The sequence below is a fragment of the Mauremys reevesii genome, linkage group 4, assembly GCF_016161935.1.
Source record: "Mauremys reevesii isolate NIE-2019 linkage group 4, ASM1616193v1, whole genome shotgun sequence".
Lineage (NCBI taxonomy): Eukaryota > Metazoa > Chordata > Testudines > Geoemydidae > Mauremys > Mauremys reevesii.
The window spans coordinates 143,851,273-144,106,334 of record NC_052626.1 but is presented as its reverse complement, the minus strand read 5'-3'; the positions used below and the strand labels follow the sequence as shown (position 1 = coordinate 144,106,334).

At 46.9% G+C, this 255,062-nt stretch overlaps 6 protein-coding genes across 10 annotated transcripts; 2 read left to right on the top strand and 4 right to left on the bottom strand.

Moving 5' to 3' along the window:
• Positions 1 to 27,152: 27,152 nt before the first annotated feature.
• LOC120403171 (zinc finger protein 397-like) lies at positions 27,153 to 39,464 on the bottom strand. 4 transcript variants are annotated; one of them, XM_039533996.1, is made up of 5 exons: positions 39,175 to 39,464; positions 34,898 to 35,019; positions 33,635 to 34,305; positions 33,076 to 33,283; positions 27,153 to 30,157 (listed from the first exon to the last, which is right to left on the bottom strand). In XM_039533996.1, exons 3-5 carry the CDS (start codon positions 34,181 to 34,183, stop codon positions 29,544 to 29,546), a joined length of 1,371 nt encoding a protein of 456 aa, XP_039389930.1. In that variant the 5' UTR covers positions 34,184 to 34,305; positions 34,898 to 35,019; positions 39,175 to 39,464; the 3' UTR covers positions 27,153 to 29,543. The 4 variants fall into 4 exon arrangements, with proteins under 4 accessions (XP_039389930.1, XP_039389931.1, XP_039389928.1 ...); XM_039533997.1 differs by having other exon boundaries at positions 39,190 to 39,464; XM_039533994.1 differs by lacking the exon at positions 39,175 to 39,464 and adding an exon at positions 35,674 to 35,869.
• Positions 39,465 to 40,588: 1,124 nt separating this feature from the next.
• Positions 40,589 to 55,979, bottom strand: LOC120403141 (chondroadherin-like protein). The gene is made up of 4 exons (XM_039533911.1): positions 55,899 to 55,979; positions 54,165 to 55,070; positions 43,534 to 44,439; positions 40,589 to 42,432 (listed from the first exon to the last, which is right to left on the bottom strand). The coding sequence occupies exons 2-4, from the start codon at positions 55,065 to 55,067 to the stop codon at positions 41,500 to 41,502; spliced, it is 2,742 nt and encodes a 913-aa protein (XP_039389845.1). The 5' UTR covers positions 55,068 to 55,070; positions 55,899 to 55,979; the 3' UTR covers positions 40,589 to 41,499.
• A 12,545-nt stretch (positions 55,980 to 68,524) lies between these two features.
• On the top strand, positions 68,525 to 85,368 carry LOC120403153 (zinc finger protein 24-like). Its single transcript, XM_039533947.1, has 6 exons — positions 68,525 to 68,683; positions 69,528 to 70,602; positions 71,301 to 71,523; positions 78,656 to 78,703; positions 82,432 to 84,651; positions 85,119 to 85,368. Exons 2-5 carry the CDS (start codon positions 69,778 to 69,780, stop codon positions 83,115 to 83,117), a joined length of 1,782 nt encoding a protein of 593 aa, XP_039389881.1. The 5' UTR covers positions 68,525 to 68,683; positions 69,528 to 69,777; the 3' UTR covers positions 83,118 to 84,651; positions 85,119 to 85,368.
• Positions 85,369 to 86,937: 1,569 nt separating this feature from the next.
• Positions 86,938 to 97,803, top strand: LOC120403150 (zinc finger protein 271-like). 2 transcript variants are annotated; one of them, XM_039533940.1, is made up of 4 exons: positions 86,938 to 87,138; positions 89,180 to 89,262; positions 92,883 to 92,986; positions 93,717 to 97,803. In XM_039533940.1, the coding sequence occupies exons 1-4, from the start codon at positions 87,118 to 87,120 to the stop codon at positions 95,420 to 95,422; spliced, it is 1,914 nt and encodes a 637-aa protein (XP_039389874.1). In that variant the 5' UTR covers positions 86,938 to 87,117; the 3' UTR covers positions 95,423 to 97,803. The 2 variants fall into 2 exon arrangements, with proteins under 2 accessions (XP_039389874.1, XP_039389875.1); XM_039533941.1 differs by lacking the exon at positions 86,938 to 87,138 and adding an exon at positions 87,172 to 87,488.
• Positions 97,804 to 105,087: 7,284 nt separating this feature from the next.
• On the bottom strand, positions 105,088 to 228,978 carry LOC120403120 (E3 ubiquitin-protein ligase RNF213-like). The gene is made up of 62 exons (XM_039533877.1): positions 228,941 to 228,978; positions 226,585 to 226,764; positions 224,177 to 224,397; positions 219,995 to 220,260; positions 216,781 to 217,001; positions 214,913 to 215,107; positions 212,321 to 212,519; positions 211,006 to 211,070; positions 201,951 to 202,146; positions 196,569 to 196,691; positions 196,388 to 196,486; positions 192,996 to 193,124; positions 191,785 to 191,989; positions 190,843 to 191,022; positions 190,125 to 190,256; positions 188,273 to 188,856; positions 186,806 to 186,971; positions 184,862 to 185,079; positions 181,194 to 181,331; positions 180,054 to 180,245; positions 173,274 to 174,744; positions 172,248 to 172,441; positions 171,460 to 171,615; positions 166,690 to 170,316; positions 165,578 to 165,711; positions 165,360 to 165,455; positions 164,080 to 164,195; positions 162,701 to 162,829; positions 161,874 to 161,965; positions 161,048 to 161,198; positions 158,670 to 158,811; positions 157,898 to 158,071; positions 155,469 to 155,602; positions 153,950 to 154,107; positions 153,341 to 153,544; positions 147,591 to 147,802; positions 145,684 to 145,804; positions 143,958 to 144,058; positions 142,989 to 143,162; positions 140,820 to 140,995; positions 140,220 to 140,316; positions 140,005 to 140,119; positions 138,533 to 138,716; positions 135,559 to 135,770; positions 134,358 to 134,459; positions 131,679 to 131,894; positions 129,517 to 129,598; positions 129,024 to 129,058; positions 126,427 to 126,521; positions 125,991 to 126,141; positions 125,632 to 125,797; positions 125,006 to 125,097; positions 123,793 to 124,041; positions 121,905 to 122,046; positions 119,378 to 119,461; positions 118,583 to 118,751; positions 115,074 to 115,269; positions 113,515 to 113,592; positions 111,432 to 111,632; positions 110,364 to 110,453; positions 108,468 to 108,628; positions 105,088 to 106,684 (listed from the first exon to the last, which is right to left on the bottom strand). Exons 2-62 carry the CDS (start codon positions 226,710 to 226,712, stop codon positions 106,516 to 106,518), a joined length of 14,505 nt encoding a protein of 4,834 aa, XP_039389811.1. The 5' UTR covers positions 226,713 to 226,764; positions 228,941 to 228,978; the 3' UTR covers positions 105,088 to 106,515.
• Positions 228,979 to 231,194: 2,216 nt separating this feature from the next.
• LOC120404061 lies at positions 231,195 to 248,392 on the bottom strand. Its single transcript, XM_039536070.1, has 9 exons — positions 248,377 to 248,392; positions 247,208 to 247,341; positions 245,840 to 245,924; positions 243,235 to 243,371; positions 241,008 to 241,092; positions 238,944 to 239,053; positions 236,631 to 236,804; positions 231,856 to 231,916; positions 231,195 to 231,205 (listed from the first exon to the last, which is right to left on the bottom strand). The coding sequence occupies exons 1-9, from the start codon at positions 248,390 to 248,392 to the stop codon at positions 231,195 to 231,197; spliced, it is 813 nt and encodes a 270-aa protein (XP_039392004.1).
• Between the last annotated feature and the right edge of the window lie 6,670 nt (positions 248,393 to 255,062).

The window sequence follows — 255,062 nt, the reverse complement described above, 5'->3', positions numbered from 1 at the left end:
TGAGCCCCATCAGTTGGAACAGCCCGGCTGCAGATTTTAGTTGCCATTTGGACAGCCCCTGGCCCTGGAAGCCCCAGCCAGAGCTGTAGCTCCAGCAGCAGCAGCCCAGGCTTTTCGCTCCGGGTGAATCCCCAACACGCTGGCCGATGGGGAGTCACAGAAGGAACCTCGCTCCCCCGCGGTACCCGGGGACTCAGTCCAGCCTCCCCCAGCGCCTCCCATTGCCCGTGTGTGCAGCGGCCCCAGCCTGGCCCCGGCCCGGGCTCCCCAGCAGGCTGGTCCCAGCCCCGCAGCACAGGCCGGAGGAACTGCGACAGGACCTGCCCCCAGCCCCGCCTCCAGCCCTGGCCGGTGCCTGCTCTGCGGGAAGGGGGCAGAACCCGGCAGCGCCGCCCCGGGAAGGGTCCCGCCCGCCCCCATTAACTAGGGGCTGTCTCGTGCCTAAGAGCATCAGGTGTCGGTCAGTCTCTCGCTGCCAGGGGCGCGGACCCTACCGGGTTCCGCTGTACAAACCGGCCCCCGGGCTCCGATCCTCCCCACTCCCCGCGGTAGCTCCCTCCAGGCAGCGATTTCCAGCCTCTGCGGCTGTTTCCCTCCCTCCGCGGCCGCCTCCGGCTGCGCCCCCCGGGCCCCGCTCACCGCGCCGGGCGCTGGGGCTGCAGCCTGCAGGGGGGGCTCGCTCCGCTCGGGCCGGGCTCAGGAATGATGCACGGGGAGGGCTCACAGCAATTACTGGGCGTTTCTAGGCTGAGGAGGACTCTGAGCTCTGTGGGTTTAACCCTTAATCAGCTCGTTCGGGGAAGGTTTGTTACAGGCCCAGCCGGTAGTGAACACGAAGTGAAACCTGTTCCCTGTTGATGGTTCCCATTCCTTAGTCAAAGGCGCATTTTATAGTAATTCATCAGTGTGCGATGCCTTTTCAAAAATTTTACCATAATAAATCTGATTGATTTTCATAACAAAAACAACAAGGAGTCCTGTGACACCTTAGAGACTAACACATTTATTTGGGCATAAGGTGCTGTGGGCTATACCCATTGTTTCATAACAATGTATATACATAATTATATATTATTTAATAATGCAATATTCAAATCTGGAATTGGAATGGGAGCGGCTGAAAGTGACAAAATATTTCTGGGAGCACCCAGAGTGCCATTGTGTGAGACAAGAATATGCCATTCCCAGAGCTGAAATTCCCTGATTGGGCTACTCTCTGCCAAATATTACACCCCTGTTTCTGTTTTGTATCTCATCTGACAGTAGCTATAGCACATGCACAAAATAATTACTGAAGAGCAATAGTCAAATCAAATTGTTGCAGATCCAGAGGTAATGTTTTCACATAAATTATATGGACCGTTACAAATTAAGAAGTCTATGGGACTAACGCTGCTTGCTTTTTGGATAATAAATCAATACATTTATAAATCAGACAAAGTAAGAGCAAGAGCAATGGCTAAGGATCTTTTTTATTGTGTTATAATTAGGAAAAATTGTTATAATTATTGTGTGTATTTTGCATGGTGCACAACAAAAAATATACAAAGAAACTATCAGGCACACCTGGCCCCCAAATAATCATGTTTATTATTGATATAGAAACATACAAGAACGAGCTGAATGCAGACTATGCTCAGACTGATTTCTGATGACTTCTAAAACACAGATCACAGTGAGTATCATTAGAGGACTCTCAAACAACTTACAAGGATAGTCTCCTATTCCCAAACACACCACACTAGTTAAATCCTTCTTTAATGTTGCTGTGAGAGTTGCAGAAGTAGTGTGGCTCTTGGTATACTTTTCAAGTTACTTGGAGAACTCTTCATCTGTGCTGGAATCTCTCTCCACTTCCTTTCCTTTTAAATTCCAGAATTCCAGCTCTCCATTTGGAAACATATACAATGGTTCCCAGTGTTCTATGTCATCCTAACAGTTTGCACATGTAATGACAGCACCTTTGCTTTAATAAGTGCTAATGTTTATTTAGATAATTTGATGTTCTCTACTGAACTAATCAACATTTGGAACATTATTTTAAATATTAATATTATATACAAGTTACACTGAAAAGAACTAGAGGGCAGACGAAGGATCTATCTAGCCTAGGAACATTTCTTTCTCTGAACAGCCATAGAATGTATCTGAAAAGATTCAGTACTGTACAGTACTTTAATATAATACCCCAAATGCATTTTGTTTTCTGTCGACTTACTTGCCATTACACACAGAAATCTCTGATGGAAATAACTGAGGGTCACATTTTAGAATTTTTCTGTGATTGGACTTAACCTCCAATGTAATTAGTAAGATGCACGATTCACCACTAGTGAAATGACATTACTCGATCTATCTGTTGCACTTGTTCACTTTGACTCTGAAATTGTAAAATAAGCAAAAAAAAAGTTGCTAATTATTATAACACAAATATTTTAATTAATGAAGGAATTCCTGCTTTTGTTGTTAGTGCTGTTCACCAGTGACACCTTATTTACTCGTTCTTAAAGGTTTGAATTATAAGATCCTATTTGGTACAGAAGGGAATTTTCTTCACAAATTACTACAGAGAATTCCTATATAATTTGGTGCTGTGTCTGCCTCTCCATAAAAACTTTCATGCTCCATAATCTTGACGCAACCAACTATTGCACCAAACATCCATGTGGAAGGGGAACACTGAGGAAGGTGAATGTGCAGAAGGATAGGAAAAGGGCTTCATACATTCATATATTTTAAGGCCAGAAAGGATCAGTAGATCATCTAGGGCTTGTCTACATTACCCACTAGATCAGCAGGCAGCGATCGATCCAGCAGGGGTTGATTTATCGTGTCTAGTATAGATGCGATAAATCAGCCGCTGAGTGCTTTCCCATCGACTCCGGTACTCCACCAGAATGAGGAGCGCAAGCGAAGTCGATGGGAGAGTGTCAGCTGTCGACTTACCACAGTGAAGACACCACGGTAAGTAGATCTAAGTACATTGACTTCAGCTACGCTATTCAGATTGCTGAAGTTGTGTATCTTAGATCAACCTTGCGCGGTAGTGTAGACAAGCCCTTAGTCTGACCCCTGTGTAAGACAGGCCATTAAATTTCACCTAGTTACTCCTGAATTGAGCACAATAGCTTGTATTTGGCTAAAGCATCTTCCATAACACTGTCCCAACAGGTTTTGAAGACACCAGGAGCTGGAGAATCCACCACTTCCCTGGGGTGTCTGTCCTAATGGTTAATCACGCTCACAGTGAAAAACTGGTGCCTTATTTCTAATCTGAATTCATCTTCCTTCAGTTTCCAACCATCGGTTCTTGTTCTGCCTTTGTAGAAGGAGCATTTTGGGGGGAAGAAAGTGGGTTTTCAGGCACTGACCCTGAGAAAGCCCCACTCCTGTGATACAAATATCTATTAGCCGGGGACACCTAAGTCTACTTCATGTTGGGGCCATTCATGCTAACCCCCCATTCCATGCAATATAAGGCCGTGTTTATTTCTAATTTTCCCTTTGGAAGGTCCCATTTCATCCCCACCCCTAATACAGAACTCTGTTTAAGTGGAAGGGAAACAACTAACTGCCATTGGGGGTTGGGGAAGGCCCATTCTCACCCCAAGAGGGAGGATGGCAAATTATCCTCAGACATAGGAATTTTAACTCCCATATTGAAAAGGAGTCACTAATACAAGGGGAGGGGGGTTTCTTTTAAAATTCCTCACAGGACAACAAAAACAAAAATAAAATGGGCTCCCCAGATACTTTATTACCATCTTTAACTTTGGGAGGAATCCTAACCTAAAGATTGGTCAATAAGGCAGCTGGAAGCACGTAATACAAATTTTACCTTAAACCAAACCTACTTTGTAAAGATTTAGTACTACGAAGCATTTTATTTTTATTTTTCTTCTAACAATTTCTGACTTTAATGCTTTAATACTTGTACTCACTTAAAACCTATTTCTTTATAGTTAAATAAACTTTTTTGTTTTTTAATCAAAATTAATCCGGTGTTGTCAGTTGGTCTGCCTGTCTGTCCTGAATCCATTGGGGTAAGGTGGGGCATGATTCTGAGACCAGCTCAGGGGCATGGAGCAGGGCCGGCTCCAAGTTTTCTGTCGCCCCAAGCAGCAAAAAAGATCTGATCGTCGGAACTTCGGCAGAACTTTGGCAGCGAGTCCTTCACTCCCTCTCTTCTTCTTTGGTGGCACTTCGGCGGCAGCTCAAAGAGGAAGACAGGGACCTGCCACCAAATTACTGCTGAAGACCCGGATGTGCCGCCCAATAGCGGAAGGAGTGCCGCCCCTTTGTATTGTCGCCCCAAGCAACTGCTTCCATAGCTGGTGCCTGGAGCCAGCCCTGGCAAGGAGGGGGAATCCCCCATTGACAGAAGAATGAGCAGTCAGGCCCAGAGCTAACTCTTGCCAGGTGATAACTCCCCTTTAAATCACTGCACACACTGAGATGGTCCCCAGCATCAGGGATTGGTCAATTGCACTTGTCCATCTCCATGTGCAAAACATTCCCCGCACCCAGTGTGAGCTCAGAGCATCCCTGTCCCTGGCACTGAGAGCTCTCTGATGGGCATGCCTCATCGTCCTCCTCAGACACAGAGATGGGACCCCATGAGCCTGAATTTTTTGTACATAAAAATGTCATTGGACTGTAGTGAGGCAGAGTGGCCTCTCATTGAGCCAGACGGGGAGGAGCCACTCTCTGATCCTTGGTGGGTGGATCCTGGCCAGGCCCACTTCTTCTGCCATGCCCTGCCCCTACAGGAGACTGACCCTGGAGAAGAGTTGCCAGGACTGCTGTTCACTGTATACCCCAAGAAGACAAAGGACCCCTGGACTACCCCTTGCCCAGACCATAGTAGGAAGTAGCCCCCGGGAACCAGTCCATGGTCCAGTTTTGCTATTAGACCCCAAGTCAGCGTGTTGCAGTAGGATCCCTGCTGACCCAGTGGCAGAACACTCTGCCACTGTTAGGGCCCTGGTCTGGGAACCAGTGGAGTAGGTTGGGCCTGGGTCACCCATCCCCTGCTGCCAACTCCACCTTGTGGGGGCAGGCTCCCCACCTTAGGCCAAGAGGCTTGCATTTGTCTGCTGTCTGTCAGGCCATAGACTGTTTGTTTGCTCTGCCCTGGCTGCCTAAGGACCTGAGGGGTCTAAACCATGTTATTGCTCAGCCCTGTCCAACTACTGAGGCCACAGATTCTCATGCTCAATTGGCTAATTCCCCAGTTGTGGGCAGTGCGCCAGTAACATAGTGAGATGGAGTGGCCTCCCACTGAGCCAGAGAGGGAGGGATGACCACTAATCCACTATAAAGACAAGCTAAGAATACCAGGCCCTGAAGCAGAGTGAGGTGCCTGGAGACAATGTCCCCACTCCCTGCTGCTAAATGTCAGAGCTGAGACCCTAGAATATCTCAGTGCTAGTGGCATTCAAGTCTTGCTTCCGCTTCCAGGGACAAAGACTTGAGATATTCAGAAAAAGAGCCATTATAACAGGAAGCAGCTCTCTGACAGCTGTAATGTATCAGTCCTTCACTCCTGCCCTTCCCTTTGATCAGTGCAGTGAGGGGCACGGAGGAGGCATCACAGCCTTTCAATAACTCAGGAGAAGGAAGCTCCTTGTCAGTCTCTTGGCAAGAAACTTTCCTCATTTTCCTATTTTGCAAACTGAAAAAACCCGGAGGAAATAAAATAATACATTGCATCTGTGGGGCTGAGGGGAAGGGGCTGCAGCGAGTGACTGGCCTGGGAGAAACCAGGCAGCTGTCACTCCAGTTGTCTCCTCTGTCCTAGCTACCACCCATAATGCCCACTCAATGGGATGTTCAGATGGTTCTTGGGTTAATGCTCCACTTTAATGCTTCCAAATCATTTTAACAAACCCCGTGCTGACCTAGTGCCTGGTTAAAATAGGGAGGTGGGAGCATTTCAAGGCAGGTTCAGGGTCTAGCTCCTGTCTAAAGGCTTTGGGGAGAAGGATGAGGTAAGGGTTAGCAGAGGTTCCCTCTTATCACATACAAGGACCAGGTCTCTCTCCCCTGTGTGTTCTCTGAACAGATTACTTTTGGGAGCGAAGGCATATTTAAGCCTGTCAGAAGCCTGTTGTGGATTTTACAAGCCTGTTCTGATAATGCTTAACAGCATATGCATAAGTAGAACTGTGTATGTGTAAAAAAATGCATGTCTGTGAGAACAAGAAAACATAAAGTAATTAAAAAGCTAGAAAAAAACAGTTTTAACTAACACTAAACCTGTATTGATGGGGTAAGGGGTGAGGAATTAACATGGAAATGAGACTAATACATATATATATATATATATATATATATGTAAGAAAAGATACCAAAAAGTAATTAATAAGTTTGTGTGACAAAGGGAGGTTGAAATTGTATTGTCCAGTGCTGGAGGTGATGGTGATGAGATCATCCTAAGGAACTTCTCACTTGTAAGTAATTGATCACAGCTTGCTGAGTGCTTTGCCTGAATAAATATTTGTTAGATCCATCTGCTCCATAAATGAACCTCAATCTAACATTCTGGTGAGCCAGCCAAGCACTCTGCAGATTGGGCTAACAGCCAGTATTCCAGGAGCCACAACTTACGGCTATTAAGGGGTGCGACAGAATGTATCTCTATGTCTACACTCTATATGCTATTGTAATAATCTTTGTACAAAGTATGCATTGAGAGGTATCATTTGAAATCTCATAATTTGCTGGTCATTGTCCTGATAACATGTGTGTGGCAAAATTGTAAGTGAAGTTATAAGATTTCACTGTATGGTATTAACACATATTGCAAACTGAGGTTGGCAAACAGGCCTGTCTGTCTTAATTTACATTTTAAGCAGTAAACAGAGTCATCAAGCAGAAAGGGAAACAAAAGAATCTCCAACAGGTAAGGAAAAAGCAGCAGGGAGCATCCTTTCTTATAGGCTCTCTCTCTCTCCTAAATCTCATCTGCAAATGTTTTCCAAGAGAGGGACTGACACCCAAGGCCCCCCCACCCCTTTACATCAAGTGATTCACTACACCAGGAGGGAAAAAGGAAGCAGCCATTGAAATGGAGAAGGGATCTTGACCTAAGAAGTTTGGTCAGCAAGGCTTCTGAGAGCATGTGGTGAGAAATCTTTGCTTTAAATTTAACATAAGTTAGGCACCAGTTACATTTTATTTTTTTGTAACCATTTCTGATGTTTATGCCTCATTTGGACTCATGTAAAATCTCTCTTTGTAGATATTAAACTTCTCATATTGTTTTATCCAATCCAGTGCGTTTAAATGAAGTGTTTGGGAAACTCCTTTTGGGACAACAAGATGTGTGCATATTATTTCTGTTGATGAAATGACAGACTTTATATAAACGCCTATTGATCAGGAGAGGACTGGGCAGTACAGGATATAGATTTCGGGGGGGGGGGAAATCTGAGCTTGGGAGTAACTTGGAATCACCCTGCAGTATAACCAAGGCTGGTGAGAGCCAAGGAGTGGCTGGCTGGCTGCAGCAACACAGACCTATCTGGGAGTGATTTGCAAGCGGGAGGCCGTTTGTGAGTAGTTGAGGTTGGAGGCTACAGCAGCAAAGCAGTGTAAAGGGCACCCCAAGTTAGAGATCTGGGGTGACACAGGCATTCATTAGTCTGGACATAGCGCTGACTTCCTCTCTAGCCAGGGGGTGCTCAACCCTTCCCTCCGTCCCCTCCACCTCTTTCCCCAAGCCCACACCCCCACTCAATCCCTTCCTCTAAGCCGCCTCCTCCCACCCCACCTTTTCCCCAGCTCTTTCTCCCCCCTCCCCTGAGCACACTCCCCACTCCCACCCCTGAGCCTCGTGAATGCCACGAAATGGTGGATGGGAGACACTGTGAGGAAGAGGGAGGCGTTAAGGAGTGGGGCCGCCAGCAGGCAAGAGGCACTATTGGGAGGAGGGAGTTGGCTGCCAGTGGGTGCTAAGCACCTGCTAATTTTTCTCCCTTGGTGCTCCAGTACCAGAGCACCCACGGAGTTGGTGCTTATGAGTCTGGATTGTACTGTGGGTCTGTCAAAAGGGGTTTAAGGCATTTTTCTGAGACAATAGAGTTGCTGGGGAGATCTGCAGATAAGTATCTAGCCAGACATGGTAGGGGTCCCCTTAAGGAGGAAGACAGCCTCACAAGCCAGAATCCACTTGCACTGGTGACTAATCTGTTGGAAAGCAACATTTTTTATTTTATTTTATTTTATTTTTTTTTGCAACAAAAGGTTGCTAGGAAAAAGACAAAAGCCACAGTTGTTCAGAGTCTGATAGTAGCAGTCAGAGCTTTTGTGAAACAATGAAGCATTGAAATGAGAATGTAGAAAATATAAAATGTCTGAGCTCAAGTATGTGCAGGAGGGTGGAATGCAAGGTCACAGAGCCAGAGGCACAGTATGTTACCAAGGTCTGAGGCTTTGATTAAGAAGCCCCAGGAATGTGAGTCTCTTGTGTAGCAGAAGGACATTCTGCAAACACAGCGAGAAGCAGTACAATGGGAGAATACAGAAATGATAGGGCTTTTAATTAGACAATGAAAAATTTGAAAGGAAAAAGCATTAATGTGTAGAGTGTTGTAGTGTCTAAAGAAGTTCCATTCCTTTATAGTCCACTTTATCCTTCCTTGACTTATCTGGATTCTAAAGCCCCTACAGCGCCTGTTCCTGTGAAACCTATAGTGATGTCCAGAGTCCAAAACAATCAGAGTGGTACATGTGCAGAAGTGAAAGTTAGAAAGCTTTTACCAGAGGAGATATCGGCCATGATGAAAGAAATAGATCCTTGTCCTAAAAAGCAGAGGTATGGAGGAAGTATTAAAATGGCTTATGACAAGTAGGGAGCAGGTTGAATTTTGTGATCTGAATAGAGGGAATCAGGAGAGAATTTTTCAGAAGGGGGTTGGCTCCGGGTTTGGCTGCATTCTCCCCAGGGCTATGGAGGTCAGGGACAGTGGCAGTTCCTGTGTTCAGAGATTATCCAAACTTTATTAGGGTCTGACACAGCAATCACCATTGTCAGTGCTGTTAAACAGAAACCTAAGGAGCCCCATGGATAATATGAAGGGCAACTATTTTTGCTTAATCTCTAATAATCATGATATAGGCTACTAAAAACGTATAGATGGGCTACTTCCATAGATTAACAAGGCAGTTAAAATTATGTTTGTTAGGGGTTGTACTAATGTTCAGACTTTGAGTGAAAAAGCAGAATGTGGTTTATATCATGCCCCCTCAAGGTAATACTAGGGACCCATTGGAGGAGGCTAAAGCATTCAAGGTTGAAAGTGACCTGCCAGAAACCCAATTCAGAGGGTAGTCTGGAGACCTCTGAATATTGGAGAGGGTTCAGCTGAGAGAAAGGCTGCCTTGAGTGCCCATGGTTCACTTTCTATGAGATACAGAGGCATCATGAGGAACTGGAGGAAGATGTGCGGAGGTTTAAGGAGCTGATTTTTGGGGGCAAGGAGCTGTGCTCCAACTGGAGCTGCTTCCTCCGTCCCCGACTTATCCAGGATTCGTACCTGCATTACCTTGGATAAGTGGGGATGCCCCGCTGTGTCATGGGTTATAGAAGGCATTCACAAGCAAGCTTTGCTTGATAGTGGATGTCTGTCTCTTTAACATCTAGAATTCAGATGGGGGACATCACACAACAAGACAACAATGTATACTCTGACTGGAGTGACAGGGCAAGGAGATACTCAGTGGCGTAAACCCTTAGATGTCCCAGTAGGGAGCTTTTCTGTTACTCATGTCTTTCTGGCTGATGCTTCTTGGGAATTTTAGGAGCAGATTGGTGGTCGTATGATGGATATGGCTAATCTTTGGCTATGGCATACCTCACAGGTTGAGAACATGTCTATACCAATAGCTTTCAGTGTCTACAATTCATTCTTTATACTGGAGGGAGTATGTGACAGATGCTGAGGTTTTGGAGCTGTGCTTACCATTTGCCCAAGTTTTTGCACAGTCTAAACATGAGTATGCGACCCTAGATGTAAGTATCAGGTTCAGAGAATGGATCTTAGAGAGGCAGTGGACTCAATGCGTGTAGCTTCCGAGAACAATCATTTAAAAATTTTTTTTGGAGAGGGGGTGTATGTAAAATATTTCATGAAATCAAGTTAGTTTTAGCAGCTTGATACAGCATATCAGATAGGGAAGAGTTGCCTTTTCTAGGCATTGGGATGCACTTTGCCTTTAAGAAAGGACACAGCTCTGGGACTCCTGCTCTTCCCCATTTTTGCAGCCACGGATGGTTTGGCTTGGCCTCTGACACTGACAGCACCGTAGCCCTGTTCTCAACCCAAGCTCCTACCCCATACCTGATTTTGCCTCTTCCTTGGCCTATCTCCTTCCCCTGCCTCCAGTTGTTTGATGCTCCTGTGCAATGTGCATTCAGTTTACGCCCTGCATAGACTGTTCCCCTCCCTCCCCCATGAACCCCAGAACAGCAGGTATTCCAGGGAGCATGTTGTATGGGCGGAGTAGGGCAGCGGCTTCAGCAGATGTTACTGAGGCTGCTCAGTACCAGCACAGTGGCAAATTCGGACGGGCAGCAGCATTTGTGACAATTAGGTGTCCAGGTGCCCACAGCCCCATGAGCAGCCCCCTGCCCTGTGTCCAGGAGCTGGGCCCAGGCCTTAGCATCCACTCCAGAGTGGGGCTGGGGGCAGCGGTGCAAGAGCAGCCTGAGCCCGAGCCCATGGGCCCAGCCTGGCAGCTGAGTGCAGGCAAGAGTGGACGGGAGCTGAGCTGCAGCAGCATTGCCTTGCCCTGAGTGGGCAGGGAGCTGAGGACACGCAGAGGCCAAAGGGGATGGGCAGGGGTCAGGGATGGGCCTGTCTGTACTGAGTGGGGGCAGGGAGCTGGGGTTACAGATCCGTTCTTGCTTTTCCATCGCACAGTAAAATCCACGTTGGAGCCTTTTCACTGGAGGCTGCACCCCCTGCTCTATCGATACCTGGAACTGGAGACCCAGGGCTGCTGCTGTCCCTTGCCTTACAGCCATTTTCTATCAGACAGAATAAATAAGTCACCAAGCAAAATAAAATAAAATGTGCAAATCTACGTCGAATCAAACTGAATACAGATAATCTCATCCTCAGAGATGCTTCAGTAAGTTTTTCCCTCAGACTGGACACCTTCCAGGCCTGGGCACGATTCTTTCCCCTGGTACAGCTCTTGTTCCAGCTCAGGTGGTAGCTAGGGGATTCTCCTCCACCCCCTTTGTTCTGTTCCACCCCTTTATATATCCTTTGCATAAGGCGGGAATCGTGTGTCCCTCTCTGGGTTCCCATCCCCTCCTTCTCAATGGAAAGACACCAGGTTAAAGATGGATTCCAGTTCAGGTGACCTGATCACATCACTGCAAGACTTCTTTACCCCTTGCCAGCACACACCCAGCACACAGGTGTACAGGAAGACTTACAGGTAAAACACAGCCATCTGCAGACAATGGTCCTGGTTAATGGGAGTCATCAAGATTCCAAACCACCATTAATGGCCCACACTTTGCATAATTGCAGTAGGCCCTCAGAGTTATAGTTCATATTTCTAGTTTCAGATACAAGAGTGGTACATTTATACAAATAGGATGACCACACTCAGTAGATTATAAGCTTTGTAATGATACCTTACAAGAGACTGGTTGCATGAAGCATATTCCAGTTACATTATATTCACTCACTAGCATATTTTTATAAAACCATATAGACTGTCACAATCCCCTGGTCCTGTCACTCCAGCGGAGCACGCTCCCTCTCAAAGGCAGGGGGAGTGGACATGAGGGCCTGGTTGTAATTGCCAGCTGTGGGAGGGAGTGTGCAGCAGTGGTTAGCGAAGGGGCCTGGAAATAAGGACTGCTGGGTCCCATCCATACTTCTGACACTTGGTGCAAACCTGAGCCAGTAGCTTCCCCTCCCCAGGCCTGTTTCTCATCAGGAGGGTTGGGGTCGCAGTCCCGACAGCCCAGGGGGGTTGGGAGGCTGCAGGACGGTGTGTAAAGTGCTGGGATGTCAGGATTCTGGAGGTGCTGTCACCCCCGCACTAGGGCAGTGTTATGCACCCCCTTCTGCTGGCCGAGTTTCTCCGTCCCTCGGCAATAAGACAGACTCTTGTTTTCACAGCCAGTCAATCACCCAGTGTCATCACCCTGCCTGCTGGCTGGGCAGGGTAACTCCTCAGGTCACCACCACCTTCTCCAGCTTGACTTGGGCTTGGAGAGTGAGGGGAAGGGTGAGGGATGACGCTGAACATCCTCCATCCATCGCTCTATCACCTACAGCAAGTGAGTGGCATTAGGGTTCCTCTGTGGCGTTCCCTGTCTGTCTGGGGAGAGGCAGAAAGAGCGGGAGAGAATCTGTCCCAAAGGAGATTGGATTTGCAAACAGCCCCCAGGAGCCGGGGAGGGGCTTCTCCAGAGCCGTCTCCAGTGTGTTTGGCAAGGTCCCAGCAATGGGGCTCTCAGCCCTTCCCTTGTGGGAGACTGTTCCCCAGGCTGAGAGTCTCTGAGCTGAGCCAGACATGGTGAGCTGCTGAGCATGGAAATCAGTGGGAAACGAGGGGGGCCTGGCCTTGCTATGCCTAGGGACTTCGAAGTGGGAAATGGTTTCCCAGGAGAAGTCCGGTCTCCTGGGTTCTGTTCCTTCTCTAGAAGGGGGAGGGAGGGGGAGGAGAAGAGTGTGAGTGTGGCCTGGGGTGGCAGGAGGGAGCTGCTTGTCCAAAGTGACCGATGGTCTTTGTGACTGACCCCAGGGCTCCCCAGTTATTGCAGCCCCAGGGATGACGAGGGGGAACGTTGGTGGGGAGCAGATCATACAATGAACTCCTGCCGGTGTGTGTAGCTTGAACTCCCTGTGCCCCTGTGAAGGGAGGAGGAGCTGCTCTGGCTGGGGCAGGGATGGGGAGGGACCAAACAGGTTGGTTAGTGAGAGGCTGCCTTGACCCCAAACTCACGCCTACTCTCCGCTCGGTTCCAGGATGGCCGGGCTCCTGAGGATGTTCAGGAAGAAGGCTGTGCAGGTGGCCCCAGAGCCTGAGGGAAGCAGCTGCCATCTTCCCCAGGAGCAGAGCGGCCCCTCTGTCCCCGCTGGTGGGGAAGGAGCTCCCGGTCGGGCCAGGAGGTGGAAGTGCCCAGCCTTCTGGCGGAGAAAACCCACTCCCGGCGCAAGCGCCAAGGTGGGAGAGACATCAGCCAGGCCAAAATGGAGCTGGGCCAGGATGTGGCTGGACAGGCAGGACCCAGCCCAGGAGCAGAACCGGGCAGGGTGGCTCTGGGGCTTGTTGTGTGGGCAGCAGCGGCCCCAGGAGCCCAGCCCTGATTTCCACCAGGAGGCATCGCCCTGCCCGGTCACTGAGGACCTTCTAGCCTTCCCAAGGCAGGAGGTGGAGGATCCCTGTCCCAGCACCAGCAGCTTGGGACAGCAGCAGTGCCTGGGACTCGGGCAGCAGCATGGCCGACGGACGTTTCTGCTTTGTTCCAGGTGTGGAGCCAGGCTGGGCTCAGGGAAGAGTGAAGAGGGGGCTGTGAACACCCTGGGCCCAGGCCCTCGACCAGTGCTATGGGGGCAGATCCCCAGCCCAGGTTTCTGGCCCAAGCCACGTGAACCCCACTTACACTAGACGCTGCTCCATTGGGCAGGGGGTGGGTGAGGGAGACACTCACCCAGGGAGTCCAGGACAGTGTGAGGGGTCTCTTTGCTATGGGCTCCTGAAGGAGTTGGGGGCTGATGACATCACTGAGAGGGGGAAGTGTGGGGCCTGATCTGCCCTAGGTCCTGGAGGTCGGATGGGGGAACATTGTCCCACCATGCTACGTCCTTCCCCCAGGTGGCAGCAGAAGTCACCCTGTCCCCTTCTCTCCCTGGTGCAGGGACCGCCAGGGACTCAGAGGACGAGGAGGAATGGGTCGATGTGGTCACAGAGGAGGCTGCTCTCAAAAACATCAGAGAGCAGCTCCATGGCCGAGAAAAGGTACAAATGTTTCCCAGCTGTGCTGGAAACGAGATTGTCCTGCCCCTTCCCAGCACCCTGACCCCAAGCAGAGAGTCTTGGCCCTCATGAGCCATCACCCCTAATGGGAACCTTTGTCCTCCATGATCTGGGACCCCCAAGATGGGGGTGTTTGTCACACACCAGCCGGGGTGTCCTCCCTCAACAGGCACTGTCCCAGTTCCTGATCCTGCTTATGTAGGAGTCGTGGGTGATTTGGACAATGGGTGGGTCCCCACGATCCCCCATTCAGGCCTAAGTCCTGCAGCTGGTGTGGCTGGGGCAGGGAGGTCCCTGGCTAACTGGGTCTCTCTCCCCTAACCCCACTCCTGGTGGGCGCAGGATGAGGCCCAGCAGCTCGTGTTCCTGCACGCCATCCACCCCGCGTGTCTCGCTGCCAGCAGAGAGGGCAGGACACACTGGAGCCGCACTGCTGCAAGGCAACTGTGGTGGAGAGGAGAGTGGACAGAGACATGGGAGAGGCAGGGGTCTCCCAGGGCCGATGGTTGGGGAATGGCTGGTGCTGGAGGAGCAGCTGAGGGCAGGGATTGCTGGGGCTGAAGATTTGGGATCTAGCTCTAGCTCCTATCCTCTAGCATCTCCTGCAGAGGGGCTGAGGGGAAGGAGAGTCCAGGCCCAGGCAGGGACTGGGAGCTGACAGGAAAATGCTGATGGAGTCCCCTCTCCCTTCCATTAGAATTCAGCCAAATTCCTCAGGATGGGTCACCACGTGGCACAGCTGGCTCTGTTCATCGGTGACCCAGCCAAGGCATCAGCCATCAGGCCAGGGAGGGGGTTTACCGGCTCTACCAGCTGCTGCTGCACCAGAAGGGTAAGGAACCCAGCTGGGAAATGGCACCCGCTAGACGAGTGAGACTGGGACCCCAGCCAATTTCTCTCAGATTGACCCCGGCTGGAGGATGAGTCTCTCTCTATCTCTTTCTGTGTTCTACACCACCCCCTGTAATTCTGTTGGGCCGGGCACACAGCAAGGACTCTGCCCACTGCGCAGCCACCAATGGGATTGGAAGGACACAAGCACTGCAACCAGAATGACAAATATGTGTGTCTCTCTCTTTCCCAGGCCTGACCATCCATGAGTTTGAAGACCTGTGGATCTGGGACTGGCACCAGGACAGCAGGCTCCTGGGGTACAAAAACACAGCTAGGGTCGAGGAGGTAAGGATACTTTGCCAGGGCATGGCACAGCTCTGGCAGTGCGGGTGGCTTCCTCCTGGAGCCACTCAACAGAGATGCCGTTCTAGTCCAGGATTTGGAGCCTGGTTCTGGGCAATCTGCTGAAGCCTCACATCTGGTTGGTTTCACGTGTTCGGAAAGTTCTTCTCATTGGGGCAGAGAAGATTCTTCCTCCGGACGGCAGTGCTGGCCATCCACGACCCCCTGCTGTGTGTCAGCCAGGCTGGGCTGCGCCTCACCTACTCCCTCCTGGGAGAAGCCCAGCAGCTGATGGGGGACAAGGTAAGTGCTGCATTAGACTCAGGAAACTGGGGCAGGGCCCAGGCCTCATTCCCATCCTATGGCCATTCGCTGGCCTGGCAGCAAGGTGACTGATGGGGAGTGAGAGTGAGAGCAGGCGCTCCTGGGAATGGAGATGAATTCACCTCCATGAGCAGGAGGGAGCCAGCTTGTCCTCGAAGCAGCTCTAGCCCAGCTCTTTAGCAAGGCTAATTAATGACAAGCATTGCCTCATCACGGACTTCTGTTCTTGGGAAGGGCAGCAGAGTCCTCTAAGTGCCCTCTGCAAGCCTCTCTTGTCACCCGAGCCACCACCCAGAGTTGTTCCCATCACTGGCAGCCTGGGAGGCCAAGGACTGACGGGTGATGGTGACTGACCAGGCAGTTCTGAGGCACATGGGTGGGGAAAGCTTGTCCTGCTGCTGGCAGAGAGAACGGGAAGATTCAGTCAGCAGGGGCTGCTATCCTGCGGTTTCAGCATTAGTGGCTGGAATGACTTGGGGAAAGGTCTCAACCTCCCCACATCCCACTTCACTGCGGCCAGAATCCCTCCTGCCCCCCGCCGCTAGAGCCCCCTCCCTGCCCAACCTGGGTGGGGGTGGAGGAGATGGTTCTCAGAACTTGAGCTGTGGATTGGAGGTGGAACAGCTGTCGGGGGCACTGAGGGGGAGGTGGCAGGAGCTCACCCTTCAAGGAGTGAGGGTTGGCACTGGAGGTCACTAGAAAGGACAACAAGACTCCATTCTGGGGGTCAGGAGGGGGAAATCCATCCCTCAGAGGTGGGCAGGTGCTGGGTGGAAAGGGTGCTGGGTGGAAAAGCTGCTGTTTCCAGGTGCCCTTAATGCCCCCTGATTCCAAAGGGGCGTTTGAGTCTCTGACAGGTCCTCGTTCCCTTGCAGCAGGAGGATGTCATGGCCAATGTGATGCACCAGCTCCACATCATCCAGCACTTGCACCAGGTGTCTGAGGTGCAGGGGCTCTGCCACTGAGGCCACCAGCAACTCCCGCTCCATGTTGCAGGTACTGCTCTGGCTCCCTGTAAATGGGGAGTGTAGTGAGTCTGAGTGGCCTCCCTCCGAGCGGGAGAGTGAGGGACCCCTACACGCCCCTTGGAAGGTGGAGCTTAGATCACCCCGCCCCCCTCACCGGAAGGACCGGGGCATGGCCAGAAGTAGAAAAGGCCGCCCCTGCAGCACAGTTTGGGGAGAACCTGCAACAGAGGAGGATGCTTGGCCTGTTCTCCAGAGGCCCTGAGAGGAACCTGCGCCTGGCTGTTCCCAATCCCCAGGCATGGACAAGGACTGGCCCAGAGTAGCCGCTGTGGTTTACCCCGAGGAGCCGGAAGAGGCCTGGAGGCCGCAGGTAGCAAACTCCGGGGAGGCAGGAAGTAGCCTGGGGGTAGCCCTGGAGCAGCCAGCTGCAGAGCCCAGCGTGGCTCAGACGGCGTGTTGCAGCTGGATCCTTGCTGATGCAGGGGCAGCCAATCCTGCCTCTGCCAGCTCCCTGGGCTGGGACGCGGTGGAGTAGGGTGGGCCTGTGTCCCCCTGCCACCCTACCCCAGGTGGCTGACCCCCTACGTGGTACAAGGAGGCTCAAGCCCAGGACAGGAGCTTCCTTATCACTCACCTGGAGGACTGTTTGCTGGCTGCCTAAGCCCTACTCAGGGTAGAGCCAGCCCTGTCAAGACTGTTTGTTTGTGAGCTGCTTGGGCCCCACCCAGGCCGGAGCCACCCCTGATAGACTGTATTGAGAGTCTGACCACTTGAGCAACCCTAGTCCAGGTCGCAGCCTGGTAGCGACAGTTGATCGCCCAGCCCTATTGTGGGCCCCTGGCTACACTGCACACTCTGGTCCGGACCAGACTGGGCCAGCCGGAGTGGCCTCCCTCTGAGCGGGAGAGCAAGGGACCCCTACAGGGAGCTAGTGGAAGGGGAAATGGAGCCTTTTGGCACTCTCAGAAACTCTCTCCCCTCTCTGTGGAGCAGGGTCCTTCCCTCTGCCCCCCAAATTCCTTCATCTGGGGCAGGAGCTCCTTCATATGGTGCAGAAAGGCCCTTGTGTCAGGGTCACAGCTCCAGCCCTGCTGAAGCTCGGAAAGCTCCACTTTTGAGGAAGTGAAGGTGGGACAGAGGCTCAGGGCTAGCTTCACCTCCTGCCCTTTATTCTCCTCTTGGCCCTTCTATGGGGTCTCTGGATGTGAAAGGAATAGGAGCCTCCTTCCCAGCTGTCTTCCAGGCCCTGGGATCTGGCACAGCTTCCCAGAAGGGCAGGAGGGATAGCTCAGTGGTTTGAGCATTGGCTTGCTTAAACCCAGGGTTGTGAGTTCAATCCTTGAGGGGGCCATTTGGGGATTGGTCCTGCTTTGAGCAGGGGGTTGGACTAGATGATCTCCTGAGGTCCCTTCCAACCCTAATAATCTATGATTCTATGATCTTGTAATGGAGCCACATCAGGGAGCAGTGGGGACAGGTCACCTCATCCTATCCAAGCAAGCAATGCTGGCCCTCAAAGAGGCTTAGATGGAAGACCCCACTGTCTCGTGGAGGTAAGAGACATTTACTCCTTGGGGCCTAGTGGGTCTCTTGGGGGAGAAATGGCATCCCTGATGCATAGTCTGGCTGGGAGCTTTCCCTGTCCCTGGCTCCCAGCTCTGGGACAGAGACATCTCCATCATCGTACCACCCTGGTTTTGTTCCTAGGAAGGGGCTCCCCAGAGACGTCCTTGAATCTGGATTCCTGAGAGCATTTCTGGCAGGAGGCTCCAGCCCTCGGGCATGAAGAGAGCATCAGGCAGTCTCGATCACATGGCAGCTCCACTTCCCGCAGCAGGGCAAACAAACCCATCAGTTCCCAGAATCCCAACTCTTTGACTTCCTTCCGCTCAGCAGTGAGGTTTCTCCAGCCCCCTCACCAAACCTGTCAGCCTATGAATGATGAAGGGCCTGAATGGCAGAGTCACCAGAACAAGCAAACTCCAGTTCCAGGCAGTGGGGCCTGTGTGTACTCAACCCCCTAGAAACTGGGTCTGAAATGAGGAGCAAGGACCCCAGGCCAGTAACAGTAGGAGTGGGCAGAGCAGGCCTGTAAAAGGGTGCTTTTCCCTGGGCTGCACAGCCTGGGGCCTAGCCAAGCTGATTATAGAATGAGCCCTAACTGAGAGGCAGAAGAGGTGAGAGGCCTGTGGGTGCAGGCTGTACAAGTGCGTAGCCAGTGACAGCGATGAGATGATGAGGGATGAAGCTTGGACAAGAATAGTACTTGCCCCTCGTGTTTGCCAGTTTCTAAGGAGGAGTGTATATGACAGGGGGGCTTGGTCTGTGAGCAATAAAGCCTGGAGCTAGGTCAAATGGATTACAGAGTGAGCTCCACCTGAGGGGAAAGCCAGGGAAAACCGCAACAAAGGCACATGAGCAGGCCTAGCTGTTTGGTACAGGGCCTTGAGGCAGAACCTAGAATCCAGGGTAGGACTAGTTCTCCCATGGTCTCTAAGGAAGGGGACGTACAAGGCCAGAGAAAGGGCTACCAAAGTCAGCAAGGGCAGACCAAGCCAAAGTCAGGCTGAGGAAAACCCCGAAGGGACGGAGGACCTTGTTTCGGTTAAAGACATTTTTGGACTTTTTCGTTTGGGATGAGCACGACCCAGGAAGGAGTGGAATAAAAGATGGTCACCTGGCCAAAGGGCTGAGTTCCCAGGCAAAAAACTGCCAGAGTGCCCTACCGACTCTCGGCGGGGGTGCTAGCCCAGCAGGCACCAGGCCTTGGCAGGAAGGGGCACCTATTGACGAGTGAACTCTGTTACAAGCCTGCTTCCATTATGGAAACACTCTGGTATTGGAGAGGGGTGGGGATGGCCTATGGGAGAAGATGGCTGGAGGGGTCATACAGAAGCGGCAGCAGGGTGCAGTGATGAGAACAGAGAACAGGTTATACTGCAGCCCTGCCACTGAGTGGTAACGTGATCCTGGCCAGGTCACTCTCCCACCTGGTGCCTCACTTTCTCTATCTTTGAAATGGGGATCATCCTGTCCCACATTAAGAAAGTGTTTGATACTCTGCTTTTGCTTCCCAAATCCCTGCCCTCCTTGCCGCACACAGGCCTCTGCCCTGTTCCTCAAACTTCTGTGCCCATGTTAGTGCCTGGGTCGCCCTGCAACTGCAAGGTCTCATGTATAGTCTCCTGCCAGCAAACTGAAACCGCCCCTAGATCCAGAATAGGAATCACAGTTTCTGTGCACTTCCCTCAATGGAGTATAGGCCACAGGCATGAGGAAGGCCAACACTCACATCCAGGTAGATCATCAACCTACTCCTCTGTCCCAGGAGCAGGAAGACCTCTGGTTCTTGCTCTCTGGGTAGCTGGAGCTGCTAAGTTGGAAGTGTGGTGGGCCATTGGGCCACCCGTGGTCAGGGCAGTCAGTACAGAGCAGCATTTAACTAGTTACCAATCCATGAAAGTACCTTATGATGTATGTGTATGGCACAATAATTCTTCACTGAATCAGTTGATTCAATTGCTTATTCTTTGGGGTTCAGACCCTCTGTTCTCTTCAGCTTTTCCCATCTCTCTCATGTCTGAGCGGTTCTGAGGAATTCATTACGACTCCTCAGGGGAAGGGCTTTCAGGCCTTGAGCCTTCTCTCAGGGTCCTCCTCATTGTGGTTCCAGAGCTCTGCAAATCAGGTTTGCTCAGGAAGACCTATTTTCCATGAAACCATGGTGACTGTCATTGATTCTACTTCCATTCTTGCTTCATTGTTCATTGAATCCCCTACCAACTTTTATATTATTTTGCCAGGGACTGACATCAGGTTAACCAGCATATAATTTTCCAGGTCATCCCACTTGCATTTTTTAAATATTGGTACAACATTAGTTCTTCCTCTCTGCTGTAATTTCCCCACCATTTCAAGTTTTATCAATAATTAACATCAGTGTCTCAGAGAATGCCTCAGACAACTTTTTTAGAACTCTTGGCTGAAAGCTGTATGAGCTGGTTATTTAAAATGTTTATCACTATAAGATATTGTTTAAGTCCTCCTTAGTTATCATGTGTCCTAAAGATGAACAGTTTCATACCCCATTACTCCCAGCCTGAGACAGGCAGTGCCTCCTATTTCCCCCCACACACACCCAGCCCTGGGCACTCCTTTCACAGCTGCCCCTTCAGAATCCCTCACAACTATTCTGTCATATCCTGTAGTCATCATATTACCCATTTCCTGGTGAGGGCCAGGGCTCTTCTTTGGGGACACAGAGCAGTTTGTATTGGGATCTTGGGTCTTCATCCCATCCCATCCCACCTTCTCCTGGGATACCAGGGGAAAGAATTGTGCCCAGACCTGGAAGGGGTCCAGTCTGAAGAAAAAAATTACTGAAGCATCTCCGAGGGTGAGATTATCTGTATTCAGTTTGATTAGACATAGATTTGCGCATTTTATTTTATTTTGCTTAGTAACTTACTTTGTTCTGTCTGTTACTACTTGGAAACACTTAAATCCTACTTTCTGTATTTAATAAAATAACTTTTTACTTATTAATTAACTCAGAGTATGTATTAATACCCGGGGGAGCACACAACTGTGCATCTATCTCTATCAGAGTTATAGAGGGCGAACAATTCATGAGTTTACCCTGCTTTATACAGGGTAAAACTTTATACAGGGTAAGCTTTATACAGGGTAAAACGGATTTATTTGGGTTTAGACCCCATTTGGAGTTCGGCATCTGAGTGCTAAAGACAGGAACACTTCTGTTAGCTGCTTTCAGGTAAACCTGCAGCTTTGGGCATGTAATTCAGACCCTGGGTCTGTGCTGGTGCAGACAGGAGTGTCTGACTCAGCAAGACAGGGTTCTGGAGTCCTGAGCTAGCAGGGAAAGCAGAGGGATAGAAGTAGTCTTGGCACATCGGGTGGCAGCTCCCAAGAGGGTTTCTGTGATCCAACTCGTCACAACCTCCCCTAATGAGACCTCGCTCTGAGATGGTTCCTCAGATTTGTCACCTAAAAAAAATGGCTCAGGTTTGGGAATCTCCCTCCCATCCTCAGCCGTGAAGACTTATGCAAAGAATTCATTTAGTTTCTCCGCAATGGCCTTATCGTCCCTGAGTGCTCCTTTAGCATCTCGATTGTCCAGTGGCCCCACCGGATGTTTAGCAGGCGTCCTGCTTCCGATGTACTAAAAAAAATTGTTATTACTTTCTGAGTCTTTGGCTAGCTGTTCTTAAAATTCTTTTTTGACCTTCCTAATTATATTTTTACACTTCATTTGCCGGATTTTATGCTCCTTTCTATTTTCCTCAGTAGGATTTAACTTCCACTTTTTAAAGGATGCCTTTTTGCCTCTCCCTGTCCAAGAGAAGGAACATTCTGCAGCTCAGCCAGTGAGCCGAGCAGTGATGGTCCCTGAGGCTGTGGCTGTCCAAGGAAGCTCCTTAGTTTTTAATTGTGGAGCCATTAATCATGGGGCCATTGATCAAGTTGAGTTATTTGCTAATAATGTCCCGGGATGTCTGACGGCTCATGGGGGAGCAGGGATGGGTGTCGCCATCTGTGACAGAACTGGGGGATAAAGGGGCCTTTCAGCAGTAGCTGGGAGGGGGGGAACTGCCCCCTGTTGCCCTTATGAAGGGGGGATTTCTTCCCCCAGAGCTGCTTCCAGAATCACCCCCACCTGCTCCAATAGAGACAGGACAGACAGACCTGAATAACCCCCAACCTACCCCACCCAACCCCACCAGAGACTGAGGGGAGTAAAGTGCCCCCTGGCCAGGGCTGCTCAGCCACCTGCCCCTGGGCCAACTGCCATAACTGCCACCATGGAAAGACCCATTCTCACTGGTGGAACAGGGGGCGGCAGGTTTGACACAATTCCCAAATCTGGTGCTTTAGTAAAAATTCCCCCTTCATTAAGAAAGCAGAAAAAAATAAAAGGTTTTCAGTGACCAGGCAACAAAAATGAAACTTCAATTCTGAGCCTGTTGCCCTCTCCCTCCGCAATACTGAAGTGGTTTGTCCCAACTGCTGGGTGTTTTGATGTGTTTTTTTTTTTCCTTCCACTGGGACAAACCATTTCCCTGGGGGGGGGGGGGTGTTAAAATATCTGGGGAGCTTCTTTAATTTGGGATTTTTTCCTGTCAGGAATTTTAAAATAAAGTCCCTCCCCTCACAACATTAGCTCCTTTTTAACTGGGAGGATAAAAATCCTGAGTCAGATGTATACTGTCCTCCCAGAGCATTCCATCACAGGATCGTGCCTTCCTGATGGAATATATGTGTCTGATGGAGAATTTATGGCCTATTCATGCCGAGCAAATTTGAAACTTCCCAGAGTCACAGACAGTTGCCTGTTGGGGCTGCTTCTGGACTGGGTGATTGACTTCTTGTCAGGGACTCGAACCCACACGGCGAGGTTCGTTGTCTGCCCGCAGAGACAGGCAACACCAGCAAGGTCCGATCAAAAGCTCTTTATTGACAAGTGCACGCGTCAATAGAGAGCAGCTCGTCTCCAGAGAGAACCAACCAGCTTTTTACATCTTAGTATCAGCCTATATAGACAGTTCCATTACGTCATAGATCATTCACTTGAGCAATCCACCCCCCTTTTTCTAACAACTAGAAACTAGACACCTTTAATATACACGCATGCCTAGTCCCCTATGTCTACAGCATTAGATTGTTAATAATATCTTAACAAGCACCAAAAGTTAGGAATGTAGGGGAGTTAAAAACAAACCGAAAACTAAACCAGGGAGTAAGAGTAAGAACACTGGGAGGCTGGGGTTTCTTATCAGTTCTTCAAACGAACTGTTCCTAACACAGCACAGCTGGTACTATGCCAGGAATGCAGCCCCTCACTTATCTCACTTTTTCCCAGCGCTTTGTGAGACATGCTGCTTCTCAGTATTTTTTCCACTCAGGGATTACCCAGAAGCCCTTGTTAGCCTGACTTCGATCAGGTTGGCATAACTGGTTTTGTGCTACATCTTTATTCAGGCCGAACATTCTGAATAAAAAAATTTCTGAAATGCAAAAACTGGTTCAATAGGCTCCAGCCCAGAAGAATCCTATGGAGAAACTAGGATAAAATATGAAACTCCCAGATTAAATTTCTGAGGAGTAAATGTATTGGTGAGTAAATGTGTGGCAAGGAGTAGGATGATGGAGATGGGCTGGATGCCTCAGCTGGATGGGATTCAGAGCCTTTCACCTCTGGGTCATCAGTTCAACTTCAACCCCGGCCTGGTCAGCAGCACCCAATGTAATTTGATTGTGTGTGAGGCTATGAATGACTTGGTGGGGGTCCATCTATTTCCTAGTGGGCAGGTGTCCCTGTCCCCTCCCAAACCCATCAGCATTAATAGCCCATTGCTGGGTTCAGTAGAGAATCCAGGGGGCTAAATGGGCCGTGGAGACTGGACTCTCCCCTCACTCCTCGGGGCCGTGTGATGAACCTGTCACAGCTGGGGGAACCCATGAAAGAGCCCATGGCCAAGGGAGAGTTTAGACACCAGCAGGGAGTGAGTCGCTAACAGCCAAGGGGAGATAACCAGACCTGCCCCTATAAAGACAAGACTGCCCCAGCCACAAGCCAAAGGGAAAGGGCTAAACTGGGGCATGTTTGAGCCCAGCCCTTTGGTGCTAGTCTCCAGTGTAGCCCCCTCCCCGGTGTGGCAGCACGAGCACTCCAGCTAGGGTGACTAGACAGCAAATGTGAAAAAACCGTGACAGGGAGTGGGGGGTAATAGGAACCTATATAAGAAAAAGACCCAAATATAAGGACTGTCCCTACAAAATCGGGACATCTGTTCACCCTAGCTCCAATCCCTGGGGTCTGCCCCTTGCTGCGCTACTCAGACCCCAGCCCCACACAGTGTCCCCCTCCTCTACTGTGTGTGGGGAGGCATTTATGCCAGAGAACTGCTCAGCCCTGCCCCGAGGGAGCCACAGCAGAGAGCAGGCGCAGAGCTGTGTCTACTGCCCCTCCTCCTGCCTGCCTGAGGGGAAGGGAAACAACCAACCGAAGCCCTGGGCTTGGAAAAACCATTCTCACCCTGGGCGGGGGAGGGAAATTATCCTCAGAGTCAAAGATTTTTATCCCCCAGATTGAAAAGGAGCTAATGCTGTGAGGGGAGTGGTTGTATTTTAGAATTCCTGACAGGAAAAAATCCCAAATTAAACAAACGCCCCAGATATTTTAACAACCCCCCGACACGGAAATGGTTTCTTCCAGTGGAAGGAGAAAAAAAAAAGCATCAAAACACCCAGCAGTTGGGACAAACCACTTCAGTATTGGGGAGGGAGAGGGCAACAGGCTCAGAATTGAAGTTTCATTTTTGTTGCCTGGTCACTGAAAACCTTTTATTTTTTTCTGCTCTCTTAATGAAGGGGGAATTTTTACTAAAGCACCAGATTTGGGAATTGTGTCAAACCTGCCGCCCCCTGTTCCACCAGTGAGAATGGGTCCTTCCATGGTGGCAGTTATGGCAGTTGGCTGGGGCAGGTGGCTGAGCAGCCCTGGCCAGGGGGCACTTTACTCCCCTCAGTCTCTGGTGGGTGGGGTAGGTTGGAGGTTATTCAGGTCTGTCTGTCCTGTCTCTATTGGAGCAGGAGGGGGTGATTCTGGGGGGAGAAACACCCCCTTCATAAGGGCAACAGGGGGAAGTCCCCCCCCTGCTACTGAAAGACCCCTTTATCCCCCAATTCTTTCATGGAAAGTTACAGAAAGCCACACCCATCCCTGCTCCCCACGAGCTATCAGACACCCAGGGACATTATTAGCAAATAACTCAACTTGATCTATAGCCCCATGATTAACGTCCCCACAATTAAAAACCAAGGAGTTTCGCTGAACAGAGATTCAAACTGATCCAGCCGTGGCCTCAGAGTCCATTGCTGCTCGACTCACTGGCTGAGCTGCAGAATGTTGCTTCTCTTGGACAGGGAGAGGCAAAAAGGCATCCTTTAAAAAGTGGAAGTTAAATCCTATTGAGGAAAATAGAAAGGAGCATAAAGTCTGGCAAATGAAGTGTAAAAATATAATTAGGAATGTCAAAAAAGAATTTTAAGAACAGCTAGCCAAAGACTCAAAAAGTAATAGAATTTTTTTTTTTAAAGTACATCGGAAGCAGGACGCCTGCTAAACATCCGGTTGAGCCACTGGACAATCAAGATGCTAAAGGAGCACTCAGGGACGATAAGGCCATTGCGGAGAAACTAAATGAATTCTTTGCATAAGTCTTCACGGCTGAGGATGGGAGGGAGATTCCCAAACCTGAGCCATTTTTTTTAGGTGACAAATCTGAGGAACTGTCTCAGAGCGAGGTCTCATTAGAGGAGGTTGTGACGGATTGGATCACAGAAACCCTCTTGGGAGCTGCCACCCGATGTGCCAAGACTACTACTATCCCTCTGCTTTCCCTGCCAGCTCAGGACTCCAGCACCCTGTCTTGCTGAGTCAGAGACTCCCATCTGCTCCAACACCGACCCAGGGTCTGAATTACGTGCCCCAAAGCTGCAGGTTTACCTGAAAGCAGCTAACAGAAGTGTTCCTGTCTTTAGCACTCAGATGCCCAACTCCCAATGGGGTCTAAACCCAAATAAATCCATTTTACCGTGTATAAAGCTTATGCAAGGTAAACTCATAAATTGTTCGCCCTCTGATAGAGAGATATGCATAGTTGTTTGCTCCCCCAGATATTAATACATACTCTGAGTTAATTCATAAGTAAAAAGTGATTTTATTAAATACACAAAGTAGGATTTAAGTGGTTCCAATTAGTAACAGACAGAACAAAGTAAGTCACCAAGCAAAATAAAATGCGCAAATCTATGTCTAATCAAACTGAATACAGATAATCTCACCCTCAGAGATGCTTCAGTAAGTTTATTTCTCAGACTGGACACCTTCCAGGTCTGGGCACAATTCTTTCCCCTGGTACAGCTCTTGTTCCAGCTCAGGTGGTAGCTAGGCGATTCTTCATGATGTCTCTCTCTCTCTGGTAGCCCCATCTCCAAAAGATATATTGGAATTGGAAGAAGTACAGAAAAGATCAGCATAACATTTAGGGGAATGAAACCGCTTTCATAGGAGGAGAAGTTAATAAGACTGGGACTTTTCACCCTAGAAAAGAGATGACTAAGGGGGGGGGTATGATAGAAGTCTACAAAATCATGACTGGTGTGGAGAAAGTAAATAAGAATGTGTTATTTACTCCTTCTTATAACACAACAACTAGGGATCACCAAATTAAATTCATAGGCAGCAGGTTTCAAACAAACAAAAAGTCAGTATTTCTTCACACAGCGCACAGTCAACTTGTGAAACTCTTTGCCAGAGGCTGTTGTGAAAGCCGAGACCATAACAAGTTTCAAAAAATAACTTTATAAATTCATGAAGGACAGGTCCATCAATGGCTATTGGGCAGGGATGGTGTCTGTAGCCTGTTTGCCAGAAGCTGGGAAAGGGCTACAGGAAATTATCACTTGATGATTATCTGTCTGTTCATTCCCTCTGAAGCACCTGGCGTTAGCCATTGTTGGAAGACAAGATACTGGGGGAGATGAACCTCTGGTCTGACCGAGTTTGGCCATTCTTATGACCCTTGTTGGCCCCAGGCTCATTGGCTCCAGCTGCCTCCATCCCATAGCCAATTGCTGTGTCCCTGGCTCTGCCTTGGCTTTTTGTTTCTTTCCCCCACATGATTTGTTGTTGGCCAGTGCAGCTTCCCTATGGGGACCTTGGGCTGCAGCACATCAGGATCTTTGCTCTGTCCCTGTGTGGAGAGTATGACACATTGGCCCTTTGCTCTCAGAGCTTCAGAGTCTCATTTTCCCAAGGCGGCACAGCTAGCAATCTCAGCATTTCCCCCTCACTATGCACATATCCCAAACCCATCAACACTTTCATAAGAACCTGGTTACAGCATGGGTCAATGTTCTAGTGCAGAGCAGAGCCATGTCCTTGTGACCTTGGCTGGGCCAAGATTGTAACCCTGTTACATGGATACGGTTAGGACTAGGCTACAGTGCAGCATTTAGCAGTTATCAGGACAAAGCCAAGCTGTAATGGGTCCTCGTGACTAAGATCTGAGCTACACCTAAAAAAATTTGATTGACCTAGAAACATCATTAAAGGCCGTGGAAAAAAAACTGTGCCTTTTGTGATGTAGTTAGGTTAATCTAACCTCCAGGGTTAGATCAATTCTTCCATCACACTAGCTACTGCCACTCGGAGAGGTGGAAAAACATTGATGGGAAAAAAACCATTTTGCCGATGTAGGAAATGTCTACTATGTTACTGTGCTACTGTAGTGTAGATATGGCCTGGGAGCTGCAGGGTAGCAGAGTCCCAAGTGAGGATAGAAATGGGGCAGATGCAATGTAAAGCTGTGGGGAGCTCCAGGCTGGGAGCTGGGGAAGAAGCTTTAGAAGAGACAAAGATGCTCTTACCACAGCTAAAGCAGCATTTGCATTTTCACTGCTCTGGCTGCTCCCTCCCAGCAGCCAAAGCACAAACACCTGCAAAGGGAGTGTCTGGAATAGAATGAACCCCTGATTTGGGTCTTGTTTACAGGGAATTCAGGGTTTTTTTGTTTTTTTTTTAACAGACCCAGATCCAAGTTTATTCATTGCACTGGGCACAAAGGGCACAGCATGGTTCTGTGCCAGGGCCCATGGCGAGGAGGTGGCAGGGGCAGCAGGCCAGGTGGGCTCTCCAGTGCCCCAGGCTGTGTTTTGGCATCACTCCAGCCCTATCTTGCAGCAGCATGCGGCCGTCCAGTCGATGCCGCCGCACTGGCAGTGGCAGGTGGAGTTGGTGCGAATGTCCCAGGAGCCGCAGCACATTCCGCAGGTGCAGCCCGTGGGCTTGTACCCTGCTGGGCAGGAGACAAGTGCCCCATGTGCCGAGACGTCCTGGGAGAGTAGCTTGGCTTTGGCCAGGGTGGAGGACACTTGGTTTATCCTGTGGGAAAGGGCAGCATTTATCGTCTTTAATTCCTCAGTCATCTTCTGGTCTTGGTCTATCCGCTGGGAAATGGCAGCATTTATCGTCTTTAATTCCTCAGTCATCTTCTGGTCTTGGTCTATCCGCTGGGAAATGGCAGCATTTATCGTCTTTAATTCCTCAGTCATCTTCTGGTCATTCTTGATTGTGAGCGAGAGGAGAACGATCCACATGAGAAAGCAAATAGCCACCAGGAGGTACAGCATCAGGATGTGTTTCTGCTTCTGGGTTCTCCCCCATGCAGGCAGTGCTGATCTCATTCCCCAGCGTGGCATTGGAGGCACTGTGTTGTAGGGATCAGGGTTCCAAGGCAGGTTCCCAGCAGCCAGGCAAAAGGAAAACACAGGATACTGCTACCCCTAAAGCCCAAACAAGCAGAAAGGAGCCTGCAGGACCAAGTGCAAGACACAAAGGAGTTCAGGGCCTGGGAGTCTATATTTGCAGCCCAGGGATGTTCCTTTAGATCTAGCTGCTCAGCACCTGCGGGTGAGATGGTGAGGGCTGTGGGGTGTTGAACCCTTCTGCCCTGCTGGGTCCTCAAACCCACTGGGTGCTCAATTAGAAATGGACTTTGATTGCCTGTTGATCTCAGGCACTTCTCCTCCCATCTTGAGTCATCACCTCTGTATCCAGCCACCTATTGGCTGCAAATGCATCCCTGTCCTTAAGCCCCTGTTTACTTTTCACTACTTAACAGTGTTTCCACCCAGGGAGCCAAAAGCCTTTTACAAATAGAGGGTGTGGGCATGGGGGAGAAAACATATCTGTAGCCTCAAGAACAGACCTCAGGATCTTCCAGCTGACAGTCCTGCACCAACTCTAGATGTCACACTTCTCCTGGAGCTAGGAACAGAACCCAGGAGTTCTGATTCCCAGCTCACCCCCGCCCCAACCTCAGTACATAAGACCATATCTGCTTCTCACTGTGATCACCCATCACAATCCCTCCTCGCAGCATTCAGTCACCTCAGGAAAGTGCTTCCGACACTTCTCCCCAACCCTTTCCCATTCTCTATCTGTGTGACCAAGGCAGAGGCCCAGATAGCTGACACATGCTAGGCCACAAGACCCCCTGCCATGGGGCTGCTCTGGGGCAGCAGCTGCTCAGGACCTGCTGTGCAGCTGTGCCCATGGTTCTGAGACGTGTGGGTCCTCTGATGTCTCGTGAGATGTGAGCTCTGGCTGAAGCGTCTCCCGCAGCCAGTGCAGATATAGGGTCTCTGGCCCACGTGGGTTCTCTGGTGCCGAGTGAGGTTGGAGCTGTCGCTGAAGCGTCGCCCACACTCGGTGCAGATGTAAGGTCTCTCCCCGGTGTGAGTTCTCTGGTGCGTCATGAGGACTGAGCTCTGGCTGAAGCTCCTACCACAGGCGGTGCAGACAAACGGTTTCTGGCCAGCGTGCATCCTTCGGTGTTTTGTGAGAGCCGAGCTGTCGCCAAGTCTTTTCCCACACTCATCACAGGTCCAGCGTTTCTTGCTCGCGTGGACTCTTTGGGGTGTAATAAGGGCAGAGCTGACACTGATGCCCTTCCCACTCTTGGTGCACTTATGAGCTTGTTCTGCCGGGTTGTGTTCCCCAGGGCGATGCTGCCTATTCTTTGCGTTGTGCTTTGGCTGCTCTCCTGGGTGACATGTTTCCCCTTTGTTGTCACTACTGGCCTTGCCATCAGCTGGAACGAGAGAAGCAAGGTGGGATTAATTCCCTGAGCAGGAGAAAGAATTTGGGGCAGGGGAACCACAAAGGGCTCCTTGCCTGCTCACTCGATCGACAGGGCTGGGGAGCAAGGTTTAGGTCTCCCTAACCCTCCCCCAGAGGGGGCTTCTTCTGTCTCAGCCTCCTCAGGTGAGAAGAGGGGTAATTGAGAATGGGAATGAGCCTGAGTAACGTGCACCCTGCGGGGATGATGCCTGCTGGGGGGGGGGAGGGGGTGACACTGAGCCAGAGATGCAGGAAATGACCCAGGAAATATCTGACCCCCCGACCCTCCCCCGCAAAAAAATAAAATAAAAAAACCCCTCCCAGAGACACTTGCCCCCCAGCAAAGCTGCCACAAGCTCACCTTCCTTCCCTACTCCTACCCCTCTCATCCTACCTCGTCCTGGTGGAGGTTAAGGATAATCTAGGCATGGCTCAATATCTAAACAAATACTTTGCCTCAGTCTTTAATGAGACTAATGAGGAGCTTAGGGATAATGGTAGGATGACAAATGGGAATGAGGATTTGGAGGTAGATATTACCACATCCGAGGTGGAAGCCAAACTCGAACAGTTTAATGGGACTAGATCAGGGGGCCCAGATAATCTTCATCCAAGAACATTAAAGGAACTGGCACATGAAATTGCAAGCCCATTAGTAGGAATTTTTAATGAATCTGTAAACTCAGAGGTTGTACCATATGACTGGAGAATTGCTAACATAATGCTTATTTTTAAGAAAGGGGGAAAAAAGTGATCCGGGTAACTACAGGCCTGTTAGTTTGACATCTGTAGTATGCAAGGTCTTGGACAAATTTTTGAAGGAGAAAGTAGTTAAGGACATTGAGGTCAATGGTAATTGGGACAAAATACAACATGGTTTTACAAAAGGTAGATTGTGCCAAACCAACCTGATCTCCTTTGAGAAGGTAACAGATTTTTTAGACAAAGGAAATGCAGAGGATCTAATTTACCTCGATTTCAGTAAGGCATTTGATACAGTTCCACATGGGAAATTATTAGCTAAATTGGAGAAGATGGGGATCAATATGAAAACTGAAAGGTGGATAAGAAACTGGTTAAAGGGGAGACTACAACGGGTCATACTGAAAGGTGAATTGTCAGGCTGGAGGGAGGTTACTAGTGGAGTTCCTCAGGGATCGGTTTTGGGACCAATCTTATTTAATCTTTTTATTACTGACCTTGGCACAAAAAGGTGAGAATGTGCTAATAAAGTTTGTGGATGACACAAACCTGGGCGGTATTTCCAATACAGAGGACTGGGATATCATACAGGAATATCTGGATGACCTTGTAAACTGGAGTAAAAGTAATAGGATGAAATTTAATAGTGAAAAGTGCAAGGTCATGCATTTAGGGATTAATAACAAGAATTTTTGTTATAAGAGGGGAACACATCATTTGGAAGTAACAGAGGAGGAGAAGGACCTCGGAGTATTGGTTGATCACAGGATGACTATGAGTCGCCAATGTGATATGGCCGTGAAAAAAGCTAATGTGGTCTTGGGATGCATCACACGAGGTATTTCCAGCAGAGATAAGGAGGTAGTACCGTTATACAAGGTACTGGTGAGACCTCATCTGGAATACTGTGTGCAGTTCTGGTCTCCTGTGTTTAAGAAGGATGAATTCAAACTGGAACAGGTACAGAGAAGGGCTACTAGGATGATCCAAGGAAGTGAAAACTTGTCTTATGAAAGGAGACTCAAGGAGCTCGGCTTGTTTAGCCTAACCAAAAGAAGGCTGAGGAGAGATATTATTGCTCTCTACAAATATATCAGAGGGATAAATACCAGAGAGGGAGAGGAATTATTTAAGCTAAGTACCAATATGGACACAAGAACAAACGGATATAAACTGGCCATCAGGAAGTTTAGGCTTGAAATTAGACAAAGGTTTCTAACTATCAGAGGAGTGAAGTTCTGGACCAGCCTTCCAAGGGGAGCAGTGGAGGCAAAAGACGTATCTGGCTTCAAGACTAAGCTTGATAAGTTTATGGAGGGGATGGTATGATGCGATAGCCTAATTTTGGCAATTAACTGATCTTTGACTATTAGTGGTAAATATGTCCAATGGCTTGTGATGGGATGTTAGATGGGGTGGGATCTGAGTTACTACAGAGAATTCTTCCCTGGGTGTCTGGCTGGTGAGTTTGCCCACATGCTCAGGGTTTAGCTGAGGCTCTTCTCTACACTCGCTCCAATTTGTCAACATTCTTTTTCCAATGCGAACACCAGATCTGGCCGCTGTATTCCAGCATCAGTCTCACCATTTCCTGCTCCTACTTGTTACTCCCATGTATACATCCACGGATCATACTAACCCTCAGGAGGAAATGAGAGCTACACAGAGCCCCTGGCATCTGGTTGGCAGAGCTTCCAGCCACCCCTGTAGCTGTTAATAGTCAAAAGAATCTGACAGTCACTAACACTCTGCTCAGCATAAATCCCTCCTCCTCCCAACCAGTATTCCGCAGAGCACTCCCCTCAGCTCTGCCCATCCTCCCAGTACAGTTTAAAATGCTGACACCCTGAACGACTTCTTTCCCAGACAAGAAAGAAAGAAAGAAATGGAATGGGGGCCTCAGAGAGCAAAGGAAGGAAGAGGCAGGAGACACAGATCCCATGGCATGAGCGGGGCTCAGATGGCGCCAGACATGGGGCTTGCAGACAGTCCCTGAAATAGAGAGGGATGGGAGGGCAGCATCCAGGGATCTTGTTTAGGGGAATGGGGAGGGATGCAAGGAGCCATTGCTCTCCCCTGAGCAAGCCAGCACCTCTATTTCTCAAACATGCTCTGCCCTGGGCCTTCCCCTTTCTGCCTCCTCCTCAGTGACCCACAGCCCACCATGCCCTGTACCCAGCTTATTACCTATTTCCTGGAGGCGCTGGTGCTCCTCTTTGGGGACATGAAGCAGCTTGTACAGGGATTCTGAAGCTTCATTCCATCCCCCGTCCTGGGATGCACACCCGGGATGGGGCTGTGGCTGCTCTAGTCTGGAGCCAGCAGATTCCCATAGTGCCCCAGGGGACGCCTTTTCTTCTGAGGCCACTTCCTCAACCTTTACACGCACCATGACCTGGGGATGAATCAAACATGTAATGAGAGAGCCAGGGCCTGGGGTCTGCTGTGGAGAGTGGGGTCTGAGAGGGGAGACACCAGGGAATGTCCCCCAAGGACACAGCGACAGGGGAGGGGAGCACAGATCCACCCACAAACCCATGGGTTGACAAGAAGTGCTGCAGGGGCTAATGGGGATGCAGCTCTGCCACTGCATGCCTAGCAGCTCCCATGGGGCTGGGCCGGCAGCACAGGGGGAACAGGGACCACAGAAGTGAGCCCCATGGTCCTGGTCCATTCACAGATGTAGCATAGTCTGTCTCCCACCCCCCATCCCCTCAGTGGAATAATCAGGGTTAAATGCTCTCACCTGTAGCCCTGGCCCCTCAAACTCTGGCTGCCTCAGCTGGAACCCCTCTGCCAGGGCCACCGCCTGGGCACAGGTTTCAGGGCCACGTTCCCAGACCCAGCTCTGCATTTCCTCCGGCAGGATGGTCAGGAACTGCTCCAGGATCAGTAGCTCCAGGATCTGCTCCTTGGTGCGGCTCTGTGGCTCCAGCCAGCCATGGCAGAGTTCCCGGAGGCAGCTGTAAGCCTCCTGGGGCCCCTTGGCCTCCTGGTAGTGGAACTGCCTGAAGCGCCGACGCCGTGTCTCTGTGTGGGTGTCATCCCCACGGAGGGTGACTGGCTCTTCCTGTGGCTCCTGCTTGACCCATCGTGGTGCTGCCCATCTCAGTAGCCCCCCAATGGTACCAGCCTGGATGTCACAAAGGGCTTTTTCTGCCCCTTCTGCTCCCTCCCCTGGCTTGGGGCTGACTGGGTTCTGCTCCTCCATTTTCACTGGGGGCTGCATTCCCTGCTGTAGTGGCGCCTGGAGCTGGAAACCCAAAGCTACACTTGCACCCAGCTCAGCAGCCATTGTCTGTCCTTGGAATGACTGCAATTCCAGCTCAGGAACAAACCCTGTCGCTCACTTGTAGGCCCTGTAGGAACGTCCGGCTCTCCAGGCAGCCTGCAGCAAAGAATCCAACATGGATTTTTCTGTGTGATGGAAGAACAAGAGCCAACACATAACCCCAGGTCCCTGCTCTTGCTCAGAACAGACAGACCCCTCTCTGACCACCCTGGCCCATTCCCCCACATAACCCAAGTTCCCGGGCCCCACTCAGCATGACAGGCCCCCTCCCTGAACCTCTTGCAGAGTGGGGTGCATTTGGGTCCCTCCCCCAGAGCCAATCCATCAATTTTGTTTTGTGTCTCATCACAGTGATGAGCATGTGAGATCTATGGGGGAAGTTGGGCTGTTTGCCGGGGGGCCTGACAAGGTGGTAGGTCACCCGCTGAATTTATTAGTAAGTCTTATAGGGAGCACAGGGAGGATGCTCCTGAACCATTTGCCTTCCCTGACGGGTATTCCTGCAAGAGGTGACGATTTGGCCCCTTTAGGAAAACCAGGCACTGAACCTTAAATTTTGCCACAGAGGTCAGGCAAGAGGCCGCGTGGTCTTGACCATTTTCACTTCCTCTTTATTCTTCTTTTGTTTAGTGTTTGCACAGTCCCTAGCACAGCATGGGCCTGGTCCATGCCTGGGGCTCCTCAGAGTGCTACTTCAATACAAATAATAATACTTACAAAAAACACATGAAAAGAACGTTATTTAGGTTCCAAAGTTGAGTACTCAGGGTTAGGAAATGCTGGGTTGTACGAACAGCCTGAACTTCATCCTTTTTGTGTGCCAGATGAGGCAGGGGGTCCTGTGGAATAAATAGCACGTGATCATGTACCATAAAGAAGATTGCACCGTCACGCCCACGGCTTGGGAACAACCACCCATCATGACCGCCTGGGCTCAGTCTGAGAGGAAAGCGTGCTCCCAGCTGGGTTTCGCCATGATGAAACGTGGTAATATGCACACAAGCCAAATAAGGCCTGGAGTTGCAGTGGTTTAACTAGTGGTAAGATTCCCAGCTCAGGGTATGGCTACACTTGCAGCTGTACAGCGCTGGGAGTTAAAGCTGTCTTTGTACAGCTGAGTAGGGAAAGCGCTGCAGTCTGTCCACACTGACAGCTACCAGCGCACTGTTGTGGCCACATTTGCAGCATCTGCAGCGGCATTGGGAGTGGTGCATTATGGGCAGCTATCCCAGCTTTCAAGTGGCTGCAACGTGCCCCAGTCTTCCCCTGGAGTGCTGGCAGCAGCCCCTCTGAATCATTTGGTGCTACTTCAGAATCCATGGGGCACAGATGGGGCAGAGTCCCAACTCACTGCCCCAGCTCACAGCCCCCATGCTCTCTGGCTCTCCAGACCAGGGGTTGGTCTTACCCAGAGAGGAGCAAGGACAGAGCAGGAACTAGCATCTGGGGACTGGTGCTAGTGCCACACTCAGTCTCCGAGTTCCTCCACCTACCTAACCACAGGGATGTGCCAGGCTCTGCTCCAGGGTGAAAAGTCACCTAGGGCCTCCTGAGAATCAGAGCCAATCCACAAGGAGCTTTTGCAATGGAGGGCACCCAGTTCTCCTGCTGTAGCAGAAATCGTCTGTCCAGGCAGATTATAATCAGCAGCTGAATGTGCTCCTCCCCCCTGCAGCCGGCACTAGCAAGGAGAATGTGAAAGTGAAAGAGCAGAGAGAGGCCGGAGAAATGGAATGATAACAGGATGTTCCTGGCAGGAAGGGGAAGTCTTGTGTGTCTAGACACGCCTCTTTAGGATTGGTCCCCAATCCCCATCAGAAGCAGTAACCCCCTAGTTTGATAATCTAGCTGGGATCATTCTAGTGTCTCAGAATGATACAATGTAGAAGCAAATCCTCTTTCTGGGATGGTTGGTGTCTCTGCTTCTGTCCCACAGAGGCAGGATCCCCCCCGTCCATTTCTCAAATTGACTCAAACTGCTCCATGGCCACTTTTTAGCTAATTGTCCAGAAGGAAAATACTTTAAATTCTGATATGTTCTTTGTGCTTTGTTTCTGATTAATAGGAGGAAGAAGCTGTTACATAGAGAGATTAAATTGAAACACAATTCCTCCCATGTGGTGCTCAAAACCAGCACCCTTAAGGTGCCTATTCTACCAACTGAGCTAGCCACGCTGCTGCTCACCAGCCTATCAGCCAAAAGATGACATCTGACAATGGTTTGTGAGCACCCCCTTCCCTCTGACCACATTTCCCAAGATCACTGATTTTTGCACATCAGACACTTTAGCAAACACAGGTCCAGGGCTGGGTAACTCTCAGACTCTGCTGTGACGAGATCTTTGCTGGTTTGGGCTGTGAGATTTATCTTTGGGGCAACGTGTGTGACTCAAACTGTACTAAAGAGAGCAAAACTCTGGCCAGTTTCCCCAGTGTGGGGGATGTTAGCAGCGACAGGCTGGAGTGTAGAGGCTGGGACATAGTTTCTGAACCAGGGATGTTTATGTCTCTTGATGGTGTTATTTAGAGGAAACAGTGATTTTTTAGAAAGAAAATTTAAAAAAATCACGGAACCATCTTTGATCAGCCATAAAAATTTACTGTCACCTTATTTTTGCCTCAGTAAGGAAAAAAACCCTGACTTTTTGGCACGTTTTGTTCTCCCAACTGAAGTAGCAGAGTGAGCTGGAATAGCCAGCAGCTCCAGCTCAGGTTGCAGGGCTGTCAGCAGAGTGGGGTGTGTGGAAGAGCCCAGCATCTGAATGTGTCTGACCCTTCCTGAGATTCACTATCTTGAGACCCGGGGGAGGTGGCCATAGCTCTGGGCTAAAGCTCAACAGAGCAATGTTTATCTAGAGGGACATTTTAGGTCTATTTCATAAAGTGCTGAGTCACCGCTAGACGTGAGCACAAAGCACTGTCTTGGAGGAAGAAGGGAACATTCCCACATGAATGGAAGGCCAGCTTCTGTACAGCAGAGAGGTGTGGGACATTTGTGCCCTGATCTCAGGATGTAAAGAAACAATCAGCCCCACTGACAGGAATCAAAACAAGCATTTTCAGAAGATGGCAGGGATTGAAACCCAGCAGCTTCTTACAGACAAAACAGGAGCTCTGCCACTGAGCTATATCCCCAGATTGCCTGAAGTGCTCAGATCCTTAAAACAAGAGCGAAGCAGACACCTGTTCACCCTGTGTCAAGCTGGGATTGAAATCACTCCTCCATCAGTACATGATACGTACAGTCTTCCATAGCATCATGTACCCATTCATCACATCAGCCCTTTTACTACCAGTGCTGGGCCAGGCACGATGCCCCCTGAAATACTCCCAAATTCCCTTTCATCTGCCCTAGAAAAGTGTTTAAATTTAAGTTTCCCTACTGGAGAAATAAATGAATCTCTCTATGAACAGAGGAGAGTGAGTCCATCCCTTTTTGTAATCAATGTACAGACTAGTAGCCTGTTGTTTCCCTTTCCTGGTGTTCTGGTGCCATCATGTAGCTATTTCATGTCACTCCTTTTTAAATTAAAAAATGGTGTTTTTCACAGAAAACAAATTTCCCTTTTAGAAACACATAAGCAGTTTAAAATGTACAAAATAAAGCAAATTTCCGCTTCTGATGCCACAATTCTGGAGAGAGGTAGGAATACGTGCACAGGGTGGCACAACTTTCAGCATTACTGACAGAGCCCTGGGGGGTACATCACTCTCAGAGAGGGCAGTGCTTTTCTTTTTCTCTGAGGCAAAAAGGGGTAGTTTGGGGATGGGGAAGTTTAAACATAGACAAAGATTTTTGTAGGGGATTTCTCCATCTTTCCTACAAATAATCCCCAGCAAAATAGGTAGGAAACAGCTCTCTGCTATGTGGAATAAAAAAGTTTCCAGTTTCATCCCTTAGTGGAAGTTTGTATCTGCTTAAAAAAATTAAGGACTATCCCAAGGGAAGCGTGGGGGAGCCCTCAAACCAACAGGCCTGAGAGTAAAAGTCTCATGTGCTACCAGCTGTGCTACCCAGGGACTACAGCACATATTACGATAGGAAAACATTGATCTGAAAAAACCCTTTTTAATGCTAAAGGGCTATGGTTGAAACTGGACAGAGGGAATCAGTTCTCCTCGGTATTTTGCCACTTTTCCCCTTCTCAAATTAGCCCAGAACACTCTTGAGGTTTTATAAACTAATTTCTTTTTTCAAATTCTGTCACCCTCCAGGCCATTCACAGACGCTTTAGTAGGCCATCTGGGTAATTCATCTTCTTAGCCCCTGGCTGCTCCTTTTGCTCCCTGCCAGCCTAGGGAGAGTCACTATTATCAATGGTTCATTCCAGGAGACAGGGCCGTAGCAACAAAGAACGTGGCCCCCTTCGAACATATGTCCGGGGCCCCTTACAATGCAGAAACTGGAATGCGGTATTTATTTTATACAATATACAGGGTTCATATTATGTATACATAGGCCTACAGTGTACATGTATTCCGTATTTACGCAAAGCGCTTCTTTCGAGCCTTGTTCTCCGCAAATTGGTTAATCAATGCGTCATAGTCCAGAGATCTGGCAATCTTGTTTTCGATTGAGATAACTGCAAGCGCAGAAAGCCTGTCATCTGTCATGGTTGAGCGCAGGATATTCTTGATCAGTTTCATTCTACATTTTCTTTGGAATTGAATTTAATAGTGTTTACTGATAGTTAAAGAAGCTTTCTATTTGGTAATGATATAAATCCCTATCTTCAGAAGCTGTCTCTGATTTTGCACCCACAAGTAATTGTATTTATAAGTTAGAGGTATTCAGTAACAGTGGATGTGCTTCCTAATGCCGACCGCCATTATGAACGCAAATACACATTCTTTGAATGGGTCCAATTAAAATTTGAAACTGACCAACAGACAACTGATGTAGCCAATAGCATTATGATGTATCATAATGACTTCACGGTTTTGTCAGTAAAACCGACATGGATTGTGCAATAGTGTCAATAAATGTCACTTACCTAGTTATACCTTACATTTTTTTGCCACTTTTAGGGGCCCCCTTCCTTGCGGGGCCCCCTCCGGTCAGAGGGTACGGAGGGCGCTCGCTACGCCTCTGCCAAGAGACAGGAGTGAAATCAGTACTCAGCCTGGGTGCTGTTCTGAGTCCTTCACACTCATTCCTTAGGTTATGGTGCCACCAGGTGGTCATTTCATGTCCCTCCTGGATTTTACACAGAAATACAATTTTCCATGCACAGATCAATGGACAGCATATCTCAGATGGCTGCCCTCGGAGCTGGCGCAGGGATGTTGGTGGGAGGTGAGCTGTGTCTCCATGACAGGGACATCTTTGCCCTATCCAGCACCCTCATCCCCCAGGAACCAGCCAAGTCATGCACCTTTTGATGACCATGGCAGGGGGCAGGGTGGTCCCTTTATAACGTGCCCAGAAATGATGGCTTCTAGAATAGCCCTCAGCTCAGTTATCAACATATGGGAAAGAATGGTCTGAAATTTGTAAGATCTTGTTATTTTTACGACATATTGACTGCATGCTATAGGGCATTAACACAGCAGGATGGACTTCTCCATGCTACTTCATGGGGGGAAATCTGACAAAATATTGGCTCTACTGAGATTTGAATATTTCAATCTTTCTCTGTTTTTGGAGGGGTGAGGGTGTAGATTAAATGAATGTTAGTCTCTTCCAAAGAAGTAACGTTTCTGCGGAAATCACTAACATTTTAAAAGAAAGGAGTGAAACAAAATGGCCACACATTGCATCAGAACCTAAGAAAAGAAAAAGAACACACATCTTTAATACACCAAACTTGTAGACATGCAACTCAACTCAACAATGTGCATCATCACAGGAACTCTCCAACCAACTCATCTTCCATGGCTTCCAGTTCTGAGCCACATCGACCCCGCATACCTCAGGAGGGAGACTGCAGCTGGCAAGGTGCTTGGGAAGGTATGTGCCAACCCAAGCTTGCCCTTGTTCAACAACCTTTTTAACCCACCTGCCACACATCTTTCATCACAACACCCACTGTGGTAAAGGCTGCCATGCCAGGAAGTGACAGAGTCCCTGTGGTGGGAAGAGTAGTGCTTAACACCAACCACCAATCAGTTCCTCATCACAGATCCTACTGCTCGTCTGCTCAGCTTCGACCTGCCATGTCATCACTGGTCCTTCCAACCAATTCCGGATGGGGCAAGGCCTATGTGCAGCCAACCAGCACTGTTGGGGTCTTCGAGACCACAAAGCTGCAGCTGTGGTGCAGATCAAACAATGATACACATTTTCGAGGAGTGCCCACTAACCAAATTCAGCAGTGGGTTCCGAGAGCTCCACTCGGCCACTGAGAATGCTATTGCTTGGCTTGGTGAACACAGAAATGCTAAATAAATAAATATTGACTCTGAAAAGTGATTTAATTTGACTCCTTTATATTTAAAGACATATTTACTTCTATGCTAGGCAAATCATAAGGCTAAAGCAATTTCAGTTATTGTAACACTAGGTTGACAGATTATTGAGTCTTATACAAATTGTTAAAATGTATTTCAAACTTGAGCTTCCTGTTATTAAAGGCTGGGTTTCCAAGTTCAGGTCCAAATGTTAGCAGTTTATTTCTTCCAAAGATGGGGGATGTTGGTCATCTGAGAATGTCACTGTGGGAATACGACCAGGAAACATTATCTACAGTCACCTATCAGGATGACTCAGCTTGCTACCGGCCACTATAAAAGCATAAGCTGAGCAAGAGGGACTAATGTATTGTCCATCCATTCAGGATAGTTGTGACACTTCCCATATGTGAACATGATTTTTGACCTCAATGAGCTGCGAAAACATTAAATACTAGACTACATTTAAAGCAAGAGCAATTGAAAAAAATAAGGAAAATGTATCATCTCTGCTTTGTTTCAAACCAGGGACCTGTCAGAGATCAGACCAAGATGCTAATCACTACATTAGAGAAACCATCTGTGCGTTTATGTCCCTTGTGGTGTACAAAAATATCAACCGTGAAGTCTCATTCTCCCATAGAACTGGAGAAAACTATGTTCGAAAATTTGAATGAAATCTGATTATACAATATACTTCCTGCCTCCGTTTTTATTTCATTCCAGATAAACTTTTGTTGCCAATTCTTTGATTTGATCTCCCCTTCCCATATTATGATCTTTCTTTTCCTTCAAAGGAGTTGTGTGGTTACAGGGATTGGCTGCTAAACTAACCAGATCCCTTCTTGTGTCATGACTCATTGGGACAGATTTAGCATGTGACCCTACACTATAGCAATGCCCCTTAAAAACCTGGACTGTAAGTTGCTCTAGCACCTCCAGGGCACAGGGATTCCCTCCTCTGTAATTCTCCCTTCACTATCCAAGTCTGTGTCCCCTGCTTTGCTGCAGACCTGCTGGAACTCAATGATAGGGAGCCCGTGGTGTCTGAGGGGCGCATCGCACACGGGGCTACGGGGATTATTCTCAGTCAGCAGCCCGTCTGCCCTCTGCTCCTGGTTGTAGATGAAGATGTCATTCTCCACGATCCAGTCCCGCAGATAGGCCAGGCCACAGTCACAGCGCCAGGGGTTCCCTGCTAGGTAGACATAGGCGAACGTGTGCCCCTCGGGGAAGAAGCCGCTGGGCAGAGTGTGGAGCTGGTTCCCTGACAGCCACAGCGTGTTCAGCTCCAGCCCAGCCAACAGCCCCTGCGGCAGTTCCTCCAGGGCGTTATCAGACAGATCCAGGTCCTTCAACATGGCCAGGCCCTCAAAGGCCTCTTCTGGCAGTGTCTGCAGCCGGTTCCCCCGCAGATTCAGCTCCGTCAGGTTCCCCACGTCCCGGAAGGCCCCTGGCAGCAGCTCTGTAATGTTGTTGTGAGCCAGGGTCAGGCGGGTGAGGGCGGGCAGGCCCTGCAGTGTGGGCAGCACCTCCAGGGCATTGTGGGACAGGATCAGCTCCTGCAGCGAGGGCAGGGAGGCCACAGTGTGCAGCACACCCAGTGCGTTGCCTGATAAGTCCAGCTCAGCCAGCTCACGGAGGTGCTGGAAGGAGGCAGTGGAGACGGATGCCAGGCGGTTGGCGCTGAGCAGCAGGATGCCGGTGTTCCTGGGCAGGGCAAGTGGCACCACGCTGAGCCCCTTTCCGGAGCAATTGACCTGCAGCTGGTCCTTGATCAGGTTCATCTCGGAGGGGCATGGCTCCCCCGGACCCACAGCGCCAGCCACAGAGAGGTGAGGTGAGGTGCGGCACAGCATGGTCTGCAGGGGAGACAAGAGCATGCACAGGACACAGACATCACAAGGCGTGTTTACACTAACCAGCTCAGACTGCAACACCACAGCGACCCTGTGAACGTTAACTGAGACCCGTGACTCCTCAGTCTGGAGTGCTGGGACAACTCCCGGTGGGATATTTGCCACAGTGGTCCCATCTACCCCAACCCAGCTGGTGCTGCAACAATGCTGGGTCCCCTGAGCAGATACCGGCTCTAATAACAAGGGCTCCCTAGCTCCCCAGTGCCCTCTGTCCCATCAGGCAGGAGGTCATTGCACCTGCACCCTGACCACACTGGGGACAATCTACACTAACCCTGCTGGTGCTGTAACAATGTCAGGGAGCTGCCATTAGCACCACTTACAAGGACTTGACTCCCTCACACTTGCTCCCTTGTGGTGTACAAAAATATCAACCGTGAAGTCTCATTCTCCCATAGAACTGGAGAAAACTATGTTCGAAAATTTGAATGAAATCTGATTATACAATATACTTCCTGCCTCCGTTTTTATTTCATTCCAGATAAACTTTTGTTGTCAATTCTTTGATTTGATCTCCCCTTCCCATATTATGATCTTTCTTTTCCTTCAAAGGAGTTGTGTGGTTACAGGGATTGGCTGCTAAACTAACCAGATCCCTTCTTGTGTCATGACTCATTGGGACAGATTTGGCATGTGACCCTACACTATAGCAATGCCCCTTAAGAACCTGGACTGTAAGTTGCTCTAGCTCTGAAACTGAAAGACAGGAAAAACAAACAAAACTTGTCGACTGCTCACATCTCCACAAAACCATCTGTGATTTCTCTTCTCTTTCTCTTTCTTTTCTCATGGGTGCCACTTTGATCTAGCCTCGGGCAGGGGATTGGTAGGCTGATGGGGGTGGGGAGTAGGACATGGGGCCTTTTCTTTTTAGGGGGCGACTGCTTCTTTCCAGCCCCAGGGTGGAAGATTTTCTGGCTGAGGATGGTGGGCGATGGGGTTGGTAGAGGGGACAGTAGTGGGGGGCACGGGAGTGGTTGGGGGCAGGGTGGTGGAGGGGGCTGTAGTGGAGGGCAGAGGGGTTCCCTCCTCTGTAATTCTCCCTTCACTATCCAAGTCTGTGTCCCCTGCTTTGCCGCAGACCTGCTGGAACTCGATGATAGGGAGCCCGTGGTGTCTGAGGGGAGCATCGCACATGGGGCTACGGGGATTATTCTCAATCAGCAGCCCGTCTGCCCTCTGCTCCTGGATGTAGATGCTGATGTCATTCTCCACGATCCAGTCCCGCAGATAGGTCAGGCCACAGTCACAGCGCCAGGGATTCCCCGCTAGGTAGACATAGGCGAACGTGTTCTCCTCGGGGAAGAAGCCGCTGGGCAGAGTGCGGAGCTGGTTCCCTGACAGCCACAGTGTGGTCAGCTCCAGCCCAGCCAACAGCCCCTGCGGCAGTTCCTCCAGGGCATTACCAGACAGATCCAGGTCCTTCAACATGGCCAGGCCCTCAAAGGCCTCTTCTGGCAGCGTCCGCAGCCGGTTCCCCCGCAGATTTAGCTCCGTCAGGTTCCCCACATCCCGGAAGGCCCCTGGCAGCAGCTCTGTAATGTTGTTGTGAGCCAGGGTCAGGCGGGTGAGGGCGGGCAGGCCCTGCAGTGTGGGCAGCACCCCCAGGGCATTGTGGGACAGGATCAGCTCCTTCAGCGAGGGCAGGGAGGCCACAGTGTGCAGCACACCCAGTGCGTTGCCGGATAAGTCCAGCTCAGCCAGCTCACGGAGGTGCTGGAAGGAGGCAGTGGAGACGGATGCCAGGCGGTTGGCGCTGAGCAGCAGGATGCCGGTGTTCCTGGGCAGGGCAAGTGGCACCACGCTGAGCCCCTTTCCGGAGCAATTGACCTGCAGCTGGTCCTTGATCAGGTTCTTCTCAGACGGGCATGGCTCCTCCGGACCCACAGCGCCAGCCACAGAGAGCAGGGCCAGGAGGGCGAGGTGAGGTGAGGTGGGGCACAGCATGGTCTGCAGGGGAGACAAGAGCATGTACAGGACACAGACATCACAGGGTGTGTTTACACTAACCAGCTGAGACTGCAACACCACAGCGACCCTGTGAACGTTAACTGAGACCTGTGACTCCTCAGTCTGGAGTGCTGGGACAACTCCCGGTGGGATATTATCCCACAATGGTCCCATCTACCCCAACCCAGCTGGTGCTGCAACAATGTTGGTCCCCTGGGCAGATACTGGCTCTAATAACAAGGGCTCCCTAGCTCCCCAGTGCCCTCTGTCCCATCCGGCAGGAGGTCATTGCACCTGCACCCTGACCATGCTAGGGACCATCTACACTAACCCTGCTGGTGCTGTAACAATGTCAGGGAGCTGCCATTAGCACCACTTACAAGGACTTGACTCCCTCACACCTGCTCCCCATCTCCTAGGGTGGACTAAACTCAAAAGGTTTGAATCAATCCCTGTAGTTTCCCTTCCACCCAAACCCGTATCTTCTGCTCACTTTATGCCATCGGCAGCTGATCCAGCCAGGAGACCTCCCCCCCTGTAATTACCACATCCAGTCCCCACCTGCCTGTATCCTCCGCCCTTGCTTCAACCCATGGCTGGGTGAGCAATTCATTGTATTCCACCAACTGTCTTGAAATCGATGTCTCCACTTCTTGGAACATGTGACTTAGTTTGCGAGCCCTTTGGGGGCAGGGACTGCATTTTTGTTTAGTGTTTGTACAGCCCCTAGCACAGTATGGGCCTGGGCCATGCCTGGGGCTCCTCATAGCCCTGCTCCAATACAAATAATAATACTTACAAAAAACACATGAAAAGAACGTTATTTAGGTTCCAAAGTTGAGTACTCAGAGTTAGGAAATGCTGGGTTGTACGAACAGCCTGAACTTCACCCTCTTTGTGTGCCGGATGAGGCAAGGGGTCGTGTGGAATAAATAGCACGTGATCATGTACCATAATGAAGATTGCACCATCGCGCACACACAGCTTGGGAACAACCACCCATCATAAGAACATAAGAACATAAGGTTAGGTCATGATTTCACTTTGTAATATGCACAAGCGAAATGAGGCCTGGTCTACCCACAGAGCTGCAGTGGTTTAACTAACGGTAAGACTCCCAGCTCAGACACTGCCCCAGTCTTCCCCTGGAGTGCTGGCAGCAGCCCCTCTGAATCATTTGGTGCTACTTCAGATGCCATGGGGCACAGAGGGGGCAGAGTCCCTGTTGCAGAGCTGCTGCCCCAGCTCCCAGCCCCATGCTGGGCTGGAGTTGGGGATGGGAGGGTTGCTCTGGCTCTCCAGACCAGGGGTTGGTCTCACCCAGAGAGGAACAAGGACAGAGCAGGAACTAGCATCTGGGGACAGAGCCCTGCACCCCCAGTGCCACACTCAGTCTCCGAGTTCCTCCACCTACCTCACCGCAGGGATGTGCCAGGCTCTGCTCCAGGGTGAAAAGCCCCCTAGGACCTCCGGAGAATCAAAGCCAATCCACAAGGAGCTTGTGCAATGGAGGGCACCCAGTTCTGTTGCTGTGGCAGAAATTGTTTGTCCACGCAGTTTGTAATCAGCAGCTGAATGTGTTCCTCCCCCCTGCAGCCAGCCAGCAATAGGGAGGGGAATGTGGAAGTGAAAGGGCAGAGAGAGGCCGGAGAAATGGAATGATAACAGGATGTTCCTGGCAGGAAGGGGAAGTCTAGTGCACGGGTTCTTGCAACAAAATTTTTGGTGGCCTCAGAGTGTGGCCACCAGCTCTTGCTGCTTGCGGCACTGACACTTTTTCCTAAAATTATTTATTGTTCCTAAAGTTAATAAAGTAATATGCACATATATATATACATCCAAATCATTGTAATTTATTTATGTAAGGTTTTGGGTTTTTTTTGCAGACTCAGTAATAAAAATCATGCACAGTTATCTCTATTCTTTACTGGATCTAACAGAATAGAAACACAAATAAGGTGCCTTGCACATTCTTGTCTTTTTTATTATTGTTTCTTTTGCTTTTTTGGTAAAAGTGGTTGTCTCTATAACAATTCCGAGGTAAATTTAAAAATGCTTTGACATAATAGAAGTCCAAATAATAATGAAAAACATCTCTGGGTGGCTTGGGTCTGGGGAGGGGAGGACAGGTACGGTTGTGGCTGTAGCTGGCTCAGGGCTCCTCCAGGCAGGTGTGTGGGTGTGGCGGGATGGTCTTGGGGCCTTGGCCAGCTGCTCTGGCTGCCGGGGGGGGGGGGGGGCCTGGGGAAGGCAGGCAAAAGGGGTCGAGTCAGGGGCTAGCCTCCCCAAAGGGAGCTCCACCCATTGCCCATGCGCCCGCCGCTCACCTTCTCATGCCTGCCCACCGCTCATCTCCTGCATCCCTCCTCAGTCCCCCACCTGCTGGTCATCTCCTCTCACCCCCACAACCTGCCGCTCACCTCCTCACTCCCCTGCTCGCAGCCAGACCGCTCCCACATCCTCCTCACCCTGCTGCTGGCTCCCCGCTCGCCCCCTTACTTCTGCACCAGGCCCTCCCCGCCTCACCACTCACCCCACCCCGCCCACTGCTCACCTTGCCGCTCGCCTTCTCACCCCCTCCTTGCCACCTCACCTTGTTCCATAAGCACTGTATGCCCCACCTGTGTGTCTCACTTGTGTCTCCAGAGAAGCAGATCATGCAGGAGCAACAGGCAGGGAGGGGCTGATGTTTGCACCCACTGCCCAGGAAACTGCTGTGGCTGCAGGGAAACCCCGTGGTGGCCACATTTGAGAAACGGTGGTCTAGTGTGTCTAGAGACGCTTCTATAGGACTGATCCCCACCAGTAGCAGAAACTCCCCAGTCTGATCATCTAGCTGGGACCATTCTTGTGTCTCAGAATGATACAAGCTGGCAGCAGATCCTCGCCCTGGCATGGTTCGTGTCTCTGCTTCTGTCCCACAGAGGGAGGATTTTTTTTGTTTCTCCTGTTTCTCAAATTGACTCAAACTGCCTCATGGCCGCTTTTTAGCTCATTGTCCAGATAGAAAATGTTCTAAATTCTGATACTTTCTCTGTGCTTTTTTTCTGAGTAATAGTAGGGAGCTATTACATGGGGAGACTAAATTCAAGCACAATTCCCCCCATGTGGCGCCAAAAACCACCTCCCTTAAGGTGCCTATGCTACCAACTGAGCTAGCCACGCTACTTACTTACCAGCCTGTCAGTCAAAAGATGACATCTGACAATGGTTTGTGAACACTCTCACTTCTGGCCAATCTCAGGGCTGGGTTAATCCCAGACTCTGCTGCGATGGGTCTTCGCTAATTCGTGCTGTGAGATTTATCTTTGGGGCAATGTGTGTGACTCAGACTGCACTAAAGAGGGAAAAACTCTGGCCAGTTTCCCCAGTGTGGGGGATGTTAGCAGCGACAGGCTGGAGTGTAGAGAATAGGGGCATAGTTTCTCATTAGGGGCTGAAACAGGGATATTTGTTTTCTGATGGTGTTATTTAGAGGAAACAATGATTTTTTAGAAAAAAGATTAAAAAGATCACTGAACCTTCTTTGATCAGCCGTAAAAAATTACTGTCACCTTATTTTTGCCTCAGTAAGGAAAAAAAACCCTGACTTTGGCTCCCCACTGACAGGAATCAAAACAAGCATTTACAGAAGACGGCAGGGATTGAAACCCAGCAGCTTCTTACAGATAAAACAGGAGCTCTGCCACTGAGCTATATCCCCACGTTGCCTGAAGTGCTCAGATCCTTAAAACAAGAGCGAAGCAGACACCTGTTCACCCTGTGTCAGAGCTGGGATTGAAATCACTCCTCCAGCAGTAGATGATGCATGAGCAGGCTGCATAGCATCATGTACCCGTTCATCGCATCAGCCCTTTTACTAGCAGTGCTGGGCCAGGCACGATGTCCCCGGAGGGAAATACCCCCCTGAATTCCCTTTCAGCCACCCTACAAATGTGTTTAAATTTAAGTTTGCCTATTGGAGAAATAAATGAGTCTCTCTGTGAACAGACAAGAGAGTCCATCCCTTTTCGTAATCAATGTGCAGACTAGCAGCCTCTTCTTTCCCATTCCTGGTGTTCTGGTGCCGTCATGTAGCTATTTCATGTCACTCCTTTTTGTATTAAAAAATGATGTTTTCACAGAAAACATTATTTTCTTTTTAGGAACACAGAAGCAGTTTATTTAATGTGCAAAAGTGAAGCAAATTCCCACTTCTGATGCCACAATTCTGGAGAGAGGCGGGAACACGTTCACAGAGTGGCACAACTTTCAGCATTACTGACAGAGCCCGGGGGGTACATCACTCTCAGAGAGGGCAGTGCTTTTCGTTTTCTCCGAGGCAAAAAGGGGTAGTTTGGGATTGGGGCAGTTTAAACATAGACAAAGATTTTTGTAGGGGATTTCTCCATCTTCCCCAAGAATAATCCACAGCAAAATAGATAAGAAACAGCCCTGCGCTGTGTGGAATAAAAAAAATTCCAATTCCATTCCTTAGTGGGAGTTTGTAACTGCTTAAAAAAAATAAAGGAGAGGCATATCCTAATGGTGGTGGTGTTGGGGGGCGTCAAACTCACAGGCCTGAGAGTAAAAGTCTCATGTGCTACCAGTTGCGCTACGGCACATATCCCAATAGCAAACTATTGATCTGAAAAAACTCTTTCTAATGCTAAAGGACTATGGTTCAAACTGGACAGAGGGAATCAGTTCTCCTCAGCATTTGGCCAGTTTTCCCCCTGTCAAATTAGACAAGAACACGCTTTGAGTTTCATAAATTGTTTTTCAAATTGTGTCAACTCTTTAGTAAATCTGGTTCACCCTCGAGGCCATTCACAGATGCTTTACTAGGCCACCTTTGTAATTCATCTTCTTAGCCCCTGCTGCTCCTTTTGCTCCCTGCCTGCCTGGGGAGAGTCACTATTACCAATGGTTCATTTCAGGAGACAGGAGTGAAATCAGTTCTCAGCCTGGGTGCAGTTCTGAGTATGTCACCCTCATTTCTTAGGTTATGGTGCCACCAGGTGGTCATTTCATGTCCCTCCCGGATTTTACACAGAGAAACAATTTTCTGTGCACAGATCAATGGACAGCATATCTCAGATGGCTGCCCTTGGAGATGGCGCACGGATGTTGGTGGGAGGTGAGTTGTGTCTCCATGACAGGGACATCTTTGCCCTATCCAGCACCCTCATCCCCAAGAACCAGACAAGTCATACACCTTTTGATGGCCACGAAGGGGGCAGGGCTGTAAAAAACCCATCCAAACCCAGGTCCCTTTATAACATGCCCAGAAATGATGGCTTCTAATCAGCCGTCAGCTCAGTTATCAGCATACGGGAAAGAATGGTCTGAAATTGGTAAGATCTTGTTATTTTTTACAATATATTCCTTGCATGCTATGGGGAATTAACACAGCAGGATTGACTTCTCCATGCTACTTGATGTGGGGCGGGAATCTGACAAAATATTGGCTCTACTGATATTTGAATATTTCAATCTTTCTCTATTTTTGGAGGGGTGGGGGTAGATTAAATGAATGTAGTCTCTCTCCAAAAGAAGAAATGTTTTTGTGGCAATTACTAAAATTTTAAAGAAAGGAGTGAAACAAAATGGCCACACATTGCATCAGAATCTAAGAAATGAAAGACAACACACATCTTTATACACCAAACTTTTTGATATGCAACTCAACTCAACAATGCGCATCATCACAGGAACTCTCCAACCAACTTATCTTCCATGGCTTCCAGTTCTCAGCCCTCTTACATCAGGAGGGAGACTGCAGCTGGCAAGTTGCTTGGGAAGGTAAATGCTAACCCAAGCTTGCCCTTGCTCAAAGACCTTTTTGGCTCACCAGCCACCTGTCTTTCATCACAACACCCACTGTGGTCGAGGCTGCCATATAGGGTTGCCAACCTGCCAGAAATGCCCTGGAGTCTTCAGGAATTAAAGATCAATCTTTAATTAAAGATTATATCATGTGATAAAAACTCCAGAAATATGTCCAACCAATATTGGCAACTCTTCTGCCATGCTAGGAGGTGACGGTGGAGTCCTTGTGGCGGGAAGAGTAGTGCTTAACACCAATCACCAATCAGTTCCTCATCACAGACCCTACTGCTCGCCTGCCTGGCTTTGACTTGCCACGTCATCATTGGGTCCTTCTTAACCAATTCCGGGCTGGGCACTGTTGGGGTCTTCAAGACAACCCAAGCTGCAGCTGTGGCGCAGATCAAACAATGATACACATTGTCGAGGAGTGCCCACCAACCAAATTCATCAGTGAGCTCCGAGAGCTCCACTTGGCCACTGAGAACACTATTGCTTGGCTTGGCAAACACACAAATGCTAAATAAATAAATAAATAAATATTGACTCTGAAAAGTGATTTAACTTGACTCCTTTACATTTAAAGACATTTATTTCTATGCTAGGCAAACGATAAGGACAAAGCAATTTCAGTTATTGTGACATTGTGAATCTTATACCAATTGTAAAAATGTATTCCAAACTTGAGCTTCCTGTTATTAAAGGCCAGGTTTCCAAGTTCAGGTCCAAATATTAGCAGTTTATTCCTTTGAAAGATGGGGGATGTTGGTCATCCAAGAATGTCACTGTGGGAACATGACCGGAAAATATTATCTACAGTCATCCATCAGGATCACTCAACTCGCTACCGGCCACTATAATAGCATAAACTGAGCAAGATGGACTAATGTATTGTCCATCCATTTAGGATAGTCATGACATTTCCCTTATGTGAATATGATTTTTGACCTCAGTGATCTGGGAAACATTAAATACTAGACTACATTTAAAGCAAGAGAAATTGAAAAAAATAAGGAAAATGTATCATCTCTGCTTTGTTTCAAACCAGGGACCTGTCAGATGTCAGACCAAGATGATAATCACTACATTAGAGAAACCACCTGTGGGTTTATGTCCCTTGTGGTATATAAAAATTTAAATAATGAAGTCTCATTCTCCCATAGAATTGGAGAAAACTATGTTCTAAAATTTGAATGAAATCTGATTATACAATATACTTCCCGAGTCTCCATTTTTATTTCATTCCAGATAAACTTTTGTTGCCAATTCTTTGATTTGATCTCCCCTTCTCATATTACGAGCTCTCTTTTCCTTCAAAGGAGTTGTGTGGTTACAGGGATTGGCTGCTAAACTAGCTGGATTCCTTCTTGTGTCATTGGGACAGATTTGGCATGTGACCCTATACCACAGCAATGCCCCTTAAAACCTGGACTGTAATTTGCTCTAGCTCTGACACTGAAAGACAGGAAGAACAAACAAAAATTGTAGACTCCTCACATCTCCACAAAACCATCTGTGATTTCTCTTTAAGACCCTCAAGGAGCTCTCCCATATGAAATGGGGTTTGGGTTATACATTGTGTGTGTGTTAGTTACAGAGGAAGTAGAAATTAGAAAGTGCTCTAGCCGCAGTTTAGTGCATTCGAATGATGTGGGAAATCAGACACATATATGGGAAATGGAACCAGAACTCGAAGCCATTAAACAATCATACAACTATCCACTCTTCTCTTTCCTATAAGATGCTGCTGCAAATCAGCTGCAAGGTGGGGGAACTGGCCAGCTTAGAGTGCTGGGGTCTGGGAGATGGGGCATTTCCCTTCTAGGGGGCACTGTCCTTGGCTCCCATCTGGCCCCAGGGCAGGAGACTGGCTGGCTCAGGGCAGCAGGGAGTGGGACATGCAGCCTTTCTTTTCTAGTGGGTGCCAGCTTCGATCTAGCCTCAGGGCAGGAGATTGGCAGGCTGATGGGGGTGGAGAGAAGGACATGGGGCCTTTCCTTTCTAGGGAGCACCAGCTCCAATCCAGCCCCAGTGTGGGAAATTGGCTGGCTAAGGGCGGTGGGAGATTAGGCATTTCCCCTCTAGAGGGCACTGGCTGATGTAACCCCAGGGGAAGGGATCTAGCCAGCTCAGAGTGGTGGGGATCGGGATATGGGGTGTTTTTGCTCTAGACCATGTGGTCTCTGATCCACCCACAAGGCAGGGGAATTGGCTGGCCCAGACAGGTCAGGGAATAGGACATGGGGCCCTTCCCATCTAGGGGGAGCATGCAAAACTGAGCATCATTATTCACCTCCAGCAAAGACCACTAGCAGCCTAGTGTTTTTGAACTGTGACCTAGCTGCATCCAGGGAAGGTTTTTATTCTGTGACTAGCCAATGGAACTACCTGCCACAGGATTCAGAGTAGGATCAACATTTATGTGGATTATAAGAACAACCAGAGACTTCACACAGAGTGGAGGAAATATCTACAGGGCTCTGCCAGGGCACAAGCCAGCCCTGAACTGGCTGGTTTTAGGGGGAAACTGCCCCTCTGGACAGTTATTCCAGATCTGGCCTCTGCAACAGGTGTATGCATGGGGGAGCTATACAGGGTTAAAAGAGCCCATTGGTCTGAGGCAGGAGAGGCATCTGGGAGTCAGGACTCCTGGGTTCTACATATATTAAGGGAGCCTCCCATCTACTGCAGCAGTGGGAGGAATCTTGTCTCCGGTGCACAGTGGGTGAGATCACAGCAACACAACTGGAACTAGAACCCAGGTGTCCTGACAAGCCCACAGGACCCTCCTCCCCAGCCCCAGCAATAAAACCCAGGTGTCCTGCCCCCCTTAGAGGGTGGTGGTTGCATATTTCACCCTGACAGCCCCGATAGCTGCTTCCCCCCTGTCTAGGCTGTAGGCGGAGGGAGCCCGCCAGGGGCCCAGCCCCCCCACACTGAGCAGCCTCCTGGTAACACGTCGGAAGGAGGGCACCGGGGGGTCGCGGTGGATCCGCAGCTCCTTGGTGGTGCGGAAGGTTGGGGGCTCTATGGGGCACTTGAAGCTGCTGAGATGCATCATGGGGGGCGCTGCCCCCTCCCCCTTTCTCAGCAGCTGGTACCGCACCAGCCGTGCCCCCGGGGGACCCCTCAGAGCTGGGCGATACCAGCCCAGATATACCCAGCCCATCCAGCCCACGAGAGCCAGCATGGGCAGCAGCAGCAGCAGCAAGGAGGCCAGGTAGAGCATCAGGTGCAGCAGGCAGCAATGGGCTAGCACCCAGTGGCCCCACTGGGGGCCCTCCCTGCCCTTCTGACGCCCAGCCACGGGCATCGCTGGGGGTGGGGTGGGGCATGTGCAGAGGCGGGGAGCCCCCATCAGAGGGGGTGGCTGGTGGCAGGGGGGGATGTGGAGAGGGCTGGTATGGAAGGGAGGTGAGGGGATAAGGGTGGTGGTGGGAGTCATGGGGGTGCTGGGGAGCTGTGGGGGTGCTGGGGATGCAGGTTCTGGGGCAGTAGAGAGGGGCGTGGTGATGGTTGGGGGCAGGGTGGTGGCGGGGGCAGTAGTGGGAGGCACAGGAGTGCTTGGGGGCTGGGTGGTGGAGGGACAGTAGTGGGGACACAGGAGTGGTTGGGGGCTGGGTGGTGGAGGGGGTAGTAGTGGGGGGCACAGGAGTGGTTGGGGGCAGGGTGGTGGAGGGCATAGTAGTGGGGGGCACGGGAGTGGTTGGGGGCAGGGTGGTGGAGGGGGCAGTAGTGGGGGGCACGGGCGTGGTTGGGGGCTGGGTGGTGGAGGGGGTAGTACTGGGGGGCACGGGAGTGGCTGGGGGTAGGGTGGTGGAGGGGGCAGTAGTGGGGGGCACGGGAGTGGTTGAGGGCAGGGTGGTGGAGGGGACAGTAGTGGGGGGCACAGTGGTTCCCTCCTCTGTAATTCTCCCTTCACTATCCAAGTCTGTGTCCCCTGCTTTGCCGCAGACCTGCTGGAACTCGATGACAGGGAGCCCGTGGTGTCTGAGGGGCGCATCGCACACGGGGCTACGGGGATTATTCTCAGTCAGCAGCCCGTTTGACTTCGGCTCCTGGGTGTAGATGCTGATGTCATTGTCCACGATCCAGTCCCGCAGATAGGCCAGGCCACAGTCACAGCGCCAGGGATTCCCTTCTAGGTAGACATAGGCGAACGTGTGCCCCTCGGGGAAGAAGCCGCTGGGCAGAGTGCGGAGCTCGTTCCCTGACAGCCACAGCGTGTTCAGCTCCAGCCCAGCCAACAGCCCCCGTGGCAGTTCCTCCAGGGCATTATCAGACAGATCCAGGTCCTTCAACATGACCAGGCCCTCAAAGGCCTCTTCTGGCAGCGTCCGCAGCTGGTTCCCCTGCAGATTCAGCTCTGTCAGCTTCCCCACGTCCCGGAAGGCCCCTGGCAGCAGCTCTGTAATGTTGTTGTGAGCCAGGGTCAGGCGGGTGAGGGCGGGCAGGCCCTGCAGTGTGGGCAGCACCTCCAGGGCATTGTGGGACAGGATAAGCTCCTGCAGCGAGGGTAGGAGAGCCCCAGTTAGCAGCGCACCCAGTGCGTTGCCTGATAAGTCCAGCTCAGCCAGCTCACGGAGGTGCTGGAAGGAGGCAGTGGAGACGGATGCCAGGTGGTTGGCGCTGAGCAGCAGGATGCCGGTGTTCCTGGGCAGGGCAAGTGGCACCACGCTGAGCCCCTTTCTGGAGCAATTGACCTGCAGCTTGTCCTTGATCATGTTCTTCTCAGACGGGCATGGCTCCTCCGGACCCACAGCGCCAGCCACAGAGAGCAGGGCCAGGAGGGATAGGTGAGGTGAGGTGGGGCACAGCATGGTCTGCAGGGGAGACAAGAGCATGTACAGGACACAGACATCACAGGGCGTGTTTACACTAACCAGCTGAGACTGCAACACCTCAGCGACCCTGTGAACGTTAACTGAGACCTGTGACTCCCCAGTCTGGAGTGCTGGGACAACTCCCGGTGGGATATTATCCCACAATGGTCCCATCTACCCCAACCCAGCTGGTGCTGCAACAATGTTGGGCCCCTGGGCAGATACTGGCTCTAATAACAAGGGCTCCCTAGCTCCCCAGTGCCCTCTGTCCCATCAGGCAGGAGGTCATTGCACCTGCACCCTGACCACACTGGGGACCATCTACACTAACCCTGATGGTGCTGTAACAATGTCAGGGAGCTGCCATTAGCACCACTTACAAGAAGTTGACTCCTCCACACCTGCTCCCCATCCCCCAGACTGGACTAAACTCAAAAGGTTTGAATCAATCCCTGTAGTTTCCTTTCCACCTAATCCTGTATCTTCTGCTCCCCTTATAGCCAAGGCAGCTGGTCCAGCCAGGAGACCCCCTCCCCCCCGCCAGGTAGTTACCACATCCAGTCCCCACCTGCCTGTATCATCCGCCTTTGCTTCAGCCACGTCCCCCAGTGGCATCTGCGTGAGGGGAGCATGATTAAAACATCTGGCATTTAGTGCCTTCAGCACCAGGTGAGGGATCACTGTGTAAACAGCCCCTGTGCCCCACTCCAGAGTGGGTACGTCCCTGGATTAAACAGCTTCCCCCACCCAGAGTTCCCTGTACAAACAGCTGCTCCACCCCAGAGGTGGCTGCATCTCACTGATGCTTATCCGTCTCTATGGACTCACCTGGGGTCTCTGCTGGGGTTCCTCTCCCACCTGTGTCGCCCTCACTCCCAGTTGTGGATTGAGAGGTTGCTCTGGGGACAGTTTTTCCCACTGGGCTGACTGACTGCATCAGGGATCCTGAGCCCAACCCCTGTATCAGCCTCTGCAGCTGCTGCGGGGTGGGTATGTGGTTTCCTGTGACATCAGAGACACTGATCCTCCCTCCCCCATTCCTACTCTCAAGGCATTAAAAGCCCCCATAGAGGTCACATCAGAGTCCAGCCAGATTACACACTGCTTTCTGATCCACTCCAGAAACTATTGCCCTACTCCAGAAACTGTATCTCAGAACTGGGCAAGGGATCCCCATACAAATAGCAGGTATACTCCGGAAGGGGATGCATCTTAGTGCCAGGTAAATGATGGTTGTGCAACCAGCTGACCCACCCCAGAGGCATCTGCATTACAGCACTGGGCAAGAGCTCCTTTTATAAACAGCCTTTGTGCCCTTCCCCAGAGGTGGTTGCATCTAGATTAATAAATTCCAAGGCCAGAAGGGACCACTGTGATCATTTAGTCTGACCTCTTGGCTAACACAGGCCAGAGACCTGCTCCCAAATAATCCCTAGAGCAGAGCTTTTAGCAAAATATCCAATCTTGATTTATAAATGGTCAGTGATGGAGAATCCACCACGACCCTTGGTAAATGGTTCCAGTGGTTAATTACTCTCCCCATGCAAAACCGAGGCCTTATTTCCAGTCTGGATTTGTCTAGCTTCCACTTCTAGCCATTGGATCTTGTTCTACCTTTCTCTGCTAGTTAGAAGAACACATGATCAAAGATTTGTTGCCCGTACAGATACTTAGAAGTAACCAAGTCACCCCTTAACCGTCTCTTTGTTTGTCTCTTGGTGTGAGGTGAGGGACCCTATGTAAATAGCAGCTTCCTCTGGTGTGGGTGGCTGGGGCATCTCAGTGGTGGGGGACAGATTCCCTTATAAAATAGCCCTCATTCCACACACCAGATCCAGCTTTCAGGTCCATGTCGGTGGCAGACAGTGATCCCAGTATAAACAGCCCCCCCCCTCACTGGAGGGGGGAGCTGTGTCTCAGCGCGGGGTGAGGGAACCCAGCTCCACAGCTTCTCAGCATGGCATGGGTTAACTGCCTCAGGAGATGGCGGGAGGGGGGTTATTATTAACTGCGGAAGGAGTGACTGGGGTCTGGGCAAGGAGATAAATGGGGGCAGGAAGGGCTTGTCCTTTGTCATCCTTACCACTCTCACTTCCTCTAGCAACGTCCCCTGTCTCGCAGGGTGGTTAGAAGCACACACAGTCCAGTGGCTACAGTCCTGGGGTTGTGTGTGTGGTCCCACCGGGGTTAGCTGTCTCCTCCCCCCTAGATGTGCTCTCTGGCCTGTCCGTGCTTTGATGTTTTGGGAGCAGGTATTGGAGAGTTGGGGGGTGCATCAGGGATCAGCAGGGACCTCCTGATTCCAACTCACATAAAGGGTTCAGGCCCTTCCAGAACCGGCTATGTGGGGGAGTGCATGGTGTGTGGGGGGGTCAGGCTCTCACAAATGGGTGAGGGACCCCAGATACTGGCACTCATACACAGGGAGAGGGAGCAGGACTCAGGTACTGTAGAACTGATTAATTAAATTGTTTTTAATTGTTCACTTTATCATTGTAACGTCTGTTCACCATTTCATTACTCCATTTTGCCTACAATGTAACTTCTGTTCACCATTTCATTACACTTGCCTAACGCTTACTCCATTTTGCCTACATTGTAACTTCTGTTCACTATTGTAATTCAAACCCCATTTTAAAACGCTTACTCCATTTTCTGGAAGGCTTGTTGCTGCAGCCTTCATTTTTGCAAGCCCTGCTGTAATCCTATTAGTTTAGTTTAGATGTGTGAATGAGGTATGTATGGGTGATAGAATCAACCTCCAGCCCCAGCCTGTCCTGATGAAATAAAGTTCAAATACTAAGGGCTGAAGATGCGGACAACAGCCTTAAACAAAGTAAGAAAAGTCCACCTTAAAAAGAAAAGGACAAAAGAACAACAGAAGGAAGATCAAAGCCAGGTTCAAGGCTGAAAGTCACGTCTGCAATGACGGGTGATCAATCACCAAACCCAGAGGCAGCATGACACAGCAAGACTTTGGATTCAAACTAAAGCCTGCAAAAAGGATGGGTCAGATGGAAGACTTTGAAGGGTGACATTCTGCTGCCAACATGGAAGGGCATCAGTGCATGCCCAACAGAGACCCAGCTCATCCTTGTGCCCGGCTTTTCTGGCCAGTTAGCCGCCACAAGCTACGAACCCAAGCTGCAAAATCTGTCCCTCTCACTTGCTATCTTGGCATGCCTGGTGTGGATTGGCAGGGCCCATGGTGCTTCTGGGCCAGGTCTGGCCCTTGCACTGTGTCAAGGTCAGGTGCAGCCTCAGTGGTGAGTCCATGTCCTTGGGAGGGTTGGTGCTGCAGGGTGTGTAGCCAGTGGCCTGTGCTCCCCACTGCCATGCTGTGGGGATTTATTGATTGCTTGACAAATCAAATATGCAGATTTGTTCAGAATTTTAAAATACTGTGTGCATAATTTGGGGGGTGGGGAGAGGGACACAGAATTCCCTCGGGAGTCCTTTTACAAGAGGAGGCTGGAAGAGCTTGTTGTGTTTAGCCTAATAAACCACAAGCAGAGAGGGGTTCTGCTCTCTATAAATATATCAGGGAAGGAGAAGAGCTATGGAAGCTAAAGGACAGCATTGACTCAGGAAGAAATGGGGCTAAACTGGCCATGACTAAATGTCATGGAAATTAAAAGATTTCTCACCATCAGAGCAGTGAGGTTTTGGAACAGCCTCCCAATAGGAGCAGCAGGGACTAGAAACTGAGCTGGTTTCATGATGGAGTTTGAATTATATGATAGGATTGCCCGAGAGAGCTGAGGACTGGATCTGTTGACTCACAAGCTCCGTTCTAGTCAGTTGTTTGTTCCTGCACGGAGCCTGGGATAAGGCTCCTGTTAACAGACTAGCACCAACCTTCACGCACAGCAGAGATGAGCACAGAGGGGTGATTCTGCAAACTGGGCTGGAACTATGGGAGAGGGCATGTTTGCCATCAGACATAGCACTCCCAGTGTGTTAACAGGAAGGGGCACTAGTCAATGGGGCCCCAGTGGCCAGGGTGCATGGATACACTGTCATGGAAAGGGGATTATGGTGGGGAGTAGGGAAATAAGCATGGGGGTGGTTGGTGCCTCACCATTGGATGGCTGGGCCTGGCACATGAGTTTGAAATTCTTCAAACTATACAGGAGCGGGCAACTGATGGGACTTTTCCAATGCACCCATGTGAATTAGGAACACAATTCCCAGTGAAAGTGGACATGGCCTGTGCACCTAACTCATTTAGGGCTTGTCTATGCAGGTACATTTAAAGACATTATTAATCCAGTATAATTATACTGGAATAGTTAAACCAGATTAAACCCTTGTGTGGATGAACCTCCTTCAGAATAAACGTGGCCTTAATGAGATTTATCTTAATTCACACTGAAGTTTAGTCCAATTCAACTAATCCAGTTCAAATCCACCTCTAGTTAAGTTTGATTAATTCATTTTCCTGAGTGTAGACAAAGCCTTCAGAACTTTGGACAATCCCACCCACATGGATGAGAGCAGCGCCACTGTGTTGATCAGGGCATATCACCCTAGCTGTGAACTCAGTCCTGGGTGTCTGCCAGCCAGAGAGAAGGGTTTGTTTCAGCAGCCCCCAAACAGAGGCAGAGAGGTAACTGGGTGCTCCATGGGGATGCCAAGAGATGCCACACTGCCAGAGCCCCAGACGTTCGCTCTAGGCAGCAGGAGCATGGGGATTGGAAACACTTTGTTCACACAGGTGCTAGCTGCATACAGGAAGCACGGGGGCTACATACAGCATCTTTGTCCTCGTGAAAGTAAACAGCCGAGTTAGTTGTTGTGTGTATATAGTTGTGGGAAGTAAAACCTGTGGGTGGATGAGACAGTGATGTCACATCTGAGGACTCTGAAGACTCATGGGGTTGTTAGAAGGCTCCAAGGGACAAGGACTGGCAGAAGAGAGAGTTGAGGCCATCTGGCCCTTTGGGGGTTGTTCTGGGGTCTCAATGAAGGTGCCAGAATGGCCTTTCAAGATTTTTCCATCAGGGACTCTATGTTTCCAGCTACTTTGTCTCACTGTCTCTTTACCAGTTCGGAGGATACAGGACTCGGCAGCTTCTGAGAAGGAGGTTGGGCTGGGATTGGTAATAAGACTTTCCTGTGCTTGGGAGGGTAAAGGGGCCACCTCGAGCTGAATAGTAACTGAGTTCATTCACCGGTTTACTGGTAAGTAAGAGTTTGTCCAGAGGGGAGTTATGGTGACTGGGGGTTTCTGGCACTGGCCTCCAGAAACCACCTACCATAATTATCAGCGAGCCCCCTGCTTATTGGGACAGAGCCCTCAGAATAGGGGAGCCGAGTGAGGGGTGCTATGAGGTAAAATTTACAAATGCAAAACTCAGAGTTGGCAGCTGCTGTCCGAGCCTGGGGCGTAGGAACCCTGAGGCCGTACAAGTTCTCATCATCCCTGCTTGACCCGTCATTCAGGAGGCTGTTCGGTTTGTCTACAGCATAAAACTTTCCTCATTACGTTTTTTTTCTAAATTACCAGTTTTGCTGTTTGCGTGTAACCACTGCTAAAAAGCACAAGCCTTTCCAGCCTGAGCTAAAAGGTCTTCCTGAAACCAAGTCCGGAGCCGGTTCATCAGCCGCCGTATGGGCCAGTTACCACTAGAGGGGGCCAGTGTGCTGCACTGAGCAGGTGTTGTGGGGGAGTCACACGTTTTTGAAAACCTAAACATCACTGGGAGTCTGGCAGTGGAGATGGGGGCGTCTCTCTCAAAGCTCCGCTCCAGCTCTGGGTCAGAGGCAGGAATTGTTGGGTGAGATTCTCTGGCCTGGGTTAGGCAGGAGGCTGGACTGGATGGGCACAACAGGCCCTGCTGGCCTTAAAATGTACAAATCTGTGAAGTGTGGGGTTTCTTGCACCTTCTTCTGCAGTGTCAAGTGCTGGGCATTGTCAGCGAGAACAGACTGGGCTAGACAGACCACGGTGCTGAGCCAGTCCAGTAATCCCAATGGGCCAATTTATTTGCATCAAACAACTATTTCACCCCCACAGGGGCGGCTCTAGGCACCAGCAAAACAAGCTGTTGCCTAGGGCGGCCAAATCTAGGGGGCGGCAGGCTGCGCCGGCGGACCTGCCGCAGTCATGACTGCGGCAGCTCAAGCGGAGCCGCCGCGTCCGCGAACCGTCCGCAGCCGCGGGGGGTCCAGCCGAGCCGCGCGGGACCAGCGGACCCTCCGCAGTCATCCCCATGGGAGGTCCGCTGCTCCCGCGGCTCCGGGGCGCCTCCCACGCATGACTGCTTGGGGCGGCCAAAACGCTAGAGCCGCCCCTGCACCCCCAGTGTTGCCAGCTCTGGTGATTTTTACTACGAGCTTTGTGGTACTCAACTATTTTTTCCCTTCAAGTCCCAGCACTTGGGGCCATGTATTTACGGGAGAACCTCAGCTTTTATGTTTGGGGAAAAGAATAGTATGTTTCCAGCCCTAGAGCTCAAGGGGAAAAAAATAAGTGCTAAAGATAAAAACAACAGCATTTAAAAAATGTATTTAAAATCTCATTTTTAAGCTGCTCTGATATTCATCATTTGTTAACTTTTTGGGTTGGCAAAATTATGGGCCAATTTATTTGCAGCCATTGGTTTGTTCCTCCCCGTTATTCTCTGTCTCGATCTCTGCAATTTGTTCCTTGTTGTTCCAGCACCGCAGGCCATGTGGGAACCCCGCCCTGTGCGGTTGGTGCAAAGGAGTTGGTTAGCGCCACCTTGTCCAAGGTGTGGAGTTGAAGAACCAGAATCTCTTCAGTCATCTTGGAATTCAGGGCCAGGCCAAAGCAGCCTCCCAGTTCTGGGATCAATGCTCCTCATAAGGCACTTGCTGTTAAGTGCTCTGTGGGACAATCTACCCCCCTGCCTTCCATCCCAGGTAGGCAGATGCCTTCTATTTGCACTGATGGAGCCCACTTAGAAGCAGAGTTAAACTGGTGCAAATCTTGGCGGTTTATGGAAACAACTTGTTCCCCTGTTTACATGGGAGATTTGCACCAGGGCTGGAATTGGGGCTTAATCCCCAATATAGCTAAAGCCTGAGTCACAGAGGAAGGGCTCTAATCTATATGTTTGGGCCCTGATCATGTGATCTGATACTTATACCTGTGCGGAGCTGATGCTTTGGAATGACTAGGGGCCAAGCACAGGGAAGAGCATCCATCTGTATTGATCCACGTGCAGCACTGAGAGTCACTGGGGTCTAATGACTAGCGTGCTGGACTGGGACACAGGACACCCGGGTTCATTCCCAGCTCTAAAACTGGTTTGCTGGGTGACCTTAGGCAAGTCACTTCCCCGCTCTGTTCCTAGTTTCTTGTCCTGCCCTTTGTCTATTTTGAGTATAAGCTCTTCCGGGCAAGGGCTGTGTGCGACTATAACGCAAATTGCAGGCTGCTTTGTATGGGTGTGTAACAGCCTCCACAGCACCCTTGTGAGGCATGGGACAGCCCTGCAGCCATAGTTTCTCTTTCCTCAGTAATTTCTCAGAGGCTTTCTAGTAACCAGTAACTCCCATATTGGGCTGACTTGTTATTATTAAGGGCTACAAAATAACGCCATCAAAGTCCAAGTCGGAAGCTGATATATTTTGAGGTTTATATACATCCATCCTTCTCGACTCTTCATCCAGCCACTCCCAGGCCTTCTGCCAGGAGCCTCCCCTACCATGCTGGAGTCTTTTCTCCACTGTGTCTTAGAGCAGGGGTTCCCAAACTGTGGGCTGTGGCTCAAAGATGAGCCACAACACTGTCCCAGGTGGTCTGCCATAGGTGGAGTTTGGGGGCAAATGAGGGGGTGTTCCCCCCCCCAAAAAAACCTGTATACGTTGGCAGTGTGGCCCTAGGGTTGCCAACTTTCCAATGTCCCAAAACTGGACAGTACAGCAGAAATGCTGGTACCTCCCCTCCCCGCTCCGCCTCTTCCCCCAAGGCCCCACCCTCCATTTACTCCTCATCCCCTCTCCCCCCGTCACTCACTGCTCTCCTCCCTCCCCCTTTCCACTGCACAGGCGCATCTGTATTGGTCTCAATGTTGTGGTGGTGGTGGATTTTTTTAACATAATGCAAATATAATGAGCCAAACAATATTGTTCTATTATGAGAAAAAATTCTACTTGGGAAGAAAAATTAAAATAAAAAATTTGGTTAAATTAGGCTTGTAAAAGTACTTTTTTTTCTTTAGTACTTTTAAAAAAGGTGTTTGTTCTGTGATTATTACTGTTCCATGTGACAACACGATAAGCCCATTATACAAGGCTACACTACACAATAGACCATGGGGGACACTTTAGGAATAATCTGAACTATCCTGCCATGATTCAGCTCAGACTAGATTGTCATTTCAGGATATACAAAATAATGGAGCTATTTTGTCTGTGGAGTGAGCTTTGCCTATGTATAGAAAACTAGAACAGAGGATGGAATTTACTGCTACCATCCAGCTGTGATGCAGCAGCACAGAACGCTGTCCTGGGGAGAGAGACAGCCAGTGAGGGGGCAGCTTGAGCTGGGGAGGGTGCTGGGAATCCTCCCAAAGGGGCAGTTGGGAAAAGCTGTTACAGAAGGAGAAGAATCGAGATGCGGAGCTAGCGGGTGAACTGGTGCTTGGGTAGAAGGGGAGGTGATTTTTAACAAAAAGAACAAGAGAATAAAAGTGGGGGACTGGGAAGAGAGAAGAAGGAAAATAGGAAAGGTGTCGGGTCATGAGAAGCAGAAAAAAAAATAGACCTGGGTACATGAGCTGGCACTGTGAGAGAAGGGAAGGGAAGGGAAAGAAAATCTACAGACTTACTCAGAAAGCGAGGCTCAAGGGAAACACTGGAAGGAACTGCCACTGAGGGAAAGGGGGATTGATCTGTGTTAGATGGAAAGAGATCCTGAAAAGGGTAAACAAGAAGCCCACCCACAAAGGACCTAAGTTACACGAGCAGAGAGAATGGTGGTGTGAACATCTGTTGACAAAATATAGTTCAAAGGTGCCTAATGGACAAGTGAGGCCCACTAGGTGAAGAAACCTGGCTTGTGGATAAACTCAGTGCAAAGAGGTACAGTCACAGGAACATTGTCTCTATGCTGAAGAGAAGGAAAGAACAGGACAGCAAGGGTGGAGCTGGACTTACAGCCAAGGAGAGGAAAGGTTGATTCTTCTCTGAAGTGACACAATATATCGGAGAGTCAACTCTTGTTCATAACAATGTATTTGGTACTAACTGCAGAGTGTGTACAAGCTCACAAAGATTAATGAGTTGGTAACCTATGGTATATTAGTATAAGTAGCCAGTTTTTGGTAATGTTATATAGTATTTATGCTCCTGGTACAATTTTGATGTATTTTCCCTTATTCAGTTCTAAAAGATTAAAATGATCCCTTTGTCTTGGTTAGGCTATGCTAACTGTGCGGCGAGGCAAACTCTACATCAGCAACAGCTCCATGGAGGAGCCATCAATTAATAAACCCAGCAGGACGTGCAACTAGAGTGGAGTACAGACTGGCCTACCAGGGTGTCAGAAGGCATGTGGTGAACAAGGTGAAAGATGAAGGTCTTGTGGTTAAAGAAGCTGAATGCTGACCTGGCAAGTCACTTAAATTTAACTTGTCATAGGTAGCCACTAGTTAGTGTATGTTCTTCATTTTCTGAGTATTCAACTTCAGAGAGCTGGATCTGATTTACAGAAGTGCTGAGTATTCACAGCTGCAACTAAGGCCAATGGGAGCTGGGCTTGAATATATAAAGTGCTATAAAAATGCTCAGTGCCCTGAAAAATCTGGCCCTAGGCACCTCCAATTGGGCACCCAAAATCCTCTGTGTTTTAAATCTTTTTATTTACCCTATAAAATTACCTTCCATCCTGTTTTTTTAGGTGTGATTCTTTTACTAATAAAGTTCTTCTTTTAAGAACCTGATTGATTTTCTGTGTCCTAAAGACAAAGGGTTTGGTCTGTGCTCACATTGCTAACCAATTGGTTGGTATATTATTCTCAAGCCTCCCCAGGAAAGGGGGTGAAGGAGCTTGGGGATAGGGATTCCAAGTGACCTGCCCCTGAATTTTTGTGTAAATCACTTGGTGGTGGCAGCAATACTTTGTGGAAGTTTTTAACCTAAACTGGTAAAATATAAGCTTAGAGGGTCTTTCATCTGTATGTCAGAGTTCAGAGTGGGTGTGTGTGTGGGGGGGGGAAACTCTGACAGGATCACTTGATGGTTACCTGTTCTGTTCATTCCCTCTGGGGCACCTGGAATTGGCCACTGTTGGAAGACAGGATAATGGGCTAGATGGACCTTTGGTCTGAACCACTATGGCTGTTCTTATATTCCTTATGTTCAAAATGATCTGGACAAACTAGAGAAATGGTCGGAAGTAAATAGGATGAGGTTCAATAAGGACAAATACAAGCTTAGGAAGGAACAATCGGTTGCACACACAAAAAATGGGAAATGACCACCTACGAACAAGTACTGTGGAAAAGGATATGGGAATCATAGTGGATCACATGCTAAATATGAATCAACAGTGTAACACCTGCAAAAAAACCCAATCATTCTGGGATGTAGTAGCAGGAGTGTTGTAAGCAAGACATGGGAAGTAATTTTTCCGCTCTACTCCATGCTGATTAGACCTCATCTGGAGTATTGTGTCCAGTTCTGAGCACCACATTTCAGGAAGGATGTGGACAAATTGAAGAGAGTCCAGAGAAGAGCAACAAAAATGTTTAAGGGTCTAGAAAACATGACCTATGAGGGAAGATTGAAAAAGATCATAAAAAGCCCAGGAGGAATCAATAACTGTGGGAGCAGAGCAGGGGGTGGATGGTGTGCAGTAAATCAGGCCTGGGGCCACACACTGAACGATGAGGATATTATTGAGCAGCTACCCATAATTCAGTGAGCACTGTCCATCCTGTGCTCTAAATAAGGCAGGGGTCCTGTGGAAAAAACATTATGTGATTATGTAATTAAAGCCTGTAATCATAATGCATACACACAAAGGAACTGAAATAAGATTGCATCGACAACCTTAGTTCTGGTGTTTCCTAACTTTGGAGTGTTTGACTTTGCAATTTTAACATTCTTTTAACATAGGTTCTTTGGATGTAATGTAAAAAGACTTAGAAACTGACATACTCAGCAGCCAAGATCAGTGCCCCATTGTGCCAGGCACTGCACAAACACACAGTGACTGAGTTCAGCACTTGTTGTGTCAGGTGTTGCACTGACATCCTGTGAGAGAATATCCCATTCCTGAAGAGCATATACATTAAACAGACCTGATAGCAGGGCCGCCCAGAGGGGGGGGCAAGAGGGGCAATTTGCCCCAGGCCCCGAGCCCCACAGGGGCCCCCACGAGAGTTTTTCGGGGCCCCTAGAGCGGGGTCCCTCACTTGCTCCAGGGCCCCCGGAAAAGTCTTGCGGGGCTGGGCGCAGGAGCTTCTTCGCTCCCGGTCTTCACCGGCGGGGGGTCCTTCCGCTCCGAGGTGGAAGGACCCCCCCGCTGGCGAATTACCGCCGAAGACGGAGCGGGACCCGCCGCCGAAGTTCAGCTCGGTCTTCGGCGGTAATTCGGCGGCAGGGGGGCCCTTCACTTCCGGGACCCGCCGCCGAAGTGCCCCGAAGACCCGCAGCGGGGGCCCCCCCCGCCGCCGAATTACCGCCGAAGACCGGGCTGCGCTTCGGTGGCGGGTCCCGCTTCGGCGGTAATTCAGCGGCGGGGGGGGCCCCGCCGCGGGTGTTCGGGGCACTTCGGCGGCGGGTCCCGGAAGGGAAGGCCCCCCCGCCGCCGAAGACCCCGGGCCCCCGGAATCCTCTGGGCGGCCCTGCCTGATAGATAAAGAATGGGAAGGAAAACAGAGGCACAGAGAGAGAAAATGAGGAACTTGGGATACGTCCAGACTACCCGCCGGATCGGAGGGTAGCGATCGATCTATCGGGGATCGATATATCGCGTCTCATCTAGACGCAATATATCGATCCCTGAACGTGCTTCCGTCAACTCTGGAATTCCATCAGGGCAAGCAGCGGTAGCGGAGTCAATGGGGGAGCCACGGCCGTCGATCCCGCGGCCATCGATCCCGTGCCATGAGGACGGGAGGCAAGTCGAAATAAGATACGTTGACTTCAGCTACACTGTTCCCGTAGCTGAAGTTGTGTATTTTACATCGACCCCCCAAGTGCAGACCAGGCCTCGGTTACAGAGCTAGAAACAGAAGCCAGGTGTCCTGGATCTTTGTCTAGCACCGTTACCCACCAAGCCACTCTGCCTCTGCCCAATTCCCTCTTCTTTTTAGAGAAGTCACACAATCTCTGTGCCTGATTCATTCATGCCCGTCACCCCAACCGGGGTATGGGCCGCCAACCACAGATCTCCATAGTCTTCTATCCTGGGCCATTCGCTCTAGCTGGTTCCAGGTATAGCCCATTTTTCCATGTGCCGATGGTAATCCTCCTGGCTGCAAGAAGGGTGATTGGCTTAGTGGCTTCCTCGCGGCTTTCACCACCCAGCGTCATGCATCTTCGAGTTGAAGACCCTTCTTTTTCCAGGCTAAAAGTCTCTGTTAACTCTATTGTTGGCGTTTCTGTAGCAAGCTGATTTTTACAGGGTGGAGTTGCTAGCCCCACGCCCAACCCTCCTCCTTTACCCTGACTTGGGACAGGCAGATGGCCCCAAAGGACCTCTCTGGTGGAGTTTCTGTGCCTGAGATCTCCATTATATGATTTAGATTAGGCAGGTCAGATTAGATAATCCAGTGATCACTCCTGGCTTTAGAATCCACACATCTGTAAAATGGGAGCAATATGTTCTTTCTCCCACCCGTTGCCTCTCTAGTCTATTTAGTTTACAAACACTTCAACATAGGGACTGTCTCTCCCTGAATGTCTGTGCAGCGCCTGCTGGCACAATAATCTCAGTCACTGTGTGTCTGTGCAGCATCCCCCAATTACCGCAGAACGTGCGGATTTGAGGTTAAATATCTCCATGCCAGACGGGTACTGTGGCATTACAGTGATGGGCTATTCGATTCTATTCCAGGGCAGTTCTTAGAGTATGTTCACCACTGTATTACAGTATCAGGGGGTTAGCCGTGTTAGTCTGGATCTGTTGCATCCAACAAAGTGGGTATTCACCCACGAAAGCTCATGCTCCCAAACGTCTGTTAGTCTATAAGGTGCCACAAGACTTTGCTGCTTTCACTGTATTACAGTAGCTGTGATGGTCTGCCAGGCTTCCTCACAAGAGGCTGCAGCTGTTTCCGGGGGGAGGCTTGAACACTGAGCGGGGAGTGCTGGAAATCCAATAGTCCCACAGGATCCCATCCCAATTAGGGGCTGGCCGTCAAAGCAGGGGAGGGATTGGCCCGGACTGACAGCAAGCCCAGCCAGTCCTGGTGTTGCAGAGGTGGGATTAACCCTTCTCCAGGATCCTTGTCACTTCCTAGGTAGGACCAGCCCCTCAGCATCGTCTCGGGCTCCCCCACTCGGGGACCCCCCCTCCCAGCTCCCCAGCATCTGCGGGCCCCAGGGAGGGGGATTGAGCAGGTGCTGGATACACACGGAGAACAGGGCAGACGGAGGCGCCGGATCGGAAGAACAGGAGCCCCCAGCCCCGGGTACGTCCCCACTGCAGGAGCCACCAGGGAGAAGGGCTGATGCCCCCTGCCCTGCCCTATAGGGACTTCTCCGATGCTCAGGGGGACGAGCCCACTCAGGACATGTCCCCCGGGTGGGGGCTTTTCTCTTTGCAGCTGCCTCTGGGACCTGAGGAACAACAGCCCCCACCGCAAGAGATGGGTGGGGGGGGGGGGGGTAGGGTAGGCTCAGAGAGGGACCTGTCTGTGCTGATGGGAGGCAGGGGGCGGGGGCATGAGTGGGGGGGGGGGGCAGGGAGGGACCCGTCAGTGCTGAGGGGGGCAGTGAGCTGGGGGTGCAAGTTGTGGGTCTTGCCCTCACTACCTTTACTACGGGGGGGCTCTAGTAGTGGCCCTTCTATTTAGGTCACCAAACACTTTTCCTTACAAACTAATTCTTGCCACTTTTTCTTTGAGAAGCTCCCATTCCTCTGCCCTCTGCAGCAGGCTGGAGAAGCGCCTCTTCGTTGTCCCGTGAAATTGTGTTCAGGTCTGGCTGAGGTATAAACTGCTAAAAATGGCCATTCTCCTTCCCTTGATTTTGTTCCTCGGGAAGACGTCAGCAGCTTGAAATAACAGCTGAACACAAACATCGTAAGGCTGGGCTCCCGGTGCCCCAACAGCAGCTGGTACTGTACTGGGAATGTCTGTATTAAAATAAAAATTACATTGGAAATTACATACAAAAATCGCTGTTAAAAGAACATTATTTAGGTAGCAAAGTCGAGCAGCGCTCATGAATTGGGAAATGAGAGATTCACAGTTGCCTGCTTTATTCCTCTGCATTAATTTAATTAGATAGTTACATACTGTCTTTTTTCCACAGGACACCGGATGGATGCACAAGTGGGCGGAGTTAATGTTGAACGGGCGGATCTTGGAATTTCCTAACATTCAAGTGGTTGGCTTTGCAACCTAAATAATGTACTTTTAATGTAGTGTTTCACATGGATCTTTTGCTGCAGGCTGCTCAGGAAGAGGCTGGATGCTCCCGACAGGTCCCACGCATGTTTATTGAGATTGGCATCTGAGAGTGCAGGCCCGAGCTCGAAGTGCAGTTGCTCTTGAGACAGACCATGGCCACAGAACTGGGTACAAGTGCAGATTTGGGTCTCCAGTTACAGATGCCTTCAGAGCAGGGCGTGCAGCCCCCAGTAAAAAGGGAGGAACAAGACCCACCAGGCCCCGAGCCAGGGCAGGGAGTGGAGCAAGGAGAGAACCTTCCCTTTGTTGTCTGTTCTGGGACCATTGGGGAATTATTGAGGTGGGCGGCTCCACAACCGTCCAGGACTCAGAGGCAAGACGAGCCACCCCAGCGCTGGGAAGTCCAGTGGCAGGAGGTGCTGCAGGCCCTATGGACCCCTCCTGAAGTTGTGCCGGCCCCGGTGACACTACAGCTGCCTGAGCTGGCACCAGGGGACGATATTGAGGCCTATCTGGCCAACTTCGAGCACGTGGCTAATGCCTGCCAGTGGCCAAGAGGAGAGTGGGTAACGCGACTCGTGCCGGCACTCAGCGGAAAAGCCCGACAGGTCTACAGCAGCCTGGAGGCTAGAGACAGCAGAGACTATGGGAAGGTGAAAGCTGCCATCCTGCAAGGGGAGGACACCCGCCTGGAGACACGGCGTCGATGCTTCAGGCACTTCCGCTACCAGGAGGCCGAGGGGCCCCGGGAGGCTTACAGCCGCCTCCGGGAGCTCTGCCATCGCTGGCTGGAGCCGCAGAGCCGCACCAAGGAGCAGATCCTGGAGCTGCTGATCCTGGAGCAGTTCCTGACCATCCTGCCGGAGGAAATGCAGGGCTGGGTCTGGGAACGTGGTCCCGAGACCGGCGCCCAAGCGGTGGCCCTGGCAGAGGGGTTCCAGCTGGGGCAGCCAGAGGCTGGATTATGGGAGCAGCAGGTAAGAATATTTTAATTTGATAATCCCAGTGGAGACTGGTGGGGAGGAAAAGAAGAGGCCAAATATATAGACAGGCTCCAGATGGGACTGGATGCTCACAGACCAGTTTGCTGTGCTGTAAACTCAGCATCTGGTCCTCCTCCCTAGAGCAAACAGAGAGCAAAGGCTGTTCTTATTAGGTGGGGAGTGATGGCTGGGGAGATTTCCCTGTAATTATGGGATCCTTACACCTTTTTCTCAAGCGTCTGGTGCTGGCTACTGTCAGAGATGAGATCCTGGGCTAGATGGACCACTGGTCTGATCCAGTCTGGCAGTTCCTGGGCTCCTAATTGCACAAGCCTCTGACAATCTGCTTGTCTGACCTGGCAGAACCTGGTTGTGGGGGCGTCACTTCATTTAGCTTATTACTATTCGTATTATGAATTGGCTATTTGACGTGGTGCCTCGAGCCCGGCACAGAGTGTGTTCAAGGGGCATTCTATTTCTTGTGCTCTTGTGTTACTGGAAAGGTCTCTGTTCTGTTACTTGCCCTCCACGGTGCCCCCGGCTGAGCCTGGAAATCTAGCTTGGGCCTGTGGTCCCTTCCACCATCTCTGTGTTTCTTGAGGATGTTCCCTGAAGTCTCCTCTCTCAGACTCCCCTCTCCCCTGTGGGTTCCAGGGACCAGCTACACTGTGATGTGTTTGGCTCATCCTCAGGTCACAGTGCGTGTGAAGGTTGAGGAAGTGACTTCGGAGAAGATGGCTTCCCCTGAGGCATTATGGGATGCTCCCGGCTCCCAGCTAGAGCAGCTGCAGCCCCACCACGAATGTGTATCCCAGGAGGAGGTGGGACGAGCTGAGACCCCAGGACACCAGTATGAACCACTCTGTGTCCCCAAAGAGGAGCCCCCGATCCACCGGGAAATGGATGATAAGTCAGGTATGGGGAAGGCTGGGGGTGGGGTGGGTGGGCTGAGGGGGCAGCAGAGAGGTGAGCACCCAGGGCTGAACATTTTGGAGGACTGGGGAGTACTGGCTTGCTTGGGGGTGGGGAGCGATGGAATATGAAACCCCCCTGCCACTTCCAGTGTTGGAGAGAAATACAGGGGATACTCAAAATACAAACTGAAATTTATAGAAATAAAGTTTTCAGAACAGATTTTTTTCCTTTTCCTGTCCAATTTTTTTAATTAAAAAGATATAAACAAAATATTTCTAATTGAAAAATTTCACTGTGATTTTTTTCTTTAAAAAGTGAAGGGGAAAGTGAAAAGTTTTGAATGAAACTGAAACTGTTAATTTTCTTTCAACATTTTTCACATACTCCCCTCCCCAAATCTTTGACCAGCAACATTTTATATGTTGTTAGATGCCAACTGGGGCAAAGATATCTGGAAGTTTTTAAGAACAAGTTAGATAAAGACCTGTCAGGGATCATTTAGGATACTTAATCCTGCCTCTGTGCATGGGGATGAACTAGATGGCCTCTTGAGGTCCCTTTCGGCCCTATATTTCTGTGATTCTATATGGGGGGGGGTTCTCTGACAACTATGTGGGAATTAGATTATATTCCTGCCTCTGCCATGCAGTTCTACATGATGTTGGGCAAGCCACTTAAATCGAACTTTTCACAGGCTTCCCTAATACAGGTCAACTGACTCAAGTCCCTCTCACCTTGGGATCACATTGCAGTGTAGACGTACTCTGTGTGTTCCTCATTTTCCAGGTGCCCAATTGAAAGCCTGGAGTCTGATTTGCAGAAGTGCTGTGCAGCACAAATGTGCCTGAGGTCAAAGGGAGCTGTGCTTTGAACAGATATGGTGCTATGTAATACTAAGTACTCTGAAAAATCAGGTTTTCAGCACCTCTGATTGGGCATGCAAAATTAGAAGACATTTTTGACAATTTTGGCTTTCATCTCTGTGTTTCAGTTCCCTGTGCATAACTGGGATAATATCTCCATATCCCACAGAGTTGTTGTGAAGATAAATTCATTAATGCTGGTAAAGAACTAAGAGAGTACAATGACAGCAGCATTGAAAAGCCCATGAAGAGTCAGTAATTCTGTATTCAGTGCATGGTTTGAATGATGTGCAGTGAATAATGCATGGGACCACACGCTCAATGTGGAGGATAAAACGAGTTATTGAATAGCTACCATTCAATGAACACAGTCCATCCTGTGCTGTGAATGAGGAAAAAACAGTTTGTGATCATGTAATTAAAGACTATAATAATGCATATGCACAAGGAAGCTGAAATAAGGTTGCATGGGCAAGATTAATTCTGGCATTCCCAACCTTTGAGTGTTCAACTTTACAACCTTAACATGTTTACATAGGGGGTTTGAGTTATATGGAAGTCCCTGGAAAGTCATATACAGATTAATCAAGCTCAGTGCTCCAGTCCTCTGCATCTCATTTGCTCCTGCTTCTCTCCCGGCTCCTCCTTCATTTTCTCCCTTTCCCAAACTCATATCCCCTGCCATTCATCTCTGCCCCCTCTCCCCTGTTCCTCACTCCTCTGGAGATTTGTGAGAATAATTATGATTTTTTTAAGAAATCCTGGAACACCGAACTTTTTTCCAGTCCTCTGGAACTCCCCAGTGTCAAACCAGTATTTAAAAGTGTCAACCTGAGTATTTCTAGGTCAGTTAGCCTGACATCAGTACCGGGGAAGATCACAGAGCAGCTGCTCTGGGATGCAATCAATAAAGAATTAAAGGATGGTAACATAATTAATGCCAGTGAGTCAGTTTGGTTTTGTGGAAAATAGGTCTTGTCAAATAAATCTGATGTCACTTTTTGATGAGATCACAAGTTAGGTTGATAAAGGTAATTCTCTTGACATGATGTACTGAGACTTCTGTTGGCATTTGACTTAGCACCGCACGGCGTTCTGATTAAACAGTTAGCACCATACAAAATCAGGACGCCCATATTAAATGGAGTGAAAACTGGCTAGTTGTTAGATCTCAGAAAGTAATTGTAAATTAGGATTCCTTGTGTGCATGTGAGTGTTTGCTTTTTTGGTGGGGTCCTGCAGAGATCTGTTCTTCGCCTAATGCTATTCAGTATTTTTATCAGTGATCTGGAAAGAAATACAAAATCACTGGTAGTAAAATTTGCAGATGACACAAAAATTAGGTGGAGTGGTAAATAACAATGGGGACAAGCCATTTATACGGAGCCATCTGGATTGGTTTATTTGAACACCATGCATGTGTATACGGCCAAATACATGATCACACATCTAGAAATGAAAAATGCAGGTTACATTTACTGGATAGGGATAGTATCCTGGAATGCAGCGACAATGAAAAGGACTTAGGGGTCATGATAGGTAAATAAATGAACATGAGCTCTCAGTGCAATACTGTAGCTAGGAGGGTGAATGTGACCTTCATATGTATAAGCAGGAGAATATGAAGTAGGAGCAGGAAAGGGATGTTGCTTCCGTGTATGGCATTAGTGAGACCATTACTGGATACTGTGTGTCGGCTCTGGTGTCCACACTTTATACAGGACTTTGACAAACTGGAAAGGATTCAGAAAAGAACTACAAGAACAAGTGTAAGAAAAGGAATACAAGATTGTAAGAATTATTTGAGTTCTGGAAAATGTCTTACAGTGGGAGGTTCAAGAAGCTCAAGCTGTTTTTTATTACATTGTTGATAAATTGCATAGTCAATTGCTTGATCACACTTTGGTTTGTTATTGTGTTATGAAATATACTCCTGAGACCAAGTAATCCATGTCAGACTGGTGTATCAATATGGTCCAGGAAAGAGGTTCTGTGTGATACCAGTTTCTGAAGATCAGTCTCATACAGCGATGTTACATTAATCTCATGCAGGTGTCCTCCCCAGAGTTACAGCCCTAAAACCATTCATTTGTACCCTACTTTTTTACGAGTAAAAGTCACCGCATATGTCATTTGAAACTGGATTTAATTAATCAGCTTTCTACCTTGTTTGGTTTTGATATCAGGTTTACCCCTTTATCTTTTGTTCCGAACCCGTGTCTTTCAGGTCACGATGCACCGTTATTTTTGTTTTGAGCATGTGCATTCCAAGTACTAAGGGACTTGAAAGCACCTCCTAGGTTTGTGTATAACTCCTTTCCTACAGTCATAAAGATGTAATCATCTGTCTGGATACTGACAGTTTTTCTATCTACTCAAGCCAAGGCTTACTTCAACTAATGCAAGGTGTTAAGGATACTTAGGATAAGTGTACAGGATTATGGCATAGGGTCAGTTTAGTCTATATCACTGTTACAATATTTGTGCTTAATGGTGCTTAATACATTACATGATATATATTTATATGCTAGCCAGCATGCATTAGTCAACAACATAAAAAAAAAAAACCTATGTTAAAAGAACATTAAAGTTACAAAGTCCAGCAGCAAAAGTTAGGAAATGCTGAAATTAAGGTTGCCTGTTCAAGGGTGTCAAGGGACTCAAACTGCTTAATGGGACTAAATCAAGGGGCCCGGATAATTGCCATCCAACAATATTGAAGGAACTGACACATGAAATTGCAAGCCCAATAGCAAGGATTTGTAATGAACCTATAAACTTGAGGGTGGTACCCTATGACTGGAGAATTGCAAATATAGTATCTAGTTTTAGAAAGGGGGAAAAAGGTGATCCGGGAAGCTACAGGCCTGTTAGTTTGACCTCAGTTGTATGCAAGGTTTTGGAACAAATTTTGAAAGAGAAAGTAGTTAAACACATAGAGCTTAAAGGTAGTTGGGATAAACCACAACATGATTTTATAAAGGGTAGATCAAGCCAGACTGACCTGATCTCTTTCTTTGAGAAGATAACTGATTTTTTTTAGACAAAAGAGATGCAATAGATTTAATCTACCTGGATTTCAGTATGGCGTTGATATAGTTCCACATGGGAAATTATTAGTTAAATTGGAGAGGATGGGGATTACTATGAAAACTGAAAGGTGGATAAGGAACTGATTAAAGGGGAGATTACAATGGGTCATACTGAAAGGTGAACTGTGAGGCTGGATGGAGGTTACTAATGGAGTTCCCATGGGATTGGTCTTGGGACCAATCTTATTTAACATTTTTATTACTGACCTTGGCACAAAAATTGGAAGTGAGCTAATAAAATTTGCAGTGACTAAAAATTGAGAGGTATTACCAATAAGGAGGAGAACCAGAATATCATACATGAAGATCTGGTTGATCTTGAAAATGGGAGTAAAAGAAATGGGATGGAATTTAATAGTGAAAAGTCATGGATTTAGGGACTAAAAAGAATTTTTGCTATAAACTGGGAACATATCAGCGGGAAGTGACAGAAGAGAAGAAAGACCTAGTTGTGTTGGTTGATCACATGATGACTATGAGCCACCAATGTAATGTGGCCATGAAAAAGCTAATGCAGTGCTAGGATGCTTCAGGTGAGGTATTTGGAAGTACCATCTTACAAGGCACTGGTGAGACATTATCTGAAATACTGTGTACAGTTCTGGTTTCTCATGTTTAAGAAAGATGAATTCAAACTGGAACAGGTGCAGAGAATGGCTACTAGGATGATCCGAGGAATGGAAAATCTATCTTATGAGAGGAGACGCAAAGAGTTTAACCTAACCAAAAGAAGGCTGAGGGAGATATGATTGCTCTCTATAAATACATCAGAGGAATAAATACCAGGGAGAGAGAGAAGTTACAGTAGAACCTCAGGGTCACGAACACCTCGGGAACAGAGGTTGTTTGTAACTCTGAAATGTTTGTAACTGAACAAAACATTATGGTGGGTTTTTTTCAAAAGTCTACAACTGAACATTAACTTATTACAGCTTTGAAACTTTATTATGCAGAAGAAAAATGCTGTCGTAACCGTCTTAATTTAAATGAAACAAGTACAGAAAGAGTTTATTTGTCAAATCTTTTTTTTTTAAACTTTCCCCTTCTTTTTGTAGTAGTTTACATTTAACACAATTCTGTACTGTACAGTATTGGCTTCTTTTTTGGGTCTCTACTGTTTGATTGTGTACTTCCAGTTCCAAATGAGCTGAGTGGTTGACTGGTCAGTTCATAACTCTGGTGTTTGTAATTCGGAGGTTCTAGTGTATTTAAGTTAAGCGCCAGTGTAGACACAAGAACAAATGGATATAAACTGGCCATTGACAGGTTTTGGTTTGAAGTTAAGTGAAGCTTTCTAACCATCAGAGGGACCCTTCCAGAGGGAGCAGTGGGGGCAAAACAATCTAACTGGCTTCAATATTGAGCTTGATAATTTGGAGGAGGAATTGGTATGATGAGACTGCCTTCAATGGCATGTAGGCAATCTGCAACTGCTAGCAGCAAATATCCCCAATGGCCAGTGATGGGACACTAGATTGGGAGGGCTCTAAGTTACTATGGAGAATTCTTCCCCAGGTGTCTGGTTGGTGGATCTTACCCACATGCTCAGGGTCTAGCTGATCATCATATTTGGGGTTGGGAAGGAATTTTCCTCTGGATCAGATTAGCAGAGACCCTGGGAATTTTGTTTTTGTTTTTTGCCTTCCTCTGCAGCATGGGGCACGGGTCACTTGCAGGTTTAAACTAGTGTAAATGGTGAATTCTCTGTAACTTGAAGTCTTTGAACCCTGATCTGAGGCCTTCAGGAACTCAACCAGAGGTTAAGGTTCTATTACAGGAGCAGCTGTGGGAGGTCCTACAATGTACAGGAAGTCAGACTAGATGATCACGATGGTCCCTTCTGGCTTTAAAGTCTATGGGGGGGGGGTGTTTCTATCAATATTCAAAAATTAGAGAGAAATGGCAAAATCTGAGGGGAAAACTAAGATTTTCCAACAGTAATTGATAATTAGAGGAAAAAGGGATGAAATCACTCTCCTTCTGATCTCCCATGTCCCCATGGCGATTTCAGTCAATAGCTAGACACTTCCTACCCCATCCCCTGCCACCGTGGCTTGGCCCTGTCATTGATATGGGCAACAAGGATTCCTGTGCTTTGAGACAGGTTTATTTGGGGAATGCATGGTACAATCATAGAAATGTAGGGCTGGAAGGGACCTTAAAAGTTCCAGAGAATTCTATGGCAGTTGGGAGGGGATATCAGAGGGGGAAGGGTGAGTGAATGGCAGTTGGGGGTGGGGAGCTGGGTTGGGTTGTTGGGGTCTGGGGAGCAGCTGGGATGGGTTAAATTGGGGCCGGGCAGACTCATCAGGGCTTCTCTACACGTGAAAGTTAATTGGGATTAAGACAGGGAGTGATTTGAAAGTCTATTCCAGAATAACTCTATGTGGAAACTGTTACGCCAGAAAAGAGTGCCTCCTTGTTCCTGTTTAGCTTAAGCCATTTTCAAAGGTGGGTTGGACTATACAGGGTCAAGGTACTCTTTTTCTGGAATAAGAGTTTCCACATATGGAAGTATTCTGGAATTACTCCTTGGGTAGCCAATCCCTCCTCAGGGACTCCTGCTTTCCCCTTCTCTTCCTGTCACCCTGCCTCGAAGATAAGAGAAAAAGTTGATCCTTAGGGGGTTTAAGCCCCTTACCCCCATTTTGGGATAATTAAATCAGCGCAACAGTTTCCCTCAAAAATTGAGGGGATTTTATCTCCTACACTAATTAGAGAGGGAAAACGTGAATTTTGAGATTTTTTCTATCAATATTTAATAATCAGACAATGAGGGAAATTTGAGGGGATTTTAGGATCAATATTTTACTATGAGGCAAAAAACATCAAAGACTGGGGGATTTATATCACTATTCAAAAATTAGAAAGGAAAAGTTAATACCCAAGAGAGCAGCAATTGCTCAAGCCAAGCTCCCAGGTTACAAGGGAGGCATCCACAGCATCTGATGTAGGAAGCTAAGCTCCCAACATGCTGACTAGAGATTGACACGCACAGAGAGTCAATGCAGGAATCACTGGGTGAAATTCTCTGGCCTGGGTTATGCAGGAGGACAGACCAGATAATCATAACAGTCACTCCAAGCCTTAAAATCAATTAACCTATAATTTGTCCTCATGCATACGCATTATGATACACTCTTTAATTACATTATTGCGTACTGTTTTTTTCCACAGGCCCTCTGCCTCATTCAGAGCACATGATGGATGGTGAACACAGGATGGGTAGGTTAATATTTCTTTTTATCCTCCTCCTTCAGAGTGGGGCTTCAGACATTATTCACTGCACACCATCCAAACCCTGCATTGAATACAGAATTATTAATTTCCTCATGGGCTTTTCTGTGCTGCTTTCATCATATATATTAGATTTTTTCACAAACGTTAATGAATTTCTCTTCATGGTATTATCCCCACTTTACATCTATGGAATGAAGGCCAAAGTTGTCAAAAAGTCTCTACCAATTTTGGGTTTCCAATTTGAGATTCCAAGACCCAGATTACTTAGCATTTTTATAGCATTTGCTATTATCAAAGCACAGCTGTTGATCCAAGTTGCTGCTGAGTACTCAGCACATCTGCAGCTCTGACCCCTGGTGACTCAGGTTGGGGACCCAGAAAATGAGGAACACACAATGGTTACCTGTGAAAATTTGGTTTAGTGATTTACTCTATGGCAGAGGCAAGAACAGAATCCATTTCTCTAGGGCAGCATTTAACTGCCTCAACCAAGAGACCTTCCTTTCTCTTCCTTCAATCCCTTGCCTCATTCTCTGTACACCTTCCGACTTTGGCGACAAATGAGCCAACTGTCATACAGCCTCCTTTGTTACAAAACCCTGACTCGTCCCCACAGCACAGACCATCCTATGCACTAAAGGAGGCTGGGGTCCTGTGGAAAAAAGTGTATGTGATCATGTAATTAAAGACTGTATCATAATTAGGCTTGGCAGAATTTGATTTTCATTTTTTTTATAATTTGGACAGATAATAGTTTGGTTTTAAGTATTTTTTGTTTTTATAGATTTAAATTTTCAAAGTTACAGGAAATTATGGGGGAGTCAGACAACTTGGGCAGCAGGCAATAATTATTAAATGACAATAGACACAAAGATTCAAAAAGTTAAAGCTTATAACAGTTAAAACACAAATTATCCACACATGTCAAAACATACAAAGTAGGGCTGTCAATTAATCACAGTTAACACATGTGATTAACTCAAAAAATTAATCACGATTAATTGCAGTTTTAATTGCACTGTTAAACAATAGAATACCAATTGAAATGTATTAAATATTTTGGATGTTTTTCTATATTTTAAAATATTGATTTCAGTTACAACACAGAATATAAAGTGTATAGTGCCCTCTTTACATTATTTTTATTACAAAGATTTGCACTGTAAAAATGATAAACAAAAGAAATAGTATTTTTCAATTCACCTCGTACAAGTACCATAGTGCAATCTCTTTATTGTGAAAGTGCAACTTACAAATGTAGACTTTTTTTGTTATATAACTGCACTCAAAAACAAAACAATGTAAAACTTTAGAGCCTGCAAGTCCACTCAGTCCTACTTCTTGTTCAGCAAATCGTTCAGACAAGTTTGTTTACATTTACAGGAAATAATGCTGCCCGCTTCTTATTTACAGTGTCACCTGAAAGTGAGAACAGATATTCACATGGCACTGTTGTAGCCAGGGTTGCAAGATATTTATGTGCCAGATGTACTAAAGATTCATATGTCCCTTCATGTTTCAACCACCATTCCAGAGGACATGTGTCCATGCTGATGATGGGTTCTTCTTGATGACAATCCAAAGCAGTGCAGACCACCACATGTTCATTTTCATCATCTGAATCAGATGCCAGAAGCAGAAGGTTGATTTTCATTTTTGATGGTTCGGGTTCTGTTGTTTCCACGTCGGAGTGTTGCTCTTTTAAGACTTCTGAAAGCATGCTCCAAACCCCGTCCCTTTCAGATTTTAGAAGGCTCTTCAGATTCTTAAACCTTGGGTCAAGTGCTGTAGCTATCTTTAACATCTCACATTGGTACCTTCTTTGCGTTTTGTCAAATCTGCAGTGAAAGTGTTCTTAAAACAAACAACATGCTGGGTCATCATCTGAGACTGCTATAACATGAAATATATGGCAGAATGCAGATAAAACACAGAGCAGAAGACATACAATTCTCCCCCAAGGAGTTCAGTCACAAATCTAATTAATGCATTATTTTTTAATGAGCATCACCAACATGGAAGCATGTCCTCTGGAATGGTGGCCAAAGCATGAAGGGGCATATGAATGTTTACCATATCTGGCACGTAAATACCTTGCAATGTCTGGGATATAAGTTATTTGGGAGGTTCACATGCTGTGAGTGTCAGGAATGGGGAATACCTCCTTGCTTCTTCAGATACATTAGGATGGCACTGTCCTATTATAACAACGATAACACTTCTGGGTTTTGACCTGTAGGTGAGGGTATTCACAAAGTGGCCTTAAAATCTATAAATAAATTCCTTTTTCATTCTCAGAGCAAACCCTTAAACTCATATAATCATAGAAATATAGGGATGGGAAGGGACCTTGAGAATCATCAAGTCCAGTCCCTTGTGCTGAGGCAGAACCAAGTAAACCTAGACTATCCCTGACAGGTGTTTGTCCAACTTGTTCTTATAAACCTCCAATGATGGAGATTCCACAACCTCAGAAACTTATTCCAGAACGTAGCTACCTTTCTAGTTAAAAAAGTTTCCAAATATCTAACCTAAATCTTCCTTCATGCAGATTCAGCCTGTTACTTGTTCTCCATGTCCACTGAAGGTAGGACAAGAATTGATCACACTTCTCTTTATAACAGCCCGTATCATATTTGAAGACTGTTATCAGGTTCCCCTCTCAGTCTTCTTTTTCAAAACTAAACATGACCCATTTTTTAACCTTTCCTCATAGGCCAGGTTTTCTAACCCCTTTGTCACGTTCGTTGGCCTTCTTTGGACTCTCTTCACTTTGTCCACATCATTCCTAAAATGTGGAGCCCAGAATTGTACACAGTATCCAGCTGAGGCCTCCCCAGCGCTGAGTAAAGCAGGACAATTACTTTTTGTGTCTTACATATAACAATCCTGTTAATGCACCTCAGAATGATACTAGCGTTTTTTTGCAACTGCATCGCATTGTTGACTTGTATTCAGTTTGTGATCCACCATAACCCCAGATCCATTTCAGCAGTGCTACTACCTAGCTAGTTATTCTCCATTTTGTAGTTGGGTGTAGATTTTTTCCTTCCTTAGTGAAGTACTTTGTACTTATCTTTATTGAATTTCATCTTGTTGAATTCAGACCGATTCATTTTGAATTCTAAGCCTGTTCACCAAAGTGCTTACAACCCCTCCCAGCTTGGTGTTGTCTGCAAATGTTATGAGCATACTCTCTCCTCTGTTATCCAAGTCATTTATGAAAATACTGACTAATGATGGACCCTGAAGGAGTCAGTCGCCCAACCCTCACTGAGTTTTGCAATAGCTGAATTGCTCCCTTCTTGAAAAAGATTCAGTGTGTGTGCAGTGGGGAGTGGGGAGGGAATTGGACTGTAAATTTCAGATCTGTTAGCAGTTGCAGTCCCCTTTACAGATATCGCAAACCCCAAAATCATGTGAGTGGCTTAAAAAACATGATTTTTTTAAAATACTAGTACATTCCGGGTTCTGTTTACTCACCTTCTGGATTTTGAGCCATTAGAGGTTAACATTTTCCAGATTTTCTCCTCAAACAGTAGGGCTAGAAATTGACTCACTTAAAAAAATGAAGATTTTCCAATAATCACATGACTCCAGGAACTGGGCACGTTGAGAGCAAATATCATGAAAGCTGGCAACACATCTACCTCCCCCCCCACACACACACTCACACACTTACCTCTGGATTCTCTCTCCTCTTGTTCCATCAGGTGACGTGGTGCTGAGCGCAAGTCCCCAGCTGGAGGTGCCAAGCGCCAGTCCCCAGCGGGAGGAGACAGAGATGGCAGGGCCACGCAGGGTGCCCCTGGGAAGATACAAAGGGAAGGCATCACGGACTCAGCGCAGGGTGGGGAGGCAGCATGGGAGCCCTGTTGGGAAAAGGGAGGTGGAACCAGCCCCTACCCTACCAGACTTGGGGAAGCCCGAACCCCAGCCCAGGCCTTTCAAATGTGCTGAGTGTGGGAAAACCTTTTGCCGCAGCTCTGACCTGCTGAGACACAAACGGATCCACCGAGGGGACCGGCCCCACCACTGCACTGAGTGCGGGAAAAGCTTTGTCCGGAACTCCCACCTCCTGATCCACCAGGTGATTCACCGTGGTGAACGCCCCTTCACGTGCAGCGAGTGCGGAAAGAGCTTTAGCCAGAGCTCCACCCTAACAAGACACCAGCAGATCCACACTGGCGAGAAACCCCACCGCTGCCACCAGTGTGGCAAGAGCTTTGGGCGCAACTCCAACCTGACGAGGCACCAGAGGCTCCATGCGGCCGAGAGGGTCTACCGGTGTGCGGGATGCGGGGAGGCTTTCCGCAGCAGGGGGCTGCTCATTTCTCATCAGCGGTGCAGCAAAAAGGAGAGGCCAGAGGCTTGCAGAAAGCGCACAGCACCAGCTTAGTTGGGGACAAGAGGCAGAGTTTGCTATAACAAGGGGTTGTGATGCAGCTGAGGGTTCCCAGTACGTGTGAGATGGGGATGGCCCTAGCACCACAACTTAACAGCAGTACCGCAATGCAGAGATGATGGGACTACTGCGTTGTTCTCCTGGATAGAGAAGGAGACAGGTTACCCATCTCCAAAACCACTATGTCTCTCTCACCTTAGCATTGTTCTTCTATCCAACCCCAGACATACTTTATCTAATCTATCTATCTAATCATATGTTCCCCCACTCTCTCCATCCATCACTCCCTATACACATCATCCCTTTGTCTGTCCATCCATCCATTCCATAACAACACAACAAGCCCCTCCATATATTCATCCACCCGTCCCCATAAACACTACACTGTCTGTCTTTCCTTAGCCCTACTTTTCCATCTGTTCATCCACCTACTGCCCCTCTGTCTTTTTATCACCATATGCACCTATCTATCTAACTGTCTCTCCCCATACGTCTCACCCCTCTGCCTGTCCATCCAACCCCTAACACACTCCAGGCATTCACCTGCCCTGAATCTCATTCTGGTCATTCTGCCAGGTAGACTAAGCGGACTATGAGCTTGGATACGATCCTGGCTGGTTGAGACTCCAGCCCAGTGCACCAACAGGATTGCTATGGGATTTTCAAAGCTTTTGTTTCCAGGCTTCTACAGCTGAGTAGGTTGTGGGAGGTTGACTGGTGGCAGACTTAATTTATGATTGCTATTATTTATAGTAAATATAGTACATGGAGATTGGGGCCCTGTCATGTGGGGTCCTGCACAGACACATCTATCTGAGGGACATATGGCGCCCATCGCTGTAGTATCTGAGCGCTTTGCGTGGTGACAGAGATCAGGGCCTGGCCATGCTGGGCAGTGCACAGACACACAACAAGCAGGGGCTGCAAAGCACACGATAAATGATATGTTGGCTCTGTTGCTGCCAAGATGCACCACGGCCGAGATTAAGGCTTCATAGTTTGTGGTGCTGCATCGACAGACGGTGACTGAGGTTGGGGCCCCCTGGCTGCACAGACACAAAGTGAGATACTGTCCCCGCTCAAAAGAGCTCACTGTCTGAATGAACAAAGAGTGGGCCACCGCGGGGACTTGTCCAAGGTTATATAGCACTTCAGTGATAGAGCCAAGAACAGAATCAGGTCTCCTATATCCTGCTCAGTGCCTGGCCTTTCACTTTGGCTGATATTTGTCAGCGGGTTGGTTTGGAAAAAGCTGGTGGGGTGCAGAGTCCCAGCTGTCAGGGAGGGACAAGGAAAACAATGTTAATACATTGGGAAAAAAATAAATGTACTAGTTGGGAATCCGCAAAGATGCCCCTCCTTGGAAATCCCACCTGTCTGATGGTTTGGTCACTGCCCCCGACACTCCTGATCTGTCTGTGTAACAATCTGTGACAGCAAAGACATTAACAAACCCAAAGACAGACTCTGAGGATGAAGGCTGAGCTTTCTACAGCTGCATCTTCACCGCCTCTGCAAGGAAAGCAAGGTTAGTACAAACCCTAGAGGTATCCTTCCCCATATGCACTATGTTGGAGCACCTGCTCCATAGGATTCATAAAGTGATGGGCTCAAAGCTGCCTTGTTTTCCTTACTCAGCATATCCAGCAGTTACTGAGATCTGTGGTAAACACAAATGTAATATTCTGCAGGCAGCAGTTATCATCTGTGGGCCTCAGAGCACTTTACAAGGAGTATCACTGTCCCTGTTCTGTAAAAGGGGAAACTGAGGCACATAGCGGGGACATGACTTGGACAAGGTCACAGGCAAGAACTAGGACTCCCAGTTCCTACTTCTGTAACCTACAGGACCGCACTGCCTATCCCAGGACAGGGATAGACTCCAACAATCCTGAGTCCCAGTCCAGTGCTCTAACAACTAGAATTCACCTCTTTTTAGGGCTTGGAGCTCAGGCATCCTGACTTGCACTCTATCCCTCTGCTCTCACCCACTAGATTCCACTCCCCTCCTTGAGCCGCAAATAGAACCCAGGAGTCCTGATTACCTTAAACAAGGAAAAGAAACCAGCAGATCACTATTAGGACCACACACATCAAAATAAATAACATTCAGCTGACACTTAGATATTTATTTCAAAGCCTGGATTTAAATTCCACTGGAGATGTTGGGGTCGTTACTACTCAACATGTTGGAATTTCTGGGTAGTTTTGTGTCATTTTTCTAAAAAAAATCTAGGAAACTATATCCCCCAGCTACACTGCAAAACTATTAAATGGATTTTCTTAAAGTTACAAAGTCAAGCATTCAAAAATTAAGAAATATAAGAATTAAGGTTATATATGCAACCTTAACTCTGCCCCAATTGGGGAAAAAAGTATATGATGCATTAATATATTATTAATATAGTGAATATTAATGTTGATTAACAATGAGGACTGATAAATCCATTTTAAGGAAAGATGTTAATTTTTTGTTTCAAAGTATTTGAAACTGATCTAATTTTAATTTGTATTTTTTGCAATTTATTGCAAATTCTTTACAATTAAATTTTTTTTAATAAAAAATATTACTGATTTTTTTTGTTGTTTACCAGGTGCCTTGTTTTTGGAAAACAAAATCAGTGTATTTTATTAAAATGTTGAAATAATTTTAAGAATTTTTAAAATGAACATTTTTTACTCAATTTTTCACAAAATATTTATATTTCTAAAGGCAGTTTTTAACAGAAATGCTTTTTGCTTGGAAAAATTAAACTATTGCTGTTGGTTTTATTTAACATTTATATTGTGGTAATTCCTAAAGGTCTTGATCACATTGGGCCCCATTACAATTATTATTTATTAGTTGCATTTGCACTAGGTGCTGTACAGACAGATGATAAGTGGCAGTCCATGTCACAAGAAGTATAAATGCCGAGAGAGCACCTTGGAAAGATTGCACTTTAATGCATGTGCACAAAGGGGCAGAGTTAATGGTCAAGTAACTTTAACTCTGGCATTTCCTAATTTTTGTGTGTCTGGCTTTGCAATCTTAAGAACATAGTTTCCATGTCTGTCCATCTCAGATACTTTACAGGGTCCGCCTTCACCATCGTAATTAAGTACATCTTTAATGTATTTATCTTCACAACACTCTTTTGAGGTAGGGAGATATTCCTGTTTTTACAGATGGAGAATTGAGGCACAGAAACTGAGGGCAAGTATACAGTAGAAACTTTTGCTGGCTTAGTAACACTAATTAGGGGCGCAATTTTTTAAAAAAAAAATCTATATAGGCCCTAGTCTAGACACAGTTATATTGGCATTAAAATGCTTTTGTCAGTTAAGCTTATTTCATTTGTGGAACCAGTACAAGCTATGCCAGCACAAGCACATATTTGTCAAAATAAATTGTCTATAGTATGAGGGGCTGCTATTACAGCTATATCAGCAAACAATTTCTAGCATAGACTTGGTCTAAGTGATTTGCACAAGGTCTCGGGAGTCTGTAATACAGTAGAGATTTGAACCTAGGTCTCCCTGGGTCCTAGGCTAGTGGTTAACCATTGCACATGCATCTAGAAACCAAAAAGAGGCAGCTCACTACCTGGGTTAATGACCAGACACAAGAGAATATTTTGGAGTAGCTCAGAGCACTGGATTGGAGGCGGGATGTAGTGATTTTGTGGCTTTGCCTAGACTACATTTTAAAGGTGCAATGACACTTGGAATTATGGAGCTCCATCTAATTAACTCCAGGTTTGCTTTGCTTTGGCAGGTGTTAATTAAATTCAGCCAGACAGCTCTAGCTAACAAACAGCCTGGAAGGGCTCATAGAGAAGCCACTGGCGTGATTGAGCCTGGGGACAGTGCAGAAGGCAGCGGTGGGTTGTATTGCGGAAGTGCCTAGAGGCGCTAGGCCTGGCAATCCCTGCCCTGAAGAGTTTACGCTGTACATAGACCAGCCAGACAAAGGAGTGGGAGGGGAAATGGAGGCACAAAGAGGGGAAGTGACATGTCCAAGGTCACACAGCAGGTCAGTGGCGGAGCTGGAAATGGGTGTCCCCACCCAGTATCCCAGTTATTGACTGGGAGGAGACAGCGTCTCACACGGGCACTGGGGACGCACTGATCGCCCAGAAACGTGGGGGGCACGGAAGAAGCCTGGGCAATGGGGCATTGGAGCAGACCCACGCTACGCAGGCAAATCAATCGCTCTGCCTGCTCCTGATGGGGCCGGGAGATCTGCCAATGGCATGAGCGGGGAGGAGGAGCCTCTTCCCTCACCCCCCCGCCCCCCACAGCCCCCTTCCTCCCAGCCCCAGCATTGTCTGTGGATTTTAACCCCCGCAGGCCCTGGCGCTGAGCACGGGGGATATGGAGAAGGTGAGTCCCACGCACTCAGCACCCAGGTGCAGGGAGCGGGGCGAGATGCCACGAGCTCAGCACCTGGGTGCAGTGCCCCAGGGAGGGGCCCGTATGGGGGGGGGGGCAGGAGGACTCGGACACCCCGATTTGAGTGCACCGGGGCCCCATGTGCAGCGGGATCGGGGTGCGGGGCTGTAGCGGGGAAGCTGCGGAGACCCCCCCCGCACTCGGTGCACCGAGGGATCGGCCTGGGTGGGGGCCAGGCCAGGCCACCCCCGCGCTTCTGTTCCAGCCAGGTTCGTGCCCCGGGCCCGGCTCCGCGGCGGGGCGGGGAACGCCCCGGGCTCCGGGGCGCGGCGGGGCGGGGAGGCCGCGGGGCGAGGCGAGAGCGGCGGCGCGGCCGGACCAAGGGGCCGGGGCTGGCTTGGCCCTGCGGCCTGCTGGGGCCTGTCGCGCTGCCCGGGGCCGGGGCCTGTGGAAGGGGCGTGGGGGGGGGGACGGGGGACAGGACCCGCCTGCTCCCCGCGTGCCCCCAGCCCCACACCAGCGTGCGCGCGCCAGAGAGAGAGTTGCCCCTGTAAACCCCAGTGTGTGTGTGTGCCCCCAGGACCCCTGTGTGTGTCTGTGTGTGTGTGTGCCCCCAGGACCCCTGTGTGTGTGTGCCCCTAGGACCCGTGTCTGTGTGTGTGTGTGTGTGTCTGTGCCCCCAGGACCCCAGTGTGTGTCTGTGTGTGTCTGTGCCGTGCCCCCAGGACCCCTGTGTGTGTGTGTGTGTCTGTTGTGTGCCCCCAGGACCCGTGTGTGTGATTTGCCCCCAGGACTCCTGTGTATGTGTGCAACAGAGGGATTTGCCCCTGTAAGCCTCTGTGTGTGAAAGAGCGTTATTTGCCTCCAGGACCCTTGTGTGTGTCTGTGCTGTGCCCCCTGCACCTGTATGTGTTTGTGTGTATGTGAGAGAGAGAGATCCAGTGCGTGTCTGTGATAGACCCCTGGGACATGTGTGCCCCTGTGCCTGTGTGATTTACCCCAGACCCTAGTGTGTGTGTCTGTGCATGCATGATTTCCCCTGAGACTGCCATGTGTGTGGTGTGTGCGTGTAAAAGAGAGAGACGCTGTGTGTATGTATGATTTACTCCTGGGACCCTTGTGTATGTGTGTGATGTATTCCTGGGACCCATGTGTGCACGCACCTGTGTGATTTACTTCTGGGACCACAGTGTGCACACATGCCTGTGTCGTTTACCCCCTGGACTCCAATGTGTGTGATTTACCTTGGGACCTGTGTGTGTGTGTGTGTGTGTGTGTGTGTGTGTGTGTGTGTGCGCACATCCGTGTGTGTGTGTGTGTGTGTGTTTGTGTGATGTGCTCCAGATGCCAGTATATGTGTGTCTGTGCAGGTGTGCGTGATTTGCCCCAGACCCCAGTGTGTGTAACATATCCCAGGATGCTTGTGTGTGTGGTCCTTCCACACTGGAGGAAGGGTCTGTGTGTATGTGCATGTGATATTTACCCTGGACCCTGTGTGTGCGCTTTCCCTGTGGGGCAAGGGCCCGTGGCGTGCGTGGGCCTTTCCAGCACAGAGGCTCTTGGAGCTGGGAGCGACCTCTTTCTCTCTGAGGAGCTGGCTCAGTGGGACATCTCAGCTGGGCTGCCCCGTCCCACCAGGCCAGTGTAAATCCCTCCACACTCCCTTGTCTCTCCTGTCTTAGGTGGAGTCTGTGACGTACCCTGACTTTCTGGTCGATACTGAGAGCAATGGCCCCTTTCCACTGGAGGATCCCAGCGAGGAGAGGTAATGGCCCAAGCCCATTTGCCCTTTATAGGACCGAGAACGTGATGGTCTTACTGCTCTGCCAGCGGGGCCTTGGGGTGAAGGTCTAGGCCTGGGACTATGGAGACTTGTGTTCAGTTCCTGCTCCCACATGCTTTCTGGGTGACCTCAGACAAGTCACGGACTCTGCCTGGGCCTGAGTTTCTCCAACAGTAAAATGAGGAGAATGATTTTGGCTGGTTACACGGGAAGCCCTTATTGGACCAGAGATTCCAAGTCTGGGCAGTGCTAGCAGTGACAGGACCCTGATCTCAGTTATGGTCTCTTGATGCTATTATGATATCAGTAGTAAATATGAATAATCTGTGAGGCCCCTGCAGACCGTTTAGAGGCAAGAGCCAATCTTTTTGTTGTTATATAGTTGTATTACAGGCTAGTCTAAATCTCCGCTGAGATTGGGCCCTGTCATGCACAGGGACACAGTGACCATATATGGGGACCAGTCGTGCTGGGCGCTGCACAGACACGCAGTGGCCGAGATCAGGGCCCTGTTAGGCCAGGCACGTTGCTGGGCGCTGCACAGACACGCAGTGGCCGAGATCAGGGCCCTGTTAGGCCAGACACGTTGCGGGCTGACACAGTGACCGAGTACGAGACACAGTCGTGCTGGGCGCTGCACAGACACACAGTGAGAGTCCCTGCCCTGAAGCGCCTACAGTCTAACTGGACACACCAGGCGCACAGTGAAGTACAGATGACATACCAGCAAAATGCTAGGGCCAGGGGGACTCTGGGTTAACTGTTCTCAGTGGGAGCTGCTGTGTGCTTAGTGCTCTAGGAAATTTAACCATTGACTTAAGTATCTGGAAAACCCGCCTCCAATTGTGGGTGCTGGACAGGCACCCACAGTATAATGATAATATGGACATCTTTACGCAATCTGCTTGTGCTCTCCATTATTAGCAAGGAGTGGAGGTGTCTGTCCCTGTGTCCTCTAACTGAAACGCTAACTGCAACATGAATCATAAAGAAGATATAAAAATCACTGCTGACAAAATGTGTAGACGACAGAAGGATAGGTGGGAGTGGCAGCTAGTGGTGGGGACACAGAAAGACCCATGTTGCTTGGTAAGCTGGGCTGATTTGAACAATGTGTGTTGGAACCCAGCCAAATGCATAGTCACACATGGGAACGAAGAATATGGGTCACACATCCGGGATGGGAACCTGTGTCCTGGAAAGCAGTGACTCTAGAAAGGATGGGTGAAAACATCCGGCAGAGGAGATCCCAGTAATGCTGTACTGAAAGGGCAAACTTGATCTCTGGTTATGTCAGCAGGGGAATATCGAGCACCTCTTTCTATGGCGTTGCTCAGACCGGTCTTGGATACTGTGCCCACGCTTCAGAAGGGATGCTGGGAAATTGTTACGGTTCAGAAAAGAGCCACAAGAATGATTCACGGTCTGGAAAACCGGTTGTCCATGAAGAGACTAGTGGTGCTCCATGTATTCAGGTTACTCAGAGACAGTTAAGAGCTGACTTGATCCCAGTCTTTAAGTACACAGGGAGGGGATTTCTGAGGGCAGAGGACTCTTCAACCTCCAGATCCAATAGCTGGGAGCTGAAGGGAGACTAATTCAGGCTAAGAATATAAGGAGGAGAGTTAATGGTTGGAACAGCTCCCCTAGGGACGGGATGGATTTTCCATCAGTGGAGATGGGGAGATGGGGTGTCTGTCTCTCAACGCTCCACTCTAGCTCAGCCAGGAGTTACTGGGCCAGAGGCAGGAATCACTGGGGGAGATTCTCTGCCTGGGTTAGGCAGGAGCCTGGACTGGATGGGCACGATGGGCTCTGCTGGCCTTAAATTTTATGAATCTATAAAGGGTGGAGTTTCTTGCACCTTCTTCTGCAGTATCAAGGCCTGGGCATTGTCACAGAGGAGAGTCTGGGCTAGACACACCAGTAATCCCTATGTACTGTAGCTGGGCCAATTTATTTGCATCAAATAAGTGTTGCCAGCTCTGGTGGGTTTTCTACTATGAACTTCGTGATAATATTTAACTGTTTTTCCCCTTAAAGCCCCAGCAACTGGGTCCATGTATTTATGGGAGAATCTCAGCTTTTATATTGGGGGGAGAGTATATTTCCAGCCCTTGTCATTTGTGGGGTTGGGTTCCTAAAGGTTTAAAAAGCGGAATTAAAAAAAATATCAAAATAATCCCATTTTTAAGATGCTCTGGTATTTTGGGGGCCTGACTCGTCATTTTTGAACTCTTTGGGTTGGCAGAATTATGGGCCAACTTATTTACAGCCAGCGATTTGTTCTTCCCCCGTCCCGGTCTCTGCGATTTGTTCCTTGTTCCAGTGCCGCAAGCTGCGTGGGAACCATGCAAAGGGGCTGGTCGGTGCTACCTTGTTCAGGGCGTGGATTTGAAGAGCCAGAATCTCTTCAGTCATCTTTAACCGTAGGGCCAGGCCAAAGCAGCCTCCCAGCTCAGGGATCGAATGCTCATTGTAAGGCACTTGCTGTGAAGCGCACGATCTGCCCCTCATCCTGTGTAGACAGTGGCCCTGTGTTTGCACTGATGGAGCCTGCTCGGAAGCAGAGTTAAACCGATACAAATCTTGGTGGTTTATGGAAACAACTTGTTCCCCTGTTTACATGGGAGATTTGCACCAGGGCTGGAATTGCTGCTTAACCCCCGATGTAGCTGAAGCCTGAGTCACAGAGGAAAGGTTCTAACTACGTGTGTGGGGCCTGATCATGTGATCTGACCCTTACACCTGTGTGGATTCCTGCTTCGAAATAACTGGGGCCCCGTGCAGGGTGGAGCATCCATGATGTGCAGCACTGAGAGTCACTGGGGTCTAACGACTAGCGTGCTGGACTGGGACACGACACCCGGGTTCATTCCCAGCTCTAAAACTGGTTTGCTGGGTGACCTTAGGCAAGTCACTTCCCGGCTCTGTGCCTAGTGTCTTGTCCTGCCCTTTGTCTGTAAGCTCTTCCGGGCAGGGGCTGTGTGCGACTATAACGCAAATTACAATAATAATAAAGGATCAGGCTGCGTTGTAGGGGGATGTAACGGGCTCTGCCTCCACAGCTCCCCCTTGAGGCATGGGGTGGCCCTGCAGCCATAGTTTCTCTTTCCTCAGTCATTTCTCAGAGGCTTTCTCGTAACCAGTAACTCCCATATTGGGCTGGCTTGTTATAAGAAACGGCTGCAAAATAAAGCCCTAAGAGTCTGTCGGAAGCTGATATATTTTGAGGTTTATATACATCCATCCTTCCCGACTCTTCATCCAGCCACTCCCAGTTCTGCCTGGAGTCCCCCTTACCGAGCTGGAGTCTTTTCTCCACCTGTGTCCCCTGCAGCAGCAGCCTTCTCACTGCTTGCAGCCCTGCCAATTCCCCTCCCATGCCTTCCCGCTTTGACTCTCCCAGGCTTCTTCCTTATCTGCCCCAGAGGCCTCATCGGGTCACATGGCCTTTTCCATTCCTCCTCCCCCACCCCCGGGACAGTTGTGTGCGGCCAAGACCCATCTCCCTTTAAAGAGGCAGCTGCCCTGTGACAGGGTGGTTTCAAGGTCTCACCCATGCTAATGGCCGTCTCCTGTCTTCTTTTCCCATGCCCAAGCTTCCCGCTGGCGCACTCGGCCGAGTTCTCGTGGATGGAGCGAGGGGAGGAGCTATGTGACGCCGACTCAGATGAGCGGGAGGAGCTGAGAGTTGTCCTGACAGGTGAGGTGGGAACAGGTGGGAGCAGGACCATAGGGAGTCGCCAGACTGGATCAGCTCCCAGGTCTGCATAGCCCAGTCTCCCGTCACCGACAGCGGCCTGCACCAGATGCTGCAGGGGAAGGTGGGAGAACCTGCAGTAGCAGACTGGGGCTAATCTGCTGCCATGTTAGATCCCATCGTGGTCTCTAATAGTTAGAGATCGGCTCAAGCCGTTAGCATTAAGTAGCTCTGGATGTTCCTGTTATCCACACAGACAGACAGCCCTGCTCTGAGTCCTGCTAAGCTTTCAGCCTCCACTACATCTGGTAGCAATGAGTTCTATGAGCTGTTTATACACCACGGGGAAAAAGGTCTATAATTTGCTGGCTTTCACTTACATTGCGTGACCCCTTTTTTTTATTTACTCTTTGTACTGCAGTAGCTGCCAGCTCCTCCAGGGAGCCTGGGAGCCCTGGGAGCCCTGGGTCTGCACCTTTAAAATTACCGACCAACCCCAGAGGTGTCTTCCTCCAAGCTCCGCTCTAGCTCAGCCAGGAGTTACTGGGCTGGAGGCAGGAATGTTTGGGGGAGATGCTCTGGCCTGGGTGAGGCAGGAGGCCGGGCTGGATGGGCACAATGTGTTCTGGCCTTGACACCTATGACTCTCAGTGCAGGTCCCTCCCCATTAGATACTTCCTCCCCTTGGCGTGACTGACGTGTGTCTGGATTCCCTCTCTTTTCCTTCTGCCAGATGACGGGGCCCTGAGTGAGGACGAGGAGGCTGATGATGTGCAGGAGCAGGATGACGATGATGGGGAGCCAGAAGGGCCATTCTCAGCCCACTCCGAAGGGGACGATTCCTGTGGGAGCTCTGAGCGGCCACAGGGTAGATGGCGTGATGCAGGTGCGGGTGAGCAGGCCTGCGATGCAGAGGATAAGCCGTTCCGGTGCTCTGAGTGTGGCAAGGGGTTTGCCCAGAGCTCCAACCTGATCAAACACCAGCGGGTCCACACCGGGGAGCGGCCCTACCGCTGCCACCAGTGTGGCAAAGCCTTCACCTGGAGCTCATCGCTGCTGGAGCACCAGAAATCTCATGCTGGCGAAAAGCCCCACAGCTGTCCGGAGTGCGGGAAGAAATTCAGCCGTGGCTCCACCCTGCTGGAGCACCAGCGCATCCACACCGGCGAGAAGCCTTTCCGCTGCCACCAGTGCGGCGCCCGCTTCAGCCAGAGCTCCACGCTGGTGCACCACCAGCGCACCCACACCGGGGAGCGGCCCTACCGCTGCGACGAGTGCGGGCGCAGCTTCGGCCGCAAGTCCACACTGGTGACCCACCGCCGCACCCACACCGGTGAGAAGCCGTACCACTGCCTGGAGTGTGGACGCAGCTTTGTGGTCAGCTCGGACCTGGCCAAACACCAGCGCACGCACACCGGCGGCCAAGGCCCCTACCGCTGTGGGGAGTGCGGGGAGGGCTTTGGCTGGAGCGCCGCCCTGGCTGCCCATCGGGCCAGCCAGCACGGTGCTGAGAAGCCCTACCGATGCTCTGAGTGCGGGGAGGCTTTCCACCAAAATGCCACGCTGCTGGTGCACCAGCGCACCCACGCTGGCGACGAGGCCTTCACCTGCTCCGACTGTGGGGAGTGCTTCCTGGAGAGCGCCAAGCTGGCCCGGCACCGGCGCACCCGGCACAGCGCCGACGGGGAGGAGAAGCCGTTCAAGTGCTCAGAGTGCGGCAAGGGCTATGCCCAGAGTGCCGGCCTGCGACACCACCAGCGAGAGCAACCCTTCCGCTGCCCGCAGTGCGGCCTGAGCTTCCTGTGGAGCTGCCGGCTGGCTGAGCACCGCCGCAGCTGCCGCATGGCTGAGAAGCCATACAAGTGCCCCGAGTGCGGCAAGAGTTTCGGCCAGAGCTCCAAGCTGCTGCGGCACCAGGTGACTCACACCGGCGAAAAACCCTACAAGTGTCCTGAGTGCGGCAAGATCTTCAGCCAGAGCTCCAATCTGGCGGAGCACCGGCGCACGCACGCCGGCCAGAAGCTCCACCGCTGCGGCATCTGCGGCAAGAGCTTCGCCCTGGGCTCCTATCTGGCCAAGCACCAGATCACCCACACCGGGGAGCGGCCCTACCGCTGCACCGAGTGCGGCAAAGGCTTCCGGCAGAGCTCCAACTTGATCCAGCACCAGCGCACCCACACCGGCGAGCGCCCTTACACCTGCCCCCAGTGTGGCAAAAGCTTCTGCCAGAACTCCCACCTCATCAAGCACCGGCGCACCCACACTGGTGAGCGCCCCTACCGCTGCCCCCAGTGCGGCAAGAGCTTCCGCCAGAGCGCCAACCTGCTGGAGCACCAGAACACCCACACCGGCGAGCGTCCCTACCAGTGCGGCCAGTGTGGCAAGAGCTTTTGCTGGAGCTCAGCTTTCAGCAAACATCAGAGGACGCATCTCAGTTAGGGGAGCTGTGCTGGGACCTACCTGAGCCGGGGGCCCTGTATTGGGACTCTGCGGGCCCACCTGAGCTGGGATTCCCCCCATACAGGGATCACCAAGCCCCATCTCCAGTTATGGACCCCATATGGGGATCCCCAGGAGCCAGGGCAACACTGGGACCCCTCCCTGCTTCCCCCTTCTCCCCTCTGAGCTAGGGGACCCAATATGGAGACCACCAGGACACCCCATGGACATGCTGGAGATCCCAGCCTATCTTGCATCAGGGTGGCCCTGGTTGATCCCTTCCATCAGGGAAGCAGGATCCAGTCATGGCACATGGAGGCAAACCAAGATCAGGCTCTGTCATGCCAGGTGCTGCACAGACACATAGTGATCGAGATCAAGGGCCAGTCGTGCCGGGCGCTGCACAGACGCGCAGTGACTGTGATCAGGCCCCGTCAGGCCGGGCGCTGCACAGACACGCAGTGACTGTGATCAGGGTCCTGTCACACCCGGTGCTGCACAGACGCGCAGTGACTGAGATCAGGCCCTGTCAGGCCGGGCGCTGCACAGACACGCAGTGACTGAGATCAAGGGCCAGTCGTGCCGGGTGCTGCACAGACACGCAGTGATCGAGATCAGGGGCCAGTTGTGCTGGGTGCTGCACAGACGCGCAGTGACCGAGATCAGGCCCCGTCATGCCGGGTGCTGCACAGACACGCAGTGATCAAGATCAGGGGCCAGTTGTCTCGGGCGCTGCACAGACACGCAGTGACGGAGATCAGGCCCTGTCACACCCGGTGCTGCACAGACACAGTCAACGACAGTCTCTGGTTTACATCACTTACATGTACTGCTTTCCATTGCCTCCCCATGCAATGCAGGACTGACCAACCAGTGTATTGGCCCAGCCTTGTTCTGCATATCTCAAGTGGCTGAGATTTCACTCTCTGTTGAGTGACCATTGTACAACTCTCATCTTTAGCAAATCTTTGACACTGGAACTAACCTCATTTTGCTGACTCCTCTGGAGTTTTGTTATTAAGAAGGAGGGGAAAATGAGAGATTGTGCTTTGGATCTAATGACTAAGAAGACTGCTAAGTAATTTTGTTAACCACAGGGTGAAAGGTGAGGTGCTGTTTTAAATCAGAAAGGAGCTAAGGAGGCAAGTAATTGTGGGAAGAAGTGGACAGTTTCCACAAGCTTCAAACCCACGATTGGCTCAGGAAGTCAGCAAAGCCCTAATCACCAGGCTGTCAAAGACTGAGAGCCTCGTCCTCTATTCAAAGCGCTATAGAGGGAAACTAGAGACTTTTAAGCTCTTCAAATTCCTGATCTTTGTGCCTAGCCTCCTTTTCCAGCTGGTCCCTCACCTGCATGTCCATCTTTGTCCTTTTGCAAAACTGGGTTCCAGCCCTCCACCAATTCCTCAGGACTCTTCCACACAGTATGCTACTGGATTGTGCCACAGGATGCTGCTGTCGCTGAGAACTTAGCCAGATTCAAAGAGGGACTGGATGTTTATGTGGATAACAAGACCTGTATGATAGTAAATGATAAAGAAGTGGGTTTGAAAGGGATATTAAACCTCAGGATCCAAGGTTTAAGGTGATCTCTAGCTATTAGGATTTAGGGTGAGACATTCATGTGGGTAGATGATCCCAAACATGGTTCCTCTCACTTTCTTCTGCAGCATCAGGTGCCAGCCCCGTGTCAGAGATAAGCCACTGGGCCAGAGGAATCCCAGGTTCGAAACAGTCTGGCAGTCCCAGTTTTGAAAGCGCTCCCCTCACTAATGTGCAGTTATAATGAGAGCACCTAGGCTAGGCAAAATATTGTAGCGCAGACACAGGCAGGGAATGATATTCGTTCCTTCTGCTCTCGGGCAGATACGCAGACAACCTCACTAAGCACGAGGCGCTTTCTGGGAAAAGCTGTTGTTTTCTAACACGATAATCTAGGCAGCATCTTTGTGATTAGGCCTGGAGCCTGGCAGCCCGGACTCCTGGGTTCTCTCTGCAGCCCTTCCACTGACTTCCCCTCTCCATGTCCATCTGGGCTAGTGAGGATTCATCTATGAGTAAAGAGCTTTTGAGTTCCTCGGCTAGAAATCCCTACATCAATGCAGAGCGTGGTGGCGAAAGACTCTTTTATGTGCGTCTTTTGCAAGTGATTTTACCAAAGCTGTTCGGGGCGATCGCGGGAATTACAGATCCATGAGCCCTACCTCTCCCTATCTGTTAAATCTGGTTGAAACAATACACAAAAATAGAGTTACCAAACAGCTGGAAGATAGTGATATATGCTAGTATCTAACCAGCACGGCCTCCCCATGGGGAAACCCTGCCTCACTAACCTGCTAGAATTCTTCGAGTGTGTCAATAAAATAGTGACTAAAGGAGAAGTAGTGGACATCGTTTCTTTGAACTTTTAACAAGGCTTTGTCCCAGGTACTTCACGAGAGGCTCCGAAGGAGCCATGGGATGAATGGCAAAGTACTGTCCTGGAGCAGCAACGAAAAGGAGGGGAAATGGTCTATTTTTAATGCTGCAGAAAGGCCAACAGATGTCACAAGGTTCTGGGGTTTATTGGGCAGAAAGAGGGTTAGTGTTGGGATTTGGGGATAGGAGGGCCAGCTCGCGCTCATTGAATAGAGGGGGTCAGAGTTACAAGTATCATTCTTCTGGTGTAAAGGCCTTTTCACAGAGGAAGGTTTGGCAGCATGTCCTGGAGCCGTTCACACTCTGCATTCACTCAGTCCCCTCTGGCTGTTCATTCCTCCGCTGGATCCCCTCAACCCAGCATGCTTTGGAGCCAGTTCTTGTGTTCTGGGTGTAAAAAACATTTAGAGGCCAGAGAATCTCCCACACTGATTTCTGCCTCCAGCCCCAAAACTCCTAGCTGAACTGGAGTGGGGCTTTGAGAAAGAGATGCCCCATCTCCACTGACAGACACTCCCCCCAACACCCCTCCCTGCCAATGTTTAGGTTTTCAAATAAGTGTGACCCCCATCTGCTCAGTGCAGCACACTGGCCCCCTCTACTGGTAACTGGCCCATACAGCAGCTGATGAACCTGCGCCAGCCTTGATTAAGAAGGAAGCTTTTTAGCTCCTGTGGGGAATGTCTGGTCCGGCTCAACTGGACACTGGCCGAGCCGGTCAGGTGCAGCTGGTCCTGTTGGCGTACGCCGCCGACGTGCTCCTTGTAGTCCAGGACCCGGGCGACCTGGTTCAGGTGAAGGCTTGCCAGGCCATCTACTCGGTGCCCTCCTCATGGGTCAAGAGCTCTGGCCTCGGGGCCTGGGACGGGTGGCAGGCGAGCTCCCTCCCACCTGTGCTTCAAACCATCCAGTGGCGCGCGGGTCCACTGCTCTATCTCGGTGTCTAGCTTTCTGCCACGCATCCTTGTCAGTCAGAGAGCTGGAGGGATGTGGCGGCCAGGGTGGGTGAGCAGCTGCGGAGATGGATGGGATTCCTCCGGAGTCTCTCCCTGCGAGAGAGGACACTGGTGCTGAACTAGCTAGTCCTGTCCATGCTCTGGCACCTGGGGATCCTGGCCCAGCTCCAGAGCACAGCCCTGGAGTTTTTCTGGCCGGGACTGCAACGGGTCTCTGCAGGGGGTCCTGAGCCTTTCCCTGGAAGAGAGGACAGGGCCAGATCTGCCTTCATAGCCAGGTCCATGTCGTCCGCCTCCAGGCCCTGCAGAGACTCCTTTAGGGTGTAGGTAGTCAGGGATGGAGCACGTTGGCTCACACCTTCCTCCGCCACCTCCGAGGGCTCTGATATGACAAGCAGCTCCTTTTTCTCTACCTGAGGACACTTCCACGAGACGTCTCCGAGCTGCTGGTCTTCTACCAGGACCTCCTCCGGACCAGGAAGCTGTTCTCAGTGACCAGGTCCATCGAGGGGGGTGGACCTCCTCATGGAGCCCCTGCTACACAACCCCCAACTTTGTGTGCAGTTGGCAGAGTCTCCCTCGTTGCACTAGAGGCTGGTCCTGGCAGAAACCACCAGGGTTGGAGACCTCCTGGACTACAACAGGGGGCCTGGGTGGACCCTCGGGTGCTCAGTCGGCGCCTGGGGCTCTCCACCCTTCTGCCCCAGCGCATGCTCCCGGAGGCGGTGGCAGCCTTATCGCCCACTTCTCTCGTTTTCCTGCAGCAGGTCCTGTGAGTGGGAGCTCCCTGCCCATCCCTCACCCTAGGTCCTCCGGACTTTTTTTTATCAGGCCCCTGTTCCACAAGCCCCCCCCAGCACCCATCCTGTCACACTCCAAGCCAGCTGCATACCCTGCAGCTGGTTCACTTCCGAACCGTGCCTAGGGACCAACTGTACCAGCTTGTGCTCCACACGTTGCATTGCCTCATCCTCGTGTCCTGCCCCCGACCCCAAATGGTGGCTCTACCTACCCCCAGCCAATATTCCATCTTGTTCCCATAGTCTGCCGGGGCCATCAGTTGGTGGCTCCTTCACGGAGCCGTGAGCACGGGCATGTACCTGGCATGGTTCACCCCCATACTCAAAGCCTGCCCCTTCTGTGGCGTGAGGGAGAACCTGGCACACGCCTACCTTGAATGCACCAGGTTGCAGCCCCTGTTCCGGCTCCTCAGGAACCTCTGTCTGAGGTTCTGGCTGCACTTTTCCCCCTCATCTGTTCATTTTTTGCACGCCCCATCTGTGGTCCCATGAAGTCACGAGACCACATCAACCTCCTCCTCACCCTAGCCAAGGTCGCCATCTAAAACACCAGGGGGAGGATGCTAGATGAGGGGGAGCTCTGCAACTGTGGGGCCTATTTCTGGTCCTCCCTGGTCTCATGTCTCCGGGCAGAGTTCCTCTGGGCAGTGTCCGCTGGCTCCCTAGACACCTTTGAGGCGCAGTGGGCTTTGTCCATGGTCTGCTGCTCAGTGTCCCCATCTGGAGCCCACATTTTGAACTTCTGACCAGCACTCCCGACCCTGTGTTTCATTAGCTGTCCCAAGTATTCAGTTGGAACCCGGCTCCAGTGTTCCCTCCCGCTAGGCTAGGGGAGGGGCCTTTAGAAGTGGGCGGGCACGAGCACCTCCCAGGTTTTTCCAATAACCACTACAGGTGTCGTCTCTCTGGCTGGAGCTTCCGCCCCCTCTGAGCTGCTGGCTGTGATTCCCTCCCTGGACTGCTGCTGTTGTTGCTGTTGGTGTGTGTGTGTGTGTGGTGGCGGGGGGGGGGCACAGCTGGCATACCCCGCCCTATGGAGGGAGAAGCGAGGACCCCACCATTTCTGGGTCCCACCTGCTTGGCTGAATAGCACCTGCTTGCTGCTGCTTCTGTCGTGGCGCCTTCTGCCCTAGTTGAGGCGGAGGAGGAAGGCTGCTGCGAGACACTGTAGAGGGGGTTTGTTGCCGCTTTTGGACCAAGTGCCTATAACACCTGTGCTCCTGGGGTGGTGGTAGCCTCTGCTGCTGTGGAGAGCTGGGGGAGAGGCATGGAGCCCCTCCATGCACCACTGCGCCATCTGCCCTGACCGTCACCTCCAGTACCATCCCTGGTGGTTGGGGTCCCTTCCCCTTGCTGACCAGGCGGCACGGCGTCCGTTGCCTCCTGGTGTCCATCTCACCCCACGTCGAAACTTACGTGCAGGTGGTGGTGCAGGTGGTGGGGCCCAAAGCCATCATGGCAGTCTCCAAAATGTATGGGAAGATGGTGTTCTTCCTGGCATTGGAGGCCGCCGCTCAGGAGGTGGTGGAGAAGGGCCTGGCGGTGGGGTGGAGGAACCCCTGCTGGAGGACCTGGGCGTACGGGTGGTACTGACCTCTGTCCCACCCTTCCTCCACAACGCTGTCCTGTTGCCTTCCCTCTCCACCCTGGGGAAAACCACGTCCGTCAACAGCCCTCTCCCGTTGGGCTGCAAGGACCCCGCCCTCCGGCACGTCCTGTCCTTCTACCGGCAGGTGCAACCCCAACTGCCACCTGTGGCGCGTGGCAGGGCAGCGCTCGAGAGCATCCTTCCTGTTGCCCTGCTAGGGGGGCCATTACCGGGTCCACCACTCGATGGGGGAGGCCTGGTGCTTCCTCTGCCGGGCGATAATGTAAGTAACGCAGTGTCTTCATGGACACTGCGGTGCCCTAACTATATTGATTGAAGCATTATGCCTCTTGTGGAGGTGGAGTTATTACATTGGTGTAGTGGACAACTTACAATTTTATAGGGTAGACCAGGGGTCAGCAACCTTTCAGAAGTGGTGTGCTGAGTCTTCATTTATTCACTCTAATTTAAGGTTTTGCGTGCGGGTAATACATTTTAATGTTTTTTAGAAGGTCTCTCTCTACAAGTCTATATATTATATAACGAAACTAGTGTTGTATGTAAAATAAACAAGGTTTTCAAAACGTTTAAGAAGCTTCATTTAAAATTAAATTAAAATGTTGATCTTACGCCGCCAGCCCGCTCAGCCCGCTGCTGGTCTGGGGTTCTGTTCACCTAGGCTGGCAGTGGGCTGAGCGGGGCCTGCGGCCAGGCCACCAGCTGGGAAGGGTCTGGCCGCCAGAACCCCAGACCAGCAGCAGGCTGTGCGGGGCCGGCAGCAGGGACCCCAGACTGGCTTTGGGTTGAGCCGCTCAGCCCACTGCCGCTCAGGGGTTCCATCCGCCGGCTCCTGCCAGCTGGGTCCCAGCTGCCGGACCCGCTCAGCCCGCTGCCGGTCTGGGGTCCCGGCCCTGCCCACATACAGTGGGTACCTGCCTTCTCCCTGGTTCTGGCCCATTCTCTTCCTCTCTCTGCACTGAGCTGAGGGTGGGAGTGCACTGAGCACAGGGCTGGGGGTGAAGGGTCTGGCCAGGAGCTAGAATGAGGGCGGGGGCTCAGGGTTGGGGCACTTACCTGGGCAGCTCCCATTTGCTGTGAGGGGTGTAGGTGGGAATGTGGGGGGGTGTAGGCAGGAGCTCCCGTTTGGTGCTCAGTGTGGGGGTGGGGATGTGTGGGGGGCATTGGGTGGGAGGTGGGGATATGGGGGGGGGGGTGCAAGAGTCAGGGCAGAGGGCTGGGGGCATGTGAGGGGGATGCAGGTGTACGGGCAGGGGAGCGGGGTATGTGTGGGGGTGCCAGAGTCAGGGCAGGGCTCGTGGGGGGGGGTATGAAGGAGTTATCAGAGGTCTGGGTGCATATGAGGAAGATACAGGACTCAGGGCAGGGGCCTGGGAGGGTGTCGGGGTGCAGGGCTCAGGGCAGAGGGCTGGGGGGGGGGCTCAGGGGTCAGGGCTGGGTGACTTTCCCCCTCAGAACCCCAAACCCCCACTCTCCTTGTCCCCTGACTACCCCCTCCTGGGACCCCTGCCCCCCAGGACCCTATCCCCTACCTGTCATCTGACTTCCCTGGGCCTTAGCCACATCCCCCCGCACCCAGACAGACCCCCACCAGACTCCCATGCCTATCCAACCGCTCCCCGCCCCCTGACAGGACCCCCAGAACTCCTGACCCATACAACCCCCTCGTCTCCCTGCCTCCCCTAACCCCTCTCCACACTCCTGCCTCCTGACAGCCCCCCACAGAACTCCCGCCTCATCCAAGCGCCCCAGCTCCTTGTCCCCTGACCACCCCCTCCAGAGACCCCCCCACCTTAACTGCCCCCCCCAGGACCCTCCTTACTCCCTGTCCCCTGACTGCCCTGACCCCTATCCACCCCCACCCCCTAACAGACCCCGGAACTCCCATGCCCCATCCACCTCCCCTGCTCCCTGACTCTCCCTTCCAGAGACCCCTGCCCCTAACCACCCCCCCATCCAACCCACCCTGGTCCCTGTCCCCTGACTGCCCCCACCCCTTATCCAACGCCCCCCCTCTCCCCCGGCCCCCTTACCATGAAGCGCCTCGCTCATCCGGAGCCTTGCCGCAGCTCGTGCGCGCAGCCCCACCCCTCAGAATGCTGCGCGCGCGGCGGCAGGGTTCCGGATGAGCGGGGAGCGTCTTTCCCTCCCCATGGAGCCAAACGCTGCCCCACGGGAGCGCGCAGCCCTGGCCCCCAGAGTGCTGCGCACGCGGCGGCAGGGCTCCAGGGGAAGAGGGGAAAGGCGGGGGGGAGGGGTGACGGCTTGCTGTGCAAGGCCGGATGCTCAGGCCTGGGAGTGCGGACCCTGCAGCTTGCCACGCCGGCAGGATTTTTATGGCGCACTGGAGTCCCGGCAGGCCCCAGCGTGCCATTAAAAATCGGCACGAGTGCCATAGGTTGCCGACCCCTGGTGTAGACACTCAATGTAAGCTGCCTTACATCAACCTAACTCTGTAGTGTAGACCAGGCCCCCCGATTTTGGTTTAAAAGGGATTAAAATTGATTTTGCTTAAATCCAGCTTCAGCTAATTTAGTTTTGGGCCTGTCTGCATGAGAAACTTGCAGTAATGTGATTTTTAAACTGCTCCTGTTAAATTGGCTTCAATTCCTGCGTGGACATCTTTATTCCAAGTCAAGGCTGACATTCTGGTTAAGTTGACTAGGAGTTGGATCCAGGGGCGGCTCTAGAAATCGGGCTGCCCCAAGCAGCGCGGAGCGCTGCGCCGCCGCCCCCCCTTCCCCGCGGGTCCCCTCCTCCGGCTCGGGGCTCGCTCCGCCGGCCGCCGGCGCGGGCGGTCACGGGCCGGGACGAGCGGGGACCCGCGCGCCGCGCTCGCGGGAGCGAGCTCGGCGGGGCGCGGGGACCGCGCGGCGCGCGGCGCGCGGCTGGCGGCCTCCGCCGGTCCGGGGTGACCCCGCCGCAGGCGGCAGGAGCAGGCACAAACGAAGCCCCGCCCCCCAGCGCCCCAAGCCGCCGCCCGCTGGCGCGCGCGCTGCTGCTGCGCCTGGCCTGGTTGGATCAAACTAAACAGAAATAAGCCGCTCTTACACTGAAATGAGAGTACTCACACAGGATTTTCAACTAGTTTAACTAAACAGTTTAATGAAGCCAGTGGAAGTTTGAAAGCAGACTTGGCCTGAAATCACTTTTAAAATCAATTTAGTTAATTTACTGTAAAAATGTCTGGACATCTCACAGTATATCACACTGATGGAAACCGGCCTTGTTTTGGTTCAGCTTAAACGTTTTCCCAACTGGTTTAAGATGAATTGATATAAAACAAATTTATATCAATGGAAGAGCTCAGTCTTAAACGGATTTAAATTAAACTGGTCCAGTTTCTTTGTGTGGGTGTAATGTGCCCTAGTGGCAATGGATTGAACCTGTGATTATATAGAGAGCTAAAAGCAAGAGCCTTTCCTACATGAGCTAAAAGGCCTCTGTTAGCCAAACGCAGTAGCAGGCTCATTGACCTAACTGGTTCAACCATTGGCAGGAGGGAGACAGATGGCCATACTGTCTAAGGGGGGGTTATATAGAGAAGGCTTAAAAAGCGGAACTGAGAAATCTTTGATACTTGTTTTTTCTTCCATTGAAAAATGCAGATTCATTGAACCAAGAATGGGAATTTCCTGACTAAAAACGAACAAACAAAAATATTGAAAAAAATGTTTCAAAATTGTCAAGACATTTTGTTTGGAGATTTTCTAAATGAAAAAATTGTTTTCTGGTGCAAAATAACTTTTTGTTTCAGAATTGAAGCTGGTTAGATTGAAAGCAAAAGGTTAAAAACAGAAAAAATGAAATATTTCAAAGCTATCAAAATGAAATGTTTCAATTGACCCAAAATGGGAAAACAATGTTTTTTTAGTGTGCGAATATTTTGGGGATTTTGTCTTCTTGTCCTGATTCAAGGTGGGGGGGAAATTTTAAATATCTTTTGAAAATATTCACAGAATGGGCGAACGCTATTAAGAGAATTCCTATTCCAATTCATTTCACTAGAATGAAAAGATAATTTTCTCCCAAATGCACACACATATAAGAGTGCACAGACACAGACAGGGTTTGCTTGCGCATTCTCACTTTCACCAAGTCTTCAAACCTGGTAATAACTAGAAGAATGTGACACTTTCTTGGTCCATTGTTTATTGAGAGGCACAGGGAAATGTCTGCATTGAAAGCCAGGCAGGAAACCATAGATGCAAATATCTTTTCTAACACCTCATTTTTCTTTAGCTGCAAAGCACTGAGCAGAGACCCACAGACTGTAAGGCCAGAAGGGACCACTGTGATCACAGAGTCCGTAGTACAGTGCATGCCATGACACTGCCAGAAAGAACTGGTGAGTCCATCTGCTAAAGCACAGGTAAAGAGCTAGAATACAATGGAGGGCGATTCAGACCAAGTCTGAGAATCCCTGGCTGAGATGATTCATCACAGACTTTAAAAATTAGGGGCTTAATGCTCTGTTATCCATGGGGTCGTCTCCTCCACTTTGCACCTTGTGTTGTTCTTGCACCAAGAGAGGGCAACGTGGCTGCAAAGACTGTTCCGATTTGGTGGCATTTTACACACGCTTTGCTCAGGCACAAATGACTGCAGGAGTGGCCAGGCTGAGAACCAGCCCTGCTGCCTCCAGTGGTTACTGCTCAGTGCAAGGCCCGGCCGACACTCGGAAGTTGTGCTGGTGTAACCGTGTCAGTGAGGAGTGTGATCATTTTACAAAATAGCTATACCCAGGCCAGCCCTAGGCTGGGGACAGTTACACCCATATGATAGAACCTGGCGCTTTTCACCTACAGATGCCACAGCACTTTATGTAACAGATCAGTGTCATTTCCCCCATTTTACTGAACAGAACATAGGTCTCCTGGGTCCCACTCGCTGGCTCTAGCCACTGGGCTCCAGTGCTTCCCCTTACAGATCAGTGACTTACAGAGGTATCGCTTACTCCCCTTCTCTAGACTGGCAGCGCTGAAGCACCACATGTTGACAAGGCCATAGTGGCAGGAGAATCCTGCCCACCATTTGTAAGTCTCGGAGGGTGAAATTCACCCGCTTGCAGAAAGCAACGCGCATAGCAACACTCGCATAGCTGGTCATGCCCATAACATCTCAGCTCAAATGCCCAGGCTCAGGCACCACTTAGATCCGACTGAAGGCTTATTTTGATTCAAGTGATGCATCGGCCTGGTGATTTGAGTGGACTCACTTCCCAAAGAAACTCTACTTCCTAAATTGCTGTGAATTACAGGCTGGGTGCAGTAATTGGTTCTGGTATCCACAGGAAACAATTCAAGGACCCATTCACTCTTGTATGTAAGAGCGGGCGTATGTTTTGTTGATTAGCACAGCAGTTTTCCACACTGAAATGATGTTCTTCAGCTGAAGGTCTGGGCTCACCGTGCTGGTCAGATTCGCAATGTAATTTTCTTTTCCCTCTTTTTCTAAATATGCTTGAAAGGTCTCCACCATCCTGTTCATAAAAGAAAACAAGATTGTAAATGTACAGGACACTGGTTCAGAAAGACTAAGTGCCAATTCTGACAGGCACACCCGATTTCTTGAGTTCCCTTTTCACAGTATTTTGGGGTATTTTTCTGCAGCAAGTTTTGACTTTTTAACAAAAAATGAACACCCCCTCCAAACCCCCCCCCCAAAAACCTGAAAATGGTTTGGTTTTCAGCAACTAAAAAGTAAACATTTTCAGCTCAACACTGCTGAAAGTGAAATGTTGATAACTCAAATAAATGAAAAAATCTCAAAATTTTTGGTTTTCTGAACCAAATTTTTTTGAGGAAGGCAGATGCTTCCTGAGAAAATTTACATTTAGTCCAAAACTCAAATTTTCCTTTGAAAAAGCCCTGCGTGTAAAGTTTCTAAAGCCTCAGCCGGGGAATATTCAAGAGTTGTCAGACAAGAGGTAACATTTCCTCCCATCAATTTTTAAGCAAGTTGGTGTGCTCTTAAACAGCAGTGGGTGAAATTATCCAGTACTGGACATAACTCTGGGGCAGAAAACGAGGCATTAAAGGGTCATAAGGAATAGAAGATACCAAAACTCCAGCTCTTACCTAAAGAATGAGAGTTAATATCCCTGCTGGAATTTTTATCAATAACAATGGATGTTCTTATGATCCATAGACATGCCTAATCCATTCTTCAGTCTCACTAAATTCTCAGCCTCAATGATTTCATGTGGCAGTGAGTTCCACAAGCTAATCACAAGCCATGTAAAAAACTATTCCCTCTGACCAGTTTTGAATTTCCCATCTTTCAATTCCATTGAACATCCCTTTGTTCTTGTGTTATGGGCAGGGGCGGCTCTACAAATTTGGCCGCCCCAAGCAATCATGCCCGGGAGGCGCCCCCGAGCCGCGGGAGCAGCGGAACTGCCGCGGGCAAGACTGCGGAGGGTCCGCTGGTCGCGCGGCTCAGCTGGACCTCCCGCAGCTGCGGGCGGTTCGCTGGTCCGGCGGCTCCGGTTGAGCTGCCGCAGTGATGCCTGCGGGAGGTCCAGCCGAGCCGCGGGACCAGCGAACCGTCCGCAGTCATGCCTGTGGCAGGTCCGGTCGTCCCCGGGCTCCGGTGGACCTCCCGCAGGCATGACTGCGGCAGGTCCACCGGCCCAGCCTGCCGCCCCCTTGGGAAAGGGCCGCCCCAGGCGGGTGCTTGCCCCGCTGGGCTCTAGAGCCGCCCCTGGTTATGGGACTGGAAGAACAGATGCCTCCTGATCTTCCTTCTCTAGACCAGTCAGTATTTTATAGACCATTATTAAATCTCCTCTTTTCCTAGGTAACAACCTCAGTCTGTTCAGTCTCTCTTCCTAGGAGCTTCTCCACACACCTGATCATTCTCATTGCCTTTCTCTAAGCCCCTCTAGTTCTGCAGTATGGAAAGTCTGAGAATCTCTAGCCTAGATTATTAGCAGCTGCAGGTTATCCAATTCTAGAAAACTTGGAGATCTTTGGAAAATGACCTTTTATATGTGATATACCTTTTAATACAGCACACAAGTAATATACAGGCCATTTTAAGATGCTGGGTTTCTTCCCCTACATTTGCCTTGATCTTTTAATCTGCATTTAAAAAAACCAACCAACCAAACATACCCACAAAGGCTCTTAAATCAACAGGGAATAATTTCTAAAGTGGTTTGTGCCTGCTCCAAATTAAAAGTTAAAAAAAAAATTCATCTGGATCTAAATGTTTGTACAGAGCCCTTCGCATATTCACAGACAAGAGAAATATGTCGTTACCCCCAACTGTTTTCGTAGCTTTCCAATGCCACTGTGATCATTTCGTGCAGCTCAATGATAAAGAACTCAATATTGACAGTGGATAATGCAGTTGTCAGCTCCGCCCTCTCCTGGTCAGCCAGCTCCTCATGGTAGCCCTTGTCTACCAGGAAGAAGGGATTCTGAAATGAGAAGCACCGTGTCAGTGGTGGCGACTGCAGAGGTGCTGCAGAAGTGGCTGGATGCCCCATGCACAGAGCAGTTGAGGAAGCGCCTAGTGTCCTCGTTTGACTCAGAGCAGGTGTAGCCTGGTGACGCTTGCTTCTGTCCTATGCATAGGGGGTGCCCCCAAGGTGGGATGGAGCAGGTGGCTCTGCAGGTGACCTCAGGCCAGTGCTGTGGTTCCTGTAGCCAGCAAAACTTTCATAGCTTTTATTGACCAATATATGCTGGGCTAATGTCTATCAATCTATGATCCATCCAGCCATCTCATATTATCAATAGAACATTAGATTGTTCTATTAACAATTAACAATGCATTAAACACACAGTATCAGTAGAACATTAGATTGTAGATACATTTCTAGCAGTTACCTGGCCTGAATTGGTCTGTGTCTTTTTATAATCCTGTTCACTCGTGCTAAGTATCCCATAACACTTTGCAAAGCTGAAGTCAGCTTTGGCATTAGAAAATAAGAAGCTTGCCAAAGGCAAAATACATTAATGTTGTGCCCAGTACAAGCTGGACCAGTCGTATCCAAAACAAAGTAAGAGAAGATACAGAACAACAAGTTAAGGAAGTGACACAAGCTGATGGGCTGGATTTTGTGACATATAAACCATTTTGTAACTTGTAAACCATCCTATAAATACTGCTTCCTGAAATATGTAACCGGCAGCACACCTTCTGTGTAAAGTGGATTTCACAACAGCAGTACAAGACGGCTTCATGGAAACTGCTATATTACAAAGCCTTTCTTCCAGTACTATGCTATTATTATTATTGTCAGTTTTGCTGTAGCCATGCTTGTCCCAGGATATCAGAGAGAAGAGTGGGTGAGGTATTCTCACTGGACCAATGTCTGTTGGTCAAAGAGAGACACGTTCGAGATACACAGAGCTCCTCTTCAGGTCGGGGAAAGACCAATAGACGTCTCTCTATACTCTTACTGCCTTTCAGCAATAAACTCGACTGATCTCTTGAATATATTTCATAACAAACCAAGATGTGGGCAAGCAATTGTCTATGCAATTTATCAACAGTATTAAGGCCATCAGGTCCCATCCAGCCCAACCTCCTGCCTCATACGGGCCAGAGAATCTCCCCCAGAGATTCCTGCCTCTGGCACAATAACTCCTGGCAGAGCTAGAGTGGAGGGTTGAGAAAGGGACGACGCATCTAGATTTATAGACTCCAAGTGATGGAGCCTGACAGCAGCAGAGGAGGGACTACACAGCAAGTGAGCAGAGAACGTTGGTCATAACTAGAGCTGGTGGGGAAATGTTGGGATTTTTTCCTGCACAAGAGTTTGACTTTTAATCAGAAAACAAAACAGTAACTAAAATAATTGTGTCTGTGCCTTGCAGCATGACATTTGACAGTGGGCTTGCCCTGGGGCCAGGCAGGTGCCTTTTGCTGTGCTCATGGAACTCTGTTCAGATCTGGTGGAGTTACAGGCAATTGAAAATCATCCATTTCACAGTGCAGCTGGCTTTCAGCAACACGTCCAAAAGAGGAATTGGTTTTCAGCTGGAAAGATTTTGTGCTTTACTTTTTTCAGCAAAGTCAACATTTTCTGTGAAAAACTTCAGTTTGTCAAAAACCCAATTTTCTGATTAAAAACAATTTGCACAGATTTTTTTCAGTCTAGTCACAGCCCCATCCCAGGCACTCACTGGGGTGGGTTCCTCCATTACCTGGTTCATTTGTACAAGTAGCGCTGATCTCTTTGCTGACAGGATCTGCCACAGAGACAGGATGTGCTTCAGCTGGGTTTGTGGGACAACCTGGGATGAAACAACACAGACAGGGATTTACCCAGAAAGCCTTGACACTGATATTTAAATCCTCATCACGGAAGTGAGCACATTCTATACGTGTTTCACAGTTGCCTTGCTACTGCCAAAGTTTTAAAGAATGTCAAACCACTGAGCTGGTGGGAGTCACTGGCTAAGCACCTGGAACCAGAGTTTGCTGAAGAGCGAAAGCAGCTTTTGACAGCCTTTTGTAGGCACAGAGAGAATATTTTCTTTGTTTCAGTTTATTCAACTAGTTCAGTTCAATTAATAGGTCATTGCGTAGAATGGCCAAGCTCTGGTTTGAAAAGTTGGGATCCTGCTGGTACCTGGCAGGCATTTTCAGAGACTGTGCCCGTGTGGATTATTCATTAGTATTATTTATTTGTATTGCAGTAGTGTCAAAAGGCACCAGTCACCATGTGCTGGGATGTAACAAAGACACAAGGCACGTCTCCAAATGAATGCAGGGTAATCTTTTCAGAAGTGTCTAAATGATCTGGGGCTATGGAGGAGCTGAAAAACTTGGGGAGGTAGGAGGCAGGTGAGCTGAATTCCTGCAGAATGTTTCAGTTTAATCAAGTCGGCATTTTCTGACAGAAAAATCTACTCTACACTAGAATCTATACAGTAGGGTTGGTCCGAGAATGGGCTTTCTTCCACAGAACATTTCAGTGAAAGGTTTTGTGGAAAATTTCAACCTGAAAATTGATGTTTTTGTTTCCATTTTTGGGTTAAACCTAAAAGTTTTCTTTTTTTTTGGATGGAAAGTTGAAATTTTCCATGGAAAGCAAAAATATTCATTTAGTCAAAACTACAATTTTTCGCTCAAACAATAGTTTTTGAAAGAAACTGTACTCTATGTTCATATCTTCAGAATGTATAGTAGAAAGCATGAAAACAAAAAATATTTATTATAGAGAGCTTCATTGTCATTGCTGTGAATTCAAACCAAAGTTACTCTCTTACTGGTAAGTCTCTGAACTGCTTTGCATTAGCTTCCATCTTCAGCTCATTTTTGACATAGTTAGTCAGGAGCCGCTCCGGGTCCCCTCCAGTCACAGCCAGGAACTCTGCAGCCACTTTCAGGGTGGAGAGTGCTCTGGAAATGTCGCTCACTGAACCAGCCTCTTCCATGATGCGTTTCATCAGACTCACACTCAGTGGTTCCTATGGATAGCAACAGGAGACAAAAGGCTGGCTGTAGGATTTCCACATCCAATTCCCATTACAATCAATGGCGTCCAAATCTGCTAGGCAACTTAGAAAAACTCAGCCTTAAGTGTTTCCACACTGGCTTTATATGACCCAAGGGACTGTATACAGTGTGTGAAGAAGATACGAGGAATTTTGTTAGAGATGCCATATATAAGACAAATGAATATTAGATTAATAGATTCTAAGGCCAGAAGTGACTGCTGTGATAGTCTAGTGAGTCTGACCTCCTGTGTAACACAAGCCACAGAACTTCCCCAAAAGAATTCCTGTTTGAAGTACAACAGGTCTTTTAGAAAAGCATCCAATCTTGATTTAAAAATCGCTAGTGAGGAAGACTTCACCACAGCCCTCAGTAAATTATTCCAATGGCTAATTACTCTCACTGTTAAAAATGTTACTTTATTTCCTGTCTAACTTCAACTTCCAGCCAGAAGATCACAGTATACCTTTGTCTACTAGATTGAAAAGCCCTTTATTATCAAATATTTGTTCCCCATGTTGGTACTTAAAGACTGTGATCAAGTCACCTCATCGTTAAGCTGGGCTAATAATGCCGTGTTAATAATACACAAAAACTCTTACTAAGTATTTTATCTCATTCTGATAGTTAAGATTGTAAAGTTAGGTGACCCTCTAAGTAGAACTCCTATCGAATGTAAGTGCTATTCGTTTGATGATTTTGCTATATAATTCAAGTGAGAATTCGATTCCTGCTTGGCATTCTCGGGGAAGGTGACAAAAACTATAGAAAGGGTATCATTCTCTGTGAAACTGGAAAGGTTTAAAGATCAGTTTCTATGGAATCATACTACAGAGACCTTTGGTTTCATCAGTACTAAATTCTATGGGACTTTACCAGAAGGGAACATGAGTATTGCCAGACGGGATCAACGCCAGGTCCGTCTAGTACAGTCACCTGTCTCTGACAACACCCAATACCAGATGGCACAGAGGAAGGTATAGGAACCCCTCTCCTGCTGTACCGGATGGGTGATAATCTGCCCCCATGCTAGACCCCATCTGGACTCTGATAGTAAGAAACCGCCTCAAACTCTAGAGCGGGAGGTTTACAAAATTTTTGTCATCACTAGTTATAGCTAACTGTGGATATTTTTGTGATCTACAGAAATGTCCAATCCTTTCTGGAATCTTGCTAATGTCTTGGCCTCAGTGACTTCTTCTGGCAGTGGGTTCCACAGGATAGCCATGTATTGTGGGGGAAAGTATGTCCTTTGGTCAGTTTTGAATTTGCCACCTTTTAATTTAATTGAAAATCCTCTTGTTCCTGTGTCACGAGACGGAGAACAAGCGCCCCCCAAGTCGCTCTTCTCTAAATAACTATTTTATTATGGGAATTCTTTCAAAATGTGTTTGAACCACCAATGAGAGCATTACATCAGTGTCATTCAGAAGTAAAATCAGGGCAGTCAATGGAGTAAAACTGTTGTGAACCTGGCGAACAAGGGAAGAGAACGAGGCCCCCCTGACTCCAAGTGGCCAAGGAATTGTACAAAAAATGTGCTTTTTAGTGGCTAAAGTTAGAGCTGGAAGCTCCACTTGGCTCATCATGGGCCTGATCCTGGCCTACTCTAAGGCCGCTTTGTGCTGCGCCAATGTCGCAAGCTCAGCACCCAAATCCTGAAGGCGCCCAGAAATGAGTGGAGAGTTTAGAGAACGGTGCCCTTAATGGGGGAGTGGACATACTGTGGGTTTGGGATATTTACCCAACCTTCTGACCGTATAGTGGCTATGGACGCTGTTTACAGTGGGGGAAAGAGAGAGGATTATCTGAGTCTGAAGCTGGGGGAAAACCCAGGGTTGTTTTTGATCTCACCTGGCGCAATTGTTCTCTAACGTTCACTTTCGTGGAGTGCAGAGTCTTCACATTGTTCAGCGCAATGGACGGAATTGTCTGAAAAGGAAAACGTTAGTGATTAATAACTGGTTTATAAAGCACAACATGTTCAATACAGAAAAAAATCCTGAAGCACGCTCCAAGGGTTAAAGCATCATTTTCAAAAGCACCTAAGGGATTTAGGAGCCTACAGCCCATTTTGAAAAGTATCTTAGGCTCTTAAGGCTGGATTTTTAAAGGTGCCTTAGTGTGATTTTAAAAAATCATCTATTGAAATCAATGGGAGTTCAGGCTAAAGTGTTCAGAACCGCCTAAGTGACATAGGAATGTAAGTACCATTTTCAAAGATGATTTAGTCACTTGGGTGCCCATATCCCATTGTTTTGCAGTGGGACTTAGGCGTCTAACCTGCTCAGGTGCTTTTGAAAATTCCAATAGGCCCCAGATGCCTAAATAATTTCAAAAAACGAGGAGTCCGGTGGCATCTTAAAGACTAACAGATTTATTTGGGCATAAGCTTTCATGGGTAAAAAACCCACTTCTTCAGATGCAAGATTTTTCTAGACACTAAAGCTTATGCCCAAATAAATCCATTAGTCTTTAAGTGCCACTGGACTCCTCATTGTTTTTGTGGATACAGATTAACACGGCTACCCCTCTGAGAAATCATTTAAAAAATCTGGCCCCTAGGAGCCCAAGTCTCACTGCAAGTCAATGGGATTTAGACTCCTAAGCAGACCTTGGAGGGAGATAGTTTTGCTATCGTCTGAGAATCTGGGAGTTCAAAAACTTCTCTCTTCCAAATTGAGATGGGAACTCAAAATCTTGAACATTTTCACAAACAGAAAAATGTTTTGGTTTGGGTCAATGGAAATGTTTTGTTTTGATAATTTCAAAAATGTTTAATTTTCATTTTGACTCTCTTACTTTTATTTTTTAAATTTAAACTAATAAATAACTATAATTTCAAAACACACCATTGTTTCAAACCAGAAATCAAACAAGAAAAACGAGGGTTTTTTGATATTTCCAAAACATTTCTCTAATTTTCCTTTTTATTTAAATGAACAATTTGTCAAAATCAGCATGTTCCCAGGGGACGGTTTGGTCCTGATGAATTGGCATTTTCCAACAACAACAAAACTGTGTCAACAAATTCCCAACCAGCTCTGCTCCTAAGTCCCTTGTGGAAATGGGTCCTAGGCTCCTAAGTCACTTAGGCATGTTTGAACATTTTAACCTAAGTCTAAACACAGTGGGGCTCATTTGCCAATGCATTGCCCCCAATTTACACCACTGTAACCCCACTGTAACCAATGGTGCTAAACAGGTGTAAATCTGGAAAAGGCCACAGTGGATCAGGTCTTTCAGCTCGCATCACCATTTCCACCTGTGCATCCTGATTTGATTGTGTTTGCTCAGGTGTGAATGACTCACACAGGTGCCAGGCCGCAGAGCAGCAAGCACTGAGAATAAAATCCTGGATGCACTGAAGTCTACGGCAAAGCGCCACCTCCATGATTTCATCCTGAACTCACCTGGGCTTTCACGACAGGCTTCCCACTGATGAAGCGGTGAATCACTTGCCTCTGCAGAGTCAGGAAGTTATAGTGGGTGGTTTTGGTTCCATCTTCCTCTAGCACGTACTGGAAATTTGACAGCGCCATGGTGATCAAATTGCTCTCGGTAACACTTAGCACAGAGGCGAGCTTCACCTCTTCCGCTGAAATGGACCTGGAGAAAAGGGAAGAACAATGTGAGGGGTCGTCTTCTTTACTGCCAAAGAAATCTAAGATGAAACAAGCCTTGGTGGGCCATTTAGCCCATCTCTCCAGCCTTGTGCTCAGTTGCCAGTTCTTGGGAGTCTCGTGATATTAGTGGTTCCGGCTCCTGGAGTCATGGGAGAAAAGCAGCTCCCATTTTTAAAAAAGGGACATTTCCCACCCTGGTAGCTGCAGGGAAAAGCTTGAAATCTTGACCTTAGGAGGCAAATAAAAGCACCTCCACCTTTATTATTGTTGGTCCTTTGACCCAAGAAAATTAGCCGGCATTTAGGGCCTTGTGGGATTGTTTCCATTAAGAGGAGAAATGGATGATACAGGTCAGGTATTTCTTTGGTGCAACCCTATTTTTTTACAGAATGCACATGAAGTCCTGGTTCCCTGAACGCAGCAGGAACACACAAGCAGGAGGTGGGTCCCTGGCTCACCATTTCTAAGTCTGGAGGCTCTCTGTCTCTGGGCCATGCTCACCACTGCGTCTCTAGTTTTCTGCTGGCTTTCTTCTCCTGTCTTTCTTCTTCTCACACATAGACATGGTTGGAGAAACAATCCACTAGCCTTTTACATTTGAAATCAGCCTCAGGGAAACCCCTCATCCCATATGGCTTACTGTCTGATTGGCCTTGCCATGTGGTCTAGTGCCTTGGGCGGGGGCTTCCATTGTTTCCACCTATCATTACACACAGGGGTAGTAAATCGCTCCTTCAATTCAGCCTGAAATAAAGATGCTTCACACACTCATCAGCTTTAAGGAAGTCAGTGATTGAATGTAGATCAGAGACCCATTTGATGCCATTGTCTAGCATAATAGTATTTTTTAAAAATCTTGTGTCTTTTGAAAAAACAACAAGGAGTCCGGTGGCACCTTAAAGACTAACAGATGCATTTGGGCATAAGCTTTCGTGGGTAAAAATCCTCACTTCTTGCATCTGAAGAAGTGGTTTTTTACCCATGAAAGCTTATGCCCAAATACATCTGTTAGTCTTTAAGGTGCCACTGGACTCCTTGTTGTTTTTGTGGATATGGATTAACATGGCTACCCCTGGATACTTGTGACTTTTGAGGAATCTTGTGATTTCTGGGGGGCGGACTCATGTTTTTTCATGCGTGGCAGAGCTGCTCACAGTGAGCGAAACGCTACTCTCCGTCACATCAGCACAATAGCTCCACGGGAGTCAGTGAAGAAAGAGCCCAAAGCTGCTCTGAATGATGCGCTACTAGGCTGATTTCTTGCCACAGGCCTTTCTATTCACCTCCTGGAGTTGGGGAGCTCGGGGAGCACATTTCCAGGCTTTTCCCACAGCCACGAAGGCCAGAGACTGACAGGGAAGCTGAGACTGGCAGTAAAACAGGGAGAGTTGGCAGCACAGCCATCCAGAGAGAGGAGACAACAAGGGAAAGCAAAGAAAGACTCTGCACTCTCCAGCACTGAGGGCCTTCGCCGTGTGAGCTAAAGCACCAAAGGTCAAAGGTCAGCTTTACAAAGGTCTTTGAGCACCTACAGATAATACGTAGTAATAACCTCTAGCTCGTAGAGCTAAGTACCATTATCCCCATTTTACAGTTAGGAAAACTGAGACATAGTGAAAGGCAATTGACTTGCCCAACATCACTCAGCAGAGCCAGGATTAGAACCCAGGTCTTCTGTATCCACTAGCCTATAGTATCTTCCGTTGCATCTACTGAAAACAATGGGAGCTTGGAGCCTAACCTGCCTTAGCACTTTGGAAAAATCCCACAAGGTGCCTCTTTGCATCTTCAGGTGCCAAAACACCTTTGTAAATCTGGCCCTAAGAGTTTCAACCTGCCCCATTAAAGCCAATGGGAGTTTTGCTCTTGTGGTTGTACCAGTTGAACTGAAATCAAGCCCGTCTTGGCCTTTTGGCTAAGACCAAGTGCACCAGCTGAGCTGAAGTCGGTTTAAAAAAATCAGTGTAGTGGCACTGGTGCAAACCCCTGTGTGGATGGACCTACAGCAGTTTACAGCTGGCTTGTCTGGGTTGAGCCAACCTGCTCTACCAACAGGTTTTGTACCAATTTAGCTATTTTTTTGGATTGTTTGTTTTTTTAGCTAAATAGATTAATTGGTTCAACCCCTAGCCGGGTGCACTTGCACCAGTATAAAGATGCTTACACCACTATAACTTATTCCCCTAAATATATGGGAAAACTACACTGCTGTCAACATCTTCATACTGGTACAGCTGTGATCACACTCCAGGTTATATGCCGCTGAATGTCTGTAAAAAGGCAGTTCCCTGTTGGGACCATAAGCATCTTGCTGTGCTCCTCGGTCCTTCCTTACGGTAACATGGCAAGTTACCCTGGGGTCAGTATGGAGTTGATTGTTGTTGGGTCAGGGTCGGATTCTGATCTCAGCTACCCTAAGGTAAGTCTGGGACCAGGGTGCTGGGTGCTGAAAGCTATTGAACAAAACTGTAAACCCCATATATGATGGAAACTACTTTAAGCCAGGGGTGCTGCAGGACCCCTGCACCCATAGTTCCAGCACCCCTGTCTGGGACACCAAAATAAGACCAAATCAACTTTACACGCCACCTGAGAAGACCTTGATATAGCTTCACCCTAACTGTCTCATTGCACAAGGTCATAAGAGTTATGTTTTCTTCTTGGAGAAGTCTGGCCTGGCCCTCCTCAGATAGACGGCTCTACATCCAGAGGTGAAAGTAAGCCAGTACAGTCTGGCGTACCGGCAAGAGCCAGTATGCCGTGCCGGACTGCACTGGCTTCTGCAGCACGGGTTTAAAGGGCTCTGCAGGGAGCCCCGAGCCCTTTAAATCCCAGCCCGCAGCTCCAGCAGCCAGGCTGGGACCGGCATTTAAAGGGCCTGGAGCTCCACGGCGGCTGGAGCCTCGGGCCCTTTAGTTCGCCCCAGGGGCTACCAGCCACCTCTGCAGCTGGGAGCCCCCTGGGTGATTTAAAGGCCCTGGGACTCCCAGCCACAGCTGGTGCCCCAGGGCCTTTAAATCTTGAGGCCCCACCTCTTCTGGTTGAGGCCACGCCTCTTCCAGGTGAAGCTACACACCCCCAGGACTCCGGCCGTACCAGTAAGTCCTGTGAGTTACTTTCACCCCTGTGTACATCAGGAGTAACATCATTGACATCAGTGGAGCTCTGCCTGTTTTATGCCACCTGAAGTGAGATGAGCCTCAGGATCTATGTTTTAAGATGAATTGTTGATTTATGGGTAACTAAAGTTACTTAGTCAGAGTGGTTTACCCCTAGGGGTGAGGCTTGAAAGATACCTTTGCTTTTCCTTAGTGAGTTGAGCAGCTGTGTCAATACAGCTGTTCTGGAGCCATATTAAGAATTTTGTAACAATGGAAGTTATGGATGGAGTGGTTGGCAGGAGGTCCAGGATGTCAGTGTCAGCGCTGATCTCCTTGCACCATAGTTCCTTAGGGATACTGATTTCTGTAACAAAGCAGAGAATCTTTCACACCGTGTGCACGGAATCACAGGAACCAGGGTATCAAGTGGCAGGCGGGGAAAGAAACGGTTTTCACAAAATAATTCTCCACATTTTTCACGCCGTCTTTTTGTCAAAATTTCAAACTGAATCTAAACAAACAAACAAAATTCAACCAACTGGCTGGAAAAAAACAGCAAGTATTTAATGAAAAAAGAAGTTGTGAAAAACTTGCAACAGTTAGAAAAAAATTAAAAATCACCCCCGCTTCTAGCTAGCAATTTCCATATGCCAAAATGCTCAGTTAGCTTACACAACTGGACAACGTGATTATCACTGCCCTTTCGGTACGCAGCTCCCTTCCTCGCCAACCCTGCAAAGATTTACATCCATGCGGAGCTTTAGACACTTCGAGTAGCCCCAGTGAAGTCAGTAGAACCACTCAGAGCATGTTAAGGATGCTCATGTCTTTGCAGGCTAGGGGGTAATCTGGGACCAGCTGTGTGTCAGGGAATACTTGGTAATTACTCTGGAGTAGAGTCATACTCAGCTTCACACCTGAATTGTTTGTTTGTTACATGATAGAAAAATATCTAGAGAGGAAAGTAAAACACCATGAAAGTCAAAATACCTGAGCTTCTGGGGCCTGATCTTATATTGCTCCACACTTTCTGAACAGTTTGTATGGCTCTTTCAAAAGTCAAACGCTGATCATCTAAAGTTGGAAGAGAACATGGCATTTATCAACATACGTTTTCCAGCAGAAAAAAACAGTTTCCCTCTTGCAAAAATACTTCTAATAGTAAAAAGACTAACTGAAACGTTAACATACCTTGCAACTTTAATGAAGCTTTACCAACAGGTATGCCAGAGGGAGGTAGGGAGGGATAGCTCAGTAGTTTGAGCATTAGGCTGCTAAACCCAGGGTTTGTGAGTTCAATCACTTAGGGATCTGAGGCAAAAATTGGTCCTGCTAGTGAAAGCAGGGGGCTGGACTCAATGACCTTTCAAGGTCCCTTCCCATTCTAGGAGATTGGTGTATCTTTAGTTATTAGAGGTAAAATTTTGAAAAGTGCCTATGTTTTTTGGGAGCCTGACATTGATTTTTGAGAGATTTAGGCACTGAAGGCTAGATCCGCAAAGGGATTTAGACACCTAATTATCATTTTGTGCACCTGAAGCCAAAATTTAGATATTTAAAATCACTCAGCTGCCACTTAACTCTGCAGTTACTTAAATTCCCACTGGTAAAGTCCCCTAGATGCCTAAATGTCTGCTAGGTGGCATGGACACAGCCCTCTACATCCTGACACCTCCTAAGCCCCAGCAGGATTCATCGGCGGTAACCCCTTCACTTGGCACTGCGGAGCCCTCAGCAGGATACTGTGTCCAGATCTGGGCATCACACTTGAGCGAAGATGTGGTCAAACTGGAGAGAGTCCGGAGGAGAGCAACAGAAACAATAAAAGGTTTAGAGAACCTGATCTGTGAGGAAAGGTTAAAAAAACTGGGCATGTTTAGACGTGAGAAAAGAAGATGAGGGAGGGACTTGATAACAGTCTTCAGATCTGTTAGGGGCTGTTATAAAGAGGACAGTGATCAATGAAGACAGGACAAGTAGTAATGGGTTCAATCTGCAGCAAAGGAGAGTTAGGTAACATATTAAGAAGGGTCATTACATTCTGGAACAGGCGTCCGAGGGAGGTTGTAGAATCTCCATTATTGGGTTTGGGGTTTTTTTAGGAACACGTTGGACAATCTAGGTTTACTAGATCCTGGATTTGATGCTCTCTCGAGGTCCCTTCCAGCCCTACATTTCTATGAGTCTATGAACAAGACTTCTCCCCACCTATCTCATCTGCAGAAGCCCAACCCAGCAAGCATTCTCAGAGGGTGGTGATGGATGGCAGGAGAGAGATCACTTGATCATTGCCTGTTAGGTTCACTCCCTCTGGGGCACCTGGCATTGGCCACCGTCGGTAACCAGATACTGGGCTGGATGGACCTTTGGTCTGACCCAGTACGGCCGTTCTTATGCTCAGAACCCAGGGTCCCTAGAATTGCAGGTAAGTGACCTAACCACTGGGAAATTGGGTATTCTGGGCTAATACCCTCTCAATCTCTCCTGTTGAACCTGCTCCACTTTGTATAAACTACTTAAATATTAGCAGGGGCACTGGAGCCAGGCTCTCCCAGGTGGGTAACCTTATCACCAGGGTACAAAGCCATTCTCTCTCTGGGTAAGTATTAATCTGTGGATTCCCTTAGGCAGCCTGGCATGTAACTATCAGGCGTTGCAATGCTGAGTTTAAGTCCCCTTTGTGGATCTAGCCCTGAGAAGATCCCGGCAGGTCTACACTTGGAGCACTTTGCCAGTGTGGCGATACCAGTATCCTGTTCCAGCAAAGCGCTCCTAGTGCGGACACAGCGTACAGCGGCCAAAGCACTTTTGCTGGTTTGGCTTATTCCTGCCTCCCTGAGCAAAATAAGCAGTTCTGGTGAAAGCACAGTGCAGCTGGTATAACTGTCTCTGCACTAGGAGCTTTTGCCATCAAGCTCCGTCAGTCACAAAATTGCACCTCATCACCCCTGACCAGCCTGGCTATGCTGTCACAAGTCTGCAGTATGGACCTGGCTAGAGTCTTATTGAAAGTCAAAGGCTCTTAGGCTCCTCAGTCACTGAGGCATGTTGATTGATTGCTCTCATTGGCTTCTTGGACGGATGTTTACAATTTGCAAATAATTGCAGAACTGCGGGTGTTCTCCTTGGTCCACAGGCCGGACCCAAAGCCCACTGCAGCAAATGGGAGCTTTTCCCTTGATCTCTACAGTATCTGGCTCAAGCCCCAGGCATGTCAGTATTATTCCTTGCACAGAGACCACGCCTAGCTGAGCCATGTACGTTCCTTGGGTTCTTTACTGCTGCTCAAGAAATACATCCAGATTCTTGGGTGCATTGAGGCTGCCAGGGGTTGTCCCCACAATGCAAAGCTGCCCTAAAGCCCCAAGAAGCTCCCTGCAGCACTGAGGAATCCACAGGTTTGTAGGGCCAGCACACAGTGACGATTCATGTCAGCTGGAGATCTGGCCCCACTGACTCCAATACAACTGTTCCTAGGGTGGATTTGGTACCATAACCGTAGAAGTAAGAAGTGTACCTGAGAGGTCGTCCCGTTCCAAGAACTTTCTCACAGAAAGCCTTTCACCTTCGTGGATATCGCCATTTTGGAAACAGTGGATCAGAGAGCGCTGCAGAGTGAGAATTTCAGGCAGGTGCCGTATGTGTCGGATGTGCTGGTGCTGTAAGAGAAAAGTAACCACCACTTTAACAGGACGCCTAAGTTCAGTGGGAGAGAAAAGATGCTATTGGGATGAATGTTGCATGGTTTTGATGTTCCTGCAAACTTCATGGTTATGTGGGTGTCCGGCTGCTTTGCATGACTGGAGCAATGCAAAGCAGCCAGCGGGGACCGGTCCATCTGGCTCCAAACCCCTTTGGACTTTTTAATAGTAATCTGCTTTATCCCTACAGTTCTCTATTGGACCCTAGGAAAGCTCCACAAAGATCCTGCTACCTGCCAACCTCCAGCCAACCGCCCAGCATTTCATACTGGTCATTGCTAGCACACCTGGGGTAATGCAAACTCAAATTGTCCATAGGCATGTGCTGCAATCAACTGAAGCTGCCTGACTGGAATGGAAGTAGCAGAGCCCACCTGCTTCGTTTCTTTGGGCCAGATTAAGAGGTGTAAAAAACAATGGTGTAAATTAACCCCCTTGTGAGGATAGCTGTCCTATTTCTTTACATGTGCAGCAGGAAGCCTGGTAGAAGGGAAGGAGTTTAAAGCTGGAAAAAATGGTGCTTTTTAAAATCAGCTTAAAATGTATTAATTAAGCACTGTTCATACGACACGTGAAACCCTGCCTACACTAGCTTTTTTCCTACTCTGGACAAAGAACTTTAGGATTAGAGAGAGACAGCGGGCTCCAGGCAAACTAGGATTTTCTTTATTCTAATAAAGTTCCTTGTTCAGTGTTTGGAGAAATCAGCCATCGTCACATGACTCCCTTGGCAACTGGTCGGTGAGTGTGAGTCGGCCTGAGAGAGTCCAAATGAGAGTAAGGGAGTAAATCATACACATCATCTCGGAATCTGGTTTTATGGGCATAACTTAACCCTGAGCGTTCGTGTTTAAATACAGACACGATGGAAGACCTGGCGTAATTATCTCCTGGCTTTAAATCAAGACCTTAACAGAACTGTAAGTAAAAGCCCCACCTAAGACAAAAGACACGTGTGAACCTGCCCAGGAGCTTTTGGCTGAGTATTGTTTTGAGTAGCTGTGTGTTTGTGGGAAGAGAGATCACACTGGGCTACACCAGAAAATGAGGTCAGTTTAATTATGTCAGCCAAAGGTATTGAAAATCCACCCCCCTGAGCGGTGTAGTTAAAATGACCTAAGGCTCTGGGTAGACGTTGCTAGGTTAACAGAAGAATTCTTCCATCAACCTAGCTACTGCCCCTCGGGGAGGTGGATCACCTACACCAGTGGGAGAATCCCTCCCGTCAATGTAGGTAGCATCTATACTGAAGCACTACAGTGGCACAGCATTGTAAGTGTAGACAAGCTCACAGAAACAGAGGTCAGACAAGAACAGGCTAAGAGGGAGGGACTGCCAGAAGGAGGGAGCAGCTGCAAGCCGGTGGGTGACTCTGGCAGAAACCTGGGAAGAGGTCAGGGGTGCAGACTCAACGATTGCTCTTGGTGCTGTGAGCAACAAAAGCTGTTTCCTGCTAGTTGATTCCCCATGTTCAGAGCGACAGGACTTTGTACATTCTTTATAAATAAACAAAACTGCAGTAAATAAAATACCAGACTCCATCAATTTCTACTTCCAACTGGAACATCCACAAGGCCCCAAACTTTGACAGGCCTGTTGGGCTGAAAAGGGGTTACAATGTATTCACATCTCTGTATATGTGTGCGCAGTTCTAACCCATGTGGCGTTTGTGTGTGCACATTACTTCAAATCACCCCAGAGCACCTTGGACAGGAGTTCCAGGAGCAGAGGGAACTGGTTTGCTCCATTTTCTTGCTGCACCAGATGGGTCAGGCGCTGGACTGTCATCCTCTGTTCAAATCTCCACATGCAGGGCATGTTGATGGGCCCGCAGGTCGGCAGGTGGCTGAAAGGCGGGGACTGGCCGTAGGCTACTTTCAGGAGAACATTTGAACGGTGAGCTCCCTCCTCTACAATCTGCTGCTTTGCAGAAGCAAGTTTCTGCTCCAGCACCTGTGGAAGTGAGATGTCAGTTAGGAATCGAGTCTTGTTACAAAGGGGCCTGGCTCTTCTCATTGGCCTGAGAGGCAGCCCGGGCTGGCTCTGGGTTAAGGCACCAGACTAGAGATCCGGGTTCAATTCTTGGCTCTGCCACCGACTCCCTGTGTGATCTCAGAGAAGCTATTTCATGATTCTGTGTCTCCATTTCTCATCTGGAAAAAGGGACAATAATCCTGCCTTTGTCTATTTAGACTGTGAGCTCTTTGGGGCAGGGACTGTCTTTCACCGTCTGTCTGTGCAGCACCCAGCTAGGGATGATGGACGCTCCCTAAGAGTGGGGGTGGGGCCCGGCCCCCAAAACATAGCCCCATCCTCACCCCTTCCCCCCCAAGGACCTGGACCCCTGCTCCTCTCCTCCCCCGCCCCACTGTCACTCGCCCTTATGGCTGGTAAGAAGTTGGAGGGCCATGGCCCCCCTGGTCCCCTATGCCCAGCACAAAGGGGCTCTGTGTGTGTCTGTGATTTGCCTGGCAAAATGGGGCCCTGATCTTTGTTGAAGCCAACAGGCCCTAGTGTGATAATAATAATAATAATGAGATGCCAGCAGAACTCTTGGGCATGCAGAGTGTCAGGCAGTTTAACACCAGGTTCACAAACACTCAAACACACAGGGGTTTCCTCTCTAGTACGCTGAACACAATGGACAAGTTTTTGCATTGGAAAAGTGAGCCAGGCTTAATATAGTCTATGTGGTTCTATCGGGTTCTTATAACGCGCCCATCACTGAGGCATCTGAGCACCAAGGGGTTCTTTGGCCAAAAGATGGCATTTCAGAAATGTTTTGTGTGACTTCTGGTTTGAGACAGTGGCATGGAAGTCTCAGGTGGGCTTTTCCTGGCTCTCTCTCTCTTACCCTGAGTAAACAGCCAGTTTATTTGTGATATTTACCCTGTATAGAAAACCGGTCCTCACATACCTGGAAGAACGACTGAGTTACGGCTTTTAAGCAGCTTTCCCACTGTACTCTGTCTTCTTTTTCATGCATGACTTTAATGGTCATGTTTGTGTCTGTAAGAAATATACAATTACACGTCAGCTTTCATCATTTAACATAAAATAATGATCAGATCTAAAGTACAGGAGTTGCAGTAAATATTGTTGTTCATAATAGTGAAATGAATTACAGTGTTACCAGGCAACTGAATTCTTGAGTCATAAGATATAGGAGCAAATGAAAATATTAGCCAGTTACAAATCAGTTTATTGATAGGCTCGTAGGTTGTAAGGCCGGAAAAGAGTGTTATGATCATCTAGTCTGATTTCCTGCATAACACTGGCCATACAACCTCAGCCAGTGATTTCTACACCTCGCCCATCACCTCTATCTGAGCTATAGCAGATCTTTTAGAAAGAGAGATCACATCTTCATGTCAAGACTGCAAGTGCTGGAGAATCCACCTCATCCCTACGTGAGCTGTCCTGATGGGTCATTCCCCTCTCTGATAAACATACTGAACCTAATTTTAGTCTGAATTTGTCATAAATACAGCAGCAAAAACCAAAAAAAAACCAAACAGTCCCTAAAATGAGGCGTTTCTTTACCTGCTGTGCTGTCGAGGATGTATCTGAGGAACAGGTGGACTGTCATTGTTCCATCGTCTATGTTTCCACTAAGTGACTCTGCTAGGAACTGGATGTCTTTTTCAAGGTGGTCACAAAAGAACTTTTCTGCATCTTGGGGCTTCACTTTCATTAGCTCCAAAATGGACTAGAAGGCAAAGAATTTCCATAGCTTAGCTCTGAGGAAGCATTTCCCCTCTTCATTGTACAGACACCTCCACAAAGGCGATGTATAACTCAGACAAAATTACCATTACAATTTATAGCCTGTTAGTGGTGTATAACACTCATCAGTTACTACAGACAGACAGACGTTTTGCCAGGGGTATTTGTTTTCCCACCTGTCTATCGGTAAAAGTCCCCAGGAGCATTGAAGAATGGAGCAGTGCTCTGGCGATGCAGACTGCGGTTGCAGGCAGATTCCTCTCTGTCTCATTGTTCCGTGCAGACGGACTCTCCAGCACGTAGCCTCTCTCTGTTTTATCCTTCGTGCTGTATTAAGAAACCACAATTTATTTGACAGTCACAGAGATCAGACTTTTCTCCCAAACTTTGTATTTGTTTGGTGTTTCACACTAAGCAGTTCACAACTATAGTGACCGTGGGGTCACATTGGGGTGGGGAAAAGGATTGGAATTTTGAACTTTCAATGAAATTTCCCCTAAAATTGGCACCTATAGTTCACCCCAGTAGACAATTCCCAGACAGCTGTGTGGGGTTAAGTTGACACAGTCTCATTCATTCCTTTTACATTACATGCAATGATTTTACACTTACGTATCTACTTCCTCAAATCCCTGGACCGGTTTGTGAAGAGTCCCACCGACCTCGGAGCCACACAGACACTTGATAATAACCCAGGGCTGTCCGCACTGTTGTCACAGGGATAAGGTCAGCTTTAGTCATTTTTTAAAGAATCAGCAATGCAACAATTGTACAATGGTTTGCTCAGCTGCTAGCCAGACAGCACCACTCTGCAGCTGAGCAAGAAACAGACTTTGCACAAAGCACTGGAGGCAGAAATGTTCAGAACAGTGAACAGGAAAGACAGTGAGTGTGCAATATACTGGCCTTGTGCGTAGGATCATGTTTCTCAGAATAGCCTAGTGGAGTTAGGGCTTGTCTACACAGCCCCTCAGTGCGTGGGAGGTTGGGGTGTGAATGTACACACACCAATTGTCTCCATGGAGCCAACTCCTGCACACTAAAAGTGCTGTTGAATCAGCAGCACGTCCATGTGCAATATGGAACGTTTAGTGCACAAGAGGCAGCCGTGTCCACACGGTGATTTAGTGCGCAGGACAGTGTGCTGTAGTTCACACCCCGGCTTGCTGCACACAAAGTGGCCATGTAGACAAGCCCCAGCGCTCCCCAAACACACTGACATTCACAGCGGGGAGGGGGGCAGCTCCCTTTGTGTGTACACAGCTGTGGTCTCACCAAATGTACACGGAATGAGCATGACTGCTAGTGGCAGGCAAAACCAGATCGGTCACTGTTTAAAACCACATTGCTAGATTGGAGGAGGAGGGTTAGGTGCAGGGTACTCAGACCTGCAGTCGGGAAGGCCCAGACCCACCAAGGTACTTCATGACTAAGTCCCAATTTCAGGCATCACTGCGAGCCACAAAACTCCTGCTCAGCTACCACCTAACCCTGTAGCACCTACACTCACTGAGCGCCTCTGCTCTCAGGGGACAAGTTCCCTCAGTGCTGAAGTTTGTGCCTCTGGGCATGTGCACTGCTGCCTCCCTCTAGGTGTCCAAATGCCGATCTCTGCCTCAGCCCCAGAGCAAGCCAGGAAAAGGACCCAGTTCAAAACCTAGCCAGAGGAGGAGGATCCTGCCCACCTTTCAGCCCAGTGGTTGGAGCACTCACCCCAGGAGATCCAGGTTTAATTACCCCCTTGGCCCAAAGGATTTAAACTAGGGGCTCCCACCTCCCAGAAGGGAGCCCTAGACACTGAGCTATGGGAGACTCTGATGGGGCTCCCTTAATCTCTCCTGATGATGCTGTTCCACTGAGGCTAAACAATGAGTCATTGGAACAAGGGGACTGGACTCCTGGGTCCTTCACCTCCCTAATCACTGGACTGCAGACTCCTTCTCACCACCACTACCTCCTCCTCTGGTTGTTTTGTGGGGAGTGACACAGGCTTCATACAGATGCAGCTTTGGAGATGATGAAATTCTAGTATCACAGGAGAGTCGCTTGGATGCACAGCAGTGAAAATCTCGAGCTTTGTGCGGAGTGACACAGAAATGACTTAGGTGCCTAAGCTCCTTTGGATCATTGAGCAGAGCTAGGCGCTTCCCTGCAGCCTGGACCAAGGAGGGGGGAAGGGCTTAGCATGTACCCGCTGATCGGCATCTCCCATTGGCTGGCCTACACAGCTCCTCGCCTGGCATGCTGGCTTGGTGTGTCACATTGTCAGGTGCCTGTCTCTGCCCAGGCATTGTGCAGGGAGCGAGGTGCCTAACTCGGGCTCTGTGGATCCCACTGCTGCTCCAGCGCTTTTCTAAGCAACTAGAAATTAGGAGTTGCCACATGCAGCATCACAACGTCCAACCCCCTTTGTGGAGCTGGGCCTAAGGCACCTCTACAAACACCCCATGTTTTGTTCCTACAGGCCATGCCAGGGACTCTTTATATTCTGTAACTGTCTCCACAGACACATCTACACATGGAACCCGCACTTACCAGTGTGGTGCCCAGCCCAGCTCTAGCGATGGCCGGGCCGTACGTAGAGATTGATGAGCCTGCTGCAGCCTGGGCTAAGAGAGGTGGGTCTTTCGGCTCAGGCAGGAAAGAACTGTGCTCTTAGCTCTGGAGGAGGCGGGTTCAGCCCCCACCCAGGGGCTCTACCACCCTTACGGGGGTGCCCCAGGGAGGGGCTACATGTGGATACAGCTCCAGACATGAAACTCTCATATCACAGGAGACTAGCACGGGGATGCACAGCAGTGAAAAGCTCAAGCCCAGACACTGTGAAGGTTTAGGTGCATATTTTTAAGTAGGGAGATCAGGTTAGACATCAGCTGGAGAGGGGGAGGGATAGCTCAGTGGTTTGAGCATTGGCCTGCTATAAACCCAGGGTTGTGAGTTCTAATCCTTGAGGGGGCCACTTAGGGATCTGGGGCAAAATCAGTACTTGGTCCTGCTAGTGAAAGCAGGGGGCTGGACTCAATGACCTTTCAGGGTCCCTTCCATTTCTATGAGATAGGTAGATCTCCATTTATTTATTTTATATATTTGTGTCAATGGCAAGTAGCCCTGTCCAAAGAAATCAGACACGTACATTCCAGAGACACAGAGACGCAGCACGAGGCTGAAGATACACACGGAACACGCAACAGCTATGAAGAGACACTTACATTTTCAATGCGCCAGTACCGCCCGCATCGGCATCCTGTGTGTGAGAGGGAAGGAGACCAATCAGCTACTGATACAGTCACTCAAACAATACGTGGTTGTCCCACGTATTTAGTCAGTATCCCGGACCTGTGGATCCTCCCCTTAGGCTGGGGGGAGGTCCTTTAGCAGTGGGCTTCGCCCGCCCACTTCCTGGATACTAATAGGACCAAGACTGACAGACCCTTTTCCAAACTTGCTCTAATTTAAGACCAGTTCCTACAGCCTCAGGGCACTTTCCTGTTAAGCAAGGCTCAGCTGGACTCAGCTATGTCCCAGCATTGCCCCATTTTGCAGGGGCTTGCAAAGGAGGTGGCACAGGAACATCTCTGTATGTATACACTATTAGAGTTAAGCCAAATGGCTGCCTCCTAGCAAATACACCTGGTGTTACAATAATGAGGCATTTAAAAGCAGCCAGAGAAAATATTGATATCAAGTTTTCCTGAGACTTACTCCACAGTTTTTCAAGCTGATTGCTTTTCCAATTCGTCACATCAAAAAGAAGGTCGCCCGGCATGGTCGGAAGGTAGGTCCCCTTGTAAACAAACCACAGTTGGACACCTTTAGTACAGCACTGGGGCAGAGCAGAAGGAAGGGCTTGTGGATAGAGCGTTGGATGGGGATTTGGGAGATACAGGTTTGGTTCCTGGCACCTTCCAGAACACAGTGACTAAGCTCAGAACCTCATTGCACCAAGCGCTGCACAGACACACAGTTACTGAGATCAGGGGCCCATCATGCCCTCATCAGAGTCCTGCACTTAAGACGGAAGAATCTCATGCACCGCTACAGGCTGGGGACCAACTGGCTAAGCAGCAATTCTGCAGAAAAGGACCTGGGGATTACAGTGGATGGTTTAGGTTGGATATTAGGAAACACTGTTTCACTAGGAGGGTGGTGAGGCACTGGACTGGGTTACCTAGGGAGGTGGTGGAATCTCCTTCCTCAGAGGTTTTTAAGGTCTGGCTTGACAAAGCCCTGGCTGGGATGATGTAGTTGGGGATTGGTCCTGCTTTGAGCAGGGGGTGGGACTAGATACCTCCTGAGGTCCCTTCCAGCCCTGATATTCTATGATTCTATGCCGGGCACTGCACAGACACACAGTGACCGAGATCAGGGTTCTGTTGTGCCCAGCACCAGACAGACACATAATGAGACAATCCCTGCCCCAACGAGTTACAATATAAATAGACAAGAGGTGGGAGGAGAAAGGTTCAGCGACTTGCCCAAGTCACCCAGGGAGAGGTGGGAACAGAACCCAGGAAACCTGAGTCTTAGTCCAGTGCCTGATCCCGCAAGGACACAGCCGCTCTGAATGGGTGATAAAACACTGGTACGGAATCATAACGCAAAATGAGCCTATGAAAGTGCTCAGCCTTCAAAGCAGGCTGCTGGCTAGGACAGATCAATTCTCACGAGGGGTGTTTGTGCTTCATGCCAAATTCTCCCCCTTCGTCCCAGGTAGAGGTTTTCATTTCCTGGTGCTAGGTGGCTTTCTCGGCCTGAGCACAGACAGCATTCTTCTTCCTCTGGGAATTTGGTACCATAATTGGGAAACTAGCCACATGAGCACAAAAAGGGAAAGAGGCATCGATGTTAAGGCCAGAAGGAACCTTTCTGACCACCCAGCCTGGCCTCCTGCATAGCACAGTCCAGAGAATCTCACCCAGCGATTCCTGCACCCAGCCTGGCCTCCTGCATAGCACAGTCCAGAGAATCTCACCCAGCGATTCCTGCACCCAGCCTGGCCTCCTGCATAGCACAGTCCAGAGAATCTCACCCAGCGATTCCTGCACCCAGCCTGGCCTCCTGCATAGCACAGTCCAGAGAATCTCACCCAGCGATTCCTGCACCCAGCCTGGCCTCCTGCATAGCACAGTCCAGAGAATCTCACCCAGCGATTCCTGCACCCAGCCTGGCCTCCTGCATAGCACAGTCCAGAGAATCTCACCCAGCGATTCCTGCATCCAGCCCAATGACTTGTGGAAACTTTGATTTCCCTTTTGATTTCAACAGGAAAATCTAACTTTATCAGCTGGCATTAAGATAACGAGTCACTGCAAACCGACACGCACAGATGGACAGACAGCCAGGCGGATCATTCAGGGCTCCAAACAATGGTAATTGAGTGAGATTCTCTGGCCTGGGTTATGCAGGGGGTTATAACGGTTCTTCCTGGCCTTAAATTCTTTCGGTGCTATTTCCCTGGAGCCCCCAGAACCTCAGGCAGATGCTGTCGTGCACATATCCCCAGCATTCGTCACTGTAGAAAGGGGGAAATGCAAATAGTGACTTTGGGGGGGTTTGGAACAGAAAATCCAAAGTCTCTGGTTAGCGACTGAGTTAACAGAACGGGGCGAGACCCAGAAGCAAAGTGCAGGTGGGATGTGGTACGATGGCCATGATTTTGGATGATCTTAAATATATCTGTATTTATAGGGACAGATCTTAAGTTCCTCCCACGCCCAAAAGCTGCTGTCCCTGACACTGCAGACAGAAATGGTCCCCGGCCGGTGCTAGGTTAAGGGCTCATGGCATAAAGGGGATTAGGTCAGTGGCTCTACAGAGCTGCTGGGGGTGAGGAGGAATACAATGGCTCTTTGCTTTAGACTCACCTTGACAGCGCTGGGCTGGAAGCAGATGGATTTGAATAGTTCGGTGAGTGGGTGCTGGGACAAGGTCAGCGTGACAGCAGTATGCAGCACCACTTCCAGCAGGGCTGCGTTCTCCTGGCTGCTCACGTCACTCATGATCTTTTCCAATTTGTTTTCCTCGGATTCTTCTGAGGGCAGCGATGCCTGTAGGAGCCTCTCCATGTGCTTTGTGATGGCCTAAATGACAATCAAATAAACCAGAGAGAGGTTTATGGGCTCTGCCGATCTCTGTTGTGTTTCATAATCAGGGTGAAATTCACCCTTGTGCAGAGGAGCCAGCACAAGACCCTGGTGTTCAGTGATGGCTCAGTGCATAGAAGCTTGCAAAGAGATCTGCTTAGTTCTGTTTCCAACTGGCTGTAATAACAAGAGATTCACTGCACCCCACCTGAAGGTGTGTCTGGGAAGCTCAGACCGTCAAGGCACATTCCCTATAATTACAGTCAGCACCAGTTAAGTCCCATTAAGTCCCTTTGCCCACAAGAGCAAACTATCCCACTGCATAGGAAAGACAGAAAGTATGGCTAGAGACCACCCTGGCTTAACCAGATCTTCAGTGATCTAATAATCAAAAAAAGAGTCCTACAAAATGTGGAAACTAGGTCAAATTACAAAGGATGAATATAAACAAATAACACAAGTATGTAGGGACAAAATTAGAAAGGCCAAGGCACAAAACGAGATCCAATTAGCTAGAGACATAATGGGTAACAATAAAACATTCTACAAATACATTAGAAACAAGAGGAAGACCAAGGACAGGCTAGGCCGGTTACTCAAAGGGGGGAGGGAACAACAACAGAAAATGTGGAAATGGCAGAGGTGTTTAATGACTTCACTGATTTGGTTTTCACCAAGAAGGTTGGTGGTGATTGGATGTCTAACGTAGTGAATGCCAGTGAAACTAAGGTAGGATCAGAAGAGAATAGGGAAATAGGGGAAAAACAACTTAAAAATTACTTGGACAAATTAGATGTCTTCAAGGCACCAGGGCCTGATGAAATGTGTCCTGGAATACTCAAGGAGCTGACTGAGGAGATATCTGAGCCATTAGCGACTATCTTTGAAAAGTCATGGAAGACGGGAGAGATTCCAGAAGACTGGAAAAGGGCAATTATAGTGCCCATCATAAAAAGGGAAATAAGGACAACCCGGGGAATTACAGACCAGTCAGCTTAACTTCTGTACCCGGAAAGATAATGGAGCAAATAATTAAGCAATCAGTTTGCAAACATCTAGAAGATGATAAGATGATAAGTAACAGTCAGCATGGATTTGTCAAAAACAAATTGTGTCAAACCAACCTGATAGCTTTCTTTGACAGGGTAACAAGACTTGTGGAGAAGCAACAGATGTGGCATATCTTGACTTTACTAAGGCTTTTGATACAGTCTCGCATGACCTTCTCATAAACAAAACTAGGGAAATGCAACGTAGATGGAGCTACTATAAGGTGGGTGCAAAACTGGTTGAAAAATCGTTTACAGAGAGTAGTTATCAGTGGTTCACAGTCATGCTGGAAGGGCATAACGAGTGGGGTCCCACAGAGATCAGTTTTGGGTCCGGTTCTGTTCAATATCTTCATCAGTGATTTAGATAATGGCATAGCGAGTATGCTTATAAAGTTTGTGGATGATACCAAGCTGGGAGGGGTTGCAAATGCTTTGGAGGACAGGATTAAAATTCAAAATGATCTGGACAAACTGGAGAAATGGTCTGAGGTAAACAGGCTGAAATTCAGTAAGGACAAATGCAAAGTGCTCCACTCAGGAAGGCACAGTCAGTTGCACACATACAGAATGGGAAATGGCTGCCTAGGAAGGAGCACTGTGGAAAGGGATCTGGGGGTTGTAGTGAACTAGAAGCTAAATATGAATCATTCAACAATGTAACACTGTTGCAAAAAAAGCAAACATCCTTCTGGGCTGTATTAGCAGGAGTGCTGAAAGCAAGACACAAGAAGTCATTCTTCCGCTCTACTCCGCGCTGATTAGGCCTCAACTGAAGTATTGTGTCCTGTTCTGGGTGCCACATTTCAGGAAGGTTGTGGACAAATTAGAGAGAGTCCAGAGAAGAGTGAAAAAATGATTAAGGGTCTAGAAAATATGACCTATAAGAGAAGATTGAAAAAATTGGGTTTGTTTAGTGTGGAGAAGAGAAGACTGGGCAGCGACATGATAACAGTTTTCAAGTACCTAAAAGGTTGTTACAGGGAGGAGGAAGAAAAATTGCTTTTCTTAACCTCTGAGGATAGGTCAAGAAGCAAAGGGCTTAAATTGCAGCAAGGGAGGTTTAGGTTGGACATTAGGGAAAACTTCCTAACTGTCAGGGTGGTGAAGCACTGGAATAAATTGCCTAGGGAGGTTGTGGAATCTCCATCGTTGGAGATTTTTAAGAGCAGGTTAGACAGACAGCTATCAGGGATAGTCTAGATGGTGCTTGGTCCTGCCATGAGTGGAGGGGGCTGGACTTGATGGTCTCTCGAGGTCCCTTCTAGTTCTCTGATTCTCTGATTCAGGTCCTACGTGGCAGATCCTCAGCTGGTGTAAATTGTGCCGGCTCTCTGCACAGGAGTGAATTTCACTCATACAGAATCACAAACCAAACCGTGTTCCATTAAGATAGAAAACAGCCACTCACTGTTATTTGCTTGGCTTCTTCAGAGTCTGTTTTTTTAATGTGGCCTCTTGCTCTGTCTAGCGTCACAAGCATCAGTGGTGTATTGGAGCTGATTTTTATGTCCTAAGGAAATAAAAATATTTTATACTTTTGTTATAAAGAAGCTGTTTATATATTATTTAGGGCACATCATTTTATAGCAAGAGGCTGCTAAAGACTCCTATCAGACCAGTTACATTTGAAGGTTAATCAAAATGTTTTTCATGTGTTTTATTATTAATTGTTATTCTTGTTTTATGTATTGTTTTATTATTTGTATTATGACAGTGACTAGAAGCCACGATCTTGTTTGGGGCCCATAGTGCCAGGCACTGCCCAGACACACAGTGACTGACATCAGGGCCCCTGAGCGATGTAGTTATACCGACCAAACCCACCATGTAGACACTGCTGTGTCAGTGAGCGGGAGAACCTCTCCTCCAGATGTAGCTACCGCCTGTCGGGGAGGTGGATTAACTACACCGACGGGCTAGATCTCTCCTGTCAGCGTAGAGCATCTTTATTAAAGCACTACAGCGGGGCAGCTGCGCCAGTGCAGTGTTTTAAGTGTAAACCTGCCCACAGTAACTAAGGTCAGAGCCCCGTTGTGCAAGGCGCTGCACCCACTTGCTGACAGACAGTCCCTGCCACAAAGAGCTCTCAATCGAAATACCAAAATCATTTTGAAAATAACACACAAAAGCACAAAGGTCGTGTCTTACCAATTCTGTGGTTAGGAGCACTTTTTGCTTATCAAGAACAAAACTGCTTTCAGCAAAGCCATTGGATGGTTCAGGGCAGTTGCCCCGGGCCCCGCACTTTGGGGGGTCCTGCACTTCAGGACGCAGGGTTGGAGCAGGGCAGGGGCTGGCGGCAGCAGGACTGGCCCTGCTCCACTCTGCCTCGCTGGCTCCCGGCAAGGCTCAGGAGAGGTGGGGTGGGGCCTTGGGGGAAGGGGCAGAATGGGGGCAGGGTAGGGAGGGGTGGAGCCGGAGCAGAGTTGGTGCAGGAAGAGGCGGGACGGGGGGGGGGGGTTATCCCAGGCCCTGCACCCCGCTAGGGATGGCCCTGGCTTTCAGGTGAATACAGGTCTCTTGAATTAACCATCCTGCAGAAAGGAGATGCAAACTATTCATACAGTTTCTGCAAGCACAAAATTCTGTCACCTTTCGAATCCACTTACCTGAGAAGTCTCAATCCCTCTGGGTAAAATCCACGGCTCTTGCTGAAGAATCTTCTGCATTATGTTCAGCCCATAGAAATTACAAAGATTTCTAATAAGGAATATTTGAGGCCAAGGTGTTTGGGCCTTTTCAACCAGATTTTTCATGGAATTCACAAGTTGGGACTGTTTCTCTGCAGTCTCAGCACTGGTCCCTGGATTCTGGTCTGCAGCTGCCAAGCAGAGTTCAGTATTAGCCCCAAACCAATGCAATATTGCTGACTAGCTTCACAGTTGTTCAAACCTCATACATAATGCAGCAATGTTACCATAGTATTTAAGATAAAAGAAGAAAGTCAAGAAAGACCCTATTTGAATAGATACACTGCATCTGAACCAGAAGGAAGAGTCCTTCCATTAACCCTTCTGAAGTGAAGATTTACAGGTATAAAATGCAATACCACCTCTCAGTGGAAAACTGCTTCATGGATAAAATTCACCCTGAAGAACTAAATGTGGCCACCATTAATTTTGTGGCAACAGTGAGTTTAGTCTGGCAGAGCCTACAGCATTCAGAGAGGTCAACCACTAATTTTAAAGTCTCAGATTTTCAAGTCAAAAGGGCCCATTGTGTCCACCCAGTCCAGCCTCCTACATAATCTTGTAAATCAAGATTGGATGTTTTTATAAAAGTGATGCTCTAGGAATTATTTGGGGGAGGTTCTGTGGCTTGTGCTGTACTAGATGATCACAATATTCCCTTCTGATTTGGGAATCTATGAATAACCCAGGCCAGAGAATTTCCCCAAGTGATTCCTGCATCTGGCCCAATAATTCCTGGCTGAGCTAGAGCGGAGCTTTGAGAAAGAGACTTAAATTCTTGACTTAAATACTTTAAAAACTCATTTAAAGAAGCTTTTACCCTGTCTCTTTTAATTTGGAGACCTCATACCAAGTGAAATTGAGGGGAAAGATCATTTCACTAAAGTCAGCTGGGTAAATGTGCTGGCCATACAGAAGTGGGACATTTGTTTCTGTAGGTACCACACACTTTTGTATATCTTGTCATTTAAAGTTTTATTTTCCAGTAATGATCAGAGCTGGCTGGAAAATGGAATTTCTGTTCTGTGGGAAATTCTGACATTTCTAAATTTGTGTTGGTCCCAAATGATGAGGAAAAGTCAAAATCTCGAAATATTTCATGTATGAAATATTCCAATTCAGAAAGATCTGTAAGCAGAGTCTGAATGAGCTCTCCACTGATATCTAGTGGTGAGCTGGGGGAGAAGACGTGAGGAGCTGACCTAGTTTGCACAGACACGCCCACTCTGCCTAGATGTGCAGCATGACGGAGCCGCTTTGCCCAAATGATCACTTTTAGCTGGTGCTGGATTGCAAGTCACTTTGGTATTGGGTGCAGGAGTGATAACGTTTTATTATCCTTGTTGTGTGAACAGAGGGCAGCAGATCTGAGCTTGGCATACCCTGCCTGAGAGGCTCAACCTCAACTGAACTCCACTCGCTAAGCAGGGGTGGGAGCGCTGAAGCCCAGTGGAGAGGTGAGAGGGTGAGGACAGGTGTCTGTACATGGTGGGTGTGGGCTCTGCCGAAGAGTTCTAGACACCGTTTGTCCTTCCCCCCTCCACTGTTTAATGACAGAACTGATTAAGATTCAGCTGAGAGTCTTGTTTTGGATCATTAGAGCTGGAATCACCAATAACCAGGTCCAAGCATCAGAGCTGCTATGGGACAGTGTCTCTGGTAAAAGTGGCTGCCCAGCCTGCACTAGCAATGAGGCTCCCCCAGTAACAGCTGAAATCACTGAGAGCTGCGTTAAGTGGTGGGACCTCAATACATTCCAGAGGCTGCAGTAGAGGGGAATGGTGGGGTGAGCGATGTCAGAGCAGCTGACACAGAAGCAAGTGGCTGCCAGAGCAACCAATAGCGGAGTGAGCTGGTGGAGCGAGTGGCAGCAGAGCGAGTGGCCGATAAAGTGGCTGACGGCACAGCGAGCAGTGGTGGAGTGAGTGGCCAATGGTGGAGCGACAGCTGAGGCATTGCTGGGTGTCTTTCACCCCAGGGGTAGGAGGTGAACTCACACCGATGCACCTCTGAACTCTGGGTCTTCACTGACCAAGGACAACAAGTGTGAGTGGGGTGCGGTGGAGGGACAGGGGAGTGGTGTGTTAAAGGGACATTTGTTTGTCAGACTTTCACACCACAAGGTGAGAGACTGAGGAAAAGGACACTCCCCCGTGTACTCTGGTGAGTGTTTTGTTCATGGTTATATGTTTTTGAATCAGGTGGTGTTTTCCCAAATTAATGCTGGGTTCCTTTCCCCTTTTACTACAAGTTTTCTTTTCCATACACAGACTCGGTGCTTGTGAGAGGGGAAGCATTGCCTCTTGGAGGCTCCCAGGGGTGGTGTGTAATTTTTCCAGGGTACTGGGCAGAGGCTTGAACTAGTTCTGTGTTGTATTATCAAAAGGCACCCCTAGATACTGAACCTGGCCCTTGTTGCTGCCAACTCCACCTGGCAGAAGGGTGACACATAGAAACAACCTTATTGAAATGAAACATTTGATAATGTCAAAACATTTCATTTTGATCATCTCATATATAATATAATATATGAAAGTCAAAATGAGAAAATTGAACTGAAACGATAAAGCTAAAACAAAAAGTAAAAGTCAAAATGAAACAATGGACAATAAAATATCAAATAAAAGGCTCCATTTCAATTTCAAAATGTTTGAAAACTTTTCTCTTGAAAATTTCATCAAAATCGACACGTTCCCACAAAACATTTCAGTTCGGAAGGGACAGCATTTTCTAATGGAAAACCGTCCAGCTGAAAATGTTTTGATCAGCTCTGAAAATTACTCTGCACAAACACAACCCTTAAAGCAAACAACATCCACGGAGCTGTATTGTTCTCTAACCAATCTCTCCTGATGTCCAGCACGACTGGAAAACGGTTAGAAACTCCACTTACCACTTGGCAGCTCTCTGCCAAGAACAGCTGCAACGTTACCGATGGCGAGTCGGAGCTTAGCAATGAACTGCAGGTTTTCAATGCTGGTGACGGTGGCAGAGCTGGGAGCAGACAGATCTGCAGTGGAGAGCACGTGCTCCGAATTCCGGATGGCGTCTTCTTGAAAGGAGGAATACATAAAATCCTGTTCAAGAGAGAGAATTTAAAAAAATGTACAGTGGTGAACAGACAGTACCTCTGTGTGAAGGGGATGCAGTTGGTTGGGCAGGTTTTTTTTAATGACTCAACTCTTCCCTTCTCCCCACACCACACAGCAGACGTTAACCTTAAAGGCTACAAAAAATAAAACCGTTCTGGTCATTTTGAAACAGAGCCACTGATTAAAAATAAAAAATAACAGCCTGGGGGTAAGAGCTCCTGTCTCTCTCCCCCGTCCACTTCTCCCCACCTTGGTTTCTATCCTCCCACATCTTCTGCCCCCTCTGCTCCTTCCCTTCTCCCTGCTTCCCAGCTTCTACGAGCCTACAGATACATTTTTCAAAAGTCCCAAAGTGATTTAGGTGCTGAAAGTTGCTAAACACCTATGGGACTTAGACTCCTACGTGACTTGGGCACTGCTGAAAATTTTCCCCTAAGTCGCATTGAAAGTCAGTGAGATTTAGGCCCCTAAATAATAACCAAATAATAACCAAAGTTATTTCTGAAAATGGGAGAACTGGCCATTACTTGTGTGTTTCTCCTTTTCTGGGTGCCCAACGTGAGATACCTGGGTCTGATTTGCAGAAGTGCTGAGTATTCACAGCTGCAGCCGAGGTCAACGGGAGCTGTGCTATGAACACATAAAATGCTATAAAAATGCTAAGTACTCTGCTTGTCAGGCCCTGGGGATCTCAAACTGGGCACCCAAAATTAGTGGAGACTTCTGGCAATTTGACCGTAATCTCTCTGTGTCTCAGTGCAACTGCTGTAAAATGGGCATAATAATATCGCCGAACCTCACAGGGGCATTGTGAAGATGAATTCATTAATGTTTGTGAGGCACTCTGATACTCTAGCAAGAGCACCATAGAATTAATACTTCTGTATTCGGCGCAGGGTCTGGGTGGTGTGCAGAGAATGAGGCGGGGGCCACACACGTTTGTACAGCACCTAGCACAATGGGGAGTATGGCCTATGATTAGTACTCCTAGGCGCTACAATAATATAAATACATAAATAAATATTGAGTAAATTCATATACTGAATGAGGCAGGGATTCTGTGGAAAAAATAGTATCTGGTTATGTAATTGCAGACTGTATCGTAATGCATATGCCAGAGCACAACAAGTGAAGACTGCACAGGTAACCTTAATTTTAGCATTTCCTAACATTGGAGTAACTGGACTTGGCAACCTTAACTATTCTTTTCACATAGTTATTATGGATCTAATAAAATGTCTACATTTATCCACAGACTCTTCATGGGACTCACCTCAAAGCAGCACACTACCATGAAATAGAAATCACTGCGACTGCTTTGATTTAATGATAATACTTCCTCCATCCTGGAGAGATAGCCTTCCAGGTGTTCCTTCACATCGTCTAGTCTAGGAGGAAATGGACATAAGTTATAAAAACTGAATATACGCAACGTGGATCTGAGAGTGAAATAGAGTTAACATAACCACTGAAAGCCCTAGAACCAACCTGCATCGGAGCAGCATTTTCAAAAGGGAAGACTTGACAGTAGGACTCGGGTCCATGCACTCTTCAAAGGGCGACAAGTCACTCGTTGGTTTGTACACTTAAACCAAAGAGTAGAAAGGATTACTTCTTTTTTTTCCTGAGCACGAGATCAGATCCCCAACTGGTGTGAACCAGCCATAGCTACACTGGTGTCAATGGGTCAGATCCCCAACTGGTGTGAACCGGCCATAGCTACACTGGAGTCAATGGGTCAGATCCCCAACTGGTGTGAACCGGCCATAGCCTCATTGGAGTCAATGGGTCAGATTCCCAGCTGGTGTGAACCAGCTATAGCCTCACTGGAGTCAATGGGTCAGATCCCCTGCTGGTGTGAACCAGCCATAGCCTCACTGGAGTCAATGGGTCAGATCCCCAGCTGGTGTGAATTGCCCTAAAAGCTCCAACACCAGAAGGCAAATAAAAAGAACCTCATATTTATTGTTTGGGTTTTTATCTCATGATTTTAAAGTCACTCTCATGAGTTTTGGGGCCTGACTCGGGATATCTGAACAACTGGGATTGGCGGGATCGAGCCGTTCCTGTGTTACACACATCACTCACCCCTTCTAATCTCTTGATGTTCTGGGTTAGAAGGTTTGCAGGCCACGAACTTAATCAGTTGTTCGATGATCTTTGCAGATGGAGGGATTTTGTCCCCAAAACAGTAACTACTGACAAACTCCACAAAGAAGGAGTTGCACTTCCTCCTGAATTTGTTGTGACTTGCAACTGTTTCCCTAGGGCGAGAAAATGATTTTTTTTTAAAATGTCACTATTTTAATATATAAGGTAGCAGACAAAATCAGAATGGCTGGAAGCTGAAGTTAAATATATTGAGATTGGAAAAAAGGCAAAAATTGTAACCTTGAGGATGATTAACCATTGGAACAAGTTACCAAGGGAAGTGGTGGTTTTGCCATCATCTGAAATCTTTAAATCAAGACTGAATGTGTTTCTGAAAGATCTGCTATAGCTCAAGCCAAAGTGATGTGCATGATGCAGAAATCACTGGTAAGATTCTCTGGCCTAATGACCTAATGGTCCCTTCTGACCTTAACATCTGTGAATCTACAAATCTCTCTGTGCTGAAACATGCACAAAGCCAGGGCCGGCTCCAGGCACCAGCGAAGGAAGCAGGTGCCTGGGGCGGCCAATAGAAAGGGGCGGCAGTCTGTCCATTGTTGGAGCGGCATGTCCGGGTCTGTGGCAGCAATTCAGTGGCAGGTCCTTCACTCCATCTCTTCCTCTTCGGCGGCAGCTCAATCGGGTTTTCCTTTTTTTTTTAATTCGCTGCTTGGGGCAGCAAAAAACCTGGAGCCAGCCCTGCACATAGGCCATAGCTCCACTACTCTTGCTAAGTTAAGGGGACTTAAGTGTGTACCGAGAGTAGACTTGATCCTGTAAAGTCAATAATAATTTCTCCATTATATGAATTATTCCCCACTCTGGACAAAATGACTTTATTCACCGGGAATTAATGTTGCCAAATTCTATCCCTCATTTCAGCCCTTCTCCCAGGAATGTCAGCCCAAAGCCAATCACTCAGTCCCCAGGGAGACGACCCGTTCTAAACAAGAGCCCAAGGCAGACAGCAAATTCTCCTGCTGCTCACACAGCTCCCCCTACCCAAAACTCTGCATTACCCCAAAATAACAACACGCATTGTCTTCCCTAGAATTGAAACCTGCTCGCCGGCTGTGAAAAACCAGTGTGTGTAACAGCGCTACCTGGTGACAGCTGCGTAATGACATAATTCCAGAAAAACGCTTAACAAATCATTTATGGCTCGTAAAAGTGTATCTAAAAATAATTACCTAAAATCAGAAAAAGCTGACCCCTGACTCTGGAGCCCTGGGCTCAGTCCTCCAACGCGTGCTGTAATCAGCGGGTGAAGGTAAGACGGGGAGCACAGAGGAGTCACTTGCAGCTTTCTGAACCTGGGACCAGCTAGTGGCCTTTGGGCCTCCAGCATAGCTTAGGGCTGCCTGTGAACGGACCAGCTGGCTATGACGCTAAGGGCTGGATGTTCTGAGGCCAGTCGCCTGTCCCCCATACATGGCCTCTGCACCAGGCTTGACACAGAACTGCCCACAGATACACAGGTGCCCCACCCCCATTCTGCCTCTCCCCCCAGGCTCCTCCCCTACTCTGCCCCCTCCTGAGGCCCCGCCCCACTCTGCCTCTTCCTGCCCCCTAAGCACCTCCCACTTCTCTGCCTCTGCCCCCGAGGCTCCCCCCCAACCCTGCTACCACTTGCTCCTCTCCGCCCCCTCCCCCGAGGCTCCCCCCTGCTAGCTCCTCTCTGCCCCCTCCCCAAGGTGCCACCGACCTGCCCACCACTCACTCCTCTCCACCCCCAACCACCTGCTTTCAGTCCCCTTGGTGCCACCAGAGCCCCCCTTTATAATCTGCAACTTCAGATATTTACAGTCCTGGGCCCCAGTCCTGCAAAGGGATCAGTGTGTGCAGACCCTGCATGCACAAAGTCCCATTAAAGTCACTGTTCGTGGACAGACCAATCTCAGCAAATCCTTCAGCAGAAGGAGGAGCTATGTCCGGTAACAGTCTGGGAGAGGGAGCGGACTGTTTTTCTAAGAGCTCACAGCAATGTAGTGGAGGGGTGTGGAAGAAAAGCAATCATTCTGGCCACGCTGTCGGTAACTGAGATTAGTGGGAATATTACTGCTTAACAAATCTCCCAAATCACAGAGTCAGGCGACTGTGCAATACCTGGTGATCTGGGAGGCAGTGGGCACGTAATCCTCAGGGACGCTCTCCTTGCAGATCTTGCACTGCCTGATGTTCCACTCCCGGATGCACTGGGTGCAGAAAATGTGACCGCAGGGCAGCTCAGCCGGGTCAGTGATCTCGTTCTGGCAGCTTTTGCACTCGTTCACGCCCTTCCTGAAAGACACCACGAAAGCAAGATGCAATTCACGGGGTCTGATTCTCCACTGCCTTGTGCCTTACAGAGTCACAAAAGAAAGAAAGAAAGAAAGAAAGAAAGAAAGAAAGAAAGAAAGAAAGAAAGACAGACAGCCTTGCATAACTGGGCTCAAGCTCCATGGCAATATACATAAGCCCAATTGCCATAGGATGTCTGGCTTCTTTAAATAAAGCAGGTCCTGCTCTTCTCTGCCAGAACAGGTGCTTTCAGTTTGGCCAATGAAAAGGTAGAACATTATCTGGGGCTACATAGGATCAGGGAGAATCAGAGAGGGAGGAAGTCCCTGAAGGAGGCTGCAGGAGGTTCCTGGGGAAAGGCTGAAGGCAGAGGAGCAGCGGAAGGGTTCGCTGGCTGACCTCCCCAAGCCAAAGAGCCAGGGCCAGGAAGGGCTGAAGGCAAGGGGAGTAGCAGAGGGGATTACCTGCTGACATCACCACCCAGAAGAACTGGAAAAAGTTAGTGGAACAGGAGGAGTGATGGATGTTCCCTGGTTAGTCCTGGTGTGAAGGTGCCCAGCTACAAGGGGGTGCTCAGGGGAGGTGGAATCATTCACACCCGTGGTACATAATGCAAATGTTTTCCATAAGTGTGGGTACAGCACTGAATGCTGAGTTACATGGTACATGGAAATAAAAAGATTGTCGGGAAATAAACTAACTTGCAAGCGTAATTAATAGACACGTTGCCTGCTAAAAATGCTCTTGCTGAAAATTTACCCACAATGGTCTTTTTTGCTTGTTTGCTCGACTTACACAAGATAGACGGTAGCAGCATTGTTGCTGCATCTCTTCAGCACTTTTGTCACAACGTCAAAAATCTTTGCTGGTTCATGGTCTTCAATTTTGTACAGTAACTACAGAAAATAAAGCACAGTGAATGTCATTACATTCTAAGTGACAAAAGAAGTGTTAAAAAAGTTACATTTGCAAAAGCAAGCACTCAAAAGTTAAGATATGCCAGCATCAAGGTTCCCCATTCAACCTTAACTCTGCCCCTTTAGGGCATGCATTCTGATAGTCTTGTACAACATCACATAGGAAGTCTGGGGCAGAGCCCAGATTAGATCCCAAGTCTCCTGAGTCCCAGCCCAGACCCTTAAACATTCTCCCTCATTCACTGTTCATCCTGTGCACTGAATGAGGCTGGAGTCTGATAGAACACCTGTCATGTGATCATGTAATTAAAGACTGTATCCTAATGCAGAAGCACAGGGGGGCTGAATTAAGGTTACAGAGGTTTTCAGAAAGACCTGGAAACAAACTTTGAAAACTTGGGTGCCTGATGTTATGCACACATATCCATGCTGGGTTCACCAGCTGAGAAAGGCTGGTCAAAACATGTTGTTGATAGAAAACTGGGTTATTGACTAACAAAAACTTTAATGGATGTTGTCTGTGTTCCTGTAAAAACTTTTTTGTCGAAAAAATCAAACCCTGAAACATGGAAATTATATTTTACACTACAATACCCACATATTTTGTATAATCTAATACCAAAATATTAAGAATCAAAACATTTGAATCAACCCAAAACTAATTGTTTCCCCCAAATTTTTCTTTGTGGAAATTTTGGAATTTTCAGTTTTTGTTCCAATTTGGAATGAAGCCAATTTTCCAAATCTCCGTATCCTTTGCCAAACAGATTTTCTGTCCTATGTAAGTCTCTAATTCTGGGGTGAGGATTGCAGGGGGCCCAGGTGTAGTATCACTGTGCAACAGGGGCAGGAGACAGTATGTAGGGGAGCTGTGCAGAGACAGTGCAGCTTGGGCCACTTGCAGGCGACCTCCTGATCTCTTGTGGGGACCCCATGTCCAGGGGCAGCTCCAGGCACCAGCACGCTAAGCACGTGCCTGGGGTGGGAAGCCATGGGAGGTGCTCTGCCGGTCGCTGCGAGGGCGGCAGGCAGGTTGCCTTCGGTGGCATGCCTGTGGAGGATCCGCTGGTCCTGCGGCTTCGACGGACCTCCCGCAGCCATGCCGCTGAATCCGCGGGACCAGGGACCTCCCGCAGACAAGCCGCTGAAGGCAGCCTGCCTGCCGTGCTTGGGGCGGCAAAATACCTAGAGCCGCCCCTGCCCATGTCTCATGTGGGTGAAGGATGGGGGTGGTTTAATCCTCTGAGGACAGGAATCCTCTCTAGAGCTGGGTGAATAATGGATTTTTCGGTTCACTGACAATTCAAAAAAAAATGGACTGGAATATTTAGAGTATTATATACCAACACTGTGTCTGGTATCTGCCTGCTCCCCCATCCTGAAGGGAGGCCTCTATCAGAGCCTAACAAAACAATTTGGCAAAACCAACACAAATTCAGGAAGCATTTTGGTATTGTGAAATCTGCATTTTTCTCCAGAAAAAGTTTTGGATGAAAAATGTCTTCCAGTGGTCCTCCTTCCCAACTCTGCCGGGTCCTAGGGGCTGTAGCCTCTTGTTCCATGCGGTTTCAAAGGGGCAGTGGGGCGCTATTTTATACACCTACATTCCAGAGGAAGACAAACTGCTTCACAACGAGCTTTAGCAGCTTCTCGTCCACGTTTGTTTCATCGTGTAGCAGGTGATCGATGAGCAGGTAGACGATGTTGGTGCAATTCCACTGGTGTCTGAAAAAGAGACAGAACTGCCTCACTGAGAGTAGCTGAGCCTTGTCTGCTGGGAAAAATAATTCTTCCCCACATCTTTGGACAAAACCAACCACTTGGAATCCGGGGCCAGTCCTATTTAACATATTCATAAACGATCTGGAAAAAGGGGTAAACAGTAAGATGGCAAAATTTGTAGATGATACAAAACTACTCAAGATAGTTAAGTCCCAGGCAGACGGTGAAGAGCTACAAAAGGATCTCACAAAACTGGGTGACAGGGCTGGTATGACATACTGGTCCTACCAGCAGGGCCACCAATGGGAGGGAGCAAAAGGGCAGCTGCCCCTGGGCCCAGAGATTTAAAAGGGCCCGGGGCTCCCAGCTGCTGCTACCGCAGCAGCGGTGGCTGGAGCTTTGGCCCTTAAAATCACTGCCGGAGCCCCGGGGCTCCCGGCTGCCGCAGAAGTGGCAGCACTAAAGGGCTGGCTGAGGGAGTCTGGTCCCCAGCTCCATCCCTTCCGCCCAAGGCCCCGCCCCCACACCTTGCCCAGGACCCCGGCTGCCATGCGAACCGGTAAGTTACTTTCTCCCCTGCAAAGGGCCCAGAAGGGGGACATCAGGGACTAGTGAAGGGATCTAGGATGTTTACTTTACCATTTGAACTAACAGAGTGTAACAGGGTCTCCTGGCTCCTCCTCCTGTTCTGGTCTGGTCTACAAACTACTCGGAGACCCTTGTGCTGGTCCAACAGGTTGTGCAGTTTATTTACAAATGAATTCCCACCATCTTCATAATACATACAGCTCCCATAACAAGCAGAGGAGAACAATCTCTCTCTCCCCCTTACTGCCTGCTTCCCCCTTTTCCACTTCCTTTCTGTGCCTGTTTGTGGGCTCTGCCTAATGGCTTAATTAACCTTTCTGCCCTGCCCCATCCTCAAATTAGGCACCGCCCTGCTTAATCAGCTCCATTCTACCTTGCTTGATTGGAGCTGCTGTGAAGAGAGAGCTGACTCCGCCTTTCTTGTCTGTCACACAGAGTAACACAGCGGCAAAGTAACGGGCTTTTATCTGCTATGTCAGGGATGGGCAACCTTTCAGAAGTGGTGTGCTGAGTCTTCATTTATTCACTCTAGCTGAAAGTTTTGCGTGCCAGTGATACATTTTAACATTTTTAGAAGGTCTCTTTCTATAAGTCTATAATATATATAACTAAACTATTGTTGTATGTAAAGTAAATAAGGTTTTTAAAATGTTTAAGAAGCCTCATTTAAAATTAAATTAAAATGCAGAGCCCCCCAGACTGGAGGCCAGGACTTGGGCAGTGTGAGTGCCACTGAAAATCAGCTTGCGTGCCGCCTTCGGCACGTGTGCCATATGTTGCCTACCCCTGTGCTATGTAGACCAGCCACTAATAGGGTCTCAGGAAACACTTAGCCACTATCTACCAGAAAGTTGATTGGAACATGGAAGGGTTTTTTCCCCTCCATGGAAAATTATGACTTTTCATTGAGAAAACAAATCCCATTTTTTTTCCAGTAACTGAAGGTTTTGGTTAAAAAAAATGCAAAAAATCAAAACATTTGATTTCCAAAATTTTTAGTTTTCAAGTTTTTCTATATAAATTTGGAAAATTCTGAGGAAATCTGATACTATCTGCAAAAAAATATGTTTAAAGGAAAACCTATCTTTCTGTCTGGGGAAAAAAAAGTTTTCACAGAAAAAGTTTGACTGTTACACATTTAAAAAATGTTTATATTCTTTAAAATATACAGACAGTTTTTGTGGGGAGGGGTAACACTTACAATACACTGTTCAATAATTTCTTTTTGTTCAATAATTCCTCTTTGTTATCGTACAGTCTCATCTGGTAGTCGTCCAATGTGATCAGCTCCTCAGTGTGCTTAATGGACTTGATCCTTTTCAGCCAGGTGAGGCAGGCGCTGAATGGCAGAAGCTGCTTCTCTGTGGGCTGCAGCTGCTTCAGGACAATGCTCACGGCATCAAGAGCTACAAACTAAAATGACATTTAAAAACAAATCCCATGAGCTAGCCATTGTGTTTCGGGGGGAGGGGAAAGAGGAGAGAAAACACCAGGGCAGGCATATCGCTTGCTGAGGAGCTGAAGCAATGGAACTGGAGAAGGTTATGAAGGAAGGACCGGTGGCTGCACGCACAGAGATACATGCACACACACATGCGCTCTCAGGCAAGATCTGCTCATCAGCAGGGACTGAGCTCTGGTGGTTCAGCATCATCGGCAAAGCCTCCCACCACCTGAGCTGAAGGGATAACCCCACTAATGGCAAGACAGGAGCAGAAGCCGCGATACAGTCACAACTTCTGCGCCAGCGTGTTACACATCCAGCTGCCGAGGCAAAGGAACAAGGAAAGGAGGGAGAGAAATCCCACGTTTGTTTCCAAGCAGTGCAGACTGTAACAGAGCCACAGAACATCATTCCCCCTCCTCTTCAGGACCTAAGTGCCCTGAGTCGAGGGTCTTGTCACCTAATCAAGTTTTAAGCCTGATCTAACCCCCCATGAAATCAATCCATCTTCCCACTGACAGCCACAGGAGTTGGAGCCAGCCCTTAACCATGATATTAAATTGGTTCAGGCTGCTGTGGATTTAATCTGGTCTGGCTTGTTAATGTGGACAGGGCCATGGCAGGTATAAGCCATTTTTAAAGAGGGGTTAAAACTGGTTTGGATAACACAGCTTCTGGTCCAGTGTGGACGGCACTTGCATCAAACAAAACCAGGTGGCTTAAAATTGTAGTGACCATCTCCTAATGCCAAGGATATTATATGATACAAAGCACATGTGGCTTGGTCGCAGCACTGCTGAGAAGGATCTGGGAGTTGTGGTGGATGTGATGGTATACGATTAAAATATAACTGTGTATATCATGTTGCTACCACTGTTATATAATTGCTACAAATATTACACAAAGTATATTATGTAAGGTGTGAATGGAAAAGTTATGCTTTGCTGAATGCGATTATCCTATTTGTATGCATATGTCATTGTTGTATCTGTCATTATGAATATTGACTATGTACGAGTATTTCAGATGTGTTTGCTCCTGGGGTGACACCCACCAGGTAGTTTACATCCAGTCTAGCCAGCACATTGTGAATGGGCTATTCAAGTTGATGGCCCATTTAGTAAAACAACGGGTCACAGAAGAAGCTTATCTCCACCTGATGGGCTTTCCTGAGGATGTTTTAGCCAGAATATGAATAATGGCTCCTGCTATGACTCATTGATGCATGCACAGGCATGTGACTAGCAATGTGACCCTAAACTCCATCTTGTGCCTGTACTTTTCTACAAACTGTGCTGGGAGCTTTCCTTGGGACAACGGCAGGGGTGAGCTGCAGATGGTTCGCAACGGTTCGCGCGAACCGTTTGCTAAAATTAGACGCCGGACAGAGAACCGGATGCTAAAGTTCTCTGTCCGGCGTCTAATTTTAGCAAACAGTTCGCGCGAACTGTTGCAAATTCTGCCTCCACCTCCTGCCATGAAGCTCCTCCTTGCTTCTCCTCCCCCACGGCTTCCCGCGAATCAGCTGTTCGCGCGGGAAGCCTGGGAGGGCTGAGAAGCAAGCAGGCTTCCCCGGCCCAGGAAGACGACCCTAAGGTAGGAAACTAGGGGGGCGTGTGCCCCGGCCGGTCCCTGGCCGCGGCCCGTCCCCGCCTCCCCGGCCGCGACCCTGCCCAGCCCCGCGTCCCCGACTCCCCCCGAACCCCTCCCCGGCCGCCCGGCTCCGGCCGCCCCCCCCCCCCGGCCCTGCCGTGCCCCCACCTACCGTCCCCGGGTCCCCGCCCGACCCTCCCTGGCCGCGTCCCCGCGTTCGGCCGCGACCCTGCCCGCCCCGGCCCCGGGTCCCCGCCCGACCCTCACCGGCCTCCTGGCGCGTCCCCAGCGTTCCCGGCCGCGACCCTGCCCGGCCACCCGCCCCTGGTCCCCCCGACCCTCCTGGCCACGTCCCCCTCGCGTTCCCGGCCCCGCGTTCCCGGCCCTGCCCGCCCCCATCCCGGGTCCCCGCCCGACCCTCACCGGCTGCGGCACGGCCCCGCGTCCCAACCCCCGAACCCCTCCCGGCCGCCCGGCTCGGCCGCACACCCCCGGCCCTGCCGTGCCCCATCTACCGGGATGCTCGGCTCTGGACACGGCCCCACCTCCAGCCCGGCCTGGCCCGTGGCTCCAGCCGCCCCTGCTGTTTTGCCAGGGGCCGGGCCCGGCAGCGCGGTCTGGGCGTGGCAGCGGCCCCGGCTGCCCGGCTCCAGCTCTGGCCGCAGCCCTCCTGGCTCCACCCGGCCAGCCACCTGGCTCCGGCCACTGGGCTCCGGCCGCATCCTCCGGCTCCGGTCGCGCGACTCCTGTCCCAGCCCAGCCACGTCCAGGCAGCGCGGTAAGGGGGCAGAGAGGGGGTGTTGGAGAGAGGGTAGGGGAGTTTGGGGGTGGGGGGGTCAGAGGGCAGGGAACAGGGGGATTGAATGGGGGCAAGGGTCCGGGGGAGCAGTCAGGAAAGAGCAGGGTTGGATGAGGTGGTGGGGGCACTCAGGGACAGAGAGAAGGGGTAGTTGTATGGGGTAGGGGTTCTGGGGGGCCATTGAGAATGAGAGGAGGGGTTGGGTGGGGCGGCAAGGGGTTAGTCAGGGGACAGGGAAGGGGGGGATGGGTCAGGGGTCTTGGAGTGTGTGTGTCAAGGAACATGAGGGGTTGGATGGGGCACGACCCCCCCCCCCCGGAGGGGGGGGGAAGGAGGGAACCCGTTGTTAAAATTTTGGAGGGAGGAGGGAACCCGTTGTTAAAAATTTGGCAGCTCATCACTGGACAACGGGTTTCCCACCACATGGCAGAAGCTATAAAAGGCCCTGGAAATACCTCTATTTTCCTCTTTCCTGCTCTGATCTCTGGACTAAGGACTTATATTGAAAGGAGCAGTCTAACCAATGGACTGAGGACCTTCCAATCTTTTAGAAGTCACCAGAGACTTAACAAGTCAGCACAGCAGTTTATTCCATCACTGCTTCAAACCTGATACAAGAACTTTGCAAGGTCTGTATGTATTTGATTCCTTTGATCATTTTAACTCTCACCTCTTTCTTTTCCCTCATAAGTAAATCTTTAGGTATTAGATACTAAGAGATTGGCAACTGCGTAATTATTGGGTCAAATCTGAGTAATACATTGACCTGGGTATGTGACTGGTCCTTTGGGACCAGAAGAACCCTTTTTTTAAATTAAATTGGTTTTAAATAACCACTCATCATTACCTCTAGTGTCTGGGTGATGAAACAAGGACTGGGATACTTAAGGAGACCGCATTTCTGACTTCGTTAGCCAGTATGGTGAGACAGAAATTTATTCTTGTTAGAGGTGTGGTATATCTTATGGAAGAATAACCACTGGTTTGGGGTGAGTCTGCCCCATTTCTCAGCTGTTTGGCGTGAATTTGGTATGCTCAGTTGTGACACATTGAGACACAGTGACAATAGATTACAACCTCAAGATGAGTCAACAATGCAGTGGCGTTGCAAAAAAAAGCAAATGCAATTTTGGGTTGCATTAACAGAGACATACAATGCAAGTATTGGGAGGTGCTAGTATTGCTCGTATCAGTGCTGGTTAGGCCTCAGCTGGAGTTCTGTGTACAGGATGTAGAGAAAGTGGAAAGGATCCAGAGGTGAGCGACAAAGATGATCAGTGGGATGGAATGCAAACCATATGAACAAAGGCTGAAGGAACTGGGTATGTTTAGTTTGGAAAAGAGAAGATTAAGAGGGGACATGATAGTGGTCTTCAAATACTTGAAAGGTTGTTATTAAAATATGGAGAAAATTTATTCTCTGTTGTCACAGAACAAGAGGCAGAACGAGAGACAATGGTTTCAAACTGCAGAATGGGGGTTTAGGATTAAATCTCTGAAAAATCTTCCTAACTGTAAGAACAGTAGGACAATGGAACAAACTGCCTAGGAAGGTCGTGGAAGCTCCTTCACTGGAGGTTGTCAAAAGGAGGCTGAATAACCATCTGTCTTGGATGGTTTAGACACAACAGATCCTGCATCTTGGCAGGCGGTTAGACTAGATGACCCTTGTGGTCCCTTCTAACCCTGTGGTTCTACAGATTCTGTCATTGGAAGCAAGGAAATAAATGGAGGATTCTTAGAATCAGGGTACGTCTACACTACCCGCCATATCATCAGGTAGTGATCGATCTATCAAGGATCGATTTATTGCGTCTAGTGTAGACGCAATAAAATCGATCCCCAATAGCTCTGCCATCGACTGTGGAACTCCATCACGGCGAGAGGCGGAAGCGGAGTCGACGGGGGAGCAGCAGCGGTTGACTCGCCGCCATCCTCACAGCCAGGTAAATCGACCTAAGATACACCAACTTCAGCTACTCTATTCGCGTAGCTGAAGTTGCGTATCTTAGGTCGACCCCCCTCCCCTAATGTAGACCAAGCCTAAGATTCTAAGGCCAGAAGGAACCGCTGTGATCACCTAGTCCGACCTCCTGCATAACAGAGGCCATAGAATCTTGCTGAATTCGTTCCTGCTTGGAGCAGAGCAGATGTTTTAGAAAAACGTCCAATCTTGATTTTAAAAATTCCCAGTGATGGAGAATCCACCACGACCTTTAGTAAATGGTTCCAATTGTTAATTCCCCTCACTGTTAAAAATTTGCATCTTATTTCCCATCTGAATTTGTCCAGCTTCAACTGTCAGCCACTGGACCTTGTTATTCCTTTGTTTTCTAGACTGAAGAGGCTTTGTCAAATATTTGTTCCCCACATTGGCACTTATAGACTGTGATCAACTCACCCCTTAGCTTTCTTTTTGTTAAATTAAGTAGATTGAGCTCTGTGAGTCTGTCACCATAAGGCAGGTTTTCTAATCTGTTAATCATTCTCATGGCTCTTTTCTGAACTCTCTCCAATTTATCAACATCCGTCTGGACTTATGGGCACCAGAACCGGACACAGTTCTCCAGCAGCAGCCACCCCAGTGCCAAATATAAAGGTAATGCAACCTCCCCACTCCTACTCGAGTATCCCCTATTTATGCATCCCAGGATCGCATTAGACCTTTTGGCCACAGTGTTGCAAAGGGAGATCATGATTAGCTGATTAACCGCCATGATCCCCAGTCTTTTTCAGAGTCACTGCCTCCTGTGATCGTCCCCCCACATCCCGTAAGTGTGCCTGACAATCTTTGTTCCCATACATATACATTTAGCCACATTAAAACACACATTGTTTTCTGGTACTGAGCTTACCAAGAGATCTAGATCGCTCTGTATCATGACTGCTTCCTTCATTATTTACCACTCACCCAATCTTTGCGTTAGCTGCAAACTTTATCAGTGATGATTTTGTGTTTTCTTCCTGACCATCACTAAAAATTTTAAATAGCGTAGGGCCAAAACCCACTCCCTGTGGGATCCAGTAGAAACACACCCTCTCGATGATGATTCCCATTTACAATTACAGGTTGAAAAGAGCAACAATGAAACACTGTTCAGGTAACCTCGCTCACCATTTTAGTTGTGTCTTCTTTATAAACTTTCTGCAGCTCATTGGCGAGAGTCTCCTCATTCTTCACTAAATTGATGAACAGCTGATAATTCTCTTGTAGGTAGAAATATTCAATGTGCAGCCAAATCAGGGAAAACCCCACATCGTCACGTGGCAAAGAGGCACAGAGCCGCTTTGCACCAGTTATGAGAACGTTAGACAAAATCTGGTGATAAAACAAAAAGGATTATTTCTATTTTTGGCAGAAAATTTTGACTGTTAAAAATTAAAACCAAAAACTTTTTTCTAAAAAAACTCAGGCAAGACCTTTTTTATATGAAAAAAAAAATCTACAAAAAAATTAATTTTTTTTAAAGAAATCACTTTCTGCATTATCTGGGATCTGGCCCATTTACTCCAATGTTGTTATGGCTGATTGACACCAGCTGGGGATCTGCCCCCATTAACACCAATGGAGTGAGGGCCGATTTACACCAGTTGGAGATCTGGCCATAAGTTTTTTATTTTTTTCTGCATTAAGTCTAATCTGTCTACTATACCGTTGGTAATATCACCCCAACCATTCAGCCTGGTGACGTTTAAAATTGCTTTTCTGCAGAAACCCATTTACCTCATAAACCTGAACATCTTGCCCTGGAAAAGCCATCCTCACAAAATCACTGGCATATCGCTGAACCATTTCTGGACTATTGCCATCTGGCATTGGCATTTTCGAGATAGAGCTTTGAAACATCTCAGCAGAGTCCACAGTAGGGTCCTTTGGATAATCTAGGATGACACAGAATGAACAAAGGAGAGGGACTCATTCAGTTATAGCAAATCACTATAAATCTAATAATCTAGGATGACACAGAATGAACAAAGGAGAGGGACTCATTCAATTATAGCAAATCACTATAAATACTGTCTGGTAATTATTAATATGCAAGTGAATGAGGGCGGGGCAAGAGTATAAGCATGGCAGGGCAATAGGAATCCAGTTTTTCTCCATTATAAATGGCTACTTGATAGAATTATATGGCCGTGTTCTAGGTCATTCTAGTTGGGTGGGGAGGTTCTAGGTTATTCTAGCTTGGTGGGGAATGGAGCAATTGACTACCTTTTCAAGGAATGAAGGACTGGGTTTACAAAGGACAAGAAGGCTCAGACAGTCAGACAGGGCAATCTTCAATGAGGAACTCTTCCCGCCCCCACCAGCAAGACTCCTCTAAGCAGCAGAAGATTAAGCACAGACCTTACTGATCTGCAAGTATGCAACCCAGTCTGAGAGTACCTAGATCCCCAGATCTATCTACAGATTCCTTTCCCAAGTCACTGATTTCCAGGATACAGTCTGCCATCTGGTAAGAGTGACCTACATTCTTTGATCCTTGCATTTGGCTGGTCAGAAAATGGATTTCTGTCCCATGAAACATTTTGACATTTAGCATTTTTTTTGTTACAAATCACGACAAAAAGACAAATTCTGAAAATTTTCACAACATTAAGTTATGATTTTTTTGTTTGGGTCAATCAAAATTATTAATTTTGATAATTTTGCAATGGTTTGTTTTGATTTGACCATTTTTATTTAATTTTGTATGCATAAGATAAACTTCAAAACAATGTCCTTTAGAAACAAAAAAAAATTGAAACTTTTATTGTGAAAATGTTGAAACAAGATGTTTTGACATTTTCTGAACATTTCTTCCCAGTTTGTTTTCTAACAGAATTTCATCTACATCAACAAAATGTCATGAAAAGTTTCAGTTTTCTGACACCAAACTGTTTTGACTAAAATTTTTGAACCAACTTTAGTTAAGCACAACCAAAACTCCCAAGTGATGCGGATTCCACCCCATACCTTAGTGAGCTGGGCTAATGGCTTCTCCCTGTTAATTTCCCTCCTTGTTAAAAATGTACTACTTATTTCCTCTGTGAATGTGTCTCCCTTCAGCTCCCACCCAGTGGATCTCATTCTGCTTCTCTCTGATAGATCACAGCACTCTCTATTACGAGACATCTCCTCCCCATGTAGCTCTTCTGTAAACCTGATCTGGATTTACTCTGGCAAAAGCAAGAGGAGAATTGGGTCCCATATTTTTTTCCACTGCAGTTAATTTTAATAGACGCAGAAAGTGTGAAGTTACCTTTCACCCGATGGACTGTCTCCCATATCTCATCCAGGCGAGCTTTCAGAACCCAGCTGAATGGAAAGCAGCACTGTGTGGATCTGCTGGGGTCTTCACTCATTGATAACACAGAAATCTTAGCATCAGGGGCCCTTAAGTGTTTAAAACAAACAAACATATATATAAAATATCCATATAATCTTGCTAAATTGTCAGCCTCAATGACTTAATGTGGCAGTAGGTTTCAGAGAACAATTATGTGTTGTGTGGGAAAAAAAACATTTCCTTCGACTGGTTTTGAATTTGCTGCCTTTCAATTCCATCAATTGTCCCCTTTGTAAAAGGGTGGTCTGCCCCTTTAGGGGCCATAGGCCTGGGGCCAGCCAGCCTAGTCGTCTATCAGACCCGGCTAGGAAGGGGTTAAGTGTTCTCTCTAAAGGGCTGAGAGTGCTCAGTTGGGGAAGAGCGGCAGGGTGGAGGCTGGCTCCTGTGACTGGCTCTGCAGCAGACAGGCCCTCTGGGCCACTACAGCCTGTGATGGGCAGGGGAATCACTTTGTTTTGTGTTAGTTTGTGAGTTTTTGTTTGAAAACTGTGCCCGGAAGTAAGGGCCTGAAAGAGATCAGGCTTGGAGTAAGACCTTCCTGGAGTGGGGAACAAACTAGCAGCCTACACCCTTGTTCTTGCATTATGAGACAGAGAGAACAAGACGATCCCTTCTCTGCATCAGTCACTATTTTTTACACTTTTGTCTCCTCTCTCAGGTGACAACCCCAGTCTGTTAAGTCTTTCACATGTATGTTTTTCCAGGCTGTGGATTACTTCCTCTGCCCTTCCCTGAACAGCCCCACAAAACAATTCCTTACAAAGACAGTGACAAAGACAAATCTAAGGTGCTGCACTTAGGGAAGAAAAACCAAATGTACAAATGCAGAATGGGGGGAAACTATCCTGGCAGCAGCACTGCTGAGAAGGATCTGGGAGTTGTGGTGGATCACAACTGAACATGAAAATCAACAATGCGATGCTGTTGCAAAAAAAGGAAATGCAATTTTGGGTTTCATTAACAGAGGCACAGCATGTAAGTCACAGGAAGTTGTAGACCACTTGACTCAGCACTGGTTACATCTCAGCTGGAGTACTGTGTCCAATTTTGGTCACCGCTGTATAGACAGGATGTAGAGAAACTGGAAAGGATCCAGAGGTGAGTGACAATGATGATCAAAGGAATGGAATGCAAGCCCATATGAGCAAAGGCTGAAGGAAGTGGCTATGTGTAGTTTGGAAAAGAGAAGATTGCGGGGAGACATGATAGCAGTCTTCAAACACTTACTTGAAAGGTTGCCATAAAAAAGATGGAGAATAAATTATTCTGTCTTGCTTCAGGGCAAGAGGCAGTGGGTTCAAACTACAGCATGGCAGTTTAGGATTAAATCTCAGGAAAATCTTCCTAATTGTAAGAAGAGTAGGACAATAGAACAAACTGCCTAGGGAGGTCGTGAAAGCTCCTTCACTGGAGGTTTTCAAAAGGAGGCTGCATAGCCATCCCTCTTTAGACACAACAAACCCTGCATCTTGGCAGGGGGTTAGACTAGACGACTCTTGCGGTCCCTTCTAACTCTATGATTCCAACACTCCCTTCTGGTTTTATAATCTAAGGATCTATAAATAAAGAAGAAGAAGAACAACAACACGTATAATAATGATGCATATAAAAGCTGGCACAAATGGCTTTGCCTGTAATTCTGTGCCCATAGTTGTCTGACTAAATTTTTGGCTTCTGATACGGTGAATTCCATTCAGTTCCGATGCAGTGAGTTCCACGGCTTAATCACCAATACATCTGTTGCCTTCCCACTTCACTATGCATCTACTCGTCTAACGAACGCACTCTCCACCATCCCTGACTCTCTCACTGCTATAGCACTGTACCTTTGCAGATCTGGAGAGAGGTTGGTTTTCTCAATCCTGAATAGAGATTGGTCAGGAATTTTCTGATTAAACATTATTTCATCGGAAAATCATGACTCATTGAAACCAAAACAGTTGGCAGGAAAAGGATCAGTTTCAACAAGCCTCCTGATTTGAGCAATTTTTGGGAAAAGGTTTCAAAACCATTAAAACATCCTGTTTTGACATTTTTGAAAAAAAAAACAACAGTTTTGGTTTATAATTTGAAATGACTTTCCACTTAGCAATTGTAGTTAATTTATACTTTAAAAAGGTAAATACTTTTTTTAAAAGGGTCAAAATCTAAATTGAACTTTACGATGGAGCCAAGATTATTTTTGGACTCTCAGTTTGTGAAAATTTTCAAGATTTCAACTTTTTATTCCAATTTAGGATGGGGAAAAAATGTTGAAATCTCAAAAACTCTTGCAGGATGGGAAAAGCATTTCCCACTCAGATCTAATCCTGAGAGTCTGAGCTTTCCTAGCGGTTTCTTACTTGCTGGTATACTTAATCTTCAGAAATGATTCATCTTTGAACATCTGGAGCCAGAGGTCAGAGATAGGAGTTTCTTGAGTGATATGATCCAAGTTGTTGTTTGCATCAATTACTGCTACAATTTGAGCAAACATATTTGCCAGAATGTCTTCCAAATGAATCCAGACAACATGCCTTAAAAAAAAAGGAAAAACGTGTCTTATAAAATAATTCTTTCAACTCCCCACCTCAACCAGCTCATTTTGTGTGTCTGTAACATGAGGGTTACTTTGCAGGGCTGGGCTCTAAGATACAGCTATGTAAACATCCAACAATCATAATAAAGCACAGGTCAAAACAGGGAGCAAATTTAGCATTGGCTGGGTGATGTCTCTCAAGCAGGTTGGGAGTCAGCTGTCTGCAGTGGCTGAATACCATAAATATGAATTTCCAAAACTTTCAAGTTATTTATCTGTAGGGTTTGGCACATTTCATACAGCTGATTAATTTTGTTCTTGTTCTTTGTTCTTGTTACAAACAAGATCCTTTAACTGTCCAATGACCTAAGATTTTGTTGCTAATACCCTGATTATTTGTGATTTTTAAAACATATGCTAGTTTTCTATATAAGTTCTTATACCACCCTCATCACTGTTGTACCCAAGCCCCTTCCAGGAATACTTTAAGTGACGTGATACAAACATATCACTTCTTGTTGTTATTCCAAAAATTTGAGCTATTTGAAATTCAAATGGCCAACATCATGCAGCTGTACAAGAACATACAACGTTACCTGAATGAAGTGCCTTCAAGTATGAACTCGCTAGACAGAGCTCTGCGGAAAATCCACTCTCTAGGCTTCTGACTCATCTCCTCTCGTTCTTGTAAAAGGTTACAAATTCTCCTTTTCAATACTTCCATAAGATGACAGGCAACTATCCATAAAAGAAAAAGAAATCACTTTATCCCACAATAGGGCTGGTCAACATTTTCTTAATGGAAAATTGCTTTCTACTAAATGAAAAGTGGAGTAAAAAGTCTCTGCTTTCCTCAAATTTTTGAATTTTTGTCATAGAATCCCAAACCTGAAAATTTTCAACTGAAAGCCAAAAATTTTGGATTTCAGCAGTTTTGGGCCAAAAAATTTTGGATTTTCAGGTGTTTGGTTTGTGGGGGAAAAAAAAGTTGAAAATTTCCATGGGGGAGGGGAGAAAAACATTTTCCAAGCAGTGCATCTAAAAACGTTTCCTATTTGTCTTCTTTGAAACAGTTCCTTTGGCCTAAGCAATCTGACCTTGCAACTGGAATCAAGAAACTCTTAGGGTAGGTCTATACTTACCTGCTGGGTCGACGCGTAGAGTTCGACTTCTCGGAGTTCGAACTATCGCGTCTAATCTAGATGCGATAGTTCGAACTCCGAACGCGCTCCCGTCGACTCCGGAACTCCACCACCGCGAACAGCGGTGGCGGAGTCGACGGGGGAGCCGTGGACTTCGATCCCGCGGCTTCTGGACGGGTGAGTAGTTCGAACTAAGGTAGTTCGAGTTCAGCTACGCTATTCGCGTAGGTGAACTTGCATACCTTAGTTCGACACCCCCCCCCCAGTGTAGACCAGGCCTTAGATAAAGAGTTCACGGAAAAAAATGAGATGTAAGACCTGAGGGTTCCATTTGGCTCTCAGGTCTGGTCTGCACTAGGGATTTACATTGGCATAGCTTCGTCTCTCAAGCAAGTGAAAAATCCACACCCCTCACAGATGTGTAGTATTGCGACCAGTTTTGGGGTCCCCCCACTACAGAAAAGATGTAGACAAACTAAGAGAATCCAGTGGAGGACAACGAGAATGATTAGGGGTCTGGAGCACATGACTGATGAGGAGAGGCTGAGGGAACTGGGATTGTTTAGTCTGCAGAAGAGAAGAACGAGGGGGGATTTGATAGCTGCTTTCAACTACCTGAAGGGGGTTCCAAAGAGGATGGAGCTCGGCTGTTCTCAGTGATGGCAGATGACAGAACAAGGAGCAATGGTCTCAAGTTGCAGTGGGGGAGGTTTAGGTTGGATATTAGGAAACACTATTTCACTAGGAGGGTGGTGAAGCACTGTAAAGGGGTATCTAGGGAGGTGGTGGAATCTCCATCCTTAGAGGTTTTTAAGGTCAGGCTTGACGAAGCCCTGGCTGGGATGATTTAGTTGGGGATTGGTCCTGCTTTGAGGAGGGGGTTGGACTAGGTAACCTTCTGAGGTCTCTTCCAACCCTGATATTCTATGATTCTATCACACATTCCCTATAGCTCCATTCTCCTCTATGGACCAGATGACATCTCATGATGCACCACGGTGTCCCCACTTTCATGGGACTACTGCGGCCACAGTGCATGATGGGAAATGTAGTCCAGCTTGGAGCCCAGCCCACAGAAGAGAATGGGGGCATGAGGTAACCAAACTACAGCTCTCATGAGACATTTTAGTGGCATTTCCAAATTGAAAGGTTTGGGGTTTGGCTGTTTGGTTATTCAGTTTTTAAATGAAAAGTCAATATTTTCCAAAAAAACCCCAGACACTTTTCACAGAAAAATTGTTTTGTTAAGAATACAATTTTCCATTGAAAGTTTTCACAGTAAATTTTTGACGACTTATGTGGCTTCTTCCATTAGTTTTGGCAACGAAGATTAGACAAATCAAATTAGACATGCCATTAGACTATAGTTTCCCTCCATAAAAAAGCACCTTCCATTTACTTAGTTTGAAATATTTACACATTAATTTACTTAAAGTAAATTCAGACTTGCATCTGAAGAAGTGGGTATTCACCCACGAAAGCTCATGCTGCAGAACGTCTGTTAGTCTATAAGGTGCCACAGGATTCTTTGTTGCTTTTACAGATCCAGACTAACACGGCTACCCCTCTGATACTTACTTAAAGTTGGATCCCATTTACACTAAGGATGATTACACAGTTGCCTCCAATAATTGTATAGAACTTAACAAATGTTGACAGCACAACAGCACGAAAGACCTCCACACTCATTTTTCATTTGCATTTGATGTCTAAATGGGATTATTTTATCCAGGAATCCTAGGTGATTGTACCACTAATCCGTCCAGTTTGTTCTTAGAACATCTTGTAATATCCAGTCACACACAGATATAAGGCCTTTTCTTTATACTCACGTCTATTCTTGCTCTGAGACTGAAAAAGTGCATCGTAGAGAATCTGTATCCTTTCAGTAGCTCGCTGGCTGTTGTCTTTTTTATCCTCCAGCTGGATCACAGCTTTCTGGACACTTTGTTTGATCATGAATTCAGTGTTGATCAGCTGCAGCTGGAAAAATATTTGGCAGGGCAATGCTATTGTTCCCATTGGGCAGATGGGAACTGAGACATGGAGACGAAGAGATTGACTCAGAGTTACACAGGAAGTCAGCAGCAAAGCAAGGAATTGGAACACAGGTCTTCTGAGTCCCAAGCTAGTGCCCAAACTACTATAGACCATCCTTCCTCTTCATTTGCACGGCCACCAGCAGAATAGCATCTGCGCTGCTCCCTGGCAATTTCTGTAGCAGTTTCGGGAGGCACATGCCGCATCTCGAGGCTGCAATTCCTGTACCTATCTCATGTTGCCCCATCTCTGCCGTATCTGAGCACCTCACAAACACCGATGAGTTTAGCCTCGTGAGGTTGGCAGCGCTATTCCCTCTCCCAGTCACAGGGGGGAGCTGAGGCCCAGAGACATTCCGTGACTTTCCCCAGGTCACACAGGAAGTCAGTGACAGAGCCAGAAATGGAACCCTGAACTCCTAGTTGTGCCTTACCATAGGGCCAACTTTCCCACACTACTTAACAAGGGAGAATGCCTGATGATCTCCTCTAAAACACCAGGCATGATGCCCTGCCACCTTTCCCCCCTTGGGCAGCGAAACCGGAGAAGCAGGGACTTCCCCAATTTGAACCTGTTATATTTGAAAAGCTGAGACTGGATTTGATAGTGCTCACTTACGGCAGGCAAGATAGATAAGACATTTACATTTTCCTCTGGGGCGTCATTGGCTTTTTCAGCATCTTCAGGGGCAATGGAATCCTCTGGACAACCTTGAATGATGAGCAATTGTATGTTACTTATCTGTTGCATCAAAACCTTCAGAGATTAGATGCTTAAGGATTGGCAACAGTGTGATTACTGGGTAAAATCTGAGTAATACATTGACCTGGGTATGTGGCTGGTCCTCTGGATCAGAAGAACCCATTGTTTGATTAAACTGGTTTTAAATAACCACTATCATTAACTCTAGTGATCCAACAAGGGCTGGAGTGCCTAACGAGACTGCATTTCTGACATCTTGTTAACCCGTGTGGTGAGACTGAAGTTACTTTTGTGAGTGCTTTGGTATCTCTCATGGAAGAATAACCACCAGTGTGGGGTGAGTCTGCCCCATTTCTCAGCAGTCTGGTATTCTCAGTTGTGACCCACTGAGGCACAGTGACAGCCCCTTCCAAGCGTGGGCCCCGTGCGATGGCGCCATTGCCACCATAGTAAACCCAGCACTGCCTCTGACTCCTGTGCACATGGACCTGGAGCATTACGGGATTCCCTACCCCCATCTTACTTCTCTGCGTGGGTCTGTAGCCTACATCAAAACTGAGTCCTCAGAGGGAATGTGTATGGAACGCCACAGCTCCATTTGCAGTCGCTTTTTAGCGTACAGTGACGTCTCCTTATCTGATTAAACGTCAATCCACGGATGTTACCATCCCCTTATGGGGCAGGGAAATGGCAGAAGGTAAAACACCACATCAGAGATGGGTTTAAAGCAAGAAGTTGGTTACCTGTGTCGGTTCCCTGCTGGGTGCTGTTCATGAAAATCTCAGCGACTGTCATTTTGGAGAGTTGTCCCAGATTAGCTGCAAAGGTCTCAGGAGGCAGCAGGTCATCCAAGTGAACAGCGCGCCACTCGCCTGCAGAGGCAGAAACAGAACAGACCCAAAACGTCATTGAGTCACAGAGTTTAAGGCCAGAAGAGACCATTAGATCATCAGTCTGACCACCTGTATAACACAGGCCATTACACTGCACCAAGTTACCCCGTACTGAGCCCAATAACTTGCATATATTTCCAGCCAGGCATGTAATCTGGATTTGAAGATATCAACGAATGGAGAGTCCACCACTTCCCTTGGTAGTTTGTTCCAGTGGTTAAGTCTCGCACTATAAGGTATTTTCTCCAGCCTTCACAGCATTTTTGTATCTATTCTCTGCATCTTCTCCAATTTTTAGCATCCTTTTTAAAATGTAAATATTAGAACTGGATGGAGTATTCTAGCGTTTGCCTCACCAACACCATATACAGAGGTAAAATCATCTCCCTACTGCTTCTCACTCCTTCTGTTTATGCATCCAAGGATTGTGTTAGCCCTTGTTGTCACAGCATTGCATTGGGAGCTCATGTTGAGCTACTGTGTCCACTCTGACCCCTAGATCCTTGCAGAGTCACTGCTTTCTCATATACAGTCTGCCATTCTGTCTGTGTGTGATTTTTATCATTTGGGGGAGAAGCTGGCTTTCTTGAACATCCAGCACCAACAGCCTTTTCCTCTAAGAGTTCCCAACTAGAGCTAACAGAATTTTTTTTTTATTTTTGACATTTCTGTGACATTTTTCATCAAAATTTCAAATTTTGATAAAAAACGGGGGTGGGGAATTCCCAACAAAAAGAACCAGCTTTCTTTGGAAAAATTATTGTTTTTGTTGAAATTCCAGTTTTTGGTTGAATTTTGATAGCTCTCCCTCATGTGACTTGGGAACACAAGTTCCATGGAAACAGGACTTATACTTCTAAGTCAGTTAGGCCAGATCTTTAAAGTTATTTAGGTGTTGCTGTGCTCAGCATTGCAACACCTAACTGATTTGGGAGCCTAAGTCTCAATTTCAAACGTGATTTAAGCACCTAAGGTCTAAATCCCATTGACTGTCAGTGGGATTTTGGCTCCTAAGTGCCTAAATCCCTTTTTCAAAATGGGACGGAGATGGTGCAATGCTGAACACAGCAATGCCTAAATAATAAAAATCAGGGCCTCACGTGCTCTGAAAATTCCACCCTAAAACAGTGATTAAGACAGTTAAAACGATTCCAATGTTGCAATAATGTTAACGATCCCTCTTGCTTTCCTCGTCTTTCAAGCCTTTCCAGATCAAGCCACGTTCTTACCAGCACTGAATGCCAGGTAGCTGCACCCCCCAAGTATCCTTGGGACTTTGGTTATGATGACGACATGTGATGGACCGGTTGTTCCTGGTTTTCTTCTCTCATCCACTATGCAGTACCTGAAAACCCAACAGAAGTAAGATTCATAGCTTCATAGATCTTCAGGTCAGAAGAGACTTTCTGACCATCCAGTCTGACCTCCTGCATGATAGCACAGGCAAAAACATTTCACTTGGTGATTCCTGCATCCAGCCCAATAACTTCTGTGTGAGCTAGAGTGGAGCTTTTACAAAGAGACGCATGGCCATGATTTACAGACTCCCAGTGATGGAAAATTCACCCCATCCCTAGGTGAGCTGTTCCAATGGCTAATTTCCCTCCCTGTCAACAATTAGGTCTAGTCTCAATTTGACTCCTTTCAAAGCTCCTGGCCACTGGATCTTGTTCTGCCTTTTTTTGCCCTCAGAAATCTCCTCCCCATGTAGGTCCTTTAGGCCACAATCAAAACAGAAGATGTGTTATTTGTCTCTCCATCCATCTCTTCTCTCTGGGTGAAATCCTGATATCCTGAAGTCAATGGCAACGCTCTCATTGACTTCAGTGAAGCCAGAATTTCACCCTGTTTCCATTCTCCACTGTAACGTCTGAGAGAAAGGCTATGTCTACGCTTAAACAGCTTCTGCAGCTGCACCGCTGTAGCGCTCCAGTGTAGACACTCACTGCAGCAATGGGAGGGGGTCTCCTGTCGCTGTAGGTAATCCACCTCCCCAAGAGGCGGTAGCTAGTTTGACAGAAGCATTCTTCCATCAACCTACTACTGTCTACACTGGGGCTTAGGTTGGCTTAACTACGTCCCTCAGGGGAGTGAGTTTTTCACACCCCTGAGACTTGTAGTTGGGTTGATCTAAGTTTGCCATTATATGAGGTGATACCAGCACAATCAGCCATCCTGCTGTTTGCAATGGGTACTGATTGTTGCCAAGTCTGGTGATTTTTCTCCACGCCCCAGCTCCCAAAATGGCTGGATTATGGGAAAACCTGCTTTTGTTTAAGGTTGGGTGCCAAACTGGCCTCCAAGATGCTTTTCAGAGCCTTATTTTTCCCATTCCGCCTCCCTCAGACACTGCAGTGGAACGGAGGGCTGGAAATTCCATCGGCAGGAAGATCTACTAGCACAGAACCACCATGGTTATTTTATAAGGCCCCGATTCAGCAAATCACTGAAGCACATGCTTAACTTCTCCACTGTACTGGGCCCTAAAATGATAAGAAAAGCTGCTTACTTTGCACAGGCAAGAAGCCTTTTGCTGCTCTGCGGCTCGTCAAAGTTGAACTGGACAAAGAGCAGTTTCTCTTCTGTCGATTCTCTGAAAAACTTACTGCACATGATGAAAAAGTCTCTTTAGATACTTTAAAAAAAATCACACTGAAGACACACAAAAAAATCACATACAAGACTAAACAACAAGAAAAGAAGTAGGACCAAAAAACACCTCGTTACCTAAGTTCCTGGCGGAAGGCATGTTCTGTATCAAACTGACTTAGAAAAAGACAGCGGATTTTATTTTGGAGGTTCAGTCTCTTTCTTACAACTTCCAAATCTCTCTGGTTTAGAAGTCTTGCATGTGTAGAAATCTATGGAAAAGAAGTCATTTTAGGCAAGATTTTTGTGCCTGATTTTGCTATTGTAAAGACATAGGAAAACTGCAATAAAAATAATTCCTTACAGGACTTTTGAACGGCTGCCCAACAGAACTGATGTGAAAATGCTTTTTTTCCCTTCTCACAGAAAATGTTGATTTTTTTTGGTTGAAAAAACAGAGCCACGAACTACCCCATTTCCTGCAGCACAGCACTCCCTAGCACTGCACTGGGGCATTGGGATCAGCACTGACTGAGGGGGGAGAGCCCCCCTACAGAGCCCCCACCCCACTCCCTGCAGCACAGCACCCTCTAGCGCCACAACTGGGGCATTGGAGTCAGTTCTGACTGGGAGAGGAGAGAGCCCTGTTCTGAAACACGTCCCCTCCAGAAACATGCTGTATGGGTTTTGACAAGACCATAGCATGATGTACCAACCCCAAACACAGGGCCGGCTCCAGACCCCAGCGCGCCAAGCGTGCGCTTGGGGCGGCGTGCCACGGGAGGGCGGCAGGCGGCTCCGGTGGACCTCCCGCAGGCATGCCTGCGGAGGGTCCGCTGGTCCCACGGCTCCGGTGGAGCATCTGCAGGCGTGCCTGCAGGAAGTCCACCGGAGCCGCGGGACCAGCGGACCCTCCGCAGGCATGTCTGCAGGAGGTCCACCGGAGCCGCGGGACCGGCGACCGCCAGAGCGCCCCCCACGGCGTGCCACCCTGCTTGGGGCGGCGCAATTCCTAGAGCCGCCCCTGCCCAAACATTAGTGGATCATATGAGTTTCCTTGCAATGGACACAATAATAATGACTCTCATTGACTTTCTGGGCTTTGGGTCAGTGAAAAAAGCAGGAGGATCTTAGGCCAGGTTGGGACAGCCGGGTAAGATGCAGCTATCACAGAAATCAACTGAAGTTCTGGTTGCCCCCACCTCTGAGAATCAGGCCCATTATAACAACACTGAAATAAAACATCTCACCTCCAGGCACAGTCCATTGGTGCCATCTGCATTTGACTCTTGATTCACTGTCCCCCACAAAATGTCAATCAGGCCGTTGTGCTTCTGCTTTCCAAAATACAGGTCCTGAATCTGCTCCACATCCTCCAGCGGAGAATATTTGAGGCGCAGGATGGAATCAGGGGTTGCACACTCGATGAGTTTGCTTTTAGAAGCTGAGAGGACTGCCTCTTCATCGGGCAGACAGATCCCCTGAAAACCACTCGGAGAGCACTGCAGAACAACAGTGGCAGAAGTGTCGTCACTGAAACCAATGAAAACATCACGTTCCTGGGGAGCCAGGTCTGCTGGCCTCGTGCAGCAGAAGTCTGTGTTCTTGATGGTGACGAACGACTTGGCCCATTCATTCAGCTGTGTCGTCAGACTCTTCTGCTGCCAGTGCAGAATGGTGTTCATCTCCAAGCAGTGCTTCTCCAGCCTGTTCAACAGCGGAGTGGGGAACTGCGTGTAAACCACGTTCTTCTCCTCAATCACAATCAACCTAAACTCCTCCTTCACGCGGCATTTAACTCTGTGAGTGCCAAGGCCAAGATCGACATAATAATTCCCTCCTAACCTGACGAAGCACTGGTTCAGCGCATCGTAAAGGCTTTCGTACAGGTTGTGAATGTTTAACAGAATGACGGGCCTGCCTGTCTCCATGCAGATTTTCACTCTGTTAACAGACCGACACACCTGTGAATATTCTTGGTCCCGCGGGAAACCCGAGCCAAATATAATATCACAGTTCTCTATGTCCATGAGTTTGGTCATCTGTATGATCTGGAAAGCCGCGTGGTTTGTTGTTAACAGCAACAAGTATCTAGACACAAACCCAGTCTGTTTCTTGTCTAAATTTTCCTGTAACAAATGAACTGTATGGCTGGTTTCTAAGTTGGAAGGCAGAGATATGGGTGAGTAGTTTCTGAACAGCTCTAAAGGATCAAGATCTTTTAAACCTCCAAAGTTTCTCGGAATTGCTTTTGCAATGAGCTTTTCTTCTTCAGAGATGCTTTTTCTGTCCTTGGCATAGAACAGTATCATTTTGATGAGGCTGTAGAAGTCACGGAGCCCAAAAAATTCCATGGGCTGTTTCTTTAACACCTCACAATAGAAATCAGCCAGGGAGGGGAACAAATGCTCAATCTTGGTAACATGTGTCTCATCAGCACAGATTCCCTTGGCCGTCTTCACCAGCTCGTCTTTGTTGAGATCGGTCCGGAACACAAGGAGGCCCCGGTTCATTTTAGCAGGGTCCAGGGCCCAGTTCGAAATGCCAACAAAACCAACTTTTTTGTACGGTTCTGGGACTTCATCATCAACGCAACCATCTTCAAGAAGAGGATGCAGTGTCTTCAGGGGCATCTCAGGTGAGTCTTCTGCAAGGCCTATCTCATCCAGGATAACCACAGAGGCAAACTCCTCCAGTTTCTGGCCCCTTTGGAACTGTGCACATTGTTTGAAAGTGGAGATGATTCCTTCGGGCTTGGAATGAGGGCTGCACTGGAATGACACCAGCTGGATCTGCTTGCACCGTTTGAACAATTCTGTTTTAGATAATCTGCCCTGCATTGCGTCAGCAGCTATGGTCTTAGACAAGGATTTGGAGCTACCTGGCTTCCCTACAAGGAACAGCGGCACCCTCAGGTCCATGCATATGACCATCATGAAGATGTTTTCCCTTAGGGCATCGTTCCGTGCTGTTGTCTTGGGAACAGAGAGGTTATCCAGGAACACCTCTTGGCAAAGTACAATCTCTAGCTGAAGCAGGGATTCGGGCACAGAGAAGCATTTCGCTATCTCTTTCAGATAATCTTGGCGACTCTCGAGAGATACATAATAGCAAACTCCAACTGCAAGAAGCAGAGATCTTTGTGCTTCATTTAATGCAGATATCTGATCTTTCTCACACCCCTTTGCAAGGGCATGAATGGATGGGTCATAATCCTTTGACTGAGCCTCACTCTTTTTTTTGTCGATAAGAGGAAAAAGCAGGTTTCTTAAGTTATAAAACCACAGCAGCACCCCCATGCAGCGCTCTATGTCCCGGAGACTGGCGATTCTGCATTCCTCTTTCTTTTCTCTTAAAAACTTCTGGGAGGTGGAAATGACGGAGGTAAAAACATCCATGTTCTCTTTGGGAAGCTTGTCTTCCACAATGGATTTAACAATCTGTCTGATGTACAGACTCTGAGTCTTTTCATTTAGTTCCCCAAAGTCCCAGACGAGAGGCAACATGCTCGGTGGAAGAGGCTGCACCCGATACACCAGCTGCCTCAAAGGGATGAAGCCCAGCTTTTCTAGGGTGTCTTCACTCCGAACTCTATACCCCAAGCCGGCTTTCTCTAGCTTCTCAATGGTTTCCTTGGTGTGCCTTTTGTAAGGGTTGCAAGCAGCCACCACTTTTAAGCGCGTGGTGGAGATTGGCTCTCCATTCACACTCTGGTCACATAGGACCTCTTTAATTGCAAACACGGCTTCGGTGGTGTTGGCTTCATCAAAGAACAGCACCGTGTCCATGTTGTGCCTCTCTTCATTGACGCGTGCCAGCTCGATGGCTTCCTTGACTTTCTGGTGGATGATTTTGGAGCTGGTGCCTCCATGAACGCGCACTAGCATCATATTCTGAACATCCCTTCCTGCTCTTTGCAAGCTGCACATGAACTGCACCAACTTGGTCTTCCCACAGCCTGTTTCGCCCATGATGATCACGGGGATCCCACACTGGAACCTCAGGTGAATGGCCAGCATTTTCATGGTATTGTCCAGGGTCAGTTGGTAGGATTCATCTGGGTCTTGGGAGCTTCTCACACCGAATACGCTGCAGAGAGTTTCTAGCTGCTCTTCTCTGGACAGATCTTCAAACTTTTTATTAAAAGGGACTTTCTGAGCCTCCAGGGTGAGATATAAATGTGGATCAATAACCTTCTCCTCTAAAAGAGCCTGTGAATGTGCATCAACAGCATCAAAACTCTGATTGATATGGAAACCCAAGAACTCCATGGAGTGGTCGTCAGCATGGAAAATTATGTAGGGGTGTGACTCTTGCTCCCACTTGCGTCTTAACTGGTACCCTCCCAATACACTATCCTCGTCCATTTTCTCCTCTTCGCTGGGTGAGCTTTCATCTGCCATGGCTAGGGAAGGCAACGCAAAGTCCTTGGACATGGTGATCATAAATTTTATCACAAACGCCTTGAACCCCCGAAATCCCTCTTTCACTAATTCACTGCTGCAGAACACTGAGTTTTCACACTTCTTCAGCTGGAGGTTTAGGAAGCGCGTGAAGTTGCTGAGCTCAGTCCAGGAAGGGTTCTTTCTCCCACAAGACTCCAGCAAGAGACTCAGACACTCTCCCTGGGTCCCTTCAACCTTTCCAGGGGTGAAACAGAAGCTGTCTAGATTGGCCTTTCGCTGGTATCTGCTGATGTACTGGTATGACCTTTGGAAGGCATCACCCCTGAACGTGTCACTGTCCAGTAGCTGCTGTTCCACTTCAGCAGGCGCTCCAGAACGGTTATTTTTAAGCATCTCTAGTACTTCAGTTGGTGACATGCATTTCACAGCTGGAAGGAGACCTAGAAATGCTTGCTCCATTTCACTGCTCATCTAAAAGACATATGATAGGGAGTTAAAGCTTTGTAAACACTGAAGTTACCCAAACAAACTGAAGAAATCATCTACACATTGACCCTAATATTATTCATGAGGATGTAGCTTAATGAGCAGAGCACAAAGAATTTGGATAAGGTAGCACCACGTTACACAGGGCAAATCATTCACTGATACAGCCAAATTTAGATTTTTTTGAAGTAACTTACCCAGTCCTCAAATATAAATGATACCATCTCATTTTCCTAGATGATAGTGTTTCACTCACAGGACTTTAAAGATGAGAAGTCGCCAATTTTAGGTAAACTATAAACCCTGCTATGAAAAAAGCCTTACTCTAATACAGTCCAATGGTCTTGCCTCTTGCACGTTTGTGTGTAGTTGATTCTCTAAACAAGCTAAGTACCAATCTTGGGGTCTGATTTTCCATTGGTTGGCACCTTGTGCTGTCATTTGTATAACGTTATTAGATCAGAATGGTAGATTCATATAGGTATAAACAGCTTCACAAGAGTCAAGGCAGGCTGCTTAACTGTAACCTATACATATACAATGTGGACAACCTAATGCTCCTCTGGATACCGACTAAAGTTGGCCAGATTTTTTGACTGAAAAAATTTCCTGACAGAAAATGTGGTTTCACTGAAATTTACTGCAGGAAAGTGTCGATTTTGATTACATTTTTCAATTTTCCATAAAAAAAGCAAACAACATTTTTGTTTTGAATCACATGTCAAAAAATGGTTTGGATTTGGTAATGTTAAAATGAAAAAAATTCCTTTTGACATGTCTGAACATTTTCTTTCAGTCAAAAATGTTGCCGTTTTTCATTTTGATATTTCTGAATCAAAACTTTTCAGAACTTTCCAAAGTTAGGATAAAAAGATGAAATAGAAGATTTTTCCACAGGATGGAAATTCCATTTTCCAAACAGCTCTAGTACTGAGAATATGTGTCTCCTCCAACAGCAATGATTTTATACAGCTCATTCATTTTTCTCTATTTTTGGACGGTACAATACTGGCCAAAGATTTGTAGTTCCATCAAGGTCTTCTCACTTTGAATTTTAACATGCTGCTATCACATGCACGTTGCTAGATTCCAGAAAAAACCTGCCATTCAGTATCACTTGGAGAATACCTCTTGTTTTCTTGTGCTGCTTATGCCTTTTCCTCTCACCAGATATTCAATCAAATAAAGATGGGACTTTCTGCACTTCCAGACCATGCCATCAGGGCTTTGGATGTGTCTCAGAATGCACAGCTCAATCAGTAACTTGTAAAGACCCTTCGAGACCTGTCAGGGAAGATGCAGAGCTGGTCAATTTTGCTTCATCAAAATGTCAACTGTTCATTGCTTCCTATTGTTACTAAACTTTCTAAGTTATTGAAGACCCAAGAAATCAATGAGAAGAGATGCTCCATGAAAGTACACCCCAGGTAGAACCTCAGCTGGTGTAAAACAGGCATAGTGCCATTGACTTCAAGCAAGCTAGACCGATTTACACCAGCCAAGGATTGACCCATTGTGTGGTCTCCCTCCTGATGTGACAGTAAATGCTGGGCTGTCGCTGTTCCAGTGACAGAGACAATGGAAATACAAGGAGATTTGTGGGCATTGTGACACTGCACAGTGATGCAGAGTTAAAATCTACTGTGAACATCATCTTCTTCTGGCATCACAAGTGGGGGGGATAGAGTCTGGTGTGCGGTGGAACTTCTGGAAAGACAACAACATTTTTGTGACACCCCTGTTCACAGTTTAACCCTTTGTTACAGAAACTGGATGGTACTAACTGCTTTCCATAACTACCCGTGGAAGGAGTTTACTTATCTGACACTGAAAGGCACATTCACACTTTGAATGAGAGATTCCATCTTCACTGAATATCATGGCATGGAGATTGCGCTCGGTAAAGAGATACTTACCACAGGGGATACGTCAATATGGAAGATCCGGGGCCCAGCCTCAGTTGGTTTCTGTTCCAGTGAGCGAAGCTCCTCCAGGAGAAATCCAAAATCTATTTCCGACTCTGTCAGCCTAATGGTTTTGTGGCTCAGCCCGGCATTCTCTGATGGGGTTTTGGCTTTTCTGGTGGTATTTGCTACAAACAAAGACTTCCCTAAAATGAGAGAGAAGGTCAAGATTCAATTTCTACAGTGCTCTGCCTCCTCATATTCTGCCTTTATGTTTCCATTCCTTCACCTGAAGCAGAGAAGGCGAGATCCCCAGCTGGTGTAAATCAGCCATAGCTCCATTGGCGGCCAGATCCCCAGCTAGTATAAATGGACACAAGTCAGCTGGAGTCAATGGTGCAGATCCCCAGCTGGTGTGAATGGGTGTAGCGCCACTGGAGTGAGTGGAGCTATGCTCATGTACACAGGCTGAAGATCTGGCCTTTTTTAATATAATTTTTCTTCAGCTGAGGAGCTAAAAGAAGTTTCTACACTGGAGAAATCTCACCTTCGCTCCACAGGGCAGGGATGGTACAACTTGCTGTAACATGAGCTTTCTAAATGGTAAAGGCCCAGTGACTGTGGCACCAGGTCAGGTTCTGAATCCCCACCCTTTTAATCCAGATCATAAACGAAGCTAAAACTAAGGGCAGATTTTCTGCTCCACTCCGATGTAGATTCTCTTCAGCTGGCTCCTTAGCCACCCCCTGCAGGCCCAGAGCCAAGTCTGGACCCAACAGCCTATTTCATTAACAGTGTCAAAAGATGCGCAGGAGCCTCACAGGGAAGTTGTGCCCATAGCTACACCTCTAGCTAGATCATGGATCTACCGGTTCCCTATGTTCTCTGGGGAACCATGAGAGGAGCTGGGACAGAGAAGACTGATTCTCCTCTATCTCCCAGTGCATAAGGGCTAAGCAGAATCTAGCCATTAATCTATATTCAATTCATATTTATCAGGACAATAATAATCTAGATTAAATCTCTACTAAAACCTACCCATGCCAGCTCGCTCTGAAAATACAAACTTCACGTTCTGTTGAAAAGGCTCTTCAAAGACCTGAGTAACAGGTGCCACCCCACTGGGCACTCTCAGATGTGTCTTCAGGTATTTCTGAATTTCTACTCCCGTATCACAGGAAAAGGAGACTTTGTATGTGTCGAAGGCCGTCATAACATAAGAATTGTGAGCTTTGGCGTCACAGAAGATAAGAAACCTGTAATCGGCATTGCTGCAAGATTGTGCGAAGTGGAAGAAGAGGGACTCCAGGTTCTTGGAGACTTTGTAAACTAATTTTTCTGCACCAAGCAAGCAATAGATCTTTTTGTGTCTGGGGTCTGGAGAAAGAGCTCTCCTCACAATCAGCTCAATTTCTTCTTCCTCTGTCTCAGGGGTACAGACCAGCACCTCATCATACGTTGGAAGAGGTGCCCTCTCGGAGTGCGTATAGACTGACAGCATGGAGGGTAACATCTGCTCTTCTTTACATGTGACAAGGCAAGGCTTTCCTGCTTCCAAACCCACTGGTAAATTCCTCTCAATGACAGCGGTTTCAGGAGACGTCAGGTATTTCAGCATTTCACCGAAAACATCCAGGCTGATGTACTTATCTGACACCAGGCCAGTGAGCTTGCTGCAGTAAGCGTTCCAGAGCAAATTCACCTTGTCTTGGATAGATGGCAAACTCTCAAAGGAAGTGGCCACTTCATCTTTTGCAAGGCTTTGGAAGGTGGATGGATCCACATCTCTATTCCTGTTTTTAAACTTCATCGACTTCTGCAGAAAGGCTTCTCTCTGCTGATCGTATAATTTGCTCAGCTCTTCAATCTTTTCCTCATCATCAGCGTAGTCTAAGGCAAATTCCATGAGCATTTGCTCTGTGATGGCTGAGTTTGGCAGATAACTCTGGAGAGCTGCCTTACCCACTGATTCATCATACCCAGACTCAACCAGACCTTGGATGAGCTGAGGAAATTTAACGATGTAGTCACTCCAGGACACAGACTGATCATCTTTCTCTGATATATCAACAGATTCTGCAGGAGTTTCAAGTGCTCTCTTTAATGCTTCTCTGATATCCTCTTCTTTAACATCATGCTTGAAAACAGAAAGCATATTGAGAACCTGTGGGTCTGTTTGTCCTTCATGCAGTTGGGCTAACTTGCTACACAAGTAGAAGAGTTGGCGTGCAGTGAACATGTTTAGATGGCAATAAGTGTTCCTTTGAGTCTCCAGATATTTCTTCCACTCTACAAGACAATGCTCCATGACTTTGCAAATGCCGTCTAATTCTTCCAGGATGGGTTTGTTGCTCTGAACAAGGATTCCGGCTATTCCAAACTCAGCGTAGATTGTTACTTTGCGTTTGGGGTCACAATAAACTTCAGCTTTCCAGTCTATGAAAAGGATGTTGCCAACGCTGAGAAGTTGCAAGTAGAGCTTCCCAACCATTTCAATTTTTTCCAGGATCTGTAATGTGTCGAATACACAATGGGAAAGTAGAATTTATAGAATACAGCTTGTTTTCAAGATCATTAGGGCACTATGAATGTTATACTTTCTTTTAAGGATCTTTACAACTTAACCTGGATAATTTGAATCATTTGATTAAGTGGGGATTCGTCTTGGGACACCCAGTCTCTCTCTTTTTACATCAGGTAACCAGAATGCTAACATGAAAAGGACCTGCTTTCTGTGGAGTATTTGGATTTTTCATCAAAAAACGAAACATCCGGAAATCACATTATTTCTATTTGGATATCCTGCTATAGTGCCTCATGGGAGTCGTAGTTCAGTTGTTGTATCATGTCTCCATTCTCCTCTTTGGGCTAGGCTCCTCACCAGGTAGCCATCTTCCATGATGCAACCATTTCTCCTTGTCATGGGTGGAGACCATGGTGCATCATGGGAGATGTAGTCCAACAAGGGTGCCCAGTCTGTAGAGGAGACTGGAAACATGAGGCATCCAAACTACAACTCCCGTGAGGCAGCACCCTTGTATTTTGAGAGGAAGGATAATTCAGTGGTTTGGGCACTAGCCTAAGACTTAAAAAACCCAGGTTCAATTCCCTGGTGTACCTCAAACTTTCAGTGTGACCTTGGCACGTCATTCAGCCTCTCAGTTCCCCCTCTGGATAACTGCACTGCCTCACAGGAGAGTTGAGAGAATAAATACATTAAAAACTGTGAATTCTTTAAGATCTACTGATTAAAAGTGCTATATATTATTTCAGAATTAAAATATTTGGGTTTTTCAGCAGACAATTTTTTATTTTTGATTTTTCACCAAAAAGTCAAACTTTTCTCTAGCAATTTTCAATGAAAACAATCCCCTCCCATTTTTGTTCAAATTTTCCATAGGGAAAAAATTATTTTCCCACCAGCTCCACTCAAGAATCTCTGCTGATCTCAACACAGCGGTACTATACTTCTAAGGTAGCCAAGACCCAACCTTTTAGGGCCTGATTTTGGCAGGCGCTGAGCATGGACTACATAACTGAGTTAGTGACAACTAGAGGTGGGAAAAGAAACATTTTGGCTGAAGCTTTTTCACCAAAAAAAGCATTTGGGGGTCAACTAAAACCTTCCATGAATTCATGTCAAATTGTTTTGGTCAATCCCCTGACAAAAAATACCCTAAAAGTGAATTCCAAAAAATTTGAAACATTCTGTTTAGATATTTTCTAAATGAAACTTTTCTATTTTTCAATTCAAAACAACTTTTTGTTTTGAAATTCAACTTTATTTTAAAAACTCAGAAAACATTTGAAAGCTCAAAAATAAAATGAAATGTTTAATTTTGGGTGAATCAAAATATTTGGTTCTACCCAAAATGAATTTTTCTTCAACTTTTTGGTGGGCTGAAAATTAAAAAAAAAAATCAGTCATTCACGTAGCACTTGTGAGCCCTTCTGACAAGCACAGCCTTAGTGCTTTGTTGATCAAACCCAACACTGACGTCAATGGAACTGAATAAAAATTTCTCTCCCTTTCTTAAGGTGCTTAAATGCCACCATTTTTCATTCATTGCCACAATGTATAACTGAGGACAAGAGTGCGCAGGATTAAAAGAAGAAAAGTTGGGATGGCTGGTGTGAGAGGAGGAGGCAGGTCCGTACCAAGTTATGCCATGCTTTTTGCTTGCCTGTATCAAACTATGCCATGCACGAGGCAATGCCAAGACATGTGCCCTACCTAGGAGGGGGTACTGGGGACCTGTCAGGGAGCGTGCCACCCTGGCCCATCCCCAGTGAACAGGTGAGCCCTGCATGGGTGAAGGATGAGGCTTGGCAATACGAATACATGGTTGAGGGAAGAATTTCTCAGGCTGGGATTTTATTTAAAAACAGGAGGTTTCTCTTCCTACAGACTGACGTGGTGGAGGGGGATGGACATGGTGGAGGGGCTTGAGTGCTCATGAGCCTGAGAGCTGAGCCAGCAGTAGCTTTCCTACCAACAGTCTCCCACACTGGATAGGATAGGTGCCAGACCAAGGAGCAATCCATTGGTTGTCCATGTTGGGGGCTGGAATAAGGCGAACAATCTTATCCCATATAAAGTACATCTGTTAAGGATTTCTCAAATAAACCTGGGAAAAACACAAACGATGATAATGAGGAGTCCTGCGGCACCTTAAAGACTAACAAATTCATTTGGGCATAAGCTTTCGTGGGCTGCTGGATGTGGCCCACTCCTAACAGTTGATGAGAAGCTGTGACTATGAAAAGAGGGAAAATCACTTTACTCTGGCTCACTACAAAAAGTAGTTTTCCCTTTTTTGGTATTCACGCCTTCAAATCAACTGTTAGGAGTAGGCCAAATCCACCCTGACTGAATTGACCTCGTTAGCACTGGTCCTCTGCATAGTAATGTGACACACCCATTTTTACATGTATATAATTACACCTGCCAAACTGAAGTTTCCACTTCATGCATCTGACGAAGTGGGTTCCAGCCCATGAAAGCTCATGCCCAGATAAATTTGTTAGCCTTAAGGTGCCACAGGACTCCTCGTTGCTTTTGCTGAAACAGACTAACAAGGCTACCCCTCTGAAACAACTGATGATGATATGGATAAATGACCTCAGTGATGGAAGAAGGACTGGATGCTAGGAACATGGAATGTTTTGAGCTTATATAGGCCAGGAGCGCTCCAAAATATGGCAAATACACATGACAGCCCTGCAAGAAATCAGATGGCTGGGAAATAGATCAGTGGGCTGGGCATGTAGTTAGGATGACAGGAGACAGACCAGCTAAACATCTCTTGGAAGGACGTCGTATGGTGTCTGACCAAGGAGAAGACAGAGGGATAATACTGAACTAGACCTAAGAACTCTTAATAGCAATCACCATCAATGGGAAAAATATGCCCCTGACAGAAAGAGGTGGGGAAAATAGTGAGAGCAGCCACGGACCTCCATGGTCTCTACAGTCAGGCAGTAGTTAGAGAGCTTCTCTGGGCAAAAGGCTGAACATTGCCAAGTATAAGCAGCATGAACTGCAGAGGGGAGAAGTCAGAAGAGAACACGCTAGTCTGTCATGCTGACAAGCCTCTGGCTCGCAAAAGCCTCCGCTACAAGGGAGTGGAGGCATTTCAGAACTTTAGTTGTTTCCACAGATCCGTAATTCTCACACTGCTCTTTAAGGTGAAAGGATCTGTTGTTAAGAATTTCCTTTTGCCTAGAATCATAGAATCATGGGGATAGAAGGGATCACAAGGGTCATCTACTCTAACCCCCTGTCAAGATGCAGGGTTTGTTGTGTCTAAGCCACCCCAGGCAGCTGGCTCCAGCCTCCTTTTGAAAACCTCTAGTGAAGGCACTTCCACAAGCTCCCTAGGCACGTCTGTTCCATTTTCCTACTGCTCTTACAGCTAGGAAGCTTTTCCTGAGATTTAATCTAAATCCACTATGCTGTAGCTTGAACCCTTTTCCTCTTGTCCTGCCCTCTGTGGCAAGAGAAAACAACTTTCTCCATCTTTTTTATTTCACCCTTCTAAGTATTTGAAGAGCACTATCATAACCTCCCTTAATCTCCTCTTTTCCAAACTAAAAATACCCAGTTCCTTCAGCCTTTGCTCATGTGACTTGCATTCCATCCCTGTGATCATCTTTGTCACTCACCTCCGGATCCTTTCCAATTTCTCCATGTCCTTTCTATACATTGGTGACCAAAACTGGACACAGAACTCCAGCTGAGGCCTAACCAGCGCCAAATAGAGCAGTACTATCACCTCCTGTGACTTGCATGCTACACCTCTGTTAATGCAACCCAAAATTGCATTTGCTTTTTTTGCAATAGCTTCACATTGCTGATTCATGTTTAGGTTGCGATCCACCACAACTCCCAGATTGTTAGCAGTGCTGCTGCCAAGCCAGTTATCCCCCATTCTGTATCTGTGCATTTGTTTTTTCTATCCTAAGTGTAGCTCCTTATGTTTGTCTTTGTTGAATTTCATTTGGTTGTCTATAACCCAGTTTTCCAATTTATCAAGATCCCTCTGAATCTATCCTCCAAAGTACTGGTAATCCCCTCTGCTTTGTGTCATCTGCAAATTTGATCAACACGCTCTCTATTCCTACATCCAGATAGTTGATAAAGACATTTGGTTTGGTAAATGCACTGATCGTCTCAATGGTATATTCCTGAGGTGCAAGGCTGGGAGCTGGGGAGATTCAGCTGGTGCCTTTCTGTGTGTGATTCATGAGTGGCTCTGGGAGCATTCATGCCATCTAGCTGGGTGTGGGGCTCCATATGCAGTTGTGCTGAGTGATAACAGCACCTGGAGGGGTTTGCTGCTGGTCCCAGCAAAGCATTGTAAGAGACAGCCCAGGCTGTAGAGTTAAGGGGATTCAGTTGTCCCACAGCCCCAGGCTGCACCCTGGGGATCTCATCACATTGGGCTCTGCAGTTCAGCTGCCCTGGACCTAGAAGTAAGTGCTGAGACCTTTCAAGAAAGCAGGTAAGAAATTTTTTGATAAAACATTTTTTCACTAAAAATGCCAATTTGTCAAAATCAAAACTGTTCACAAAACAGAGATGGTTGTGACAAATTTCCCAACTCAAAAAATGTAGAGAAAAAATGTTCAAAATTATTGAAACATCCCATTTTTATATTTTTGAAACAAAAAGTTCCAATTTTTTACTTCAAAAAGACTTTTTATTTTGAAATTTAACTTAATTTACACTAAAAAATGAAAATGAAAAATCAGAACAAATTGTTTTGACAATTGCAAGACTGAACTTAAAAAATGCTTTGGATTTTCAGTTAGTGAAAAATTTTGACATTTGGACTTTTTGTCCCAATTCCTGTAGGGAAAATTTTTCAACATTTTAAAAATTCTCTAAGGATGGGAAAATTACTTCCCACCCAGCCCTCCCCCCAAGTTTCCTGCTTGCAACCTCAGAGCTGCACCTGGTCTATGGCAATTCTGAGTTTGAGTTTTCAAAAATTTAATTTAATCTGATATTTCCTTTTTTGTTATTGTTTTTGTTTCTATTTGGAATGAAAACAAATGTCAAAATATCAGAATTTCCCATGGAAAATTCCAGTTCCTACCTTGGCCTCCTAACACTGAACTAAAGGCATGAGACAGTCTCCTCCAAAACATCAGTTCTGGAACAGGAAGGCATGTTACCGGAGAAATGGAGCTTCCCATCCAAAGGAAGCACAATTATAAAGTATCAGAGGGGTAGCCGTGTTAGTCTGGATCTGCACAATTATAAAGGAGTACAAAAAGTCACATTTCCTCGTTAATGCAGAGATCAGCATTTACCTCCAGGAACCTGTTCACCTCTTCTCTGCCCTGCTCAGCCTTTGTGGCTATCAGCATGAGCTTGTTCTGCAGCTCAGTGAGCTGAGCCAGGCTGTATGTTCTAGAGTCCGTCTTGTCTGTCTGGTCTCCTTGAGCAGCCTTTTCCGCGACATCCCCTGGCAGTAGCAGTGAAATGCAGTTATCGAGAGAAGGCTGGAGGGAAAACAGAGTTAAGAAAGATAAATGCTGCTGTGTCTTTATTCTGTGGGACCAACATGTGTGCCCATCAAGGCCAATACGAAGCATTTCAGAATCTGTTATTCTGCAAGGGTTTTAATCTTACAAATCTACTCATTTCATTTTACCTGTGCAAGACAGTAAAAGTGGAAGATTCATTCTAGATCTTTGAAGGTATTATGCACAGAGGAACAAAGATATGCAGAAGCAAAATGAATTATTTGGGGTGCTATGATTTTTTGGGACCAACTTGAAACATCTTAAAGGAGCCTGATTTTCAGACATATCTGAGCACCCATTGTTACGGTGCTTCCAACTGGATATTCAAAATTGTTGGTCGCTTTTGAAAATCATGGCCAGATTCCAACTCTTGGGTCTCGAGCTTCTAGTACAAACCAGGCCTGAATGGGGAAAAGGGATGATCTTATGTCCATAGACTCAGTGATTAGTGATTTTGGGGGCCCAGTGTGGCTCCTTTTAAAAGAGGCGATTTTCAGACAGTGCTGAGCTCCTGTTATGTACATGGCACACACAGAGAAGTTAAATAAATATATAAAATACTCTTGCTGGAAGTTTGCATCATGACACTACTTTATTTCTTAGAATTCATAACAATAACACGCAAGGATCCCAACAGAGAGACAGAGAACAGGCTGCTCCCTAAGGCAGAGAGGCACAACTCACTCCGCCTTGCTCCAGGCTGGCTCTTTCCAGACTGACTCTGATTACATGTTTCCCTAGAGCCTGCAAGCAGGATCAGGAAAAACTTCACTTTTAAAGTGACAGACTCCCACTTTAACAGAGCTCTTAACATACCACAGGCCCCACCCTTGAAAACTAGGCCTCTTTCAGGCAGCTCAATTTTGGCAGCCAAAGTCACTTTGAAAATGTGGGCCCTTGTATTAAATGCTGCTGAACTTTTACCTTGAATTTCTGAGGCGTGGAGATGATAAAAATCCCGTTGCCATTGATGGCCCTGGCCTGAGACATCGAGGAGCGCTCCACAGACCCGTGACAATCATGGACCATTTGCAGCCATTCTCTGTTGTGACAGGAATCTTTCTATTAAAAAAAAAAGTATTAGTTCTAGAAGAAGGAATAAAGCTACACACACCAGAATGCTATAGCGTCGCTTGCTGAGATACCTATAGTACCCAATCGCTGTAGTGTTCGCTCCCCTCACAACCTCCCTGAGAGAAAGAGTTAGTATCATTTCCATTGACAAAGAAAGTGGTGGCACATAGGAGTTCTGAAGGGCACAAATGATAGACAGAAACACATTTGGGGCGAGGGGCTAGAGGAATACTGAGGTAACATTATATAGAACTATTGCACTCCTCTTTTTCCCTCACCTCAGCTTAACTCTCTGCCAAAGTTTTCTCTTTTCAGCATGTGTCATTTAAAAAAAAAAAAGGGATGACTACATTAAACCTACCACTCTCCTAGTGAGGATACAGTAAAATCAATGTAATTGTGATTATACCAGCATAGTTATTTCTGTATTGGAAGGGGAATAAGTGTAGGGCACCAGTATATCTATGCCAATGCTAGGGACTATGCTGAGTTAAATTTTTTTGTTAAAAAAAATCACACCCGTGACCGAAACAATTATACAGAACAAAAACTGTGTGGCGAGCAAGGGTATCATTTTCAAGTGACCAAACGCCAAAGCGCCATTTTCAAAAGAGACTTAAGCACTTAGGTCTAGAGCTGAATGAATATGATTTTTTTATTTGGTTAAGAGAGGAGGAAGGGGCAGCAAACTGAAAAATCCAAATACAAATTCAGTTCAGTTCAAACCAAAATTGAATTTTTTTGGTCACTGTGACAGAATGTACCCGTGTCCATACTCTACACCAGTGGTCTCCAAACTTTTTTGATCGCACACCCCTATCAGTAAAAAAAATTTCAGCACACACCCCCCTGCCACGCCGGCTTTACCATTTTTGCCTAAGCCAAAAAAAAAAACACCTACCTCGGACTCCCGCCTGAACTGCCAAAGGAAAAAATAAAGACGCTCCTCCTGCCACACACCCCCAACAATCCTATTGCGCACCCGCTGGGGTGCACGCACCCCCACTTCGGAGACCACTGCTCTACACACTATTGTAATAATCTTTCTACAAGGGATGTCTTGCGATGTATCATCTGAAAACTCATAATTTGCAGGTCAATATTCTCCTAATAAAATATGTGTGGCAACACTGTATGTGAAGTTACAAGATTTCATTATAGAATGTTATTAATACATGTTCCAAACTACAGCAGAAGTTGTCAAATAGGCCTGTCTCAAACAAAGGAATGGGTGCTCTGTTTAATTTGCATTTCAGTGGTAAAGAGAGTCATCCAGCAGGAAGGGTAGACATAAAAACCTCAAACAGGTGAGGGAAAAAAAGCAGGGAACATCCTTCTCCATAGACTCTTTGTCTCCTGAATCTCTGCTGGAAATGTTTCTCAACAGGAGCACTGACACTATAAAAAGGAGGGGAAAGCACCCCAAGATACCCCTTACCCCCCTGCCCATTGATTCACTGCACCAGAAAGGACAAAGGGAGCAGCCATTGAACTGGAAAAGGAGTCCTGACCTAAGAAGTTTGGTCATTAATTCTGCTGACAGCATGCGGTGAAAAAAGTTTCCGTTGAATTTAACCCAATTTATTGAATTAAGCTCTAGTAGCATTTTTATCTTTATTATTCTCATAACCATTTCTGACTTTTTATGCCTTATTACTTGTACTCTTTAAAATCTCTCTCTTTGTAGTTAATAAACTTATTTTCTTGGTTTTTTCTAAGCCAGTGTGTTTAAATTAAAGTGTCCGGAAAACTCCACTGGGGGTGACGAGATACATGCATTTTATTTCTATTAGGGCTGTCAAGCGATTAAAAAAAATTAATTGTGATTAATCACGCTGTTAAACAATAATAGAATACCACTTATTTAAATATTTTGGATGTTTTCTACAGTTTTAAATATATTGATTTCAGTTACAACATAGAATAGAAAGTGTACAGTGCTCACTTTATATTTATTTTTCATTACAAATATTTGCACTGTAAAAAACAAAAAGAAATACTTTTTTTCAATTCACCTAATGCAAGTACTGAAGTACAATCCTTTATCATGAAAGCAGAACTTACAAATGTAGAATTATGTACAAAAATATAACTGCATTCAAAAATAAAAAAATGTAAAACTTTAGAGCCTACAACTCCACTCAGTCCTACTTCTTGTTCAGCCAATTGCTCAGACAATCAAGTTTGTTTACATTTGCAGGAGATAATGCTGCCCCCTTGTTGTTTACAATGTCACCTAAAAGTGAGAACAGGCATTCACATGGCACTGTTTTAGCCTGCGCTGCAAGATATTTACATGCCAGATGCATTAATTGAATTTCAATGAGGCATTAGGCTCCTAAGTGCCTAAATCACTTCTAAAAATGTGACAGGCTCCTAAGTCTGAAAATTTTACCCCAGGACTTGATAGAATCAGAGAAATGAAGGGCTGGAAGGGACCTCGAGGGTTCATAAAGTCCAGCCTCCTGTGCCAAGGCAGGACCATCCCTGACAGATGTTTGCTCAACCTGCTCCATCCTCCAAAGATGGGCTCCCTTGGAAGCCTATTCCAGAGCTTAAATATCCTTGTAACTAGAAAGTTTTTCCTAATATCTAACCTAAATCTCCCTTGCTGCAGATTAAGCCCATCACTTCTTGTCCTACCTCCAGCAGACATGGAGGACAGCTGATTACAGTCCTCTTTATAACACATTTGAAGACCCACCAGGTCCCCTCTCAATCTTATTTTCTCAAGATTAAACATGCCCAGGGTTTTTTTAACCTTTCCTCACAGGTCAGGTTTTCTAACCCTTTTGTCATTTTTGTTGCTGTCCTCTGGACTCTCTCCAATTTGTCCACATCTCTCCTAAAGTGTGGTGCCGAGAACGGGACACAGTAATCCAGCTGAGGCCTCACCAGCCTCGAGTAGAGCAGGACAATTGCCTCCCATGTCTTACGTACAACACTCCTGTTAATACACCCCTGAAAGCCTTTTTTCCAACTGCATCACATAGTTGACTCACACTCAGTTTGTGATTCCCTATAACCCCCAGATCCTTTTCAGCAGTGCTCCACTTTGCCAGCTATTCCTCACTTTACAGTTGCACATTTGATTTTTCCTTCCTAAGTGTTGTACTTTGCTCTTGTCTTCACTGAATTTCATCTTGTTAATTTCAGACCAATTCTCCAATTCGTCAAGGTTATTTTGAATTCTAATCCTGCCCTCCAAAGTGCTTGCAGCCTTCCCCACTTGGTACCATCTGTAAATTTTATAAGCACACTCTCCACTCCATTATCCAAGTCGTTAATGAAAATATTGACTAGTACTGGACCTGCAGGACCTCATTAGATATGTCCTCCCAGTGTGACAGTGAACCAACTACTTTTTGAGTACAATCTTTCAACCAATTGTGCACCCACCCACCTTGTAATAATTTCATCTAGATTTCAGCCGTTACTTGTTTTAAAATTCCACCAAGTATCATGTCACAATGTGTCTTTTAAGATATTTATTTTGAGCAGAAAACAGAAAAACTTACTAGCTTCTTTGGAAGTTTATCATCATTTTCTACAGCATCTCTGATGGGATTTAGAGCTGAGGAAAAAGCTTCAAATCCTGATTCGGGAGTCAAGTCGAATAAGATGGGCACAGAGGCAGAGACAGCGTCTCGGAAGAACCTCACTTTGTCAATGTCCATGTCATTTTCTCCTGCGGAAATGGACGCCAGCTCCACAAATGTAGGAAGTTCCGTTTTGTCTGCAAGAAAAAAAAATCCAACGAATGTGAAACAAGTAATCTAAGAATGCTCAAGAATCTACAAATAGTTTCAGTCAAAAGCTGCAATGTCTTTCCCTTCCAACACTGAAAAATCCCTGATGTTGCTCCATTTGGATATGCCAATTAAATCAAATGAATAAAATCTCAGATCTAGGAGTGGTCAGAAATTTTCCATCAAAACTTCTTGTAGAAATAAAAATGTATTTTTGACTTTAAAATTTTTTTTGTAGAAAGTCTCTGTTTTCCTCAGAATTTTGTTATTTTTGATTGGAAAACCAGAAACTTGAAAAAATGATTTTTTCCCCATTTTTTAGATTTCTGGCAGTTTTCAATCACAAGTTTTTGGTTGCCAAAAGTCAAGATTTTTTTCTGGGTTTTGAAGCTGATTTTTTTCTTCCCTGAAGGAAAAAACCCAACACTTTTCAAACATCTCTGCTCATTTCCACCAACAGTAAAAGTATCAAGGGGGTAGCTGTGTTAGTCTGTATTCACAAAAACAACGAGGAGTCTGGTGGCACTTGATGAGGAGATGTCAATACCAAGAGAGGGGAAATTGCTTTTGTAATGAGCCAGACACTCCCAGTCCCTATTTAAGCCCAAATTAAGGGTGTTAAGTTTGCAAATGAATTGCAGCTCTGCAGTTTCTCTTTGAAGTCTGTTTCTGATGTTTTTTTTTGTTGAAGGATGGCTACTTTTAAATCTGTTCCTGAGTGTCCAGGGAGACTGAAGTGTTCCCCTACTGGTTTTCGTGTGTTACCATTCCTGAGGTCTGATTTGTGTCCATTTATTCTTTTACATAGCGACTGCTCGGTTTGGCCAATGTACATGGTAGAGGGGCATTGCTGGCACATGATGGCATATATCACATTATTGGTATTGACACCTCTTCATCAACTATTGGGAGTGGGCCACGTCCACCCTAACTGAATTGGCCTTGTCAACACTGGTTCTCCACTTGTAAGGTAACTCCCTTCTTTTCAGTGCCAGTATATTTATGTCTGTATCTGTGACTTCCACTCCATGCATCGGACAAAGGGGGCTTTTTGCCCATGAAAGCTTATGCCCAAATAAATCTGTTAGCCTTTAAGGTGCCACCGGACTCCTCGTTGTTTTTTTACCAACAGTACAGGCACCTTCTCTGGCAGCTCACCTCTTAAGGTGCTCAGAAAGTGCAACATTACAAGTGCAACGTGTAACGTCTTTCCTACTGACCTTACAAAGCACTCTGCTATTGAACACCTTATGACATACGTGGGAGAAAAATATTTTGCTCCATTTCATAATCCCCTACCCCAAACCAATGCCTGTCCAAATGTTCTTCACTATACATATAAATGTCCAGCAACAACCTCCGAGACAGTGAGTTTCACGGTCTCATTATTAGTTTCCTTTACTAAAAAAAAGAAGGAAATTGCTTCAGAAAGATCTTGATTTTTTTCTAGCTACAGTCACAGAACTTATGTGAGAACAGAACTCCAGAATTATCTTTAACATAATCTGATCTTCAGAAAGACAATGAAGGACCAATTACAAAATATTGCTGAAAATTTCCCTGTTACAATTCAAACATGTGAAAACTCACCATATGCATTACAATAACAGACCTATCTCCAACCTACTATGAACTTATGAACTCAAGCAAGTAAGGGCTACACCATTGGCCCTAAATTCTTACTTAGATTTTAAATACTGGTCTAAAGTGCACCTTTTATGACGGTTGTGATCCAAGAGATAAAGTCTTTCTTTGCACACTCAAGAAGTTCCTTCAAGAAGTCAAGCACACTCTCGGGGATGTTACTCAGAGTATCTTTAACTTTTACAATATCATCAGTTATATAACCAAGCGTCTTGTCCTTGAAGTCCTCGTCTTCCTGTTAAAATAGAGGATAAAGAACTGTGTTTCTTAGCAAAGAAATGAGACAAGCATTTATTTTAATTAACTTAATTGTTTATGTTGCACTAGGAGCTGCACAAACACAGAGAAAAAAAACTGTCCTTGCCCCTAAAACTTTGTTAATGCAGAGTTAAGGTTGCCTAGTGATGCCTTGCACCCTTCTAGAATGTGGAGAGTGGCCAAATTTAAACCTCTGAAACATAAACCTCTGAAAACAAGGAAATCCAAAATTAAAGTACATGCCGCTCCCACTATGCAACCTTAGCTCTGCTCCCTAAAGCTGGCAACAGTTAATAACATAATCCTGTGGGAGTCTATAAAAGTCTGCGCAGACATTCACTATTGTGGATTTTTAGGCCTGATCTACACACAAATGTGCATTGCTCAGTGGTTTGAGCATTGGCCTGCTAAACCCAGGGTTGTGAGTTCAGTCCTTGAGGGGGCCATTTTGGGAAAAAAAATCTGTCTGGGGATTGGCCCTACTTTGAGCCAGGGGTTGGACTAGATGACCTCCTAAGGTCCCTTCCAACCCTGATAGTCTATGGTTTTCATGGAAGTCTGTTTGTTGGACACGCTCATTTTGGAATAAAAGTGGTTAAAGTTGAGTTAGGTAACGTCACTTTTGACTTGGCCCACTCTTAGCCAAGAAAAGAACTGTCCACCGAATTAACTGCATCGGTTCTAACTCACACTCTTTGTTGTGACTAAAATTATTGCAAAAATGCTTTCGGCACCGAACCCCAAAGAGGGTTCCCAGCTGTGAATCCCTGACAGAGATAGTGCCTCCCTGCAGCCCTGATGTAGGCATCTCCCACTGGCTAGCTTAGGTAGCTCCCCATTCATAGGCATCTCTCTCTCTCCACTCATTGTACAAGGAGCCTGGGACCTAACCCAGGCTATGTGGATTGCAGTGCTGTTCCTGCAATTTTCTAGGCACCTAAAAGTTCAGTAGCTTTATGAATCTAGGACTGAAAGTCTGTGCAGCACCTAGCGCAATGGTGTCCTGATCTCTGTCACTGAATCTGTGCAATGTTTGGCCTGATAGGGCCTGATCTCAGGTTAGGGCTTCTAGAAGCTACATAATATAAAAAAAACTTTAAAAAATTAATCTTGCTTATGCCATTTTTACATCACTGGAACTCCAGTTTTTTCCATGGATTCACTACAGGCTTTCACCTGAATAAATGAGATCATGATGAGTAAATCAAATGCAATGCAAAACGAGACTGCATTTGTCTAACCAATTGCTCCAATGATATCTATGAGAGTCCTACATACGTATTTGGTCAGCTCATCAAGGAGCTGGAAATCTCCACCAAATCCCAGTATCCTTCGTAGCTCATCTATCATTTTGGCTGTCTTCACCACCGTGGAGAGTTTCAAGTAGCTTTTAATCTTAACCGCCGCGGCCTCAGCCCACTCAGACTCGCTGTCTGGTCCTCCTTCGCTCTTTTCCATGATTTTAAATTCATTTCTGAGCACCTGGTCCTCTGTTAGCAGCTTTCCAAACTGTCTCTCAATGTCACCAAGGGTGATGGAAAAATCTTTAAGGGCCAGATAGGTGGTTTGAAAATCACCCATGGCTGGGATGTAAATGTTTTCCTGCACTTCATCCAGGGAAAGGAGGACTTTGTCTGGGAAAACATTCTTGGCAAGGTCCGCTTTCAGCTTCCACAGTTTCCGAAAGAACTGGCTTTCCTGTAGGGTATGAACTTTTCTAACCATGTCGTCGTATTTAGCGAGTGGGTGCGACTGCAGATCTTCACTTTTCTCCTTTCCATGTATGGAGTATTTCTTCACCAGCATCTGATCCTTAATGCTCTCTTTAATTGCAACACTTTTTTCCATGGCACCTATGTCAACTAAATAGGGTGGGGATAGAGATTTATTAACATGTAATTAATAGATTCCAAGGCCAGAAAGAATCACTGTGATTATCTAGTCTGACCATCTGTACAACACAGGCCACAGGGCTTCCCCAAAATAATCCTGTGTGAACTAGAGCAGATCTTGTAGAAAAACATTTGCCCTTTAAATGGCCATGGCAACTAGATTTTTATATGAACATTCATAATTCTCATTGTCTTTCAATAAAATAATGACATGGTTATCTGGGATAACAGCTAACTGTGTGTGTAGCAGAGTCAGAGAGTGGGACAGTAAACATTATAAATATAATTTAAATAGAGAGAGCTGCACTGAAAGAAGGTTACAGTTGTAAAGTATTCAAGTGTTAGGAAATTCCCACATGTAACCACTGCTGTGACATCTGCCTGAGTCTGCAGAGAGCCTGTGACAATCATTCTGAAAGGAGGAACTGGCCCAAGTGTAACCCTTCCACAGAGGAAAATTCTCAGTCTAGCCGTAAAGCAGATTCATAGAGGTCAGAAAGGATTATTCCGATCTTCCAATCCAGCTTCCAACATAACCCAGGCCAGAGAATCTTCCCCAGTCACTCCTGCATTCAGCCTAGGAACTCCTGGATGAGCTAGAGCAGAGCGTTGAGAAAGAGACGCCCCATCTGCATTGTCAGATTCCCAGTGATGGAGAATCCACCCTGTCCCTAGGGGAGCTATTCTAGTGGTGAATTCCCCTTGCTGGTAAACACAGGCCCCTTATTCCCAGCCAGAATTTGTCTCCCTTCAGTTCCCAGCCAGCGGGTCTGGCTTTGTCTTTGTCTGGAGGTTAAAGACCTCTCTGTTCTCAGCTATTCCTTCTTTGTGTTGGTCCTTACAGACCAGGATCATGTCACCTCTTAACCTTCTTTTGGATAAGCCCAGTAGGTTGAGCTCCCTCACTCTCTCTGTGAAGCAGGTTTTCCAGACCTCAAATCATTCTTGTAGCTTTCAGTTTGGCAACATCCTTTTGGAAGTATGGACACCAGAACTGGACAGAGTATCCAGTAATGGCTTCACCAGCGCTACATACAGAGGTAATATCATCTCCCTTCTACTCTATACTCCCCTGCTCATACAACCCAGGACTGTATTTGCCCTCTTAGTCACTGAACTGCATTGGAACCCTAACCTGTTTCTAGTGTCACTGCTTTCCAGGATACAGTCCTCCCATCCATTAAGTGTGTAATAAATTCCATTACTATGTACTACAGGAAAACAGAACAGGATGGTACCTTTTATGATGTGCACGATGCAGCTGCACAGACACAAAAATGCTCGTCTTTGCGGTGTCTGTTTTTTCAGCTGCTCCGATTCGTTTTCCCTGACAACCAGCACTTTCTTTATATATTGAGAGAAAGATAGATCTGAAAAAGAGATACGGAGGGTTTTTGAGACAATCACTGTGATATGGGAAAGCTGCCCTGAATTTAACTGATGCAGCAACAAATATCTGCCTGAGTCTGCAGAGAGCCTCAGATAATAGCACTGAGAGGTGTGGGTGGAGTTTATTTTGTGGGAAGAGCTTGGAAGAGAACCTGTCCCACAACTTTTTACTAAACATACAAAGATTTTCCAAGCAGCATGAAGGATTGGAGCTCCCGGTGTAACCAGCATAAATAGACAAGACTGAATATTGTAAATGCTTAGAATGCAACTGTATTTTTAAAATAAATGGTAAGGGTGCTGCAAATATCTAACTGCTACTAGATATGCATAAAATTCAATCCATCACATTTAACACAGTGGTTTTCAATTACCGCCCCCCCATATTTTAAGACTCCACCTTTGAATATTGTATTTATTAACAACAATTGGTTTTATGTTCTATAGAAGTTGCAACAACATGTGGTTTTGCATTTTATATTCATTTTTCCTTTCTGACTGTGTTACATAAAAATTAATATGTTTAAGGCGCCTCTTAGGGATAAAACTATGAAGCTGCAAACGCACCGATGAGAGTCAGCATCTCAGCAAATTCCTGCTTGTATTGTAGAATGACAGATAGTACATTGAATGGGATGTCTCCAGAAAACATACTATGACCCACAAAGGAGAACAACTCAGACACTTTTGAAAGCAGCAGTCGTGCATCTCTATTGATTTGATTTTGAACCTTGGGCTTCAAATTTTCTGCAAAATACAAAAAACATAGTGAGACACTGGGAACGATTTCAGAAAATGCACTGGAGTTTTCTTCTTTGTTTTAACAATAAACCCCAGAAAATGTTAAATGTTTCTCACTTCCTTGACTTCTCTGGGACAACTCAGCTACATTATGATAAGCCCTGCATATGCCTAAGCAGAGCAGGGCAAATAATAGATTTATCAGTTCACTGGTAATTCCAAAAAAGTCGGGGGGGTGGGGGCGGGAAATCATTTTGAGTAGACCAGAAATTGAAATTTTTTGAAACTTTTGATGAATCAAAAAGTTGAAATAATTTTATTTCCTGGTAAAACCATTTTATTATGGGTTTGTGCATTTTTAATAGTTTTTTTTCTATTTTATTTTTATAAATTGAAGGTAATTTCATCATAAACAGTTGCTTCAAACTCAAAAATTGAAACTTTTTTTTCAAAATGTCAAAACAAAACATTTCACTCCCCCACTCCCCCCATCAAAACAATTTGGTGAAATGGACACAAATTTATAAAACGTTGATGCTGAATCTATATTTTTTGCCAAAAAAAAAGTTGTGTCTAAATAAATGTTACCCAGCTTTAGTCTTAAGACTCTAAGGGCCAGATTTTCAAAGGCATTTAAGGCACCTACAGCTGGAGATAGATGACTAATGGGATTTGGCACCCAGCCAACTCCTTTGCACTTAACTATGATCCCAATAAGTTGAACCCATTCTGAGGTCATCGGAACAAAATGTCCATATAGAAACTCACGGACAGCTGAGATAATATCCAAGCCCATGGAGGAGTTGAGTAGCCATATCAGAACGTCAGCTGTGTTCTTTTCAAACTGGTTAGCATTCTCTATCCAATTCAATTCTTCAGTCCACATATTTTCAATGACAGTAGATAGGATTTGTGCAAGAATTGGCTTGTTCGTCTTTGAAAATTTCTGAATTATTACTTTCAACACTGACTTCTATAAGAAAGAATATTTTCTAACTATATGGGTAGAGATACTTTACACACACACACACACACACACAGCTTAAAACCACCTCTCAACTTCTGCTGATGTTTTTGTACAGTGTATAAAGTACTACTCACATGTGTAACATCTAACTACAGCTGAGGGAATAATGGATTTTTGGGTTTAGGGGCAAAACTAAAACCCCTTTGTTTATTAAGTTTCTTGTTGAACTTAAAACTCAGAAAATGCCATTTTGAATCAAACGGTTTCTGGTTGACTCAAAATGTAATTATTTAAAGGCAGGGGTGACTCGTGGGAGTGGCGAATTGGGTCACATGATGGCCCGCACATTGGCACGGCCCACGCTGGCCCCTCCTCATTTTGGTGGCAGCCCACACAGGCCCCCCCCACTTTTCCAGCGATGCCCCCCCAGCTTGCCACTGTTTAAAAAGTTTTGATTTGATTTAAGTCAACCGAAACATTTTAGTCAACTTGAATAGACATTGTTTTTGAGTTTTTCATTTTGATTTGGCTATTTTGGGATGTTTTGCACTTTTTTTTTTTGGTCCATGTGTATTTTTTTTAATTGACCAATTTTGAGAATCAAATGCCATTTCAAAACGAAAAGTCTCAATGTTTTGAAAAAGTGAAAATGTTCAATTTTTATTATTTTTTTCAGTCCACCCCCTCTCCCCCCCAAACTATTTGTTGAATTCAACTCAAATTTGTGAATAGTTTTAGAGCTCCAATAAATGCATTTTGGGAGCAGAAAAATGATTTGCGCCTCCAAAAAATTGCCCCTGATAGCACCTATTAATCATTTAGTAGCCCTTTATAATCTATTTGTAAGTGATCCCCTCATATAAAGTGTGACCAATAGTATAATAAACATGCACAAAAACCATCCAACACAGCAGTGTGGGGAACAGAACTCAGAATTTCCTGGCTTCTGGTCCCTCTGTTCAGTGAAGGTCAGGCAGGTGCTACACAAAAGGAAAGAGAGATTCTGCTATACCTTGCTTTTTGTCAGCTCTTTGATACTCTGAATGAGGTGTTGTGAAAAGCAGTTTTCCAGTTCTGTTTCTCGGTACTTGTTAATGTTAATGAAAGTCAAATAGTGATCAAACAGGTATTTATGCTTCACCTAGAACAAGGAAACATTTGTTATGCAACCATCCGTTATACCCTCAGAAAAACCTTTCTTAAAGCACATGAAGAGTCAGATAGGAACTTAACAATGGCCACACTGACCAAGGGTACTCCTGGGGGAATTCTGTGCCAAAAATTTAAAAATTCTGCGCACAATATTTTAAAATTCTGCACATTTTATTTGTCAAAATAACACTACATAATCACACCAGTTTCAATTATTTGGGTAATTTATTTCAAAATACCTGTCAGCAAGTATATCTGTAACAATACAGATTTCCCCCAGGAGTAGAGAGTTAAAGAAACCCCTATGACAACCCAAGTTCCTGTTTCTCTGCCCCCTCCCCTGGCCAGAGCCCAGCCCGGGGGCTGGACACTCACAACTCCTCTCATGCAGAGCCCAGCTGCGGGGGGGCCCCCTTCCCCAGATACTCACAGCCTCTACCTCGCCCCCAGAGGTAGAAACAGCCTGATGCTGAGTTCCAGGCTTGTGTGATTTGCTGCACACCACCATCTCCTTCCCGCAGGGCATGCTGGGAACTGCATCAGGAACCCTCTAGCTCCTTCCCCCACCCCCAGCGGTGTCTTCTATGTGTGAGCTGGGCTCTGCCAGGTCTAGAGGCCCCTAGTGGCAGTCAGCAGCACTGCACCCCATTTCTGTGAGGGAAAGGAAATTCTGCGCAAAAAACATTAATTTCTGCAAAATTCTGCATTGTGCAGTGGCGCAGAAGTCCCCCCGGATACTGGGCTAGATGAACCATTGTACTCCTGGTGGAGTGGCCAATGCCAGGTGCTTCAAAGGTAATGATCAGATCAGGGCAATTATCAAGTGATCCATCCCCTGACATCAGATCCTCAGCTGGAGTCGCGCCAACATATACCAGCTGAGGAGCTGCCTATCATTATTTCAGTGTGTAGGAGTGGAGTAGCATGGTCATGAATCAGTCCCTTAAATATTAATGGGCCTGATTCTCTCCTTTCCTGGTGCTGTGGGACATCATTCGCTCCAATGTCAAGTGGGGGTGAAATGACACCTGATCATGGTGGCAATTTACTTTCCCTTTCCACAGGTGTAAATGATGCACAGGTTGCAAATCCATGAGGAATCAGGTCATAGATTCCAAGGCCAGAAAGATCTTGTGATCATCTAGTCTGACTTCCTGTATAATACAGGCCAGGAAGGGGAGGTTACTTACCTGTAACTGGAGATTCTTCAAGATGTGTGGTCACTATCTGTATTCCACTGAGGGGCACCCAGAGCTGGATCTTTTCAAAGTACTAGTATCAGTCAGTCTGTGCATACGCCCTTACATTGCCTTACATTGTGGTTTTGCCTGAGGCAATAAGGGGCGGGGTGAACCGACTGTGTCTTTGATTCCTTCTTCACTGCAGACCTCTCAGATCCGCAGCAAAGGGGAAGGAGGGTGGGTTTGGAATACAGACAGGGACCACACATCTCAAAGAACGTCCAGGTCCAGGTAAAGAACCTCCCCTTCTTCTTCAAGTAATTAGCAAGCAGTACCTAGGTAGGCGGGGGTACGAAGAAGCCAATGGAATCGTTGAGGGAGAACAAACAAGAGCAGGAAGTCCAGAGACTTGCAAAACTTTCAGAAACAAGAAAATTACTACTGAACACCATGGGAGATCCTGCCTACATGCAGTACCCAGACATGGGTGCTGGAGGGGGCAGGGGTTGGAGGTATTTTTGTTTGGAAACTGCCAAAATGGTGTCCCCGGTCCTTAACTCTATGAAACGCTCAGAAACACGAAACTACTACATAAACCATTAAAATTCCTGACTAAGTAAAGAGTAAAACCATTTTATTTGGAAAATGCATCCCCAAGGGTGAGAGGCCAGCAGAAGCTGTGACTTGGACCATGCAGCAGTAAGAAGGAACTGAAGGCGCAGTCAGTCCGCCCCATCCTTTATCACCTTGGGCAAACCACCAGGCAATGTAAGGACACATGCATGGACCGACAGACACCACCACACTGAAAAACTCTGGGTGCGTGGCGCACACACATTACCTTCAGTGAAACCCATCACTGAAAGAACTTCCCTGATTTAATTCTATTTGAACTAGAGCAGATTTCTTAGAAAAAACATCCAAACTTGATTTTAAAATTCCCAGTGATGGAGAATCCACCACAACACTTGGCAAATTGTTCCAGTGGTTTATTCCTCTCACTGATAACATTTTACACATTTCCAGTCTGAATTTGTCTAGCTTCAACTTCCAGCCATTGGATTATATTAGACCTTTCTCTGTTAGACTGAAGAGCCCATTATTTAATATCTGTTCCCCATGCAGGTGCTTAGAGACTGTGATCAAGTCACCCCTTAACCCTCTCATCTAGCCCCTCATCATCTCGTGTCTATACAGCTGTAACCTTCTCCTCTCTGGCCTGGACAAATCCCATCTCCCCGCCACCCTCCACTGAATCTGTTCAAAACCCTGCCACAAAGATCATTGTCCTGGTTCATCACTTTGATCACATCACACCCGACACTGTGGCATTTTCTCTGTTCCATCATATCAAGCACACAGTACTTGTCTTCACTTTTATGGATCTGCACTGCTGGTACTCCCCCTGCCTCTCATCGCTCTTCTTCTAAATATTTCCTTAAACACAACTGATGCTATGCTGCCTACAGCTGTGTGAATAATGGTTGTGGGGTTATTTTGGTTTGCTGACAATTCCAAAAAAAATCAGGAAAAATATCTGTTTTGGGTCAAACATTTCATTAGGATTTCAAGCATTTTTAAACTATTTTAAAAAAAATAAAATCAAAGGAAATTTCTAAATGAAAAGTCACATTTCAAATAAAAAACTTGAAACATTTCAGTTGATAAATGTCAAAACAAAAATGTTGTTTTTTTCTGTTTGGTTTGGTTTGGTTTGGTTTTCAACCAACCAACTAAAGCAACTGAGTGAAATCAACACAAATTTGCAAAATTGTTTTGATGTCACCAAATTTGCTTTTTTCAGCAAAAAAATTTTTGTCCAAAAATGTTCCACAACTCTACTTTCCAGGACCTTCACAGCTGGTCCCTACTCTGTCCCTCATAATCCACCTCCCTCTAAATCTCTCCTTAAAAACAAGTGATGCTGTGATGGTCCCCCATGGTACGCTGCTACTGTTGCTTATTCTTCCAGTAATAATCATCCCACTGTTCTCTTCCCAATCTGTCTATATCTCCATTTAAGTTCTCTGAGGGAAAGACCATCTTTCTGATTTTCAGTTAGTCAACTCACCCTTTTTAGCCACTCTGCAAACAAAGATTTAATACATTTTCGCCAGTCCTGGGTCCACTCATCACAGAACAGTCCAGTGGAAATGAGCTGATGCCACATCTAGGAACAGAACAAACCTATCAGTTGACTATTTTTAATAGGAATGAAAAAATCAGCCTCACTGGGATTTTTTTGGACTCACGTCAATATAATGAAAAAAGACTTTTTCCTGTTCAGGAGATTTGGGGAATAACTCCTGGATCCATGATTCTGCTACATTCATAAATTCTTTGAGCCCCGGGGTCTGCTTAAGGTCCCGAAAATCCTTGAAGATAAAAAAGGAGCAAGTCACAGAAGTGGTAAACTCAGCTTTTCATCTCTTTTACAGACATTAAATCAAACACTTGAGAAGAATATCACTAATTTCAAGACTGCAATTCAAGACTTGATACTATTCAGAAGCCTAAATATCAGGTCCCTGGAAAATTCAGTTGTGCAGAACTCATTATCAGATGGCTGGGGAAACGACAGATTTAAGTAATTCTGGGAGCTACAAGAGAAAATAACTGAAACCAAGGGCCTGTCTACATTGGGAAGCTACTGTGCTGAAACTTTCTTGCTCAAGAGTGTGAAAAGTCACCACCACCGCCCCCACGAGCGCAACAAGTTTCAGTGCTATAAAGCACCAGTGTAGACAGGATCCAAGTGCTGGGAGCGCGAGGTGGTTTACCTAGAGCGCTGGGAGAGCTGTCTTCCCAGTGCTCATGCACGACCACACTGTCCCTTTAAAGCACTGCCATGGCAGCGCTTTAAACTGCCAAGTGTAGACTTAGCTCAAGAGACAAATTGGGCCAAATTGAAGTGATTCCGTGAGCAAACACTTTTTTTAGGGTTGCCATCTTGGGCTTCAGAATCTAAACTTCATGAAAAATAAAGTAATTCTTCTAAGGCCTTAAGGGTACTAACAAACCCTCCAAATTGTGAACAAAGTGTGATTCAAAGACACCATAATAGAGGCCCACTTTTCAAAGACATCATAATAGAGGCACAACTTAAATGTATACCCCAAATTAAAAAACACAATAAAATAACTAAAAAAGAGCCACCGTGGCTTAACAACCATGTAAAAGAAGCAGTGAGAGATAAAAAGGCAGCTTTCAAAAAGTGGAAGTCAAATCCTAGTGAGGTAAATAGAAAGGAGCATAAACACTGCCAAATTAAGTGTAAAAATGTAATAAGAAAAGCCAAAAAGGAGATTGAAGAACAGCTAGCCAAAACCTCAAAAGGTAATAAAATGTTTTTCAAGTACATCAGAAGCAGGAAGCCTGCTAAACAATGAGTGGGGCCCCTGGACGACTGAGATACAAAAGGAGCGCTTAAAGATGATAAAGTCATTGCAGAGAAACTAAATGAATTCTTTGCTTCAGTCTTCACGGCTGAGGATGTTAGGGAGATTCCCAAACCTGAGCCGTCCTTTGTAGGTGACAAATTTGAGGAATTGTCACAGATTGAAGTGTCACTAGAGGAGGTTTTGGAATTAATTGATAAACTTAACAGTAACAAGTCACCGGGACCAGATGGCATTCACTGAAGAGTTCTGAAAAAACTCAAATGTGAAATTGCGGAACTATTAACTATGGTTTGTAACCTGTCGTTTAAATCTGCTTCTGTACCCAATGACTGGAAGATAGCTAATGTAACGCCAATATTTTTAAAGGGCTCTAGGGGTGATCCTGGCAACTACAGACCAGTAAGTCTAATGGCAGTACCAGGCAAATTAGTTGAAACAATAGTAAAGAATAAAATTGTCAGACACATAGAACATAAATTGTTGGGCAAAAGTCAACATGGTTTCTGTCAAGAGAAATCATGTCTTACTAATCTATTAGAGTTCTTTGAAGGGGTTAACAAACATCTGGACAAGAGGGATCCAGTGGACATAGTGTACTTAGATTTCCAGAAAGCCTTTGACAAGGTCCCTCACCAAAGGCTCTTACGTAAATTAAGTTGTCATGAGATAAGAGGGAAGATCCTTTCATGGACTGAGAACTGGTTAAAAGAGAGGGAACAAAGGGTAGGAATAAATGGTAAATTTTCAGAATGGAGAGGGGTAACTAGTGGTGTTCCCCAAGGGTCAGTCCTAGGACCAATCCTGTTCAATTTATTCATAAATGATCTACAGAAAGGGGTAAACAGTGAGGTGGCAAAATTTGCAGATGATACTAAACTGCTCAAGATAGTTAAGATCAAGCAAACTGTGACGAACTTCAAAAAGATTTCACAAAACTAAGTGATTGGACAACAAAATGGCAAATGAAATTTAATGTGGATAAATGTAAAGTAATGCACATTAGAAAAAATAACCCCAAATAATTTAGCTACAACTCATCCGGAAAGAGATCTTGGAGTCATCGTGGATAGTTCTCTGAAGATGTCCACACAGTGTGCAGCAGCAGTCAAAAAAGCAAACAGGATGTTAGGAATCATTAAAAAAGGGATAGAGAATAAGACAGAGAATATTTTATTGTCCTTATATATGTAAGCAGAGTCAGGATGAGCTCTACCCTGACATATAGTGATGAATTATGGCGAGTGTAGAAAAGAATTTCAGGGGCTGATCGTGTTTGCATAGGCACACCCACCCCGCCTAGCATAGCCCATGGCAGCCTAAAATGGTTACTTTGACAGCTGTGGGATCCCCAATTTCTTTGTTATTGGGGCTACTTTGACAGCTGTGGGATCCCCAATTTCTTTGTTATTGGGGCAGGAGGAATAAAGTATTGTCACCCTGATTATGTGAATGAGGAACTATGAGACTGCTTTATGACAGAGAGTCTCACCATCAATTAAGTAGCACTCGCTAGACAAGGGACTTGGGGCCAAAACTCAATGAATTGAGAGAGGTTGGGGACAGGTGTCTGTACCTGGTGGTGTGGGTGCCTTGTGTGAGCCAGAAGCACCAATTGCACCACCACCACCTCCTCCTCCTCCTCCTCCACTGTTGAATATCAGAGCTGATTTTTGATTCCCTTAAGAATCTAAGTTACAGGTTCCTGAGCTGAACTCACTTAGGGCTAATGGTGCATCAGCACTGGGGCTCCCCTACTATGAGCTGAAATCACTAAAGAGCTAAAAATTACTGAGCTGAGATCACTGAGCGCTGTGCTAACTAGCGGGGAAGCTTGAAACTATGTTGCGGAGCAGAGCAGCTGGCAGAGCAGTTTGTGGGACGGTTGAAGCGGCCCACGGAGTGAGTGGAGCCAAGCAGTTTGCGGGGACGGCTGGAGTGGATCACAGGACGGCTGGTGGAGCAGAGCAGCTGGCAGAGCGGAGCTGAGCAGTTCGTGGGGAAGGCAGAAGCAGAATCCCACGGAGTGGCAGGGCAGTCGGCCCCGGACCACGTAAGGTGCCCCTTTCTACCCAGGCTGGTTGCGGGCGGGGGAATCCCTGCAGATAGACTCTTGAAGTCTGGGGCTGCACTGACCTGGGACAGAGACTTTTGGGTTGCGGGACTTTTGGAACTGTGGGTGATTTTTTGGGTTGCTGGACTCAAGAGCCCAGGGGAAAGGACACGGCCTAGTTGAGGTGTTTTCCCAATTTAATGCTATGTTGTTTATCTCATGTTGTTAAACATTTTCTGCTACACCGAGACTCTGTGCTTGCGAGAGGCGCCCAGGGATGAGTGTGTAAGATTTTCCCAGATCACTGGGTGGGGGCTCGAGCTGGTTTGCATTACACTGTAGGGAAGGGACCCCTCTGTATTGAACCTGGCCCTCGCTGCTATCAATTCGGCCTTTACATATAAAGCCATGGTACGCCCACATCTTGAATACTGTGCACAGATGTGGTCTCCTCATCTCAAAAAAAGATATACTGGCATTAGAAAAAGTTCAGAAAAGGGCAACTTGTCCCATATGAGGAGAGATTAAAGAGGTTAGGACTTTTCAGCTTGGAAAAGAGGAGACTAAGGGGGGATATGATAGAGGTATATAAAATCATGAGTGGTGTGGAGAAAGTGAATGAGGAAAAGTTATTTACTTGTTCCCATAATATAAGAACTAGGGGCCACCAAATGAAATTAATGGGCAGCAGATTTAAAACAAATAAAAGGAAATTCTTCTTCACACAGCGCAGTCAACTTGTAGAACTCCTTGCCTAAGGAGGTTGTGAAGGCTAGGACTATAACAGGGTTTAAAAGAGAACTGGATAAATTCTTGGAGGTTAAGTCCATTAATGGCTATTAGCCAGGATGAGTAAGGAATGGTGTCCCTATTCTCTGTCAGAGGGTGGAGATGGATGGCAGGAGAGAGATCACTTGATCATTACCTGTTAGGTTCACTCTCTCTGGGGCACCTGGCATTGGCCACTGTCGGTAGACAGGATACTGGGCTGGATGGACCTTTGGTCTGACCCAATATGGCCGTTCTTATGTTCTTATTCATAGATTGATAGTTTTAAAAGTCAGAAGGGAACATTGTCACGATCTGGTCTGATCTCCTGTAAACATAGGCCAGAGAACCTCCCCAAAATAAGCGATAAGCTGTTCAGCGGCATGCAAGAGGCACTGGAGGGAGAGGGCAGAGCGGGGGCAGGAAGATGTGGGGCAGAGTGGAAAGAGGCAGGGCAGGGGGGGTGGTTTGGGAGAGGGGTGGAGTGGGGAGAGCATGCCCGGGAACTCAAAAACTCAGCGCCTCTGGTCTTACAAGTTCTCTTTTCTAGGGCAAAATTCAGTTTTCAGTCAGGCATAGCAAACAGGAGCTACCGACCCCGGCCTACACCCCAACACAGAGCCTGCTCCACACAAACCACCCCTGACAGGCAAACAGTTCCCTCCCCTTCACCCGTGCACTGAGAATTCCTTCTGAGACTTTGCTTTCACTTACCCCTCACTATGCCTCAGAGACCACTGTCATGTGTGTGACCAAATTACTGACAACCCCCACAGCTACTGACACAGTCTACAGACCTCAGCACTCATACTGGACCCCTCAAGTTACGCATGCACTGCACCTCAAATTGCAATCACAGCCCTTCCAAGCTGCTCCAATGAATGTCTCCACCATTCAGTACAGCTGCACTTAACACAATGACCACAACTGTGTTAAATGGTGGAGGGATTAGTTGGAACAGGCTTGCAGAGCTGGTTGATCAGTAGCTGGTGTAAATGATACCACAGCTGGTATGAATCATCCAAAGCTCCACTGGAATCAATGGAACTGTGGCAATTTACACCAGAGGAGGATCTGGTCCACTGAATGCACACTAGGAAATTGCATAACAAGATTCCACCATTGCTACCACTGGTTCACCAGCGGGAGCTCTGGTGTAGACAAGGCTCTGGAGGTTTGTGGCATGTTTGCCATGCTTTCAATTAGCCTGTTCTGAGCAGTTTTATTTGAGAAGGTTTATGCGGGTTCTCTGTCAGATCACATATGGCACCTCGGTGACAATTCATGGTTTACTGATGGACATTTTTGGCACAGCAAAGTTCGTGGCCACTAATGAGGGTATATGAGCTTCCTGAAAGAAACCCTGGAACAGTTAGAGAAAATTCCTCATCAATAGCTTAAAATGTTCATTTTACCCTTTCGGTTTTCAGTAAATCTTCTATTCCAGAGAACAATTCCAAAATCTGCAGTGACATCATCACGGGGCTGAATGGTATTTTCTCTGAGTGTTTCAAGAAAATTGTGACCAAAAGGAATGTTAAATTAAGGCACTGCAGAATATCCTCCAACTCCTTCGGCTGCAAAACATCCTCTGCATTTCCTGTCTGACGTCTGTGGATACAGCAACGGAAATAGCATTGAAAAACTCAGCTCTTCAATAATCTATTGCATTTTAACTTTAAAATATTTAAAATTAATAAAAATATCAGACAACTAGTATATTAGGCAAGCACTGCACAGACACACAGTGACAGAGATCGGGGCACCATTGTGCTTGGCACTGCACAGACACACAGTGAGAAACAGAGTCTGCCACTTACAAGTCACCGTCTATACAGACAAAGGAAAGATTATTATCCACAGGTTACCAATGGGGAAGTGGGGCCCAGAGAGACGAAGTGACTTGCCCACTTGGATAAACCCACCAGAGATTGTGAGCAATGGGGGCCCGATAAGTACCTGAGATAGACAGAGGTCAGCTGGAGTCAAAACTAACTCTCAGGCAGAGTGAGCCATTCAGGGCCTGTAACGAGTCGGACTCACCCCTGCGGCGCCTCCTACTGGTTGCTCTCCGAAGTTAGCTCAGTCCAGCCCTGGAGCACCCTCTGCAGGCTGGTGATCCACCTGTTCTTAGGCCCCCCGTGTCCCTCCCTGGACCCGGTGCCCTTTTACGTGGGGTGCTGCCCCCTAGCAGTAACCCCTTTCTCTCTGAGTCTCCCCTCCTCAGGGAACCCCCACCCTCTATCCCCACCTTGCCTCAGTATTTGGCTACTGCCAGTCATTGTCTAGCCCCACACTCTGGGGCAGGCTGCAGTATCAGCCTACTCATCACTGGCAAAGTTGGGTTTGGACCTGCTGCCTTGGCCTATCCCTAGGCTGCCCTCTGCAACCCACAGTACCTATTGGCCCACTGCTAGGCCGCAGCCTGGGGCTTTCTAGGCTGGAGCTCCCCAGCCTTTCCCCAGCCCTGCTGCACTCAGGTATCCAGTCTCAAGCGCCTAAGCAGCCAGGCCCATCTCTCTCTGAACGCAGAGAGAGACTACCTGGGCTCCTGGCTCATAGCCTTTTATAGGGGCCAGCTGTGGCCTGATTGGGGTGTGGCCCAGCTGCAGCTACTTCCCCAATCAGCCCAGCTTGAGAGTAGCAGCTCTCAAGCCCTGCCAAGCTGCTTTTAAATCCCTTAAAAACCCGGGAGCAGGGAATCCACCCTGCTACAGGGCCTGGGTAAGTGCTAAATTACACACAGCTCCACACAGCTTTGATCCTCTGCTCCAACCAGGGAGTGCTCAGAGTACTAGTGGTGGGGCCCAGTTAGTGCTAAGCATTCTGGGATGCCTCGGGTCACACCTCATAGCAGTGTAGCCACATTCAGACACAAGAGGCCGTAGAGGACGGTCAGGATCAGACTGTCCCTGCCTGAATCCCCACCTCCTAGCCCCATTCTTCTCCAGCGGTGGGAGCTCCTCACATCCTTTTACATTCATTGGGCTATGTCTAATGTACATGTACAAGGCAAAGCAAAATCTTGCTTACTGCTCCCACCCCCCACACCAGAAGTGGGAGGCAGTAGGGAAAAAAACCCAACGGTAATTACACACCTTAGGTGAAATTCAAGTATTAATATTGTTTTGTTACTTGCATCTTTGTATTAGCCAAATTGCAGCCACAAAAGGTTGGAGTTTAAATCAGTTGCTGCGCATCATGATTCCAAAAATAGGTATCACGTTAGTTGCGATTTCAGACATACCCAGCACGGTAAAGGAAGCCGGCAACATATAATCTTTCTGCTTTACACAGGAAGTATTGAAGCAAAATGCAACCGCGTTTGCTACCCGCAATCTAAATCATAGTTATTGTTACAATTCTTAATTCACTAAAAGAAAATATTCAACTTATCTCTTGTAATTTTCCCTTTACCTAGCCTAAACAAATAAAGTTAATACATGTTAATATTTTTTCTCTCTTACCCACTTGTGTTTTCATCTAGGGTTTAAAGATGCAAGAAAACATATTTGGCTCCTAACTAAATCATTAGATCTTTTTAGAGGCAAACCAAAGTATAAACCTGAAACGATTAATGATTTCAACCTTTTGGTTTCCTGGACCTGCTCTGAATAACAATCTTTAATCCACTGGTGGTATGGTTTGCTGGTATGTTGAAATTACTTGTCTGTGAGTGTGACGTAGCACTCTACATGATTTTATAAATATATGCTAATGACTGTGAACATAATATAACTGGAATATGCTTCATGCAAAAGGTCTCTTGTAAGGTATCATTACAAAGCTTATAATCTACTGAGTGTGCTCATCCTATTTGTATAAATATATCACTCTTGTATCTGAAACTAGAAAGATGAACTATAACTGAGGGCCTATTGCAATTATGCAAAGTGTGGGCCATTAATGGTGGTTTGGAATCTTGATGGCTCCCATCAACCAGGACAATTGACTGTGGATGGCTCTGTTTGCAGGCAGGTCTTCCTGTGAGTCAGGCTGGGAGGAATGAAGGCTCGAAGTCTTACAGTCACCTGAACTGGAATCCATCTTTAACCTGGTGTCTGTCCATTGAGAAGGAGGGGATGGGAACCCAGAGAGGGACACAAGATTCCCGCCTTATGCAAAGGATATATGAAGGGGTAGAACAGAACAAAGGGGGTGGAGGAGAATCCCCTAGCTACCACCTGAGCTGGAACAAGAGCTGTACCAGCAGAAAGAATTCTGCCCAGGCCTGGAAGGTGTCCAGTCTGAGGAAAAAACTTATTGAAGCATCTCTAAGAGTGAGATTATCTGTATTCAGTTTGATTAGACATAGATTTGCGCATTTTATTTTATTTTGCTTAGTAACTTACTTTGTTCTGTCTGTTACTACTTGGAACCACTTAAATCCTACTTTCTGTATTTAATAAAATCACTTTTTACTTATTAATTAGCCCCGAGTGTGTATTAATACCTGGGGGAGGCAAACAGCTGTGCAGATCTCTATCAGGGTTATAGAGGGTGAACAATTCATGAGTTTACTCTGTATAAGCTTTATACACAGTAAAACGGATTTATTTGGGTTTAGACCCCACTGGGAGCTGGGCATCTGAAGGTTAAAGACAAGAACACTTCTGTGAGCTGTTTTCAGTTAAGCCTGCAGCTGTTAGGGGACGTGGTTCAGACCTGGGTCTGGGTCTGCAGCAGGCTAGTGGGTCTGGCTCAAACCAGGCAGGGCACTGAAGTCCCAAGCTGCCAGGGCAGGAAAGCAGGGGCAGAAGTAGTCTTGGCACCTCAGTTGGCAGCTCCCAAGGGCGGGTTCTGTGATCCAGCCCATCACAGTGAGTTCTATGTTTTGTGTCACATGACTAAATTATGGTTTTGGGGAGTTTTTGTTGCAACAACAATATTTTTGCACATAAAAATGTGCATAAAAATAATAAAACTAATTAAAATATAAAAAATATTAATAATAAAACATTTTCCTTTGTAGTACCACACTATTTATAATTAGAATTAGAATTTAACCGCTATGGGTGTGTCCTTATAAAACATCGGTGGTGGTTCAGTCTTTGCAAAAGTCAGTCATAAATATAGGTGTGTTTGTCAATGAACAATGTAATTGTAATTTGATTATAAGACCCAAACAACATTATTATTCTATATTATAGTACGGTATATTGTATTATATTATAATATTATATATTGCATAATTATATATATAATTTTGATTTGGAATTTGTCAGGTAATGTAGCCAGTTGTTTGGCAGAACCCACATTAAAAATTCATAAGTTCATTGGGCAAACCACCATAATATTAATGTAAAATTCTACCTTTAATAGCTATATTACAGCTACAATGTTTTATAGTGTAATAATATAAAATATGTATATACAGGGCCGGCGCTTCCATTAGGCGACCCTAGGCGGTCACCTAGGGCACCAGGATTCGGGGGGCGGCATTTTGCGCGCTCCCCACGGGGCGCACGGAAGCTTCCGGTTCCGCTCCAGTCTCACCATCGAAGAAGGACCTTCTGCTGACGTGCCGTGGAAAACAGCGGCAGGCAATTGAGCAGCTCAATGACTGCCGCTGTCGCCTGTGGCATTTCGGCGGAGGGTCCTTCTTCGGCGGCGCAACGGGAGCGGAACTGGAAGCTCCCGTGTGCCCTGTGGGGAGCGCACAAAATGCCACCCCCCAAATTCTGCCTAGGGTGCCAGAAACCCTGGCACCACTCCTGTATATATAGTATATAAAATATAATATAATACAATATACTATACTATAATATAGAACAATAATATTAGTTGGGTCTTATAATCAAACAATAAAAATATAAAATCAAGTTCTAGCTAAAATAACTTGGTGATCCTCAATATTATCCCCATATCAGAGCGGGGTGGATATGTTTATACTGGAACAAATCTTTTTAATTATTTAATTTTGAATTTGTATAACTTGTGTCACTCTGAGGTTTGTTTAGGAATAGTTAAAGAATTAAGTTATCAATTCAAATCTAGTAAATGCCCATAAGATCAAGTGCCACAACGTTGTACCAGAAAAGGGTCATGTCTTTACAGGTACTCAGCAACAATACAAATCCTCAGAGGGGACCCAAGCCAAAACTAGCTCCCAGCACCAGGACGCTGACAGCATTGTTCCTCCCCTGCAGCAGCCATGACTTTCTAACAATTGGTTCGGCCAATTAAATGCAGACTCCCAAGCTCCAGTGTCTGTACCATGTAAAGGAAGCTGAGAAAATAAACTTTGGCATAAACCTCCAAATGATGAAGTCTGTATGTTGTGATCTGGAGCCCACAGCAGCAGCCCGGTGCAAGGACACTGTGACGTTGCACCCTATAATGTTTTATGGAAATATGTTTATGAAAGTAAATATGACATAACTGAAATATGTTTTATGCTACATATGCCATGTAACATATCTCCGCAAAGGTTATGATCTACTGAATATATTCATCCTATTTGTATGCATGTATCATTTTTGTATTTGAAATTATGAATATTGGCTGTGTACTGGTTTGATTTTAAGTAGCCTTAGTAAGGCATTTGGTCAGCTTCTTGAGAAAGGAATTTGCAAGTTAAGTGCCCAATCAAGAAACACTTAAGCTAACAATGAACATTGAGATGCCAATCCACATCAGAGCTTTCCTGGGAATGTGGCCTGGCTTGTAAGGACTGAGTCATGCATGGACATGTGACTTGCCCATGTGACTACAAAAGTCCATTTTGGAGTTGAATTCTGCACAGGAGAGAAGAGGGGGTTTCCACCCACAAGAGAAAGTCTATTTAAGCCTCTGGGAGACCCCTCCATTTTGTCTTCAGCTGGCTCAAGAGGTAGCCTCTCCACCCCCCAAAGGATACCTGAAAGAAACTGGAACAAAGGACAGTAACCACAGGGGTGTGATTGATTGCTGGACCCAGACTAGAAGGAGGCTAGTCTGTAAAAGAGGCTTATTGGAACATCTCTGAGGGTGAGATTTTATCTGTATTCAGCTTCTTACTGTATTAGGCTTAGACTTGCGTGTTTTGTTTTATTTTGTTTGGTAATTCACTTTGTTCTGTCTGTTATTACTTGGAACCACTTAAATCCTACTTTTTGGATTTAATAAAATCACTTTTTAATTATTAATTAACCCAGAGTATGTATTAATACCTGGGGGAGCAAACAGCTGTTCATATCTCTCTATCAGTGTTAGAGAGGGTGAACAATTTATGAATTTACGCTGTATACGCTTTATACAGGGTAAAACGGATTTATTTGGGGTTTGGATCCCATTGGGAGCTGGGCACCTGAGTGTTGGAGGCCGGAACACTTCTTAAGCTGTTTTCAGTTAAGCCTGCAGCTTTTAGGGGATGTGGTTCAGACCTGGGTCTGTGTTTGTAACAGGCTAGCGTGTCTGGCTCAAACAAGGCAAGGTACTGGAGTCCCAAGCTGCCAGGGAAAATGGGCTTAAAGGTAGTCTCAGCATATCAGTTGGCAGCCCCAAGGGGGTCTCTGTGACCCAGCCCGTCACAGATACCTTTTGTGCACTGGTGCAAGGACACCTTTTTGCACTGGTATTGTCATCGGGGTAATATAATCTCATCCCCAGTGGGCAGCATACAAAAGCTGGGGAAGACTGAACATGGACAGTATTAAGTTTATTGCCTGAAGTGTTGGTGTCGTGTATATCTATAAATATATGTATGTGTATGTATCAGAAAGGGACACATTGTAAAGGAGCATGCCAGGGAAAAGTGCAACTCTCAGCTGTGCACTAGCGTCTGTAACCTGGAAAAGGGTTTATCTGCAAATCAATAACTCTGGAGTGGGTACATCTATACCAGGTGTAGCAATGGGCATAAATCAGCTCTGTATATAGTATACACATGTGACACCATCCTATAATTATAGGATTGGAAAAGGTCCCACATTTCACCACAGATTAGCAATAGCTACATTGTATTGTAAATGACTGTTTTTAAAAAAGGAAAAGCCACTTGTTTAATTCTTGTCAAAAGTGCCACCTAAAGCAATTCAGGTCTGGGGTCTGTAACACTGCATCCTAATTAAAACTCTTATTTAACTAAGATTATCATGGCAAAATCTTCTGTGTCCTGTTCACAGCCTCGTTGCCTGTGTTCAAGCCAGGTGAGAACGTGTTCGGTCACTTGGCAGTTACCCACTCAGTAGGTCACCTTGAAGACAATGTATAATAAACGTAGCGATTTATCTCCTCTGGTAGTTGATCACCCAAACAGGAAAATTCCACCGATGGCCTGTTGCTCTGAAGAGGGATATCAGCACATTGGCAGATACAATATGTTTGAGGTGGACACACCGCAGTGTGGTCAGAAGGAAGGTACCATAAAATCCGCTGTCATCGGTAGCCTGCCAGGCTAACCAAGCAATAGGCTTGTATGCGGAGGGTAACATATAGTGAAGTGGCTGGTATCCCAATATTGCAATATATCAAAATTACAGTTATGGTCAATTGGAGTGCAGGATCACAGGGTTAAATTTTTGCCAGACCCCAAAGGCACATATACACCTATACTAATTCAGCAGGTGGCAATTCCCATTTTCCTGTTATCTGTTGTGTTAAGGGTAAAGTCCTCATCTTATGTAATAGGGACAAGGGTTCATTAACACCCATAGCCTAGTGGGCTAGTTTGCCTTTGTTATATTCACTGCTATGTAGCCCAGTGAGCTGGCTTGCCTTTGTTATATGTACTGCTTTACATTATATTTTGCTTTCCATTATATTCAGCAGTAATGCAAGAAACCTGTATCCTGTATCCTGTACTGTATCCTGTAAGACATTAGCGTCAGCAAGTTAGCATAAAGTTTAAGGCCTATGAACTTTGAACAGATAAACATTGCAAAATAAACGGCCCAACAGAAAACCCCAAGTATTTGGGGAGCTGAAAATAAAGGTTAAGGGGCTCAGTACATCTGAAATGTGTTTGAGACAGACACTGTTTTGTGCGGTAAGGCTGACCAAGTGGAAGACTCTGATGGAGAGGGTGACCTATGCTGGAAATAGCCAATTTTGCATTGTAACCAATCGTAAGGAGACCCACCTCATAAAAATTATTAACAATATGGATAAAGCCAAACAAGCTATTACCCAATTAATGAATGAAGGTGATGAGTGTTCAACAATCCTCAAGGTGGATTTTGAAGTAAAAGACTGGATTATTGTCCATGGAATTGCAACAGAGATTATTTTCATTATTTTAGGTTGCACTCAATGTAAATTCAATGGGTATAAGCAAAAATCTAAACAAGTACCAAACATTAATGATGGCAAATATATATATATGGTACCCTTCCTCCACCCCAAGTGGTGGAAAATGGCATTGAAACTGTCCCCACAGAGGTTTGACCATCTACATCTGTACCTGTGTGATGGGGTTCATTTACAAAGGGGGGCATGTAGCCTATAGGCTAGCCTGCTTGCTTGCCTATATATCTTTTAAGTTTCTTATTTTCTTATAGGTTTGATTATTTGTTTTATTGATAGGTTGAGCTAAGGCAAAGGTAGCATACACATGTCTGGGACCTTTCACCCAGACAGCAAAGTTAGAATACATATATTTGGGACCTTTCACCTAGATAGGTGGTGATGAGCTAATGCATAATGTCCATGTATGGCTGCGACTTTTAACATAGAGGATGCGTTAAAGCAGGTTGGCATAGGGGCTTTCCTAAGTTCATACCCTTTTAAACTTAGGTACACCACAACTTAGAACTTGGAAAGAATCGATTAGGACAGAAACAACAAATGTGATACCTAACCACAAAAGGGCCATGGTAACAAATTGACATATATGATACTAAATTAAGATAACTGATGTACTAACCTATAGGAAAAAGACACTCCAGCATTAGTAAGATGAGGAAATACAAATAAGGAAAAGGTGGGAAATCCCCTACTAAATATGCATCAAACATAGCAGTGTCAGTGTAACATATTATAAAAGTGGCATCCCAGCCTAGAGGCGGTAGGAGAGAGAGGTGTAATCCTTGGGAGGTGCTGGAGTGATGGCCACTGGTGATGAGGGAGAAGGTGATGAGGAAGATGATGGATAACACTTCAGGTTGTCCTACAAGGGATGGTGTGAGTACAGTATCTGGAAGTGCAGATGTACATTCTGTAGTATCTCTATCTTACTAAGTTGGGGTGTTTGTGACTGTGCTAAATGTACTAATATACTATATTTGTAAATATAAAAGAGTTCCTATAGTGTGAGTTGTTGCAACTGTGCACTATATAACAATTTAAATAATACTGGGCCTGATCTTGGGACAAGAACCTGTCAACCCTCAAAGTGATAACTGGGGATTCTTAAGTAATCTATATAATTAATACACAATCTAAAGATCAGGCAACAGCACCATCACCTCCTCCTGCTTCTCCCTAGGATGGTGGTGGCTGCTTTCTGTTTCTTTGCTACCTTGTTAAGAAGTTTGGGCGTAAAATACTCACCTGGTACCAAGCCAAGCCTCTGTCCTTCTGGCAATGTCCTTCAAAACTACATTGACATCACTTTCCTGAAACGACAGAAAGAGCGCATAGCATGGAAATGGGTCACCTTTAAAGCTCATCAAAAATTACATTTCTTTTCCATGGAGAACTTCAACTTTTTGAAAGAAAGAAAGTAAGAAAGTAAGAAAGAAAGAAAGAAAGAAAGAAAGCCCAGTGTTTTCAGATGAAAACCAAAACCTTCTGGATATTTGTTTCTTCTATGGACAATCACAATTTTTACACCAAAAGGAAAAACAAAACAAAGTTTTGTTGAAAACCCAAACATTCTTGAAAAACAGTTTTGACAGAACATTTTCAGTGAGCCCTAGTCACCTTTATCCTCCCAGACTTTGCAGGTCCTGCACCCCGCATGGCTAAGCCACAGCCAAGTCCATGCCCAAAATACACCTCTACCTCGATATAACGCGACCCGATATAACACGAATTCGGATATAACGCGGTAAAGCAGTGCTCTGGGTGGGTGGGGCTGCACACTCTGGTGGATCAAAGCAAGTTCGATATAACGCGGTTTCACCTATAACGCGGTAAGATTTTTTGGCTCCCAAGGACAGTGTTATATCGAGGCAGAGAAGTATTTAGCATGTGTCCTGATCCAGCTCCCATTGAAATCAATGGACAAATTCTCACTACACTGGTGTGACAGCACCTCTAGACTTAAAGCTGATTAAGTTCAATGGTGGGGACTGAGCCCGATGCTGTGCAGCTAGACAAGCTGAGGTGGAAAGCCTTGGGTTGGGAAACAAGCAATGAAACCCAAGCAAGGCACCTCGCCAAGGCCTTGCAGGAAGGGCTGCTCAAAGTTTTCCTTCAGCATTTTGTTCCAGTGGAAAATTGTAGTTTTGACTAAATTCAAAATTTCAATTTTTTGTGAAGAAACAGCGCGCGCACACACCTAAAAAATTTGCGATTTTGGCCATTTTTTTTCAGTTTTTGGCCATTTATGGCTGCAAAAATTTTGGGACTCAGTTGGTGAGATCTGAAAAAATGTCAATATGTGGGATTTTGTTTTTGTTGATCGTTTTTTGACAGGAATTTTGATTAAATTATTTTTCCTGTTTTTATCTAAATTCCCAGATTCAATTCTAGTGTCCCCTAGATCACTGTCCCCCAATATTTGCCCCCTTATTTATTTTGTTTTATTTGAAATTTTCATAGGAAAAACAAAGATTTTATGACCAGCTAGAAAATATGTCTTAGGAAATAAAAATTAATGGGAGGTGGCCCCATTAACGTGCTTGTTGTCTGTTAGCCTTACGTTTATTTCGTGACCCTTTGCTAGGCGACTGGTGATCCGCTGGTAGACGTTGCTCAAGAGAAGCTGCAGAGGCACATGAATGTGAGGAACAGGCTCTCTACAAAAATTCTTCAGGGCAAGCATGTCAATGACTTTCTCTGCCAGAGGAGCGCAGCTCCCGATGAAGGTCTGATGGGCTTTTATCATCGCCAGAACCTTCCTGTACAGGTGGGAGATAGTGGTATGTTAATAAAAGTTTGGTATTTGCTGTGGGCAGATTGGTTTATTCTTTTAAACTACACTAACTATCATAGTTTTGGCCCAAGGAGCTGGTATCTAAGAGAATGCGTCATTCTCTCTCAAACTGTTGCTTTACAATGACCTGCAAAGGAAAACAAAAATTGGGCTGGCGATGTTTGTGGCCTCTTTAGGCTGGATGGTGATTTGTACTGCTCTGTGCTATAGTCACTTGCAAGACAGCATGTTGTATTTTGTATATGTTTACAATGTGATATTTGAACATCTATAAAACTACTGATTCTAGACTGGAGTGGTTCTTGGTGAATTCATCAACTTGTGGATTGGTTAAGAATAGCTCTGAGAAACACTGTTTAAAGGTAAAAGTAGGCCTGAAAGGAACCTAGTATTAAAAATATAGATTAATAAATTCTGAGGCCAGAAGGACCATTGTGATTATCTGTTCTGACGTCCTGTATAACACAGACCACAGGACTTCCTTGAAATGACTCCTTTTTGAATTACAGCAGATCTTTTAGAAAACATCCAGTCTTGATTTATACAGTAAATTGCCATTGATGGAGAATCCACCACAGACCTTGATAAATTCTTCCAATGATTAACTACTCTCACTATTCAAAATGAATGCTATTTCTAGTCTGAATTTGTCTAGCTTCAACATCCAGCCACTGGATCTTGTTACTTCTTTGGGCTGGTCAACACAACCATGGTAAATCAATCTTAACTTACGCAACTTCAGTTATGTGACTAGCATAACTGAAGTCGAGGTTGTTAGATCCATTTACCGCGGGGGCTACATTGCGCTGTGTTGATGGGAGGGCGTCTCCTGTTGACTTCATTTATGCTTCTTCGGGAGGTGGAGTAGGAGTACTCAAATTGATGGGGGAGTGCTCTTCCATTGATTTAGCATGTCTTCACCACACCCGCTAAATTGACACTCGCTGCATCGATTACAGCAGTATCGATCTACCAGCAAGTGTAGACATATGCTTTGTCTGCTAGACTGAAGAGTCCTCTATTCTCAAATTGCTGTTCCCCGTGCAGATACGTATAGATGGTGATCAAGTCACCTCATAACCTTCTCATTGTTAAGCTAAATAGATTGAGCTCCTGTAATCCCTCACTATAAGGCGTTTACAATAATTCTCCTGGCTCTTTTTTGAATCCTCTTGAATTTCTCAAAATTAGTATGCTCACACTCCCTGGGCTCAGTAAAAAGGGTTATCCTAATGAAATCCCACTCCAACATTGCCTATAACATTTATCAAATTGGCAAATTTAGTTTACTAGATTTCAGCTTTAAAATCTAAAATCAGCAAATTCATAACATAGACACTCCCACCCTATTCACCACAAAACCTTAACAGTGACTTCGTAAACTTTATGACTTCATGACCTTCTTCATGATCAGTTATAGTTATATCAACAGCCCAGCACATCTTACCTGCATGTGGCCCATGTGTCTGTGAAATGTTTCTGCCTTAACACTACTGAACTCAAAGGAAAATGAGACAATTCACCAGGGATGTTTATTTTCTCTCTCATTATTCTCTCTGTGTTGATTCATTATTCAACAGTTCACCATGAAAAATGCAAATAGAGCTTAGAGTTCCGAACTTGTGTTTGTTTTTTTCCTGTTAATCTGAACTCTAGCACCCAGCCTGAATCACAGTGCGATTACCTCCGCACCATAATGATGAAGGATTTTTAAAAATCAATTAATTAAATACATTCACAAAAAATATAAATACAGAAGAAACCCAGATAATAATCCCTAAGCTCTTACACTGAGCTTTTCATCTGTAGATCTCTGACTGGAAATAAGGTGTAAATGTTTAACTGTGAGAGTAATTAACTGTTGGAACAATTGACCAAAGGTTGTGGTGGATTCTCCATCACCGAGAATATATTTCAGTCAAGATCAGAAGGTTTTCTAAATGATCGGCTCTAGTTCAAATAGGAATTAATTCAGAAGTTCTCTGGCCTCTGTTATACAGGAGTCAGACTAAATGATCACAATGGTCTTTTCTGGCCTTGGGAATCTATGAATCAAAGCACTCTGAGGCCACATCCTTATCCCCATGTTACAGACGGAGGAACCGAGGCATGAGGAGGTGAAGTGATTTGCCCAAAGTTTCCCAGCAAACCAGTGGCATAGCCAGGAATAGAAGCCAGGTCTTCTGGGACTCAGGTCAGTTGCTCTAACCACTAGCCCACACAATCTTCATTGGTACTACTCCATTTAGAGCCAATAAGCAAAGTGCTTACAAATCATTATACCACAAATGATATTACATTTTACGAGACAAAAGAACTACAACGTTCTTTTACAGAATATTTCTCTTTTAGACTCACGTTTGCTTCTCTTCATCCTTCCTCAGCTGAGCGAAAGGCAGCAACTGCATGTCTTGTGAAGTTAAAGGGTCCTCTGCCTTTTCAAATGATTCCCTTTGAATTTCATACAGCAAAGGAAGCAGCCAGACCCAACACGTGCTCTTAGAGTCTTTGGCGCTTTGGATGCAAACATGCTTCAGAGCTAAAACACACTTCCTGCAATGACACGGATGCAAAATGTTAAACAAACAAAAAAAAATTCCTTGTATTCAGACAAATTGTATCCACAATTATGTCAGTGCCTCTCTTAATGAGTTTGAACTTCAGCTGCAAACTGGATGGCTGGATGGATGACAGGGCAAAGATACTATATGCAGCTGCACAAATAGAGCCAAGGTCTTTTTGAGAGCTGCGTGAATAATTGATGTTTTTGTTCAAAAATATTGGGGGGGAGGAAATACCTGTGGTTCGGGTTGAACCGAATATAAAAATTCCAAAAAATGTCAACGAATCCAAAAAGTCAATTTTGGGTCAAAGGAAACATGGCGCTCAACCCAAATCAGTTGGTTTCCAGGCATTTTAAAGGGCTAGTCACAAACCAGCCAGAGGACGTGCTGCCTCTTTTATAACCTTTAGTCCAGTAGGGAGGGCACTCACCTGTGATGCAGGAGACCCAACTTTGAATCCCCACCCTGGAATGGGGATGTGAACCAAGGACTCCCCGGTGAGTGCCCTAACTGCTAGGAAATCCTGTGTTGCTCTCTCTGGTAGAAGCTTTGTATAAAATACTTGAATAGTCACGGGGCCAGCTAAAGCACACAAGAAAGAATTATTCTATAGCCTGGTGGTTCAGACATTCACCTAAGATATGGGAAAGCTAAATTCAAGTCCCCCTGAGCCAATGTTTCCTGTTATAACAGGGCTTTAGTATATTACTTTCCTCAAGGTTAACCCAATGATGAACATTTGAAACCAAGTTTGCTTTGAATCAACATTTGCACTTTTAATGGCACTTGAGGTCAAAATGTTAATTCAGAAAGAACATTTTGTTTCAGCTCAACTTATTAAAATGAAAAATGTCACCTCAAATGGTTAAAACATTGGTTCAATCAGAAATTCTCAATCTTTTCCATTGTGACATTTCCAAATAGAAATTTTTCAGAACCTCCATTGCATGAACGTTTTCAAGATGTTGCCTTTTTGTCCCGCTTTGTAAATTCTGTTTTCGGATAATAAGGTTGCAATAGCTTGAAAGCTGGCAGATGTTCCTCCCCTCCCATCTGTATATCCATCTTCCCAGGATTCAATGGGCATTCTACAAACCACAGGTGAATCCTGCACCTAAGACTATCACAGAAAATGGAGGTTTGGGATCTTTTGTGTCAATCACCTTTATGCAGATGGGGCAGCCCTGCCAGAGCTCTTACCCATCTGGGGGTAACACCACTAGCAACCAACTTGAGACCTGTTCCTTGGAAGCACTAATCCTCTGCTCCCATTGACTTTAAGGCTGTCCCATTGATTGATGGCTAGACTAGGTTTCCATCTGACTAACGTTAGAGGAGAGCTAGGATTCATTACCTGCCACACAGAAGGCTCTAAATTTGGTCTTTCTGGTTGGGATTGTGGTTTCTAGGTGCTACTGCAGTACAAATAATACATTATAGTAATTGTAACTCTAGGGTTAACCTTGAAGAGGGTGATTCCATGCTGAACCCCTATTATATATAATGAAAACCCATGAATAATTATTAACTCCTACTTTTGGAGCTGTGTGCTTTGCAAATATCTCAGTTCAGAGCATTTAAAGAGAAGTGAATGTGTTACCTTTAAAACCACAGGCAGGGTTCAAGCAAATAAAATTACGTATATAGTGAGTTAGATACTACCTTTTTCTTGGTTCTTTCAGGTTGGTGAATTTGTCTTCCTGCGACCCAACTTTCTGGGCCATTTGTTCAATCTTGCTCATGGCCTTTGCACTTATATGGATACTGTGGTGAGATACTGTGCATAATGCAAAGAGGAGAAAATCCATTGCTGAAATAGTAGGATGCTGAAATCTGAGGTTTCCGAGTACATTTTCAATGAATTTGCGGATGTAATCATACACCTAGACAAACACAGTAATAACGTACATTTTACCGGAAGTGTCAGACATGCCTGAAATAAAGTTCTCCCAGCATTGTCTCAGCTGCACTGGCCAGTGGACGGGGATGGATGATGGAGGAGGTATTTGCCATTACTCACAGAGTGGAAAGGTGGTTTGAGGCTAAAGGCCCTAGCATAGCATTTAGGAGACTCATGTTCAATTCTTCCCTTTGCTACAGACTTCCTGTGTGACTTGGTCAAGTCAGTTAATCTCAACCTTTTCTATTTAGATTGTAAGATCTTCAAGGCAGGGACTGTTCTTGAGTTTGTCACCGTGCAGCACTGTGTGTCTATGCAACGCCTGGTGTGACAGGGCCCCAATTTCAATCTCTGTGTGTTTGTGCAGCACCCAGCACAGTGGAGCCCCCATCTTGGTTACTATGGCCTGGTCTGCACCTAAAACCTAGGTTGACCTAGCTATGTCACTCAGGGGTGTGAAAAGTGTACACACCTGAGAGATGCAGTTAAGCTGACCTAAGCCTGGGTGTAGACACTGCTAGGACAACAGAAGAATTTTTCCATTGACCGAGCTACCACCTCTTGAAAGGGTGGATTAACTACAGAGATGGGAAAACACCTTCTGTAGCTATACGAAGGGTCTATCCTATGGTGGCACAGCTCCAGTGCAGTAGCTGTACTGCTGTAGCATCTGTAGTGTAGACATAGCCTATGTGTCTACATAGCCACTTCTCACTATGATATAAGTACCTTTGTAAGAACCGTACAGAGAATGGAAGTTCTGCTTTGTGAAGGATTTTGAAATTTGGCTTCGTTCTGAATTAGAACAAAACCCAACCATTTCAAAGCCCACATGAGTAGAGATACTGTCTGCTTGTTTTCTGTCAGAAGAAGCTCTAAATACAGATTCAAGGAAAGATCCTTCATCTCTCGACTGTTTGGTTCTTACAAGGAAGTGTACCAAATGTAAAGTGGAGATCACCAGAGACAATCTGGGTGCCCTGAAAGACTTTTGGGAAACTGGCAGTTGGAATTACAAACTGTGATTCACATGAGCATATATTTTACCTGCTTTAACCTCTCAATAACTCTCATTTCCTTTTCTTGGCTAATAAACTTGTAGTTTACTATAGGATTGGCTGCCACCGTGGTCTTTGGTGTAAGATCTGGAGCACCAATCGACCTGGGATAAGTGGCTAGTCTCTTAGGACCGGGAGCAACCTGAGGTGGTGTTATTTTTGGTTTAAGTGACCATTTATCACAAAGTCCAGGTTGTCTGTGTCGCAAGATAGACTGGAGTGTCTAAGGGGACTCTCTGTGACTCTATGGTAAGACTGGTATGGTGAGCCGGGGTACACATTTGTCACTGGCTTGGTGAAATCTAATTATAGATCACACCAGCAGTCTGGGGGGTCTGCCCTGTTCTCTGACAGGCTGCCCTGAGGTCAGCACGCTCAGTTGTGAGCCACTCCAGACAACGTGACAGTGTTCACCATGTTCTATGTTTTAGAAACCCCCAGAAACTAGTCAGAGTAGTGGTGTGTGGAGCTGGGACTGGTGTGTCTGTGTATAGTTAGTCAATGTGGCTATTTGCGACCTAGCTGCACTTGTCTGGATTCTTCATATTGTTATTGTGTAACGATCAAGTGACACAACAGACAGTCTCTGCCCTATGACTGGTTTAGGTATTGGATGTAAGGGTGCAGGCAGTCTTGCCCAGCGGTCACAGCTGGACTGAGGCCTGCCCACCGGGGGCAGGAGTCCCCAGCCAGGTCCCATAAACAAGAGTCAGGGTCAGAGTCAGGCTGTGGTCGGAGACCGGAGATCAGAGGTAGTACCAGGCTGGAATTGAGAGGCAGGAATCAGGGTCAAAGTCAGGCTGGAGTCAGAGACCAGGGGACAAAGCAAAGTCTGGCTTTGCAGCAGACCAAGATCTGTGTGGTTGCCCAAACAAATTCCTAGGACAACACCTGGGGTTAATAGGGGCACTTGGCCAAACAGAGGGCTGCAGGGTACTGTTATTCTGGCTCTTGTGGGTGGTACTTCCTGTGGCACCTACTCTCCACAGAGCTCCCTGGCTGTGTCTTTGCACAGCCTGGGTTCTAGCCCCCAGGTCCCTACATTAGGGAACAATTAGAGCAGCAGGTTTGTCACACTGCAGAAAAAGTCACAGATACCAGGATTTCTCAGTTTGTCCAGGACTTCCTGAAGGTGGGTCACCGGCTCAGCGCTGAAGGGAGCATGTGATGGGGAGGCAGCAGGGCCAAACCTGAGCAAATGGTGCTGCAACCACATGCATTAGATCACAACACCCAGAGTGGGGAGCTGGGGACCAGCCACACGAGAGCTGCCTGTGCCTGGGCTGAGTGCAGGGCAGGTTTGCCCCCTCCCCAAGCTGATATTAGGGTTGTGGTGCTGGGGCAAAGGGGGCTGCTATGGGTGGTCAATGCCCCCTCACTTGTTAGGGCATTATCTGTCCAAATTCATGGAGCAGACACTAAACCTGTGAATTGTGTGATATTGACCATGACTGCTCTGTGGTTTTTAATAAAAAATGCCATGACATCTGCAGCCCTCATCATGATGAATGGGATTTTGCCAAATTTAAAGCCACCCTGCCTTTTATGGAGGCAGCTTGTTCAAGAACAGACTCTGGAGATCAGGTCCAAAGCTGGTAGAGATGATCCTGGTGGCAGCCCAATCCAGCTCCCATGAAAGCTGATGGAAATCCTTCCTTTCAACAGGAGTTAGACTGGGCCGTTAGCATCTCATCCAAAGCCCATGAAGTCAATGGAAAGACTCCATAATTCCAATGGGTTTTGGAGCAGACCCCAAGGCCGGAGAGGGAAAGAGCAACAAAAGTAACGTTCAGCTTTTAACGATTCTTGGATGATTGTCAAGGCACCATGTGGAGGTAGAGCTACCTCCAGAGAGGTTCAGTGGGGGCCTTTCCCGCTATTGTGGAGCTGCCATGAGAGACGGGCGTTGCTCACTTACCTTTCTCTCGTCAAAGTCAGTTTCATGATCATTTATTTTTCGCTCTGCATCACCGATGTTGCTGGTTTTGAAACACTCTTTGTAGCAGTCAAGCTTCCTTTCCACATCACCAAAGTCCTTCCTGTGAGAAAGTTCTTGGTATAGCTCATCTTCCAGGAACTGCAGGATAGACTCACTAGCAGTCTCTTTGGACTTTCCTCTTGATAAAAAGCCAAACCAGGACTTTTCTGGAGACTGACAGATGTCATCAAATTGGGTCCACACTCCTAGTGAGAAATAAACATTTATACACCTTCAAATGAACGCTTGTAAACTTTCAAACTTGCAAGGGGGCAGACTGTGGGAGCAAGCAGTCCACAACTGTCACAGAGTTAATGTTTTCATTTGCCATTTTATAGTGCTGCTTGTGCAATTCAGTTAATAGATTACAAGGCCAGCAGGGCCCTTTGTGCCCATCCAGCCCAGCCTCCTGCCTATCCGAGCCAGAGAATCTCCCCCAGTGATTCCTGCCTCCAACCCAGTAACTCCTGGCTGAGCTAGAGCGGAGCTTTGAGAGAGAGACGCCCCATCTCGGCGGACAGACTCCCAGTGACGCAGAATCCATCCTGTCCATGGGCGCCAACTTATATGGGCTCTTGGAGCTAAAGCCCCAGGAATATTCATAATCAGGGGCTCTGCTCCACCAATATTTGGAGCTAGATTTTTCCCCCTCCCCGGAGCTTCCCTGCTTGAATGTAAAGAGAGCGCACAGCACGTCTCTCTCTCTCTCCTTTGCTGCTGCTGCCGGTAGCCTAAAGGCTGCAGCATTAGCATACAAGGAATGTGCTAACTACTGATGAAGCACTCAGGAGGGGGAGGGGAGTGGAGGGGGCCTCCCTTCTCCTGCCCCTACCTGGAGGAGACACAAACGGGCCAGGAGACAGACATCATTCACCTTAGCAGATGCTGGGGCTTCCGTGAGTGTTTGACCCTATGATTTTTTATTATGTTTGAGTGTTTGACCCTATGATTCCCCCCCTGCCCCAGCCCCAGTCCCAGCCCCTACTCCTACCCCCAGTGAGGCACAGCAGGCTGCACAGGGGAGGCAGGAAGCCACATGTGAAGGCAATGCCCCCTCCCCCAGCACCCACCAACCCACCCGCCACAGGAGGGATGGGAGAGGGAGGCTTCCTACACCTGAGCAGCTGGGGCTTGGGTGAATTTTATGACACCCTGCTCCCCCGTCCCATAGCCAGCCACCACCCTGCCTACCCCACTTCTGCCCCATGCTGGGCAAGGGGCAGCCCCATCCACAGTGAAGTTATGGTGAGGGGCAGCAACATGGAAGGCCACCTGTGCCCCCCCCCAGTACCCATCATAGGGGAGGGGAGTGAGCTTTCTGGACCTGAGAGGGGCTCTAGGAGCATGTGCAGAGTGTGTGTGCCGTGGGGGGCAGGAGGGTCCCTCCTGGAGCTTGCTGCTGCCAGTGGTGGTGATGGGGAGTCCTCTCTGGCCCTAGCCCTGGGGCAGCCTGTCTGCACCCCAAGTTCCTCATCCTCAGCCCTGCCTCATCCCAAAGCCTGCACCCCCAGCACCGAGCACGCTCCTGCACTGTGAACCCCTCATCCCCAGCCCCACCCCAGAACCCTCACCTGAGGGGAAAAACATGCAACTTAAATTTGGTGGTCAGTTTGGAGTATCATTGTATTTAGCACAATATTTGATTATTTTACACCCTTCAAAGTATGTAACTGGTCGTATACAGGTGTTTTCTCTGAATACTGTCTGTGTGCCTCAGTTTCCCCAATGCATTTCTTAAGGCTCTAGATGATGGGATAAGGGCGTGTGATTGTTGTAAAGCCCTAGAGGGCCAGTGTGATGCTGTCTGCACAGAGAATGGCTGCAACCCTGCCTCCAGGCAACTGATGGTCTGGGCCACCCCCCTGCAAGGTGCCAACTGAAGGTGTTGGAGAACAAAGAGATCAGGTGGCCTCCTAATGCCTGGAAAAGAGACAAAGGCCAGAGGAGGGAGTGTCAGTGCCTGTGCAGACTTCCGGGAAGCGCATGGTGTGGAAGGGGATGCTGGGATGCTTTGGAACAACTCCATACAAAGCCAGTCAGGACTCTGGGGGAGCCTCCTCTCTGAGCAGACTGTCTCCAGGGCAAGAAGCTGACACCTTCCTGGGTCTGACCTCGGAGCATTCAGCATGCCCTTCCACACTGTGCACTTTCCGCAGCGAGTCTGCCCAGGCAGGTCCTGGGGCAACCAGAGGTCCCTGCACCCCAACTCCGCAGTCAGATGTGACTCTCAGCCAGACAGTAAAACAGAAGGTTTATTAGATGACAGGGATACAGTCTAAAACAGAGCTTGTAAGTACAGAAAACAGGACCCCTCAGTCAGGTCCATCTTGGGGGGTGGGGAGCCCAGACCCAAGTTCTGGGCCTCTCCCGATTTCCCCAGCCAGCTCCAAACTGACACTCCCTCATCTGGCCTTTGTGTCTCTTCCGGACAAGGAGGCCACCTGATCTCTTTGTCCCCAACACCGTCAGTTGGCACTTTGCAGGGGAAACTGAGGCACCCACACAGTATTCAGAGAAAACATTAAGAACATTCCCACTTTGTCACAACAGGTGCAACAAAATTTAATACCGTATATTAGGTATTAATAGGCAAGTGCTGCTTCTGACTTTCCACTTTTAATTGACCCTTGTAATCTTGTGGTGCTGACGCATTGTAGCTTCATTTTATATCAGCGTACAGGGTGAGAGCGGGGGGGGGGGGACGACCACCATTTTGGGCCCCACCAAAAATTATACGAACCTGCCGCCTATGATCCTGTCATAGGGGAGCTGATCCAAAGGCTAATTGTTTCCTCTGCTAAACACTGGCCCCTTATTCCCAGACTGAATTAGTCTCCCTTCTGCTCCCAGCCATTGGCTCTCGCTCTGCTTTGTGAGCTTAAGCTGCCCTCTCCTCTCAGAAATCTCTTCCCCACGTAAGTGCTTGTAGACCAGGATCATGTCACCTCTTAACCTTCTCTTGGATAAACAAAATACATCAAGCTCCTTCAATCTCTCACTCTAAGGCAGGTTTTCCAACACCTCGAATTGTTCCCGTAGCTCTTCTCTGAGCCCTCTCCAATTGGCCAAAGTCCTTTTGGACGTGCAGACACCAGAACTGGACAATGGATACTAAAATAGGGTTGAGTCTAGAGGAGATGGCCAGGCCATAGTTCCCTTCCCATGTCCCCGCTTGCATTATGGCACTAACACAGAGGAGCTCGTGAAGATGTGTAGCTGCGCCGATGTAGTTCTTCTAGTGTAGATCGGCCAATGGATTCATAAATTCTAAGGCCAAAAGGGATCATCATGACCATCTAGTCTGACTTCCTGTCAGACAAACCAGAGAACAGCCCCAAAATAATTCCTAGACCGTATATTTTAGAAAAACCACTTACCCAAGGGATTGGGCACATCCCACATGCCCCTGGACTCTCTGGGAGGTACTTTGCCTCCCCAAACCAAAATGTTTCCTGGAGCTCTCCTAATTATGGGCTACATCTAAACGGAACAGTATCATTCATTGCTTATTGGGCTGCTCAAAAATGTTTCCACCTAAATTTATTTTCGATGTGAACCTGACTAGTCAACCAAACAACGAATTGCACTGAAAATGTCTCATTTCCTGGATTTTTTTTTATTTTCATTGGAAAACCCAAACCCTGAAAACTGAACATCTATGGCTGAGAACCCCAATTTTTTTTCCTTGAGACAAAAGCCCCATTTTCTAACCAGTTCTAATTATTTATATTGTAAAAGCACCTGAAAGCTCCAATCATGGACCAGAACCCCACTGCATTAGGCACTGTACATTATTTATTGGGTGTATTATGGCACTGCCTAGGAGCCCCAGGCACAGACCAGGACCCATCGTGCTAGGTGCTGTAGAAACACAGTCCCTGCCCCAAAAGCTCACAATCTAACACCCAACAATGATCATGAAGATTCTGTGCTAGAACACTCACTGCACAAACTGCCCACGTTTTCCATTTATTCAGCCTGATTCTCAAGCTGCTGTAAATCAGAAACGACTCCACTGAAGTCAATGACATTACAATCAGACTCACTTGTACTTATACTCGGAGAGCCTGCAAGCCTGGACCTTCCATCATCATTTTCCACAGGGCTAAATGTGATTCTTACCTCCTGCTCTGATGGCTGAATTGGGCACAGTTAGAACTCGATGCAACTCAGCCTTTTCATTTTTTTGCACTGTTTTATAAATATGCTCTAGTTGAATTCTTCTTGGATCAACGTAGGTGTCAATAACCCCATATTTATAATAGATGGGTTGTCTGCTTTGTAGAACCGAAAGAGGAATTTTTGCCTGGCCTACGATATGGAGCCCGTAGTTATTCTTGAACCTAGGAAATTAAAACAAAACAGAAGAGTTGGTTAAATCATAAAGAGTTTATTTTAAATCAAATAAATAATATATAATATATTAGATATTAGATAGAATTTAATTATATAATGTTAATAAATTAAGTATTTTAAAAATATTTTAAATCAAAGAAAATAAATTTAAGTTTATTTTGAATAAAGAGTTTATTTTAAATCAAAGTCAATAGCAACGTCCCCTTGACCTCAAGAGCTCATGATCAAACCCAAATAAGGCCTCAATTCTGCAGTGAGGTCAGTGCAACAAGACCAGAGTTACCAGCACTCAGAATTTATTGCAAGCTGAGAATCTCATCTCTCATTAAAATAAAAAGTAGGTTCTATCCCTCATGATTGCAGAGAAAAGCTTGAAAATGTGACCTGTAAAGGCTGAGAAACCAGAAGATAAATAAAATGAACCCATGATGTTTATTTTGTAAAAATCTCATGATTTTCAAGCCACTCTTGTGATTTATGAGGACTTTCTCATTTATTAGCTGAGAACCTCAGCATTTTTTTTAAGTAAGTTTCTAGCCCTCACAGTTGCTGAGAAAAGCTTGACAATGCTGATGCTAAATGCTCCAGCACTAGGAAGCAAACAGAAAGATCTGCAGATTTTACATTTTTTTAAATCTCATGACCTTTAAGCCAATTTCAAGATTTTGGGGAACTTGTAGGAACTATGGTTTTAAATTAAGTTGGGATATTAGCATAAGCAATGGGCCCAAAGTATGTGACCAAAAAGAATGAGATAATGAGAAATAATTGTTGTGTTAAACTTGCAGTGACCCTTTGAAATACCAGTGTTATTTTATTTAAGGTTTGGGCTGAAGTAATAGAACTAAAACATGGTTAATTGAGTACCAGGTGGAATAAATAACTGGCTACATAAGTTTGTTTTATGTATTATAAAAACTGCTTCATCTGGCCATAGCTAAGGTCAGATAATGGGCAGTGACATCACTTGTTTGTTGAAGTGTATAAAAAAGTAAATTCTTGAAGGGCTCATTGCTGATACCTGCCTGACCAAGTTGGAGATGAACAATACTGGTCTAAGTACTGCTAGGTTTAACCCATTTGTAAATATCTTGTTCAAATGCTTATAAACGGTTTGGTACTATCTGGATGTAGTACATTTCTTCTTATTTAGGCTTTTAAGGCATGTTTAGAGCAACTGTATAAATACCATTTGGAATTTGGATTAATAGAGGAATTTATGGTTAAATTAGTATCATGGTATCACCCTGCATAAATAATACTTGTGATTTTTTTAAGCTTGGTGATGGTGATACTGCAAGACTGAGGCCAAGCTCACTAAACTTTGTAATGAAAAAGACACATATATAATAAGCCTGATCGTTCTCTCGGTTAAACCAGTGTTACTCCATTAACTTTAATAGGCATCTTTGGATATGCACCGGTGTGGGCCGAGAGCAGGGTTTGCATCTGGGATACTCAGCACTAATAGCCTCTACCCCTTGAGATAAAGGACTTCGGTCCAGATTCTTACAAGTATTTAGGCACCTGATGATGAAGATTTTCAAAATCCCACTAGGTGCCTGTCTGCATTGTTAGGGCCAGAGGTAAGAGGTACCTAAGTCCTGCTCTCCATGCAGAGGTTGCACGAGCTGAACTAAACTGTGTTACCTAGTGACAACCCACTGCCATGCTTCTGTGTTTCATAACACACAGGAAAGCAGCAGAGGCAGTGTAGGCTGAAGGAACTGGTGATCAGAGTGCACTTGGAGAGGAAAAATTTCAGACAAGCAGGGGCGGCTCCAGGCCCCAGCATGCCAAGCGCGTGCTTGGGACGGCAAGCCACGGGGGGTGCTCTGCCGGTCGCCGCGAGGGTGACGGGCAGGCTGCCTTCGGCGGCTTGCCTGCGGAGGGTTCGCTGGTCCTGCGGCTTTGGAGGACCACCCGCAGGCTGCCGCTGAATCCGCGGGACCGGGGCCCTCCCGCAGGCAAGCCGCTGAAGGCAACCTGCCTGCCACCCTCGCGGCTTGCTGCCCCAAGCACGTGCTTGGTTTCTACAGGCCAGTGGTGACTTTACCCGTGAGAATTCCCCACCTGCTGCCTGAAATATGTCTCATTATCACATCCTCCCACCTCCCCCACCCAAGAAAGAGCAAATGACCCATCAGTGTAATCCAACTCCCACGTTGTTTTACCTTATTTGCATCCTAGCAAATTCTTGGTATCTCCCGGGACGACTGTAGGCTGCAACAACAATCTTGCCAAACGATTCATTAACCTTAAAATGTTCAGACCATACGGCAACAAACTCCAGAGTCATCATTTCTTCCACTGAGGAACTGGTGCTTGAAAAATATGGATTCTCAGATAAAATACTAGAAAAAATGAAAATGCCATAAGATAGTCTCCAAACCATCTTCCACACAGTCCCCCGGGCATGAAAACCATGAGCAGCTAAGCCCCTCCCTTCTCCCCAACTCTGCCCTAAAAAGACAAGAGATGGTTTGGAATTATCATAGAATCATAGAATTCAAGATCAGAAGGGACCATTATGATCATCTAGTCTGACCTCCTGCAAGATGCAGGCCACATAAGCCGATCCACCCACTCACTCCAAGCGCCCCCCCCCCCCCCCATGGAGGAGGAAAAAAAAAAAACCCACAGCCACATGCCATCTTTGGAAGAGAATCCGACCCCAAATATGGCCATGGGCGGTCAGCTGAACCCGAGCATGCGGGGCAAGCCTCACACCAAAAAAAAAGGAAAAGGTTATATCATACCATTGACCCATTAAGGCGCTGAAGTAGGATTCAGGGGATCTGGGTTCTGATCCTGAATAATCTTAGGCAAGAGATTTCATCTGCTCCTTCCCTGCCCCCCACCCATAGCCTTCTTCTTACTATTTAACTAATCACCTCCTAACAAAACCCGCCCCAAACAGAAACATGCGGCACTAACATGACATTTGCCAACCATCCCTCTGCTGTATGTTGCATCCCAACTCCTCCCCTGTCCTGTGTCTATTTCAACTATGAGCTCTTTGGGGCAGAGAGTGTCTCTTACGCTGTATCTGTGCAGCCCCCAGCTCAACAGAGCCCTGACTTCAGTTGGTTCCTAGGTATAACTGTAATAAATACTCTGTGGCTCAGTTCCCCATCTGGGGAGAATAACCCTTCTTTCCTCATGCCCCTCTTCCAGGTCTCCTTTCCAAGGTAAGTAACCTGAGTCTTTTCATTCTCTCTTCTTGCAAGAGTGCAAAGCAGGTGGGAAAGGCCAGCAGATGGGCATGGGAGCGTGTCCTACCTATCCTGCACTCCGTGTACACAGCGGTAAATGACTACACAAGGGATAAGGCCATGGAGAGTCAGGCCCTGAAGCTCTACTTTAATCAAAAAGTGAACACAGCTTAACTGCAGCTTGGCTCTTGGCGCCCCCATAACATTTCTATGGGTTAAATCAAAGCTCTCCTACACATGCTATCACATTAGTTCAAAGGTTTAAGGACAGAGAATGCATCCAGCCTGGCCCCCATGTAACCTCCCCCAGCAATTCCTGCCTCCGGCCCAATAACTCCTGCCTGAGCTGGAGCAGAGACGCCCCAACTCCAGTGACACACTCCCAGTGATGGAGAATCCACCCCGTCTCTCGGGGAGCTATTCCAAGGGTTAATTTCCCTCCTTGCTAAACACTGGCTCTTTGTTGCCAGTCTGAATTTGTCCTGGCCAGTGGATCTTGCTCTGACTCTGTCTGGGGAGAGCCCTCTGCTCTCAGCAATCCCCTCCCCGCGTCAGTGCTTATAGAGCAGCATCACGTTACCTCTTAACCTTCTTAACTGAACAGATTGAGCCACTTCAGCCTCTCACTCTAAGGCAGGTTTTCCAGACCCTGAATTGTTCTTGTAGCTCTTCTCTGAACCCTTGACAATTTGGCAACACTCTGTTTGAGGTGTGGACACCAGAACTGGACACAGGATCCAGTAATGGTCTTGTCAGTAATGCCCCATCCTGCTTCTACTCGGTATTCTTTCACACATGGATAAAGACTCAATTTTATAAGGATGAATGAACATTTATGTTATGGTAGCACCCAGATGTCTCAGCTAGGGATAAGGGTCCCATTGTGCTGGGTGCTGCAAAAAAGGAAAACTGAGTATGTCTACACTGCAGTCAGGAAATGCAATTGTAGTTCGTGTAGGTGTAGCATCATAGACGAATCATAGAAGACTACAACTGGAAGGGACCTCAGGAGGTATCTAGTCCAACCCCCTGCTCAAAGCAGGACCAACACCAACTAAATCATCCCAGCTAGGGCTTTGTCAAATGGCTAGTGTGTACCCAAGCTGGTTTTGGTATAGCTACGGTTAGGGTGAAAGCAAAGCCGGCTCAATTAAGAATAGCAGCGCAGCGAGAGTTCATTACATAGCACCTGATTCTCGGGTCTCAAGCTTCAATGATTTTCATGTAAAATCCCTAGTACAACATCTGCTTCTTTTACACTCTTATTTGCACTGCATCTGCTTCACAACATCCATTTCTGAACCATGCCACAAACCTCTCCTTAGATGCCGAGGTCTCTTCGTTTCCTGTATGATCTGCAATTTTTAATAAAGAGCTTTCAGTTAAACTTGCAAAGGGCAAGTAAAAATTACATGCGCTAAAAACAAAGAAAAGAAACTTCAAATTTACAACATTTACAGCTCAGAAGTTGCATGTTCATTACAAAAATGGGGTCTGGCCACAGATCAAAGTGCCTCAGAATACTCTGTTACACCTTAGCTCACATGCGAACAGATCAGGAGTCACTGTGAGAAAGGGAGGGCTTGGAAGAACAGATCCCTTAGCTCCATCAAGGTGAACATCCCCAAGAGAAGAGCTGGGGAGGAGCTGTTAGTGCTGAACCTCTTGGCACACGGCGTGATCTAGATGCCTCCCCACACCGCGCCTGAGTCCACTGGAGACCGGCTGCCTTGCTCTGTAAACAGAGATCCCCTTCCTATGGGCACCAGTTGCTAGGCCCCATATTCATGGATGTCCATGTAAGAACCAGGCTGCAGCCATGTGTCGGTGAGACTGCACATGCAGTGATGGCTCCTTGTGCCTCCAAGGAGAGATGTTACAGCTCAACAGAGTTCATGGAAAAACTGGGCAGATTTTTAAACTATAGATTCACAGATCTGAACACCAGCAGGGACCAAACTCCAACTGATGGAAATCTACCATGTTCGCTAGGTGAGTTGTTCCAATGATTCCCCTCTCTATTAAACACTGGTCTCTTATTTTCAGGCTGTATTCTTCTAGCTTCAGCTCTCAGGCACTGAGTCATGTTCCGCCTACGTCTGCTAGATTTAAGATCTGTCCACTATCAGAAATCTCCTTTTTATGCAGGTGTTTGTTGATCATGAGATCAAGCCACCTCTTAACCTTCTTTGGGATGAACTAAATAGGCTGAGCTTCTGAGTCTCTCACTACATGGTCGCTCAGAGGTATGAATAATCCACAATTCCGAGCGACGGTAGTTATGCTGACTTAAGCATGTAAGCTTTCCCCCAACTCTGCCAAATGTGCATCAATTTTCACTTACACAAACAACTGAAATTGCGAGCCCTATGTCGGCGGGAAAGCTCCTACTGGCACAGCTATCGCCTCTGGCAGAGGTGGAGTTATGAAGCGGATGGGAGGGCTTTCTCCCGTCACTTAGCGTGTCTTCACCAGAAGCAGTAAGTTTGTAGTGTAGACCTGCCCACAGTCTCCGGTAATAATCTTTGTGGCAAATTGCCGGTACTGTTATGCTGGGTCTCACGCTTTCTCTTCGTTGGGGAAGGTTCAGGGCACCATTGCTTGCCTCTGAACCGGTATTTTTAATTACCCCACTAGTGTCCTTGAGGAGGGGAGTGGAGAGGGAGGGACCTGGGCCCGCCCTCTTCTCCAGGTCCCAACCCAGGGGCCCTGAGGTTAGTGGTGAACCACTTGTACTGGTGGTTCCTTCCCCTGGGTTACTTCCCTCTCCTGCCCTTCAGCTTGTGGAGGGGCTTCTTGCCTTCCTTCTACACAAGCCAGGTGCCCCTTACTTAAGGTTTTTGGACTTCTCAGCCCACCGCAGCACTCCTCCAAACTTTCCTTTTGTCTCTCTTCAAAACTGTTCTCTGCTTCAATGCCTTCAAACCGCTCTCTGCTCCAACCAAACCTTCCTGCTCCAACAACCCACCCTGTCTGACCTGAAGCAGGGGTTTATATCATGTGACTCACTGCTGGTGCTCTAATTGGCTTCAGGTGCTCTAACTGGCTTCAGGTGCTCTAGTTAATCTATAGCAAACCTTCCTCCCCTTGCAGGGAATAAGGCTCCCTGCTAACAGTCTCCTGCTGCCCTCTGGCCATGCTGTATCACATCTTTTTAATGCCATGTACAGAAATAGCACCTCCTCTCTGCCCCTACTTGATATTCCACTGCTTCTACATCCAGGGATCGCATTGCCACCTTAGGCACAGCATCACACAGGGAGCTCCTGTTCAGCAGGTTTCCACAGGACCCCTCTGTCCTTTCCAGGCAGAGCCCCTACTTTTAAGGATGCAACCCTGCATTTGGCAAGTGTGGCCTAGGTTCTTGGTTCCTGGACCTTGACCCTAGGCTGTATTAAAATGCAGGTTCACATGGGCCCAGCTGATCCGAATGCTCTGTGGAATTGCTCTGCCCCCAACACTATTCGCCACCCACTGATTGTGTCCTCTGGGAACAACATCAGATTCTGTATTTTCTTCTGGATCATTGAGAATGATTTCAAGGAGCTTTGGACAGTGTAGTGGGGCAGTTACCCCGATCCTGGAAAAAAGGGAGTGTGAGGAGCCAGCCACAAGGGTGGCCGCACCCAGTCAGGCCACAGCTGGCCCTGATTTAAGGGCTAAGGGAGGAGCTGGGTCAGTCTCACTCCACCCTTGGAGTGAGAAGGACCTGGCTGCCTGGGAGAACAAGCAGGGTACCTGAAGCAGAACAGTGCTGGGGAAGGGCAGGCAGAGCTGGGGAGTCCCCAGGCTGAGGTGTTGCTGAAGGCCAAAGGAGGTACTGGGGCTGCAGGGAGACAGCGGGGCCTAGAAAGGCAGCAGGTCCAACCCCCTTGCCAATGATGAGTGGCCATTAGAGACTATTATGTCTTCCCCAGAGAACAGGGGATAGACGACGACTGGCAGTAGCCACTGAGGCGAGGTGGCCTTAGAGGCTCGGAGGTTCCCCTGGGAGGGGAGACCCAAAGTGTGGGGGTGCTGCTGTGGGCAGAACCCCAAGGGAAAGTGGCACTGGGGTCTGGGAGGGACACGGAGGCCTGAGGCAGGAGAGACGCCGACCAGCAGGAGGGTGCTCCGAGTGCTGGAATTGAGCTAATTCCCTGACTGACCACCAGGAGGTGCCGCGGCAGTGAGTCAGCGATCTGCTACAGATAGATAAACAAGTTTGTGCTGAAATAATGGAATGGTTACCTGCTGCGTTGGGATTCACCTGCAGCTCCATAGGCTCCTCTCTCACTGCACTGCCAGGGACCTGGGTCATGGGAAAGGACATTTTAAAACATACCAGCTATAGCATCAGAGTTGTGACCCTTTAACGGCAGCATGGCCTTACGGTGTAACCAGGACTGAAGGAGTGCTGTTCTGGGCCTCCATGCAGCAGAGAATGCAGTCCCGCATGAGAGTCATCTCTATGTTAACTGAAAATGTGAGACGCAAGCAGCCCAGTAAAATGGGTGTCTTGGGGATCTGGTTTTCATTGTGGTGCCAGATAACTGGGTTTGAATGCTGAGGAAGCCCTGATGATGAAAGTTATGGGACTCTTAATTTATAAAATACTGACTGGTCTAGAGAACTGAGACTGGTTATATCTATTCTCCGGGTCCCATAGTATAGGAAAAAAGGAACGTTCAATGAAGTTGCAAGGTGGAAAATTCAAAACTGATAAAAAGAAATACTTTTTCATACAACTTGTGATTAGTCTGTGGAACTCACTGCCACAGGAATTAAGCCAAGACCAGAATGAACGCTAACATGGAGGGCAGATTATCTCACATCTGCTACTGTGGGCTTTTTATCCCTTCCCCAGAAGTTTCTGGTGCTCCGCCAGGCAGTCAGAGATAGGAGACAGGGCTAGGTGGACCTTGGGTCTGATCCTGTCTGGCAATTCATATGCTCCAAAACTGTGAGTTAGTTCCTGGGGTTTGGTGTGGACAACGTCTTCCTTACCAGAGGCACTTACAGGATGGCTGATGTGGATTTAATTATATTATGTATTGTACCCCCATCTGAAGTAACGGCTGATGTTTTATCTATATAAAAGTCCAGCCCTTTTTTGAATCTTGCTAAGCTTTTGGCTTCAGTGATATTCAGTGGCAGCGAGTTGCACAGGGTAATCACACACTGTGAATGAGTATTTCCTTTGTTCAGTTTTGAATTTCCCACTTTCAATTTCATTGTCTTGCTCTTTTGTTATGAGGCAGGGAGAAGAGAAGTGACCAATCTCCCTTCTCTAGACCACTCAGTGCAGGCTTTTATCACATGTGCTGTTATCCATCTCCTCTCTAAAGCAACAATCCCAGACTTTTCAAACTCTCTTCATAGGAGAGTTTTTCCAGGCCTTTGATCATTCTCATCACCCTGCTGTGAACCTCTCAAACTCTGCAATATCCCACACGAGAGGGGCTGAGCCAGCACTGCACAATGTACCCAGATGGGGCAGCTGCCCTGATTTCTACAAAGGCATCAGAACAATCTCTGTAATATTCTCCAGCCTGTTCTTCTACATCTGAACATCTTGTTTGCTTTTTTGACCACAGCTGCACATTAAGCAGAGCAGTGCTTAATTTGTGCCAGGGGTGAGCAGCAGAACCTCTAGGCTGGGTAGTTCATAGCCCTGGCACCTCTAGCTTGCTGCATCAGCCATGAATATAAAAAAATTACTTGAGCCCTAGAACCTAAGTGCTTGAGCCCCCAGCACTTCTTTCATTACAAATTAAGCTCCGCTGCCAGCATCAGCACAGACCTGCAGAAGTAAGGATGGCAATGCCATACCACGCTACCCTTACTTCTGGGTAACGTTCGACCTTTGCACTGGGAGGGGTGGCTATTGGGGGCACTAAGGCAAATGTTGGGGTGACTGTAGCCCTGGCAATCCCCCCAGTGCCACCCCCACCCTACACCCCATCACAAACACTCACTCCAAATATACCCCCACGGCCTGCGCAGTTCTCCCGGATTGGGGGGCTGTTGCTTTGGTTTCCAAATGGGGCGGGGGATGCGGAAGAGCAGCGCCCCCCCCAACCACTCCTGTCCCCATTGCCCTCTCAATGCCAGGGGTGCGTGTATTAATTTTCTGCCCCATCCAGTGCATCATTTCCAAACAAATGGGCTGTGGTCCCTGCCACCTAAACCCCACCCCTCACGCAAGGGACTCCAGGATTGGGCCCACCTGTCACCTCCTCCCGGTGCTGGTCCCCAGCAGGGGCAGGCCAAGCAGCGCCCCCCCACTGACTATGGCTGCTGCTGGGGGTTGTGGCAGCCGGGATCGCAGGCACCATGGTGAAGTCAGCCCCCCACCGACCAGAGCACAGAGCCGCCTCCCCGCCTGCTGCAGCTTGTGTGCCCCACTTTGACTCCTTGGTGCACCTGCTCCACCTCCCCGAGTGGGGCCCTGCCTGTCGTGCTGCAGCTGCCTCCTGAAGCCTCCCTCCTGCCCCAGTGCCCAGCTTTCACTGCTCCACACAGCATCCCGGCTGTACAATCACCTCCCCAGTTCCTGATAACTCATCTCTCTCCTCATTGCCAGCACTGGGGAGTCTCTGCCCCCTCTGGGCCTCCCAGGGGGCAGTGGCCCCCTCATGGGAGCCCTGCAGGAAGCCAAGGGGGCACTGGTGCTGGTGGAAGCACCGCTGGAGGGTGGTATCCCCGGCCCTAAGACACTGCCCAAGACACGGGAGCTCAGCTTGCGCCAATTTAGCAGCAACCGTACCTGCTGGGAGTCAGGCAGGCTCAGGCCGCTGCTGGCCTTGCACAGGGGCCTGGGAGAGGTCAAGGTACTGGAGCCTGTGGCCAAAGCGACTGCAGCCCCAGCCCGGAAAGGGCACTCTGCAGCCAGCATGAGCCTCCAGCTGCCCACGCCAGGATCGGTAACTGACGTGGCAAAACCACAGGTGTTGGGGCTCAGTTTTGGGAAGCCCCAGCACAAATTAAGCACTGGTCCTCCCACAGACCCTTGTGGCATCTCCATGGTTGAGATATAGCCACGTTAGAAATTGTGTCTTTTGTGCTTTCCACAATAACATCTATATAGAGAAACACCCCCCACCCCTGGAACAACTAATCCCAAATATTGCTGGGGAAAGTTTTCTACTGAAACATTTTTTCAGTGAAGAATGCAGCTTCAGTGACACTAAAACATTTCACACATTCACGTAGATTTTGCCAAATTGGTTCAATTAAAAACACATTTTAAAAAGAAATTAAAAAATTGAAGTGTTTCGTTTTCATACTTTCAAAACAAAATGTTTCAGTTTTCAGACTGAAATGACCTCTAGTTGTGAAGGCCAAGACCATAACAGGTTTCAAAAAAGAATGAGATAATTATTAATTATCTGGATGATGGGGTGGATTGCACGTTCACAGATGACACTAAACTGGGGGGAGAGGTAGATATGCTGGAGGGTAGGGATAGGGTACAAAGTGACCAAGACAAATTGGAGGATTGGGCCAAAAGAAATCTGATGAGGTTCAACAAGGACAAATGCAGAGTCCTGCACTTAGGACGGCAGAATCTCATGCACCACTACAGGCTGGGGACCAACTGGCTAAACAGCAGTTCTGCAGAAAACTACCTGGGGATTACAGTGGACAAGAAGCTGGGTATGAGTCAGCAGTGTGCCCTTGTTGCCAAGAAGGCCAATGGCATATTGGGCTGTATTAGTAGGCGCATTGCCAGCAGCACAAGGGAAGTGATTATTCCCCTCTATTCGGCACTGAGGCCACATCTGGAGTATTGTGTCCAGTTTGGGGCCTCCCACTACAGAAGGGATGTGGATAAATTGGAGAGAGGCCAGCGGAGGGCAATGAAAATGATTAGGGACCTGGGGCACATGACTTTTGAGGAGAGGATGAGGGAACTGATCTTATTTAATCTGCAGAAGAGAAGAGTGGAGGGGATTTGATAGCTGCTTTCAACTACCTGAAGGGGGTTCCAAAGAGGATGTAGCTCGGCTGTTCTCAGTGGTAGCAGATGACAGAACAAGGAGCAATGGTCTCAAGTTGCAGTGGGGGAGGTCTAGGTTGGATATTAGGAAACACTATTTCACTAGTAGGGTGGTGAAGCACCTAGGGAGGTGGTGGAATCTCCATCCTTAGAGGTTTTTAAGGTCGGGCTTGACAAAGCCCTGGCTGGGATGATTTAGTTGGTGTTGGTCCTGCTTTGAGCAGGAGGTTGGACTAGATACCTCCTGAGGTCTCTTCCAACCCTATTCTATGATTCAAAGTTCATGTAGGATAGGTCCAACAATGGCTATTAGCAAGGATGGACAGGGATGGTGTCCCTAGCCTCCATTTGCCAGAAGCTGGGAATGGGTGATGACAGGGGATGGATCACTTGATGATAGCCTATTCCATTCATTCCCTCTGGGGCACCTGGCATTGGCCACTGTTGGAAGACAGGATACTGGGCTAGATGAACCTTTGATCTGACCCAGTCTGGTTATTCTTATGCCAGTTCTGAAATTTTCTTTAATTTTAATTCTTTCAAATTAAAATCCATTTTAAAAGTGCTCAAAATTGAAATAAACCAAAACATTTAGTTCTACTTGAATGTGAATTTTTTTCAACCTTTAGATTCACCAAGAGTTTGAAAAATTTAGTTTTTAGTTTGACACAAAACCATTTTTCTTCAATTGTTTAGAATTGCCAGTGAACAACAACAACAAAAAGTTGTTCACCTGGCTCTAGTCCCAAATAATTGTGTTCACTGAATATGCACAGACAAGGCCCAGATACATACATGTGGCTACTCCGGTTGGTTACTAGCACCTTCCAAAACACAGAAGAACAGTGAGAACCACTAGAAGGTTCCCATACTATTTAAAGGAATGTTACCTTAAAAACACTATAGGAATGATCTGTTTTCTCCTCTCTTTGTTTTCTGTCTCATAGCCAACATCTGATCCATGATAGAACTTTGCTTCTTTATCAACCACATTAATGAAAGTTTGAATAAATTTTCCATTTACCTGGGGTTTAGAGAGTAGGTGTTGCTGATCCGAATGTTTGCTAGCCAAACTTGTTTCTACTTCCTTTGGCTGGGAAGCAGAGCCTGTAAGGTTATCTCTTTCCAGCTTCACTGGCAACTGATGCCCAGGGACCTGTTGAATTCTGATCTCTTGTCTCGGCGACAGCACAAGCCCCTATTGGGAGGAGATATGATTTTATTGAAGGATGCAGCCTTTCCTCTGGGACATGGTGCTTGCTACAGTCACCCATGCCTTTGCCACATCCAGATGTCTGTGCTCTTCATGGAGCTAAGAAACCTCATAAAGAGAGCTGGGCACTTTTTTTTAAGTGAATAATATATTTGCCCAAAAAAAGCATTTTTTGAGGCAACAAAACTATTCCTTAATTTGGGTCAACTTCAGCAAAGGGTTTTGACTGAAAAAAATGTGAAGACACAGAAACAGTTCATTTTTGGCAATTTAAAACAAAACATTCCAACTTTTCATTTTGAAACATTTCGTTCTGGCCATTTTGAAATTAACCTTTTGAGTTTTAGTTTTAAAATGGTGTTTTGTTTTGAAATTTAGCTTTTTTTAAAAAAAAAAAAAAAGGAAAAAAAAAACCCCAAAAAACCCCCAAAATTAAATATTCAACTTAAAGTGAATTTTTAAAAAAATGTTGGTTCAGCCCCAGCACTGAAAAATCAGTTATTTGCTCAGCTCTTCTCATAAAGTCGATGAAGATGCAGGCTGTGGCTGTGCTTTTGATATCCCATGCATCACAGATAGCCCCATATACCAGGGCTCCAAGGTCAGCACTGGCTTCTGAGTGACAGTGCAGGTTAGCGCATTGGTTTTGACCCATAAAGCCCTAAGTAGCGTGGCACCTGTCTCGTTGAAAATCCAGTTCCCGTCCCATGGGATGCCCCTACAGCTATGACCAGCAAAGGCATCTGAGCTAGTAGGCCCCTGGTTTAACAGACCGGGACATTTTCTGCAATAAATTCACAATCTTGCAACTCACTTCACGCCTCCAGATCTGTTGACCTCCTGGGAACATTATAAAGCTCATCTGTTTCTTGGCTTTAAGGACTGGGGTGATTTGCTTAAGTTCAGCCAGGAGTTATTGGGCTGGACACAGGAATGGCTGGGGGGAGACTCTCTGGCCTGGGTTATGTAGAAGGACTGACTGGATGGGCACATGGGGCCCTGCTGGCCTTGGAACTGATTAGCGAGTGAATTGTGGGGTATTGGTTTTTCATTTACGTGAAGACTTCAGGTATCAAAGGGTTTTTTCTTATGTTGTACAGTGTCTTTGAGCAGAAGTACTTGGTGATTCTACAACTATTAAAATCTACAGTCAGAGATAAATTTGCACAAATAGGCCTAAATCTTCAGAAGTGGCCACTAATATTTGGGCACCACAATGTTTGGCTGCCCAGCTCCGGTATGTCTACACTGCACACTAAAACCGGACTCTGATTCAGTTTTAAGCCTAAGCCTTCAGGTCAGCCAGCACTCCGGACCCTGCTAGAGGATGGGTCAGAGCCCAAATCCCACCATGACTCAGATCCAAGCCCTGTCATTTTACAGTGTGGACGCAGACCCAAGTCAGAAGGTCTGTGTAGTGCAGTATGGAAGTATTAGCACGGCTGTGAGATCCAGGTCCCGCAATTGTAAACCCAGGTTTACAATGCAGTGTGGATGCTCCACTTCATTTAGTTGAAAATCCAATTTTTCATTAAAAACCAGTTTGGATGGAAATATTTTGACCAGCCCTAGCTGAAAGAAATAATCATAAATAGCAATAAATCCCAATGCAGATTAACGGTAATGTAGATCCATTTCCCATTTAAAAACAAAATTAAGAGGCTCAGTTCTAGGGTCTGCTCTGGATTCTCTGTGTAGGAACAATCTTGGGTATTTTAAGAGCTGCTGGAGCAGTTTTACAGCCCACTGGCCCACAGGCCGCTCCCAGGGTAAGGGGATACCAGTGCAGCATCCCTAGGAGCGACTCTGGGCCAGTGTTTGCAAATAATCCATCCATTTAGCAGTCACTTGAGAGTAACTGAGAGTGGTGCCATATTCATCCCTGGCACGAGGCTGGGTGAGGTTCTCTGACCTGGGTTATGTAGGAGACCAGACTTAGATGATCATAACAGTCCCTGTGAATTTAGACCCTCTTGGACCAAACTAAAAAAGTTCTCTGGCCAGATGTGAATTGGGATCTTGCCCTGGGGCACCACCCTGTGTCACCGGCCAAGCCAGCTTGCCTGGCAATTGCTGGAATAACTATGCTCAACTGATGTTGATCGGGTTAAATAAAACTCCCACCTCATCTGTTTCTCCAGCAGCCCCGCACTGCAGCTGGGATCCAGGTCCTGATGCCCATTCTGAACTCAGCGGATGTGCTTGGTCTTGGTTCGGTTCTGAAGTTCTCTGTTCTGGGTGCAAAACAAACAACAAGTGAAGATCACCAGTTTTTACCCATCCCAGCCTGGCAGGTTCCTTCACACATGCCTCATGCCCCCCCTTTCCGAGCTGTCCTGCAGGACACAGGAAATGAGGAAAGAGTTTGGTTTTCTGTAGTTTTGACAGGACTTTCTCCAATTGGCTGCTTGCTCCAACCCTCCCCCTCCCCACAGTCTCTTCATCTCAGTTTCATTCCACACCTGCCCCTCTTACCCTCTTCTCCCCTGCTCTGTCCCCCTCAGCCTCTCTTCCGTGTCCCCTCTCACTTCTCTTTTCTGTCCGTGTAGCTGGTCCCCTCCTAACTAAACCCTCTGGAAAATAGAAAATTGTTTTGCCACCATCCCACTGGCTCACTCCGTTGGTGTGATCTACCCCTTTCCCCACCCTAGGTCTGTCTGGTTTGTTGAAATGATCAACTCTTCAGGACAAGGAGATCTACCACTCTGTGTCTGTGCAGCACCTAGCACAATGGGGACCCACTTTTGGTTGCCCCGAGACACTGTCCTAACAAACATGATTACTAATGATAATAAGGAAACAGGCTCTCAACTTCCTTTGAAGCTGAAGACAAGGCCATTGTGGAAAAGCTAAAAAAATTCTTTGCATTGGTCTTCACTGCAGAAGAGGTGAGGAAGATTCCCACACCTGAGTCATTCCTTTTAGGTGACAAATCTGAGGAACTGTTCCATGTTGAGGTATCAGTAGAGGAGTTTTTGGAACAAATTGATAAGTTACATAGCAATTAGTCATCATGACCAGATGGTATTCACCCAAGAGTTCTGAACGAACTCAGATAGGAAGTCACAGAACTACTAACTGTGATTTGTAACCTATCATTTAAATCAGCTTCTGTACCGGATGACTGGAGGCTAGCTAATGTGATGCCAATTTTTTTTAAAGGCTCCACAGGTGATCCAGGCAAATACAGGCCAGTAAGCCCGACTTCAGAACTGGGCAAACTGGTTGAAACTATAGTAAAGAACAGAATAATCAGACACAGAGATGAGCACAATTTGCTGGGGACGAGTCAACATGGCTTTTGTAAAGGGAAATCACGCCTTTCTTAATTATATTTTTACACTTCACTTGCCAGAATTTATGCTCCTTTCCATCTTCCTCACTAGGATTTAACTTCCACTTTTTAAAGGATGCCTTTTTGCCTCTCACTGCTTCTTTTACTTTGTTCTTTAGCCATGGTGGCACTTTTCTTGGTTCTCTTACTATGGTTTTGAATTTGGGGCATACATTTAAGTTGAGCCTCTATTATAGTGTCTTTAAAAAGTTTCCATGCAGCTTGCAGAGATTTCACTTTTGGTGCTGTACCTTTTAATTTCTGTTTAACTAACTTCCTCATTTTTCTGTAGTTCCCCTTTCGGAAATTAAATGCTACCTTGGTGGGCTCCTGTGGTGTTTTCCCTGCCAGAGGGATGTTAAATTTAATTATATTATAGCCACTATTACTAAGTGGACTAGCTATATTCACCTTCTGTGCTCCACTTAGGACTAAATCAAGAATTGCCTCTCCCCTTGTGGGCTCCAGGACCAGCTGCTCCAAGAAGCCATCATTTAAGGTGTCAAGAAACTTTATCTCTGCATCCCCACCAACAGTGTTTAATTGATCATAGCTGAGCTTGCAGCCTTCTTCGGGCTGCAGCAACATCGGTGACCAGGGTGCTGCTAATAGTGCCCTCGCACCCCCTTTGTCAAGATAGACAGGTGATAAGAGTCAGATGATGTTTTAAGAGCCCTGGGTGTTAATTTTGCTCCCAATATGGGCATAAAAGGCTAGAAGACACACCCCTCCGGTCTGTGTCAAGACAGACATTACAGGGGAGCAGGACTGGTGGGAAAGGATCAGTTGTACTTTTCTGGAAAAATAAATTCTAAATAAAGATTTTCCTAAGCAAATTGTTTGAAGCTGGTTACCTGCACTGTCGGGTAGCATCACCCAGGAGTCGTCACCTCTCCCTGACTCAGTGAGGTTGCTGTCTGAGCTGGTGTCCTCGTGTCCCTTTGAAAAGGAAAATTAAAGGCTAGGAAATAAAGGCTGTACGGCCCTGAGAGAGCTCAGTATAGTCCTGAGAAGGGCCAGATGTGTCCTGCCTCAGATCAGGTGTCCCGACTAGATAATCCCTCGAGGTCCCTTCCAGCCCTAAGTTTCTGTGATTCTGTGTCCTGTAACAGGCCTTCAACTGGGGTGAAATTTATGCCTAGGCAGAAATCCAAAGGCAAAACAGCTGCCTGGGCCCCCAGGGAGCTCTCTGAGATCCTGAGCTTGAAGAAAACTTGAGGAAACTTCCCCATCAGCCCCAAATAAGGGGCAATGCATCACTGGGTCAGGCCCGGAGCAGCCCAGAGCGCGCTGTCTCTCGCACACGAGGGCTGTCTGCTGCTAAGTCCTGTCAGGATTGAGGCGGTGCCTAGAATTTGTGCTGGGGTAAATTTCATCCATAAAAACTTTTTCCCTCTCATTTTTTGTTGGCTGAACACAGGAGACCATTATGTTCACTGGAGGGCAATTTCCTGGGACTTGCTATGGACAAAACAGATCCATAGATTCCAAGGTGAGAGGGGACCCCTGTGATCACCTACTCTGACCTCCCACATAACACAGGCCAGAACATTTCACCCAGTGACTCTTTCTGACTCTTCACATCACCCACCAAGCCACTGAAACCTACTTCCCATCATCATGTTTCCTTCTAGCAGCCATGGTATCAAATCAGCTCCTACAAGCCCTCTCTTCCACACATTTCACAAGGCTTGTGATATCACAGAAACAGGATCCAAGCAGCACAGTCGTTACTGCATGAGTCAGACCAATGATCCATCCAGCCCAGCAGACTCCAACAGTCAGTGCCAGCTCTTACATAGGAAGGAACCACCATGTGGACAGTTATGGAGTAACTTATTCCTATGCACAGACAGTTAATGGGTGGCTTGTTCCCCAGAGGTGGTGGGTTTATGTTTATTATAACGTTTTACCAGATTTACTTGAACTGTGCATAAATTTATCCATATAAATGTCCATTCCTTTTTTTGGGAATCCCACTAAATTCTTGGCCTCAAAGATACCTTTGTGTCGGTGAGTTCCACAGGCTAACTCTCTCTCCAAAAAAGAAATAGCTACTCAGGCCTTTCTGTTTAACTGAATCTGTCCTTTGCTCTTGCATCATGAAACAGCATAAATGGAAGCCATTCATTATTTTAAAGTCCTCCATCATGCTCCCTCTTATTCTATCTCTGGTATTTAGATGGCCCGTTACCATAATACATGAGCACCTCGCAGCCTTTAGTGTATTTATCCTCACGATACCCCTAGGAGGTAGGGAAGGGCCACAACCCTCTTGTACGAATGAGAAACTGAGGCACTGACATGCCCAAGCTCACACAAGTAGTCAGTGGTGGAATTGAACCATTACAAGGAATCGAACCATTACATCCCAAGGGCTAAGCTAATAGCCTAACCTCCCTTCCCGGCTAAACCTACTTAGACTGTAAGTGCTGTGAGGCACTGATCAGCTTTTGTTCTCTGTTCGTACAGCTCCCAGCGCACTGGGACTGCGCCCGTAGGCTCTGTCACAGATAAATAATAATAATCCTCATTTTCCAATCTTTCTTTGCACATATGTCTCAAGGCCCTGATTCTTCTCATCTAGGGCTGCCACCGATCTAATGGCTGGTAACTGGACCCTGGAGGCCCCACCCCCTGCTCCATCTCTTCCCCCAAGCCCCACCCCCTTCTCTGCCTCTTCTCCCCAAAGCCCCATCCCTGCTCTGCCTCTTCCACCCCATCCCCCCGACAAAAAAACCCCCCAGATATCAGGGCTTATCAAATGGCACCTGGACACACAAGCCAAAACCCAGACTGTCCAAGTGAAAACCAGATGGGTGTCAACCCCCACCCAATTCTCATCTCTCTAATTCTGCTCTATCCTTTCTGAGATGGGGTGACCAGAACTGGATGCAGTATCCATGGGAGGGTGTAACATCAGCATTAGAATATCTCTGTTATTCTCCATTCCATTCCTTACGCAGCCTGATATTTTGTTTTTCACCGTGCTGGGAAATGGGAGGAATTCCCGCAGCTGTGATTTATCTCCTATACCTTGGAGTAACTGACTTAAAACATAAAACTGGAAAAAACTCCTACCTCTGTTTTTGGCTGAAGCTGGGATCCAGGTCCTGATTCCTGCCCAGACAGGACATCTTTCAGAAGTCCTGGACTTTCAGGTTTTCCTTCATTTTCTTCATTTCCTTCATTTATTTCTGGTTCTAAACTTCCAGATCCTGGTTAAACCAAATGTTAATAAAAACAACACTTATTATTGTTGTTATTATTATTATTATTATTAATAGGGCTATCGATTAATCACAGTTAACTCACATGATTAACTAAAAAAAATAAACACAGTTTCAATCGCACTGTTAAACAATAGACTACCAATTGAAATGTATTACATATTTGAGGGGGGGGTGTTCTACATTTTCAAATACATTGATTTCAATTACAACACAGAACACAAAGTGTACAGTGCTCACTTTGGATCTTTAGTGCATCTGGCATGTAAATATCTTGTGATGCTGGCTACAACAGTGCCCTGTGAACACCTGTCCTAGCTTTCAGGTGACACTGTAAACAAGAAGCAGGCAGCACTATCTCCTGTAAATTGTAAACAAACTTGTTTGTCTGAGCAATTGGCTGTAAAAGAAGTAGGACTGAGTGGACTTGTAGGCTCTAAAGTTTTACACTCTTTAATTTTTTAATGCACTTACTCTTGTACATAATTTTACATTTGTAAGTTGCACTTTCACACTAAAGAGATCGCATTACCATACTTGTTTGAGGTGAACTGAAAAATACTATTTTTAATCATTTTTACAATGCAAATATTTGTAATAAAAATAAAGTGAGCACTGTGCACTTTGTATTCTGTGTTGTATTTGAAATCAATATATTTGAAAATGTAGAAAATATCCAAATATTTAAATAAATAGTATTCTATTATTTTTATCACACGATTAATCATGATTAATTTTTGTTATTGCTTGATAGCCCTAAAAAAAACCCACAGTTTTCCCACTCAGTTATCAGCCTCCCATTTAGTCCAGCCCCATCCCTAGCCCCTTTCTTTAGATAATTTTGGTAAAAATTGAAAAATATCTACTTAAAAAAATTAATTTCACAGTTAGAGCTGGTCAGAAATTATTAATCAAAATGCTTTTTCAAGGGAAAATTTTGTCTTTATCTTAAACATTTTTGCAGAATGTATCTATTAATAAATTTTGTGTTGCCAAACTGAAAACTTTTCATTTTTTGGCTGCTGAAAACTGAAATTTTTTTGTTTATTTTTAAGTTTTCAGCAAAATGTTTTAAAAAAAATATATTTTCCTATAAATTTTTCCCAGAAAAAAAACCCCTTGCTGATATTCTGATGAGCAAAACTCACAGCCACGGGCAGTGGCTGAACCCTCCATTCAGGGGGGCTAGGCTGCCAGCCCCACCCCATCTGCCTGAGGTCCCAGCCACCCCGACCCCCACCAGCCACCCTGCAGCAGCAGGCCTGACCCCCAAGCCGGCCTGACTCCCAGGCTGGCCCAAGACACCCCAGCCATGCTGGCCCCAGCTGCCCTGGCTAGCCCAATCCCGGGCCACCCCTGGGTGCCCCAGCCCCTGGCCACTGGCCAAGTCCTGAGCTCCAGGCAACGGCTGGTGCTGAGCCCCCGCTGGCTTCAGGGGGAGGGGTTGGATCACAGTTTGGGCCAGGAAAAGCTTAACCTTCCCTGGCCTATGATACCTGCCAGCCCTGCTCCCAGCCTCCTGGGGAAGAGATGACTGTGTCAGTGTGACAAAGGGATGCTTCTGAAGAACAGAACCCATTAGTGTCGGGATTCCCAAAAGCAGAGCTAGAAAGGAGCTGTTAGTGCTGAACCTCTTGGTAAATGGCATGATGGCCCCATGTCTGAGTCCACCAGAGACTGACCACACTGCAGTGATCCCATCCCAGCTACCAGACCCCAGACTTCTGGCTGTCCAATCAAGGCACTAACTGTGTCTCTGTGTAGGGTGACCAGACAGCAAATGTGAAAAATCAGGACGGGGGTGGGGGGTAATAGGAGCCTATATAAGAAAAAGACCCCCAAATCAGGACTGTCCCTATAAAATCGGAACAGCTGGTCACCCTAGTCTCTGTGAGATTATGCACACATCTTCTCTTGCTCCCAGGTGGCAATGGTTCACATCAATTTAGGCTTTACAGGTGGAAGGGACAGATTTTTGGATCACATTTATCTTTATAAATAAAAAACTTGTAAATAAAATTACTATAACTGCTCATGAAAGGGAATTTCTATTCTTGGGGAAATTCTGAATTGGGGAAGTTCAGAATTTCTTGGGGAAGTTCTGAACTGGAATGAAAAGCTGAAATTATGAAATTTCCTAAAATATGAAAATTTCAATTTTTTTATTTTCAGGAACATTGAAATGTATTATTTCAGTGGTGTCATTTTGATTCATTTTATTTTGACTTTTACATTCAATTAAACATGTAATATCAGATATATTATTAAATATCATACATGTGATACTAAATTTAATATTTAATATAAAAGTCAAAACAAAGTGAATCAAAACAAAACATTGTGACAGTTTCTAAATAAGATGTTTCATTTTGGACAAATCTGCATGGAAACTGTCTGTCTAAAATGTTCACCCAGCTCTAAAAAAAAAAAATCACACGGGGAAATGAAATTGTTACCTCTACTATCCAGTGTTTCCCCCTCTTTCTGCTCCTCTGTCTCTGCTTCTCCAGTGGCTCGGTCTGTAGCTCCAACCTTGTGTTCCTTGGAAATGGAAGGTAATCAAAGCATGAATGGGGTGATTCTTTAAACGTAGCAGAGGCTTGATTTAGGCCAAATGCAGCCCTTTGACAGGCGTGAGGGTAGCTGCATGACCAACTCCTCTGCTAACCAAAGGCAGAAACAGATTAACTGAGCAGGTTAATAGCTGCTGGGTTATGGCTAACCATCTTCAAAAACAGGAGCCTAATTTTAGGCTCCTACATCCATAGTTAGGCAATTAAATAAGTGGACTGATTTTCAGAAGTACTGAGCTGGAAAATGGGAGGAGTTTTCACAGAAAAAAAAACAGCTATTTGTCAAAAACCTGCTAAGCCCACAAACATTCTCAGCCCAACACCTCCAAAAACCAAAATAATTTTGGTCAAAATTTGTAATAATTTTGGTCCAAAATTGCCAAAAAAAAATTTTGGTCAATAACTATTAAAAACTAAATAATTGTTGGCCAAAACTGCCAAAAATCAAAAGACTTTGAGGAAAGTGGATACTTTTCTGGAAATTTTGGTTTAGTCAAAAATCCAAATTTTTCAGCAAAAAGAAAAAAATTTGGAAAGATTTCCAACACCGTAAGCCAGTAGATCCCGTTTACTGGGAGCTGCTGGGTGCCCAATGCTTCTGAAAATTAGACCATTTAGGGCCTGATCCAAAGGTCATAGAAGTCAGTGGAAAGACTCCCCATGATTTCACTGGGACTTTGAATCAGGTCTTTATGAGGTGTCCAAATATTAGAGATGGTTAGAAAATTGAAATTATTTCTAGTGAAGGCACAGCCTAGAAATTTCAAAATTTCCCACGGAAAAGAAATTAATTTGTTTCAGGAAAATCAACATTTTTCAGGTTGACTTTTTCAAAACAAAATATGGAGCAGCTGCCCCTCCTCCAACGGACTCCTTGGGCTGCTGTTGATGCTTTGAGGGGCACCCAGCCCCAGGAATCCTCCACAGTCAGGAACTGCCCTGAAAATCCCCCACTGCAAAGTGACAAGCCTAGAAGACCTGAGAGCAGCTTCCAGAGCTGCCACACTCAGAATCTCCATTGAACCTGAAATGCCAGGTCCCCTAATGCCCCCCCTAACACCCCGCCAGGTCAGCTGGTAGGAAACCAGGCCTGTGTTTTGGGGAAAGTCCATTGAAACTGAAATGTTTCCACAAGGAATTTGTTTTAAAAAAATCACTATTTTCATACCAAAAAAAAAAAATTGGAAAATTCCTGAGCTACCATAAAACTAAGCTCAATTCCCACTGATCCTAATGAAACGAAAGCCCCACCTCAATGGCTGCTTCAGCAGAATCAGCTGGTGGCTGGAGTCCAGGTCCTGGATCTTGTTCAGCAGGGGCATCTTCTGACAGTCCTGAACTTAGAGGGTTTGGTTCATTTGTATCTAGTTCTAAAGGTTTAGTTCCTGGTATGAAAAAAGTCAAAAACAGGAAAATGGCATCTGTTCACTGAGTGTGATGGCAAATTCCCACTGTTCATTTAAATGACTGTCTAAGAGTCTCCATCACAGGGAAAATCCTTCCCTCATTTTACCCCACTGCTGGTAATAGGGGGAAACATACATTTTTTAGTATGTTAACTCTTCACAGTATAGCCAGTGTCTTTGTACAGATCTGTGCAGCACCCACCACAATGGGACCCAAATTTCAATCACTGTGTGTCGGTGCAGCACCCAGCAAGGTGGGGCCGTGACCTCAGTCACTGGCACCATGGAGCCCCTCTATCATTTAATGTGTGTAGTAGTAGTAGTACTATTGAGAGTAATAATAATTAATAATAATTAAGTGGAGTGGAAAAGCCAATCGATGTTAAGGAAGATGCTCAAACGTGTAGGAATCTTTTTGCAGTGGTTTCTTTTAACATTTTCTAAATATCTGAATGAGGTTTGGGAAAATATGACATGAATAGCTCTTGGTAAAGCATCGACAACGCAGCATGTCCAAAAGAAAAAAATACGATCACAACACACTTGGGGCCTCAGCTTTGCACCAGAGTCTTAACTTGATAATTCTGTCAAATCAAACTGCTCTAAAAAAACCAATGAGTATTTTAATACTAAAATTGGACAGCTAAAGAAAAATCCCCCCACCCCTCACTGTGGCATGCATTCCGTTAGCAAGTGACAGCAATCCTGCTATAAAACAACTTCCCCTATTGTATGCTATAGATAATCAATCTGCAGGGCTAACTGTCCACACCTTGCAAAGGGAGATCAGCATTGTTCACTTGCTTTCACTGGTGGTAGCATTTCACACCCACTTTGCACAAAAGTGTGAATGATAACACAAGGCACAAGTATAACCCGCGGCTGAGTGGGCTATAGGTCTACAGGGAATGTGAGGTGCTACAGCCCACAGGTGCAATGAGAGCATTGTCTCTTTAGCTCAGACTGTAGCAGCTTGTGCTGTTAGCATGGGAAGTCCCTGGTTCAACCCCTCACCCCAGAAGGTGGCCATCACACAAGAATAAAACACTGGCTGGCTTAAGGGTTTGTCTACATGACAGGGGCTACAGCAGGATAGCTACTGTGCTGTCGCTCTGCTGGCATAACCCCATAGTACACAGGCAGCCTACAGAGACAGAAGGGGGTTTTCCATGCCTGTACATAAACCACCTCCCTGGGTAGCTCAGTAGAAACATTCTTCCTGCATCTACACCAGGGATTAGGTTGGCATAACTCAGAAGTATAAACCAGCTACATGTGTCATGTCCCTTTTTACTGCCTTAACCACTTAAGGGGAGATTTTCATAGGTGCAAATTGCAGTTAGGCACCTAACATCCATGTCTTTGAAAATCTAGCTGACAGAGGATAAAAGCCTACTATTGTTTCCAGCTAACAGAGTTGCTCCTTCATCTTAAATGGTACAAGCCTGCACTGTGGAGGTGAAGATCTTTGGGTTTCTCTCTACACCGGAAAATCAAACCACGTGAATCTATTTTAAAAAGACTTAAGATTAGAATGGATCAAAAAATTTAGGTGGAAATGTTTAGTCAGAAATGAAATTTTTCACAAGAAAATGAAAATTTTCAATTTTCCTGCAGAAAATGTCAAAATATTTTTTTTCATTTTGAATTGACAGTTTAATTTCAGCATCAAAATGGTATTTTATTTGAGATTTTGGAAACTGAAAAATTTTGATTTGGGGCCTTTCTGGTGTTTTTCTTCCCTTTTACTTTCACAGGAAGAGGAAAGTTTTACGAGTGAGAGGCAGTGTGTGGAGCAGGAATCCACTTTTTTTCTTTTTCTCCTTTTTACTTTTTCCAGCTTGGAAAATAACTAAAAAGCATGAGAAAGTTTTTTGGGGGGATGGTTGGTGGGGGGAGGAGAATTTTCACACCTTTTTAAACTGAAAAGGAGGGAAAATTTTAAAAAAAGACAGAAAATCATGAGATTTTACAAAATAACAATGCTGGCGTTCTTTTTATTCAATGCTTATTTGGACTTTCCTGGGTTCTTTGGAGGAAGAACTCCCCATCCTATAAATCAAATGAGTCACTGACAGTGAATCTTCAACCCACCAATAATACATATAATACTTTACGTTACCATCTGTCTGACTCTGCGATCCATTTGGGCCCTTCAGAGCCTGCTGACATTCTGAACAGAGTGTCCCTCCTTCCAGACATTTGCCGTCGCATTCTGCGCATTTCATTTTTATGGCTTATCCTAGAAAGCCAATCAAAGAGCTGTATCAGCAGGGATTCATGGGACAGTTCCCAGAAGATCACAAGATTGGCTTTAAAAATCATGAGGCTTTTAAAAAATAATATATCAGGATCTTTTTTGCTTTGCCTCCTGGTTTTTGAGCCTTTTGGGGATCATGTTTTGTAGCTTTTCTCCCCAGCAATGAGCGATAGAATCTGGCTTTGTTTTTAAATGAAAGCTGAGAGTCTCACATAACTACCTGACTCCAGGAGCTGAGGATTTTAAAAAAGCACCAAATATCACAAAACAATAAAATTATGAGAGAAGCCAACATCGTATCAGATACAAACCTAAAAACCAGCAGTGCCTCCCCCTTACTTTTCAAGTAAGAGAAGAAAGTGATATAGGTAGGGGTTTTGTTAACATTGTAATTAATTGTGAATCTATGATTTCATTGGCCTTAATTCTCTTCAACAATTGATCCCAGCTTTTCATTTTAAGATTTGAATTTCAAGGCATAAACTATCCAGGAAGAAGCTGTTCGTGTGAAGATTCCTGGACGTGACAGAGCTGTGTCAAAAGTATCAGATGTGAAAACAAACCTAACAAAATCAGCTCAGCTTGCATGATTAAGGACACAAAATGAAGAAGTAAAACCAAAAATGCATTCTCACTTTCCCTTTTCTTTCAGCCTTCTACCAGCACAACAGCTTTAGCAAAAATGATATTTGTCAAATATAATCAGCAGCATCAAGACAAATGGAATTGGGTGACAACTGATAAATCCCTTGCAGTAGACGAGTAAATAATAATTTCCACTAAACACAAAACTGTTCTCATGAGAAGGACAGTGGAAGATGGGCGGTAAGGTGGGACCATTAGCTAGTAATATTTTACTTTCTTTTTCATGCAGTTAATACTCTTGATGCATTATGCACACTGGACATAGGCCCTGGTCTGGCAAACACATATGCACAGTTTTCAAGCTCAATATTCCATTTAATTTGCCGATGTTATTAACCCCTAGCAGATGGGAACAGAGATGTTATTCTCCCTTCCTGTTGCTTTATCTTTTTGGTCTCCTGCCTTGCTCTTTTTTTGAAACCTTTACTTGTTTGTGCTCTTTTCTATGTGGTTTTATACCTAACACTGAGTAGGAGGAGTAAATTTACAGTCAGCTGAAGGAAATCATGTCCTTTCATATACCACCCGCTATCCGTGTCTGTGCAGCACCTAGCACCCTGGGGTCCCATCCTTGGTTGGCCCACTGGCAGTTCTGAGTAGTATATCTAGTGAGTCAATCTGTGACACAGAACAGGTGTTGCTGACATATAATGTATCTGTATATGTTTATCATTAGGTCTGGCAAAAATTTTTGTATATAATTCTGATGGATAATACTGATTATTTTTAAGCATTTTTCTATTTTTATTTAAGTTTTCACTGAAAATGTATGTGCAAAATTATGTGTTTTAAGCAATTTTTAAGGATTTGTATCTATTTAAGTTTTCACATTTGAGGGCAATGATGAGGGGTCAGACAATAATTATTTAATGATGCAGATGTTATTATTCAAAAAGTTAAAGCTTTATCACCATTAAAACACAAATTGTCAGTCTCACATATCAAAATATACCATGTAAATAGCCTTAAATCAAATGCCTGAGCCCCAGTCCAGTGCTCCACCCTCATTTTGCACTGGCGTTAATGATGGCACAAGGTGAAGGGTAGCGGGGTTCGACCAAAATTGCACATAGCGCATCACAGCAATGTGATATTAGTACAGCTCTTACACCTGATTCTGCTCTCAGTGACCTCAGGATAAATCCTGAGTTATCCACTGACTGCAGGGAGATTGGGGCCAGATTCTGATCTCAGCTCCCCTGGAGTCAGTCTGGACTCAGCCACTGACTGCCACGGGGTCGGGGCAAATTGTGATCTCAGTGACACCAGTATTATAAATCTAGGGTGACTCTGGAGAAGTTAATGTCATTATCTCCATTTTAAAAGGATGGAAATAAGGAGGCATATCTATGTTAAAGGTGTATAACAGAAGTTATACCACAATGTATCATAATTCCTGTGAATCAGAATTTAGAAAAGAACTTTCTATAAATAGTCATTCCTCTATTTTAGTCAACAATGCAATTTAAACCAAGAGCAGGAAATGTCATTCTATTTTCAGCATAACAGGCTCATGCAGAGGGAGGATCCATCTATTTGTCCTTAATTTAAGGGTTTGTCATGAATTTCCGAAGCACGGGGAAATCCTGCTGTTTCTACTCAGGCATAAATCCCATCACAAAGCAACTAAGTCATACAGGATATAGCAGTTTAAAAAATCTTAACACTCATTTACCCTACCTTATATCAGATTCTCTGGCCGTAAAGTGCCTGGGTGTGCATGTTATCTTCACTAGGAAATACATCTGTTTCATGTCTGCCTATATATGCTGTATTTGAATTGCCTTCCCAACACGTGATTTCTTTATTCTCTTTCTGTTTCTTGTAAATTTGACGGATGTAACTATTATTTTGAAAGTGAAAGTAATTCAGTAACATTTGTAGTCTCCAACAGGCCAATATGCAGGGTTTTCAGTTACTTCTGCCTTCAAGATGAAACTGTAGCTCCAGCTGCTGAGGTCAGGGAGGTTACAGTGTAACCAATAAATCTGGAAATCATGAGAGACAGGAGTTATCAGTGTCACCAACCATTCAAAAAAAGATGCCAACTCTGCCCACATATCTACACCAGCAACACCATCACAGGACCTAACCAGATCAGCCACACCATCACCGGTTCATTCACCTGCACGTCCACCAATGTAATATACGCCATCATATGCCAGCAATGCCCCTCTGCTATGTACATCGGCCAAACTGGACAGTCTCTAAGGAAAAGGATAAATGGACACAAATCAGACATTAGGAATGGCAATATACAAAAACCTGTAGGAGAACACTTCAACCTCCCTGGCCACACAATAGCAGATCTTAAGGTGGCCATCCTGCAGCAAAAAACTTTAGAACTAGACTTCAAAGAGAAACTGCTGAGCTCCAGTTCATCTGCAAATTTGACACCATCAGCTCAGGACTAAACAAAGACTGTGAATGGCTTGCCAACTACAGAACCAGTTTCTCCTCCCTTGGTTTTCACACCTCAACTGCTAGAACAGGGCCTCATCCTCCCTGATTGATCTAACCTCGTTATCTCTAGCTTGCTTCTTGCTTGCATATATATACCTGCCCCTGGAAATTTCCACTACATGCATCCGACGAAGTGGGTATTCACCCACGAAAGCTCATGCTGCAAAACGTCTGTTAGTCTATAAGGTGCCACAGGATTCTTTGCTTCTTTAGATCTGTTACTTCCCAGCCTTAGCAAAGCAGAGTGGAATTGCATCTCACTCCCTGACTACATTTGGGCAAACTGTTTGCACCAAAAGATGTTTCCACTGAAAAAAGCCTATTCAGGCCTATTGAAAAATTGCACGTTTGTGTTGAATTGTTTTAGTTGGTAAAGAACAAAGAAAGCGATTTGTTTCAATATGTTAAATGAAATGTTTCAACTTTTTTTATATAAAGCAGCTTTTTGTTATAAAACTTAATTACATTTTATTTTTAAAAAGATAATGTTTTTAAAAACTGAAAGCTGAAATGAAACATTTTGTTTTAGGTCAAACAATGTTTCATTCAATGCAAAAGGAATTATTTATTTTACTTTTTGGTTTACTGAAATTTTTGTGGTTTTTTAAATTTTATTTTATTTTACTTCAAGTTGACCTGAATTTGTGTGTTGGGCACGGCCAGCAAACCAAACATTAAATATTCACCCAGCTCTACTCCAGCCTTTCTTACCAGGAGCTGTTACTGAGCTTTTTGTTACTTCCCGACCAGTTTCATATCAGACCTACTATAGTATTAAACTAAAATGTACAGTGGCAAGACAACTCTTTCCTTAAGTCAGCCTCAGCATTTCTCCTTCTGGCAGCAGGGAGGTAACTGGAGTAAATCAGTCCTACTCCAGAGGTTCCTCATTCTTAACTTTGGTATATTTATGATGTTTACAAGGCGAGCCTCAGGGTACGCCCAGGTAGTTCCTTTACACCCCTGAGCGAGACAGTTTCAGCATGGTAAAGTGGAGACAAGGCCTTAGTACACTGGCTTCTAGCCTCCAGCCCCTCCCTGGTCAACTCAGTGTTGAGAAGAAGAGACCAGCTCTTTGCAGAGGCTTTTTCTCTCTACTTCCCCAAACCTTGCTGCAGTCACTTCTCATCCCTCTTCCTCCCTCTCTCTCTCTCATTGGAAGAGGGGAGGCGGGTTGACCGTCACCAGGGCCCCTTAATTGGGCTCAGGTGTCTCTGATTAGCCTGAGGTAATCTCTTTTCAGTTCACAGGGAAAAGGGCCTTCACCCTAGGACTGACAGCCCTTCCTTCACCAGCTCTAAATTTGTCACCTATCTGCACCTCCTCCCCCACAATGCTATGCAGTTGGGCTATGTGAGAAACAGTTTACCCTTCCAGCATTGCCAGGCCTGATTCCTGCCCTCTGCAGCACCTTGCAGTGAAAGGGTTGTAGCAACAGGAACTATCTTGTTACTCTTGCATTTTTTTCCCTTTGTTCTGGCACATCCACTTAAGGGGAGCATGGGCCATAACAAGGGTAAACCTCTATCCGAGCAGATAATACCAGGGGGTTTCCATGGCCCATTTTACCACAAGGCACTGCTTCTCTGTGATGTACCCTTGTTCTCTGGGTAGGTGTTTTCTTCTGAGGTACAAGACGGGGTGTTCTTCCTCTCCTCCCAGCTGAGAAAATATGGCTCCCCACCCTACTTCAGAGGTATCCATTTATAGGATGAACTCCTTCTCCACGTTTGGAGCTACTAGCACTGGGTTTACTGCAGAGGGCTGTCAGACGTGCAAAACCTTATTCTGCTGCACCGGTCCATTTGACCACACCTGGGCCTCTGGTCTTTACCAGATCTGCCCCTGCCCATGATGTCCCTGAGGTATTTGGCTGCTGCTAGCCCAGCAGTTCTAAAACTGTGAATTGGGACCCCAGAGTGGATCACCACCCCATTTTACTGGGGTCACCAGGGCTGGTGTTAGACTTGCTGGGGCCCAGGGCTGAAGTCAAAGTCTGAGCCCCACTGCTCAGGGCCAAGGCCAAAGCCCTAGGACTTCTGCCCTGGGTGGCAGGACTCAGGTTACAGGCCCCCTGCTGGGGCTAAAGCCCTTAGACTTCGGGTTTGGCCTCCCCACCTGAGGTGGCAGGGCTCAGGCTTTGGCCCCGCCTTCGGGGGCAGCCGGGCTCAGGCTTAGATCCCCCCTGCTGGGGGTTGTGTAGTAATTTTTGTTGTCAGAAGAGTGTCACGGTGCAATTAAGTTTGAGAAATTGGCCGTTCTTATGTACTTATGTCCCCTTGAGCTGTGGTCACTTCGCTGACTGCACTGCAGATGTCCCCTAAGTGAATTA

What these genes read in the sequence shown, in the direction of transcription:
- LOC120403171 (XM_039533996.1), bottom strand. Translation starts at nt 34,183, where the DNA reads ATGGCTGCTGAGCTGGGTGCAAGTGTAGCTTTGGGTTTCCAGCTCCAG. An exon ending in TTGAGGGGCCAGGGCTACAG is followed by an intron (nt 33,284 to 33,634) that starts GTGAGAGCATTT and finishes ATTCATCCCCAG; the next exon opens with GTCATGGTGCGTGTAAAGGT. An exon ending in CCAGCGCCTCCAGGAAATAG is followed by an intron (nt 30,158 to 33,075) that starts GTAATAAGCTGG and finishes CTCTCGTTCCAG; the next exon opens with CTGATGGCAAGGCCAGTAGT.
- LOC120403141 (XM_039533911.1), bottom strand. Translation starts at nt 55,067, where the DNA reads ATGCTGTGCCCCACCTCACCTCACCTATCCCTCCTGGCCCTGCTCTCT. An exon ending in ACACAGACTTGGATAGTGAA is followed by an intron (nt 44,440 to 54,164) that starts GGGAGAATTACA and finishes TCTCCCCTGCAG; the next exon opens with ACCATGCTGTGCCCCACCTC. An exon ending in ACACAGACTTGGATAGTGAA is followed by an intron (nt 42,433 to 43,533) that starts GGGAGAATTACA and finishes TCTCCCCTGCAG; the next exon opens with ACCATGCTGTGCCGCACCTC.
- LOC120403153 (XM_039533947.1), top strand. Translation starts at nt 69,778, where the DNA reads ATGGCCACAGAACTGGGTACAAGTGCAGATTTGGGTCTCCAGTTACAG. An exon ending in GGAAATGGATGATAAGTCAG is followed by an intron (nt 71,524 to 78,655) that starts GTATGGGGAAGG and finishes TTTTTTCCACAG; the next exon opens with GCCCTCTGCCTCATTCAGAG. An exon ending in GGATGGTGAACACAGGATGG is followed by an intron (nt 78,704 to 82,431) that starts GTAGGTTAATAT and finishes TTGTTCCATCAG; the next exon opens with GTGACGTGGTGCTGAGCGCA.
- LOC120403150 (XM_039533940.1), top strand. Translation starts at nt 87,118, where the DNA reads ATGTCCAAGGTCACACAGCAG. An exon ending in TGTCCAAGGTCACACAGCAG is followed by an intron (nt 87,139 to 89,179) that starts GTCAGTGGCGGA and finishes CTCCTGTCTTAG; the next exon opens with GTGGAGTCTGTGACGTACCC. An exon ending in GCTGAGAGTTGTCCTGACAG is followed by an intron (nt 92,987 to 93,716) that starts GTGAGGTGGGAA and finishes TCCTTCTGCCAG; the next exon opens with ATGACGGGGCCCTGAGTGAG.
- LOC120403120 (XM_039533877.1), bottom strand. Translation starts at nt 226,712, where the DNA reads ATGATGACTCTGGAGTTTGTTGCCGTATGGTCTGAACATTTTAAGGTT. An exon ending in GGATATTATCTCAGCTGTCC is followed by an intron (nt 191,023 to 191,784) that starts GTGAGTTTCTAT and finishes TGTATTTTGCAG; the next exon opens with AAAATTTGAAGCCCAAGGTT. An exon ending in GCCTTCCGCCAGGAACTTAG is followed by an intron (nt 165,456 to 165,577) that starts GTAACGAGGTGT and finishes CATCATGTGCAG; the next exon opens with TAAGTTTTTCAGAGAATCGA.
- LOC120404061 (XM_039536070.1), bottom strand. An exon ending in AGCTTCAGCCAAAAACAGAG is followed by an intron (nt 241,093 to 243,234) that starts GTAGGAGTTTTT and finishes TCCTTTTCAAAG; the next exon opens with GGACACGAGGACACCAGCTC. An exon ending in CTGCTGGAGAAACAGATGAG is followed by an intron (nt 236,805 to 238,943) that starts GTGGGAGTTTTA and finishes TCCTCCCAATAG; the next exon opens with GGGCTTGTGCTGTCGCCGAG.